The following is a 288,358-nucleotide window of genomic DNA, read 5'->3' on the forward strand; positions in this document are numbered from 1 at the left end:
GCCGAGTTCCTCTGCATCTCCCTCTTCACCTTCTGATAAGGAAACGACCGCTGACCGCGCTGGAAGCCTGCAAACCTGCAACATAGTAGCAAAGACGACTACTGCAACTCTGTAACGCTGATCCTGCCGCCTTCTCGACTGTTTTCCTGCTTGTGCATGCTGTGGGGGTAGCCTGCCTCCTCTCTGCACCAGAAGCTCCGAAGAAATCTCCCGTTGGCCGACGGAATCTTTCCCCTGCAACCGCAGGCACCAAAAAGCTGCATTACCGGTCCCTTGGGTCTCCTCTCAGCACGACGAGCGAGGTCCCTCGAATCCAGCGACTCTGTCCAAGTGACCCCCACAGTCCAGTGACTCTTCAGTCCAAGTTTGGTGGAGGTAAGTCCTTGCCTCACCTCGCTGGGCTGCATTGCTGGGAACCGCGACTTTGCAAGCTACTCCGGCCCCTGTGCACTTCCGGCGGAAATCCTTTGTGCACAGCCAAGCCTGGGTCCACGGCACTCTAACCTGCATTGCACGACTTTTCAAGTTGGTCTCCGGCGACGTGGGACTCCTTTGTGCAACTTCGGCGAGCACCGTTTCACGCATCCTCGTAGTGCCTGTTTCTGGCACTTCTCCGGGTGCTACCTGCTTCAGTGAGGGCTCTTTGTCTTGCTTGACGTTCCCTCTCTCTGCAGCTCTAATTTGCGACCTCCCGGTCCCTCCTGGACCCCAGCAGCGTCCAAAAACACCAAACGAATGATTTGCGTGTAGCAAGGCTTGTTGGCGTCCTTCCGGCGGGAAAATACTTCTGCACGACTCTCCAAGGCAAGAGGAATCCGTCCACCAAAGGGGAAGTCTCTAGCCCTTTTCGTTCCTGCAGAAACCTCAGCTTCTTCTGTCCAGTCGAAGCTTCTTTGCACCCGCAGCTGGCATTTCCTGGGCATCTGCCCATCTCCGACTTACTTGTGACTTTTGGACTTGGTCCCCTTGTTCCACAGGTACCCTAGATTGGAAATCCACAGTTGTTGCATTGCTGGTTTGTGTCTTTCCTGCATTATTCCTCTAACACGACTATTTTGTCCTTAGGGGAACTTTAGTGCACTTTGCACTCACTTTTCAGGGTCTTGGGGAGGGTTATTTTTCTAACTCTCACTATTTTCTAATAGTCCCAGCGACCCTCTACAAGGTCACATAGGTTTGGGGTCCATTCGTGGTTCGCATTCCACTTTTGGAGTATATGGTTTGTGTTGCCCCTATCCCTATGTTTCCCCATTGCATCCTATTGTAACTATACATTGTTTGCACTGTTTTCTAAGACTATACTGCATATTTTTGCTATTGTGTATATATATCTTGTGTATATTTCCTATCCTCTCACTGAGGGTACACTCTAAGATACTTTGGCATATTGTCATAAAAATAAAGTACCTTTATTTTTAGTATAACTGTGTATTGTGTTTTCTTATGATATTGTGCATATGACACTAAGTGGTACTGTAGTAGCTTCACACGTCTCCTAGTTCAGCCTAAGCTGCTCTGCTAAGCTACCATTATCTATCAGCCTAAGCTGCTAGACACCCTATACACTAATAAGGGATAACTGGGCCTGGTGCAAGGTGCAAGTACCCCTTGGTACTCACTACAAGCCAGTCCAGCCTCCTACACTCACTGAGGCTCTGCTAATCAGAACCTCAGTGGTTATGCTCTCTCATTTCTTTCAAATTGTCACTTACAGGCTAGTGACCAATTTTACCAATTTACATTGGCTTACTGGAACACCCTTATAATTCCCTAGTATATGGTACTAAGGTACCCAGGGTATTGGGGTTCCAGGAGATCCCTATGGGCTGCAGCATTTCTTTTGCCACCCATAGGGAGCTCTGACAATTCTTACACAGGCCTGCCACTGCAGCCTGAGTGAAATAACGTCCACGTTATTTCACAGCCATTTTACACTGCACTTAAGTAACTTATAAGTCACCTATATGTCTAACCTTTACCTGGTAAAGGTTAGGTGCAAAGTTACTTAGTGTGAGGGCACCCTGGCACTAGCCAAGGTGCCCACACATTGTTCAGGGCCAATTGCCTGAACTTTGTGAGTGCGGGGACACCATTACACGCGTGCACTACATATAGGTCACTACCTATATGTAGCTTCACAATGGTAACTCCGATTATGGCCATGCAACATGTATAATATCATGGAATTGCCCCCTCTATGCCATCCTGGCATTGTTGGCACAATTCCATGATCCCAGTGGTCTGTAGCACAGACCCTGGTACTGCCAAACTGCCTTTCCTGGGGTTTCACTGCAGCTGCTGCTGCTGCCAACCCCTCAGACAGGTTTCTGCCCTCCTGGGGTCAAGCCAGGCTTGTCCCAGGATGGCAGAACAAAGGACTTCCTCTGAGAGAGGGTGTTACACCCTGTCCCTTTGGAAAATGGTGTGAAGGAAGGGGAGGAGTAGCCTCCCCCAGCCTCTGGAAATGCTTTCTTGGGCACAGATGTGCCCAATTCTGCATAAGCCAGCCTACACCGGTTCAGGGGACCCCTTAGCCCTGCTCTGGCGCGAAACTGGACAAAGGAACGGGGAGTGACCACTCCAATGACCTGCACCTCCCCTGGGAGGTGTCCAGAGCTCCTCCAGTGTGCTCCAGACCTCTGCCATCTTGGAAACAGAGGTGCTGCTGGCACACTGGACTGCTCTGAGTGGCCAGTGCCACCAGGTGACGTCAGAGACTCCTTCTGATAGGCTCCTTCAGGTGTTGCTAGCCTATCCTCTCTCCTAGGTAGCCAAACCCTCTTTTCTGGCTATTTAGGGTCTCTGGCTCTGGGGAAACTTTAGATAACGAATGCAAGAGCTCATCAGAGTTCCTCTGCATCTCTCTCTTCACCTTCTGCCAAGGAATCGACTGCTGACCGCGCTGGAAGCCTGCAAAACTGCAACATAGTAGCAAAGACAACTACTGCAACTCTGTAACGCTGATCCTGCCACCTTCTCGACTGTTTTCCTGGTGGTGCATGCTGTGGGGGTTGTCTGCCTCCTCTCTGCACTAGAAGCTCCGAAGAAATCTCCCGTGGGTCGACGGAATCTTACCCCTGCTACCGCAGGCACCAAAAAGCTGCATTACCGGTCCCTTGGGTCTCCTCTCAGCACAACGAGCGAGTTCCCTTGAATCCAGCAACTCTGTCCAAGTGACTACCACAGTCCAGTGACTCTTCAGTCCAAGTTTGGTGGAGGTAAGTCCTTGCCTCCCCACGCCAGACTGCATTGTTGGAAACTGCGTCTTTTGCAACTACTCCGGCTCCTGTGCACTTCCGGTGGAAATCCTTTGTGCACAGCCAAGCCTCGCTCCACGGCACTCTAACCTGCATTGCACGACTTTCTAAGTTGGTCTCCGGCGACGTGGGACTCCTTTGTGCAACTTTGGCGAGCACCGTTTCAGGCATCCTCATAGTGCCTGGTTCTGGCACTTCTCTGGGTACTACTTGCTGCTAAGAGGGCTCCTTTTATTGCTCGACGTCCCCTCTATCCTGTGGTCCAATTTGCGACCTCCTGGTCCCTCCTGGGCCCCAGCAGCGTCCAAAAACGCCAAACGCACGATTTGCGGCTAGCAAGGCTTGTTGGCGTCCTTTTGGCGGGAAAACACTTCTGCACGACTCTCCTAGGTGAGAGGGATCCGTCCACCAAAGGGGAAGCCTCTAGCCCTTTTCGTTCCTGCAGAAACCTCAGCTTCTTCTGTCCAGTAGAAGCTTCTTTGCACCTGCAGCTGGCATTTCCTGGGCATCTGCCCATCTCCGACTTGCTTGTGACTTTTGGACTTGGTCCCCTTGTTCCACAGGTACCCTAGATTGGAAATCCACAGTTGTTGCATTGCTGGTTTGTGTCTTTCCTGCATTATTCCTCTAACACGACTTCTTTGTCCTTAGGGGAACTTCAGTGCACTTTGCACTCACTTTTCAGGGTCTTGGGGAGGGTTATTTTTCTAACTCTCACTATTTTCTAATAGTCCCAGCGACCCTCTACAAGGTCACATAGGTTTGGGGTCCATTCGTGGTTCGCATTCCACTTTTGGAGTATATGGTTTGTGTTGCCCCTATCCCTATGTTTCCCCTTTGCATCCTATTGTAACTATACATTGTTTGCACTGTTTTCTAAGACTATACTGCATATTTTTGCTATTGTGTATATATATCTTGTGTATATTTCCTATCCTCTCACTGAGGGTACACTCTAAGATACTTTGGCATATTGTCATAAAAATAAAGTACCTTTATTTTTAGTATAACTGTGTATTGTGTTTTCTTATGATATTGTGCATATGACACTAAGTGGTACTGTAGTAGCTTCACACGTCTCCTAGTTCAGCCTAAGCTGCTCTGCTAAAAGATATTTTTCTATAACAAAACCTATTGGCTGGATTTGTCTCTGAGTGTGTGTACCTCATTTATTGTCTATGTGTATGTACAACAAATGCTTAACACTACTCCTTGGATAAGCCTACTGCTCGACCACACTACCACAAAATAGAGCATTAGTATTATCTCTTTTTACCACTATTTTACATCTAAGGGGAACCCTTGGACTCTGTGCATGCTATTCCTTACTTTGAAATAGCACATACAGAGCCAACTTCCTACAGTCATAAAAATAAAGTACCTTTATTTTTAGTATAACTGTGTATTGTGTTTTCTTATGATATTGTGCAAGTGACACTTGTGGTACTGTAGTAGCTTCACACGTCTCCTAGTTCAGCCTAAGCTGCTCTGCTAAACTACCATTATCTATCAGCCTAAGCTGCTAGACACCCTATACACTAATAAGGGATAACTGGGCCTGGTGCAAGGTGCAAGTACCCCTTGGTACTCACTACAAGCCAGTCCAGCCTCCTACACTACCACCAAGATAAAACTATTGCCTGAAGCTGTAGGAGGGTCAAGGGGGCCAACTATGTCAACCCCTACCCTTTCAAAGGGAACCCCAACCACAGGCAGTGGAATAAGGGGTGCCTTTGGAGTACCACCTGTCTTGCCACTGGCTTGACAGGTTTCACAGGACTTACAAAATTCCTTTGTGTCCTCAGACATCCTATGCCAATGAAACAAGGGAACAAGCCTGTCCCAAGTTTTCATTTGTCCCAGATGCCCAGCTAGGGGAATGTCGTGAGCAAGAGTTAGGAGGAACTTTCTGTACTCCTGAGGGATCACTAATCTCCTGGCAGCTCCAGGTTTAGGATCCCTTGCCTCAGTATACAAGAGATTGTCCTCCCAGTAAACTCTGTGAGAGTCACTGACATCCCCATTAGCCTGTTTGACAGCTTGCTGTCTCAGACCCTCTAATGTGGGACAGGTTTGCTGTGCCACACTCAGCTCCTCTCTGGCAGGCCCCCCTTCACCCAAAAGCTCAGCAGTGTCTGCTTCAAGCTCCTCTGGTGTAGGTTCTGCACAGGGAGGGAATTCTTCTTCCTCAGAAGTAGAATCCACTGTAGAGGGAGGGATAGTAGGAAGTGGTTTGCTTCTACTAGCCCTAGCTTTAGGGAGCACTTGGTCCATTGTTCCAGGATCCAAGCTTCCCTGTCCTTTTTGCTTTTTGGCCTGAGCCCTTGTCAAAGCAAAAATATGCCCTGGGATGCCCAGCATTGCTGCATGGGCCTCCAACTCCACATCCGCCGAAGCTGATGTCTCCAAATCATTTCCTAGTAGACAGTCTACAGGTAAATCTATGGCTACCACAACTTTCTTTGGACCAGTAACCCCCCCAGTTGAAATTTACAACAGCCATGGGGTGGCTAAGTGTGTTGTTGTGAGCATCGGTTACTTGGTACTGGTGACCAAGTAGGTGTTGTTCAGGGTGGACCAGTTTCCCTATGACCATAGTCACACTGGCTCCAGTGTCCCTGTAGGCCTGAACCTCAACACCATTTATTAGTGGTAGCTGCTTGTACTTATCCATATTAAGGGGACAAGCAACTAAGGTGGCTAAATCAATAGCCCCCTCAGAGACTAACTCAGCCTCTGTGGTCTCCCTAACAAGACCGACCCCAACTAAGTTACCAATAGTGAGCCCAGCTACTCCCTTGGATTGGCTATTAGTAGGTTTGCTCCCACCACCACTGCTATTAGTAGGGACACTAGGTGTAGCAGTAGGGGTTGTAGTGGTAGGAGGCTTGGTGCTTTTCTTTGGACAACTGGGATCTGTTGTCCAATGGTCTTTTATCTTACATAAATAGCACCATGGTTTCTTTTCCTTGTTCTGATTTGAAGAGGATTTGGGCCCACCACCCCCACCAGAGTGTTTTTGTGGGCCTGATGAAGACTAATTTTTAGATTTGTCCCCACCCTTGTCAGAAGACTTACCATCCTTCTTCTTGCCATCTTTGTCACCCCCTGTATGAACTTTTCTGTTCACCCTTGTTCTGACCCATTTGTCTGCCTTCTTTCCCAATTCTTGGGGAGAGGTCAGATCAGAGTCCACCAAGTACTGGAGCAACAACTCAGACACACAATTATTAAGAATATGCTCTCTCAGGATCAAGTTATACAGGCTGTCATAATCAGTAACTTTACTGCCATGTAACCACCCCTCCAAGGCCTTCACTGAATGGTCAATGAAATCAACCCAGTCTTGTGAAGACTCCTTTTTGGTCTCTCTGAACTTTATCCTGTATTGTTCAGTGGTTAAGCCATAACCATCCAGGAGTGCATTCTTAAGAACATGGAAATTATTGGCATCACTTTCTTTCACAGTAAGGAGCCTATCCCTACCTTTTCCACTAAATGATAGCCATAGGATAGCACCCCACTGCCTTTGAGGGACATCCTGTACAACACAGGCCCTCTCAAATGCAGCAAACCACTTGTTAATGTCATCCCCCTCCTTATAAGGGGGAACTATGTTGTGCAGATTCCTGGAATCATGCTCTTTTACAGGATGACTATGGGGAATACTGCTGCTGCCACCATGGGTTTCTAAACCCAATTTCTGTCTTTCCTTCTCTACTTCTAAGGATTGTCTATCTAAATCCAGCTGTTGCTGTTTAAGCTTCAGTCTGGATTGCTCCACTCTCAATCTATTGAGCTCCCTTTCTAACATTCTGTCATCAGGGTGGGTGGGAGGGACATTCCTAGACACAGAAGTATGGTGAGAATGGACAGAAGGAGACCTGTCCCTTACAGAAGCCACCCTAACAGCTTGGCTAACAGAAACATCATTTCTACTGTGATGAGAATGAATGCTCTTGCTATGATGTGAGACAACACTATCTGTATGGTTTGACTCATCATCAGTACCAACTATGCTAGACTGTCTAGTAATGGGCAGGCTTGGAAGTTTCTTTCCTGAATCTTTTCCTGGGGGAGTCCCTGGATCAGATTGGGAACCATTAGCTACTTTTGCAACAGATGGGGCACTTTTAGCCTTATCTTGTTCTCTAATCATGTTAAGTAACAATTCCAAGGAAGGATTCTTCCCTACACTCAAACCTCTCTCTATGCAGAGACTCCTTGCTCCTTTCCAGCTAAGGTGATCATATGCAATCTTAGACAGGTCAGCATTTTGGCCTCTGCCAGACATTTTTAGAGAGAGTTAAAGTGATAGAAAAAGAGAAAAAAGTTTTCAGAACTTTTTAGAAAGACAGAAAAAAAAAAACTTTTTAAACTTTTTAGAACTTTTTAGAAAGTTTAGAAGTACTTTTCAGCACTTAGAAAAGAGTGAAAAGAGGAAATGCAAAACTTTTTAGTTATGTGTACACACACTGAACTTGTTTTGTATATTTTTCTCTTATGAAAAGTACAATGACAAGAGTGGTAAGTAGTCTCAAAGAAATTATCCCACCGCTGCACAACCAATGTAGGAGGCTGGACTGGCTTGTAGTGAGTACCAAGGGGTACTTGCACCTTGCACCAGGCCCAGTTATCCCTTATTAGTGTATAGGGTGTCTAGCAGCTTAGGCTGATAGATAATGGTAGCTTAGCAGAGCAGCTTAGGCTGAACTAGGAGACGTGTGAAGCTACTACAGTACCACAAGTGTCACTTGCACAATATCATAAGAAAACACAATACACAGTTATACTAAAAATAAAGGTATTTTGGCCCGTATTTATACTTTTTTAGCGCCACGTTTGCGCCGCTTTTTGACGCAAAAGCGGCACAAACTAACAAAATACAATTGGATTTTGTAAGTTTGCGTTGCTTTTGCGTCAAAAAGCGGCGCAAATGCGGCGCTAAAAAAGTATAAATACGGGCCTTTATTTTTATGACAATATGCCAAACTATCTTAGAGTGTACCCTCAGCAAGAGGATAGCAAATATACACAAGTTATATGTACACAATACCAAAAATATGCAGTATAGTCTTAGAAAACAGTGCAAACAATGTATAGTTACAATAGGATGCAATGGGGACACATAGGGATAGGGGCAACACAAACCATATACTCCAAAAGTGGAATGTGAACCACGAATGGACCCCAAACCTATGTGACCTTGTAGAGGGTCGCTGGGACTATTAGAAAATAGTAAGGGTTAGAAAAATAGCCCTCCCCAAGACCCTGAAAAGTGAGTGCAAAGTGCACTGAAGTTCCCCAAAAGACAAAGAAGTCGTGATAGAGGAATAATGCAGGAAAGACACAAACCAACAATGCAACAACTGTGGATTTCCAATCTACGGTACCTGTGGAAGAAGGGGACCAAGTCCAAAAGTCACAAGCAAGTCGGAGATGGGCATATGCCCAGGAAATGCCAGCTGTGGATGCAAAGAAGCTTCTACTGGACAGAAGAAACTGAGGTTTCTGCAAGAACAAAAAGGGCTAGAGACTTCCCCTTTGGTGGAATAATTTCTCTCGCCGTAGACAATTGTGCAGAAGTGATTTTCTGCCGAAAGACTGCCAACAAGCCTTTCTAGCTGCAAATCGTGCGGTTAACGTTTTTGGGTGCTGCTATGGCCCAGCAAAGACCAGGATGTCGCAAATTGCGTCAGGAGAAAGAGGGGACGTCGTGCAAAAGAAGGAGCTCACACAGTAGCAGGTAGCATCTGGAGAAGTGCCAGAAACAGGCACTACGAGGATGTGTGAAAGAGTGCTTGCCGAAGTTGCACAAAGGAGTCCCACGTCGCCGGACACCAACTTAGAAAGTCGTGCAATGCAGATTAGAGTGCCGTGGACCCAGGCTTGGCTGTGCACAAAGGATTTCTGCCGGAAGTTCACGGAAGCCGGAGTATTTGCAAAAGACGCGGTTTCCAACAATGCAGTCTGGCGTGGGGAGGCAAGGACTTACCTCCACCAAACTTGGACTGAAGAGTCACTGGACTGTGGAAGTCACTTGGACAGAGTTTCTGGATTCAAGGGACCTCGCTCGTTGTGCTGAGAGGAGACCCAAGGAACATGTAATGCAGTTCTTTGGTGCCTGCGGTAGCAGGGGGAAGATTCAGTTGACCCATGGGAGATTTCTTCCGAGCTTCTAGTGCAGAGAGGAGGCAGACTACCCCCACAGCATGCACCACCAGGAAAACAGTCGAGAAGGTGGCCGGATCAGCGTTACAGAGTTGCAGTAGTCGTCTTTGCTACTATGTTGCAGTTTTGCAGGCTTCCAGCGCGGTCAGCAGTCGATTCCTTGGCAGAAGGTGAAGAGAGAGATGCAGAGGAACTCTGATGAGCTCTTGCATTCGTTATCTAAAGTTTCGCCAGAGACAGAGACCCTAAATAGCCAGAAAAGAGGGTTTGGCTACCTAGGAGAGAGGACAGGCTACTAACACCTGAAGGAGCCTATCAGAAGGAGTCTCTGACGTCACCTGGTGGCACTGGCCACTCAGAGCAGTCCAGTGTGCTGGCAGTACCTCTGTTTCCAAGATGGCAGAGGTCTGGAGCACACTGGAGGAGCTCTGGACACCTCCCAGGGGAGGTGCAGGTCAGGGGAGTGGTCACTCCCCTTTCCTTTGTCCAGTTTCGCGCCAGAGCAGGGGCTAAGGGGTCCCTGAACCGGTGTAGACTGGCTTATGCAGAATTGGGCACATCTGTGCCCAAGAAAGCATTTCCAGAGGCTGGGGGAGGCTACTCCTCCCCTGCCTTCACACCATTTTCCAAAGGGAGAGGGTGTAACACCCTCTCTCAGAGGAAGTCCTTTGTTCTGCCATCCTGGGACAAGCCTGGCTTGACCCCAGGGGGGCAGAAACCTGTCTGAGGGGTTGGCAGCAGCAGCAGCTGCAGTGAAACCCCAGAAAAGGCAGTTTGGCAGTACCAGGGTCTGTGCTACAGACCACTGGGATCATGGAATTGTGCCAACATTGCCAGGATGGCATAGAGGGGGCAATTCCATGATCTTAGACATGTTATATGGCCATATTCGGAGTTACCATTGTGAAGCTACATATAGGTAGTGACCTATATGTAGTGCACGTGTGTAATGGTGTCCCCGCACTCACAAAGTTCAGGGAATTGGCCCTGAACAATGTGGGGGCACCTTGGCTAGTGCCAGGGTGCCCTCACACTAAGTAACTTTGCACCTAACCTTTACCAGGTAAAGGTTAGACATATAGGTGACTTATAAGTTACTTAAGTGCAGTGAAAAATGGCTGTGAAATAACGTGGACGTTATTTCACTCAGGCTGCAGTGGCAGGCCTGTGTAAGAATTTTCAGAGCTCCCTATGGGTGGCAAAAGAAATGCTGCAGCCCATAGGGATCTCCTGGAACCCCAATACCCTGGGTACCCCAGTACCATATACTAGGGAATTATAAGGGTATTCCAGTAAGCCAATGTAAATTGGTAAAATTGGTCACTAGCCTGTTAGTGACAATTTGAAAGAAATGAGAGAGCATAACCACTGAGGTTCTGATTAGCAGAGCCTCAGTGAGACAGTTAGTCACTACACAGGTAACACATTCAGGCACACTTATGAGCACTGGGGCCCTGGAGAACAGGGTCCCCGTGACACATACAACTAAAACAACATATATACAGTGAAAAATGGGGGTAACATGCCAGGCAAGATGGTACTTTCCTACACCGGTCCTCTGGGTCTCCTCCCAGCACAACGAGCGAGGTCCCTTGAACTCAGCAACTCTGTCCAAATGACTCCCACAGTCCAGTGACTCTTCAGTCCAAGTTTGGTGGAGGTAAGTCCTTGCCTCCCGACGCCAGACTGCATTGCTGGGAACTTCGTCTTTTGCAGCTGCTCCGCCTCCTGTGCACTCTTCCAGGATTTCCTTTGTGCACAACCAAGCCTGTGTCCCCGGCACTCTAACCTGCAGTGCACGACCTCCTGAGTTGTCCTCCGGCGTCATGGGACCCTCCTTTGTGATTTCGGGTGAGCTCCGGTTCACTCCACTTTGTAGTGCCTGTTCTGACACTTTTGCGGGTGCTGCTTGCTTCTGAGTGGGCTCTTTGTCTTGCTGGACGCCCCCTCTGTCTCCTCACACAATTGGCGACATCCTGGTCCCTCCTGGGCCACAGCAGCATCCAAAAACCCTAACCGCGACCTTTGCACCTAGCAAGGCTTGTTTGCGGTCTTTCTGCACAGAAACACCTCTGCACGGCTCTTCACTACGTGGGACATCCATCCTCCAAAGGGGAAGTTTCTAGCCCTTGTCGTTCTTGCAGAATCGACAGCTTCTACCATCCGGTGGCAGCTTCTTTGCACCCACAGCTGGCATTTCCTGGGCATCTGCCCACTCCCGACTTGATCGTGACTCTTGGACTTGGTCCCCTTGTTCCACAGGTACTCTCGTCAGGAAATCCATTGTTGTTGCATTGCTGGTGTTGGTCTTCCTTGCAGAATTCCCCTATCACGACTTCTGTGCTCTTTGGGGAACTTAGGTGCACTTTGCACCCACTTTTCAGGGTCTTGGGGTGGGCTATTTTTCTAACCCTCACTGTTTTCTTACAGTCCCAGCGACCCTCTACAAGGTCACATAGGTTTGGCGTCCATTCGTGGTTTGCATTCCACTTCTAGAGTATATGGTTTGTGTTGCCCCTATCCCTATGTGACCCCATTGCATTCTATTGTGACTATACATTGTTTGCACTGTTTTCTATTGCTATTACTGCATATTTTGGTATTGTGTACATATATCTTGTGTATATTTGCTATCCTCATACTGAGGGTACTCACTGATATGCTTTTGGCACATTGGGGGTCATTCTGATGACCGCCAGGGTTGACGACCACGGACGCACCGCCAACAGGCTGGCGGTGCTTCCTTTCGTATTCCGACCGCGGCTGTAAAGCTGCGGTCGCCCAGCCGGGTCCGGCGGTTTCCCGCCGGATTTCCCCCGGCTGGGAGAATCCTCCATGGCGGCGCTGCTTGCAGCGCCGCCATGGGGATTCCGACCCCCTTCCCGCCAGGCTGTTTCTGGCGGTTTTCACCGCCAGAAACAGGATGGCGGGAACGGGTGTCGTGGGGCCCCCTAACAGGGCCCCATAAGGATTTTCACTGTCTGCATTGCAGACAGTGAAAATCGCGACGGATGCAACTGCACCCGTCGCACCCCTGCAACACCGCCGGCTCCATTCGGAGCCGGCTTCAATGTTGCAGGGCCTTTCCCGCTGGGCCGGCGGGCTCCCTTTTGGCGGTCGCCCGCCGGCCCAGCGGGAAAGTCGAAATGGCCCCCGCGGTCTTTCGACGGGGGAAGTTTGGCGGGCGGCAACAGCCGCCCGCCAAACTCGGAATGACCCCCATTGTCATAAAAATAAAGTACCTTTATTTTTAGTATATCTGTGTATTGTGTTTTCTTATGATATTGTGCATATGACACTAGTGGTACTGTAGGAGCTTCACTCGTCTCCTAGTTGAGCCTAAGCTGCTCTGCTAAGCTACCTTTTCTATCAGCCTAAGCTGCTAGACACCCCTCTACACTAATAAGGGATACCTGGACCTGGTGCAAGGTGTAAGTACCCCTTGGTACCCACTACAAGCCAGGCCAGCCTCCTACATGCATTAGTTTTCCCCATGGGATGTTTTCGTTGAGACATAGTTGATGAGTGCGTCATTTGAAGACCCAGCGTTGTTCCCTTTCAAGAAGGAAGGACTCATACTTAACCTCCTTGTGGTGTTCGAGGACGAACCACTGGTAGTCACCTACTGTGTGGGCGTTATATTGGTCTCAGATATGCAATGACAAACAGAGGCAGTATATGTTTCAGTAATGATTTTTAATGAAGCAACTGCACCTTAGATAGCAAAGAGTGAGCTGCAATAACCAGGACGACACAACATGACAGTATTAAAATTGTGACAAGGAGAGTGAAGCATAAGAATAACGCTAGCATGTTGGCACTGCAGTCAATAGACTAAATCCTACCTAGGGTATAATAGAGCACAGCGTGTTAAGCTCTAATTCTGCCCTTCAGGTTCCCCTGGGATGACTTCCATAACCCATACCTGAGCAAAGGCCTGCGGTCTGCATTAGCGTCTGTAGTGAAGCATTCAGCAATCAGCCATACAGTCGTGGTTCTCTGGCTGGAATCTCCCCCTAACGTGTAAGGGACAGGGAAGTGTTTTTATAATAAAACAGTTGATGTTATGAGAAAATGTCCCTAGGTAAGGATGTGTGTTTTCTACGAATGTCGGAGACTAAACTTATACCACGTTCACCGGCATTCTATCTTGCTGCAGCCTTGAATGAAACACAGAGTGATCAAGAATGTCTTGTTTGAGAACAGAGTGCTGGCCTAGGCAAAAACAGTTAGAAAGACCTCAAATAAAACAAGACTGTAAAAGTGGCTATTGTAACAATAATAAAATGAAGCTGAATAAAATATATCTAGGTTATAGTGCACAGCGGCTTGGCCTAGTATGCTAAAATAGCGTGCATGGAGCTATAGCTACAATGGCTACACAACACATGTAGGGATATGTTTGCATAAGAGGAATACAGAGGAATAGAAATTGAGGGACAATGTCATGGATCCTACACACGTATGTTGAACGTTTCCTCATGGTGTCTTTGACATTGTGGTGGTCTTTCCTTTGGCAAACCCACTCACTGGGTCTTCCTCTCTTCCATCCTTTTCAATATGGTGGCAACCTGAAGCTCCAAACTCAGCTCGATGTTCAGCATCTCCTGGTAATCACGCTCTTTGTCTGCCAAGTTCTGCTTGTCCCTCTTGAGAGCCTCCCCCATCTCCTGGATATTATTCTTGGTGATACGAAGTGCCTGCTCGAGTTGTTCCTCTGTCACCCGAGTGGCGTTCTCCAGGTTGGTTGCTGGGAATGGACACAAGAAAGTACATGTAAAACATATTGGGCAGTTATTCAGAAACAAGTCATGACTCAGCACTTGCATGAGTGCAGCAGTATGGTGTGTTCAGTAATGTAATGAAAACCTAGGGCCCCCGATAGGTGCTGTGAGGGGGGCCCCCACTACAATCACCCAATCACCCATCATTTTCTTTATCTTGCCCTTGCAACATACCCCCAAGAAGACAGGGTTTTCTATAATTTTTCAGTAATACAATTAGCTTTAGGGAGAGCAACATGTTCTGGAGACATGGAATCATCAGGACATGTCAAAGATATTCCAGATGTTATTCATTTACAAAATGAGGGTTTATGGGTTCCAGAAGTAGAGGTTCCTGCTGAAATGGAGGGATCCCAGGATACTGACATAGGATCACAAGCATTTGTGCTATCTAAAAGTCAATCTGCAATGCACCATCGGACGTTGTTACTGGTATTTTATCCTATATATGTCTCAGTTTATTTAATCCCAGCCTACCTCTGATTACTAGCTCTCATTCTTTTATCACTATTTCTGCTTCAAGCATACCACCTACTCCCTCATTATTCCATCACATATACCCCTCTCCAGCATATTTAAGCCCCCTCACCTGCACTGCTGGTCGTCTCTACTGCTATGATTCTCATGACTATCTCTTCCAGTTTTCCTCCCTTCCCACCATATTCTCTCTCTTCGGGTTTCCGTCTTAACTCCACCTCTTTCCACCTATTAAATCAGTTTGTTCTAGTTTCCACTTCATATTCAATCTCATGCCTCTACCATGTTCCCTCACATTTCCTCTTCTTGTTCTCTTGCATCTGTGGTAGACATTGTGCACCTGGCTATTTCTTCTGGGTTTCTATGCACCTCAATCTCTCTTTAGTTCACTCTGTATCTTCTAATTTGCTGCTTACTTTGCAACGCTCAAGCTTTCATTCTCTAACCTCTGTGCCTATCAGTGTCAATCCCACCCCACCCCTCATTCTCCATTTCATCCCCCAGTTTTAATTCAATGTTATGCGTCACATTCTCTCATTTTATAGCTCCACTCTCCCTTTGACATTCAGTTCTCCTTGACACTTAATAACTCTACCTCTTACTTCGTTTAAACTCTTTTTCCTGTCCCCTCCATTATCCTTTCTTGTTAATTCTCCACCTACCATTTCTTGCTGAGTTTTCCACTGTGTTATATCTCTTTTGCTATTACCACAAAAACTGCTTCTCCTTTCTGTCACCCAATATTTTTCTAATTCTGTATAGTCCCACCCCTTTCATTTTGTCCCTTCACTTTCTTTCATCTCCCTCTAATGTTGTGCCCAAATTCTCCCACTTTGCTCTCACTGAATTGTTTCTTTTCATTTGCTGCTCCTTTGCTTTACTCTCCTTCTTTCCACTCTTGCTTTATTCATCTTTCTGTCACCATGCTGACCCCTAACTCTCCTTCAGCCCCTAAAGCCTGAGTTCTGTAAAGCCTGTCGCCTCACTGGGTTATTTATGACCCTCTGCTCCTAAAATTCATTTCACCATTTGGGACAGATTTCAGTAGCAAAATCAGTGACAGAGTATGAGTCTGTAGAATGGGTAGAGTAGAGGCAGGAATAGGTCGTGTGACAGCAGCAGAGTAACATTCACTTACAAACCCATAACAGGTGCCGCACACCCACACACATGCACAGATACACATCCACACAAAGACACATACATGCACACACACATACACACACCAAGATTCATTCACGCAGAAGAGGGATAGCACACAGGGCTTGAATGTAAGTCTCCCTGCACATCCAGCAGCTGTGCAGGCTTCCCTCACACACAGAACAGGGACAACACAGGCAGCAGGATTGCAAGCTTTCGTCACACAGAAAACAAACTGCTTGGACCACAGCTTTCAAAATAACTCTCCCAAATTGCATCACGATTAGCAGCAGTGTAAGCCTCCCTGCTGCATGGGGAGTGGAAGAGCAAGCTCCTCTGACACTAAACATCTAAACTATGAGTAATACCTGTAGAAGGCTCCATCTTAAAACATATACAGGAAACAAGGAGCACTGCAAAACTATTCATCACTGAGGGCAAGGAGCGGTGAGAGCCGCCTTCACCACAGAGGTGCAACATTGGTGGCAATTGTGAAAGCACCTATCGCCACAACAAGCGGAATACCACAGCAGCAGAGCACGGGGGATGCCTGGGCAGCATGAATGGATAGGCGACCAGCTGCCAACGGGCAACATGTCACATGTGACCTCTGCTATTCCTGGTCTTTAATCCAAAAGATCTGTGCAAACAGGGATTTCTAATGCCAGAATCTACAAGTACCAGAAGCCACAGTGGTGTTGGCTAAAACCCAGGACTAGCTGGAGGTTCCATTTGAAATGTGTGTGTGTGTGTGTGTGTGTGTGCGTGTGCGTGTGCGTGTGTGTGTGTGTGTGTGTGTGCGTGTGTGTGTGTGTGTGTTTGTGTGTGTATTTACATGTGCATGTATCTGTATGGGTGTTAATATGTGTTTCAAATGTTCTAGAAACTAATCCTAGTGGGTGATTAAACAGAAAGCTACACCTAGGAAGAGATCTCAGTGTGGTGACAGATGCAGTCAGGGTGTGCGCTTTCAGGTGCATGTTTTTAATTTAGTCAGTGGCACTCTGAGAGCTATAATTTGTAGGGTTCTGAGAAATCTGCACTATCAAATATGCTTTTTAAAAATATAATGTATGTTTATTTTATTGTTACCATCAGTATAATTCATATTATAGTGCATGCATGGGCTCCATTGGATCAAGATGTTATAATTGTTCACCCTTGAATGAAAGATACACAAACTATAGAATTCGCAGTGAGATGGATCCAGAAGTCAGGCTGTGGCCTCCCGGGTGCACTTTTAAAGGTGCTGTGGAAGGGTCCGGGCTCTAGGTGGGATGAAAAGGTTGGGTTGGGAGGATCTCTAACAGGGGAGTGGCCTAAGTAGCATAACTATACATTTCTGTCCAAAAGGCATCGCCAATGTAACTATGCGTGTGGCTTAAAACGCTGCCTCTACGGGAGCTTTCTTTTATTGCACCAAGACATGCCACATATCAGGGATCCACGCCTAAAACGAACCAGGCACATTAACAAGATGATATTGATGAGCAATGATATTGTAGTGAAAATGTTGAATTCAAAATGTTTCAATTCTGATAATTTGAGACTGCCAATTAATAATTCCTGAGGTGTGTGGAAAGCATAGACTTCTTCTGTGTGGATAGCACCCTTGTTCTCCGCTGCACCCCAGACTCCTCCACACCCTTTCTGTGAAACACTTACTGCCCTTTTCTACCCACATCTTCCTGAAATCGCCAGTTTTCATATTTCGCAGCTCATCTTCCCTCGTTTCACTCTCTCCTTCTGAACGTACCTCCTTGTATTTCTTTCCCTTCACTTTCCCCGCACGCATTCACCTGTCAGCGCTTCATTTATTTTATTTTATTTTATTTAATGCGTTTTTATATAGTGTAGGAGGCTGGACTGGCTTGTAGTGAGTACCAAGGGGTACTTGCACCTTGCACCAGGCCCAGTTATCCCTTATTAGTGTATAGGGTGTCTAGCAGCTTAGGCTGATAGATAATGGTAGCTTAGCAAAGCAGCTCAGGCTGAACTAGGAGACGTGTGAAGCTACTACAGTACCACTTAGTGTCATATGCACAATATCATAAGAAAACACAATACACAGTTATACTAAAAATAAAGGTACTTTATTTTTATGACAATATGCCAAAGTATCTTAGAGTGTACCCTCAGTGAGAGGATAGGAAATATACACAAGATATATATACACAATAGCAAAAATATGCAGTATAGTCTTAGAAAACAGTGCAAACAATGTATAGTTACAATAGGATGCAATGGGGAAACATAGGGATAGGGGCAACACAAACCATATACTCCAGAAGTGGAATGCGAACCACGAATGGACCCCAAACCTATGTGACCTCGTAGAGGGTCGCTGGGACTATTAGAAAATAGTGAGAGTTAGAAAAATAACCCTCCCCAAGACCCTGAAAAGTGAGTGCAAAGTGCACTAAAGTTCCCCTAAGGACAAAATAGTCGTGTTAGAGGGAGAATGCAAGGAAAACACAAATCAGCAATGCAACAACGATGGATTCCTGTCTGAAGGTACCTGTGGAACAAGGGGACCAAGTCCAAAAGTCACAAGCAGCTCGGAGATGGGCAGATGCCCAAGAAATGCCAGCGGTTGGTGCAAAGAAGCTCTTACTAGGCTGAAGAACTGTGAATACTGCAGGAACGACAAGGGCTAGAGACTTCCCCTTTGGAGGATGGATCCCCCACGCCTTGGAGAGTCGTGCAGAAGTGTTTTCCCGCCGGATGGACGCCAACAAGCCTTGCTACACGCAAATCGTGCGTTTGGCGTTTTTGGACGCTGCTGGGGCCCAGGAGGGACCAGGAGGTGGCAAATTGGACCTGCAGAGAGAGGGGACGTCGAGCAAGACAAAGAGCCCTTACTGAAGCAGGTAGCACCCGGAGAAGTGCCAGAAACAGGCACTACGAGGATGCGTGAAACGGTGCTCGCCGAAGTTGCACAAAGGAGTCCCACGTCGCCGGAGACCAACTTAGAAAGTCGTGCAATGCAGGTTAGAGTGCCGTGGACCCAGGCTTGGCTGTGCACACAGGATTTCCGCCGGAAGTGCACAGGGGCCGGAGAAGCTTGCAAAGTCGCGGTTCCCAGCAATGCAGCCCAGCGAGGTGAGGCAAGGACTTACCTCCACCAAACTTGGGCTGAAGAGTCACTGGACTGTGGGGGTCACTTGGACGGTGTCGCTGGATTCGAGGGACCTCGCTCGTCGTGCTGAGAGGAGACCCAAGGGACCGGAGATGCAGCTTTTTGGTGCCTGCGGTTGCAGGGGGAAGATTCCGTCGACCCACGGGAGATTTCTTCGGAGCTTCTGGTGCAGAGAGGAGGCAGACTACCCCCACAGCATGCACAAGCAGGAAAACAGTCGAGAAGGCGGCAGGATCAGCGTTACAGAGTTGCAGTAGTCGTCTTTGCTACTATGTTGCAGGTTTGCAGGCTTCCAGCGCGGTCAGCGGTCGATTCCTTATCAGAAGGTGAAGAGGGAGATGCAGAGGAACTCGGCTGAGCTCATGCATTCGTTATCTCAAGTTTCCCCAGAGACAGAGACCCTAAATAGCCAGAAAAGAGGGTTTGGCTACCTAGGAGAGAGGAAAGGCTACTAACACCTGAAGGAGCCTATCACAAGGAGTCTCTGACGTCACCTGGTGGCACTGGCCACTCAGAGCAGTCCAGTGGGCCAGCAGCACCTCTGTTTCCAAGATGGCAGAGGTCTGGAGCACACTGGAGGAGCTCTGGACACCTCCCAGGGGAGGTGCAGGTCAGGGGAGTGGTCACTCCCCTTTCCTTTGTCCAGTTTCGCGCCAGAGCAGGGGCTAAGGGGTCCCTGAACCGGTGTAGACTGGCTTATGCAGAATTGGGCACCTCTGTGCCCAACAAAGCATTTCCAGAGGCTGGGGGAGGCTACTCCTCCCCTGCCTTCACACCATTTTCCAAAGGGAGAGGGTGTCACACCCTCTCTCAGAGGAAGTTCTTTGTTCTGCTATCCTGGGCCAGGCCTGGCTGGACCCCAGGAGGGCAGCTGCCTGTCTGAGGGGTTGGCAGCAGCAGCAGCTGCAGTGAAACCCCAGGAAGGGCAGTTTGGCAGTACCAGGGTCTGTGCTACAGACCACTGGGATCATGGGATTGTGCCAACTATGCCAGGATGGCATAGAGGGGGCAATTCCATGATCATAGACATGTTACATGGCCATATTCGGAGTTACCATGGTGAAGCTATATATAGGTAGTGACCTATATGTAGTGCACGCGTGTAATGGTGTCCCCGCACTCACAAAGTTCAGTGAATTGGCTCTGAACAATGTGGGGGCACCTTGGCTAGTGCCAGGGTGCCCTCACACTAAGTAACTTTGCACCTAACCTTTACCAGGTAAAGGTTAGACATATAGGTGACTTATAAGTTACTTAAGTGCAGTGTAAAATGGCTGTGAAATAACGTGGACGTTATTTCACTCAGGCTGTAGTGGCAGGCCTGTGTAAGAATTGTCAGAGCTCCCTATGGGTGGCAAAAGAAATGCTGCAGCCCATAGGGATCTCCTGGAACCCCAATACCCTGGGTACCTCAGTACCATTTACTAGGGAATTATAAGGGTGTTCCAGTAAGCCAATGTAAATTGGTAAAAATGGTCACTAGCCTGTCAGTGACAATTTGGAAAGAAATGAGAGAGCATAACCACTGAGGTTCTGATTAGCAGAGCCTCAGTGAGACAGTTAGTCACTACCCAGGTAACACATTCAGGCACACTTATGAGCACTGGGGCCCTGGGTTACCAGGGTCCCAGTGACACATACAACTAAAACAACATATATACAGTGAAAAATGGGGGTAACATGCCAGGCAAGATGGTACTTTCCTACATATAGCGCGGACTATACCCGAGGGTGTCAGAGCGCTTCACAATAGGCAAAGTAGAGATACAAGAGGAGAAGAATTACAAGTGAGCCTGTTACAAAAACAAACGTTACATTACATGAGGCAATAGTGAAAATTGTGCAAGTATCAAGACCAAAAAAGTCCACGAGGTAGCAAACGATACGTTACGAAAGGAAAAAGTGACGTGTGCAGGTTACAAGAGCACATAAAGTACGAGTAAAGGTAAAAAAAAATTGCAATAAATGTAGACACTCAAAACACTCAAACAATAGTTCCGTTACATGAGGCAGTGGTGGCCGTTGTGCATGTATCAAAAGTAAACAAGATATAAGAGGTAGCAAATGATACGTGGTAAAAGGAAAGGTGCCGTGTGCAAGATACAAAAGAGTACAAAATACAGGTGGAGGTATAATACTGCACTAAATGGCAGACACTCAAAACACAAAAACACCCTGGGAAGGCACTTCTATAGGCATGGAGAACAGAATTTCCTATAATGGAAGGACTTCCTTCAGGAAACAGAGAACTAGAATTAAATTTGGAAGTGTCTTTGTAGGAGGCTGGACTGGCTTGTAGTGAGTACCAAGGGGTACTTGCACCTTGCACCAGGCCCAGTTATCCCTTATTAGTGTATAGGGTGTCTAGCAGCTTAGGCTGATAGATAATGGTAGCTTAGCAAAGCAGCTCAGGCTGAACTAGGAGACGTGTGAAGCTACTACAGTACCACCTAGTGTCATATGCACAATATCATAAGAAAACACAATACACAGTTATACTAAAAATAAAGGTACTTTATTTTTATGACAATATGCCAAAGTATCTTAGAGTGTACCCTCAGTAAGAGGATAGGAAATATACACAAGATATATATACACAATAGCAAAAATATGCAGTATAGTCTTAGAAAACAGTGCAAACAATGTATAATTACAATAGGATGCAATGGGGAAACATAGGGATAGGGGCAACACAAACCATATACTCCAAAAGTGGAATGTGAACCACGAATGGACCCCAAACCTATGTGACCTTGTAGAGGGTCGCTGGGACTATTAGAAAATAGTGAGAGTTAGAAAAATAACCCTCCCCAAGACCCTGAAAAGTGAGTGCAAAGTGCACCAAAGTTCCCCTAAGGACAAAATAGTCGTGTTAGAGGGAGAATGCAAGGAAAACACAAATCAGCAATGCAACAACGATGGATTCCTGTCTGAAGGTACCTGTGGAACAAGGGGACCAAGTCCAAAAGTCACAAGCAGCTCGGAGATGGGCAGATGCCCAAGAAATGCCAGCGGTTGGTGCAAAGAAGCTCTTACTAGGCTGAAGAACTGTGAATACTGCAGGAACGACAAGGGCTAGAGACTTCCCCTTTGGAGGATGGATCCCCCACGCCTTGGAGAGTCGTGCAGAAGTGTTTTCCCGCCGGATGGACGCCAACAAGCCTTGCTACACGCAAATCGTGCGTTTGGCGTTTTTGGACGCTGCTGGGGCCCAGGAGGGACCAGAAGGTCGCAAATTGGACCTGCAGAGAGAGGGGACGTCGAGCAAGACAAAGAGCCCTCACTGAAGCAGGTTGCACCCGGAGAAGTGCCAGAAACAGGCACTACGAGGATGCGTGAAACGGTGCTCGCCGAAGTTGCACAAAGGAGTCCCACGTCGCCGGAGACCAACTTAGAAAGTCGTGCAATGCAGGTTAGAGTGCCGTGGACCCAGGCTTGGCTGTGCACACAGGATTTCCGCCGGAAGTGCACAGGGGCCGGAGAAGCTTGCAAAGTCGCGGTTCCCAGCAATGCAGCCCAGCGAGGTGAGGCAAGGACTTACCTCCACCAAACTTGGGCTGAAGAGTCACTGGACTGTGGGGGTCACTTGGACGGTGTCGCTGGATTCGAGGGACCTCGCTCGTCGTGCTGAGAGGAGACCCAAGGGACCGGAGATGCAGCTTTTTGGTGCCTGCGGTTGCAGGGGGAAGATTCCGTCGACCCACGGGAGATTTCTTCGGAGCTTCTGGTGCAGAGAGGAGGCAGACTACCCCCACAGCATGCACAAGCAGGAAAACAGTCGAGAAGGCGGCAGGATCAGCGTTACAGAGTTGCAGTAGTCGTCTTTGCTACTATGTTGCAGGTTTGCAGGCTTCCAGCGCGGTCAGCGGTCGATTCCTTATCAGAAGGTGAAGAGGGAGATGCAGAGGAACTCGGCTGAGCTCATGCATTCGTTATCTCAAGTTTCCCCAGAGACAGAGACCCTAAATAGCCAGAAAAGAGGGTTTGGCTACCTAGGAGAGAGGAAAGGATACTAACACCTGAAGGAGCCTATCACAAGGAGTCTCTGACGTCACCTGGTGGCACTGGCCACTCAGAGCAGTCCAGTGTGCCAGCAGCACCTCTGTTTCCAAGATGGCAGAGGTCTGGAGCACACTGGAGGAGCTCTGGACACCTCCCAGGGGAGGTGCAGGTCAGGGGAGTGGTCACTCCCCTTTCCTTTGTCCAGTTTCGCGCCAGAGCAGGGGCTAAGGGGTCCCTGAACCGGTGTAGACTGGCTTATGCAGAATTGGGCACCTCTGTGCCCAACAAAGCATTTCCAGAGGCTGGGGGAGGCTACTCCTCCCCTGCCTTCACACCATTTTCCAAAGGGAGAGGGTGTCACACCCTCTCTCAGAGGAAGTTCTTTGTTCTGCCATCCTGGGCCAGGCCTGGCTGGACCCCAGGAGGGCAGCTGCCTGTCTGAGGGGTTGGCAGCAGCAGCAGCTGCAGTGAAACCCCAGGAAGGGCAGTCTGGCAGTACCAGGGTCTGTGCTACAGACCACTGGGATCATGGAATTGTACCAAAAATGCCAGGATGGCATAGAGGGGGCAATTCCATGATCATAGACATGTTACATGGCCATATTCGGAGTTACCATGGTGAAGCTACATATAGGTAGTGACCTATATGTAGTGCACGCGTGTAATGGTGTCCCCGCACTCACAAAGTTCAGTGAATTGGCTCTGAACAATGTGGGGGCACCTTGGCTAGTGCCAGGGTGCCCTCACACTAAGTAACTTTGCACCTAACCTTTACCAGGTAAAGGTTAGACATATAGGTGACTTATAAGTTACTTAAGTGCAGTGTAAAATGGCTGTGAAATAACGTGGACGTTATTTCACTCAGGCTGCAGTGGCAGGCCTGTGTAAGAATTGTCAGAGCTCCCTATGGGTGGCAAAAGAAATGCTGCAGCCCATAGGGATCTCCTGGAACCCCAATACCCTGGGTACCTCAGTACCATATACTAGGGAATTATAAGGGTGTTCCAGTAAGCCAATGTAAATTGGTAAAAATGGTCACTAGCCTGTCAGTGACAATTTGAAAGTAATGAGAGAGCATAACCATTGAGGTTCTGGTTAGCAGAGCCTCAGTGAGACAGTTAGGCACCACACAGGGAACATATACATGCACACCTATGAGCACTGGGGCCCTGTGTGACAGGGTCCCAGTGACACATACATATAGGCCACAAACCTATGAGCACTGGGGTCCTGACCAGCAGGATCCCAGTGACACATAACAAACATACTGAAAACATAGTGTTTTCACTATGAGCACTGAGGCCTGGCTATCAGGATCCCAGTGAGACAGTGAAAACAGTGACAAACACCCTGACATACACTCACAAACAGGCCAAAAGTGGGGGTAACAAGGCTAGAAAGAGGCTACCTTCTCACACAACCCCCCCCCAAACGAAGGACAATAAGGCTAACCTTGGCCAGTTGAGACTTTATTGTCTAAGTGGTGATAAGTAGAGAGTAGCTCTGCCATAGACTGGTTACTCCCTTTATCATCCACTATATGGTTACTTCCCTGTGGGGATGTAAACCACCCTGTTTGAAGTTTTTTAGCTAAGCAACAATGTGAAGATGTATTTTCAGAGTTTCTATCAGTAAGTTTTAGTTTAGAGCAGTGGGAATTGTCCACTGAACCTATTTGTAGTGATGGAAATGCCAGACACGGATGCTGTCTCAGAAAAGCCATAGCTGGGCAAAAACTTTGTCCATCTGGCTGGAAGAGAGAACAGGGATGCTGTTTCTCTTGAGTTGGAGCAGGGCAGGGATGCTGTCCTATGAGCTCCACACTAGGGCAGGGATGCTGTCCTAAGTGTTGTGAGGTAGTGCAGGGTTTCTGCACTAAAGTTTCTCTGGGAGGGTTGGAGGGATGCTCCATGTTAACTAAAATGGTGCTGTTTTTCTCACCAATGTTAGTTATCCCACAGAGAGGTACTTCCACCTCAGGGAGTCCAGCTTTGCCAGCTGATGATTCCCTTGGAACAGGTGCCACCCCAGGAGAGGTTTCTCCCACCACAGGAATAGTATCCTGAATGGTAGGGTGGTTAGGGGATACTGTGATACCCTTTTTACCTGTTGATGGAGAGGGATCCTGAGTTTTCAGGCCTTCTCTCCTTTGCTTTTTCATTTCACTTGAAATGAGAGGGAACAATTCCTCAGGGATGCCCAGCATGGCTGCATGGGCATAAAACTCTACATCAGCCCAACCTGAGGCCTCTAGGTCATTACCTAAGAGACAGTCTACAGGTAAGCTAGGTGATACCACCACCTGCTTAGGGCCAGTAACTCCACCCCAACTAAACTGAATTATAGCTAAGGGAAGAAACTTAGTGGAGTTATGGACATCAATAATCTTATACTGTTGTCCAATGATGTGTTGTTCAGGAGGCACTAGGTTTTCAGTCACCAAAGTGAAACTGGCACCTGTGTCCCTGTAGGCCAAGGCCTCAACACCATTTATTGCAACTGTCTGCCTGTACTTATCCATTGTAAGGGGACAAGCAGCCAGTGTGGCAAGGCCAGTGCCACTAGGTGTGACAGAAACTGTCTTGGGACTGATTACATCAGTTTCCACTATGGACCCATAAGTGAACCCAACTACACCCTTTGCTTGACTGTTGCCAGCAGTCCCACCACTAGTACCACTACTGCTAGGGGCACTAGAGCTTGATGTATTAGTGGTGGTAGGCTCAGGGGGTTTACCTGGACAGGACTTATCCCCTGGCCTATGGCCTCTGTTTTTACACACAAAGCACCAAGGCTTTTTAATGTGTGCAGGTTGGGAAGAAGAGGAAGACTTTGTTTTATCCCCACCCTCTGAAGAGTGTTTAAGATTTGAAGTGGGATCTTTGGTTTTACCCTTATCCCCATGCTTATCTTGAGATTTTTCACCATCTTTCTTCTTATTGCCATCTTTGTCACCCCCTGTATGAACTTTTCTGTTCACTCTTGTTCTGACCCATTTGTCTGCCTTCTTTCCCAATTCTTGGGGAGAGGTCAGATCAGAGTCCACCAAGTACTGGTGCAACAAATCAGACACACAATTATTAAGAATATGCTCTCTCAGGATCAAGTTATACAGGCTGTCATAATCAGTAACTTTACTGCCATGTAACCACCCCTCCAAGGCCTTCACTGCCTGGTCAATGAAATCAACCCAGTATTGTGAAGACTCCTTTTTGGTATCTCTGAACTTGATCCTGTACTGTTCAGTGGTTAAGCCATAACCATCCAGGAGTGCATTCTTAAGAACTTGGAAATTGTTAGCATCATTTTCTTTTACAGTAAGGAGCCTATCCCTACCTTTTCCAGTAAATGATAGCCATAGGATAGCAGCCCACTGCTTTTGAGGGACATCCTGTACAGCACAGGCCCTCTCAAGTGCAGCAAACCACTTGTTAATGTCATCCCCCTCCTTGTAAGGGGGAACTATCTTATGCAGATTCCTGGAATCATGCTCTTTTGCAGGATGACTATGGGGAATACTGCTGCTGCCACCATGGGTATCTAAACCCATTTTCTGTCTTTCCCTCTCTATTTCTAAAGACTGTCTATCCAAATCCAGCTGTTGCTTCTTGAGCTTCAGTCTGGTTTGCTCCACTCTCAATCTATTGAGCTCCCTTTCTAACAATCTGTCATCAGGGTGGGTGGGAGGGACATTTCTAGATACAGAGGTATGATGGGAATGAACAGAAGGAGACCTGTCCCTTACAGAGGGCACCCTAACAGCTTGGCTACCAGTATAATGTGAGAGCACATCATCAGTATGATGTGATTCAACCTCTGTACCAACTATGCTAGACTGTCTAGTAATGGGCAGGCTAAGAAGTTTCTTTCCTGAACCTTTTCCTGGGGGAGTCCCTGGATCAGATTGAGAACCATTAGCTACTTTTTCCACAGATTGGGCACTTATGGCCTTATCCTGTACTCTAAGCATATTAATTAACAGTTCTAAGGAAGGATTCTTCCCTACACTCAAACCTCTCTCTATGCAGAGACTCCTTGCTCCTTTCCAGCTAAGGTGATCATATGCAAGTTTGGACAGTTCAACTTTTTGGCCTGTGCCAGACATTTTTAGAGAGAGTTAAAGTGATAGACAAAGAGAAAAAAAAGTTTTCAGAACTTTTTGGAAAGACAGAAAAAAACTTTTTAAACTTTTAAGAACTTTTTGAAAGTTTAGAAGTACTTTTCAGCACTTAGAAAAGAGTGAAAAGAGGAAATGCAAAACTTTTTGTCTATGTGTATATACACTGACCTTGTTTTGTATATTTTTCTCTTATGAAAAGTACAATGACAAGAGTGGTAAGTAGTCTCAAGCACTTATCCCACCACTGCACAACCAATGTAGGAGGCTGGACTGGCTTGTAGTGAGTACCAAGGGGTACTTGCACCTTGCACCAGGCCCAGTTATCCCTTATTAGTGTATAGGGTGTCTAGCAGCTTAGGCTGATAGATAATGGTAGCTTAGCAAAGCAGCTCAGGCTGAACTAGGAGACGTGTGAAGCTACTACAGTACCACCTAGTGTCATATGCACAATATCATAAGAAAACACAATACACAGTTATACTAAAAATAAAGGTACTTTATTTTTATGACAATATGCCAAAGTATCTTAGAGTGTACCCTCAGTAAGAGGATAGGAAATATACACAAGATATATATACACAATAGCAAAAATATGCAGTATAGTCTTAGAAAACAGTGCAAACAATGTATAATTACAATAGGATGCAATGGGGAAACATAGGGATAGGGGCAACACAAACCATATACTCCAAAAGTGGAATGTGAACCACGAATGGACCCCAAACCTATGTGACCTTGTAGAGGGTCGCTGGGACTATTAGAAAATAGTGAGAGTTAGAAAAATAACCCTCCCCAAGACCCTGAAAAGTGAGTGCAAAGTGCACCAAAGTTCCCCTAAGGACAAAATAGTCGTGTTAGAGGGAGAATGCAAGGAAAACACAAATCAGCAATGCAACAACGATGGATTCCTGTCTGAAGGTACCTGTGGAACAAGGGGACCAAGTCCAAAAGTCACAAGCAGCTCGGAGATGGGCAGATGCCCAAGAAATGCCAGCGGTTGGTGCAAAGAAGCTCTTACTAGGCTGAAGAACTGTGAATACTGCAGGAACGACAAGGGCTAGAGACTTCCCCTTTGGAGGATGGATCCCCCACGCCTTGGAGAGTCGTGCAGAAGTGTTTTCCCGCCGGATGGACGCCAACAAGCCTTGCTACACGCAAATCGTGCGTTTGGCGTTTTTGGACGCTGCTGGGGCCCAGGAGGGACCAGAAGGTCGCAAATTGGACCTGCAGAGAGAGGGGACGTCGAGCAAGACAAAGAGCCCTCACTGAAGCAGGTTGCACCCGGAGAAGTGCCAGAAACAGGCACTACGAGGATGCGTGAAACGGTGCTCGCCGAAGTTGCACAAAGGAGTCCCACGTCGCCGGAGACCAACTTAGAAAGTCGTGCAATGCAGGTTAGAGTGCCGTGGACCCAGGCTTGGCTGTGCACACAGGATTTCCGCCGGAAGTGCACAGGGGCCGGAGAAGCTTGCAAAGTCGCGGTTCCCAGCAATGCAGCCCAGCGAGGTGAGGCAAGGACTTACCTCCACCAAACTTGGGCTGAAGAGTCACTGGACTGTGGGGGTCACTTGGACGGTGTCGCTGGATTCGAGGGACCTCGCTCGTCGTGCTGAGAGGAGACCCAAGGGACCGGAGATGCAGCTTTTTGGTGCCTGCGGTTGCAGGGGGAAGATTCCGTCGACCCACGGGAGATTTCTTCGGAGCTTCTGGTGCAGAGAGGAGGCAGACTACCCCCACAGCATGCACAAGCAGGAAAACAGTCGAGAAGGCGGCAGGATCAGCGTTACAGAGTTGCAGTAGTCGTCTTTGCTACTATGTTGCAGGTTTGCAGGCTTCCAGCGCGGTCAGCGGTCGATTCCTTATCAGAAGGTGAAGAGGGAGATGCAGAGGAACTCGGCTGAGCTCATGCATTCGTTATCTCAAGTTTCCCCAGAGACAGAGACCCTAAATAGCCAGAAAAGAGGGTTTGGCTACCTAGGAGAGAGGAAAGGATACTAACACCTGAAGGAGCCTATCACAAGGAGTCTCTGACGTCACCTGGTGGCACTGGCCACTCAGAGCAGTCCAGTGTGCCAGCAGCACCTCTGTTTCCAAGATGGCAGAGGTCTGGAGCACACTGGAGGAGCTCTGGACACCTCCCAGGGGAGGTGCAGGTCAGGGGAGTGGTCACTCCCCTTTCCTTTGTCCAGTTTCGCGCCAGAGCAGGGGCTAAGGGGTCCCTGAACCGGTGTAGACTGGCTTATGCAGAATTGGGCACCTCTGTGCCCAACAAAGCATTTCCAGAGGCTGGGGGAGGCTACTCCTCCCCTGCCTTCACACCATTTTCCAAAGGGAGAGGGTGTCACACCCTCTCTCAGAGGAAGTTCTTTGTTCTGCCATCCTGGGCCAGGCCTGGCTGGACCCCAGGAGGGCAGCTGCCTGTCTGAGGGGTTGGCAGCAGCAGCAGCTGCAGTGAAACCCCAGGAAGGGCAGTCTGGCAGTACCAGGGTCTGTGCTACAGACCACTGGGATCATGGAATTGTACCAAAAATGCCAGGATGGCATAGAGGGGGCAATTCCATGATCATAGACATGTTACATGGCCATATTCGGAGTTGCCATGGTGAAGCTACATATAGGTAGTGACCTATATGTAGTGCACGCGTGTAATGGTGTCCCCGCACTCACAAAGTTCAGTGAATTGGCTCTGAACAATGTGGGGGCACCTTGGCTAGTGCCAGGGTGCCCTCACACTAAGTAACTTTGCACCTAACCTTTACCAGGTAAAGGTTAGACATATAGGTGACTTATAAGTTACTTAAGTGCAGTGTAAAATGGCTGTGAAATAACGTGGACGTTATTTCACTCAGGCTGCAGTGGCAGGCCTGTGTAAGAATTGTCAGAGCTCCCTATGGGTGGCAAAAGAAATGCTGCAGCCCATAGGGATCTCCTGGAACCCCAATACCCTGGGTACCTCAGTACCATATACTAGGGAATTATAAGGGTGTTCCAGTAAGCCAATGTAAATTGGTAAAAATGGTCACTAGCCTGTCAGTGACAATTTGAAAGTAATGAGAGAGCATAACCACTGAGGTTCTGGTTAGCAGAGCCTCAGTGAGACAGTTAGGCACCACACAGGGAACATATACATGCACACCTATGAGCACTGGGGCCCTGTGTGACAGGGTCCCAGTGACACATACATATAGGCCACAAACCTATGAGCACTGGGGTCCTGACCAGCAGGATCCCAGTGACACATAACAAACATACTGAAAACATAGTGTTTTCACTATGAGCACTGAGGCCTGGCTATCAGGATCCCAGTGAGACAGTGAAAACAGTGACAAACACCCTGACATACACTCACAAACAGGCCAAAAGTGGGGGTAACAAGGCTAGAAAGAGGCTACCTTCTCACAGTCTTTGAAGGAGGAGAGCTTTGAGGTCAGTTTTGAAGGCCTGGGAAGAGGTGGTGGTCCGAAGCTGAGGCGGAAGTGAGTTCCAGATTCTCACCGCGTTGCCTGAAAAGGATTGGGCCATCAATCTTTCCTTCTTGAAAATGGGAGGTTCAAGCAGTAACTTTTCTGCATTACGTGATGGTCTGGAGCCCCCAGAGAGTTTCAGTTTATTCACCAGGTAGCGAGGGGAGGAGGAGTGCAAGGCTTTGTGGGTGATACATGCAGTTTTGTAGATAGATCTTGCCTCTATGGGAAGCCAACGGAGGGTGGATAAAATGGGTGTGATGTGGTCGCTTCTTTTGGCCCCATATATGAAACGAGCTGCTGAATGGAGAATAGACTTCAGGGGGGAAAGGTGGGATTTGGGAAGGCCAGTAAGAAGAGAGTTGCAGTAGTCCAATCTGGAGAGAACCAGCGATTGGACCAGGGTTTTAAGGTCATGCTCCGGGAAGAAGCGACGAATCCCCCAAAGAAGGCGCAGTTGGTGTCGAGCAGACTTTGCAATGGAGTCGATGTGGGAGAGTAGATTGAGTTTTTTGTCGAGAGTGACACCAAGGGATATTGTTAAGGCTATCATTGTTTTTAAATTTCATCCGGTCAAAGCTACATCCAGCAGAGGATTCTATGTCAGGACCGGGATTATACTTCTCTTTCTCCACTTTATTGAACAGCAGCCAAGAACAAACGATAACTACAACTCCCATGAAAACGTGTGAAAATGGAGTACAGTCTCAACCAATAAAAAAGCAGGCATTTAGTCCAATCAGGAATAGGCAGTTGTAGGAAAGTACCATCTTGCCTGGTATGTTACCCCCATTTTTCACTGTATATATGTTGTTTTAGTTGTATGTGTCACTGGGACCCTGGTAACCCAGGGCCCCAGTGCTCATAAGTGTGGCTGAATGTGTTACCTGTGTAGTGACTAACTGTCTCACTGAGGCTCTGCTAATCAGAACCTCAGTGGTTATGCTCTCTCATTTCTTTCCAAATTGTCACTAACAGGCTAGTGACCATTTTTACCAATTTACATTGGCTTACTGGAACACCCTTATAATTCCCTAGTATATGGTACTGAGGTACCCAGGGTATTGGGGTTCCAGGAGATCCCTATGGGCTGCAGCATTTCTTTTGCCACCCATAGGGAGCTCTGACAATTCTTACACAGGCCTGCCACTGCAGCCTGAGTGAAATAACGTCCACGTTATTTCACAGCCATTTTACACTGCACTTAAGTAACTTATAAGTCACCTATATGTCTAACCTTTACCTGGTAAAGGTTAGGTGCAAAGTTACTTAGTGTGAGGGCACCCTGGCACTAGCCAAGGTGCCCCCACTTTGTTCAGAGCCAAATCCCTGAACTTTGTGAGTGCGGGGACACCATTACACGCGTGCACTACATATAGGTCACTACCTATATGTAGCTTCACCATGGTAACTCCGAATATGGCCATGTAACATGTCTATGATCATGGAATTGCCCCCTCTATACCATCCTGGCATAGTTGGCACAATCCCATGATCCCAGTGGTCTGTAGCACAGACCCTGGTACTGCCAAACTGCCCTTCCTGGGGTTTCACTGCAGCTGCTGCTGCTGCCAACCCCTCAGACAGGCAGCTGCCCTCCTGGGGTCCAGCCAGGCCTGGCCCAGGATGGCAGAACAAAGAACTTCCTCTGAGAGAGGGTGTGACACCCTCTCCCTTTGGAAAATGGTGTGAAGGCAGGGGAGGAGTAGCCTCCCCCAGCCTCTGGAAATGCTTTGTTGGGCACAGAGGTGCCCAATTCTGCATAAGCCAGTCTACACCGGTTCAGGGACCCCTTAGCCCCTGCTCTGGTGCGAAACTGGACAAAGGAAAGGGGAGTGACCACTCCCCTGACCTGCACCTCCCCTGGGAGGTGTCCAGAGCTCCTCCAGTGTGCTCCAGACCTCTGCCATCTTGGAAACAGAGGTGCTGCTGGCACACTGGACTGCTCTGAGTGGCCAGTGCCACCAGGTGACGTCAGAGACTCCTTGTGATAGGCTCCTTCAGGTGTTGCTAGCCTATCCTCTCTCCTAGGTAGCCAAACCCTCTTTTCTGGCTATTTAGGGTCTCTGTCTCTGGGGAAACTTTAGATAACGAATGCAAGAGCTCATCCGAGTTCCTCTGCATCTCTCTCTTCACCTTCTGATAAGGAAACGACCGCTGACCGCGCTGGAAGCCTGCAAACCTGCAACATAGTAGCAAAGACGACTACTGCAACTCTGTAACGCTGATCCTGCCGCCTTCTCGACTGTTTTCCTGCTTGTGCATGCTGTGGGGGTAGCCTGCCTCCTCTCTGCACCAGAAGCTCCGAAGAAATCTCCCGTGGGTCGACGGAATCTTCCCCCTGCAACCGCAGGCACCAAAAAGCTGCATTACCGGTCCCTTGGGTCTCCTCTCAGCACGACGAGCGAGGTCCCTCGAATCCAGCGACTCTGTCCAAGTAACCCCCACAGTCCAGTGACTCTTCAGTCCAAGTTTGGTGGAGGTAAGTCCTTGCCTCACCTCGCTGGGCTGCATTGCTGGGAACCGCGACTTTGCAGCTACTCCGGCCCCTGTGCACTTCCGGCGGAAATCCTTTGTGCACAGCCAAGCCTGGGTCCACAGCACTCTAACCTGCATTGCACGACTTTCTAAGTTGGTCTCCGGCGACGTGGGACTCCTTTGTGCAACTTCGGCGAGCACCGTTTCACGCATTCTCATAGTGCCTGTTTCTGGCACTTCTCCGGGTGCTACCTGCTTTAGTGAGGGCTCTTTGTCTTGCACGACGTTCCCTCTTTTTTCAGGTCCAATTTGTGACCTCCTGGTCCCTCCTGGGCCCCGGCAGCGTCCAAAAACGCCAAACGCACGATTTGCGACTAGCAAGGCTTGTTGGCGTCCTTTCGGCGGGAAAACACTTCTGCACGACTCTCCAAGGCAAGAGGGATCCGTCCACCAAAGGGGAAGTCTCTAGCCCTTTTCGTTCCTGCAGAAACCTCAGCTTCTTCTGTCCAGTCGAAGCTTCTTTGCACCCGCAGCTGGCATTTCCTGGGCATCTGCCCATCTCCGACTTGCTTGTGACTTTTGGACTTGGTCCCCTTGTTCCACAGGTACCCTAGATTGGAAATCCACAGTTGTTGCATTGCTGGTTTGTGTCTTTCCTGCATTATTCCTCTAACACGACTTCTTTGTCCTTAGGGGAACTTTAGTGCACTTTGCACTCACTTTTCAGGGTCTTGGGGAGGGTTATTTTTCTAACTCTCACTATTTTCTAATAGTCCCAGTGACCCTCTACAAGGTCACATAGGTTTGGGGTCCATTCGTGGTTCGCATTCCACTTTTGGAGTATATGGTTTGTGTTGCCCCTATCCCTATGTTTCCCCATTGCATCCTATTGTAACTATAAATTGTTTGCACTGTTTTCTAAGACTATACTGCATATTTTTGCTTTTGTGTATATATATCTTGTGTATATTTCCTATCCTCTCACTGAGGGTACACTCTAAGATACTTTGGCATATTGTCATAAAAATAAAGTACCTTTATTTTTAGTATAACTGTGCATTGTGTTTTCTTATGATATTGTGCATATGACACTAAGTGGTACTGTAGTAGCTTCACACGTCTCCTAGTTCAGCCTAAGCTGCTCTGCTAAGCTACCATTATCTATCAGCCTAAGCTGCTAGACTCCCCATTCACTAATAAGGGATAACTGGGCCTGGTGCAAGGTACATGTACCCCTTGGTACTCACTACAAGCCAGTCCAGCCTGCTACATTGGTTGTGCAGTGGTGGGATAAGTGCTTGAGACTACTTACCACTCTTGTCATTGTACTTTTCATAAGAGAAAAATATACAAAACAAGGTCAGTGTATATACACATAGTCAAAAAGTTTTGCATTTCCTCTTTTCACTCTTTTCTAGGTGCTGAAAAGTACTCCTAAACTTTCAAAAAGTTCTTAAAAGTTTAAAAAGTTTTTTTTCTGTCTTTCCAAAAAGTTCTGAAAACTTTTGTCTCTTTCTCTATCACTTTAACTCTCTCTAAAAAATGTCTGGCACAGGCCAAAGTGTTGATCTGTCCAAACTTGCATATGACAACCTTAGCTGGAAAAGAGCAAGGAGTCTCTGTATAGAGAGAGGTTTGAGTGTAGGGAAGAATCCTGCCTTGGAACTGTTAATTAACATGCTTAGAGAACAGGATAAGGCCATAGGTGCCCCATCTGTTGAAAAAGTACCTAATAGTTCCCAATCTGATTCAGGGACTCCCCCAGGAAAAGATTCAGGAAAGAAACTTCCTAGCCTGCCCATTACTAGACAATCTAGCATAGATGGTAATGATGATGAGCCACACCAAATAAATAGTGTTGTCTCACATCATAGCAAAAGCATTTATTCTCACCATACTGGTAGTAATGTTTCTGTAAACCAAGCTGTTAAGTTGGCTTCTGTAAGGGACAGGTCTCCTTCTGTTCATTCCCATCATAGCTCTGTTTCTAGAAATGTCCTCCCACCAACCCTGATGACAGAATGTTAGAGAGGGAACTCAATAAGTTGAGGGTGGAACAAACCAGACTGAAGCTTAAAAAGCAACAGCTGGATTTGGATAGACAGTCTTTTGAATTAGAGAAGGAAAGACAGAAGTTGGGTTTAGATACCCATGGTGGCAGCAGCAGTATTCCCCATAGTCATCCTGCAAAAGAGCATGATTCCAGGAATCTGCACAAGATAGTTCCCCCTTATAAGGAGGGGGATGACATTAACAAGTGGTTTGCTGCACTTGAGAGGGCCTGTGTTGTACAGGATGTCCCTCAAAGGCAGTGGGCTGCTATCCTATGGCTATCATTTAGTGGAAAAGGTAGGGATAGGCTCCTTACTGTGAAAGAAAATGATGCTAATAATTTCCAAGTTCTTAAGAATGCACTCCTGGATGGTTATGGCTTAACCACTGAACAGTACAGGATAAAGTTCAGAGAGACCAAAAAGGAGTCTTCACAAGACTGGGTTGATTTCATTGACCAGGCAGTGAAGGCCTTGGAGGGGTGGTTACATGGCAGTAAAGTTACTGATTATGACAGCCTGTATAACTTGATCCTGAGAGAGCATATTCTTAATAATTGTGTGTCTGATTTGTTGCACCAGTACTTGGTGGACTCTGATCTGACCTCTCCCCAAGAATTGGGAAAGAAGGCAGACAAATGGGTCAGAACAAGAGTGAACAGAAAAGTTCATACAGGGGGTGACAAAGATGGCAACAAAAAGAAGGATGGTAAGTCTTCTGACAAGGGTGGGGACAAATCTAAAAATGAGTCTTCATCAGGCCCACAAAAACACTCTGGTGGGGGTGGTGGGTCCAAATCCTCCTTTAATCAGAACAAGGAAAAGAAACCATGGTGCTATTTATGTAAAATAAAAGGCCATTGGACAACAGATCCCAGTTGTCCAAAGAAAGGCACCACAGCTCCTACCACTACAACCCCTACTGCTACACCTAGTGTCCCTACTAATAGCAGTGGTGGTGGGAGCAAACCTACTAATAGCCAATCCAAGGGAGTAGCTGGGCTCACTTTTGGTAATTTAGTTGGGGTTGGTCTAATTAGGGAGACCACAGAGGCTACTTTAGTCTCTGAAGGGGCTATTGATTTAGCCACTTTGGTTGCTTGCCCCCATAACTTGGAGAAGTACAAGCAACTAACCCTAATAAATGGTGTTGAGGTCCAGGCCTACAGGGACACAGGTGCCAGTGTCACAATGGTGATTGAGAAACTGGTGCACCCTGAACAACACATACTTGGACACCAGTACCAAGTAACCGATGCTCACAACATAACACAAAGCCACCCCATGGCTGTTGTAAATCTCAACTGGGGGGGGGGTAACTGGTCCAAAGAAAGTTGTGGTAGCTTCAGATTTACCTGTAGACTGTCTATTAGGGAATGATTTGGAGACATCAGCTTGGTCAGATGTGGAGTTGGAGGCCCATGCAGCAATGCTGGGCATCCCAGGGCATATTTTTGCTTTGACAAGGGCTCAGGCCAAAAAGCAAAAAGGACAGGGAAGCTTGGATCCTGGAACAATGGACCAAGTGCTCCCTAAAGCTAGGGCTAGTAGAAGCAAACCACTTCCTACTATCCCTCCCTCTACAGTGGATTCAACTTCTGAGGAAGAAGAATTCCCTCCCTGTGCAGAACCTACACCAGAGGAGCTGGAAGCAGACACTGCTGAGCTTTTGGGTGAAGGGGGGCCTGCCAGAGAGGAGCTGAGTGTGGCACAGCAAACCTGTCCCACATTAGAGGGTCTCAGACAGCAAGCTGTCAAACAAGCTAATGGGGATGTCAGTGACTCTCACAGAGTTTACTGGGAGGACAACCTCTTGTACACTGAGCATAGGGATCCTAAACCTGGAGCTGCCAGGAGATTAGTGATTCCTCAGGAGTACAGAAAGTTCCTCCTAACACTGGCAGATGACATTCCCTTAGCTGGGCACCTAGGACAAATGAAAACTTGGGACAGGCTTGTTCCCCTGTTTCATTGGCCTAGGATGTCTGAGGACACAAAGGAATTTTGTAAGTCCTGTGAAACCTGTCAAGCCAGTGGCAAGACAGGTGGCACTCCAAAGGCACCCCTTATTCCACTGCCTGTGGTTGGGGTTCCCTTTGAAAGGGTAGGGGTTGACATAGTTGGCCCCCTTGACCCTCCTACTGCTTCAGGCAATAGGTTTATCTTAGTGGTAGTGGACCATGCCACAAGATATCCTGAAGCAATTCCTTTAAGGACCACTACAGCTCCTGCAGTGGCAAAGGCCCTCCTGGGAATATTTTCCAGGGTGGGCTTCCCAAAGGAAGTAGTATCAGACAGAGGAAGCAATTTCATGTCTGCATACTTAAAGGCCATGTGGAAGCAGTGTGGTGTAACGTACAAGTTCACAACACCCTATCATCCACAAACAAATGGACTGGTGGAGAGATTTAATAAAACTCTCAAAGGCATGATTATGGGGCTCCCTGAAAAACTCCGCAGGAGATGGGATATCCTTCTACCATGCCTCCTTTTTGCCTACAGGGAGGTACCCCAGAAAGGAGTGGGCTTCAGCCCCTTTGAACTTCTTTTTGGACACCCTGTTAGGGGTCCACTCACACTTGTAAAGGAGGGTTGGGAACAACCTTTAAAAGCTCCTAAGCAGGATATTGTGGACTATGTACTTGGCCTCAGATCAAGGATGGCTGAGTATATGAAAAAGGCCAGTAAAAACCTTCAGGCCAGCCAAGAGCTCCAGAAGCAATGGCATGATCAGAAGGCTGTTTTGGTTCAGTACCAACCAGGGCAGAAAGTGTGGGTCTTGGAGCCTGTGGCCCCAAGAGCACTCCAAGATAAATGGAGTGGTCCCCACACAATTGTTGAAAAGAAGGGTGAAGTCACCTACTTGGTTGACTTAGGCACTGCCAGGAGTCCCCTTAGGGTGCTCCATGTCAACCGCCTGAAACCCTACTATGACAGGGCTGATCTCACCCTGCTCATGGCAACAGATGAGGGACAGGAAGAAGACAGTGATCCTCTACCTGATCTCTTTTCTTCCACAGAACAAGATGCTCTTGTGGAAGGTGTAGTTTTGGCAGATTGTCTTACTGCTGAGCAGAAAGACAATTGCATAAATCTCCTAGGACAATTTTCAGAACTCTTCTCTACTGTGCCAGGCACCACTTCTTGGTGTGAGCACACTATATATACTGGAGACAGTTTACCTGTCAAAAGTAAGATCTATAGGCAGCCTGACCATGTCAGGGACTGCATAAAGCAAGAAGTTCAGAAAATGTTGGAACTAGGAGTGGTTGAGCACTCTGACAGTCCATGGGCTTCTCCTGTGGTACTGGTAGCAAAACCCAATTCTAAAGATGGAAAGAAGGAAATGCGGTTTTGTGTAGACTATAGAGGTCTCAACTTGGTAACCAAAACTGATGCTCACCCTATACCCAGGGCAGATGAGCTTATAGATACACTGGCATCTGCCAAGTATCTAAGCACTTTTGATTTGACTGCAGGGTATTGGCAGATCAAATTATCAGAAGATGCTAAACCTAAAACTGCATTTTCTACCATTGGAGGACATTACCAGTTTACTGTAATGCCTTTTGGTTTGAAAAATGCACCTGCCACTTTTCAGAGGTTGGTGAACACAGTCCTGCAAGGTCTGGAAGCTTTCAGTGCAGCATATTTGGACGATATAGCTGTCTTTAGCTCCAGCTGGGATGATCACCTGGTCCACCTATGGAAAGTTTTGGAGGCCCTGCAAAAGGCAGGCCTCACTATCAAGGCTTCAAAGTGCCAGATAGGGCAGGGTAAGGTAGTTTATCTGGGACACCTTGTTGGTGGGGAACAGATTGCACCACTTCAGGGGAAAATCCAAACTATTATTGATTGGGTTCCCCCTACCACTCAGACTCAGGTGAGAGCCTTCCTAGGCCTCACTGGGTATTACAGGAGGTTCATTAAGAACTATGGCTCCATTGCAGCCCCTCTTAATGACCTCACATCCAAGAAAATGCCTAAAAAGGTATTATGGACAGCAAAGTGTCAGAAAGCTTTTGAGGAGCTGAAGCAGGCCATGTGCTCTGCACCTGTCCTGAAAAGCCCTTGTTACTCTAAAAAATTCTATGTCCAAACTGATGCATCTGAATTAGGAGTAGGGGCAGTCCTATCACAACTTAATTCTGAGGGCCAGGATCAACCTGTTGCTTTTATTAGTAGGAGGTTGACCCCTAGAGAAAAGCGTTGGTCTGCCATTGAGAGGGAGGCCTTTGCTGTGGTCTGGGCTCTGAAGAAGTTGAGGCCATACCTGTTTGGCACTCACTTCATTGTTCAGACAGACCACAAACCTCTACTTTGGCTAAAACAAATGAAAGGTGAAAATCCTAAATTGTTGAGGTGGTCCATATCCCTACAGGGAATGGACTATACAGTGGAACATAGACCTGGGAGTAGCCACTCCAATGCAGATGGACTCTCCAGATATTTCCACTTAGACAATGAAGACTCATCAGGTCATGGCTAGTCTTATTGTCCTTCGTTTGGGGGGGGGGTTGTGTAGGAAAGTACCATCTTGCCTGGCATGTTACCCCCATTTTTCACTGTATATATGTTGTTTTAGTTGTATGTGTCACTGGGACCCTGGTAACCCAGGGCCCCAGTGCTCATAAGTGTGCCTGAATGTGTTACCTGTGTAGTGACTAACTGTCTCACTGAGGCTCTGCTAATCAGAACCTCAGTGGTTATGCTCTCTCATTTCTTTCCAAATTGTCACTAACAGGCTAGTGACCATTTTTACCAATTTACATTGGCTTACTGGAACACCCTTATAATTCCCTAGTATATGGTACTGAGGTACCCAGGGTATTGGGGTTCCAGGAGATCCCTATGGGCTGCAGCATTTCTTTTGCCACCCATAGGGAGCTCTGACAATTCTTACACAGGCCTGCCACTGCAGCCTGAGTGAAATAACGTCCACGTTATTTCACAGCCATTTTACACTGCACTTAAGTAACTTATAAGTCACCTATATGTCTAACCTTTACCTGGTAAAGGTTAGGTGCAAAGTTACTTAGTGTGAGGGCACCCTGGCACTAGCCAAGGTGCCCCCACATTGTTCAGAGCCAAATCCCTGAACTTTGTGAGTGCGGGGACACCATTACACGCGTGCACTACATATAGGTCACTACCTATATGTAGCTTCACCATGGTAACTCCGAATATGGCCATGTAACATGTCTATGATCATGGAATTGCCCCCTCTATACCATCCTGGCATAGTTGGCACAATCCCATGATCCCAGTGGTCTGTAGCACAGACCCTGGTACTGCCAAACTGCCCTTCCTGGGGTTTCACTGCAGCTGCTGCTTTTTCCAACCCCTCAGACAGGCAGCTGCCCTCCAGGGGTCCAGCCAGGCCTGGCCCAGGATGGCAGAACAAAGAACTTCCTCTGAGAGAGGGTGTGACACCCTCTCCCTTTGGAAAATGGTGTGAAGGCAGGGGAGGAGTAGCCTCCCCCAGCCTCTGGAAATGCTTTGTTGGGCACAGAGGTGCCCAATTCTGCATAAGCCAGTCTACACCGGTTCAGGGACCCCTTAGCCCCTGCTCTGGCGTGAAACTGGACAAAGGAAAGGGGAGTGACCACTCCCCTGACCTGCACCTCCCCTGGGAGGTGTCCAGAGCTCCTCCAGTGTGCTCCAGACCTCTGCCATCTTGGAAACAGAGGTGCTGCTGGCACACTGGACTGCTCTGAGTGGCCAGTGCCACCAGGTGACGTCAGAGACTCCTTGTGATAGGCTCCTTCAGGTGTTGCTAGCCTATCCTCTCTCCTAGGTAGCCAAACCCTCTTTTCTGGCTATTTAGGGTCTCTGTCTCTGGGGAAACTTTAGATAACGAATGCAAGAGCTCATCCGAGTTCCTCTGCATCTCTCTCTTCACCTTCTGATAAGGAAACGACCGCTGACCGTGCTGGAAGCCTGCAAACCTGCAACATAGTAGCAAAGACGACTACTGCAACTCTGTAACGCTGATCCTGCCGCCTTCTCGACTGTTTTCCTGCTTGTGCATGCTGTGGGGGTAGCCTGCCTCCTCTCTGCACCAGAAGCTCCGAAGAAATCTCCCGTGGGTCGACGGAATCTTCCCCCTGCAACCGCAGGCACCAAAAAGCTGCATTACCGGTCCCTTGGGTCTCCTCTCAGCACGACGAGCGAGGTCCCTCGAATCCAGCGACTCTGTCCAAGTGACCCCCACAGTCCAGTGACTCTTCAGTCCAAGTTTGGTGGAGGTAAGTCCTTGCCTCACCTCGCTGGGCTGCATTGCTGGGAACCGCGACTTTGCAGCTACTCCGGCCCCTGTGCACTTCCAGCGGAAATTCTTTGTGCACAGCCAAGCCTGGGTCCACGGCACTCTAACCTGCATTGCATGACTTTCTAAGTTGGTCTCCGGCGACGTGGGACTCCTTTGTGCAACTTCGGCGAGCACTGTTTCACGCATCCTTGTAGTGCCTGTTTCTGGCACTTTTCCGGAAGCTACCTGCTTCAGTGAGGGCTCTTTGTCTTGCTCGACGTCTCCTCTCTTTTCAGGTCCAATTTGCGACCTCCTGGTCCCTCCTGAGCCCCGGCAGCGTCCAAAAATGCCAAACTCACGATTTGCAACTAGCAAGGCTTTTTGGCGTCCTTTCGGCGGGAAAACACTTTTGCACGACTTTCCAAGGCGAGCTGGATCCATCCTCCAAAGGGGAAGTCTCTAGCCCTTTTCGTTCCTGCAGAAACCTCAGCTTCTTCTGTCCAGTCGAAGCTTCTTTGCACCCACAGCTGGCATTTCCTGGGCATCTGCCCATCTCCGACTTGCTTGTGACTTTTGGACTTGGTCCCCTTGTTCCACAGGTACCCTAGATTGGAAATCCACAGTTGTTGCATTGCTGGTTTGTGTCTTTCCTGCATTATTCCTCTAACACGACTTCTTTGTCCTTAGGGGAACTTTAGTGCACTTTGCACTCACTTTTCAGGGTCTTGGGGAGGGTTATTTTTCTAACTCTCACTATTTTCTAATAGTCCCAGCGACCCTCTACAAGGTCACATAGGTTTGGGGTCCATTCGTGGTTCGCATTCCACTTTTGGAGTATATGGTTTGTGTTGCCCCTATCCCTATGTTTCCCCATTGCATCCTATTGTAACTATACATTGTTTGCACTGTTTTCTAAGACTATACTGCATATTTTTGCTATTGTGTACATATATCTTGTGTATATTTCCTATCCTCTCACTGAGGGTACACTCTAAGATACTTTGGCATATTGTCATAAAAATAAAGTACCTTTATTTTTAGTATAACTGTGTATTGTGTTTTCTTATGATATTGTGCATATGACACTAAGTGGTACTGTAGTAGCTTCACACGTCTCCTAGTTCAGCCTAAGCTGCTCTGCTAAGCTACCATTATCTATCAGCCTAAGCTGCTAGACACCCTATACACTAATAAGGGATAACTGGGCCTGGTGCAAGGTGCAAGTACCCCTTGGTACTCACTACAAGCCAGTCCAGCCTCCTACAGCAGTCCATAAGTAGTCCTTCCTTGATGTCTCCTCCTCCTCTTTCTTCGCTGCACGCAGCCGAGTTAAGTCACCATTTTCTTGTTGTCGATAGGTATTCACATTGTATTATATTTTTACTGTTATTCCTATTTTATTGTGTGTACATTTGTTTATTTTACTCGCTGGAGCATTTTTCGCGCCTTTGCAAGCGTTTTCTGCTGTGCACTGTTGGGGAACTTTCCGACGACCGCCAGAGGGTGCTCGTTGGGAAGGTTTCCCTTAGCAACAGACGCGCTGAGGGAGACGCGCCTTTCACTTTTACCTCAGCGCGAAGCGAGGTTTCTCCTCAGCACGTTCGTTTTGGTCTTTAGCTGTCCCTGCCTGGAGAGAGACGCCCTTCCTTCTAGGGTCTGTATTGATATAATTTGGGAACTCAAAAAGGGTCTGACGCCCCATTGCTTCACCGGGGTCTGTATTTATTGATTCAATTTAATTGAATTGAACCCTTTGGGCTATATTTATTGCCTTTTTTCTAATATGGATCCTAATGAGGAGGAGGAATTCTTTGATGATGTGGACGCGTCCATTTATAGGGCAGTTTCTGCAGCAATTGGTCACCTCGAGGACAGATTATCTCAACAAATAGCGCACGAATCCGCAAAGTTCTCAACTTCTACTGTTATACCTTTGGCCCCTCCTCCCTGCAGCAATACTTTCACAGACGCACCTCCTGCTAAGCATCCTTGTGAATTGAGTATCGACGTAGATCTTTTTGATAAGGTCAGGAATTCCCTATTTTCCCCCTCTGACCCCCCTTTTTCTTTAGATTCCTCAAGGCCCCTGTCACCCATCTTCCCTAACAGTGATTCTTCTGGGGACCTGGAAACGGACGCCAGTCCATCCAGACCTTGGCTTCCTTCTGGGTCGCAGCCTGCTCCTGCAGTCTCGTACATGTTGGACCCGGATGACATTATTCATCCTAGGTCGTCTGAATGGGCACCGTCTGACAAGGTGGCATCTTATGTAGCAGTACGCATCAGGAAACCGCTAGAAAAAGATTCTCGTAATTGTCTACGAGCGGAATCTCCTCGACCTTCTTTAGTAGCCATCACTCCGGAGTTAGACCCCAGGATGTCTACTTACCTTCAAAAATGTATAAAGAATCCTAAGAAAGGAATTGACAGGTCTTGGAGGGCATGTCAGGATAAACTTCTTGATGCCTTGGTCCCCTTGACAAAGATCCTTGACATGGCTGAAGACACTAAGGGGGTCATTACGACCTCGGCGGTCTTTTAGCAAGACCGCCGAGGTACCGTCGTGCTGAAGACCGCCAGTGGTGGCGGTCTTCCGTGCCACATATTATGACCGCTGGCAGCCCGCCGTCCTTTTTCGTACAAAAAGTCGCCAGTAGCCATACTGGCGGACGGCGGGAAAGTGGAGGTTGCTCGTCCTCCACGGCCACGTCAACAGAACACCGCCCACTGAATCACGTCCCATGATTCGGTGTGGCGGTGTTCTGGTAACGGTGTTCTGGTGGCGGAGCTGCCCCCATGGATCCCTTCCCCTCCCAGAGGATCAACGGACAAGGTAAGTTGATCGTCATTAGGGAAGGGGATGGGGGTGTTGTGTGTTGTGTGCGTGCATGGGGGTGTACGTGTGAGAGTGTAGAGGGGGTGAGTGAGTGAGTGTATGCGTGCAGAGGGTGTTGTGTGTATGGGAAATGTGTGCGGGTCCGACAGTGTGCATGTCTGTATGTGTGCGGGTATGTGTTGTCGGGGTGTATGTGTGCGTGTAGAGGTGTGTATATGTGCATGTTGTGGGTGTGTGCGTGTAGGGGTGTGTATATCTGCATGTTGGGGGTGTGTGTGTGTAGGGGTGTGTATATCTGCATGTTCGGGGTCGGGTGGGGAGGGGGGTTGTGTCACCTTTAGGGGGTGGCCGGGGGGGTGCAGGTCCTGTAGCTCAAGGAGGTTTGTTTGGAGAACCCTTCATAAAAGAGTTAGGGAAGTTTGTCAATACTTTCAATTCCTTAGACAAAGGACACTCCTCAATGAAGAAGGTTTTTCCCACTCGAATTTTCCATGGGGCCGGTCCAGCCAGGCACAGTTCCAAGACCACAACCGCTTTGCCAACTTCTACCCAACCAGGGCCAGACGCTTCAGACATCATGGTGGTAGAGGATCTACATCAACATCCTCTTACAGTAAGTATTGTCCCTTCTTCCCTTTTAAAAGTAGGGGGCCGTTTGGCAAATTGTATCCACGAATGGAAGCAAATTACACGGGATGCATGGGTCTTACAGACAATACAAGGTTTCCACATAGAATTTGTAGGAACTCTCAAGCAGTTTTCCCTTCCAAATCCCCTGGTGTTTTCCTCGCAAGACGCCGTTTTGGTGGACACAGAGATTACTGCCTTTTTGGACAAGCAAGCTATCTGTCCGACAATTCCACATCCTCGAGGTTTCATAAGCAATATCTTCCTGGTGGACAGAACATATGGCGGTCGACGACCAGTCATCAATTTAAAAGAGTTCAACGAGTGGCTTGTTTATCGCCACTTCAAAATGGAAGGGATCCACCTACTTCGGGATGTTTTGCGCCCTCTAGATTGGATGGCTCGTCTCGATTTAAAAGACGCCTAGCTCACCATTCCTATCTTCCCACCCCATAGGCGTTTTCTTCAATTTTTCTGGGGAAATCAAACATTCGAGTTCACTACCCTTTCGTTCAGACTTTCCTCAGCTCTGTGGTGCTTCACCGAGGTTCTCAAACCGGTGGTGGAACACATCAGAGCTCAGGGAATACGACTAATTCTTTATCTCAATGACATTTTGCTACTAGCCCAATGTCCCAAACAACTTTCTGTCCATCTACAGGTAACAGTTAACTTGTTACAAGGCCTGGGGTTTATCATAAATGAAGCCAAGTCCCTTTTAACCCCTTCTCAATGAGTGGTCTTTTTAGGCTTCACTATCGATTCAGTGTCTGCCACTCCATGTCTTCCTTCCCGCGAGATGACGAATTACATTACACTCTGGTCAAACAGAAAGTCTCCCTGCGTCAAATTACCCACCTTATAGGGCTTCTTTCTTCCTCTAGTTAGGCGATATTCCCAGGCCTGCTGCATTACCGAGCTCTTCAACGTCTCAAAGCAGCTCATCTATGCAAAGGCCTAACGTAGTCTCAAAAAGTGACCCTTTCACAGGAGGCGCTAGAGGAAATTCATTGGTGGATTTCACATATGGAAGTCTGGAACGGCAGAAGTATTTTCGGTTCCGCTCCAGATTTGGTCATAGAATTGTCTTGAACGTCTAGCTGGTTTATTTGCAATCAAATGCTGGACCAAGGACTCTATCCAATCGAGCGTCCCCTTGAAGATGGACAATATTTCTGCGGTTCAGAATATCAATCATCTGGGTGGCATTTGGTCCAAAACACTTTCCAATCTGGCATCCAGTTTTTGGCAGTACTGCCTGGAACACACGGGTTTTCGTGACAGCACAATACCTCCCGGGAAGCCAGAATCAAGTTGCAGACTTTCATTCCCGACACCTCAAAGACTCCAGTCTATAGAAACTTCATCCAGAAGTGTTTTCTTATCTGTCCCAACTTTGGGGAATGTTTTCGGTCGATCTTTTTGCATCCATACTGGACCATCAACTTACCAGGTACTTCAGTTGGAGACCATACCCGTTGTCAACTGCCACGCATGCATTTCTACAGGACTGGAGTCAAGAGAAAGCTTACGCTTTCCCTCCCTTTGCGATGATTACTCGAACTCTGCCCAAGTGCGTCGCCAGTTGGCATCCATAGTACTTTTAGGAAAGTACCATCTTGCCTGGCATGTTACCCACATTTTTACTTGTGTGTCTGTTTGTTTTTTGCCTCTGTCACTGGGATCCTGCTAGCCAGGACCCGAGTGTTCATATATATGTGTTCCCAGTGTAGTGCCTAACTGTATCACTGAGGCTCTGCTAACCAGAACCTCAGTGTTTATGCTCCCTCTGCTTTTAAAATTGTGACTGCAGGCTAGTGACTATTTTCACCAATTCTTATTGACACACTGGAACACCCTTATAATTCCCTAGTATATGGAACCTAGGTACCCAGGGAATTGGGGTTCCAGGAGATCCCTATGGTCTGAAGCATTTCTTTTACCACCCATAGGGAGCTCAGACAATCCTTACACAGGACTGCCACTGCAGCCTGAGTGAAATAACGTCCACGTTATTTTACAGCCATGTACCACTGCATTTCAGTAACTTATAAGTCACCTATATGTCTAACCTTTACCTGGTAAAGGTTGGGTGCTAAGTTACTTAGTGTGTGGGCACCCTGGCACTAGCCAAGGTGACCCCACATTGTTCAGGGCAAATTCCCCGGACTTTGTGAGTGCGGGGACACCATTGCACGTGTGCAATATACATAGGTCACTACCTATGTATAGCTTCACAATGGTAACTCCGAATATGGCCATGTAACATGTCTATGATCATGGAATTGCCCCCTCAATGCCATCCTGGCATTGTTGGCACAATCCCATGATCCCACGAGTCTCTAGCACAGACCCGGGTACTGCCAAACTGCCTTTCCCCGGGTTTCACTGCAGCTGCTGCTGCTGCCAACCCCTCAGACAGATTTCTGCCCTCCTGGGGTCCAGCCAGGCCTGGCCCAGGAAGACAGAACAAAGGACTTCCTCAGAGAGAGGGTGTTACACCCTCTCCCTTTGGAAAAAGGTGTTAAGGCAGGGGAGGAGTAGCCGCCCCCAGCCTCTGGAAATGCTTTCATGGGCACAGATGGTGCCCATTTCTGCATAAGCCAGTCTACACCGGTCAGGGATCCCCCAGCCCTGCTCTGGCGCGAAACTGGACAAAGGAAATGGGAGTTACCACTCCCCTGACCTGCACCTCCCCTGGGAGGTGCCCAGAGCTCCTCCAGTGTGCTCCAGACCTCTGCCATCTTGGAAACAGAGGTGCTGCTGGCAAACTGGACTGCTCTGAGTGGCCAGTGCCAGCAGGTGACGTCAGAGACTCCTTCTGATAGGCTCCTTCAGGTGTTGCTAGCCTATCCTCTCTCCTAAGTAGCCAAACCCTCTTTTCTGGCTATTTAGGGTCTCTGCTTTGGGGAATTCCTTAGATAACGAATGCAAGAGCTCATCAGAGTTCCTCTGCATCTCTCTCTTCACCTTCTGCCAAGGAATCGACTGCTGACCGCGCTGGAAGCCTGCAAAACTGCAACAAAGTAGCAAAGACGACTACTGCGACCTTGTAACGCTGATCCTGACGCCTTCTCGACTGTTTTCCTGGTGGTGCATGCTGTGGGGGTAGTCTGCCTCCTCTCTGCACTAGAAGCTCGGAAGAAATCTCCCGTGGGTTGACGGAATCTTCCCCCTGCAACCGCAGGCACCAAAGAACTGCATCACCGGTCCTCTGGGTCTCCTCTCAGCACGACGAGCGAGGTCCCTTGAACTCAGCATCTCTGTCCAAGTGACTCCCACAGTCCAGTGACTCTTCAGTCCAAGTTTGGTGGAGGTAAGTCCTTGCCTCCCCATGCCAGACTGCATTGCTGGGAACTGCATGTTTTGCAGCTACTCTGGCTCCTGTGCACTTTTCCAGGATTTCCTTTGTGCACAGCCAAGCCTGGGTCCACGGCACTCTAACCTGCATTGCACGACCTCCTGAGTTGTCCTCCGGCGGCGTGAGACTCTCTTGTGCAACTTCGGGTGAGCACTGTTTCACTCCACTTTGTAGTGCCTGTTCCGGCACTTCCCCGGGTGCTGATTGCTTCTGAGTGGGCTCCTTGTCTTGCTGGACGCCCCCTCTGTCCCCTCACCCAATTGGCGACATCCTGGTCCCTCCTGGGCTACAGCAGCATCCAAAAACCCTAACTGCAAGCTTTGCAGCTAGCAAGGCTTGTTTGCGGTCTTTGTGCAGAAAACCAACTCTTCACGACGTGGGACATTCATCCCCCAAAGGGGAAGTTTCTAGCCCTTTTTGTTCTTGCAGAATCCTCAGCTTCTACCATCCAGTGGCAGCTTCTTTGCACCCACAGCTGGCATTTCCTGGGCATCTGCCCACTCCCGACTTGATCGTGACTTTTGGACTTGGTCCCCTTGTTCCACAGGTACTCTCGTCTGGAAATCCATCATTGTTGCATTGCTGGTGTTGGTCTTTCCTGCAGAATTCCCCTATCACGACTTCTGTGCTCTTTGGGGAACGTCAGTGCACTTTGTACTCACTTTTCAGGGTCTTGGGGGGTGCTATTTTTCTAACCCTCACTGTTTTCTTACAGTCCCAGCGACCCTCTACAAGGTCACATAGGTTTGGGGTCCATTCGTGGTTCGCATTCCACTTCTAGAGTATATGGTTTGTGTTGCCCCTATCCCTATGTGCCCCCATTGCATTCTATTGTAACTATACATTGTTTGCACTGTTTTCTATTGCTATACTGCATATTTTTGGTATTGTGTACATATATCTTGTGTATATTTGCTATCCTCATACTGAGGGTACTCACTGAGATACTTTGGCATATTGTCATAAAAATAAAGTACCTTTATTTTTAGTATATCTGTGTATTGTGTTTTCTTATGATATTGTGCAAGGGACATTAGTGGTACTGTAGGAGCTTCACTCGTCTCCTAGTTCAGCCTAAGCTGCTCTGCTAAGCTACCTTTTCTATCATCCTAAGCTGCTAGACACCCCTCTACACTAATAAGGTATACCTGGGCCTGGTGCAAGGTGTAAGTACCCCTTGGTACTCACTACAAGCCAGTCCAGCCTCCTTCATTGGTTGTGCAGCGGTGGGATAAGTACTTTGCAACTACTTACCACTTTGTCATATTGTACTTTTCATAAGAGAAAAATATACAAAACAAGTTCAGTGTATGTACACATAACCAAAAAGTTTTGCTTTTTCTCTTTCACTTCCTTGCTAAGTGCTGAAAAGTACCTCTAAACTTTCTAAAAGTTCTTAAAAAGTAAAAAAAAAAAAAAATTCTGTTCTTTAAAAAGTTCTGAAAACTTTTTCTTTCTTTTTCTGTCCCTTAAACACTTTCTAAAATGTCTGGCACAGGCCAAACTGTTGATCTGTCCAAACTTGCTTATGATCATCTTAGCTGGAAAGGAGCAGGAGTATCTGCATAGAAAGAGGTTTAGGGTGTAGGGAAGAATCCCTCTATAGAACTGTTGGTTAATATGCTTGTTGAACAGGATAAGGCCAGAGGTGGCACTTCTAAGCTACCTTTTCTATCAGCCTAAGCTGCTAGACACCCCTCTACACTAATAAGGGATACCTGGGCCTGGTGCAAGGTGTAAGTACCCCTTGGTACTCACTACAAGTCAGTCCAGCCTCCTACAGACCTACAAATGCAAATACCAGAATTATCTCTTATCCGTCTTTCCCAGATGCCCCAAAACTGTGCGTGATACGATGCCTTAAAGCATACGAAGACATGTCCTCAGAACTCCGTCCTCCTGGTGAAAATCAGCTCTTTATTGTATTGCGTAAACCTCAAAGAGCTGTTTCCTCTCCTACCATTGCTCGCTGGGTTCGTTCGGTCATGCAAGAAGAGGGCATTAATCTTTCCCTTTTTGGTGCGCATCCTGCTCGTGGAGCAATGACCTCCAAAGCATTCAGCTTAGGTGCTCGTTTGGAGGATATCAGGAATGCAGCAGACTGGTCATCGGACTCTACCTTTAAGAGGTTCTATTTCAAACCAGCCTTGAATGTTGCTCAATTGGTTGTAAACAAGCTTTAAACTAGCATAATCCTCGTCTCCGCTCCTGACATAGAATGACAAATTATCTAGCTATTGTGTGAGAAAACAAAATTTACTTACTAGGTACGGGGAGGGATCACTTAAATTTGCACTATTATAAGGTGAGCAGGGTGGGATAATCCTCGCCTCCGAGTCCTTTATAGAATTGAAACATTCCATTACGATAGCTAGGACATTTTTCGACTTGACTCATTCCAAACACCAACCCTGTCCAAAACAGACATGCATGCTTCACAATTGTAGGTCTGCTATGAAGCACAAACTGGAAACTTCTGACACTACCCCTCACTACAACCTTGATCTCATAATTCTTATAGACACCTGGTTCAATGCCACATCCCACAACACTTGGATCTTCTACTTCCTCCAAATTACTCCATCATCAGAAAGAACAAGGCAGGCAAATTTGGGGGAGGTATCACAGCAATTTATAATGATTCACTACAATGCAAAGAGATAGCAAATGGCTCTTTCTCCACATTCCATTATCTTACTCTACATACTCAACGCAATTCTCCTTTCAGAATAAATGCAATTTATCATCCACCAGGCGGTAACATGGCCTATGTGGAGGAGTGCATGGACCTCGTATTTGACAATCCTTATAACCCAAAGCGGCAAAGTGTTCTTTCTGGGGGGGTTCACTGGAGCTCTCTTCAACAATGATCAGATCCAAAGCAATCTAAAACAAACATACACAGAAGACTACATACTAGACTTAATAATCTTCAAAGAAAACACACTCTCAGTGAATTATCTCATCTTGGTGGATTGGTCTGATCACTCCCTTATTCCTTTTACCTTGAGAATCTCTTATATGATCATAACGGGCCAAACAAAAAGAGCAAGTACCTGGTCAAGAAAAAAGGAATGTGGACATTGTAGGAGGCTGGCCTGGCTTGTAGTGGGTACCAGAGGTACTTACACCTTGTGCCAGCTCCAGTTATCCCTTATTAGCGTACAAGAGGTGTTTCTAGCAGCTTAGGCTGATAGAAGGTAGCTATGGCAAAGCAGCTTAGGCTGAACTAGAAGACATGTAAAGCTCCTACTATACCACGGGTGTCATATGCACAATATCATAAGAAAACACAATACACAGAAGTACTAAAAATAAAGGTACTTTAATTTTATGACAATATGCCAAAAGTATCTCAGTGAGTATCCTAAGTATGAGGATAAGTTATATACACGAGATATATGTAGACAAACCAAAATTATGCAGGTAATAGCAAAAGGAAGTAATGCAAGCAGTGTAAAGTTACAGTAGATTGCAATAGGAGCACATAGGTATGGGGCAACACAAACCATATACTCCAAAAGCGGAATGCAAACCACAAATGGACCCCAAACCTATGTGAGCTTGTAGAGGGTTGCTGGGACTGTAAGAAAACAGTGAGGGTTATTAAAATAGGCCCCCCAAAACCCTGAAAGGTAGGTGTAAAGTGCACCTACTACCCCCAGAGAGCACAGAAGTCGTGATAGGGGGATTCTGCAGGAAGAACAAACACCAGCAATGCAACAACAGTGGATTTCCAGACCTAAGTACCTGTAAGACAAGGCAACCAAGTCCAAGAGTTGCGACAATGTCGAGAGTGGGCAGGAGCCCAAGAAATGCCAGCTGAGGGTGCAAGGAAGCTGCCACCTGTTGGAAGAAGCTTGGTGTTCTGCAAGAACGAAGAGGACTAGGAACTTCTCCTTTGGAAGATGGATGTCCCACGTCGTGAAGAAGCTTGCAGAGGGATTCCCACGCAGAAAGACCGCAAACAAGCCTTGCTCGCTGCAAGGGTTGCAGTTAGGGTTTTTGGATGCTATTGTGGCCCAGGAGGGACCAGGATGTCACCACTTGGATGAGGAGACAGAGGGGGTGCCCAGGAAGTCAGGGAGCCCTCACAGAAGCAGGCAGCACCCTCAGAAGTACCTGAACAGGCACTTAGAAGAAAAGTGAACCAGTGTCCACCCGAAGTCACAAAAGGGAGTCCCACGACACCGGCGGACAACTCAGAAGGTTATACACTGCAGGTTTGAGTGTCGGGGACCCAGGCTTGGCTGTTTACGAAGGAAATCCTGGAAGAGTGCACAGGAGCTGGAGCAGCTGCAAATCACGCGGTACCCAGCAATGCAGTCTAGCGTTGGGAGCCAAGGACTTACCTCCACCAAACTTGGACTGAAGAGTCACTGGACTGTGGGAGCCACTTGGACAGAGTTGCTGAGTTCCAGGGACCACGCTCGTCGTGCTGAGAGGGGACCCAGAGGACTGCAGTCTTTTGGTGCCTGCGGTTGCAGGGGGAAGATTCCGTCAACCCACGTGAGATTTCTTCAGAGCTCCTTGTGCAGAAAGGAGGCAGGCTACCCCCAGAGCATGCACCACCTGGAAACAGTCGAGAAAGCCGGCAGGATGAAGCGATACAAGGTTGCTAGTAGTCATCTTGCTACTTTGCTGCGGTTTTGCAGGCGTCCTGAGCAGTCAGCTGTCGATCCTTTGGCAGAAGGTGAAGAGGGAGATGCAGAGGAACTCTGGTGAGCTCTTGCATTTGTTATCTGGCGAGATCCCCAAAGCAGAGACCCTAAATAGCCAGAAAAGGAGGTGTGGCTACCTCGGAAGGAGGATTGGCTACCAAGAGAGGTAAGAGCCTATCAGAAGGAGCCTCTGACGTCACCTGCTGGCACTGACCACTCAGAGCAGTCCAGTGTGCCACAAACACCTCTGTTTCCAAGATGGCAGAGGTCTGGGACACACTGGAGGAGCTCTGGGCACCTCCCCTGGGAGGTGCAGGTCAGGGGAGTGGTCATTCCACCTTTCCTTTGTCCAGTTTTGCGCCAGAGCAGGGCTGGGGGATCTCTGAACCAGTCTAGACTGGCTTCTGCAGAGATGGGCACCATCTGTGCCCATCAAAGAATTTCCAGAGGCTGGGGGAGGCTGCTCCTTTCCAGCCTTCACACCTATTTGCAAAGGGAGAGGTTGTTACACCCTCTCTCAGAGGAAATCCTTTGTTCTGCCTTCCTGTGCCAGGGCTACCTGTCTGAGGGGTTGGCAGCAGCAGCAGCTGCAGAGGAGACCCCGGAAAGGCAGTTTGGCAGTACCCGGGTTCTGTGTGTAGGAGGCTGGACTGGCTTGTAGTGGGTACCAAAGGGTACTTACACCTTGCACCAGGCCCAGGTATCCCTTATTAGTGTATAGGGGTGTCTAGCAGCTTAGGCTAATAGAAAATGCTTAGGCTGAACTAGGAGACGAGTGAATCTCCTACAGTACCACTAGTGTCCCTTGCACAATATCATAAGAAAACACAATACACAGATATACTAAAAATAAAGGTACTTTATTTTTATGACAATATGCCAAAGTATCTCAGTGAGTACCCTCAGTATGAGGATAGCAAATATACACAAGATATATGTACACAAGACCAAAAATATGCAGTATAGCAATAGAAAACAGTGCAAACAATGTATAGTTACAATAGGATGCAATGGGGGCACATAGGGATAGGGGAACACAAACCATATACTCCAAAAGTGGAATGCGAACCACGAATGGACCCCAAACCTATGTGACCTTGTAGAGGGTCGCTGGGACTGTAAGAAAACAGTGAGGGTTAGAAAAATAGCCCACCCCAAGACCCTGAAAAGTGAATGCAAAGTGCACTGAAGTTCCCCAAAGAGCACAGAAGTCGTGATAGGGGAATTCTGCAGGAAAGACCAACACCAGCAATGCAACAACAATGGATTTCCAGGTGAGAGTACCTGTGGAACAAGGGGACCAAGTCCAAAAGTCACGATCAAGTCGAGAGTGGGCAGATGCCCAGGAAATGCCAGCTGTGGGTGCAAAGAAGCTGCTACTGGACAGTAGAAGCTGAGGATTCTGCAAGAACAACAAGGGCTAGAAATGTCCCCTTTGGAGGATGGATGTCCCACTTCGTGAAGAGTTGTACAGAAGTGTTTTCCTGAAAAAAGACCGCAAACAAGCCTTGCTAGCTGCAAAGCTTGAAGATAAGGTTTTTGGATGCTGCTGTGGCCCAGGAGGGACCAGGATGTCGCCAATTGCGTGAGGGAACAGAGGGGGCGCCCAGCAAGACAAGGAGCCCTCTCAAAAGCAAGCAGCACCCGCATAAGTGCCGGAACAGGCACTACAAAGTGGCGTGAAATGGTGCTCACCCGAAGTTGCACAAGAGAGTCCCACGCCGCCGGAGGACAACTCAGGAGGTCGTGCAATGCAGGCTTGAGTGCCGTGGAACCAGGCTTGGCAGTGAACAAAGGAAATCCTGGAAAAGTGCACAGGAGCCAGTGTAGCTGCAAAACACGCGATTCCCAGCAATGCAGTCTATCGTGGGAAGGCAAGGACTTACCTCCACCAGACTTGGACTGAAGAGTCACTGTACTGTGGGAGTCAATAGGACAGAGTTGCTGAGTTCAAGGGACATCACTCGTCGTGCTGAGAGGAGACCCAGAGGACCGGTAATGCAGTTCTTTGGTTCCTGTGGTTGCAGAGGGAAGATTCCGTCGACCCACGGGAGATTTCTTCGGAGCTTCTAGTGCAGAGAGGAGGCAGACTACCCCCACAGTATGCACCACCAGGAAAACAGTCGAGAAGGCGGCTGGATCAGCGTTACAGTGTCGCAGTAGTCGTCTTTGCTACTTTGTTGCAGTTTTGCAGGCTTCCAGCGCGGTCTGCAGTCGATTCCTTGGCAGAAGGTGAAGAGAGAGATGCAGAGGAACTACGATGAGCTCTTGCATTCGTTATCTAAGGAATTCCCCAGAGCAGAGACGCTAAATAGCCAGAAAAGAGGGTTTGGCTACTTAGGAGAGAGGATAAGCTAGCAACACCTGAAGGAGCCTATCAGAAGAAGTCTCTGACATCACCTGCTGGCCCTGGCCACTCAGAGCAGTCCAGTGTGCAAGTAGCACCTCTGTTTCCAAGATGGCAGAGGTCTGGAGCACACTGGAGGAGCTCTGGGCACCTCCCAGGGGAGGTGCAGGTCAGGGGAGTGGTCACTCCCCTTTCCTTTGTCCAGTTTCGTGCCAGAGCAGGGCTGAGGGGACCCTGAACCGGTGTAGACTGGCTTATGCAGAAATGGGCACCATCTGTGCCAATTACAGCATTTCCAGAGGCTGGGGGAGGCTACTCCTCCCCTGCCTTAACACCTTTTTCCAAAGGGAGAGGGTGTAACACCCTCTCTCTGAGGATGTCCTTTGTTCTGCCTTCCTGGGCCAAGCCTGGCTGGACCCCAGGAGGGCAGAAACCTGTCTGAGGGGTTGGCAGCTGCAGCAGCTGCAGTGAAACCCCGGGAAAGGCAGTTTGGCAGTACCCAGGTCAGAGCTACAGACCTGTGGGATCATGGGATTGTGCCAACTATGCCTGGATGGCATAGAGGGGGCAATTCCATGGTCATAGACATGTTACATGGCCATATTCGGAGTTACCATTGTGAAGCTACACATAGGTAGTGACCTATGTGTAGTGCACGCGTGTAATGGTGTCCCCGCACTCACAAAGTCCGGGGAATTTGCCCTGAACAATGTGGGGGCACCTTGGCTAGTGCCAGGGTGCCCACACACTAAGTAACTTAGCACCCAACCTTTACCAGGTAAAGGTTAGACATATAGGTGACTTATAAGTTACTTAAGTGCAGTGGTAAATGGCTGTGAAATAACGTGGACTTTATTTCACTCAGGCTGCAGTGGCAGGCCTGTGTAAGAATTGTCAGAGCTCCCTATTGGTGGCAAAAGAAATGCTGCAGCCCATAGGGATCTCCTGGAACCCCAATACCCTGGGTACCTCAGTACCATATACTAGGGAATTATAAGGGTGTTCCAGTATGCCAATGTAAATTGGTAAAATTGGTCACTAGCCTGTTAGTGACAATTTAGAAAGAAATGAGAGAGCATAACCACTGAGGTTCTGGATAGCAGAGCCTCAGTGAGACAGTTAGTCATAACACAGGTAACACATACAGGGCACACTTATGAGCACGGGGGCCCTGGCTGGCAGGGTCCCAGTGACCCATACAACTAAAACAACATATATAAAGTGAAATATGGGGGTAACATGCCAGGCAAGATGGTACTTTCCTACACGCGGTTAGGGTTTTTGGATGCTGCTGTGGCCCAGGAGGGACCACGATGTCGCCAATTGTGTGAGGAGACAGAGGGGGCGTCCAGCAAGACAAGGAACCCACTCAGAAGCAAGCAGCACCCAGAGAAGTGCCAGAACAGGCACTACGAAGTGGAGTGAAATGGTGCTCACCCGAAGTTGCACAAGAGAGTCCCACGCCGCCGGAGGACAACTCAGGAGGTCGTGCAATGCAGGTTAGAGTGCCGTGGACCCAGGCTTGGCTGTGCACAAAGGAAATCCTGGAAAAGTGCACAGGAGCCGGAGTAGCTGCAAAAGACGCGGTTCTCAGCAATGCAGTCTGGCGTGGGGAGGCAAGGACTTACCTCCACCAAACTTGGACTGAAGAGTCACTGGACTGTTGGAGTCACTTGGACAGAGATGCTGAGTTCAAGGGACCTCGCTCGTCATGCTGAGAGGAGACCCAGAGGACCGGTGATGCAGTTCTTTGGTGCCTGCGGTTGCAGGGGGAAGATTCCATCGACCCACGGGAGATTTCTTCGGAGCTTCTAGTGCAGCGAGGAGGCAGACTACCCCCACAGCATGCACCACCAGGAAAACAGTCCAGAAGGCGGCAGGATCAGCGTTACAATGTCGCAGTACTCGTCTTCGCTACTTTGTTGCAGTTTTGCAGGCTTCCAGCGCGGTCAGCAGTTGATTCCTTGGCAGAAGGTGAAGAGAGAGATGCAGAGGAACTCTGATGAGCTCTTGCATTCGTTATCTAAGGAATTCCCCAAAGCAGAGACCCTAAATAGCCAGAGAAGAGGGTTTGGCTACTTAGGAGAGAGGATAGGCTAGCAACACCTGAAGGAGCCTATCAGAAGGAGTCTCTGACGTCACCTGCTGGCACTGGCCATTCAGAGCAGTCCAGTGTGCCAGCAGCACCTCTGTTTCCAAGATGGCAGAGGTCTTGAGCACACTGGAGGAGCTCTGGGCACCTCCCAGGGGAGGTGCAGGTCAGGGGAGTGGTCACTCCCCTTTCCTTTGTCCAGTTTTGCGCCAGAGCATGGCTGAGGGATCCCTGAACCGGTGTAGACTGGCTTATGCAGAGATGGGCACCATCTGTGCCCATCAAAGCATTTCCAGACGCTGGGGGAGGCTGCTCTTCCCCAGCCCTGACACCTTTTTCCAAAGGGAGAGGGTGTAACACCCTCTCTCTGAGGAAGTCCTTTGTTCAGCCTTCCTGGGCCAAGCCTGGCTGGACCCCAGGATGGCAGAAATCTGTCTGAGGGGTTGGCAGCAGCTGCAGTGAAACCCCGGAAAGGTAGTTTGGCAGTACCCGGGTCTGAGCTAGAGACTCAGGGGATCATGGAATTGCCTCCCCAATGCCAGAATGTCATTGGGGTGACAATTCCATTATCCTAGACATGTTACATGGCCATGTTCAAAGTTACCATTGTGACGCTATACATATCTCGTGACATATGTATAGTGCACGCGTGTAATGGTGTCCCCGCACTCACAAAGTCCGGGGAATTTGCCCTGAACAATGTGGGAGCACCTTGGCTAGTGCCAGGGTGCGCACACACTAAGTAACTTACCACCCAACCTTTACCAGGTAAAGGTTAGACATATAGGTGACTTATAAGTTACTTAAGTGCAGTGGTAAATGGCTGTGAAATAACGGGGACGTTATTTCACTCAGGCTGCACTGGCAGGCCTGTGTAAGAATTGTCAGATCTCCCTATGGGTGGCACAAGAAATGCTGCAGCCCATAGGGATCTCCTGGAACCCCAATACCCTTGGTAGCTCAGTACCATATACTAGGGAATTATAAGGGTGTTCCAGTATGCCAATGTAAATTGGTGAAATTGGTCACTACTCTGTTAGTGACAATTTGGAAAGAGAATGAGAGAGCATAATCACTGAGGTTCTGGTTAGCAGAGCCTCAGTGAGACAGTTAGGCATCACACAGGGAACACATACATATAGGTCACAAACTTATGAGCACTGGGGTCCTGACTAGCAGGGTCCCAGTGACACACAACAAACATACTGAAAACATAGGGTTTTCACTATGAGCACTAGGCCCTGGCTGGCAGGATCCCAGTGAGACAGTGAAAACACCCTGACATTGTGAGAAGGTAGCCTCTTTCTAGCCTTGTTACCCCCACTTTTGGCCTGTTTGTGAGTGTATGTCAGGGTGTTTGTCACTGTTTTCACTGTCTCACTGGGATCCTGATAGCCAGGCCTCAGTGCTCAGAGTGAAAACACTATGTTTTCAGTATGTTTGTTATGTGTCACTGGGATCCTGCTGGTCAGGACCCCAGTGCTCATAGGTTTGTGGCCTATATGTATGTGTCACTGGGACCCTGTCACACAGGGCCCCAGTGCTCATAGGTGTGCATGTATATGTTCCCTGTGTGGTGCCTAACTGTCTCACTGAGGCTCTGCTAACCAGAACCTCAGTGGTTATGCTCTCTCATTACTTTCAAATTGTCACTAACAGGCTAGTGACCATTTTTACCAATTTACATTGGCTTACTGGAACACCCTTATGATTCCCTAGTATATGGTACTGAGGTACCCAGGGTATTGGGGTTCCAGGAGATCCCTATGGGCTGCAGCATTTCTTTTGCCACCCATAGGGAGCTCTGACAATTCTTACACAGGCCTGCCACTGCAGCCTGAGTGAAATAACGTCCACGTTATTTCACAGCCATTTTACACTGCACTTAAGTAACTTATAAGTCACCTATATGTCTAACCTTTACCTGGTAAAGGTTAGGTGCAAAGTTACTTAGTGTGTGGGCACCCTGGCACTAGCCAAGGTGCCCCCACATTGTTCAGAGCCAATTCACTGAACTTTGTGAGTGCGGGGACACCATTACACGCGTGCACTACATATAGGTCACTAGCTATATGTAGCTTCACCATGGTAACTCCGAATATGGCCATGTAACATGTCTATGATCATGGAATTGCCCCCTCTATGCCATCCTGGCATTGTTGGTACAATTCCATGATCCCAGTGGTCTGTAGCACAGACCCTGGTACTGCCAGACTGCCCTTCCTGGGGTTTCACTGCAGCTGCTGCTGCTGCCAACCCCTCAGACAGGCAGCTGCCCTCCTGGGGTCCAGCCAGGCCTGGCCCAGGATGGCAGAACAAAGAACTTCCTCTGAGAGAGGGTGTGACACCCTCTCCCTTTGGAAAATGGTGTGAAGGCAGGGGAGGAGTAGCCTCCCCCAGCCTCTGGAAATGCTTTGTTGGGCACAGATGTGCCCAATTCTGCATAAGCCAGTCTACACCGGTTCAGGGACCCCTTAGCCCCTGCTCTGGCGCGAAACTGGACAAAGGAAAGGGGAGTGACCACTCCCCTGACCTGCACCTCCCCTGGGAGGTGTCCAGAGCTCCTCCAGTGTGCTCCAGACCTCTGCCATCTTGGAAACAGAGGTGCTGCTGGCACACTGGACTGCTCTGAGTGGCCAGTGCCACCAGGTGACGTCAGAGACTCCTGCTGATAGGCTCCTTCAGGTGTTAGTAGCCTTTCCTCTCTCCTAGGTAGCCAAACCCTCTTTTCTGGCTATTTAGGGTCTCTGTCTCTGGGGAAACTTTAGATAACGAATGCATGAGCTCAGCCGAGTTCCTCTGCATCTCCCTCTTCACCTTCTGATAAGGAATCGACCGCTGACCGCGCTGGAAGCCTGCAAACCTGCAACATAGTAGCAATGACGACTACTGCAACTCTGTAACGCTGATCCTGCCGCCTTCTCGACTGTTTTCCTGCTTGTGCATGCTGTGGGGGTAGTCTGCCTCCTCTCTGCACCAGAAGCTCCGAAGAAATCTCCCGTGGGTCGACGGAATCTTCCCCCTGCAACCGCAGGCACCAAAAAGCTGCATTACCGGTCCCTTGGGTCTCCTCTCAGCACGACGAGCGAGGTCCCTCGAATCCAGCGATGCTGTCCAAGTGACCCCCACAGTCCAGTGACCCTTCAGCCCAAGTTTGGGGGAGGTAAGTCCTTGCCTCACCTCGCTGGGCTGCATTGCTGGGAACCGCGACTTTGCAGCTACTCCGGCCCCTGTGCACTTCCGGCGGAAATCCTTCGTGCACAGCCAAGCCTCGGTCCACGGCACTCTAACCTGCATTGCACGACTTTCTAAGTTGGTCTCCGGCGACGTGGGACTCCTTTGTGCAACTTCGGCGAGCACCGTTTCACGCATCCTCGTAGTGCCTGTTTCTGGCACTTCTCCGGGTGCTACCTGCTTCAGTGAGGGATCTTTGTCTTGCTCGACGTCCCCTCTCTCTGCAGGTCCAATTTGAGACCTCCTGGTCCCTCCTGAGCCCCAGCAGCGTCCAAAAATGCCAAACACACGATTTGCGTGTAGCAAGGCTTGTTGGCATCCTTCCGGCGGGAAAACACTTTTGCACGACTCTCCAATGCGAGATGGATCCGTCCACCAAAGGGGAAGTCTCTAGCCCTTTTCGTTCCTGCAGAAACCTCAGCTTCTTCTGTCCAGTCGAAGCTTCTTTGCACCCGTAGCTGGCATTTCCTGGGCATCTGCCCATCTCCGACTTGCTTGTGACTTTTGGACTTGGTCCCCTTGTTCCACAGGTACCCTAGATTGGAAATCCACAGTTGTTGCATTGCTGGTTTGTGTCTTTCCTGCATTATTCCTCTAACACGACTCTTTTGTCCTTAGGGGAACTTTGGTGCACTTTGCACTCACTTTTCAGGGTCTTGGGGAGGGTTATTTTGCTAACTCTCACTATTTTCTAATAGTCCCAGCGACCCTCTACAAGGTCACATAGGTTTGGGGTCCATTCGTGGTTCGCATTCCACTTCTGGAGTATATGGTTTGTGTTGCCCCTATCCCTATGTTTCCCCATTGCATCCTATTGTAACTATACATTGTTTGCACTGTTTTCTAAGACTATACTGCATATTTTTGCTATTGTGTATATATATCTTGTGTATATTTCCTATCCTCTCACTGAGGGTACACTCTAAGATACTTTGGCATATTGTCATAAAAATAAAGTACCTTTATTTTTAGTATAGCTGTGTATTGTGTTTTCTTATGATATTGTGCATATGACAATAAGTGGTACTGTAGTAGCTTCACACGTCTCCTAGTTCAGCCTGAGCTGCTCTGCTAAGCTACCATTATCTATCAGCCTAAGCTGCTAGACACCCTATACACTAATAAGGGATAACTGGGCCTGGTGCAAGGTGCAAGTACCCCTTGGTACTCACTACAAGCCAGTCCAGCCTCCTACATTGGTTGTGCAGTGGTGGGATAAGTGCTTGAGACTACTTACCACTCTTGTCATTGTACTTTTCATAAGAGAAAAATATACAAAACAAGGTCAGTGTATATACACATAGCCAAAAAGTTTTGCATTTCCTCTTTTCACTCTTTTCTAAGTGCTGAAAAGTACTTCTAAAACTTTCAAAAAGTTCTTAATTGTTTAAAAAGTTTTTTCTGTCTTTCCAAAAAGTTCTGAAAACTTTTTTCTCTTTTTCTATCACTTTAACTCTCTCTAAAAAATGTCTGGCACAGGCAAAAATGTTGAACTGTCCAAACTTGCATATGATCACCTTAGTTGGAAAGGAGCAAGGAGTCATTGCATAGAGAGAGGTTTGAGTGTAGGGAAGAATCCTTCCTTAGAACTGTTAATTAATATGCTTAGAGTACAGGATAAGGCCATAAGTGCCCAATCTGGTGAAAAAGTAGCTAATGGTTCTCAATCTGATCCAGGGACTCCCCCAGGAAAAGGTTCAGGAAAGAAACTTCTCAGCCTGCCCATTACTAGACAGTCTAGCATAGTTGGTACAGAGGTTGAATCACACCATACTGATGGTGTGCTCTCACATTATACTGGTAGCCAAGCTGTTAAGGTGCCCTCTGTAAGGGACAAATCTCCTTCTGTTCATTCCCATCATACCTCTGTATCTAGAAATGTCCCTCCCACCCACCCTGATGACAAATTGTTAGAAAGGGAGCTCAATAGATTGAGAGTGGAACAAACCAGACTGAAGCTCAAGAAGCAACAGCTGGATTTGGATAGACAGTCTTTAGAATTAGAGAAGGAAAGACAGAAGTTGGGTTTAGATACCCATGGTGGCAGCAGCAGTATTCCCCATAGTCATCCTGCAAAAGAGCATGATTCCAGGAATCTGCACAAGATAGTTCCCCCTTATAAGGAGGGGGATGACATTAACAAGTGGTTTGCTGCACTTGAGAGGGCCTGTGTTGTACAGGATGTCCCTCAAAGGCAGTGGGCTGCTATCCTATGGCTATCGTTTAGTGGAAAAGGTAGGGATAGGCTCCTTACTGTGAAAGAAAATGATGCCAATAATTTCCAAGTTCTTAAGAATGCACTCCTGGATGGTTATGGCTTAACCACTGAACAGTACAGGATAAAGTTCAGAGAGACCAAAAAGGAGTCTTCACAAGACGGGGTTGATTTCATTGACCATTCAGTGAAGGCCTTGGAGGGGTGGTTACATGGCAGTAAAGTTACTGATTATGAAAGCCTGTATAACACAATCCTGAGAGAGCATATACTTAATAATTGTGTGTCTGATTTGTTGCACCAGTACCTGGTAGACTCTGATCTGACCTCTCCCCAAGAATTGGGAAAGAAGGCAGACACATGGGTCAGAACAAGGGTGAACAGAAAAGTTCATACAGGGGGTGACAAAGATGGCAATAAGAAGAAAGATGGTGAAAAATCTCAAGATAAGCATGGGGATAAGGGTAAAACCAAAGATCCCACTTCAAATCTTAAACACTCTTCAGAGGGTGGGGATAAAACTAATTCTTCCTCTTCTTCTCAACCTGCACACATTAAAAAGCCTTGGTGCTTTGTGTGTAAAAACAGAGGCCATAGGCCAGGGGATAAGTCCTGTCCAGGTAAACCCCCTGAGCCTACCACCACTAATACATCAAGCTCTAGTGCCCCTAGCAGTAGTGGTACTAGTGGTGGGACTGCTGGCAACAGTCAAGCAAAGGGTGTAGTTGGGTTCACTTATGGGTCCATAGTGGAAACTGATGTAATCAGTCCCAAGACAGTTTCTGTCACACCTAGTGGCACTGGCCTTGCCACACTGGCTGCTTGTCCCCTTACAATGGATAAGTACAGGCAGACAGTTTCAATAAATGGTGTTGAGGCCTTGGCCTACAGGGACACAGGTGCCAGTTTCACTTTGGTGACTGAAAACCTAGTGCCTCCTGAACAACACATCATTGGACAACAGTATAAGATTATTGATGTCCATAACTCCACTAAGTTTCTTCCCTTAGCTATAATTCAGTTTAGTTGGGGTGGAGTTACTGGCCCTAAGCAGGTGGTGGTATCACCTAGCTTACCTGTAGACTGTCTCTTAGGTAATGACCTAGAGGCCTCAGGTTGGGCTGATGTAGAGTTTTATGCCCATGCAGCCATGCTGGGCATCCCTGAGGAATTGTTCCCTCTCATTTCAAGTGAAATGAAAAAGCAAAGGAGAGAAGGCCTGAAAACTCAGGATCCCTCTCCATCAACAGGTAAAAAGGGTATCACAGTATCCCCTAACCACCCTACCATTCAGGATACCATTCCTGTGGTGGGAGAAACCTCTCCTGGGGTGGCACCTGTTCCAAGGGAATCATCAGTTGGCAAAACTGTACTCCCTGAGGTCGAAGTACCTCTCTGTGGGATAACTAACATTGGTGAGAAAAAGAGCACCATTTTAGTTAACATGGAGCATCCCTCCAACCCTCCCAGAGAAACTTTAGTGCAGAAACTCTGCACTGCCTCACAACACTTAGGACAGCATCCCTGCCCTAGTGTGGAGCTGATAGGACAGCATCCCTGCCCTGCTCCAACTCAAGAGAAACAGCATCCCTGTTCTCTCTTCCAGCCAAATGGACAAAGTTTTTGTCCAGCTATGGCTTTACTGAGACAGCATCCCTGTCTGGCATTTCCATCATTACAAATAGGTTCAGTGGATAATTCCCACTGCTCTAAACTAAAACTTACTGATAGAAACTCTGAAAATACATCTTCACATTGTTGGTTAGCTAAAAAACTTCAAACAGGGTGGTTTACATCCCCACAGGGAAGTAACCATATAGTGGATGATAAAGGGAGTAACCAGTCTATTGCAGAGATACTCTCTACTTATCACCACTTAGACAATAAAGTCTCAACTGGCCAAGGTTAGCCTTATTGTCCTTCGTTTGGGGGGGGGTTGTGTGAGAAGGTAGCCTCTTTCTAGCCTTGTTACCCCCACTTTTGGCCTGTTTGTGAGTGTATGTCAGGGTGTTTGTCACTGTTTTCACTGTCTCACTGGGATCCTGATAGCCAGGCCTCAGTGCTCATAGTGAAAACACTATGTTTTCAGTATGTTTGTTATGTGTCACTGGGATCCTGCTGGTCAGGACCCCAGTGCTCATAGGTTTGTGGCCTATATGTATGTGTCACTGGGACCCTGTCACACAGGGCCCCAGTGCTCATAGGTGTGCATGTATATGTTCCCTGTGTGGTGCCTAACTGTCTCACTGAGGCTCTGCTAACCAGAACCTCAGTGGTTATGCTCTCTCATTACTTTCAAATTGTCACTAACAGGCTAGTGACCATTTTTACCAATTTACATTGGCTTACTGGAACACCCTTATAATTCCCTAGTACTGTATATGGTACTGAGGTACCCAGGGTATTGGGGTTCCAGGAGATCCCTATGGGCTGCAGCATTTCTTTTGCCACCCATAGGGAGCTCTGACAATTCTTACACAGGCCTGCCACTGCAGCCTGAGTGAAATAACGTCCACGTTATTTCACAGCCATTTTACACTGCACTTAAGTAACTTATAAGTCACCTATATGTCTAACCTTTACCTGGTAAAGGTTAGGTGCAAAGTTACTTAGTGTGTGGGCACCCTGGCACTAGCCAAGGTGCCCCCACATTGTTCAGAGCCAATTCACTGAACTTTGTGAGTGCGGGGACACCATTACACGCGTGCACTACATATAGGTCTCTACCTATATGTAGCTTCACCATGGTAACTCCGAATATGGCCATGTAACATGTCTATGATCATGGAATTGCCCCCTCTATGCCATCCTGGCATTGTTGGTACAATTCCATGATCCCAGTGGTCTGTAGCACAGACCCTGGTACTGCCAGACTGCCCTTCCTGGGGTTTCACTGCAGCTGCTGCTGCTGCCAACCCCTCAGACAGGCAGCTGCCCTCCTGGGGTCCAGCCAGGCCTGGCCCAGGATGGCAGAACAAAGAACTTCCTCTGAGAGAGGGTGTGACACCCTCTCCCTTTGGAAAATGGTGTGAAGGCAGGGGAGGAGTAGCCTCCCCCAGCCTCTGGAAATGCTTTGATGGGCACAGATGTGCCCAATTCTGCATAAGCCAGTCTACACCGGTTCAGGGACCCCTTAGCCCCTGCTCTGGCGCGAAACTGGACAAAGGAAAGGGGAGTGACCACTCCCCTGACCTGCACCTCCCCTGGGAGGTGTCCAGAGCTCCTCCAGTGTGCTCCAGACCTCTGCCATCTTGGAAACAGAGGTGCTGCTGGCACACTGGACTGCTCTGAGTGGCCAGTGCCACCAGGTGACGTCAGAGACTCCTGCTGATAGGCTCCTTCAGGTGTTAGTAGCCTTTTCTCTCTCCTAGGTAGCCAAACCCTCTTTTCTGGCTATTTAGGGTCTCTGTCTCTGGGGAAACTTTAGATAACGAATGCATGAGCTCAGCCGAGTTCCTCTGCATCTCCCTCTTCACCTTCTGATAAGGAATCGACGCTGACCGCGCTGGAAGCCTGCAAACCTGCAACATAGTAGCAATGACGACTACTGCAACTCTGTAACGCTGATCCTGCCGCCTTCTCGACTGTTTTCCTGCTTGTGCATGCTGTGGGGGTAGTCTGCCTCCTCTCTGCACCAGAAGCTCCGAAGAAATCTCCCGTGGGTCGACGGAATCTTCCCCCTGCAACCGCAGGCACCAAAAAGCTGCATTACCGGTCCCTTGGGTCTCCTCTCAGCACGACGAGCAAGGTCCCTCGAATCCAGCGACGCTGTCCAAGTGACCCCCACAGTCCAGTGACTCTTCAGCCCAAGTTTGGGGGAGGTAAGTCCTTGCCTCACCTCGCTGGGCTGCATTGCTGGGAACCGCGACTTTGCAGCTACTCCGGCCCCTGTGCATTTCCGGCGGAAATCCTTCGTGCACAGCTGTAGGAGGCTGGACTGGCTTGTAGTGAGTACCAAGGGGTACTTGCACCTTGTACCAGGCCCAGTTATCCCTTATTAGTGTATAGGGTGTCTAGCAGCTAAGGCTGATAGATAATGGTAGCTTAGCAGAGCAGCTTAGGCTGAACTAGGAGACGTGTGAAGCTACTACAGTACCACTTAGTGTCATATGCACAATATCATAAGAAAACACAATACACAGTTATACTAAAAATAAAGGTACTTTATTTTTATGACAATATGCCAAAGTATCTTAGAGTGTACCCTCAGTGAGAGGATAGGAAATATACACAAGATATATATACACAATAGCAAAAATATGCAGTATAGTCTTAGAAAAAAGTGCAAACAATGTATAGTTACAATAGGATGCAATGGGGAAACATAGGGATAGGGGCAACACAAACCATATACTCCAGAAGTGGAATGCGAACCACGAATGGACCCCAAACCTATGTGACTTTGTAGAGGGTCGCTGGGACTATTAGAAAATAGTGAGAGTTAGCAAAATAACCCTCCCCAAGACCCTGAAAAGTGAGTGCAAAGTGCACTAAAGTTCCCCTAAGGACAAAATAGTCGTGTTAGAGGGAAAATGCAAGGAAAACACAAATCAGCAATGCAACAACGATGGATTCCTGACTGAGGGTACCTGTGGAACAAGGGGACCAAGTCCAAAAGTCACAAGCAACTCGGAGATGGGCAGATGCCCAAGAAATGCCAGCGGTTGGTGCAAAGAAGCTCTTACTAGGCTGAAGAACTGTGAATACTGCAGGAACGACAATGGCTAGAGACTTCCCCTTTGGAGGATGGATCCCCCACGCCTTGGAAAGTTGTGCAGAAGTGTTTTCCCGCCGGATGGACGCCAACAAGCCTTGCTACACGCAAATCGTGCGTTTGGCGTTTTTGGACGCTGCTGGGGCCCAGTAGGGACCAGGAGGTCGCAAATTGGACCTTCAGAAAGAGGGGACATCGAGCAAGACAAAGAGCCCTTACTGAAGCAGGTAGCACCCGGAGAAGTGCCAGACACAGGTACTACGAGGATGCGTGAAACGGTGCTCGCCGAAGTTGCACAAAGGAGTCCCACGTCACCGGAGACCCACTTAGAAAGTCGTGCAATGCAGGTTAGAGTGCCGTGGACCCAGGCTTGGCTGTGCACGAAGGATTTCCGCCGGAAGTGCACAGGGGCCGGAGTAGCTTGCAAAGTCGCAGTTCCCAGCAATGCAGCCCAGCGAGGTGAGGCAAGGACTTACCTCCACCAAACTTGGGCTGAAGAGTCACTGGACTGTGGGGGTCACTTGGACGGTGTCGCTGGATTCGAGGGACCTCGCTCGTCGTGCTGAGAGGAGACCCAAGGGACCGGTAATGCAGCTTTTTGGTGCCTGCGGATGCAGGGGGAAGATTCCGTCGACCCACGGGAGATTTCTTCGAGTTTCTGGTGCAGAGAGGAGGCAGGCTACCCCCACAGCATGCACAAGCAGGAAAACAGTCGAGAAGGCGGCAGGATCAGCGTTACAGAGTTGCAGTAGTCGTCTTTGCTACTATGTTGCAGGTTTGCAGGCTTCCAGCGCGGTCAGCGGTCGATTCCTTATCAGAAGGTGAAGAGAGAGATGCAGAGGAACTCGGCTGAGCTCATGCATTCGTTATCTGAAGTTTCCCCAGAGACAGAGACCCTAAATAGCCAGAAAAGAGGGTTTGGCTACCTAGGAGAGAGGAAAGGCTACTAACACCTGAAGGAGCCTATCAGCAGGAGTCTCTGACGTCACCTGGTGGCACTGGCCACTCAGAGCAGTCCAGTGTGCCAGCAGCACCTCTGTTTCCAAGATGGCAGAGGTCTGGAGTACACTGGAGGAGCTCTGGACACCTCCCAGGGGAGGTGCAGGTCAGGGGAGTGGTCACTCCCCTTTCCTTTGTCCAGTTTCGCGCCAGAGCAGGGGCTAAGGGGTCCCTGAACCGGTGTAGACTGGCTTATGCAGAATTGGGCACATCTGTGCCCAACAAAGCATTTCCAGAGGCTGGGGGAGGCTACTCCTCCCCTGCCTTCACACCATTTTCCAAAGGGAGAGGGTGTCACACCCTCTCTCAGAGGAAGTTCTTTGTTCTGCCATCCTGGGCCATGCCTGGATGGACCCCAGGAGGGCAGCTGCCTGTCTGAGGGGTTGGCAGCAGCAGCAGCTGCAGTGAAACCCCAGGAAGGGCAGTTTGGCAGTACCAGGGTCTGTGCTACAGACCACTGGGATCATGGAATTGTACCAACAATGCCAGGATGGCATAGAGGGGGCAATTCCATGATCATAGACATGTTACATGGCCATATTCGGAGTTACCATGGTGAAGCTACATATAGGTAGTGACCTATATGTAGTGCACGCGTGTAATTGTGTCCCCGCACTCACAAAGTTCAGTGAATTGGCTCTGAACAATGTGGGGGCACCTTGGCTAGTGCCAGGGTGCCCACACACTAAGTAACTTTGCACCTAACCTTTACCAGGTAAAGGTTAGACATATAGGTGACTTATAAGTTACTTAAGTGCAGTGTAAAATGGCTGTGAAATAACGTGGACGTTATTTCACTCAGGCTGCAGTGGCAGGCCTGTGTAAGAATTGTCAGAGCTCCCTATGGGTGGCAAAAGAAATGCTGCAGCCCATAGGGATCTCCTGGAACCCCAATACCCTGGGTACCTCAGTACCATATACTAGGGAATTATAAGGGTGTTCCAGTAAGCCAATGTAAATTGGTAATATTGGTCACTAGCCTGTTAGTGACAATTTAAAAGTAATGAGAGAGCATAACCACTGAGGTTCTGGTTAGCAGAGCCTCAGTGAGACAGTTAGGCACCACACAGGGAACATATACATGCACACCTATGAGCACTGGGGCCCTGTGTGACAGGGTCCCAGTGACACATACATATAGGCCACAAACCTATGAGCACTGGGGTCCTGACCAGCAGGATCCCAGTGACACATAACAACCATACTGAAAACATGGTGTTTTCACTATGAGCACTGAGGCCTGGCTATCAGGATCCCAGTGAGACAGTGAAAACAGTGACAAACACCCTGACATACACTCACAAACAGGCCAAAAGTGGGGGTAACAAGGCTAGAAAGAGGCTACCTTCTCACACAACCCCCCCCCAAACGAAGGACAATAAGGCTAACCTTGGCCAGTTGAGACTTTATTGTCTAAGTGGTGATAAGTAGAGAGTAGCTCTGCAATAGACTGGTTACTCCCTTTATCATCCACTATATGGTTACTTCCCTGTGGGGATGTAAACCACCCTGTTTGAAGTTTTTTAGCTAAGCAACAATGTGAAGATGTATTTTCAGAGTTTCTATCAGTAAGTTTTAGTTTAGAGCAGTGGGAATTGTCCACTGAACCTATTTGTAGTGATGGAAATGCCAGACAGGGATGCTGTCTCAATAAAGCCATAGCTGGGCAAAAACTTTGTCCATTTGGCTGGAAGAGAGAACAGGGATGCTGTTTCTCTTGAGTTGGAGCAGGGCAGGGATGCTGTCCTATGAGCTCCACACTAGGGCAGGGATGCTGTCCTAAGTGTTGTGAGGCAGTGCAGGGTTTCTGCACTAAAGTTTCTCTGGAAGGGTTGGAGGGATGCTCCATGTTAACTAAAATGGTGCTCTTTTTGTCACCAATGTTAGTTATCCCACAGAGAGGTACTTCTACCTCAGGGACTCCAGCTTTGCCAGCTGATGATTCCCTTGGAACAGGTGCCACCCCAGGAGAGGTTTCTCCCACCACAGGAATGGTATCCTGAATGGTAGGGTGGTTAGGGGATACTGTGATACCCTTTTTACCTGTTGATGGAGAGGGATCCTGAGTTTTCAGGCCTTCTCTCCTTTGCTTTTTCATTTCAGTAAAAATGAGAGGGAACAATTCCTCAGGGATGCCCAGCATGGCTGCATGGGCATAAAACTCTACATCAGCCCAACCTGAGGCCTCTAGGTCATTACCTAAGAGACAGTCTACAGGTAAGCTAGGTGATACCACCACCTGCTTAGGGCCAGTAACTCCACCCCAACTAAACTGAATTATAGCTAAGGGAAGAAACTTAGTGGAGTTATGGACATCAATAATCTTATACTGTTGTCCAATGATGTGTTGTTCAGGAGGCACTAGGTTTTCAGTCACCAAAGTGAAACTGGCACCTGTGTCCCTGTAGGCCAAGGCCTCAACACCATTTATTGAAACTGTCTGCCTGTACTTATCCATTGTAAGGGGACAAGCAGCCAGTGTGGCAAGGCCAATGCCACTAGGTGTGACAGAAACTGTCTTGGGACTGATTACATCAGTTTCCACTATGGACCCATAAGTGAACCCAACTACACCCTTTGCTTGACTGTTGCCAGCAGTCCCACCACTAGTACCACTACTGCTAGGGGCACTAGAGCTTGATGTATTAGTGGTGGTAGGCTCAGGGGGTTTACCTGGACAGGACTTATCCCCTGGCCTATGGCCTCTGTTTTTACACACAAAGCACCAAGGCTTTTTAATGTGTGCAGGTTGGGAAGAAGAGGAAGAATTTGTTTTATCCCCACCCTCTGAAGAGTGTTTAAGATTTGAAGTGGGATCTTTGGTTTTACCCTTATCCCCATGCTTATCTTGAGATTTTTCACCATCTTTCTTCTTATTGCCATCTTTGTCACCCCCTGTATGAACTTTTCTGTTCACCCTTGTTCTGACCCATTTGTCTGCCTTCTTTCCCAATTCTTGGGGAGAAGTCAGATCAGAGTCTACCAGGTACTGGTGCAACAAATCAGACACACAATTATTAAGTATATGCTCTCTCAGGATTGTGTTATACAGGCTTTCATAATCAGTAACTTTACTGCCATTTAACCACCCCTCCAAGGCCTTCACTGAATGGTCAATGAAATCAACTAAGTCTTGTGAAGACTCCTTTTTGGTCTCTCTGAACTTTATCCTGTACTGTTCAGTGGTTAAGCCATAACCATCCAGGAGTGCATTCTTAAGAACTTGGAAATTATTGGCATCATTTTCTTTTACAGTAAGGAGCCTATCCCTACCTTTTCCACTAAATGATAGCCATAGGATAGCAGCCCACTGCTTTTGAGGGACATCCTGTACAGCACAGGCCCTCTCAAGTGCAGCAAACCACTTGTTAATGTCATCCCCCTCCTTATAAGGGGGAACTATCTTGTGCAGATTCCTGGAATCATGCTCTTTTGCAGGATGACTATGGGGAATACTGCTGCTGCCACCATGGGTATCTAAACCCAACTTCTGTCTTTCCTTCTCTAATTCTAAAGACTGTCTATCCAAATCCAGCTGTTGCTTCTTGAGCTTCAGTCTGGTTTGTTCCACTCTCAATCTATTGAGCTCCCTTTCTAACAATCTGTCATCAGGGTGGGTGGGAGGGACATTTCTAGATACAGAGGTATGATGGGAATGAACAGAAGGAGACCTGTCCCTTACAGAGGGCACCCTAACAGCTTGGCTACCAGTATAATGTGAGAGCACACCATCAGTATGGTGTGATTCAACCTCTGTACCAACTATGCTAGACAGTCTAGTAATGGGCAGGCTGAGAAGTTTCTTTCCTGAACCTTTTCCTGGGGGAGTCCCTGGATCAGATTGAGAACCATTAGCTACTTTTTCACCAGATTTGGCACTCATGGCCTTATCCTGTACTCTAAGCATATTAATTAACAGTTCTAAGGAAGGATTCTTCCCTACACTCAAACCTCTCTCTATGCAGAGACTCCTTGCTCCTTTCCAGCTAAGGTGATCATATGCAAGTTTGGACAGTTCAACATTTTTGCCTGTGCCAGACATTTGTTAGAGAGAGTTAAAGTGATAGAAAAAGGGAAAAAAGTTTTCAGAACTTTTTGGAAAGACAGAAAAAAACTTTTTAAACTTTTAAGAACTTTTTGAAAGTTTAGGAGTACTTTTCAGCACTTAGAAAAGAGTGAAAAGAGGAAATGCAAAACTTTTTGGCTATGTGTATATACACTGACCTTGTTTTGTATATTTTTCTCTTATGAAAAGTACAATGACAAGAGTGGTAAGTAGTCTCAAGCACTTATCCCACCACTGCACAACCAATGTAGGAGGCTGGACTGGCTTGTAGTGAGTACCAAGGGGTACTTGCACCTTGTACCAGGCCCAGTTATCCCTTATTAGTGTATAGGGTGTCTAGCAGCTTAGGCTGATAGATAATGGTAGCTTAGCAGAGCAGCTTAGGCTGAACTAGGAGACGTGTGAAGCTACTACAGTACCACTTAGTGTCATATGCACAATATCATAAGAAAACACAATACACAGTTATACTAAAAATAAAGGTACTTTATTTTTATGACAATATGCCAAAGTATCTTAGAGTGTACCCTCAGTGAGAGGATAGGAAATATACACAAGATATATATACACAATAGCAAAAATATGCAGTATAGTCTTAGAAAACAGTGCAAACAATGTATAGTTACAATAGGATGCAATGGGGAAACATAGGGATAGGGGCAACACAAACCATATACTCCAGAAGTGGAATGCGAACCACGAATGGACCCCAAACCTATGTGACCTTGTAGAGGGTCGCTGGGACTATTAGAAAATAGTGAGAGTTAGCAAAATAACCCTCCCCAAGACCCTGAAAAGTGAGTGCAAAGTGCACTAAAGTTCCCCTAAGGACAAAATAGTTGTGTTAGAGGGAAAATGCAAGGAAAACACAAATCAGCAATGCAACAACGATGGATTCCTGACTGAGGGTACCTGTGGAACAAGGGGACCAAGTCCAAAAGTCACAAGCAACTCGGAGATGGGCAGATGCCCAAGAAATGCCAGCGGTTGGTGCAAAGAAGCTCTTACTAGGGTGAAGAACTGTGAATACTGCAGGAACGACAAGGGCTAGAGACTTCCCCTTTGGAGGATGGATCCCCCACGCCTTGGAGAGTCGTGCAGAAGTGTTTTCCCGCCGGAAGGACGCCAACAAGCCTTGCTACATGCAATCGACTCTCCAAGGCGAGAGGGATCCGTCCACCAAAGGGGAAGTCTCTAGCCCTTTTCGTTCCTGCAGAAACCTCAGCTTCTTCTGTCCAGTCGAAGCTTCTTTGCACCCGTAGCTGGCATTTCCTGGGCATCTGCCCATCTCCGACTTGCTTGTGACTTTTGGACTTGGTCCCCTTGTTCCACAGGTACCCTAGATTGGAAATCCACAGTTGTTGCATTGCTGGTTTGTGTCTTTCCTGCATTATTCCTCTAACACGACTCTTTTGTCCTTAGGGGAACTTTGGTGCACTTTGCACTCACTTTTCAGGGTCTTGGGGAGGGTTATTTTGCTAACTCTCACTATTTTCTAATAGTCCCAGCGACCCTCTACAAGGTCACATAGGTTTGGGGTCCATTCGTGGTTCGCATTCCACTTCTGGAGTATATGGTTTGTGTTGCCCCTATCCCTATGTTTCCCCATTGCATCCTATTGTAACTATACATTGTTTGCACTGTTTTCTAAGACTATACTGCATATTTTTGCTATTGTGTATATATATCTTGTGTATATTTCCTATCCTCTCACTGAGGGTACACTCTAAGATACTTTGGCATATTGTCATAAAAATAAAGTACCTTTATTTTTAGTATAGCTGTGTATTGTGTTTTCTTATGATATTGTGCATATGACACTAAGTGGTACTGTAGTAGCTTCACACGTCTCCTAGTTCAGCCTAAGCTGCTCTGCTAAGCTACCATTATCTATCAGCCTAAGCTGCTAGACACCCTATACACTAATAAGGGATAACTGGGCCTGGTGCAAGGTGCAAGTACCCCTTGGTACTCACTACAAGCCAGTCCAGCCTCCTACAGACATACACTCACAAACAGGCCAAAAGTGGGGGTAACAAGGCTAGAAAGAGGCTACTTTCTCACACTGTGCTAGAGACCAGGGGGATCATGGAATTGTCCCCCCAATTCCATGATCTTAGACATGTTACATGGCATGTTCGGAGTTACCATTGTGACGCTGTACATAGGTAGCGACCTATATACAGTGCACGCGTGTAATGGTGTCCCCTGTGAGAAAGTAGCCTCTTTCTAGCCTTGTTACCCCCACTTTTGGCCTGTTTGGGAGTGTATGTCAGGGTGTTTTCACTGTCTCACTGGGATCCTGCCAGCCTCCTGGGCCACAGCAGCATCCAAAAACCCTAACTGCACGATTTGCAGCTAGCAAGGCTTGTTGGCGGTCTTTCTTCAGGAAAACACTTCTGCACAACTCTCTACGGCGTGAGGGATCCATCCTCCAAAGGGGAAGTCTCTAGCCCTTGTTGTTCATGCAGAACCTTCAGCTTCTACTGTCCAGTAGCAGCTTCTTTGCACCCACAGCTGGCATTTCATGGGCATCTGCCCATCTCCGACTTGCTTGTGACTTTGGACTTGGTCCCCTTGTTCCACAGATACCCTCGACTGGAAATCCATTGTTGTTGCATTGCTGGTTTGTGTCTTTCCTGCAGAATTCCCCTATCACGACTTCTATGTCCTTTGGGGAACTTTAGTGCACCTTGCACTTACTTTTCAGGGTCTTGGGGTGGGCTATTTTTCTAACCCTTACTATTTTCTAATAGTCCCAGCGACCCTCTACAAGGTCACATAGGTTTGGGGTCCATTCGTGGTTCGCATTCCACTTTTGGAGTATATGGTTTGTGTTGCCCCTATCCCTATGTGTCCCCATTGCATCCTATTGTAACTATACATTGTTTGCACTGTTTTCTAATACTATTACTGCATATTTTGGTATTGTGTACATATATCTTGTGTATATTTGCTATCCTCATACTGAGGGTACACTCTGAGATACTTTGGCATATTGTCATAAAAATAAAGTACCTTTATTTTTAGTATATCTGTGTATTGTGTTTTCTTATGATATTGTGCATAAGACACTAGTGGTACTGTAGGAGCTTCACTCGTCTCCTAGTTCAGCCTAAGCTGCTCTGCTAAGCTACCAATATCTATCAGCCTATGCTGCTAGACACCCTATACACTAATAAGGGATAACTGGGCCTGGTGCAAGGTGCAAGTACCCCTTGGTACTCACTACACCCAAGTCCAGCCTCCTACATCCCCGCACTCACAAGTCCGGGGAATTTGTCCTGAACGATGTGGGGCACCTTGGCTAGTGCCAGGGTGCCCACACACTAAGTAACTTTGTGCCCAACCTTCACTAGGTGAAGGTTAGACATATAGGTGACTTATAAGTTACTTAAGTGCAGTGGTAAATGGCTGTGAAATAACGTGGACGTTATTTCACTCAGGCTGCAGTGGCAGTCCTGTGTAAGGATTGTCTGAGCTCCCTATGGCTAGCAAAAGAAATGCTGCAGCCCATAGGGATCTCCTGGAACCCCAATACCCTGGGTACCTCAGTACCATATACTAGGGAATTATATGGGTGTACGAGTATGCCAATGTGAATTGGTAAATGTAGTCACTAGCCTGTTAGTAACAAATTTGGAAAGCAGAGAGAGCATAACCACTGAGGTTCTGGTTAGCAGAGCCTCAGTGAGACAGTTAGGCTTCACACAGGGAACACATACAGGGCACATGAGCACTGGGGCCCTGCATGGCAGGGTCCCAGTGACACATAGACTAAAACAACATATATACAGTGAAATATGGGGGTACCATGCCAAGCAAGATGGTACTTTCCTACACTACCATCAACATTGTAGCGTCTAATCCTGCCTGCTTTCTCGACTGCTTCCTGGTTGTGCATGCTCTGAGGGCTGTCTGCCTTCACCCTGCACTTGAAATCCCAAAGAAATAATCTCCCGTGGGTTGACGGAGTCTTCCCCCTGCTACCGCAGGCACCAAACTTCTGCTTGACCAGTCCTCTGGGTCCCCTCTCATCTCGACGAGCGTGGTCCCTAGAACACAGGAGCTAGATCCAAGTGACCCCCACAGTCCAGTGGTCCTTCTGTCCAAATTTGGTGGAGGTAAGTCCTTGCCTCCCCATGCCAGACCGTAATCCTCTGTACTGCGTGAACTGCAGCTGCTAGGGCTTCTGTGCACTCCTGCAAGGATTCCTTTGTGCACAGCCTAGCCCAGGTCCCCAGCACTCCGTCCTGCATTGACCAACTCGCTGAGTTGACCTCCGGCTTCGTGGGACCTCGTTTTGTGTTGCTGAGTCGACTGTTGTGTTCAGCTTTCTTGAACGCCTGTTCAAGTGCTTCTGCTGGAGCTGCCTGCTTCTGCATGGGCTCCCCGTGTTGCTAGGCGCCCCCTCTGTCTCCTCTTCCAAGTGGCAACCTCCTTGCCCATCCTGGGCCCGGGCAGCATCATTTGTCCTTAGCCGTGACACTTGCAGCTAGCAAGTCTTGTTTGCGGCCCTTCTGCGTGGAAACAACTCTGCATCCTCCAACGCTTCATGGGACATCTTCTGACCAAAGGAGAAGTTCCTGGCACCTTCCGTTCTTGCAGAATCTTCGGCTTCTTCCACCAGAGGCAGCCCTTTTGCACCTTCATCCAGGGTTTAGTGGGCTCCTGCCCCCCCGGACACTTTTGTGACTTTTGGACTTGGTCCCATTCTTCACAGGTCCTCAGGTACAGGAATCCTTCTTCAGTGCTTTGCAGTCAGTTGTTGTCTTTTCAGAATCCCCTATCTCGACTTTACTGTCTTTCTGGGGTAGTAGGGCAAATCTACTCCTACTTTTCAGGGTCTTGGAGTGGGTATTGTAGGAGGCTGGCCTGGCTTGTAGTGGGTACCAGAGGTGCTTACACCTTGTGCCAGCTCCAGTTATCCCTTATTAGTGTAGAAGAGGTGTTTCTAGCAGCTAAGGCTGATAGAAGGTAGCTATGGCAAAGCAGCTTAGGCTGAACTAGGAGACATGTAAAGCTCCTACTATACCACTGGTGTCATATGCACACTATCATAAGAAAACACAATACACAGAAGTACTAAAAATAAAGGTACTTCATTTTTATGACAATATGCCAAAAGTATCTGAGTGAGTACCCTCGGTATGACGATAAGTTATATACACAAGATATATGTACACAAACCAAAATTAGTTAAGTAATAGCAAGAAAAGTAATACAAACAGTGTAGAATTACCATAGATTGCAATAGGAGCACATAGGTATAGGGGCAACACAAACCATACACTCCAAAAGAGGAATGCGAACCACGAATGGACCCCAAATCTATGTGAGCTTGTAGATGGTCTGCTGGGACTGTAAGAAAACATTGAGGGTTAGAAAAATAGCCCACCCCAACACCCTGAAAAGTAGGTGTAAAGTGCACCTACTACCTCCAGAGAGCACAGAAGTCGTGATAGGGGGATTCTGCAGGAAGAACAAACACCAGCAATGCAACAAAAGTGGATTTCCGGCCCTGAGTACCTGTAAGACAAGGGGACCAAGTCCAATAGTCGTGATAGTGTCGAGAGTGGGTAGGAGCCCAGGAAATGCCAGCTGAGGGTGCAAGGAAGTTGCCACCTGATGGAAGAAGCTTGGAGTTCTGTAAGAAAGAAGAGAGCTAGGGACTTCTCCTTCGGAAGACAGATGTCCCATGTCGCGATGAAGCTGGCAGAGCTGTTAGCATGCAGAAAGACCGCAAACAAGCCTTGCTAGCTATAAGGGTTGCGGCAGAGGTTTTTGGGAGCTGCTGTGGCCCAGGAGGGACGAGGATGTCGCCACTTGAAGGACGAGACAGAGGGGGTGATCAGCAACTCGGGGAGCCCTCACAGAAGCAGGCAGCACCCGCAGAAGTACCTGAACAGGCACTTGGAAGAAGGCTGAACCGGAGTCCACGCGAAGTCACAAAAGGGAGTCAAACGACGCTGGAGGACAACTCAGAAGATTGTGCACTGCAAGAAGGAGTGTCGGGGACCGAGGCTTGGCTGTGCATGAAGGAAATCCTGGAAGAGTGCACAGGAGCCGGAGCAGCTTAAAATCACGTGGTACCCAGTAATGCAGTCTAGCGTGGGGCGGCAAGGACTTACCTCCACCAAACTTAGACTGAAGAGTCACTGGACTATGGGAGTCACTTGGACAGAGTTGTTGAGTTTAAGGGACCACACTCGTCAGGATGATAGGGTACCCAGAGGACCAGTGTTGCTGTCTTTTGGTGCCTGCGTTAGCAGGGGGAAGATTCTGTCGACCCACGGCAGGTTTCTTCAGAGCTCCTGGTGCAGGGAGGTGCCAGGCTACCTTCAGAGCATGCACCACCTGGAAACAGTCGAGAAAGCCGGCAGGATGAGGAGCTACAAGGTTGCTAGTAGTCGTCTTGCTACTTTGTTGCGGTTTTGCAGGCATCCTGAGCAGTCGGCAGTCGATCCTTTGGCAGAAGGTGAAGAGGGAGATGCAGAGGAACTCTGGTGAGCTCTTGCATTCGTTATCTGAAGAATTCCCCAAAGCAGAGACCCTAAATAGCCAGAAAAGGAGGTTTGGCTACCAGGTTAGGAGGTAAGAGCCTATCAGAAGGAGCCTCTGACATCACCTGATGGCACTAGCCACTCTGAGCAGTCCAGTGTGCCCCCAACACCTCTGTTTCCAAGATGGCAGAAGTCTGGGACACACTGGAGGAGCTCTGGGCACCTCCCCTGGGAGGTGCAGGTCAGGGGAGTGGTCACTCCCCTTTCCTTTGTCCAGTTTCACGCCAGAGCAGGGCTGGGGGATCCCTAAACCGGTGTAGACTGGCTTATGCAGAGATGGGCACCATCTGTGCCCATCAAAGCATTTCCAGAGGCTGGGGGAGGCTACTCCTCCCCAGCCTTCACACCTATTTCCAAAGGGAGATGGTGTAACACCCTATCACAGAGGAAATCCTTTGTTCTGCCTTCCTGTGCCAGGGCTGCCTGGACCCCAGGAGGGCAGAAACCTGTCTGAGGGGTTGGCAGCAGCAGCAGCTGCAGTGAAACCCCAGGAAAGGTAGTTTGGCAGTATCCGGGTCTGTGCTAGACACTCGAGGGATCATGGAATTGTCTCCCCAATGCCAGAATGGCATTGGGGTGACAATTCCATGATCTTAGACATGTTACATGGCCCTGTTCAGAGTTACCATTGTGACGCTATACATAGGTAGTGACCTATGTATAGTGCATGCGTGTAATGGTGTCCCCGCACTCACAAAGTCCGGGGATTTTGCCCTGAACTATGTGGGGGCACCTTGGCTAGTGCCAGGGTGCCCACACACTAAGTAACTTTGCACCCAACCTTCACCTGGTGAAGGTTAGACATATAGGTGACTTATAAGTTACTTAAGTGCAGTGGTAAATGGATGTGAAATAACATGGACTTTATTTCAAGCAGGCTGCAGTGGCAAAAATTGTCAGAGCTCCCTATGGGTGGCAAAAGAAATGCTGCAGCCCATAGGGATCTCCTGGAACCCCAATACCCTGGGTACCTCAGTACCATATACTAGGGAATTAAATGGGTGCACCAGTATGCCAATGTGAATTGTAAATGTAGTCACTAGCCTGTTAGTGACAAATTTGGAAAGCAGAGAGAGCATAACCACTGAGGTTCTGGTTAGCAGAGCCTCAGTGAGACAGTTAGGCATCACACAGGGAAAACATATAGGCCACAAACTTATGAGCACTGGGGTCCTAGCTAGCAGGGTCCCAGTGACACATAACAAACATACTGACAACATAGAGTCCTTACTATGAGCACTGGGCCCTGGCTAGCAGGATCCCAGTGATACTGTGAAAACACCCTGACATATACTCACAAACAAGCCAAAAGTGTGGGTAACAAGGCTAGAAAGATGCTACTTTCTCTCAGGTATCTTGGACACCCTTATTGTTTTTTTACACCCCCAGTGACCCTCTACACACTACACTAGGCTTGGGGTCTCTTTGTGATTCGCATTCCACTTTCAGAGTATATGGTTTGTGTTGCCCCTCAGCCTATTGTTTCCTATTGCATTCTATTGTGTTCTACAGTATTTGCTCTATTTTCTAAGTGTTTTACTTACCTGATTTTGTTCTGTGTGTATGTTTTGTGTATTTTGCTTACCTCTTAAGGGAGTATATCCTCTGAGATACTTTTGGCATATTGTCACTAAAATAAAGTACCTCTATTTCTAGTAACTCTGAGTATTGTGTTTCTTATGATATAGTACCTATATGATATAAGTGGTATAGTAGGAGCTTTGCATGTCTCCTAGTTCAGCCTAAGCTGCTCTGCTATAGCTATCTCTATCAGCCTAAGCTGCTAGAACACTTCTAATCTACTAATAACAGATAACTGGAGCTGGCACAAGGTGTAAGTACCACTAGGTACCCACTGTAAGCAAGGCCAGCCTCCTACAACCAGTCACTCAACCATCCATTTCATCAGCCTTGAAAAAGTATTCCACATCACCCTCCTGGGACTGGTGAGACAGCACCTGACTGTCCCTGACCCTCAATCCACACTCTTCTGGGGTGTCTTCACACTCCACAACCAGGACCTCTACCTAGGGGGAACTCCTCTCCTTGTCACTCTGACCTAGAACCATTAGAGTGTCCCTCCCACCACAAGGAACATGACTCCCCATGCCAGTCCCCCAATCCATCTCAGGGACCCTGCGCACCACTAGAGCTACCTCATACCCCTGAATCTCCTTGTGTATGTTAACCCCCTTCTTCAAGTTGGGCACCAAGTCTCTGGGCACGTGCATTTCTTCAGCCCTGGACATAAGATTTTTACTGCCACCATCTGAACTGGACACACCCCTCATGGCTTCTAGCTTTAGCTCTTCATAGCTCAGTTCATGAGCTACAGACAAGGCTATTACAGCCTCAGCTTTCTCAAGCTGTTCATCCAGCTCTCTCATCCACTGCTCTTGAGCTAGGAGCCCTCCTCCTTCTCTCTCTGGTTCCCTTTCAGGGCCACTGCCCTCCTCCTCAGAGTAGTCCTCCTCCTCAGAATTATCTGGGAATGTTGCCTGCCATCATTTTAACTCATAACAAAAAAGAACTGATTCAATTTCCTCCCTTCTGGACCTCCTCTTCACAGCCAGTCCCCCTTCCTTGCAGAAAACCTTTAGCTCCCTCATAGTATAGATGAACAGGTGCCAGAAGTTGACTTCCATTCTGCCAAGGCCTCACAGATGCAACCTCTAACCAGAGTCCAAGTATCAACAATATATTCAGTGGGACATCAGAGAAAAAAAAGGAAAAAACAGTATATGGTCACATATTGGTCTGCGATATGGTTCTAGTGTACACCAATCACTGTAAGTCAATTGCAAGTCCTATCCTTACGTCTGACAACCAATGTTAGAAATGGGACCTCTACTTGGACAAGGTATAAACCAACTGCCAACTAGAGGCCCCATTTCTAACAGATGCCTTCTTTTCCATGGCTCAATCACCCATTCCATCCTTGGCAGGTAGACCCAGGGGTGGTCTGGCCACCTTTGTTTCATTAGGTTTGGAAAAGTTAAATGTACACATCGTGTGGCCCAAGCCACAGTTTTTGGTCTCTAAGGTTTTTTTGGGGGGCATGTGGGATTTTTTACTGGCACGTTTTTATAATAACATTTTTAGCAATGAAGTGATTAGAGCATTAAATGATTTTGATGAATATTTGGAGAGATATTTATTACATTTGAAGAAGAAAATAATTGTGTTTTGGGTGGGTGATTTTCGCATTCAATTATGTGATACAGATAAGAATCATGTTTGTGGTGCCTTGTGGGACAAGGAGGATATGAAGAGGCCTCTATTATGGAGAGCTGTCGAAGGCACGGCTGGGTCCAAGCACCCTGGGGGCACTCAGGAGAGCCGCGGCTTCCCCGGAAGTTCCCCTCGGATTCTGACGACCCAAAAGATAGAGGAGAAAGTGGGGAGGCTGAGGGAGGTCTTGGATTAGCAGGAGATGGACTGAGATCTAAAGGAGATAGCATAGCAACAGAGAAGAAGACGTGGAGAGAGAAACTAAGAAGATACTACGAGAGGAGTGGAAAAGGTGAAGATGGAGGAGACAATGGCCAGGGCTAGCACTGGTGGCCCAAGAAAACAGGACGAGAGGAAGGGGAGAGGCAAAGAGAGTGCACATAGAGGGGAGACTAACTATGGGTGAAATCCCATAAATACACAAGCATATTCACAGGGTATTTGAGGGATTGGGCACTAACCTATCCCCTTTCCCTCCCGTGCACTGGACCCTTCCTCCCCCTCTCTGAATAATTTGTTGTAAAAATATATACCCTATTCACTTACCTGACCAAGAACCCTATTTATATTCTTTTCTTTGAGGGAGGTCGGTATCACGACCACCTTCTGGAACTCTAAAAGAGGAAAGACCAAGAAGAATTTGAGAAGGACCAATGAACTTTAATCCTAAAGACGTACACTAAGGGGGTCATTATGACGCCAGGGCTAAAGTGGCGTCCGTACCGCCAACAGGCTGGCGGTAAGGAGACCCATATTATGACCGCGGTCGCACCGCCGGGGCCTGTGGTTTCCCGCTGTTTTAGCCCCGGCGATGATAATCCGCCAGGGCAGCCTTGCAAGCAGCGCTGCCCTGGGGATTATGACTCCCCTACTGCCAGCCTGTTTCTGGCGGTTTGCACCGCTAGGAAGAGGCAGGCAGTAAGGGGCCCCCTAACAGGGCCCAGTGCAGCTTTTCACTGTCTGCAAAGCAGACAGTGAAAAGCGTGACGGGTGCTACTGCACCCGTCGCACGGCCGCAACACTGCCGGCTCCATTAGGAGCCGGCTCCTATGTTGCGGCCGCATCCCGGCTGGGCCGGCGAGCGTAAACTAGGTTTGCGCCCGCCAACCCAGCGGGGATTTTGTAATGGGGACCGCGGGAGTGCGGCCGCATTGGCGGCCGCACGGCGGTTACAGCTTGGCGGGCGGCAGTAGCCGCCCTCCAATGTTGTAATGCCCCCCTAAGTCTAATGTAGGAAAGTACCATCTTGCCTGGCATGTTACCCCCATTTTTCACTGTATATATGTTGTTTTAGTTGTATGTGTCACTGGGACCCTGTTCTCCAGGGCCCCAGTGCTCATAAGTGTGCCTGAATGTGTTACCTGTGTAGTGACTAACTGTCTCACTGAGGCTCTGCTAATCAGAACCTCAGTGGTTATGCTCTCTCATTTCTTTCCAAATTGTCACTAACAGGCTAGTGACCAATTTTACCAATTTACATTGGCTTACTGGAACACCCTTATAATTCCCTAGTATATGGTACTGAGGTACCCAGGGTATTGGGGTTTCAGGAGATCCCTATGGGCTGCAGCATTTCTTTTGCCACCCATAGGGAGCTCTGACAATTCTTACACAGGCCTGCCACTGCAGCCTGAGTGAAATAACGTCCACGTTATTTCACAGCCATTTTACACTGCACTTAAGTAACTTATAAGTCACCTATATGTCTAACCTTTACCTGGTAAAGGTTAGGTGCAAAGTTACTTAGTGTGAGGGCACCCTGGCACTAGCCAAGGTGCCCCCACATTGTTCAGAGCCAATTCCCTGAACTTTGTGAGTGCGGGGACACCATTACACGCGTGCACTACATATAGGTCAATACCTATATGTAGCTTCACAATGGTAACTCCGAATATGGCCATGTAACATGTCTAAGATCATGGAATTGCCCCCTCTATGCCATCCTGGCATTGTTGGCACAATTCGATGATCCCAGTGGTCAGTAGCACAGACCCTGGTACTGCCAAACTGCCTTTTCTGGGGTTTCACTGCAGCTGCTGCTGCTGCCAACCCCTCAGACAGGTTTCTGCCCCACTGGGGTCAAGCCAGGCTTGTCCCAGGATGGCAGAACAAAGGACTTCCTCTGAGAGAGGGTGTTACACCCTCTCCCTTTGGAAAATGGTGTGAAGGCAGGGGAGGAGTAGCCTCCCCCAGCCTCTGGAAATGCTTTCATGGGCACAGATGTGCCCATTTCTGCATAAGCCAGTCTACACCGGTTCAGGGACCCCTTAGTCCCTGCTCTGGCGCGAAACTGGACAAAGGAAAGGGGAGTGACCACTCCCCTGACCTGCACCTCCCAGGGGAGGTGTCCAGAGCTCCTCCAGTGTGCTCCAGACCTCTGCCATCTTGGAAACAGAGGTGCTGCCAGCACACTGGACTGCTCTGAGTGGCCAGTGCCACCAGGTGACGTCAGAGACTCCTTCTGATAGGCTCCTTCAGGTGTTAGTAGCCTACCCCCTCTCCTAAGTAGCCAAACTCTCTTTTCTGGCTATTTAGGGTCTCTGCTTTGGGGATTTCCTTAGATAACGAATGCAAGAGCTCATCAGAGTTCCTCTGCATCTCTCTCTTCACCTTCTGCCAAGGAATCGACTGCTGACCGCGTCTGAAGCCTGTAAAACTGCAACAAAGTAGCAAAGACGACTACTGCAACTCTGTAACGCTGATCCTGCCGCCTTCTCGACTTTTCCTGGTGGTGCATGCTGTGGGGGTAGTCTGCCTCCTCTCTGCACTAGAAGCTCTGAAGAAATCTCCCGTGGGTCGACGGAATCTTCCCCCGGCAACCACAGGCACCAAAGAACTGCATCACCGGTCCCCTGGGTCTCCTCTCAGCACGACGAGCGAGGTCCCTTGAATCCAGCAACTCTGTCCAAGTGACTCCCACAGTCCAGTGACTCTTCAGTCCAAGTTTGGTGGAGGTAAGTCCTTGCCTCCCCACGCCAGACTGCATTGCTGGGAACCGCGACTTTTGCGGCTACTCCGGCCTCCGTGCACTTCCGGCGGAAATCCTTTGTGCACAGTCCAGTCTGGGCACACGGCACTCTAACCTGCATTGCACGACCTCCTAAGTTGTCCTCCGGCGGCGTGGGACTCCTTTGTGAAACTTTGGGTTAGCACCGTTTCACTCTACTTCGTAGTGCATGTTCCAGCACTTCTGCGGGTGCTGCCTGCTTCTGAGAGGGCTCCTTGTCTTGCTCGATACCCCCTCTGTCTCCAGACGCAATTGGCGACATCCTGGTCCCTCCTGGGACACAGCAGCATCCAAACCTAAAACACCACGATTTGCAGCTAGCAAGGCTTGTTGGCGGTATTTCTTCAGGAAAACACTTCTGCACGACTCTCCACGGCGTGTGGGATCCGTCCTCCAAAGGGAAAGTCTCTAGCCATTGTTGTTCCTGCAGAACCTTCAGCTTCTACTGTCCAGTAGCAGCTTCTTTGCACCCACAGCTGGCATTTCCTGGGCATCTGCCCATCTCCGACTTGTTTGTGACTTTTGGACTTGGTCCCCTTGTTCCTCATGTACCCTCGACTGGAAATCCATTGTTGTTGCATTGCTGGTTTGTGTCTTTCCTGCAGAATTTCCTTGTCACGACTTCTATGTCCTTTGGGGAACTTTAGTGCACTTTGCACTCACTTTTCAGGGTCTTGGGGAGGGCTATTTTTCTAACTCTCACTATTTTCTAATAGTCCCAGCGACCCTCTACAAGGTCACATAGGTTTGGGGTCCATTCGTGGTTCGCATTCCACTTTTGGAGTATATGGTTTGTGTTGCCCCTATCCCTATGTTTCCCCATTGCATCCTATTGTAACTATACATTGTTTGCACTGTTTTCTAAGACTATACTGCATATTTTTGGTAGTGTGTACATATAACTTGTGTATATTTGCTATCCTCACTCTGAGGGTACACTCTAAGATACTTTGGCATATTGTCATAAAAATAAAGTACCTTTATTTTGAGTATATCTGTGTATTGTGTTTTCTTATGATATTGTGCATATGACACTAGTGGTACTGTAGGAGCTTCACTCGTCTTCTAGTTCAGCCTAAGCTGCTCTGCTAAGCTACCATTATCTATCAGCCTATACTGGTAGACACCCTATACATATAGGGAGCTCTGACAATTCTTACACAGGCCTGCCACTGCAGCCTGAGTGAAATAACGTCCACATTATTTCACAGCCATTTTACACTGCACTTAAGTAACTTATAAGTCACCTATATGTCTAACCTTTACCTAGTAAAGGTTAGGTGCAAAGTTACTTAGTGTGAGGGCACCCTGGCACTAGCCAAGGTGCCCCCACATTGTTCAGGGCCAATTCCCTGAACTTTGTGAGTGAGGGGACACCATTACACGTGTGCACTACATATAGGTCACTACCTATATGTAGCTTCACAATGGTAACTCCGAATATCGCCATGTAACATGTCTAAGATCATGGAATTGCCCCCTCTATGCCATCCTGGCATTATTGGTACAATTCCATGATCCCAGTGGTCTGCAGCACAGACCCTGGTACTGCCAAACTGCCTTTCCTGGGGTTTCACTGCAGCTGCTGCTGCTCCCAACCCCTCAGACAGGTTTCTGCCCTCCTGGGGTCAAGCCAGGCTTGTCCCAGGATGGAAGAACAAAGGACTTCCTCTGAGAGAGGGTGTTACACCCTCTCCCTTTGGAAAATGGTGTGAAGGCAGGGGAGGAGTAGACTCCCCCAGCCTCTGGAAATGCTTTCTTGGGCACAGATGTGCCCAATTCTGCATAAGCCAGTCTACACCGGTTCAGGGGACCCCTTAGCCCTGCTCTGGTGCGAAACTGGACAAAGGAAAGGGGAGTGACCACTCAACTGACCTGCACCTCCCCTGGGAGGTGTCCAGAGCTCCTCCAGTGTGCTCCAGACCTCTGCCATCTTGGAAACAGAGGTGCTGCTGGCACACTGGACTGCTCTGAGTGGCCAGTGCCACGAGGTGACGTCAGAGACTCTTTCTGATAGGCTCCTTCAGGTGTTAGTGGCCTATCCTCTCTCCTAGGTCGCCAAACCCTCTTTTCTGGCTATTTAGGGTCTCTGTCTCTGGGGAAACTTTAGATAACGAATGCAAGAGCTCATCAGAGTTCCTCTGCATCTCTCTCTTCACCTTCTGCCAAGGAATCGACTGCTGAACGCGCTGGAAGCCTGCAAAACTGCAACATAGTAGCAAAGACGACTACTGCAACTCTGTAACGCTGATCCTGCCGCCTTCTCGACTGTTTTCCTGGTGGTGCATGCTGTGGGGGTAGTCTGCCTCCTCTCTGCACTAGAAGCTCCGAAGAAATCTCCCGTGGGTCGACGGAATCTTCCCCCTGCAACCGCAGGCACCAATAAGCTGCATTACCGGTCCCTTGGGTCTCCTCTCAGCACAACGAGCGAGGTCCCTTGAATCCAGCAACTCTGTCCAAGTGACTCCCACAGTCCAGTGACTCTTCAGTCCAAGTTTGGTGGAGGTAAGTCCTTGCCTCCCCACGCCAGACTGCATTGTTGGAAACCACGTCTTTTGCAACTACTCCGGCTTCCGTGCGCTTCTGGCGGAAATCCTTTGTGCACAGCCAAGCCTGGGTCCACGGCACTCTAACCTGCATTGCACAACTTTCTAAGTTGGTCTCCGGCGACGTGGGACTCCTTTGTGTAAGTTCGGGTGAGCACCATTTCATGCATCCTCGTAGTGCCTGTTTCTGGCACTTCTCCGGGTGCTACCTGCTGCTGAGAGGGCTCCTTGTCTTGCTCGACGTCCCCTCTCTCTTCTGACGCAATTTGCGACATTCTGGTCCCTCCTGGGCCATAGCAACATCCAAAAACAATAACCACATGATTTGCAGCTAGCAAGGCTTGTTGGCATTCTTTCGGCGGGAAACCACTTTTGCACGACTCTCCACGGCGAGAGGGATCCATCCACCAAAGGGGAAGTCTCTAGCCCTTTTCGTTCCTGCAGAAACCTCACCTTCCTCTGTCAAGTAGAAGCTTCTTTGCACCCACAGTGGCATTTCCTGGGCATTTGCCCATCTCCGACTTGCTTGTGACTTTTGGACTTGGTCCCCTTGTTCCACAGGTACCCTAGATTGGAAATCCACTGTTGCTGCATTGTTGGTTTATGTCTTTCCTGCATTATTCCTCTATCACGACTTCTTTGTCCTTTGGGGAACTTCAGTGCACTTTGCACTCACTTTTCAGGGTCTTGGGGAGGGCTATTTTTCTAACTCTCACTATTTTCTAATAGTCCCAGCGACCCTCTACAAGGTCACATAGGTTTGGGGTCCATTTGTGGTTCACATTCCACTTTTGGAGTATATGGTTTGTGTTGCCCCTATCCCTATGTGTCCCCTTTGCATCCTATTGTAACTATACATTGTTTGCACTGTTTTCTAAGACTATACTGCATATTTTTGGTATTGTGTACATATAACTTGTGTATATTTGCTATCCTCATACTGAGGGTACACTCTGAGATACTTTGGCATATTGTCATAAAAATAAAGTACCTTTATTTTTAGTATAACTGTGTATTGTGTTTTCTTATGGTATTGTGCAAGTGACACTAGTGGTACTGTAGGAGCTTCACTCGTCTCCTAGTTCAGCCTAAGCTGCTCTGCTAAGCTACCATTATCTATCAGCCTATGCTGCTAGACACCCTATACACTAATAAGGGATAACTGGGCCTGGTGCAAGGTGCAAGTACCCCTTGGTACTCACTACAAGCCAGTCCAGCCTCCTACATTGGTTGTGCAGCGGTGGGATAAGTGCTTTGAGACTACTTACCACTCTTGTCATTGTACTTTTCATAAGAGAAAAATATACAAAACAAGTTCAGTGTGTGTACACATAGCTAAAAAGTTTTGCATTTCCTCTTTTCACTCTTTTCTAAGTGCTGAAAAGTACATCTAAATATTCTAAAAAGTTCTAAAAAGATTAAAAAGTTTTTTTTCTGTCTTTCTAAAAGTTCTGAAAACTTTTTTCTCTTATTCTATCACTTTAACTCTCTCTAGAAAATGTCTGGCACAGGCCAAAATGTTGATCTGTCCAACATTGCATATGATCAACTTAGCTGGAAAGGAGCAAGGAGTCTCTGCATAGAGAGAGTTTTGAGTGTAGGGAAGAATCCTTCCTTGGAATTATTGCTTAATATGCTTAGAGAACAAGATAAGGCCAAAGGGGCCACATCTGTTGAAAAAGTAGCAAATGGTTCCCAATCTGATCCAGGGACTCCCCCAGGAAAAGATTCAGGAAAGAAAATTCCTAGCCTGCCCATTACTAGACAGTCTAGCATAGTTGGTAATGATGAAGAGCCACACCATACAAATAGTGTTGTCTCACATCATAGCAAGAGCATTTATTCTCACCACAGTGGAAGTGATGTTTCTGTTAGCCAAGATGCTAGGGTGCCCTTTGTAAGGGACAGGTCTCCTTCTGTCCATTCCCATCATTCCTCTGTGTCTAGAAATGTCCCTCCCACCAACCCTGATGACAGATTGTTAGAAAGGGAACTCAATAAGTTGAGGGTGGAACAAACCAGACTGAAGCTTAAGAAGCAACAGCTGGATTTGGATAGACAGTCTTTAGAACTAGAGAAGGAAAGACAGAAGTTGGGTTTTGAAACCCATGGTGGCAGCAGCAGTATTCCCCATAGTCATCCTGCAAAAGAGCATGATTCCAGGAATCTGCACAAGATAGTTCCCCCTTATAAGGAGGGGGATGACATAAACAAGTGGTTTGCTGCACTTGAGAGGGCCTGTGTTGTACAGGATGTCCCTCAAAGGCAGTGGGCTGCTATCCTATGGCTATCATTTAGTGGAAAAGGTAGGGATAGGCTCCTTACTGTGAAAGAAAGTGATGCCAATAATTTTTCAGTTCTTAAGAATGCACTCCTGGATGGTTATGGCTTAACCACTGAACAATAGAGGATAAAGTTCAGAGAGACCAAAAAGGAGTCTTCACAAGACTGGGTTGATTTCATTGACCATTCAGTGAAGGCCTTGGAGGGGTGGTTACATTGCAGTAATGTTACTGATTATGACAGCCTGTATAACTTGATCCTGAGAGAGTATATTCTTAATAATTGTGTGTCTGATTTGTTGCACCAGTACTTGGTGGACTCTGATCTGACCTCTCCCCAAGAATTGGGAAAGAAGGCAGACAAATGGGTCAGAACAAGGGTGAACAGAAAAGTTCATACAGGGGGTGACAAAGATGGCAACAAAAAGAAGGATGGTAAGTCTTCTGACAAGGGTGGGGACAAATCTAAAAATGAGTCTTCATCAGGCCCACAAAAACACTCTGGTGGGGGTGGTGGGCCCAAATCCTCTTTTAATCAAAACAAAGAAAAGAAACCATGGTGCTATTTATGTAAAGTAAAAGGCCATTGGACAACAGATCCCAGTTGTCCAAAGAAAAGCACCAAGCCTCCTACCACTACAACCCCTACTGCTACACCTAGTGTCCCTACTAATAGCAGTGGTGGTGGGAGCAAACCTACTAATAGCCAATCCAAGGGAGTAGCTGGGCTCACTATTGGTAACTTAGTTGGGGTCGGTCTTGTTAGGGAGACCACAGAGGCTGAGTTAGTCTCTGAGGGGGCTATTGACTTAGCCACCTTAGTTGCTTGTCCCCTTAATATGGATAAGTACAAGCAGCTACCCCTAATAAATGGTGTTGAGGTTCAGGCCTACAGGGACACTGGTGCCAGTGTGACTATGGTCATAGAGAAACTGGTCCACCCTGAACAACACCTACTTTGTCACCAGTACCAAGTAACCGATGCTCACAACAACACACTTAGGCCCTCATTACGAGCCTGGCGGTCTGTGACCGCCAGGCTCGCGGTTGGCGGGAGCACCGCCGACAGCCTGGCGGTGCCCCTTAGGGCATTCTGACCGCGGCGCTTTGGCCGCGGTCAGTGCAGGAAAACCGGCGGTCTCCCGCCGGTTTTCCGCTGCCCGTCAGAATCCTCCAAGGCGGCGCAGCATGCTGCGCCGCCTTGGGGATTCTGACACCCCCTACCGCCATCCTGTTCCTGGCGGTTCGCCCGCCAGGAACAGGATGGCGGTAGGGGGTGTCGCGGGGCCCCTGGGGGCCCCTGCAGTGCCCATGCCAATGGCATGGGCACTGCAGGGGCCCCCGTAAGAGGGCCCCGCTTGTATTTCACTGTCTGCATAGCAGACAGTGAAATACGCGACGGGTGCAGTAGCACCCGTCGCACCTTCCCACTCCGCCGGCTCGATTCCGAGCCGGCGTCCTCGTGGGAAGGTTGTTTCCCGCTGGGCTGGCGGGCGGCCTTAAGGCGGCCGCCCGCCTGCCCAGCGGGAAACTCAGAATGCCGGCCGCGGTCTTCAGACCGCGGTGCGGTATTCCTGCGGCGCAACTTTGGCGGGCGGCCTCCGCCGCCCGTCAAAGTTGTAATGAGGGCCTTAGCCACCCCATGGCTGTTGTAAATCTCAACTGGGGAGGGGGGGTTACTGGTCCAAAGAAAGTTGTGGTAGCCACAGATTTACCTGTAGACTGTCTACTAGGAAATGATTTGGAGACATCAGCTTGGTCAGATGTGGAGTTGGAGGCCCATGCAGCAATGCTGGGCATCCCAGGGCATATTTTTGCTTTAACCAGGGCTCAGGCCAAAAAGCAAAAAGGACAGGGAAGCTTGGATCCTGGAACAATGGACCAAGTGCTCCCTAAAGCTAGGGCTAGTAGAAGCAAACCACTTCCTACTATCCCTCCCTCTACAGTGGATTCTACTTCTGAGGAAGAAGAATTCCCTCCCTGTGCAGAACCTACACCAGAGGAGCTTGAAGCAGACACTGCTGAGCTTTTAGGTGAAGGGGGGCCTGCCAGGGAGGAGCTGAGTGTGGCACAGCAAACCTGTCCCACATTAGAGGGTCTAAGACAGCAAGCTGTCAAACAGGCTAATGAGGATGTCAGTGACTCTCATGGAGTTTACTGGGAGGACAACCTCTTGTACACTGAGCATAGGGATCCTAAACCTGGAGCTGCCAGGAGATTAGTGATTCCTCAGGAGTACAGAAAGTTCCTCCTAACTCTTGCCCACGACATTCCCCTAGCTGGGCATCTGGTACAAATGAAATCTTGGGACAGGCTTGTTCCCTTGTTTCAATGGCCTAGGATGTCTGAGGACACAAAAGAATTTTGTAAGTCCTTCGAAACCTGTCAAGCCACTGGCAAGACAGGTGGCACCCCAAAGGCACCCCTTATTCCACTGCCTGTGGTTGGGGTTCCCTTTGAAAGGGTAGGGGTTGACATAGTTGGCCCCCTTGACCCTCCTACTGCTTCAGGCAATAGGTTTATCTTGGTGGTAGTGGACCATGCCACAAGATATCCTGAAGCAATTCCTTTAAGGACCACTACAGCTCCTGCAGTGGCAAAGGCCCTCCTGGGAATATTTTCCAGGGTGGGCTTCCCAAAGGAAGAAGTATCAGACAGGGGAAGCAATTTCATGTCTGCATTCTTAAAGGCCATGTGGAAAGAGTGTGGTGTGACTTATAAGTTGTGAGAAAGTAGCCTCTTTCTAGCCTTGTTACCCTCACTTTTGGCCTGTTTGTGAGTGTATGCCAGGGTGTTTTCACTGTCTCACTGGGATCCTGCTAGCCAGGACCCAGTGCTCATAGTGAAAACCCTATGTTTTCAGTATGTTTGTTATGTGTCACTGGGACCCTGCTAGTCAGGACCCCAGTGCTCATAAGTTTGTGGACTATATGTATGTGTTCCCTGTGTGGTGCCTAACTGTCTCACTGAGGCTCTGCTAATCAGAACCTCAGTGGTTATGCTCTCTCATTTCTTTCCAAATTGTCACTAACAGGCTAGTGACCATTTGTACCAATTTACATTGGCTTGCTGGAACACCCTTATAATTCCCTAGTATATGGTACTGAGGTACCCAGGGTATTGGGGTTCCAGGTGATCCCTATGGACTGCAGCATTTCTTTTGCCACCCATAGGGAGCTCTGACAATTCTTACACAGGCCTGCCACTGCAGCCTGAGTGAAATAACGTCCACGTTATTTCACAGCCATTTTACACTGCACTTAAGTAACTTATAAGTCACCTAATGTCTAACCTTTACCTGGTAAAGGTTAGGTGCAAAGTTACTTAGTGTGAGGGCACCCTGGCACTAGCCAAGGTGCCCCCACATTGTTCAGAGCCAATTCCCTGAACTTTGTGAGTGCGGGGACACCATTACACGCGTGCACTACATATAGGTCACTACCTATATGTAGCTTCACAATGGTAACTCCGAATATGGCCATGTAACATGTCTATGATCATGGAATTGCCCCCTCTATGCCATCCTGGCATTGTTGGCACAATTCCATGATCCCAGTGGTCTGTAGCACAGACCCTGGTACTGCCAAACTGCCCTTCCTGGGGATTCACTGCAGCTGCTGCTGCTGCCAACCCCTCAGACAGGCATCTGCCCTCCTGGGGTCCAGCCAGGCCTGGCCCAGGATGGCAGAACAAAGAACTTCCTCTGAGAGAGGGTGTGACACCCTCTCCCTTTGGAAAATGGTGTGAAGGCAGGGGAGGAGTAGCCTCCCCCAGCCTCTGGAAATGCTTTGTTGGGCACAGATGTGCCCAATTCTGCATAAGCCAGTCTACACCGGTTCAGGGACCCCTTAGCCCCTGCTCTGGCGCGAAACTGGACAAAGGAAAGGGGAGTGACCACTCCCCTGACCTGCACCTCCCCTGGGAGGTGTCCAGAGCTCCTCCAGTGTGCTCCAGACCTCTGCCATCTTGGAAACAGAGGTGCTGCTGGCACACTGGACTGCTCTGAGTGGCCAGTGCCACCAGGTGACGTCAGAGACTCCTGCTGATAGGCTCCTTCAGGTGTTAGTAGCCTATCCTCTCTCCTAGGTAGCCAAACCCTCTTTTCTGGCTATTTAGGGTCTCTGTCTCTGGGGAAACTTCAGATAACGAATGCATGAGGTCAGCCGAGTTCCTCTGCATCTCTCTCTTCACCTTCTGATAAGGAATCGACTGCTGACCGCGCTGGAAGCCTGCAACATAGTAGCAAAGACGACTACTGCAACTCTGTAACGCTGATCCTGCCGCCTTCTCGACTGTTTTCCTGCTTGTGCATGCTGTGGGGGTAGCCTGCCTCCTCTCTGCACCAGAAGCTCCGAAGAAATCTCCCGTGGGTCGACGGAATCTTCCCCCTGCAACCGCAGGCACCAAAAAGCTGCATTACCGGTCTCTTGGGTCTCCTCTCAGCACGACGAGCGAGGTCCCTCGAATCCAGCGACTCTGTCCAAGTTACCCCCACAGTCCAGTGACTCTTCAGTCCAAGTTTGGTGGAGGTAAGTCCTTGCCTCACCTCGCTGGGCTGCATTGCTGGGAACCGCGACTTTGCAGCTACTCTGGCCCCTGTGCACTTCCGGCGGAAATCCTTTGTGCACAGCCAAGCCTGGGTCCACGGCACTCTAACCTGCATTGCACGACTTTCTAAGTTGGTCTCCGGCGACGTGGGACTCCTTTGTGCAACTTCGGCGAGCACCGTTTCACGCATCCTCGTAGTGCCGGTTTCTGGCACTTCTCCGGTGGCTACCTGCTTCAGTGAGGGCTCTTTGTCTTGCTCGACGTCCCCTCTCTCTTCAGGTCCAATTTGCGACCTCCTGGTCTCTCCTGGGCCCCAGCAGCGTCCAAAAACGCCAAACGCACAATTTGCGACTAGCAAGGCTTGTTGGCATCCTTCCGGCGACTCTCCAAGGCGAGAGTATAGTATAGTCTTAGAAAACAGTGCAAACAATGTATAGTTACAATAGGATGCAACGGGGAAACAAAGGGACAGGGGCAACACAAACCATACACTCCAAAAGTGGAATGCGAACCACGAATGGACCCCAAACCGATGTGACCTTGTAGAGGGTCGCTGGGACTATTAGAAAATAGTGAGAGTTAGAAAAATAGCCCTCCCCAAGACCCTGAAAAGTGAGTGCAAAGTGCACTGAAGTTCCCCAAAAGACAAAGAAGTCGTGATAGAGGAATAATGCAGGGAAGACACAACCCAACAATGCAACAACTGTGGATTTCCAATCTAGGGTACCTGTGGAACAAGGGGACCAAGTCCAAAAGTCACAAGCAAGTCGGAGATGGGCAGATGCCCAGGAAATGCCAGCTGCGGGTGCAAAGAAGCTTCTACTGGACAGAAGAAGCTGCGGTTTCTGAAGGAACGGAAAGGGCTAGAGACTTCCCCTTAGGTGGACGGATCCCACTTGCCGTGGAGAGTTGTGCAGAAGTGTTTTCCCGCCAAAAGAACACCAACAAGCCTTGCTAGCTGCAAATCGTGTGGTTAGCATTTTTGGATGGTGCTGTGGCCCAGGAGGGACCAGGAGGTCGCAAATTGGACCAGGAGATAGAAGGGACATCGAGCAAGACAAGGAGCCCTCTTATCAGCAGGTAGCACCCAGAGAAGTGCCAGAAACAGGCACTACGAGGATGCATGAAATGGTGCTTGCCGAAGTTGCACAAAGGAGTCCCACGTCGCCGGAGACCAACTTAGAAAGTCGTGCAATGCAGGTTAGAGTGCCGTGGACCCAGGCTTGGCTGTGCATAAAGGATTTCCGCCGGAAGTGCACAGGGGCCGGAGTAGCTGCAAAAGTCACGGTTCCCAGCAATGCAGTCTAGCGAGGTGAGGCAAGGACTTACCTCCACCAAACTTGGACTGAAGAGTCACTGGACTGTGGAAGTCACTTGGACAGAGTTTCTGGATTTGAGGGACCTCGCTCGTTGTGCTGAGAGGAGACCCAAGGGACCAGTAATGCAGCTTTTTGGTGCCTGCGGTAGCAGGGGGAAGATTCCGTCGACCCACGGGAGATTTCTTCGGAGCTTCTAGTGCAGAGAGGATGCAGACTACCCCCACAGCATGCACCACCAGGAAAACAGTCGAGAAGGCGGCAGGATCAGCGTTACAGAGTTGCAGTAGTCGTCTTTGCTACTATGTTGCAGTTTTGCAGGCTTCCAGCGCGGTCAGCAGTCTATTCCTTGGCAGAAGGTGAAGAGAGAGATGCAGAGGAACTCTGATGAGCTCTTGCATTCGTTATCTAAAGTTTCCCCAGAGACAGAGACCCTAAATAGCCAGAAAAGAGGGTTTGGCTACTTAGGAGAGAGGATAGGCTACTAACACCTGAAGGAGACTATCAGAAGGAGTCTCTGACGTCACCTGGTGGCACTGGCCACTCAGAGCAGTCCAGTGTGCCAGCAGCACCTCTGTTTCCAAGATGGCAGAGGTCTGGAGCACACTGGAGGAGCTCTGGACACCTCCCAGGGGAGGTGCAGGTCAGGGGAGTGGTCACTCCCCTTTCCTTTGTCCAGTTTCGCGCCAGAACAGGGGCTAAGGGGTCCCTGAACCGGTGTAGACTGGCTTATGCAGAATTGGGCACATTTGTGCCCAAGAAAGCATTTCCAGAGGCTGGGGGAGGCTACTCCTCCCCTGCCTTCACACCATTTTCCAAAGGGAGAGGGTGTAACACCCTCTCTCAGAGGAAGTCCTTTGTTCTGCCATCCTGGGACAAGCCTGGCTTGACCCCAGGAGGGCAGAAACCTGTCTGAGGGGTTGGCAGCAGCAGCAGCTGCAGTGAAACCCCAGGAAAGGCAGTTTGGCAGTACCAGGGTCTGTGCTACAGACCACTGGGATCATGGAATTGTACCAATAATGCCAGGATGGCATAGAGGGGGCAATTCCATGATCTTAGACATGTTACATGGCCATATTCGGAGTTACCATTGTGGAGCTACATATAGGTAGTGACCTATATGTACTGCACGCGTGTAATGGTGTCCCCGCACTCACAAAGTCCGGGGAATTGGCCCTGAACAATGTGGGGGCACCTTGGCTAGTGCCAGGGTGCCCCCACACTAAATAACTTTGCACCTAACCTTTACCAGGTAAAGGTTAGACATATAGGTGACTTATAAGTTACTTAAGTGCAGTGTAAAATGGCTGTGAAATAACGTGGACGTTATTTCACTCAGGCTGCAGTGGCAGGCCTGTGTAAGAATTGTCAGAGCTCCCTATGGGTGGCAAAAGAAATGCTGCAGCCCATAGGGATCTCCTGGAACCCCAATACCCTGGGTACCTCAGTACCATATACTAGGGGATTATAAGGGTGTTCCAGTAAGCCAATGTTAATTGGTAAAATTGGTCACTAGCCTGTTAGTGCCAATTTGAAAGAAATGAGAGAGCATAACCACTGAGGTTCTGATTAGCAGAGCCTCAGTGAGACAGTTAGTCACTACACAGGTAACACATTCAGGCACACTTATGAGCACTGGGGCACTGGAGAACAGGGTCCCAGTGACACATACAACTAAAACAACATATATACAGTGAAAAATGGGGGTAACATGCCAGGCAAGATGGTACTTTCCTACAATGGGGAACAGATTGCACCACTTCAGGGGAAAATCCAAACAATTATTGATTGGGTTCCCCCTACTACACAGACTCAGGTGAGAGCCTTCCTAGGCCTCACTGGGTATTACAGGAGTTTCATTAAGAACTATGGCTCCATTGCAGCCCCTCTTAATGACCTCACATCCAAGAAAATGCCTAAAAAGGTATTATGGACAGCAAACTGTCAGAAAGCTTTTGAGGAGCTGAAGCAGGCCATGTGCTCTGCACCTGTCCTGAAAAGCCCTTGTTACTCTAAAAATTCTATGTCCAAACTGATGCATCTGAATTAGGAGTAGGGGCAGTCCTATCACAACTTAATTCTGAGGGCCAGGATCAACCTGTTGCTTTTATTAGTAGGAGGTTGACCCCTAGAGAAAAGCGTTGGTCTGCCATTGAGAGGGAGGCCTTTGCTGTGGTCTGGGCACTGAAGAAGTTGAGGCCATACCTGTTTGGCACTCACTTCATTGTTCAGACAGACCACAAACCTCTACTTTGGCTAAAACAAATGAAAGGTGAAAATCCTAAATTGTTGAGGTGGTCCATATCCCTACAGGGAATGGACTATACAGTGGAACATAGACCTGGGAGTAGCCACTCCAATGCATATGGACTCTCCAGATATTTCCACTTAGACAATGAAGACTCATCAGGTCATGGCTAGTCTTATTGTCCTTCGTTTGGGGGGGGGGGGGTTGTGTAGGAAAGTACCATCTTGCCTGGCATGTTACCCCCATTTTTCACTGTATATATGTTGTTTTAGTTGTATGTGTCACTGGGACCCTGTTCTCCAGGGCCCCAGTGCTCATAAGTGTGCCTGAATGTGTTACCTGTGTAGTGACTAACTGTCTCACTGAGGCTCTGCTAATCAGAACCTCAGTGGTTATGCTCTCTCATTTCTTTCAAATTGTCACTAACAGGCTAGTGACCAATTTACATTGGCTTACTGGAACACCCTTATAATTCCCTAGTATATGGTACTGAGGTACCCAGGGTATTGGGGTTCCAGGAGATCCCTATGGGCTGCAGCATTTCTTTTGCCACCCATAGGGAGCTCTGACAAGTCTTACACAGGCCTGCCACTGCAGCCTGAGTGAAATAACGCCCACGTTATTTCACAGCCATTTTACACTGCACTTAAGTAACTTATAAGTCACCTATATGTCTAACCTTTACCTAGTAAAGGTTAGGTGCAAAGTTACTTAGTGTGAGGGCACCCTGGCACTAGCCAAGGTGCCCCCACATTGTTCAGGGCCAATTCCCTGAACTTTGTGAGTGCGGGGACACCCTTACACACGTGCACTACATATAGGTCACTACCTATATGTAGCTTCACAATGGTAACTCCGAATATGGCCATGTAACATGTCTAAGATCATGGAATTGCGCCCTCTATGCCATCCTGGCATTATTGGTACAATTCCATGATCCCAGTGGTCTGTAGCACAGACCCTGGTACTGCCATACTGCCTTTTCAGGGGTTTCACTGCAGCTGCTGCTGCTGCCAACCCCTCAGACAGGTTTCTGCCCTCCTGGGGTCAAGCCAGGCTTGTCCCAGGATGGCAGAACAAAGGACTTCCTCTGAGAGAGGGTGTTACACCCTCTCCCTTTGGAAAATGGTGTGAAGGCAGGGGAGGAGTAGCCTCCCCCAGCCTCTGGAAATGCTTTCATGGGCAGAGATGTGCCCAATTCTGCATAAGCCAGTCTACACCAGTTCAGGGGACCCTTTAGCCCTGCTCTGGCGCGAAACTGGACAAAGGAAAGGGGAGTGACCACTCCCCTGACCTGCACCTCCCCTGGGAGGTGTCCAGAGCTCCTCCAGTGTGCTCCAGACCTCTGCCATCTTGGAAACAGAGGTGCTGCTGGCACACTGGACTGCTCTGAGTGGCCAGTGCCACCAGGTGACGTCAGAGACTCCTTCTGATAGGCTCCTTCAGGTGTTAGTAGCCTATCCTCTCTCCTAGGTAGCCAAACTCTCTTTTCTGGCTATTTAGGGTCTCTGTCTCTGGGGAAACTTTAGATAACGAATGCAAGAGCTCATCAGAGTTCCTCTGCATCTCTCTCTTCACCTTCTGCCAAGGAATCGACTGCTGACCGCGCTGGAAGCCTGCAAAACTGCAACATAGTAGCAAAGACGACTACTGCAACTCTGTAACGCTGATCCTGCCACCTTCTCGACTGTTTTCCTGGTGGTGCATGCTGTGGGGGTAGTCTGCCTCCTCTCTGCACTAGAAGCTCCGAAGAAATCTCCCGTGGGTCGACGGAATCTTCCCCCTGCAACCGCAGGCACCAAAAAGCTGCATTACCGGTCCCTTGGGTCTCCTCTCAGCACAACGAGCGAGGTCCCTTGAATCCAGCAACTCTGTCCAAGTGACTCCCACAGTCCAGTGACTCTTCAGTCCAAGTTTGGTGGAGGTAAGTCCTTGCCTACCCACGCCAGACTGCATTGTTGAAAACCGCGTCTTTTGCAACTACTCCGGCTTCCGTGCACTTCCGGCAGAAATCCTTTGTGCACAGCCAAGCCTGGTTCCACTGCACTCTAATCTGCATTGCACGACTTTCTAAGTTGGTCTCCGGCGACGTGGGACTCCTTTGTGTAACTTCGGGTGAGCACCGTTTCATGCATCCTTGTAGTGCCTGTTTCTGGCACTTGTCTGGGTGCTACCTGCTGCTGAGAGGGCTCCTTGTCTTGCTCGACGTCCCCTCTCTCTCCTGACGCAATTTGCGACATACGGGTCCCTCCTGGGCCATAGCAGCGTCCAAAAACGCTAACTGCACGATTTGCAGCTAGCAAGGCTTGTTGGCGTTCTTTCGGTGGGAGAACACTTTTGCACTACTCTCCACTGCGAGTGGGATCTGTCCACCAAAGGTGAAGTCTCTAGCCCTTTTCGTTCCTGCAGAAACCTCAGCTTCTTCTGTCCAGTGGAAGCTTCTTTGCACCCACAGCTGGCATTTCCTGGGCATTTGCCCATCTCCGACTTGCTTGTGACTTTTGGACTTGGTCCCCTTATTCCACAGGTACCCTAGATTGGAAATCCACCGTTGTTGCATTGTTGGTTTGTGTCTTTCCTGCATTATTCCTCTATCACGACTTCTTTGTCCTTTGGGGAACTTCAGTGCACTTTGCACTCACTTTTCAGGGTCTTGGGGAGGGCTATTTTTCTAACTCTCACTATTTTCTAATAGTCCCAGCAACCCTCTACAAGGTCACATAGGTTTGGGGTCCATTCGTGGTTCGCATTCCACTTTTGGAGTATATGGTTTGTGTTGCCCCTATCCCTATGTGTCCCCATTGCATCCTATTGTAACTATACATTGTTTGCACTGTTTTCTACGACTATACTGCATATTTTTGGTATTGTGTACATATAACTTGTGTATATTTGCTATCCTCATACTGAGGGTACACTCTGAGATACTTTGGCATATTGTCATAAAAATAAAGTACCTTTATTTTTAGTATAACTGTGTTGTGAGAAGGTAGCCTCTTTCTAGCCTTGTTACCCCCACTTTTGGCCTGTTTGTGAGTGTATGTCAGGGTGTTTGTCACTGTTTTCACTGTCTCACTGGGATCCTGATAGCCAGGCCTCAGTGCTCATAGTGAAAACACCATGTTTTCAGTATGGTTGTTATGTGTCACTGGGATCCTGCTAGTCAGGACCCCAGTGCTCATAGGTTTGTGGCCTATATGTATGTGTCACTGGGACCCTGTCACACAGGGCCCCAGTGCTCATAGGTGTGCATGTATATGTTCCCTGTGTGGTGCCTAACTGTCTCACTGAGGCTCTGCTAACCAGAACCTCAGTGGTTATGCTCTCTCATTACTTTCAAATTGTCACTAACAGGCTAGTGACCAATTTTACCAATTTACATTGGCTTACTGGAACACCCTTATAATCCCCTAGTATATGGTACTGAGGTACCCAGGGTATTGGGGTTCCAGGAGATCCCTATGGGCTGCAGCATTTCTTTTGCCACCCATAGGGAGCTCTGACAATTCTTACACAGGCCTGCCACTGCAGCCTGAGTGAAATAACGTCCACGTTATTTCACAGCCATTTTACACTGCACTTAAGTAACTTATAAGTCACCTATATGTCTAACCTTTACCTGGTAAAGGTTAGGTGCAAAGTTACTTAGTGTGAGGGCACACTGGCACTAGCCAAGGTGCCCCCACATTGTTCAGAGCCAATTCACTGAACTTTGTGAGTGCGGGGACACCATTACACGCGTGCACTACATATAGGTCACTACCTATATGTAGCTTCACCATGGTAACTCCGAATATGGCCATGTAACATGTCTATGATCATGGAATTGCCCCCTCTATGCCATCCTGGCATTGTTGGTACAATTCCATGATCCCAGTGGTCTGTAGCACAGACCCTGGTACTGCCAGACTGCCCTTCCTGGGGTTTCTCTGCAGCTGCTGCTGCTGCCAACCCCTCAGACAGGCAGCTGCCCTCCTGGGGTCCAGCCAGGCCTGGCCCAGGATGGCAGAACAAAGAACTTCCTCTGAGAGAGGGTGTGACACCCTCTCCCTTTGGAAAATGGTGTGAAGGCAGGGGAGGAGTAGCCTCCCCCAGCCTCTGGAAATGCTTTGTTGGGCACAGATGTGCCCAATTCTGCATAAGCCAGTCTACACCGGTTCAGGGACCCCTTAGCCCCTGCTCTGGCGCGAAACTGGACAAAGGAAAGGGGAGTGACCACTCCCCTGACCTGCACCTCCCCTGGGAGGTGTCCAGAGCTCCTCCAGTGTGCTCCAGACCTCTGCCATCTTGGAAACAGAGGTGCTGCTGGCACACTGGACTGCTCTGAGTGGCCAGTGCCACCAGGTGACGTCAGAGACTCCTTGTGATAGGCTCCTTCAGGTGTTAGTAGCCTTTCCTCTCTCCTAGGTAGCCAAACCCTCTTTTCTGGCTATTTAGGGTCTCTGTCTCTGGGGAAACTTCAGATAACGAATGCATGAGCTCAGCCGAGTTCCTCTGCATCTCCCTCTTCACCTTCTGATAAGGAATCGACCGCTGACCGCGCTGGAAGCCTGCAAACCTGCAACATAGTAGCAAAGACGACTACTGCAACTCTGTAACGCTGATCCTGCCGCCTTCTCGACTGTTTTCCTGCTTGTGCATGCTGTGGGGGTAGTCTGCCTCCTCTCTGCACCAGAAGCTCCGAAGAAATCTCCCGTGGGTCGACGGAATCTTCCCCCTGCAACCGCAGGCACCAAAAAGCTGCATCTCCGGTCCCTTGGGTCTCCTCTCAGCACGACGAGCGAGGTCCCTCGAATCCAGCGACACCGTCCAAGTGACCCCCACAGTCCAGTGACTCTTCAGCCCAAGTTTGGTGGAGGTAAGTCCTTGCCTCACCTCGCTGGGCTGCATTGCTGGGAACCGCGACTTTGCAAGCTTCTCCGGCCCCTGTGCACTTCCGGCGGAAATCCTGTGTGCATAGCCAAGCCTGGGTCCACGGCACTCTAACCTGCACTGCACGACTTTCTAAGTTGGTCTCCGGCGACGTGGGACTCCTTTGTGCAACTTCGGCGAGCACCGTTTCACGCATCCTCGTAGTGCCTGTTTCTGGCACTTCTCCGGGTGCTACCTGCTTCAGTGAGGGCTCTTTGTCTTGCTCGACGTCCCCTCTCTCTGCAGGTCCAATTTGCGACCTTCTGGTCCCTCCTGGGCCCCAGCAGCGTCCAAAAACGCCAAACGCACGATTTGCGTGTAGCAAGGCTTGTTGGCGTCCATCCGGCGGGAAAACACTTCTGCACGACTCTCCAAGGCGTGGGGGATCCATCCTCCAAAGGGGAAGTCTCTAGCCCTTGTCGTTCCTGCAGTATTCACAGTTCTTCAGCCTAGTAAGAGCTTCTTTGCACCAACCGCTGGCATTTCTTGGGCATCTGCCCATCTCCGAGCTGCTTGTGACTTTTGGACTTGGTCCCCTTGTTCCACAGGTACCTCCAGACAGGAATCCATCGTTGTTGCATTGCTGATTTGTGTTTTCCTTGCATTCTCCCTCTAACACGACTATTTTGTCCTTAGGGGAACTTTGGTGCACTTTGCACTCACTTTTCAGGGTCTTGGGGAGGGTTATTTTTCTAACTCTCACTATTTTCTAATAGTCCCAGCGACCCTCTACAAGGTCACATAGGTTTGGGGTCCATTCGTGGTTCACATTCCACTTTTGGAGTATATGGTTTGTGTTGCCCCTATCCCTATGTTTCCCCATTGCATCCTATTGTAATTATACATTGTTTGCACTGTTTTCTAAGACTATACTGCATATTTTTGCTATTGTGTATATATATCTTGTGTATATTTCCTATCCTCTTACTGAGGGTACACTCTAAGATACTTTGGCATATTGTCATAAAAATAAAGTACCTTTATTTTTAGTATAACTGTGTATTGTGTTTTCTTATGATATTGTGCATATGACACTAAGTGGTACTGTAGTAGCTTCACACGTCTCCTAGTTCAGCCTGAGCTGCTTTGCTAAGCTACCATTATCTATCAGCCTAAGCTGCTAGACACCCTATACACTAATAAGGGATAACTGGGCCTGGTGCAAGGTGCAAGTACCCCTTGGTACTCACTACAAGCCAGTCCAGCCTCCTACATTGGTTGTGCAGTGGTGGGATAAGTGCTTTGAGACTACTTACCACTCTTGTCATTGTACTTTTCATAAGAGAAAAATATACAAAACAAGGTCAGTGTATATACACATAGCCAAAAAGTTTTGCATTTCCTCTTTTCACTCTTTTCTAAGTGCTGAAAAGTACTTCTAAACTTTCAAAAAGTTCTTAAAAGTTTAAAAAGTTTTTTTCTGTCTTTCCAAAAAGTTCTGAAAACTTTTTTCTCTTTTGCTATCACTTTATCTCTCTCTAAAAAATGTCTGGCACAGGCCAAAAAGTTGAACTGTCCAAACTTGCATATGATCACCTTAGCTGGAAAGGAGCAAGGAGTCTCTGCATAGAGAGAGGTTTGAGTGTAGGGAAGAATCCTTCCTTAGAACTGTTAATTAATATGCTTAGAGTACAGGATAAGGCCATAAGTGCCCAATCTGTGGAAAAAGTAGCTAATGGTTCTCAATCTGATCCAGGGACTCCCCCAGGAAAAGGTTCAGGAAAGAAACTTCTTAGCCTGCCCATTACTAGACAGTCTAGCATAGTTGGTACAGAGGTTGAATCACATCATACTGATGATGTGCTCTCACATTATACTGGTAGCCAAGCTGTTAGGGTGCCCTCTGTAAGGGACAGGTCTCCTTCTGTTCATTCCCATCATACCTCTGTATCTAGAAATGTCCCTCCCACCCACCCTGATGACAGATTGTTAGAAAGGGAGCTCAATAGATTGAGAGTGGAGCAAACCAGACTGAAGCTCAAGAAGCAACAGCTGGATTTGGATAGACAGTCTTTAGAAATAGAGAGGGAAAGACAGAAGATGGGTTTAGATACCCATGGTGGCAGCAGCAGTATTCCCCATAGTCATCCTGCAAAAGAGCATGATTCTAGGAATCTGCACAAGATAGTTCCCCCTTATAAGGAGGGGGATGACATTAACAAGTGGTTTGCTGCACTTGAGAGGGCCTGTGCTGTACAGGATGTCCCTCAAAGGCAGTGGGCTGCTATCCTATGGCTATCATTTAGTGGAAAGGGTAGGGATAGACTCCTTACTGTGAAAGAAAGTGAAGCCAATAATTTTACAGTTCTTAAGAATGCACTCCTGGATGGTTATGGCTTAACCACTGAACAGTACAGGATAAAGTTCAGAGAGACCAAAAAGGAGTCTTCACAAGACTGGGTTGATTTCATTGACCATTCAGTGAAGGCCTTGGAGGGGTGGTTACATGGCAGTAAAGTTACTGATTATGAAAGCCTGTATAACACAATCCTGAGAGAGCATATACTTAATAATTGTGTGTCTGATTTGTTGCACCAGTACCTGGTAGACTCTGATCTGACCTCTCCCCAAGAATTGGGAAAGAAGGCAGACAAATGGGTCAGAACAAGGGTGAACAGAAAAGTTCATACAGGGGGTGACAAAGATGGCAATAAGAAGAAAGATGGTGAAAAATCTCAAGATAAGCATGGGGATAAGGGTAAAACCAAAGATCCCACTTCAAATCTTAAACACTCTTCAGAGGGTGGGGATAAAACAAAGTCTTCCTCTTCTTCCCAACCTGCACACATTAAAAAGCCTTGGTGCTTTGTGTGTAAAAACAGAGGCCATAGGCCAGGGGATAAGTCCTGTCCAGGTAAACCCCCTGAGCCTACCACCACTAATACATCAAGCTCTAGTGCCCCTAGCAGTAGTGGTACTAGTGGTGGGACTGCTGGCAACAGTCAAGCAAAGGGTGTAATTGGGTTCACTTATGGGTCCATAGTGGAAACTGATGTAATCAGTCCCAAGACAGTTTCTGTCACACCTAGTGGCACTGGCCTTGCCACACTGGCTGCTTGTCCCCTTACAATGGATAAGTACAGGCAGACAGTTGCAATAAATGGTGTTGAGGCCTTGGCCTACAGGGACACAGGTGCCAGTTTCACTTTGGTGACTGAAAACCTAGTGCCTCCTGAACAACACATCATTGGACAACAGTATAAGATTATTGATGTCCATAACTCCACTAAGTTTCTTCCCTTAGCTATAATTCAGTTTAGTTGGGGTGGAGTTACTGGCCCTAAGCAGGTGGTGGTATCACCTAGCTTACCTGTAGACTGTCTCTTAGGTAATGACCTAGAGGCCTCAGGTTGGGCTGATGTAGAGTTTTATGCCCATGCAGCCATGCTGGGCATCCCCGAGGAATTGTTCCCTCTCATTTCTACTGAAATGAAAAAGCAAAGGAGAGAAGGCCTGAAAACTCAGGATCCCTCTCCATCAACAGGTAAAAAGGGTATCACAGTATCCCCTAACCACCCTACCATTCAGGATACCATTCCTGTGGTGGGAGAAACCTCTCCTGGGGTGGCACCTGTTCCAAGGGAATCATCAGCTGGCATAGCTGGACTCCCTGAGGTAGAAGTACCTCTCTGTGGGATAACTAACATTGGTGACAAAAAGAACACCATTTTAGTTAACATGGAGCATCCCTCCAACCCTCCCAGAGAAACTTTAGTGCAGAAACCCTGTACTGCCTCACAACACTTAGGACAGCATCCCTGCCCTAGTGTGGAGCTCATAGGACAGCATCCCTGCCCTGCTCCAACTCAAGAGAAACAGCATCCCTGTTCCCTCTTCCAGCCAAATGGACAAAGTTTTTGCCCAGCTATGGCTTTACTGAGACAGCATCCCTGTCTGGCATTTCCATCATTACAAATAGGTTCAGTGGATAATTCCCACTGCTCTAAACTAAAACTTACTGATAGAAACTCTGAAAATACATCTTCACATTGTTGGTTAGCTAAAAAACTTCAAACAGGGTGGTTTACATCCCCACAGGGAAGTAACCATATAGTGGATGATAAAGGGAGTAACCAGTCTATTGCAGAGCTACTCTCTACTTATCACCACTTAGACAATAAAGTCTCAACTGGCCAAGGTTAGCCTTATTGTCCTTCGTTTGGGGGGGGGTTGTGTGAGAAGGTAGCCTCTTTCTAGCCTTGTTACCCCCACTTTTGGCCTGTTTGTGAGTGTATGTCAGGGTGTTTGTCACTGTTTTCACTGTCTCACTGGGATCCTGATAGCCAGGCCTCAGTGCTCATAGTGAAAACACCATGTTTTCAGTATGGTTGTTATGTGTCACTGGGATCCTGCTAGTCAGGACCCCAGTGCTCATAGGTTTGTGGCCTATATGTATGTGTCACTGGGACCCTGTCACACAGGGCCCCAGTGCTCATAGGTGTGCATGTATATGTTCCCTGTGTGGTGCCTAACTGTCTCACTGAGGCTCTGCTAACCAGAACCTCAGTGGTTATGCTCTCTCATTACTTTCAAATTGTCACTAACAGGCTAGTGACCAATTTTACCAATTTACATTGGCTTACTGGAACACCCTTATAATCCCCTAGTATATGGTACTGAGGTACCCAGGGTATTGGGGTTCCAGGAGATCCCTATGGGCTGCAGCATTTCTTTTGCCACCCATAGGGAGCTCTGACAATTCTTACACAGGCCTGCCACTGCAGCCTGAGTGAAATAACGTCCACGTTATTTCACAGCCATTTTACACTGCACTTAAGTAACTTATAAGTCACCTATATGTCTAACCTTTACCTGGTAAAGGTTAGGTGCAAAGTTACTTAGTGTGAGGGCACACTGGCACTAGCCAAGGTGCCCCCACATTGTTCAGAGCCAATTCACTGAACTTTGTGAGTGCGGGGACACCATTACACGCGTGCACTACATATAGGTCACTACCTATATGTAGCTTCACCATGGTAACTCCGAATATGGCCATGTAACATGTCTATGATCATGGAATTGCCCCCTCTATGCCATCCTGGCATTGTTGGTACAATTCCATGATCCCAGTGGTCTGTAGCACAGACCCTGGTACTGCCAGACTGCCCTTCCTGGGGTTTCTCTGCAGCTGCTGCTGCTGCCAACCCCTCAGACAGGCAGCTGCCCTCCTGGGGTCCAGCCAGGCCTGGCCCAGGATGGCAGAACAAAGAACTTCCTCTGAGAGAGGGTGTGACACCCTCTCCCTTTGGAAAATGGTGTGAAGGCAGGGGAGGAGTAGCCTCCCCCAGCCTCTGGAAATGCTTTGTTGGGCACAGATGTGCCCAATTCTGCATAAGCCAGTCTACACCGGTTCAGGGACCCCTTAGCCCCTGCTCTGGCGCGAAACTGGACAAAGGAAAGGGGAGTGACCACTCCCCTGACCTGCACCTCCCCTGGGAGGTGTCCAGAGCTCCTCCAGTGTGCTCCAGACCTCTGCCATCTTGGAAACAGAGGTGCTGCTGGCACACTGGACTGCTCTGAGTGGCCAGTGCCACCAGGTGACGTCAGAGACTCCTTGTGATAGGCTCCTTCAGGTGTTAGTAGCCTTTCCTCTCTCCTAGGTAGCCAAACCCTCTTTTCTGGCTATTTAGGGTCTCTGTCTCTGGGGAAACTTCAGATAACGAATGCATGAGCTCAGCCGAGTTCCTCTGCATCTCCCTCTTCACCTTCTGATAAGGAATCGACCGCTGACCGCGCTGGAAGCCTGCAAACCTGCAACATAGTAGCAAAGACGACTACTGCAACTCTGTAACGCTGATCCTGCCGCCTTCTCGACTGTTTTCCTGCTTGTGCATGCTGTGGGGGTAGTCTGCCTCCTCTCTGCACCAGAAGCTCCGAAGAAATCTCCCGTGGGTCGACGGAATCTTCCCCCTGCAACCGCAGGCACCAAAAAGCTGCATCTCCGGTCCCTTGGGTCTCCTCTCAGCACGACGAGCGAGGTCCCTCGAATCCAGCGACACCGTCCAAGTGACCCCCACAGTCCAGTGACTCTTCAGCCCAAGTTTGGTGGAGGTAAGTCCTTGCCTCACCTCGCTGGGCTGCATTGCTGGGAACCGCGACTTTGCAAGCTTCTCCGGCCCCTGTGCACTTCCGGCGGAAATCCTGTGTGCATAGCCAAGCCTGGGTCCACGGCACTCTAACCTGCACTGCACGACTTTCTAAGTTGGTCTCCGGCGACGTGGGACTCCTTTGTGCAACTTCGGCGAGCACCGTTTCACGCATCCTCGTAGTGCCTGTTTCTGGCACTTCTCCGGGTGCTACCTGCTTCAGTGAGGGCTCTTTGTCTTGCTCGACGTCCCCTCTCTCTGCAGGTCCAATTTGCGACCTTCTGGTCCCTCCTGGGCCCCAGCAGCGTCCAAAAACGCCAAACGCACGATTTGCGTGTAGCAAGGCTTGTTGGCGTCCATCCGGCGGGAAAACACTTCTGCACGACTCTCCAAGGCGTGGGGGATCCATCCTCCAAAGGGGAAGTCTCTAGCCCTTGTCGTTCCTGCAGTATTCACAGTTCTTCAGCCTAGTAAGAGCTTCTTTGCACCAACCGCTGGCATTTCTTGGGCATCTGCCCATCTCCGAGCTGCTTGTGACTTTTGGACTTGGTCCCCTTGTTCCACAGGTACCTCCAGACAGGAATCCATCGTTGTTGCATTGCTGATTTGTGTTTTCCTTGCATTCTCCCTCTAACACGACTATTTTGTCCTTAGGGGAACTTTGGTGCACTTTGCACTCACTTTTCAGGGTCTTGGGGAGGGTTATTTTTCTAACTCTCACTATTTTCTAATAGTCCCAGCGACCCTCTACAAGGTCACATAGGTTTGGGGTCCATTCGTGGTTCACATTCCACTTTTGGAGTATATGGTTTGTGTTGCCCCTATCCCTATGTTTCCCCATTGCATCCTATTGTAATTATACATTGTTTGCACTGTTTTCTAAGACTATACTGCATATTTTTGCTATTGTGTATATATATCTTGTGTATATTTCCTATCCTCTTACTGAGGGTACACTCTAAGATACTTTGGCATATTGTCATAAAAATAAAGTACCTTTATTTTTAGTATAACTGTGTATTGTGTTTTCTTATGATATTGTGCATATGACACTAAGTGGTACTGTAGTAGCTTCACACGTCTCCTAGTTCAGCCTGAGCTGCTTTGCTAAGCTACCATTATCTATCAGCCTAAGCTGCTAGACACCCTATACACTAATAAGGGATAACTGGGCCTGGTGCAAGGTGCAAGTACCCCTTGGTACTCACTACAAGCCAGTCCAGCCTCCTACATGTGTATTGTGTTTTCTTATGGTATTGTGCAAGTGACACTAGTGGTACTGTAGGAGCTTCACTCGTCTCCTAGTTCAGCCTAAGCTGCTCTGCTAAGCTACCATTATCTATCAGCCTATGCTGCTAGACACCCTATACACTAATAAGGGATAACTGGGCCTGGTGCAAGGTGCAAGTACCCCTTCGTACTCACTACAAGCCAGTCCAGCCTCCTACATGCAGCCCATAGGGATTTCCTGGAACCCCAATACACTGGGTACCTAGGTACCATATACAAGGGAATTATAAGGGTGTTCCAGTGTGTCAATGAGAATTGGTAAGATTAGTCACTAGCCTGCAGTGACAATTTTATAGCTAAGAGAGAGAGCATAAACACTGAGGTTCTGGTTAGCAGAGCCTCAGTGATACAGTTAGGCACCACACAGGGAACACATACAGGGCATACATTATGACCACTGGGGTCCTTCCTGGCAGGATCCCAGTGACACATGGGCAAAAACAAACATACATACAGTGAAAATGGGGGTAGCATGCCAGGCAAGATGGTACTTTCCTACACACCCCCCCAAACGAAAGACAATAAGGCTAACCTTTCCCAGATGAGTCTTCATTGTCTAAGTGGAAATATCTGGAGAGTCCAACTGCACTGGAGTGGGAACTCCCAGGTCTATGTTCCACTGTATAGTCCATTCCCTGTAGGGACATGGACCACCTCAACAATTTAGGGTTTTCACCTTTCATTTGTTTTAGCCAAAGTAGAGGTTTGTGGTCTGTCTGAACAATAAAGTGAGTGCCAAACAGGTGTGGTCTCAACGTTTTCAGTGCCCAGACCACAACAAAGGCCTCCCTCTCTATGGCAGACCAACGCTTTTCTCTAGGGGTCAACCTTCTGCTGATAAAAGCAACAGGTTGATCCTGGCCCTCAGAATTCAGTTGTGATAGTACTGCCCCAACCCCTAATGCAGATGCATCAGTTTGTGCAATTAATTTCCTGGAGTAACATGGGCTTTTTAGGACAGGTGCAGAGCACATGGCCTGTTTGAGCTCCTCAAAAGCTTTTTGACAGCTGGCTGTCCACAATACCTTCTTAGGCATCTTCTTGCTAGTGAGATCATTAAGAGGGGCTGCTATGGAGCCATAATTCTTTATGAATCTCTTATAGTACCCTGAGAGGCTTAAAAAGGCTCTCACCTGGGTTTGAGTTGTAGAGGGAACCCAATCTATGATAGTTCGGATTTTCCCCTGTAGTGGTGCAATCTGTTCCCCACCTACCAGGTGGCCCAGAATAACCATTTTCCCCTGCCCTATCTGGCACTTTGAGGCCTTGATAGTAAGGATTGCCTTTTGTGGGGCCTCCAAAACTTTCCATAGGTGGACCAGGTGATCATCCCAGGTTGAGCTAAAACAGCAATATCATCTTGATATGCTCCACTAAAAGCTTCCAACCCCTGCAGGACTGTGTTCACCAACCTCTGAAAAGTGTCAGGTGCATTTTTCAAATCAAAGGGCATTACTGTGAATTGGTAGTGCCCTCCAATGGTTTAAGATGCAGTCTTGGGTTTAGCATCTTCTGATAACCTTGTCAGAGTCACCAGATCCTCGGGGTCTGTGCAAGTTCCCAACACTTCCACCACAAGACAGCTCCAATACTCTGATTAGAATTGTCACAGAGTCTAAGAGAGTCCAAGTGGGGAAAAGGGGATTAGGAAGGGAACAGCTGGGAAGGAGACCTGTAGGAAGCAAAAAGGTTAAAACACACAATATCAAGATTATATCATATTAATCAGTACTAGGCTATGACTCTAAGCATTGTCATTCTGAAAACATGGACAACCTAAGCATTGACTTAAATAACTAGGCTTCAAGATGATTAGATACCTGTGAGGGAATCAAGAAAGGTTAAATGCAACTTTCAAATTCAAGTATTATCTTTAGCATGAGGATCAGGAAATAATCTGAATGATTTCTAATCCATCATATGAATCGTGCTTGTGGAACTTATTATGTACATTCAACATCGCATCTAGAACTCTAGCATTTTTTGTTTTCTCAAAATTGCAGGAACATGAATTGCGCACATTGCAGATTTTCACAAAGGTTGTAAATACCATGGAATGATTGTGCACCATGAATAACATTAGTTAGACTCGAGAAATAAATTGCGCGTCTTGCCGACTCGGAGGTCACCAAGGAAATGCCATGAAGTGGTAGCGCAAAATGAATACCGCGATTTTAAACACAAGAAATGAATCGCGCATATTGCCGATTCGAGCACCCCCAAGTAAATGCCATGAAATGGTAACGCTCCCTGAATAGTATGAGTTCAACACAAGAAAAGAATCGCTCATTCTGCTGATTCGAATGTCAGCCAATAAGTGTCATGAAATGGTAACACACAATGAATATCATGAATTAGACACAAGAAATGAATTGCGTGTCTTGCCTATTCGAAGCCCTCCATGTGAATGCCAAGGAATGGTGGCGCACATTGAATATCATGAATTAAACACAAGAAAAGGAATCGCGCGACTTGCCGATTCGAAGACTATCATATGAATAACAAGAAATGGTAGTGTACAAGGAATAACATGAATTACAGACAAGAATTGAATCGCGCATCTTGCCGATTCGAATGCCACCATGTAACTGCCATGAAATGGTAGCGCACAATGAATATCAAGGGTTAAAGCACAAGGAACAAATAGTGCATCTTGCCGATTCGAATAGTAACATGTAAATGCCAGAAAACACCCAGAGCATATTCACACGCAAAAGGTAAAATATCTCAACATGAAAATTAGGCCCAAGAGCTCGAATGCCTTCGAAAACTGGATAGGGGGCCCAGCCCGACCACCGTCTTACTGCCCTGATCAAGTATCACCAATGTAAATGAAGGGCAAAGGCCTGGAAGATCAAAGTAGGCCTCCGGAACAGGAGCTCAGGAAGTTGCTGCTGCTCTGCACCGGGACCTCTGAATAGTGAGCATGTGAAACTGGGCTGGCTCCATTTTATAGAGTTTTAGCCCAGCCCACCAACCACACCCAAGCATGCTGCAGGGAATTGTAGGAGGCTGGACTGGCTTGTAGTGAGTACCAAGGGGTACTTGCACCTTGCACCAGGCCCAGTTATCCCTTATTAGTGTATAGGGTGTCTAGCAGCTTAGGCTGATAGATAATGGTAGCTTAGCAGAGCAGCTTAGGCTGAACTAGGAGACGTGTGAAGCTACTACAGTACCACTTAGTGTCATATGCACAATATCATAAGAAAACACAATACACAGTTATACTAAAAATAAAGGTACTTTATTTTTATGACAATATGCCAAAGTATCTTAGAGTGTACCCTCAGTGAGAGGATAGGAAATATACACAAGATATATATACACAATAGCAAAAATATGCAGTATAGTCTTAGAAAACAGTGCAAACAATGTATAGTTACAATAGGATGCAATGGGGAAACATAGGGATAGGGGCAACACAAACCATATACTCCAAAAGTGGAATGCGAACCACGAATGGACCCCAAACCTATGTGACCTTGTAGAGGGTCGCTGGGACTATTAGAAAATAGTGAGAGTTAGCAAAATAACCCTCCCCAAGACCCTGAAAAGTGAGTGCAAAGTGCACTAAAGTTCCCCTAAGGACAAAGAAGTCGTGTTAGAGGAATAATGCAGGAAAGACACAAACCAGCAATGCAACAACTGTGGATTTCCAATCTAGGGTACCTGTGGAACAAGGGGACCAAGTCCAAAAGTCACGAGCAAGTCGGAGATGGGCAGATGCCCAGGAAATGCCAGCTGCGGGTGCAAAGAAGCTTCTACTGGACAGAAGAAGCTGAGGTTTCTGTAGGAACGAAAAGGGCTAGAGACTTCTTCTTTGGTGGACAGATCCCGCTTGCCTTGGAGAGTTGTGCAGAAGTGTTTTCCCGCCGAAAGGACGCTAACCAGCCTTGCTAGCTGCAAATCGTGCGGTTAGCGTTTTTGGACGCTACTGGGGCCCAGGAGGAACCAGGAGGTAGCAAATTGGACCTGAAGAGAGAGGGGACGTCGAGCAAGACAAAGAGCCCTCACTGAAGCAGGTAGCTTCCGGAGAAGTGCCAGAAACAGGCACTACGAGGAAGTGTGAAACGGTGCTCGCCGAAGTTGCACAAAGGAGTCCCACGTCGCCGGAGACCAACTTAGAAAGTCGTGCAATGCAGGTTAGAGTGCCGTGGACCCAGGCTTGGCTGTGCACAAAGGATTTCCGCCGGAAGAGCAAAGGGGCCGGAGTAGCTGCAAAGTCGCGGTTCCCAGCAATGCAGCCCAGCGAGGTGAGGCAAGGACTTACCTCCACCAAACTTGGACTGAAGAGTCACTGGACTGTGGGGGTCACTTGGACAGAGTCGCTGGATTCGAGGGACCTCGCTCGTCGTGCTGAGAGGAGACCCAAGGGACCGGTAATGCAGCTTTTTGGTGCCTGCGGTTGCAGGGGGAAGATTCCGTCGACCCATGGGAGATTTCTTCGGAGCTTCTGGTGCAGAGAGGAGGCAGACTACCCCCACAGCATGCACAAGCAGGAAAACAGTCGAGAAGGCGGCAGGATCAGCGTTACAGAGTTGCAGTAGTCGTCTTTGCTACTATGTTGCAGGTTTGCAGGCTTCCAGCGCGGTCAGCAGTCGATTCCTTATCAGAAGGTGAAGAGAGAGATGCAGAGGAACTCGGATGAGCTCTTGCATTCGTTATCTGAAGTTTCCCCAGAGACAGAGACCCTAAATAGCCAGAAAAGAGGGTTTGGCTACCTAGGAGAGAGGATAGGCTACTAACACCTGAAGGAGCCTATCAGCAGGAGTCTCTGACGTCACCTGGTGGCACTGGCCACTCAGAGCAGTCCAGTGTGCCAGCAGCACCTCTGTTTCCAAGATGGCAGAGGTCTGGAGCACACTGGAGGAGCTCTGGACACATCCCAGGGGAGGTGCAGGTCAGGGGAGTGGTCACTCCCCTTTCCTTTGTCCAGTTTCGCGCCGGAGCAGGGGCTAAGGGGTCCCTGAACCGGTGTAGACTGGCTTATGCAGAATTGGGCACATCTGTGCCCAACAAAGCATTTCCAGAGGCTGGGGGAGGCTACTCCTCCCCTGCCTTCACACCATTTTCCAAAGGGAGAGGGTGTTACACCCTCTCTCAGAGGAAGTTCTTTGTTCTGCCATCCTGGGCCAGGCCTGGCTGGACCCCAGGAGGGCAGCTGCCTGTCTGAGGGGTTGGCAGCAGCAGCAGCTGCAGTGAAACCCCAGGAAGGGCAGTTTGGCAGTACCAGGGTCTGTGCTACAGACCACTGGGATCATGGGATTGTGCCAACTATGCAAGGATGGCATAGAGGGGGCAATTCCATGATCATAGACATGTTACATGGCCATATTCGGAGTTACCATGGTGAAGCTACATATAGGTAGTGACCTATATGTAGTGCACGCGTGTAATGGTGTCCCCGCACTCACAAAGTTCAGGGAATTGGCTCTGAACAATGTGGGGGCACCTTGGCTAGTGCCAGGGTGCCCTCACACTAAGTAACTTTGCACCTAACCTTTACCAGGTAAAGGTTAGACATATAGGTGACTTATAAGTTACTTAAGTGCAGTGTAAAATGGCTGTGAAATAACGTGGACGTTATTTCACTCAGGCTGCAGTGGCAGGCCTGTGTAAGGATTGTCAGAGCTCCCTATGGGTGGCAAAAGAAATGCTGCAGCCCATAGGGATCTCCTGGAACCCCAATACCCTGGGTACCTCAGTACCATATACTAGGGAATTATAAGGGTGTTCCAGTAAGCCAATGTAAATTGGTTAAAATGGTCACTAGCCTGTTAGTGACTATTTGGAAAGAAATGAGAGAGCATAACCACTGAGGTTCTGGTTAGCAGAGCCTCAGTGAGACAGTTAGTCACTACACAGGTAACACATTCAGGCACACTTATGAGCACTGGGGCCCTGGGTTACCAGGGTCCCAGTGACACATACAACTAAAACAACATATATACAGTGAAAAATGGGGGTAGCATGCCAGGCAAAATGGTACTTTCCTACAACAATTCCTCAGGGATGCCCAGCATGGCTGCATGGGCATAAAACTCTACATCAGCCCAACCTGAGGCCTCTAGGTCATTACCTAAGAGACAGTCTACAGGTAAGCTAGGTGATACCACCACCTGCTTAGGGCCAGTAACTCCACCCCAACTAAACTGAATTATAGCTAAGGGAAGAAACTTAGTGGAGTTATGGACATCAATAATCTTATATTGTTGTCCAATGATGTGTTGATCAGGGTGCACTAGGTTTTCAGTCACCAAAGTGATACTGGCACCTGTGTCCCTGTAGGCCAAGGCCTCAACACCATTTATTGAAACTGTCTGCCTGTACTTATCCATTGTAAGGGGACAAGCAGCCAGTGTGGCAAGGCCAATGCCACTAGGTGTGACAGAAACTGTCTTGGGGACTGACTACCCCAGTTTCTACTATGGACCCATAAGTGAACCCAACTACACCCTTAACTTGACTGTTACCAGCAGTCCCACCACTAGTACCACTACTGCTAGGGGCACTAGAGCTTGATGTATTAGTGGTGGTAGGCTCAGGGGGTTTACCTGTACAGGACTTATCCCCTGGCCTATGGCCTTTGTTTTTACACACAAAGCACCAAGGCTTTTTAATGTGTGTGGGTTGAGAAGAAGAGGAAGAATTTGTTTTATCCCCACCCTCTGAAGAGTGTTTAAGATTTGAAGAAGGATCTTTGGTTTTACCCTTATCCCCATGCTTATCTTGAGATTTTTCACCATCTTTCTTCTTATTGCCATCTTTGTCACCCCCTGTATGAACTTTTCTGTTCACCCTTGTTCTGACCCATTTGTCTGCCTTCTTTCCCAATTCTTGGGGAAAGGTCAGATCAGAGTCTACCAGGTACTGGTGCAACAACTCAGACACACAATTATTAAGAATATGCTCTCTCAGGATCAAGTTATACAGGCTGTCATAATCAGTAACTTTACTGCCATGTAACCACCCCTCCAAGGCCTTCACTGAATGGTCAATGAAATCAACCCAGTCTTGTGAAGACTCCTTTTTGGTCTCTCTGAACTTTATCCTGTATTGTTCAGTGGTTAAGCCATAACCATCCAGGAGTGCATTCTTAAGAACTGTAAAATTATTGGCATCACCTTCTTTCACAGTAAGGAGCCTATCCCTACCTTTTCCACTAAATGATAGCCATAGGATAGCAGCCCACTGCCTTTGAGGGACATCCTGTACAACACAGGCCCTCTCAAGTGCAGCAAACCACTTGTTAATGTCATCCCCCTCCTTATAAGGGGGAACTATCTTGTGCAGATTCCTAGAATCATGCTCTTTTACAGGATGACTATGGGGAATACTGCTGCTGCCACCATGGGTTTCAAAACCCAACTTCTGTCTTTCTTTTTCTAGTTCAAAAGACTGTCTATCCAAATCCAGCTGTTGCTTTTTAAGCTTCAGTCTGGTTTGTTCCACTCTCAACTTGTTGAGTTCCCTTTCTAACATTCTGTCATCAGGGTTGGTGGGAGGGACATTCTTAGACACAGAAGAATGAGCAGAAGGTGACCTGTCCCTTACAGCAGCCACCCTAACAGCTTGGCTAACAGAAACATCACTACCAGTGTGGTGAGAATAAATGCTTTTGCTATGATGTGAGACAACACTATTTGTATGGTGTGGCTCTCCATCATTACCAACTATGCTAGACTGTCTAGTAATGGGCAGGCTAGGAAGTTTCTTTCCTGAATCTTTTCCTGGGGGAGACCCTGAATCAGATTGGGAACTATTAGGTACTTTTTCAACAGATGGGGCACTTATGGCCTTATCTTGTTCTCTAAGCATGTTAATTAACAATTCCAAGGAAGGATTCTTCTCTACACTCAAACCTTTCTCTATGCAGAGACTCCTTGCTCCTTTCCAGCTAAGGTGATCATATGCAAGTTTGGACAGATCAACATTTTGGCCTGTGCCAGACATTTTTAGAGAGAGTTAAAGTGATAGAAAAAAAGAAAAAAGTTTTCAGAACTTTTTAGAAAGACAGAAAAAAACTTTTAAAACTTTTAAGAACTTTTTGAAAGTTTAGAAGTACTTTTCAGCACTTTAGAAAAGAGTGAAAAGAGGAAATGCAAAACTTTTTAGCACTGTGTACACACACTGAACTTGTTTTGTATATTTTTCTCTTATGAAAAGTACAATGACAAGAGTGGTAAGTAGTCTCAAAGCACTTATCCCACCGCTGCACAACCAATGTAGGAGGCTGGACTGGCTTGTAGTGAGTACCAAGGGGTACTTGCACCTTGCACCAGGCCCAGTTATCCCTTATTAGTGTATAGGGTGTCTAGCAGCTTAGGCTGATAGATAATGGTAGCTTAGCAGAGCAGCTTAGGCTGAACTAGGGGACGTGTGAAGCTACTACAGTACCACAAGTGTCACTTGCACAATATCATAAGAAAACACAATACACAGTTATACTAAAAATAAAGGTACTTTATTTTTATGACAATATGCCAAAGTATCCCAGTGAGTACCCTCAGTATGAGGATAGCAATTATACACAAGTTATATGTACACAATACCAAAAATATGCAGTATAGTCTTAGAAAACAGTGCAAACAATGTATAGTTACAATAGGATGCAATGGGGACACATAGGGATAGGGGCAACACAAACCATATACTCCAAGAGTGGAATGCGATACAACGAATGGACCCCAAACCTATGTGACCTTGTAGAGGGTCGCTGGGACTATTAGAAAATAGTGAGAGTTAGAAAATTAGCCCTCCCCAAGACCCTGAAAAGTGAGTGCAAAGTGCATTAAAGTTCCCCAAAAGACAAAGAAGTCGTGATAGAGGAATAATGCAGGAAAGACACCAACCAACAATGCACAACTGTGGATTTCCAATCTAGGGTACCTGTGGAACAAGGGGACCAAGTCCAAAAGTCACAAGCAAGTCGGAGATGGGCAAATGCCCAGGAAATGCCAGCTGTGGGTGCAAAGAAGCTTCTACTGGACAGAAGAAGCTGCGGTTTCTGCAGGAACGAAAAGGGCTAGAGACTTTCCCTTTGGTGGACGGATTCCTCACGCCATGGAGAGTTGTGCAGAAGTGTTTTCCCGCCGAAAGAACGCCAACAAGCCTTGCTAGCTGCAAATCGTGCGGTTAGTGTTTTTGGACGCTACTGGGGCCCAGAAGGGACCAGGAGGTCGCAAATTGGACCAGGAGAGAGAGGGGACATCAAGCAAGACAAGGAGCCCTCTCAGCAGCAGGTAGCACCCAGAGAAATGCCAGAAACAGGCACTACGAGGATGCATGAAAAGGTGCTTGCCGAAGTTGCACAAAGGAGTCCCACGTCGCCAGAGACCAACTTAGAAAGTCGTGCAATGCAGGTTAGAGTGCCATGGACTCAGGCGTGGCTGTGCACAAAGGATTTCCGCCGGAAGTGCACAGGGGCCGGAGTAGCTGCAAAGTCGTGGTTCCCAGCAATGCAGCCCAGCGAGGTGAGGCAAGGACTTACCTCCACCAAACTTGGACTGAAGAGTCACTGGACTGTGGGGGTCACTTGGACAGAGTCGCTGGATTCGAGGGACCTCGCTCGTCGTGCTGAGAGGAGACCCAAGGGACCGGTAATGCAGCTTTTTGGTGCCTGCGGTTGCAGGGGGAAGATTCCATCGACCCACGGGAGATTTCTTCGGAGCTTCTGGTGCAGAGAGGAGGCAGGCTACCCCCACAGCATGCACAAGCAGGAAAACAGTTGAGAAGGCGGCAGGATCAGCGTTACAGAGTTGCAGTAGTCGTCTTTGCTTCTATGTTGCAGTTTTGCAGGCTTCCAGCGCGGTCAGCAGTCGATTCCTTGGCAGAAGGTGAAGAGAGAGATGCAGAGGAACTCTGATGAGCTCTTGCATTCGTTATCTAAAGTTTCCCCAGAGACAGAGACCCTAAATAGCCAGAAAAGAGGGTTTGGCTACCTAGGAGAGAGGATAGGCTACTAACACCTGAAGGAGCCTATCAGAAGGAGTCTCTGACGTCACCTGGTGGCACTGGCCACTCAGAGCAGTCCAGTGTGCCAGCAGCACCTCTGTTTCCAAGATGGCAGAGGTCTGGAGCACACTGGAGGAGCTCTGGACACCTACCAGGGGAGGTGCAGGTCAGGGGAGTGGTCACTCCCCTTTCCTTTGTCCAGTTTCGCGCCAGAGCAGGGGCTAAGGGGTCCCTGAACCAGTGTAGACTGGCTTATGCAGAATTGGGCACAACTGTGCCCAAGAAAGCATTTCCAGAGGCTGGGGGAGGCTACTCCTCCCCTGCCTTCACACCATTTTCCAAAGGGAGAGGGTGTGACACCCTCTCTCAGAGGAAGTCCTTTGTTCTGCCATCCTGGGACAAGCCTGGCTTGACCTCAGGGGGGCAGAAACCTGTCAGAGGGGTTGGCAGCAGCAGCAGCTGCAGTGAAACCCCAGGAAAGGCAGTTTGGCAGTACCGGGGTCTGTGCTACAGACCACTGGGATCATGGAATTGTGCCAACAATGCCAGGATGGCATAGAGGGGGCAATTCCATGATCTTAGACATGTTACATGGCCATATTCGGAGTTACCATTGTAAAGCTACATATAGGTAGTGACCTATATGTAGTGCACGCATTTAATGGTGTCCCCGCACTCACAAAGTTCAGGGAATTGGCCCTGAACAATGTGGGGGCACCTTGGCTAGTGCCAGGGTGCCCTCACACTTAGTAACTTTGCACCTAACCTTTACCAGGTAAAGGTTAGACATATAGGTGACTTATAAGTTACTTAAGTGCAGTGTAAAATGGCTGTGAAATAACGTGGACTTTATTTCACTAAGGCTGCAGTGGCAGGCCTGTGTAAGAATTGTCAGAGCTCCATATGGGTGGCAAAAGAAATGCTGCAGCCCATAGGGATCTCCTGGAACCCCAATACCCTGGGTACCTCAGTACCATATACTAGGGAATTATAAGGGTGTTCCAGTCAGCCAATGTAAATTGGTAAAATTGGTCACTAGCCTGTTAGTGACAATTTGAAAGAAATGAGAGAGCATAACCACTGAGGTTCTGGTTAGCAGAGCCTCAGTGAGACAGTTAGGCACTACACAGGGAACACATACATATAGGCCACAAACTTATGAGCACTGGGGTCCTGACTAGCAGGGTCCCAGTGACACATAACAAACATACTGAAAACATAGGGTTTTTACTATGAGCACTGGGCCCTGGCTAGCAGGATCCCAGTGAGACAGTGAAAATACCCTGACATACACTCACAAACAGGCCAAAAGTGGGGGTAACAAGGCTAGAAAGAGGCTACTTTCTCACAGTACCCTCAGTATGAGGATAGCAAATATACACAAGATATATGTACACAATACCAAAAATATGCAGTATAGTCTTAGAAAACAGTGCAAACAATGTATAGTTACAAAAGGATGCAATGGGAGCACATAGGGATAGGGGCAGCACAAACCATATACTCCAAAAGTGGAATGCGAACCACAAATGGACCCCAAACCTATGTGACCTTGTAGAGGGTCGATGGGACTGTAAGAAAACAGTGAGGGTTAGAAAAATAGCCAACCCCAAGACCCTGAAAAGTGAGTGCAAAGTGCACTACAGTTCCCCAAAGAGCACAGAAGTCGTGATAGGGGAATTCTGCAGGAAAGACCAACACCAGCAATGCAACAACAATGGATTTCCAGACTAGAGTACCTGTGGAACAAGGGGACCAAGTCCAAAAGTCACGATCAAGTCGAGAGTGGGAAGATGCCCAGGAAATGCTAGCTGTGGGTGCAAAGAAGCTGCTACTGGACAGTAGAAGCTTAGGATTCTGCAGGAACGACAAGGGCAAGAAACTTCCCCTTTGGAGGATGGATGTCGCACGCCGTGGAAAGTTGTGTTTCCTGAAGAAAGACTGCAAACAAGCCTTGCTAGCTGCAAATCGTGCGGTTAGAGTTTTTGGATGCTGCTGTGGCCCAGGAGGGACCAGGATGTCGCCAATTGCGTCAGGGGACAGAGGGGGTGTCCAGCAAGACAAGGAGCCCTCTCAGAAGCAAGCAGCACCCAGAGAAGTGCCAGAACAGGCATTACGAAGTGGAGTGAAATGGTGCTCCCCCGAAGTTGCATAAGAGAGTCCCACGCCGCCGGAGGACAACTCAGGAGGTCGTGCAATGCAGGTTAGAGTGCTGTGGACCCAGGCTTGGCTGTGCACAAAGGATTTCCGCCGGAAGTGCACAGAGGCCGGAGTAGCTGCAAAAGACGCAGTTCCCAGCAATGCAGCCTGGCGTGGGGAGGCAAGGACTTACTTCAACCAAACTTGGACTGAAGAGTCACTGGACTGTGGGAGTCACTTGGACAGAGTTGCTGGATTCAAGGGACCTCGCTCGTCGTGCTGAGAGGAGACCCAGGGGACCGGTGATGCAGTTCTTTGGTGCCTGCGGTAGCAGGGGGAAGATTCCGTCGACCCACGGGAGATTTCTTCGGAGCTTCTAGTGCAGAGAGGAGGCAGACTACCCCCACAGCATGCACCACCAGGAAAACAGTCGAGAAGGCGGCAGGATCAGCGTTACAGAGTTGCAGTAGTCGTCTTCGCTACTTTGTTGCAGTTTTGCAGGCTTCCAGCGAGGTCAGCAGTCGATTCCTTGGCAGAAGGTGAAGAGAGAGATGCAGAGGAACTCTGATGAGCTCTTGCATTCGTTATCTAAGGAATTCCCCAAAGCAGAGACCCTAAATAGCCAGAACAGAGGGTTTGGCTACTTAGGAGAGAGGATAGGCTAGCAACACCTGAAGGAGCCTATCAGAAGGAGTCTCTGACGTCACCTGCTGGCCCTGGCCACTCAGAGCAGTCCAGTGTGCCAGCAGCACCTCTGTTTCCAAGATGGCAGAGGTCTGGAGCACACTGGAGGAGCTCTGGGCACCTCCCAGGGGAGGTGCAGGTCAGGGGAGTGGTCACTCCCCTTTCCTTTGTCCAGTTTCGCGCCAGAGCAGGGCTGAGGGGTCCCTGAACCGGTGTAGACTGGCTTATGCAGAAATGGGCACCATCTGTGCCCATGAAAGCATTTCCAGAGGCTGGGGGAGGCTACTCCTCCCCTGCCTTAAAAACCTTTTTCCAAAGGGAGAGGGTGTAACACCCTCTCTCTGAGGAAGTCCTTTGTTCTGCCATCCTGGGCCAAGCCTGGCTGGAGCCCAGGAGGGCAAAAAACCTGTCTGAGGGGTTGGCAGCAGCTGCAGTGAAACCCCTGAAAAGGCAGTTTGGCAGTACCAGGGTCTGTGCTACAGACCAGTGGGATCATGGGATTGTGCCAACTATGCCAGGATGGCATAGAGGGGGCAATTCCATGATCATAGACATGTTACATGGCCATATTCGGAGTTACCATTGTAAAGCTACACATAGGTAGTGACCTATATGTAGTGCACGTGTGTAATGGTGTCCCCGCACTCACAAAGTCCGGGGAATTTGCCCTGTAGAATGTGGGGGCACCTTGGCTAGTGCCAGGGTGCCCACACACTAAGTAACTTTGCACCTAACCTTTACCAGGTAAAGGTTAGACATATAGGTGACTTATAAGTTACTTAAGTGCAGTGGTAAATGGCTGTGAAATAACGTGGACGTTATTTCACTCAGGCTGCAGTGGCAGGCCTGTGTAAGAATTGTCAGAGCTCCCTATGGGTGGCAAAAGAAATACTGCAGCCCATAGGGATCTCCTGGAACCCCAATACCCTGGGTACCTCAGTACCATATACTAGGGAATTATAAGGGTGTTCCAGTATGCCAATGTGAATTGGTGAAATTGGTCACTAGCCTGTTAGTGACAATTTGGAAAGAAATGAGAGAGCATAACCACTGAGGTTCTGGATAGCAGAACCTCAGTGAGACATTTAGTCATAACACAGGTAACACATTCAGGCACACTTATGAGCACTGGGGACCTGGCTGGCAGGGTCCCAGTGACACATACAACTAAAACAACATATATACAGTGAAAAATGGGGGTAACATGCCAGGCAAGATGGTACTTTCCTACATAATCACAGTAGATTGAGAGTGAAGAAGTGCTGTAGGGGAGGTGTAATCATTAGATTCAGGGTGAAGAAGTGCGGTAGAGGAGGTGTAATCACACTAGGCTGAGAGTGAAGAAGTGCTGTACAGGAGGTGTAATCACATTAAATTGAGAGTGAAGAAGTGCTGTAGGGGAGGTGTAATCACACTGGATTGAGAATAAAGAAGTGCTGTAAAGGAGGTCTAACCACATAAGATTGAGAACGAAGCAGTGCGGTAGGAGAGGTGTAATCACACTAGATTGAGATCGAAGAAGTATTGTAGAAGAAGTGTAATCACACTAGATTGAGTGAAGAAGTGCTGTACAGGAGGTGTAATTACACTGGATGGAAAGAGGAGAAGTGCTGTTGGAGGTTGTGTAATCACACTGGATTGAGAGAGAAGAGGTGCTCTAGGGGAGATGTAGTCACAGTAGATTGAGAGTGAAGAAGTGCTGTACGGGAGGTGTAATCACACTAGATTGAGCGTGAAGGAGTGCTGTAGAGGAGGTATAATCACACTAGATTGAGGGTGAAGAAGTGCTGTAGGAGGAGGTGAAATCACACTAGATTGAGAGTGAAGAAGTGCTGTAGAGGAGGTGTAATCACACTAGATTGAGAGTGAAGATGTACTGTACGGGAGGTTTAATCAAACTAAATTGAGAGTGAAGAAGTGCTGTAGAGGAGGTTTAATCATATTAGATTGAAACTGAAGCAGTGCTGTGGGAGGAGGTGTAATCACACTAGATTGAGAGTAAAGAAGTGCTGTAAGGGAGGAGTAATCACATTAGATTGAGAGTGAGGAAGTGCTGTAGGGGAGGTGTAATCACACTATTTTGAGATTAAGTAAGTGCTGTAGGATTTGGTGTATTCACACTCCATTGAGAGTGAATAAGTGCCATAGGCGAGGTGTAATCACTCTAGATTGAGAGTGAAGCAGTGGTGTAGAGGATATGTAATCACATTACATTGAGAGTGAAGAAGTGCTGTAGGGGAGGTGTAATCACACTAGATTGAGAGTAATGAAGTGCTGTAGGAGGAAGTGTAATCTGTCTAGATTGAGAGTGAAGAAGTGCTGTAGGGGAGGTGTAATCACACTGGACTGAAAGTGAAGAAGTGCTGTAGGAGGAGGTGTAATCACACTAGATTGAGAGTAAAGAAGTGATGTAGGCGAGTTGTAATCACACTAGATTGAGAGTGAAGAAATGCTGGAGAGGAGGTGATGTAATCACACTGGATTGAGAGTGAATACGTGCTATGGAGGAGGTGTAATCACACTAAACAGAGTGAAGCAGTGCCGTAGGAGAGATGTAATCACACTAGATTGAGAGTGAAGAAGTGCTGTAGAGGATGTGTAATCACACTAGATTGAGAATGAAGTAGTGCTGTAGAGGAGGTGTGATCCCACTGGACTGAGAGTGAATAAGTGCTAAGGAGGAAGTGTAATCACACTAGACTGAGAGTGAAGAAGTGCTCAAGGGGAGGTGTAATCACACTAGATTGAGAGTAAAGAAGTGGTGTAGGGGAGTTGTAATCACACAAGATTGAGAGTGAAGATGTGCTGTATGAGGAGATGTAATTACACTAGATTGAGAGTGAAGCAGTGCTGTATGGGAGATGTAATCACACTAGAGTGAGAGTGAAGGAGTGCTGTAGGGGAGGTCTAATCACACTAGATTGAGAGTGAAGTAGTGCTGTACGGGAGGTTTAATCACACTAGACTGAGAGTAAATAAGTGCTGTAGGGAAGATGTAATCACACTAGATTGAGACTGAAGAAGTGCTGTAGAAAAAGATGGAATCACACTAGATTGAGCGTGAACCAGTGATGTAGGGGAGATGTAATCACATGAGATTGAGAGTGAAGAAATGATGTAGAAGATGTGTAATCACACTAGAGTGAGAATGAAGAAGTGCTGTAGAGGAGGTGTAATCACACTAGATTGAGAGTGAATAAGTACTATGGAGCAGGTGTAATCACACTAGATTGAGAATAAAGAAGTGCTGTATGGGGTTTGTAATCACACTATATTGAGAGTGAAGAGGTGCTGTAGTGGAGATATAATCCCACTAGATTGAGAGTGAAGAAGTGCTGTAAAGGAGGTGCAATCACACTAGATTGAGAATGAAGACATGCTGTAGGGGAAGTGTGATCACACTGCATTGAGAGTGAAGAAGTGTTGTAGAGGATGTGTAATCACACTAGATTGAGAGTAAGTAAGTGCTGTAGGGGAGGTGTAATCACACTAGATTGAGAGTGAAGAAGTGCTGTAGAGGATGTGTAATCACACTAGATTTAGAGTGAATAAGTGGTGTAGGGGAGGTGTAATAACACTGGATTGAGAGTGAAGAAGTGTTGTAGAGGATGTGTAATCACACTAGATCAACAGTAAGTAAGTGCTGTTTGGGAGGTGTAATCACATTAGATTGAGAATAAAGAAGTGCTGTAAAGGAAGTGTAATCACACTAGATTGAGGGTGAAGAAGTGCTGTAGAGGAGGTGTGATCACACTAGATTGAGAGTGAAGAAGTGCTGTAGAGGAGGTTGTAGGAAAGTACCATCTTGCCTGGCATGTTACCCCCATTTTTCACTGTATATATGTTGTTTTAGTTGTATGTGTCACTGGGACCCTGGTAACCCAGGGCCCCAGTGCTCATAAGTGTGCCTGAATGTGTTACCTGTGTAGTGACTAACTGTCTCACTGAGGCTCTGCTAATCAGAACCTCAGTGGTTATGCTCTCTCATTTCTTTCCAAATTGTCACTAACAGGCTAGTGACCATTTTTACCAATTTACATTGGCTTACTGGAACACCCTTATAATTCCCTAGTATATGGTACTGAGGTACCCAGGGTATTGGGGTTCCAGAAGATCCCTATGGGCTGCAGCATTTCTTTTGCCACCCATAGGGAGCTCTGACAATTCTTACACAGGCCTGCCACTGCAGCCTGAGTGAAATAACGTCCACGTTATTTCACAGCCATTTTACACTGCACTTAAGTAACTTATAAGTCACCTATATGTCTAACCTTTACCTGGTAAAGGTTAGGTGCAAAGTTACTTAGTGTGAGGGCACCCTGGCACTAGCCAAGGTGCCCCCACATTGTTCAGAGCCAATTCACTGAACTTTGTGAGTGCGGGGACACCATTACACGCGTGCACTACATATAGGTCACTACCTATATGTAGCTTCACCATGGTAACTCCGAATATGGCCATGTAACATGTCTATGATCATGGAATTGCCCCCTCTATGCCATCCTGGCATTGTTGGTACAATTCCATGATCCCAGTGGTCTGTAGCACAGACCCTGGTACTGCCAGACTGCCCTTCCTGGGGTTTCACTGCAGCTGCTGCCAACCCCTCAGACAGGCAGCTGCCCTCCTGGGGTCCAGCCAGGCCTGGCCCAGGATGGCAGAACAAAGAACTTCCTCTGAGAGAGGGTGTGACACCCTCTCCCTTTGGAAAATGGTGTGAAGGCAGGGGAGGAGTAGCCTCCCCCAGCCTCTGGAAATGCTTTCTTGGGCACAGATGTGCCCAATTCTGCATAAGCCAGTCTACACCGGTTCAGGGACCCCTTAGCCCCTGCTCTGGCGCGAAACTGGACAAAGGAAAGGGGAGTGACCACTCCCCTGACCTGCACCTCCCCTGGGAGGTGTCCAGAGCTCCTCCAGTGTGCTCCAGACCTCTGCCATCTTGGAAACAGAGGTGCTGCTGGCACACTGGACTGCTCTGAGTGGCCAGTGCCACCAGGCGACGTCAGAGACTCCTGCTGATAGGCTCCTTCAGGTGTTAGTAGCCTATCCTCTCTCCTAAGTAGCCAAACCCTCTTTTCTGGCTATTTAGGGTCTCTGTCTCTGGGGAAACTTTAGATAACGAATGCATGAGCTCAGCCGAGTTCCTCTGCATCTCTCTCTTCACCTTCTGATAAGGAATCGACCGCTGACCGCGCTGGAAGCCTGCAAACCTGCAACATAGTAGCAAAGACGACTACTGCAACTCTGTAACGCTGATCCTGCCGCCTTCTCGACTGTTTTCCTGCTTGTGCATGCTGTGGGGGTAGTCTGCCTCCTCTCTGCACCAGAAGCTCCGAAGAAATCTCCCGTGGGTCGACGGAATCTTCCCCCTGCAACCGCAGGCACCAAAAAGCTGCATTACCGGTCCCTTGGGTCTCCTCTCAGCACGACGAGCGAGGTCCCTCGAATCCAGCGATGCTGTCCAAGTGACCCCCACAGTCCAGTGACTCTTCAGCCCAAGTTTGGTGGAGGTAAGTCCTTGCCTCACCTCGCTGGGCTGCATTGCTGGGAACCGCGACTTTGCAAGCTACTCCGGCCCCTGTGCACTTCCGGCGGAAATCCTTCGTGCACAGCCAAGCCTGGGTCCACGGCACTCTAACCTGCATTGCACGACTTTCTAAGTTGGTCTCCGGCGACGTGGGACTCCTTTGTGCAACTTCGGCGAGCACCGTTTCACGCATCCTCGTAGTGCCTGTTTCTGGCACTTTTCCGGGTGCTACCTGCTTCAGTGAGGGCTCTTTGTCTTGCTCGACGTCCCCTCTCTCTGCAGGTCCAATTTGCGACCTCCTGGTCCCTCCTGGGCCCCAGCAGCGTCCACAAACGCACGATTTGCGTGTAGCAAGGCTTGTTGGCGTCCATCCGGCGGGAAAATACTTCTGCACGACTCTCCAAGGCGTGGGGGATCCATCCTCCAAAGGGGAAGTCTCTAGCCCTTGTCGTTCCTGCAGTATTCACAGTTCTTCAGCCTAGTAAGAGCTTCTTTGCACCAACCGCTGGCATTTCTTGGGCATCTGCCCATCTCCGAGTTGCTTGTGACTTCTGGACTTGGTCCCCTTGTTCCACAGGTACCCTCAGTCAGGAATCCATCGTTGTTGCATTGCTGATTTGTGTTTTCCTTGCATTTTCCCTCTAACACGACTATTTTGTCCTTAGGGGAACTTTAGTGCACTTTGCACTCACGTTTCAGGGTCTTGGGGAGGGTTATTTTTCTAACTCTCACGATTTTCTAATAGTCCCAGCGACCCTCTACAAGGTCACATAGGTTTGGGGTCCATTCGTGGTTCGCATTCCACTTCTGGAGTATATGGTTTGTGTTGCCCCTATCCCTATGTTTCCCCATTGCATCCTATTGTAACTATACATTGTTTGCACTGTTTTCTAAGACTATACTGCATATTATTGCTATTGTGTATATATATCTTGTGTATATTTCCTATCCTCTCACTGAGGGTACACTCTAAGATACTTTGGCATATTGTCATAAAAATAAAGTACCTTTATTTTTAGTATAACTGTGTATTGTGTTTTCTTATGATATTGTGCATATGACACTAAGTGGTACTGTAGTAGCTTCACACGTCTCCTAGTTCAGCCTAAGCTGCTCTGCTAAGCTACCATTATCTATCAGCCTAAGCTGCTAGACACCCTATACACTAATAAGGGATAACTGGGCCTGGTGCAAGGTGCAAGTACCCCTTGGTACTCACTACAAGCCAGTCCAGCCTCCTACATTGGTTGTGCAGTGGTGGGATAAGTGCTTGAGACTGCTTACCACTCTTGTCATTGTACTTTTCATGAGAGAAAAATATACAAAACAAGGTCAGTGTATATACACATAGCCAAAAAGTTTTGCATTTCCTCTTTTCACTCTTTTCTAAGTGCTGAAAAGTACTTCTAAACTTTCAAAAAGTTCTTAAAAGTTTAAAAAGTTTTTTTTCTGTCTTTCCAAAAAGTTCTGAAAACTTTTTTCTGTTTGTCTATCACTTTAACTCTCTCTAAAAAATGTCTGGCACAGGCCAAAATGTTGAACTGTCCAAACTTGCATATGATCACCTTAGCTGGAAAGGAGCAAGGAGTCTCTGCATAGAGAGAGGTTTGAGTGTAGGGAAGAATCCTTCTTTAGAACTGTTAATTAATATGCTTAGAGTACAGGATAAGGCCATAAGTGCCCAATCTGTAGAAAAAGTAGCTAATGGTTCTCAATCTGATCCAGGGACTCCCCCAGGAAAAGGTTCAGGAAAGAAACTTCTCAGCCTGCCCATTACTAGACAGTCTAGCATAGTTGGTACAGAGGTTGAATCACACCATACTAATGGTGTGCTCTCACATTATACTGGTAGCCAAGCTGTTAGGGTGCCCTCTGTAAGGGACAGGTCTCCTTCTGTTCATTCCCATCATACCTCTGTATCTAGAAATGTCCCTCCCACCCACCCTGATGACAGATTGTTAGAAAGGGAGCTCAATAGATTGAGAGTGGAACAAACCAGACTGAAGCTCAAGAAGCAACAGCTGGATTTGGATAGACAGTCTTTAGAAGTAGAGAGGGAAAGACAGAAGTTGGGTTTAGAAACCCATGGTGGCAGCAGCAGTATTCCCCATAGTCATCCTGCAAAAGAGCATGATTCCAGGAATCTGCACAAGATAGTTCCCCCTTATAAGGAGGGGGATGACATTAACAAGTGGTTTGCTGCACTTGAGAGGGCCTGTGCTGTACAGGATGTCCCTCAAAAGCAGTGGGCTGCTATACTATGGCTATCATTTACTGGAAAAGGTAGGGATAGGCTCCTTACTGTAAAAGAAAATGATGCTAATAATTTCCAAGTTCTTAAGAATGCACTCCTGGATGGTTATGGCTTAACCACTGAACAGTACAGGATAAAGTTCAGAGATACCAAAAAGGAGTCTTCACAAGACTGGGTTGATTTAATTGACCAGGCAGTGAAGGCCTTGGAGGGGTGGTTACATGGCAGTAAAGTTACTGATTATGACAGCCTGTATAACTTAATCCTGAGAGAGCATATTCTTAATAATTGTGTGTCTGATTTGTTGCACCAGTACTTGGTCGACTCTGATCTGACCTCTCCCCAAGAATTGGGAAAGAAGGCAGACAAATGGGTCAGAACAAGAGTGAACAGAAAAGTTCATACAGGGGGTGACAAAGATGGCAACAAAAAGAAGGTTGGTAAGTCTTCTGACAAGGGTGGGGACAAATCTAAAAATGAGTCTTCATCAGGCCCACAAAAACACTCTGGTGGGGGTGGTGGGTCCAAATCCTCCTTTAATCAGAACAAGGAAAATAAACCATGGTGCTATTTATGTAAAATAAAAGGCCATTGGACAACAGATCCCAGTTGTCCAAAGAAAGGCACCACAGCTCCTACCACTACAACCCCTACTGCTACACCTAGTGTCCCTACTAATAGCAGTGGTGGTGGGAGCAAACCTACTAATAGCCAATCCAAGGGAGTAGCTGGGCTCACTTTTGGTAATTTAGTTGGGGTTGGTCTGATTAGGGAGACCACAGAGGCTACTTTAGTCTCTGAAGGGGCTATTGATTTAGCCACTTTGGTTGCTTGCCCCCATAACTTGGAGAAGTACAAGCAACTAACCCTAATAAATGGTGTTGAGATCCAGGCCTACAGGGACACAGGTGCCAGTGTCACAATGGTGATTGAGAAACTGGTGCACCCTGAACAACACATACTTGGACACCAGTACCAAGTAACCGATGCTCACAACATAACACAAAGCCACCCCATGGCTGTTGTAAATCTCAACTGGGGGGGGGGGGGTATCTGGTCCAAAGAAAGTTGTGGTAGCTTCAGATTTACCTGTAGACTGTCTATTAGGGAATGATTTGGAGACATCAGCTTGGTCAGATGTGGAGTTGGAGGCCCATGCAGCAATGCTGGGCATTCCAGGGCATATTTTTGCTTTGACAAGGGCTCAGGCCAAAAAGCAAAAAGGACAGGGAAGCTTGGATCCTGGAACAATGGACCAAGTGCTCCCTAAAGCTAGGGCTAGTAGAAGCAAACCACTTCCTACTATCCCTCCCTCTACAGTGGATTCTACTTCTGAGGAAGAAGAATTCCCTCCCTGTGCAGAACCTACACCAGAGGAGCTGGAAGCAGACACTGCTGAGCTTTTGGGTGAAGGGGGGCCTGCCAGGGAGGAGCTGAGTGTGGCACAGCAAACCTGTCCCACATTAGAGGGTCTCAGACAGCAAGCTGTCAAACAGGCTAATGGGGATGTCAGTGACTCTCACAGAGTTTACTGGGAGGACAACCTCTTGTACACTGAGCATAGGGATCCTAAACCTGGAGCTGCCAGGAGATTAGTGATTCCTCAGGAGTACAGAAAGTTCCTCCTAACACTGGCACATGACATTCCCTTAGCTGGGCACCTGGGTCAAATGAAAACTTGGGACAGATTGGTACCATTGTTTCATTGGCCTAGGATGTCTGAGGACACAAAGGAATTTTGTAAGTCCTGTGAAACCTGTCAAGCCAGTGGCAAGACAGGTGGCACTCCAAAGGCACCCCTTATCCCACTGCCTGTGGTTGGGGTTCCCTTTGAAAGGGTAGGGGTTGACATAGTTGGCCCCCTTGACCCTCCTACTGCTTCAGGCAATAGGTTTATCTTGGTGGTAGTGGACCATGCCACAAGATATCCTGAAGCTATTCCTTTAAGGACCACTACAGCTCCTACAGTGGCAAAGGCCCTCCTGGGAATATTTTTCAGGGTGGGCTTCCCAAAGGAAGTAGTATCAGACAGGGGAAGCAATTTCATGTCTGCATACTTAAAGGCCATGTGGAAGGAGTGTGGTGTAACTTACAAGTTCACAACACCCTATCATCCACAAACAAATGGACTGGTAGAGAGATTTAATAAAACTCTTAAAGGCATGATTATGGGACTCCCTGAAAAACTCCGCAGGAGATGGGATATCCTTCTACCATGCCTCCTTTTTGCCTACAGGGAGGTACCCCAAAAAGGAGTGGGCTTCAGCCCCTTTGAACTTCTTTTTGGACACCCTGTTAGGGGTCCACTCACACTTGTAAAGGAGGGTTGGGAACAACCTTTAAAAGCTCCTAAGCAGGATATTGTGGATTATGTACTTGGCCTCAGATCAAGGATGGCTGAGTACATGAAAAAGGCCAGTAAAAACCTTCAGGCCAGCCAAGAGCTACAGAAGCAATGGCATGATCAGAAGGCTGTTTTGGTTCAGTACCAACCAGGGCAGAAAGTGTGGGTCTTGGAGCCTGTGGCCCCAAGAGCACTTCAAGATAAATGGAGTGGACCCCACACAATTGTTGAAAAGAAGGGTGAAGTCACCTACTTGGTTGACTTAGGCACTGCCAGGAGTCCCCTTAGGGTGCTCCATGTCAACCGCCTGAAATCCTACTATGACAGGGCTGATCTCACCCTGCTCATGGCAACAGATGAGGGACAGGAAGAAGACATTGATCCTCTACCTGATCTCTTCTCTTCCACAGAACAAGATGCTCTTGTGGAAGGGGTAGTTTTGGCTGATTGTCTTACTGCTGAGCAGAAAGATAATTGCATAAATCTCCTAGGACAATTTTCAGAACTCTTCTCCATTGTGCCAGGCACCACTTCTTGGTGTGAGCACACTATAGATACTGGAGACAGTTTACCTGTCAAAAGTAAGATCTATAGGCAGCCTGACCATGTCAGGGACTGCATAAAGCAAGAAGTTCAGAAAATGTTGGAACTAGGAGTGGTTGAGCACTCTGACAGTCCATGGGCTTCTCCTGTGGTACTGGTACCAAAACCCAATTCTAAAGATGGAAAGAAGGAAATGAGGTTTTGTGTAGACTATAGAGGTCTCATCTTGGTAACCAAAACTGATGCTCACCCTATACCCAGGGCAGATGAGCTCATAGATACACTGGCATCTGCCAAGTATCTAAGCACTTTTGATTTGACTGCAGGGTATTGGCAGATCAAATTGGCTGAAGATGCTAAACCTAAGAATGCATTTTCTACCATTGGAGGACATTACCAGTTTACTGTAATGCCTTTTGGTTTGAAAAATGCACCTGCCACTTTTCAGAGGTTGGTGAACACAGTCCTGCAAGGGCTGGAAGCTTTCAGTGCAGCATCTTTGGATGATATAGCTGTCTTTAGCTCCAGCTGGGATGATCACCTGGTCCACCTTTGGAAAGTTTTGGAGGCCCTGCAAAAGGCAGGCCTCACTATCAAGGCTTCAAAGTGCCAGATAGGGCAGGGTAAGGTGGTTTATCTGGGACACCTTGTTGGTGGGGAACAGATTGCACCACTTCAGGGGAAAATCCAAACTATTATTGATTGGGTTCCCCCTACCACTCAGACTCAGGTGAGAGCCTTCCTAGGCCTCACTGGGTATTACAGGAGGTTCATTAAGAACTATGGCTCCATTGCAGCCCCTCTTAATGACCTCACATCCAAGAAAATGCCTAAAAAGGTATTATGGACAGCAAGCTGTCAGAAAGCTTTTCAGGAGCTGAAGCAGGCCATGTGCTCTGCACCTGTCCTGAAAAGCCCTTGTTACTCTAAAAAATTCTATGTCCAAACTGATGCATCTGAATTAGGAGTAGGGGCATTCCTATCACAACTTAATTCTGAGGGCCAGGAACAACCTGTTGCTTTTATTAGTAGAAGGTTGACCCCTAGAGAAAAGCGTTGGTCTGCCATTGAGAGGGAGGCCTTTGCTGTGGTCTGGGCTCTGAAGAAGTTGAGGCCATACCTGTTTGGCACTCACTTCATTGTTCAGACAGACCACAAACCTCTACTTTGGCTAAAACAAATGAAAGGTGAAAATCCTAAATTGTTGAGGTGGTCCATATCCCTACAGGGAATGGACTATACAGTGGAACATAGACCTGGGAGTAGCCACTCCAATGCAGATGGACTCTCCAGATATTTCCACTTAGACAATGAAGACTCATCAGGTAATGGCTAGTCTTATTGTCCTTCGTTTGGGGGGGGGTTGTGTAGGAAAGTACCATCTTGCCTGGCATGTTACCCCCATTTTTCACTGTATATATGTTGTTTTAGTTGTATGTGTCACTGGGACCCTGGTAACCCAGGGCCCCAGTGCTCATAAGTGTGCCTGAATGTGTTACCTGTGTAGTGACTAACTGTCTCACTGAGGCTCTGCTAATCAGAACCTCAGTGGTTATGCTCTCTCATTTCTTTCCAAATTGTCACTAACAGGCTAGTGACCATTTTTACCAATTTACATTGGCTTACTGGAACACCCTTATAATTCCCTAGTATATGGTACTGAGGTACCCAGGGTATTGGGGTTCCAGAAGATCCCTATGGGCTGCAGCATTTCTTTTGCCACCCATAGGGAGCTTTGACAATTCTTACACAGGCCTGCCACTGCAGCCTGAGTGAAATAACGTCCACGTTATTTCACAGCCATTTTACACTGCACTTAAGTAACTTATAAGTCACCTATATGTCTAACCTTTACCTGGTAAAGGTTAGGTGCAAAGTTACTTAGTGTGAGGGCACCCTGGCACTAGCCAAGGTGCCCCCACATTGTTCAGAGCCAATTCACTGAACTTTGTGAGTGCGGGGACACCATTACACGCGTGCACTACATATAGGTCACTACCTATATGTAGCTTCACCATGGTAACTCCGAATATGGCCATGTAACATGTCTATGATCATGGAATTGCCCCCTCTATGCCATCCTGGCATTGTTGGTACAATTCCATGATCCCAGTGGTCTGTAGCACAGACCCTGGTACTGCCAGACTGCCCTTCCTGGGGTTTCACTGCAGCTGCTGCTGCTGCCAACCCCTCAGACAGGCAGCTGCCCTCCTGGGGTCCAGCCAGGCCTGGCCCAGGATGGCAGAACAAAGAACTTCCTCTGAGAGAGGGTGTGACACCCTCTCCCTTTGGAAAATGGTGTGAAAGCAGGGGAGGAGTAGCCTCCCCCAGCCTCTGGAAATGCTTTGTTGGGCACAGATGTGCCCAATTCTGCATAAGCCAGTCTACACCGGTTCAGGGACCCCTTAGCCCGTGCTCTGGCGCGAAACTGGACAAAGTAAAGGGGAGTGACCACTCCCCTGACCTGCACCTCCCCTGGGAGGTGTCCAGAGCTCTTCCAGTGTGCTCCAGACCTCTACCATCTTGGAAACAGAGGTGCTGCTGGCACACTGGACTGCTCTGAGTGGCCAGTGCCACCAGGCGACGTCAGAGACTCCTGCTGATAGGCTCCTTCAGGTGTTAGTAGCCTATCCTCTCTCCTAAGTAGCCAAACCCTCTTTTCTGGCTATTTAGGGTCTCTGTCTCTGGGGAAACTTTAGATAACGAATGCATGAGCTCAGCCGAGTTCCTCTGCATCTCTCTCTTCACCTTCTGATAAGGAATCGACCGCTGACCGCGCTGGAAGCCTGCAAACCTGCAACATAGTAGCAAAGACGACTACTGCAACTCTGTAACGCTGATCCAGCCGCCTTCTCGACCGTTTTCCTGCTTGTGCATGCTGTGGGGGTAGTCTGCCTCCTCTCTGCACCAGAAGCTCCGAAGAAATCTCCCGTGGGTCGACGGAATCTTCCCCCTGCAACCGCAGGCACCAAAAAGCTGCATTACCGGTCCCTTGGGTCTCCTCTCAGCACGACGAGCGAGGTCCCTCGAATCCAGCGACGCTGTCCAAGTGACCCCCACAGTCCAGTGACTCTTCAGCCCAAGTTTGGTGGAGGTAAGTCCTTGCCTCAACTGCTGCCTTGCTGGGAACCGCGACTTTGCAAGCTACTCCGGCCCCTGTGCACTTCCGGCGGAAATCCTTCGTGCACAGCCAAGCCTGGGTCCACGGCACTCTAACCTGCATTGCACGACTTTCTAAGTTGGTCTCCGGCGACGTGGGACTCCTTTGTGCAACTTCGGCAAGCACCGTTTCACGCATCCTCGTAGTTCCTGTTTCTGGCACTTCTCCGGGTGCTACCTGCTTCAGTGAGGGCTCTCTGTCTTGCTCGACGTCTCCTCTCTCTGCAGGTCCAATTTGCGACCTCCTGGTCCCTCCTGGGCCCCAGCAGCGTCCAAAAACGCCAAACGCACGATTTGCGTGTAGCAAGGCTTGTTAGCGTCCATCCGGCGGGAAAACACTTCTGCACGACTCTCCAAGGCGTGGCGGATCCATCCTCCAAAGGGGAAGTCTCTAGCCCTTGTCGTTCTTGCAATATTCACAGTTCTTCAGCCTAGTAAGAGCTTCTTTGCACCAACCGCTGGCATTTCTTGGGCATCTGCCCATCTCCGAGTTGCTTGTGACTTCTGGACTTGGTCCCCTTGTTCCACAGGTACCCTCAGTCAGGAATCCATCGTTGTTGCATTGCTGATTTGTGTTTTCCTTGCATTTTCCCTCTAACACGACTATTTTGTCCTTAGGGGAACTTTAGTGCACTTTGCACTCACTTTTCAGGGTCTTGGGGAGGGTTATTTTTCTAACTCTCACTATTTTCTAATAGTCCCAGCGACCCTCTACAAGGTCACATAGGTTTGGGGTCCATTCGTGGTTCGCATTCCACTTCTGGAGTATATGGTTTGTGTTGCCCCTATCCCTATGTTTCCCCATTGCATCCTATTGTAACTATACATTGTTTGCACTGTTTTCTAAGACTATACTGCATATTTTTGCTATTGTGTATATATATCTTGTGTATATTTCCTATCCTCTCACTGAGGGTACACTCTAAGATACTTTGGCATATTGTCATAAAAATAAAGTACCTTTATTTTTAGTATAACTGTGTATTGTGTTTTCTTATGATATTGTGCATATGACACTAAGTGGTACTGTAGTAGCTTCACACGTCTCCTAGTTCAGCCTAAGCTGCTCTGCTAAGCTACCATTATCTATCAGCCTAAGCTGCTAGACACCCTATACACTAATAAGGGATAACTGGGCCTGGTGCAAGGTGCAAGTACCCCTTGGTACTCACTACAAGCCAGTCCAGCCTCCTACAGAGGTGTAATCACACTGGATTGAGAGTGAATAAGTGCTATGCAGGAGGTGTAATCACACTAGATTGAGAGTGAAGGAGTGCTGTAGAGGAGGTGTGGTTGTAGGAGGAGGTGTAATCACACTGGATTGAGAGTGAAGAAGTGCTGTAGGGGGAGATGTAATCACACTGGATTGAGCGTGAAGAAGTGCTGTCGGAGGAGGTGTAATCACACTGGATTGAGAGTGAAGAAGTGCTGTAGGGGAGGTGTAAACACACTAGATTGAGCGTGAAGAAGTGCTGTAGGAGGAGGTGTAATCACACTAGATTGAGAGTGAAGTAGTGCTGTAGAGGAGGTGTAATCACACTGGATTGAGAGTGAATAAGTGCTATGCAGGAAGTGTAATCACACTAGATTGAGAGTGAAGCAGTGCTGTAGAGGAGGTGTAATCACACTACATTGAGATTGAAGAAGTGCTGTAGGGGTGGTCTAATCACACTAGATTGAGAGTGAATCAGTGCTGTACGTGAGGTTTAATCACACTAGACTGAGAGTAAACAAGTGCTGTAGGGGAGATGTAATCACACTAGATCGAGAGTTAAGAAATGCTGTAGAGGATGTGTAATCACACCAGACTGCGAATGAAGAAGTGCTGTAGAGGAGGTGTAATCACACTGGATTGAGAGTGAATAAGTACTATGGAGGAGGTGTAATCACACTAGATTTATAGTGAATAAGTGTTGTGGGGGAGGTGTAATCAGAATGGATTGAGAGTGAAGAAGTGCTGTAGAGGATGTGAAATCACACCAGACTGAGAATGAAGAAGTGCTGTAGAGGAGGTGTAATCACAGTGGATTGAGAGTGAATAAGTACTATGGAGGAGATGTAATCACACTGGATTGAGCGTGAAGAAGTGCTGTCGGAGGAGGTGTAATCACACTGGATTGAGAGTGAAGAAGTGCTGTAGGGGAGGTGTAAACACACTAGATTGAGCGTGAAGAAGTGCTGTAGGAGGAGGTGTAATCACACTAGATTGAGAGTGAAGTAGTGCTGTAGAGGAGGTGTAATCACACTGGATTGAGAGTGAATAAGTGCTATGCAGGAAGTGTAATCACACTAGATTGAGAGTGAAGCAGTGCTGTAGAGGAGGTGTAATCACACTACATTGAGATTGAAGAAGTGCTGTAGGGGTGGTCTAATCACACTAGATTGAGAGTGAATCAGTGCTGTACGTGAGGTTTAATCACACTAGACTGAGAGTAAACAAGTGCTGTAGGGGAGATGTAATCACACTAGATCGAGAGTTAAGAAATGCTGTAGAGGATGTGTAATCACACCAGACTGAGAATGAAGAAGTGCTGTAGAGGAGGTGTAATCACACTGGATTGAGAGTGAATAAGTACTATGGAGGAGGTGTAATCACACTAGATTTATAGTGAATAAGTGTTGTGGGGGAGGTGTAATCAGAATGGATTGAGAGTGAAGAAGTGCTGTAGAGGATGTGTAATCACACCAGACTGAGAATGAAGAAGTGCTGTAGAGGAGGTGTAATCACAATGGATTGAGAGTGAATAAGTACTATGGAGGAGGTGTAATCACACTAGATTTATAGTGAATACGTGTTGTGGGGGAGGTGTAATCAGAATGGATTGAGAGTGAAGAAGTGCTGTAGGGGTGGTGTAATCACACTAGATTGAGAGGATGTGTAATCACAGTAGATTGACAGTAAGTAAGTGGTGTATGGGAGGTGTAATCACACCTGATTGAGAGTGAAGAAGTGCTGTAGAGGAGGTGTAATCACAATAGATTTAAAATAAAGAAGTGCTGTAGAGGAGGTGTAATCACACTAGATTGAGGGTGAAGAAGTGCCGTAGAGGAGGTGTAATCACACTAGATTGAGAGTGGAGAAGTGCTGTAGAGGAGGTGAAATCACACTGGATTGAGAGTGAATAAATTCTATGGAGAAGGTGCAATCACACTAGATTGAGAGTGAAGGAGTGCTGTAGAGGAGGTGTGGTTGTAGGAGGAGGTTTAATCACACTGGATTGAGAGAGAAGAAGTGCTGTAGGGGGAGGTGTATTCACACTGGATTGAGCGTGAAGAAGTGCTGTAGAGGAGGTGTAATCACACTAGATTGAGAGTGAAGAAGTGCTGTTGGAAGAGGTGTAATCACACTGGATTGAGAGTGAAGAAGTGCAGTAGGGGAGGTGTAATCACAGTAGATTAAGAGTGAAGAAGTGCTGTAGGGGAGGTGTAATCATTAGATTCAGGGTGAAGAAGTGCGGTAGAGGAGGTGTATTCACACTAGGCTGAGAGTGAAGAAGTGCTGTAGAGGAGGTGTAATCACATTAAATTGAGAGTGAAGAAGTCCTGTAGGGGAGTTGTAATCACACTGGATTGAGGGTGAAGAAGTGTTGTAGAAAAGGTGTAATCACACTGGTTTGAGAGTGAAGAAGTGCTGTAGGGGAGGTGTAATCACACTGGATTGAGAGAGAAGAGGTGCTCTAGGGGAGATGTAATCACACTAGATTGAGAGTGAAGAAGTGCTGTACGGGAGGTGTAATCACACTAGATTGAACGTGAAGGAGTGCTGTAGAGGAGGTATAATCACACTGGATTGAGGGTGAAGAAGTGCTGTAGGAGGCGGTGTAATCACACTAGATTGAGAGTGAAGTGCTGTAGAGGAGGTGTAATCAAACTAGATTGAGAGTGAAGATGTACTGTACGGGAGGTTTAATCAAACTAGATTGAGAGTGAAGAAGTGCTGTAGAGGAGTGTAAGAAAGTAGCCTCTTTCTAGCCTTGTTACCCCCACTTTTGGCCTGTTTGTGAGTGTATGTCAGGGTGTTTTCACTGTCTCACTGGGATCCTGCTAGCCAGGGCCCAGTGCTCATAGTGAAAACCCTATGTTTGCAGTATGTTTGTTATGTGTCACTGGGACCCTGCTAGTCAGGACCCCAGTGCTCATAAGTTTGTGGCCTATATGTATGTGTTCCCTGTGTGGTGCCTAACTGTCTCACTGAGGCTCTGCTAACCAGAACCTCAGTGGTTATGCTCTCTCTTTACAAATTGTCACTAACAGGCTAGTGACCAATTTTACCAATTTACATTGGCATACTGGAACACCCTTATAATTCCTTAGTATATGCTACTGAGATACCCAGGGTATTGGGGTTCCAGGAGATCCCTATGGGCTGCAGCATTTCTTTTGCCACCCATAGGGAGCTCTGACAATTCTTACACAGGCCTGCCACTGCAGCCTGAGTGAAATAACGTCCACGTTATTTCACAGCCATTTTACACTGCACTTAAGTAACTTATAAGTCACCTATATGTCTAACCTTTACCTGGTAAAGGTTGGGTGCTAAGTTACTTAGTGTGAGGGCACCCTGGCACTAGCCAAGGTGCCCCCACATTGTTCAGGGCTAATTCCCCGGACTTTCTGAGTGCGGGGACACCATTACACGCGTGCACTACATATAGGTCACTACCTATATGTAGCTTCACAATGGTAACTCCGAATATGGCCATGTAACATGTCTATGATCATGGAATTGCCCCCTCTATGCCATCCTGGCATAGTTGGCACATTCCCATGATCCCAGTGGTCTGTAGCACAGACCCTGGTACTGCCAAACTGCCTTTTCAGGGGTTTCACTGCAGCTGCTGCTGCTGCCAACCCCTCAGACAGGTTTCTGCCCTCCTGGGGTCCAGCCAGGCTTGGCCCAGGATGGCAGAACAAAGGACTTCCTCTGAGAGAGGGTGTTACACCCTCTCCCTTTGGAAAATGGTGTGAAGGCAGGGGAGGAGTAGCCTCCCCCAGCCTCTGGAAATGCTTTCATGGGCACAGATGGTGCCCATTTCTGCATAAGCCAGTCTACACCGGTTCAGGGACCCCTAAGCCCCGCTCTGGCGCGAAACTGGACAAAGGAAAGGGGAGTGACCACTCCCCTGACCTGTACCTCCCCTGGGAGGTGCCCAGAGCTCCTCCAGTGTGCTCCAGACCTCTGCCATCTTGGAAACAGAGGTGCTGCTGGCACACTGGACTGCTCTGAGTGGCAAGTGCCATAAGGTAACGTCAGAGACTCCTTCTGATAGGCTCCTTCAGGTGTTGCTAGCCTATCTTCTCCCCTAAGTAGCCAAACCCTCTTTTCTGGCTATTTAGGGTCTCTGCTTTGGGGATTTCCTTAGATAACGAATGCAAGAGCTCATCCGAGTTCCTCTGCATCTCTCTCTTCACCTTCTGCCAAGGAATCGACTGCTGACTGCTCTGGTAGCCTGCAAAACTGCAACAAAGTAGCAAAGACTACTACTGCAACTCTGTAACGCTGATCCAGCCGCCTCCTCGACTGCTTTCCTGGTGGTGCATGCTGTGGGGGTAGTCTGCCTCCTCTCTGCACTAGAAGCTCCGAAGAAATCTCCCGTGGGTCGACGGAATCGTCCCCCTGCAACCGCAGGCATCAAAGAACTGCATCACTGGTACCCTGGGTCTCCTCTCAGCACGACGAGCGAGGTCCCTTGAATCCAGCATCTCTGTCCAAGTGACTCCCACAGTCCAGTGACTCTTCAGTCCAAATTTGGTGGAGGTAAGTCCTTGCCTCCCCACGCCAGACTGCATTGCTGGGAACCGCAACTTTTGCAGCTACTCTGGCCTCCGTGCACTTCCGGCGGAAATCCTTTGTGCACAGTCCAGCCTGGGTCCACGGCACTCTAACCTGCATTGCACAACCTCTTAAATTGTCCTCCGGCGACGTGGGACTCCTTTGTGCGACTTTGAGTGAGCACTGTTTCACTCCACTTTGTAGTGCCTGTTCCAGCACTTCTGCGGGTGCTGCCTGCTTCTGAGAGGACTCCTTATCTTGCAAGATGCCCTCTCTGTCCCCAGACGCAATTAGCGACATCCTGGTCCCTCCTGGACCACAGAAGCATCCAAAAACCCTAACCAAATGATTTGCAGCTAGCAAGGTTTGTTGGCGGTCTTTCTTCAGGAAAATACTTCTGCATGACTCTCCACGGCGTGGGGGATCCTTCCTCTAAAGGGGAAGTTCCTAGCCTTTGTCGTTCTTGCAGAATCTTCAGCTTCTACTGTCCAGTAGCACCTTCTTTGCACCCACAGCTGGCATTTCCTGGGCATCTGCCCATCTCCGACTTGCTTGTGACTTTTGGACTTGGTCCCCTTGTTCCATAGGTACTCTCACTTTCGAAATCCATCGTTGTTGCATTGCTGGTGTTGGTCTTCCTTGCAGAATTCCCCTATCACGACTTCTGTGCTCTCTGGGGAACTTAAGTGCACTTTACACCTACTTTTCAGGGTCTTGGGGTGGGCTATTTTTCTAACCCTCACTGTTTTCTTACAGTCCCAGCGACCCTCTACAAGCTCACATGGGTTTGGGGTCCATTCGTGGTTCACATTCCACTTCTAGAGTATATGGTTTGTGTTGCCCTTATACCTATGTGCTCTCATTGCAATCTATTGTGACTATACATTGCTTGCATTGCTTTCTATTGCTATTACTGCATATTTTTGGTATTGTGTACATATATCTTGTGTATATTTGCCCTCCTCATACTGAGGGTACTCACTGAGATACTTTTTGCATATTGTCATAAAAATAAAGTACCTTTATTTTTAGTATATCTGTGTATTGTGTTTTCTTATGATATTGTGCATATGACACTAGTGGTATAGTGGGAGCTTTGCATGTTTCCTAGTTCAGCCTAAGCTGCTCTGCTAAGCTACCCTTTTCTATCAGCCAAAGCTGCTAGACACCTCTTCTACACTAATAAGGGATACCTGGACCTGGTGCAGAGTGTAAGTACCCCTTGGTGCTCACTACAAACCAGGCCAGTCTCTTACATTGGTTGTGCAGCGGTGGGATAAGTACTTGCAACTACTTACCACTTTGTCATTTTGTACTTTTCATAAGAGAAAAATATACAAAACAAGTTCAGTGTATGTACACCTAACCAAAAAGTTTAGCTTTTCTCCTCTTACTCTATTGCTAAGTGCTGAAAAGTACCTCTAAACTTTCAAAAAGTTTCTTAAAAAGTTGAAAATGTTTTTTTTCTGTTTCCTTAAAACCTTCTGAAACTTTCTTTCTTTTTCTGTCCCTTAAACTCTTTTCTATCATGTCAGGTACAGGTCTTACTCTTGATCTGGCCAGCACTGCTTTTGACAACCTTAGCTGGAAAGGTGCAAGGAGTCTCTGCATTGATAGAGGTATAGGGGTAGGGAAGAATCCATCTAGAGAATTGTTGATTAATCTGCTCATTGAAAATGATAAGACCTTAGGTGGCACATCAGGTGAGAGATTAGCAGATGATTCACACTCTTATTCTGGGGTAGCCCCAGCAAAAGTGTTAGATGGTAACCTTCCCAACCTGCCCCTTGGCAAGCCACCTACCAACCCTGGTACTAATGTGAGCTCTCATCACAGTAGAAGTGTTACCCCTACAGGACAGGTTGTTAGAGTGCCAACTATTAGGGACAGGTCTCCCTCTGTTCATTCACACCATTCTTCTGTGTCTAAGCATGCCCAGCCCAAGCACCCTGATGACAGAATGTTAGAAAGGGAACTCAATAGATTGAGAGTGGAAGAGACCAGGCTGAAGCTTAAACAGCAACAGCTGGCTCTACGCAGGGAAACTTTAGAATTAGAAAAAGAAAGGCAGAGGTTGGGGTTTGGACCCCATGGTGGCAGCAGCAGTATTACAGATAGTAATCATGTAAAAGAGCTTGATTCTAGGAATCTGCACAAGATAGTTCCCCCTTACAAGGAGGGGGATGACATTAACAAGTGGTTTGCTGCACTTGAGAGGGCCTGTGTTGTACAGGATGTCCCTCAAAGGCAGTGGGCTGCTATCCTATGGTTATCATTTAGTGGAAAGGGTAGGGATAGGCTACTTACTGTGAAAGAAAGTGATGCCAATAATTTTACAGTACTTAAGAATGCACTCCTGGATGGTCATGGCTTAACCACTGAACAATACAGGATTAAGTTCAGAGAAACCAAAAAGGAGTCTTCACAAGACTGGGTAGACTTTGTTGACCATTCAGTGAAGGCCTTGGAGGGGTGGTTACATGGCAGTAAAGTGTCTGACTACGAAAGCCTGTATAATCTGATCCTGAGAGAGCATATTCTTAATAACTGTGTGTCTGATTTGTTACACCAATATCAGGTGGACTCAGATCTGACCTCTCCCCAAGAATTGGGAAAGAAGGCAGACAAATGGGTCAGACCAAGAGTGAACAGAAACGTTCATACAGTTGGTGAGAAGGATGGCAAGAAGAAAGATGGTGAGAAATCTCAGGATAAGCATGGGGATAACGGTAAAACCAAAGATCCTTCTTGTAGGAGGCTGGACTGGCTTGTAGTGAGTACCAAGGGGTACTTGCACCTTGCACCAGGCCCAGTTATCCCTATTAGTGTATAGGGTGTCTAGCAGCTTAGGCTGATAGATAATGGTAGCTTAGCAGAGCAGCTTAGGCTGAACTAGGAGACGTATGAAGCTACTACAGTACCACAAGTGTCACTTGCACAATATCATAAGAAAACACAATACACAGTTATACTAAAAATAAAGGTACTTTATTTTTATGACAATATGCCAAAGTATCTTAGAGTGTACCCTCAGCAAGAGGATAGCAAATATCACAAGTTATATGTACACCAGGAGATAGAGGGGACATCGAGCAAGACAAGGAGCCCTCTTAGCAGCAGGTAGCACCCAGAGAAGTGCCAGAAACAGGCACTACAAGGATGCGTGAAACAGTGCTCGATGAAGTTGCACAAAGGAGTCCCACGTCGCCGGAGACCAACTTAGAAAGTCGTGCAATGCAGGTTAGAGTGCTGTGGACCCAGGCTTGGCTGTGCACAAAGGATTTCTGCCGGAAGTGCACGGAAGCCGGAGTATTTGCAAAAGACGCGGTTTCCAACAATGCAGTCTGGCGTGGGGAGGCAAGGACTTACCTCCACCAAACTTGGACTGAAGAGTCACTGGACTGTGGGAGTCACTTGGACAGAGTTGCTGGATTCGAGGGACCTCGCTCGTCGTGCTGAGAGGAGACCCAAGGGACCGTTCATGCAGCTTTTTGGTGCCTGCGGTTGCAGGGGGAAGATTCCGTCGACCCACGGGAGATTTCTTCGGAGCTTCTAGTGCAGAGAGGAGGCAGACTACCCCCACAGCATGCACCACCAGGAAAACAGTCGAGAAGGCGGCAGGATCAGCGTTACAGAGTTGCAGTAGTCGTCTTTGCTACTATGTTGCAGTTTTGCAGGCTTCCAGCGCGGTCAGCAGTCGATTCCTTGGCAGAAGGTGAAGAGAGAGATACAGAGGAACTCTGATGAGCTCTTGCATTCGTTATCTAAAGTTTCCCCAGAGACAGAGACCCTAAATAGCCAGAAAAGAGGGTTTGGCTACTTAGGAGAGAGGATAGGCTACTAACACCTGAAGGAGCCTATCAGAAGGAGTCTCTGACGTCACCTGGTGGCACTGGCCACTCAGAGCAGTCCAGTGTGCCAGCAGCACCTCTGTTTCCAAGATGGCAGAGGTCTGGAGCACACTGGAGGAGCTCTGGACACCTCCCAGGGGAGGTGCAGGTCAGGGGAGTGGTCACTCCCCTTTCCTTTGTCCAGTTTCGCTCCAGAGCAGGGCTGAGGGGGGCAGAAACCTGTCTGAGGGGTTGGCAGCAGCTGCAGTGAAACCCTGGGAAAGGTAGTTTGGCAGTACCCGGGTCTGTGCTAGAAACCCTGGGAATCATGGGATTGTCTCCCCAATACCAGGATGTCATTGGGGGGGGCAATTCCATGATCTTAGACATGTTACATGGCCATGTTCGGTGTTACCATTGTGAAGCTACACATAGGTAGTGACCTGTATGTAGTGCACACGTGTAATGGTGTCTCCGCACTCACAAAGTCCGGGGAATTTGCCCTGAACAATGTGGGGGCACCTTGGCTAGTGCCAGGGTGCCCACACACTAAGTAACTTAGCACCCCACCTTTACCAAGTAAAGGTTAGACATATAGGTGACTTATAAGTTCCTTAAGTGCAGTGGTAAATGGCTGTGAAATAACATGGACGTTATTTCACTCAGGCTGCAGTGGCAGGCCTGTGTAAGAATTGTAAGAGCTCCCTATGGGCGGCAAAAGAAATGCTGCAGCCCATAGGGATCTCCTGGAACCCCAATACCCTGGGTACCTCAGTACCATATACTAGGGAATTATAAGGGTGTTCCAGTATGCCAATGTAAATTGTTAAACTTGGTCACTAGCCTGTTAGTGACAATTTGGAAAGAAATGAGAGAGCATAACCACTGAGGTTCTGAATAGCAGAGCCTCAGTGAGACAGTTAGTCATAACACAGGTAACACATTCAGGGCACACTTATGAGCACTGGGGCCCTGGCTGGCAGGGTCCCAGTGACACATACAACTAAAACAACATATATACAGTGAAAATATGGGGGTAACATGCCAGGCAAGATGGTACTTTCCTACACAACCCCCCCCCCCCAAACGAAGGACAATAAGATTAGCCATGACCTGATAAGTCTTCATTGTCTAAGTGGAAATATCTGGAGAGTCCATCTGCATTGGAGTGGCTACTCCCAGGTCTATGTTCAACTGTATAGTCCATTCCCTGTAGGGATATGGACCACCTCAACAATTTAGGATTTTCACCTTTCATTTGTTTTAGCCAAAGCAGAGGTCTGTGGTCTGTCTGAACAATGAAGTGAATGCCAAACAGGTATGGCCTCAACTTCTTCAGTGCCCAGACCACAGCAAAGGCCTCCCTCTCTATGGCAGACCAATGCTTTTCTCTAGGGGTCAACCTCCTGGTGATAAAAGCGACAGGTTGATTCTGGCCCTCAGAATTAAGTTGTGATAAGACTGCCCCTACCCCTAATTCAGATGCTTCAGTTTGGACAATGAATTTTTTTCGAGTAACAGGGGCTTTTCAGGATAGGTGCAGAGCACATGGCCTGCTTCAGCTCCTCAAAAGCTTTCTGACAGTTTTCTGTCCATAATACCTTTTTAGTCATTTTCCTAGATGTGAGGTCATTAAGAGGGGCTGCAATGGAGCCATAGTTCTTTATGAACCTCCTGTAGTACCCAGTGAGGCCTAAAAAGGCTCTCACCTGAGTCTGAGTTGTAGGGGGAACCCAATCTATAATAATTTGGATTTTCCCCTGAAGTGGTGCAATCTGTTCTCCACCTACTAGGTGTCCCAGATAAACCACCTTCCCCTGCCCTATCTGGCACTTTGAAGCCTTGATAGTGAGGCCTGCCTTTTGCAGGGCCTCCAAAACTTTCCATAGGTGGACCAGGTGATCATCCCAGCTGGAGCTAAAGACAGCTATATCATCTAGATATGCTGCACTAAAAGCTTCCAGCCCTTGCAGGACTGTGTTCACCAACCTTTGAAAAGTGGCAGGTGCATTTTTCAATCCAAAAGGCATTACTGTGAATTGGTAATGGCCTCCAATGGTTGAAAATTAGGTTTTTGCTTTTGCATCTTCTGATAATTTCATCTGCCAATACCCTGCAGTCAAATCAAAAGTGCTTAGATACTTGGCAGATGCCAGTGTATCTATTAGCTCATCTGCCCTGGGTATAGGGTGAGCATCAGTTTTGGTTACCTGGTTGAGACCTCTGTAGTCAACGCAAAATCTCATTTCCCTTTTCCCATCTTTGGAATGAGGTTTTGGTACAAGTACCACAGGAGAGGCCCATGGACTTTCAGAGTGCTCAACCACTCCTAGTTCAAGCATTTTCTGTACCTCTTGCTTTATGCAGTCTCTGACAAGGTCAGGCTGCCTATAGATCTTACTTTTGACAGGCAAGCTGTCTCCGGTATCTATAGTGTGCTCACACCAAGAAGTGGTGCCTGGCACAGTAGAGAAGAGTTCAGAAAACTGACCCAGGAGATTTATGCATTGGTTTTTCTGCTCAGCAGTAAGACAATCTGCCAGTACTACACCTTCCACTAGAGCATCCTGTTCTGTGGAAGAGAAGAGATCAGGGAGAGGGTCACTCTCTTCTTCCTGTCCCTCATCAGTTGCCATGAGCAGGGTGAGATCAGCCCTGTCATAGTAGGGTTTCAGGCGATTGTCATGGAACACCCTAAGGGGACTCCTGGCAGTGCCTAAGTCAACTAAGTAGGTGACTTCACCCTTCTTTTCAACAATAATGTGGGGTCCACTCCAATTGTCTTGGAGTGCTCTTGGGGCCACGGGCTCCAAAACCCACACTTTCTGCCCTGGTTGGTACTGTACCAAAACAGCCTTCTGGTCATGCCATTGCTTTTGGAGCTCTTGGCTGGCCTGAAGGTTTTCACTGGCCTTTTTCATGTACTCAGCCATCCTAGATCTTAGGCCAAGTACAAAGTCCACTATGTCTTGCTTAGGAGCTTTTAAAGGTTGTTCCCAACCCTCCTTCACAAGTGTTAGAGGACCTCTCACAGGGTGTCCAAAGAGGAGTTCAAAGGGGCTGAAGCCCACTCCTTTTTGGGGTACCTCCCTGTAAGCAAAAAGGAGGCAAGGTAATAGGATATCCCATCTCCTGCGGAGTTTTTCAGGGAGTCCCATTATCATACCTTTGAGAGTTTTGTTAAATCTCTCCACTAGTCCATTTGTTTGTGGATGATAGGGTGTGGTGAACTTGTATGTCACACCACATTCCATCCACATGGCCTTTAAGTAAGCAGACATGAAATTGCTTCCCCTGTCTGATACCACCTCTTTTGGGAAGCCCACCCTGGAAAAGATTCCCAGGAGGGCCTTTGCCACTGCAGGAGCTGTAGTGGTCCTTAGAGGAATTGCTTCAGGATATCTGGTGGCATGGTCCACTACCACCAAGATAAATCTATTGCCTGAAGCAGTAGGAGGGTCAAGGGGGCCAACTATGTCAACCCCTACCCTTTCAAAGGGAACCCCAACCACAGGCAGTGGAATAAGGGGTGCCTTTGGAGTGCCACCTGTCTTGCCACTGGCTTGACAGGTTTCACAGGACTTACAAAATTATTTTGTGTCCTCTGACATTCTAGGCCAATGAAACAAGGGAACAAGCCTGTCCCAAGTTTTCATTTGCCCCAAATGTCCAGCTAAGGGAATGTCGTTGGCTAGAGTTAGGAGGAACTTTCTGTACTCCTGAGGAATCACCAATCTCCTGGCAGCTCCAGGTTTTGGATCCCATGCTTCAGTATACAAGAGGTTGTCCTCCCAGTAAACTCTGTGAGAGTCACTGACATCCCCATTTGCTTGTTTGACAGCTTGCTGCCTTAGACCCTCTAGTGTGGGACAGGTATGCTGTGCCACACTCAGCTCCTCCCTGGCAGGCCCCCTTTACCCAAAAGCTCAGCAGTGTCTGCTTCCAGCTCCTCTGGTGTAGGTTCTGCACAGGGTGGAAATTATTCTTCCTCAGAATTAGAATCCACTGTAGAGGGAGGGATAGTAGGTAGTGTTTTACCTTTAATAACCCTAGCTTTAGGGAGCACTTGGTCCATTCTTCCAGGGTCCAAGTCACCCTGTCCTTTTTGCCTTTTGGCCTGAGCCCTGGTTAAATCAAAAATATGCCCTGGAATGCCCAGCATTGATGCATGAGCCTCCATCTCCACTTCTGCCCAAGCTGATGTCTCCAAATCATTCCCTAATAGACAGTCTAGAGGTAAATCTGAGGCAACCACAACTTTCTTTGGGCCAGTAACCCCCCCCCCCCCAGTTGAGATTCACAACAGCCATGGGGTGGCTAAGGGTGTTGTTATGAGTATTGTTGCTTGTACTTATCCATGTTAAGGGGACAAGCAACCAAGGTGGCTAAATCAATAGCCCCCTCAGAGACTAACACAGCCTCTGTGGTCTCCTTAATCAGACCAACCCCATCTAAGTTACCAAAAGTGAGCCCAGGTACTCCCTTGGATTGGCTATTAGTAGGTTTGCTCCCACCACCACTGCTATTACTAGGGGCACTAGGTGTAGCAGTAGGGGTTGCAGTGGTAGGAGGCTTGGTGCTTTTCTTTGGACAACTGGGATCTGTTATCCAATGGCCTTTTATTTTACATAAATAGCGCCATGGCTTCTTTTCTTTGATTTGATTTGTAGAGGATTTGGGCCGACCACCCCCACCAGAGTGTTCTTGTGGGCCTGATGAAGACTCATTTTTAGATTTGTCCCCACGCTTGTCAGAAGACTTACCATCCTTCTTCTTGCCATCCCTGTATGAACTTTTCTGTTCACCCTTGTTCTGACCCATTTGTCTGCCTTCTTTCCCGATTCTTGGGGAGAGGTCAGATCAGAGTCTACCAGGTACTGGTGCAACAAATCAGACACACAGTTATTAAGAATATGCTCTCTCAGGATTAAGTTATACAGGCTTTCATAATCAGTAACTTTACTGCCATGTAACCACCCCTCCAAGGCCTTCACTGAATGGTCAACAAAGTCTACCCAGTCTTGTGAAGACTCCTTTTTGGTTTCTCTGAACTTCATCCTGTACTGTTCAGTGGTTAAGCCATAACCATCTAGGAGTGCATTCCTAAGAACTGTAAAATTATTGGCATCACTTTCCTTCACAGTAAGGAGCCTATCCCTACCCTTTCCACTGAAAGATAGCCATAGGATAGCAGCCCACTGCCTTTGAGGGACTTCCTGTACAACACAGGCCCTCTCAAGTGCAGCAAACCACTTGTTAATTTCATCCCCCTCCTTGTAAGGGGGAACTATCTTGTGCAGATTCCTAGAATCAATCTCTTTTGCAGGATGACTATTTGGAATACTGCTGCTGCCACCATGGGGTCCTAATCCCAACCTCTGCCTTTCTTTTTCTAATTCAAAGGACTGCCTATCTAAATCCAGCTGTTGCTTCATGAGCTTCAGCCTGGATTCCTCCCCTCTCAATCTATTGAGCTCCCTTTCTAACACTCTGTCATCAGGGTGGGTGGGAGGGACATGCCTTGAAACGGAAGTATGGTGAGAATGAACAGAGGGAGACCTGGTCCTAACAGATGGCACTCTAACATTCTGGCCTAAAGAAGTAACACTTCTACTGTGATGAGAAACAACACTATTACTGTGATGTGAATTCACATCAGTACCAGCTATGCTAGCTGGCCTGCTAAGGGGCAGGTTGGCAAGATTCCCTCCCAAATCTTTTGCTAGGGGTGCCCCAGGATCAGATTGGGAACCATCAGCTAATTTCTCACCAGAAGTGCCACCTAAGGTCTTATCTTGTTCAATGAGAATATTAACCAACAGTTGTCTTGAGGGATTCTTCCCTACCCCTAAACCTCTATCAACACAGAGACTCATTGCTTCCTTCCAGCTGAGGTTGTCATAAGCTATGCTGGCCAGGTCAAGAGTTTGGCCTGTACCAGACATGATAGAATAGGTTTAAGGGACAGAAAAAGAAAGAAAAAGTTTCAGAACTTTTTAAAGAACAGAAAAAGAACTTTTAAAACTTTTTAAGAACTTTTTGAAAGTTTTAGAGGTACTTTTCAGCACTTAGTAAAGAAGTGATAGGAGAAAAGCAAAACTTTTTGGTTAGGTGTACATACACTGAACTTGTTTTGTTATATTTTTCTCTTATGAAAAGTACAATATGACAAAGTGGTAAGTAGTTGCAAAGTACTTATCCCACCGCTGCACAACCAATGTAGGAGGCTGGACTGGCTTGTAGTGAGTACCAAGGGGTACTTACACCTTGCACCAGGCCCAGGTATCCCTTATTAGTGTAGAGGGGTGTCTAGCAGCTTAGGCTGATAGAAAAGGTAGCTTAGCAGAGCAGCTTAGGCTGAACTAGGAGACGAGTGAAGCTCCTACAGTACCACTAGTGTCATATGCACAATATCATAAGAAAACACAATACACAGTTATACTAAAAAAAAAGGTACTTTATTATTATGACAATAAGCCAAAATATCTCAGTGAGTACCCTCAGTATGAGGATAGCAAATATACACAAGATATATGTACACAATACCAAAATATGCAGTAATGGCAATAGAAAACAGTGCAAACAATGTATAGTCACAATAGAATGCAATGGGGGCACATAGGGATAGGGGCAACACAAACCATATACTCTAGAAGTGGAATGCGAACCACGAATGGACCCCAAACCTATGTGACCTTGTAGAGGGTCGCTGGGACTGTAAGAAAACAGTGAGGGTTAGAAAAATAGCCCACCCCAAGACCCTGAAAAGTGGGTGCAAAGTGCACCTAAGTTCCCCAAAGAGCACAGAAGTCGTGATAGGGGAATTCTGCAGGAAAGACCAACACCAGCAATGCAACAACAATGGATTTCCAGACGAGAGTACCTGTGGAACAAGGGGACCAAGTCCAAAAGCCACGATCAAGTCGGGAGTGGGCAGATGCCCAGGAAATGCCAGCTGTGGGTGCAAAGAAGCTGCCACTGGATGGTAGAAGCTGAGGATTCTGCAAGAACGACAAGGGCTAGAAACTTCCCCTTTGGAGGATGGATGTCCCACGTCCTGAAGAGTCGTACAGAAGTGTTTTCCCGCAGAAAGACTGCAAACAAGCCTTGCTAGCTGCAAGGGTCGCGGTTAGGGTTTTTGGATGCTGCTGTGGCCCAGGAGGGACCAGGATGTCGCCAATTGCGCGAGGAGACAGAGGGGGCATCCAGCAAGACAAAGAGCCCACTCAGAAGCAAGCAGCACCCACAGAAGTGGCGGACCAGGCACTACGAAGTGGAGTGAACCGGAGCTCACCCGAAGTTGCACAAGAGGGTCCCACGACGGCAGAGGACAACTCAAGAGGTTGTGCAATGCAGGTTAGAGTGCCGGGACCCAGGCTTGGCTGTGCACAAAGGAAATCCTCGAAGAGTGCACAGGAGCCGGAGTAGCTGCAAAACACGCGGTTCCCAGCAATGCAGTCTAGCGTGGGGAGGCAAGGACTTACCTCCACCAAACTTGGACTGAAGAGTAACTGGACTGTGGGAATCACTTGGACAGAGTTGCTGAGTTCAAGGGACCTTGCTCGTCGTGCTGAGAGGACACCCAGAGGACCGGTGATGCAGTTCTTTGGTGCCTGCGGTTGCAGGGGGAAGATTCCGTCGACCCACGGGCGATTTCTACGGAGCTTCTAGTGCAGAGAGGAGGCAGACTACCCCCACACCATGCACCACCAGGAAAACAGTCGAGTAGGCGGCAGGATCAGCTCGACAAGGTCGCAGTAGTCGTCTTTGCTACTTTGTTGCAGTTTTGCAGGCTTCCAGCGCGGTCAGCAGTCGATTCCTTGGCAGAAGGTGAAGAGAGAGATGCAGAGGAACCCTGATGAGCTCTTGCATTCGTTATCTAAGGAATCCCCCAAAGCAGAGACCCTAAATAGCCAGAAAAGGAGGTTTGGCTACCTAGGAGAGAGGATATGTGAGAAAGTAGCCTCTTTCTAGCCTTGTTACCCCCACTTTTGGCCTGTTTGTGAGTGTATGTCAGGGTATTTTCACTGTCTCACAGGGATCCTGCTAGCCAGGGCCCAGTGCTCATGGTGAAAACCCTATGTTTTCAGTATGTTTGTTATGTGTCACTGGGACCCTGCTAGCCAGGACCCCAGTGCTCATAAGTTTGTGGCCTATATGTATGTGTTCCCTGTGTGGTGCCTAACTGTCTCACTGAGGCTCTGCTAATCAGAACCTCAGTGGTTATGCTCTCTCATTTCTTTCAAATTGTCACTAACAGGCTAGTGACCAATTTTACCAATTTACATTGGCTTACTGGAACACCATTATAATTCCCTAGTATATGGTACTGAGGTACCCAGGGTATTGGGGTTCCAGGAGATCCCTATGGGCTGCAGCATTTCTTTTGCCACCCATAGGGAGCTCTGACAATTCTTACACAGGCCTGCCACTGCAGCCTGAGTGAAATAACGTCCACGTTATTTCACAGCCATTTTACACTGCACTTAAGTAACTTATAAGTCACCTATATGTCTAACCTTTACCTGGTAAAGGTTAGGTGCAAAGTTACTTAGTGTGAGGGCACCCTGGCACAAGCCAAGGTGCCCCCACATTGTTCAGGGCCAATTCCCTGAACTTTGTGAGTGCGGGGACACCATTACACGCGTGTACTACATATAGGTCACTACCTATATGTAGCTTCACAATGGTAACTCCGAATATGGCCATGTAACATGTCTATGATCATGGAATTGCCCCCTCTATGCCATCCTGGCATAGTTGGCACAATCCCATGATCCCAGTGGTCTGTAGCACAAACCCTGGTACTGCCAAACTGCCTTTTCAGGGGTTTCACTGCAGCTGCTGCTGCTGCCAACCCCTCAGACAGGTTTCTGCCCCCCTGGGATCAAGCCAGGCTTGTCCCAGGATGGCAGAACAAAGGACTTCCTCTGAGAGAGGGTGTTACACCCTATCCCTTTGGAAAATGGTGTGAAGGCAGGGGAGGAGTAGCCTCCCCCAGCCTCTGAAAATGCTTTCATGGGCACAGATGTGCCCAATTCTGCATAAGCCAGTCTACACCGGTTCAGGGGACCCTTTAGCCCTGCTCTGGTGCGAAACTGGACAAAGGAAAGGGGAGTGACCACTCCCCTGACCTGCACCTCCCAGGGGAGGTGCCCAGAGCTCCTCCAGTGTGCTCCAGACCTCTGCCATCTTGGAAACAGAGGTGCTGCCAGCACACTGGACTGCTCTGAGTGGCCAGTGCCACCAGGTGACGTCAGAGACCCCTTCTGATAGGCTCTTACCTGTGTTGCTAGCCTATTCTCCTTCCTAGGTAGCCAAACCTCCTTTTCTGGCTATTTGGGGTCTCTGCCTTGGGGACTTCTTTAGATAACGAATGCAAGAGCTCATCAGAGTTCCTCAGCATCTCTCTCTTCACTTTCTGCCAAGGAATTGACCGCTGACTGCTCTGGATGCCTGCAAAACCGCAAAAAGTAGCAAAGACGACTACTGCAACCTTGTATCGCTGACCCGGCCGCCTTCTTGACTGTTTTCCTGGTGGTGCATGCTGTGGGGGTAGTCTGCCTCCTCTCTGCACTAGAAGCTCCGAAGAAATCTTCCGTGGGTCGACGGAATCTTCCCCCTGCAACCGCAGGCACCAAAAGACTGCATCACCGGTCCTCTGGGTCCCCTCTCAGCACGATGAGTGTGGTCCCTGGAACTCAGCAACTCTGTCCAAGTGACTCCCACAATCCAGTGACTCTTCAGTCCAAGTTTGGTGGAGGTAAGTCCTTGCCTCCCCACGCTAGACTGCATTGCTGGGTACTGCGTGATTGTGAGAAGGTAGCCTCTTTCTAGCCTTGTTACCCCCACTTTTGGCCTGTTTGTGAGTGTATGTCAGGGTGTTTGTCACTGTTTTCACTGTCTCACTGGGATCCTGATAGCCAGGCCTCAGTGCTCATAGTGAAAACACCATGTTTTCAGTATGGTTGTTATGTGTCACTGGGATCCTGCTGGTCAGGACCCCAGTGCTCATAGGTTTGTGGCCTATATGTATGTGTCACTGGGACCCTGTCACACAGGGCCCCAGTGCTCATAGGTGTGCATGTATATGTTCCCTGTGTGGTGCCTAACTGTCTCACTGAGGCTCTGCTAACCAGAACCTCAGTGGTTATGCTCTCTCATTACTTTCAAATTGTCACTAACAGGCTAGTGACCATTTTTACCAATTTACATTGGCTTACTGGAACACCCTTATAATTCCCTAGTATATGGTACTGAGGTACCCAGGGTATTGGGGTTCCAGGAGATTCCTATGGGCTGCAGCATTCCTTTTGCCACCCATAGGGAGCTCTGACAATTCTTACACAGGCCTGCCACTGCAGCCTGAGTGAAATAACGTCCACGTTATTTCACAGCCATTTTACACTGCACTTAAGTAACTTATAAGTCACCTATATGTCTAACCTTTACCTGGTAAAGGTTAGGTGCAAAGTTACTTAGTGTGAGGGCACCCTGGCACTAGCCAAGGTGCCCCCACATTGTTCAGAGCCAATTCACTGAACTTTGTGAGTGCGGGGACACCATTACACGCGTGCACTACATATAGGTCACTACCTATATGTAGCTTCACCATGGTAACTCCGAATATGGCCATGTAACATGTCTATGATCATGGAATTGCCCCCTCTATGCCATCCTGGCATTGTTGGTACAATTCCATGATCCCAGTGGTCTGTAGCACAGACCCTGGTACTGCCAGACTGCCCTTCCTGGGGTTTCACTGCAGCTGCTGCCAACCCCTCAGACAGGCAGCTGCCCTCCTGGGGTCCAGCCAGGCCTGGCCCAGGATGGCAGAACAAAGAACTTCCTCTGAGAGAGGGTGTGACACCCTCTCCCTTTGGAAAATGGTGTGAAGGCAGGGGAGGAGTAGCCTCCCCCAGCCTCTGGAAATGCTTTGTTGGGCACAGATGTGCCCAATTCTGCATAAGCCAGTCTACACCGGTTCAGGGACCCCTTAGCCCCTGCTCTGGTGCGAAACTGGACAAAGGAAAGGGGAGTGACCACTCCCCTGACCTGCACCTCCCCTGGGAGGTGTCCAGAGCTCCTCCAGTGTGCTCCAGACCTCTGCCATCTTGGAAACAGAGGTGCTGCTGGCACACTGGACTGCTCTGAGTGGCCAGTGCCACCAGGTGACGTCAGAGACTCCTGCTGATAGGCTCCTTCAGGTGTTAGTAGCCTTTCCTCTCTCCTAGGTAGCCAAACCCTCTTTTCTGGCTATTTAGGGTCTCTGTCTCTGGGGAAACTTTAGATAACGAATGCATGAGCTCAGCCGAGTTCCTCTGCATCTCCCTCTTCACCTTCTGATAAGGAATCGACCGCTGACCGCGCTGGAAGCCTGCAAACCTGCAACATAGTAGCAAAGACGACTACTGCAACTCTGTAACGCTGTTCCTGCCGCCTTCTCGACTGTTTTCCTGCTTGTGCATGCTGTGGGGGTAGTCTGCCTCCTCTCTGCACCAGAAGCTCCCAAGAAATCTCCCGTGGGTCGACGGAATCTTCCCCCTGCAACCGCAGGCACCAAAAAGCTGCATTACCGGTCCCTTGGGTCTCCTCTCAGCACGACGAGCGAGGTCCCTCGAATCCAGCGACACCGTCCAAGTGACCCCCACAGTCCAGTGACTCTTCAGCCCAAGTTTGGTGGAGGTAAGTCGTTGTCTCACCTCGCTGGGCTGCATTGCTGGGAACCGCGACTTTGCAAGCTACTCCGGCCCCTGTGCACTTCCGGCGGAAATCCTTCGTGCACAGCCAAGCCTGGGTCCACGGCACTCTAACCTGCATTGCACGACTTTCTAAGTTGGTCTCCGGCGACGTGGGACTCCTTTGTGCAACTTCGGCGAGCACCGTTTCACGCATCCTCGTAGTGCCTGTTTCTGGCACTTCTCCGGGTGCTACCTGCTTTAGTGAGGGCTCTTTATCTTGCTCGACGTCCCCTCTCTCTGCAGGTCCAATTTGCGACCTCCTGGTCCCTCCTGGGCCCCAGCAGCGTCCAAAAACGCCAAACGCACGATTTGCGTGTAGCAAGGCTTGTTGGCGTCCATCCGGCGGGAAAACACTTCTGCACGACTCTCCAAGGCGTGCGGGATCCATCCTCCAAAGGGGAAGTCTCTAGCCCTTGTCGTTCCTGCAGTATTCACAGTTCTTCAGCCTAGTAAGAGCTTCTTTGCACCAACCGCTGGCATTTCTTGGGCATCTGCCCATCTCCGAGTTGCTTGTGACTTTTGGACTTGGTCCCCTTGTTCCACAGGTACCCTCAGTCAGGAATCCATCGTTGTTGCATTGCTGATTTGTTTTTTCCTTGCATTTTCCCTCTAACACAACTATTTTGTCCTTAGGGGAACTTTAGTGCACTTTGCACTCACTTTTCAGGGTCTTGGGGAGGGTTATTTTTCTAACTCTCACTATTTTCTAATAGTCCCAGCGACCCTCTACAAGGTCACATAGGTTTGGGGTCCATTCGTGGTTCGCATTCCACTTTTGGAGTATATGGTTTGTGTTGCCCCTATCCCTATGTTTCCCCATTGCATCCTATTGTAACTATACATTGTTTGCACTGTTTTCTAAGACTATACTGCATATTTTTGCTATTGTGTATATATATCTTGTGTATATTTCCTATCCTCTCACTGAGGGTACACTCTAAGATACTTTGGCATATTGTCATAAAAATAAAGTACCTTTATTTTTAGTATAACTGTGTATTGTGTTTTCTTATGATATTGTGCATATGACACTAAGTGGTACTGTAGTAGCTTCACACGTCTCCTAGTTCAGCCTAAGCTGCTCTGCTAAGCTACCATTATCTATCAGCCTAAGCTGCTAGACACCCTATACACTAATAAGGGATAACTGGGCCTGGTGCAAGGTGCAAGTACCCCTTGGTACTCACTACAAGCCAGTCCAGCCTCCTACAGTGATTAGCAGCTGCTCTGGCTCCTGTGCACTCTTCCAGGGTTTCCTTTGTGCACAGCCAAGCCTGGGTCCCCAACACTCTAACCTGCAGTGCACAACCTCCTGAGTTGTCCTCCGGCATCGTGGGATCTTCTTTAGTGACTTCAGGTGAGCTCCGGTTCACTCTTCTTTGTAGTGCCTGTTCTTGCACTTCTACGGGTGCTGCTTGCTTCTGAGAGGGCTCCTTGTCTTGCTGGTCGCCCCCTCTGTCTCCTCACGCAATTGGCGACAGCCTGGTCCCTCCTGGGCTACAGCAGCATCCAAAAACCCTAACCGCAACCCTTGCAGCTAGCAAGGCTTGTTTGCAGTCTTTCTGCATGAGAATACCTCTGCAAGCTTCTTCACGACGTGGGACATTCATCCTTCAAAGGGAAAGTTCCTAGTCCACTTCGTTCTTGCAGAATCCACAGCTTCTACCATCCGGTGGCAGCTTCTTTGAAACCTCAGCTGGCATTTCCTGGGCATCTGCCCACTCTCGACTTTGTCATGACTCTTGGACTTGGTCCCCTTGTTCCACAGGTACTCTCGTCCGGAAATCCATTGTTGTTGCATTGCTGGTATTGGTCTTCCTTGCAGAATTCCCCTATCACGACTTCTGTGCTCTCTGGGGAACTTAGGTGCACTTTACACCTACTTTTCAGGGTCTTTGGGTTGGCTATTGTTCAAACCCTCACTGTTTTCTTACAGTCCCAGCGACCCTCTACAAGCTCACATAGGTTTGGGGTCCATTTGTGGTTCACATTCCACTTCTAGAGTATATGGTTTGTGTTGCCCCTATACCTATGGTCTTTCATTGCAATCTATTGTGACTGTACATTGCTTGCATTGCTTTCTTTTGCTATTACTGCATATTGTTGGTATTGTGTACACATATCTTGTGTATATTTGCTATCCTCATACTGAGGGTACTCACTGAGATACTTCTGGCATATTGTCATAAAAATAAAGTACCTTTATTTTTAGTATATCTGTGTATTGTGTTTTCTTATGATATTGTGCATATGATACTAGTGGTATAGTAGGAGCTTTGCATGTTTCTTAGTTCAGCCTAAGCTGCTCTGCTAAGCTACCCTTTCCTATCAGCCAGCGCTGCTAGACACCCCTTCTACACTAATAAGGGATACCTGGACCCGGTGCAGAGTGTAAGTACCCCTTGGTGCTCACTACAAACCAGGCCAGTTTCCTACAGGGAGGTGTAATCACCCTAGATTGAGAGTGAATAAGTGCTGTAGGGGATGTGAAATCACACTAGATTGAGATTAAAGAAGTGCTACAGAGTAAGTGTAATCACACTAGATTGAGAGTGAAGAAGTGCTGTAGAGGAGGTGTAATCAAACTGGATTGAGGATGAAGAAGTGCTGTAGGGGAGGTGTAATCACACTAGATTGAGAGTGAAGAAGTGCTGTAGAGGAGGTGTAATCACACTAGATTGAGAGTGAAGAAGTGCTGTAGAGGAGGTGTAATCACACTGGATTGAGAGTGAAGAAGTTCTGTAGAGGATGTGTAATCACACTAGATTGAGAGTGAAGAAGTGCTATGAAGGAGGTGTAATCACACTAGATAGAGAGTGAAGAAGTGCTGAAGGGGATGTGTAATCACAATAGATTGAGAGTGAAGAAGTGCTGTAGCAGGATGTTTAATCACACTGGATTGAGGGTGAAAAGTGCTATAGGGGAGGTGTAATTACACTAGATTGAGTGAGAAGAAGTGATTTAGGGGAGGTGTAATCACACTGGATTGAGAGTGAATAAGTGCAATGGAGGAGGTGTAATCACACTAGATTGAGAGTTAGGAAGTGCTGTAGGGGAGGTGTAATCACACTAGAATGAGGGTGAAGAAGTGCTGTAGAGGATTTGTAATCACACTAGATTGAGAGGGAAGAAGTGCTGTAGAGGAGGTATAATGACACTGGATTGAGGGTGAAGAAGTGCTGTAGAGGATGTGTAATCACACTAGATTGAGAGTGAAGAAGTGCTGTAGGAGAGGTGTAATCACACTGGATTGAGAGTAAATAAGTGCTGTAGGGGAGGTGTAATCAGACTAGATAGAGAGTGATTATGTGCTGTAGAGGAGGTGTAATCACACTAGAGTGAGGGTGAAGAAGTGCTGTAGAGGCTATGTATCAAACTGGATTGAGGGTGAAGAAGTGCTGTAGGGGAGGTGTAATCACACTAGATTGAGAGTGAAGAAGTGCTATAGGGAAGAGTAATCACATTAGATTGAGAGTAAAGAAGTGCTGTAGAGGATGTGCAATTACACTAGATTGAGAGTAAAGAAGTGCTGTAGGAGGAGGTCTAATCACACTAGATTGAGAGTGAAGAAGTGATGTAGGGGAGGTGTAATCACACTAGATTGAGAGTGAAGAAGTGCTTTTGGAGGAGGTGTAATCACACTGGATTGATAGTGAAGAAGTGCTGTAGGAGGGGGTGTAATCACACTAAATTGAGAGTGAAGCAGTGCTGTAGAGGAGGTGTAATCACACTACATTGAGAGTGAAGAGGTGCTGTAGGTGAGGTGTAATCACACTAGATTGAGAGTGAATAAGTGTTGTAGGGGAGGTGTAATCACACTAGATTGTGAGTGAAGAAGTGCTGTAGATGAGTTGTAATCACACTAGATTGAGAGTGAATAAGTGCTGTAGAGGAGGTGTATCAAACTGGATTGAGGGTGAAGAAGTGCTGTAGGGGAGGTGTGATCACACTAGACTGAGAGTGAAAAAGTACTGTAGAGGAGGTGTAATCACACTGGATTGAGAGTGAAGAAGTGCTGTAGAGGATGTGTAATCACACTAGATTGAGAGTGAAGAAGTGCTGTAGGATAGGTGTAATCACACTAGATTGAGAGTGAAGAAGTGGTGTAGGGGATGTGTAATCACACTGGATTGAGAGTGAAGAAGTGCTGTAGGATAGGTGTAATCACACTAGATTGAGAGTGAAGAAGTGCTGTAGGTGATGTGTAATCACACTAGATTGAGTGTGAAGAGGTGCTGCAGAAGGAGGTGTAATCACACTGGATTGAGAGTGAATAGTGCTATCGGGGAGGTGTAATTACACTAGATTGAGAGAGAAGAAGTGCTGTAGGGGAGCTGTAAACACAATGGATTGAGAGTAAAGAAGTGCTGTTGGAGGTGGTGTTATCACACTGGATTGAGGGTGAAGAAGTGCAGTAGGGGAGGTGTAATCACACTAGATTGAGAGTGAAGAAGTGCTGTAGAGTAGGTGTAATCACACTAGATGGAGATTGAAGAAGTGCTATAGAGGAGGTGTAATCACACTGGATTGAGAGTGAAGAAGTGCTGTAGAGGATGTTTAATAACACTAGATTGAGAGTGAAGAAATGCTGTAGGGGAGGTGTAATCACACTGGATTGAGAGTGAAAAAGCGCTGTAGGGGAGGTGTAATCACACTAGATTGAGAGAGAAGAAGTGCTGTAGGGGAGGTGTAATCACACTGGATTGAGAGTGAAGAAGTGCTGTTGGCGGAGGTGTAATCACACTGGATTGAGATTGAAGAAGTGCTGTAGGGGATGTGTAATCACACTGTATTGAGAGTGAATAAGTGCTATGGAGGAGGTGTAATTACACTATATTGAGAGTGTAGCAGTGCTGTAGGGGAGGTGCAATCACACTGGATTGAGAGTAAAGAAGTGTTGTAGAGTCGGTCTAACCACACTAGATTGAGAGTGAAGAAGTGCTGTAGGGAAGTGTAATCACACTAGATTGAGAGTAAAGAAGTGCTGTAGAGGATGTGTAATTACACTAGATTGAGAGTAAATAAATGCTATAGGAGGGGGTGTAATCACAATAGATTGAGAGTGAAGCAGTGCTGTATGAAGGTGTTATCACATTACACTGAGATTTAAGAAGTGCTGTATAGGATGTGTAATCACACTAGATTGAGAGTAAGTAAGTGCTGTACAGGAGGTGTAATCACACTAGATTGAGAGTGAAGCAGTTCTGTAGGGAGGTGTAATCACATTAGATTGAGAATGAAGAAGTGCTATAGGGGAGGTGTAATCACACTAGATTGAGAATTAAGTAGTGTTGTTGAGGAGGTGTAATCACAATAGATTCAGGGTGAAGGAGTGCGGTAGAGGTGGTGTAATCACATATGATTGAGATTGAAGAAGTGCTGCAGTGGAGGTGTAATCATTAGATTCAGGGTGAAGAAGTGCTGTAGAGGAGGTGTAATCACACTAGATTGAGAGTGAAGAAGTGCTGTAGGGGAGGTGTAATCACACTAGATTGAGAGTGAAGAACTGCTGTAGGGGCGCTGTAATCAGACCGGATTGAGGGTGAAGAAGTGTTGTAGAAAAGGTGTAATCACAGTGGATTGAGATTGAAGAAGTGCTGTAGGAAGAGGTGTAATCACACCGGATTGAGAGTGAAGAAGTGCTGTACGGGTGTGTAATCTCACTAGATTGAGAGTGTAGCAGTGCTGTAGGGGAGGTGTAATCACACTAGCTTGAGAGTGAGGAAGTGCTGTAGGGGATGTCTAATCACACTAGATTGAGAGTGAAACAGTGCTGTACAGGAGGTGTAATTACACTGGATGGAAAGAGGAGAAGTTCTGTTGGAGGTGGTGTAATCACACTGGATTGAGAGTGAAGAGGTGCTGTAGGGGAGATGTAAACACACTAGATTGAGAGTGAAGAAGTGCTGTAGGGGAGGTGTAATCACACTAGACTGCGAGCGAAGGAGTTCTGAAGGGGAAATGTAATCACACTAGATTGATATTGAAGAAGTGCTGTAGGAGGAGGTGTAATCATACTAGACTGAGAGTAAAGAAGTGCTGTAGGGGAAGTGTAATCACATTAGATTGAAAGTGAGGAAGTGCTGTAGGGGTGGTGTAATCACACTAGATTGAGAGTAAATAAGTGCTGTAGGAGGAGGTGTATTTACACTCGATTGAGAGTGAATAAGTGCTGTAGGGGAAGTGTAATCACACTTGATTGAGAATAAAGCAGTGCTGTAGAGGAGGTGTAATCACACTACATTGAGAGTGAAGAAATGCTTTAGGGGAGGTGTAATCACACTAGATTGAGAGTAAAGAATTGCTGTAGGAGGAGGTGTAATCGCACTAGATTGAGAGTGAAGAAGTGCTGTAGGGGAGGTGTAATCACACTGGATTGAGAGTAAATAAATGCTGTAGGGGAGGTGTAATCACACTGGATTGAGAGTAAATAAGTGCTGTAGGGGAGGTGTAATCAGACTAGATAGAGAGTGAAGATGTGCTGTAGAGGAGGTGTAATCACACTAGAGTGAGGGTGAAGAAGTGCTGTAGAGGATGTGTATTCACACTAGATTGAGAGTGAAGAAGTGCTGTAAGGGAGGTGTAATCACACTAGATTGAGAGTGAAGATGTGTTGTAGAGGAGGTGTAATCACACTAGAGTGAGGGTGAAGAAGTGCTTTAGAAGGAAGTGTAATCACAGTGGATTGAGAGTGAAAAAGTGATGTAGGGGAGGTGTAATTACACTAGTTTAATAGAGAAGAAGTGCTGTAGGGGAGGTGTAATCAGACTGGATTGAGATTGAAACAGTGCTTTAGGGGAGGTGTAATCACACTGGATTGAGAGTGAATAAGTGCAATGGAGGAAGGTGTAATCACACTAGATTGAGAGTTAGGAAGTGCTGTAGGTGAGGTGTAATCACATTGGATTGAGAGTGAAGACGTGCTATGGAGGAGGTGTAATCACACTGGATTGAGAGTAAATAAGTGCTGTAGGGGGGGTGTAATCACCCTAGATTGAGGGTGAAGACGTGTTGCAGAGGAGGTGTAATCACACTAAACTGAGAGTGAAGCAGTGCTGATGAGGAGGTGCAATCACACTACATTGAGAGTAAATAAGTGATGTAGGGGATGTGTAATCACACTAGATTGAGAGTGAAGGAGTGCTGTAGAGGAGGTGTAATCACACTAGATTGAGAGTGAAGAAGTGCTGTAGGGGACGTTTAATGACACTAGATTGAGAGTGAAGAAGTACTGTAAGGGAGGTGTAATCACACCAGATTTTGAGTGAACAAGTGCTGTAGATGAGTTGTAATCACACTAGATTGAGAGTGAAGGAGTGCTGTAGAGGAGGTGTAATCACACTAGATTGAGAGTGAAGAAGTGCTGTAGGGGACGTTTAATGACACTAGATTGAGAGTGAAGAAGTACTGTAAGGGAGGTGTAATCACACCAGATTTTGAGTGAACAAGTGCTGTAGATGAGTTGTAATCACACTAGATTGCGAGTGAAGCAGTGCTGTAGGAGGAGGTGCAATCACACTGGATTGAGTGAAGAATTGCTGTAGAGGAGGTGTAATCACACTACAGTGAGAGTGAAGAAGTACTTTAGGGGAGGTGTAATCACACTAGACTGAGATTGAAGGAGTGCTGTAGAAAAGGTGTGGTTGCAGTGAATAGTTCAAGCAGGTTTAGTTGTAAGTACATTGTTATGCCTCAGAGCCCTGGGTGACTCTGAGGTGGTAGATCGGAAGTGCTGTACCGTGCAGTAGTTTTTGTTATGTTTGGACTCCACAGCAGTGATGTGTGGTGGTGTGGTCCTTACCTGTGCAGTTCACGGCTGCATATCTCCCGTCATAACAAAAGTCCTGTATCCTGGTGCTGTGTGGACACTGCAGCAGGCTGACCTCATCTCCTCTGCACTGGACATCAGAAATCCCAACTGCCTCATTCACTGCTGCCCCGAAGGCTGAGGCCGGAGGGACTGAATAGGGAGCTCCACATCCCAGCTCCTTACACACCACAGCAGCGTCCTGCAGGTCCCACTGGCTGGCACAGACTCTTTCCCATTCGCCATTCATCTTCGCCTGTACAACCCCAGCACAGGGGGCCATGGAGTTGGTCAGTCGGACATGATAGTTGTGAGCTTCAAAGAAACAGAATATATTTACATTTACTCAATAATAGTATTTATTCCCCGTTATGATTATTGTTTTTCCACTGACTGGCAAGATTAAAGGAATACAGCGACAGAGACAGGAAAAGAAAGCGGTGTTAATCACTCTTACACAGACTTTGATTTCTTCTGAGGTCAGAGGTCAGCTCCCATCATCCTGTTCTTTATTAACAAATGCCTCTAAAGTTTTCACACCTGAATCTCATTACATTTAATGAAGAAGAAAGCACACGATGGGAAACAACCATCCAACAGATTAGTCTAGCAGGATTTGTGGCATAATCCTGCACTCAGTGGGACTTCAGTGGTATCAAAGTAGATTTCATTCACACACTGACTTCACATGCATTGTTGGGGATACAATGGGTACAAGGCTGGTGAAGGAACATTCTGGCTTCTCTTCAAGATTGTCCCTTGTCCTTGTCAGTGGTTGAAAATCTGCCACATTTACACATTTGAGTTATATTAACGGGTCAGCAGTAATTGTTTTGGGTCAAGTTGTCCTGGGCAGAGGATTTTACCTGATTGTTCAATTTCTAACCAACCATTTTCAGTGCATCAGACAAAATTATACAAGAACTATGCAACGAAAATATCATCATGCGCAACACAAAAAATGTTAAATCGTAGGAAATTCTCGGGAGAGGGGTTGGGATATCCATAGGAGTTAAGCTGCTGTCACACACATTAGAGTGGCATTGAGAGAGAAAGCAAGAGAAAGTAAGTAGGTTGACAAGAAGAGTGGGGGATGCACTATAAACAATAATTTTCAAGTGGGGAAAAAACTTAACCAGTGGATTGGAATGGAAATGATAACCCCATGTTGAACTTGGCCATTTCTGCCGGGTCATCTCCACATTTTGGCTCTTCACCCTCCTGTTTTCTGAATCCTTTTTTGTTGGCTTTTAGGACTCCCCCCCTAACCAGTGCTAAAGTGCTTCTGCTCTCTCCCTTTAAACATGGTGGAATTCGCTCAAAACCAATTGGCATTTTTAATTTACCTGTAGGTCCCTAGTAAAGTGACACTGCATGTACCCAGGGCCTGTAAATTAAATGCTACTAGTAGGCCAGAAGTGCATGAGAGACTTTTTCCACATGGCATTGAGCTGCCCGGTCACCCAACAACGCTGGCTGAAAATGTTCAGGACCTTCTTGCAGGTGCTTGGCCTAACACTGAGGCCGACCCCAATAATTCCCTTGCTTGGTCTCCTGGACGACCTGGCTGGCCCAAGGGGTGCTGACCTCTGGCAGGTCTGCAAACGTTGCTGGCAATATGGGCTTTACCAAGCATGAGAAGGTGCCAGATGCCCCCCCCCCCCCCACCACTGAGTGAACAGAGAACAGGTACAGACAAATGTGGGGAATTAGAGAAGCCCATCTACTTAGCACATGGATGCCCCAACAAACATTCCAAAATTTGGGGTCCCTGTTCCACACCTGATAAAATATATTAAATTGCAGGATGGAAAGTGCCTATCTGTGCCGTCCTTGGAAAGACAGAGATGGAGAGTTGTGAGGGTAGGTTGTTAGTAAAACAACCTGATGTCAGTTCACTCCACTAAAGAAAGCAAACAATTCCTCCCAGAAAGTGATTTCTCAGAAGCTGTTTGTAGGAAGCTGGCTCTGTATATAGTGGACCAAAATGAAGTACACTGTGCAAAGAGTCCAAGCAGTTACCAGAGGTAATCGCAGAGGCACAGGTGACATCCCAAATGCTCTGTTTTTGGGGAGAGTGGTCGAGCAGTTGGGCCTATCAGATGTTATTGCTAAGCATGTAGTGCACACACTCAATAAAGAAATCCAACACCATATTATAACAATAACACATACTTTATATAAATTTTGATACCAAGATCACAGGAATCAGGTTTGTACTTTTTGAGTTATGAATTTTTACTTTTTTCAAAAATTGACACTGCAATTTTTGGAGTGGTAATGTTATTCTACAGGGGAAACTAATATACTGAATACCGCTACTTAGCAACGACTTACAGGACCAATCTCATAGAGTTAAGATAAGTATAGGGCAAGGTCCAAAACAGCACCAACAGGTCACTTCAGAAGGCACTGTGTCACCCAGGTGCGGTGGTGCTTTTTATCGTTGGGTGCCCAATGGTATCCTATTGGGGAAAAACATGTACTGCATGCGGGCACTTAGCAACGACCTATAGGACTGTTTTTCCAGAGTTAAGATAAGTATGGGGCAAGGTCCAAAGCAGCGCCAACAGTTCAATTTGGGAGGGACTGAGGCGTACAGGTCAGAGGTGCTTTTCAGACTTGGGTGCCCAATGTTATCTAATGGGGAAAAACAGACACTGCATACGGGCACTCTGCAACGACTTACAGGACTGTTTTTCTGGACTTGAGGTGAGTATGGGGCAAGGTCCAAAACCACACGAACAGTTCTCTTCGGGGGGCTCTTGGCCATCTGGGTAAAGAGGTGTGTCACAGCGTTGGGTGTCCCATTCAAGTCTATGGGAATCGGTCAGGTTGGAAAGTCATTGCGAGGATGGATAGGAAGGTCAGTCATGGGGAACCCCTCATGGGGGCTCAACCCTTGCTTACCAAGTGCCATTCTAAAATCATATGGCATGACCCAAATCACAGTATTAAACATTCATTGCAATGCAATATACACAGTGTACAAGCCATGTGTCTCATGACATCATCCAAGTCATCCAGAGAACTCCTCTATTCCAAAGCTGTTGTTCGAAACAAAAGGTTTTCCCCCTAACCAGGGTATCAAAATGCTAGCCATCGTGATAGAGACATTTCTGCAGGAGCTTACCTCCATGAGTACAACTATGGGATCCTTCAATGCAAAACTGTCAGAGGTAGCTTCAGAAATAAATCCATCTGAACTGATGACAACTAACCACAAACATATTGATTCCACCAATAGAAGGTTGAACGACGTGGAATTGTAACTTAATGAGCTTCGGGATTGGAGAAAAGAAGTTGCGTCAAATCTGATGGATATGGAGGACAGATTGAGAAGGAATGATATTAGACTGTATGGTATACCAGAGCAACTGAAGAAATACAAAATGGTGTCTTTCTGTCAGAGACTTTCTTTAGCCACAGAAACTCAGAATATAAAGAAATCACCATCAAACAGAAAACTTGCTTTCCATTCACATAAGTCTGCAAGACAAAAACATGAAACTTAGACAAATGAAGCTGGTGGTGATAATCATTAAAGTAAACGGGAAACAGCAGAGTCGTCTGAAGAACCTGAGGACCTGGCAAACTTTCTGGACCACATTGCAGCAGATTTAATGAGCATGGCATAAAACATACTTGGCACGAGCCACTGCAATTGAGAAGGTCTAAGAAGAGTGGTGGAGGCTCTGCAGGGGATGGACATATCACATGTCCCTTTGAAAGACAGACCACATACTTGAGGATGAAGCAATAAGAACTACCAGCCGCCAAACCTTCAGTGCAAAGAAGATCAGCGCCTAAGGAAAGTATAAGGACTTATAGTTATTTTGTGGTGTCTAATATTTTTTTCACAGAGTTTGTATACTGTTGGCTAATCCCTAGATGGCAATAGTAGAGGACCATAAAGGGGAGTCAACTCTGATACTAATCAAACAACACTAAACACACAACAGAGAGAGTATGGCCAGTCAGACAACGCTACAGCCAAGCAGCGGGACAAACACCAGAACTGAGGTAAAAATGTTTCATCAAACATACACCCTCATTAACCCCGTGTGTGCCCAGGACGAGGTGATCTCTTCCAAGGCGCCGGTTCCCCGGTGCCTTGTATGAGATCACCTCGTCCTGCTAGGGGGCCCCCCGGGAGGAGCGCTAGCCTTTCCTCTCCTTTCAGGCTTCTCTGAGCATTTGTGCCAATATACACCAGGGAATTGTTTTTTTTTTTTAGTTACATTATAAGGAGAGCGGTCCCTTGGGCAAGGGCCGCTCTCCAAGGGAGCAATTTGTTTTTTGGCTGTTTCTGCCCCCCCTGGGGCCGATTAGGCCGATCTGCCCCCGGGGGGGCAGAAATCCACTAGACACCAGGGAAAATATTATTTATTGTTATTTTTTTTATTTTTTTATGTTTGGGGAGCGACCCCTTGGGCAAGGGTCGCTCCGGGGGGGGGCGGGGAAATCATTATTAGGCCATTTCTGCACCCCCTGGGGGCAGAAACCACTAGACACCAGGGAATATTTTTTTGTGTGGGCTGTTTCAAGTAAGGGGAGCGGCCCCTTGGGCAAGCACCACTCCTCGGGGGCAAATTATTTCTAGGCCATTTCTGCCCCCCCGGGGGCAGATTGGTCTAATATTATTAGGCCGATCTGCCCCGGGGGGGGGGCAGAAAACCACTAGACACCAGGGATAAAAAAAAAAAGTGTTTACTTTTATTTTTTTTATGTTTGGGAAGCGACCACTTAGGCAAGGGTCGCTCCCCGGGGGGGTTCAAATTAATATTAGGCCATTTCTGCCTCCCCGAGGGCAGAAACCACAAGACACCAGGAAATATATATATATTTTTTTATACTAACGCACAAGGGGAGTGGCCCCCTTGGCAAGGGCCACTCCCCGGGGGTGGGACAACATATTTTTAGGCCTTTTCTGCCCCCCCTGGAGGCAGATTGGCCGAATATAATTACCCAGATCTGCCCCCGGGGGGCAGAAACCTCTAGACACCAGGGATATATATATTTTTTTATTTACTTTATGTTTTTATGTATGGGGAGTGACCGCGTAGACAAGGGTCGCTCCCCTGGGGGGCAAATTGTATTTAGGCCATTTCTGCCCCCCTTGGGGGCAGATCAGCCTAAACCTCTAGACACCATGGATTGGTGTGTGTGTATGTGTGTGTTTTGTTTGGAGGGGCAGCCCCATGGGCAAGGGTCTCTCCCCATGGGGGCACATTACTGTTGGCCATAACTGACCCCTTTGGGGGCAGATTGGCCTATTTTGGAAGGTCCGTCTGCCCCCAAGGGGGGGAGCAGAAAGCCCACCAGAGACCAGGGAAGATTTATTTTTCAAAATAAGAGGTTGGGATATGACCATACCCCCACCCCAAATAAATATGGCCAAAGTTGTTCTGTCCACCAGTGGGCAGATTGGGCAATTACCCCCAATCCACACCCCGGGGGGACAGAAAGTCTACTAGATGCCAGGGAATAAAAAAAATAAAAGAAGATAGTGGGGTGGTGGCTACCAACCAGTATGGGCCTGGTTATGCCCCCACCCGAACTGAAGGGGCTAACAGTCTGGCCCTCTCCCCGCACACTAAAACATCTTATCCCATGGCAAGCAAGGGGACAGTTGATTATTTTTTTTATTTTTTTTACATTTGGGCCATGAGAGCTTGGTAACTCTCAAAATCGTCCCACTTAGAATGGTGAGGGCTGCACTTTTTTTTACTTTGGGATGCTGCCATGTAGAAAAATCCACAAGACCTGGACACATTTGAAAACTAAATGTAGGAAAGTACCATCTTGCCTGGCATGTTACCCCCATATTTCACTGTATATATGTTGTTTTAGTTGTATGTGTCACTGGGACCCTGCAAGCCAGGGCCCCAGTGCTCATAAGTGTACCCTGTATGTGTTACCTGTGTTATGACTAACTGTCTCACTGAGGCTCTGCTATCCAGAACCGCAGTGGTTATGCTCTCTCATTTTCTTTCCAAATTGTCACTAACAGGCTAGTTACCAATTTCACCTATTTACATTGGCATACTGGAACACCCTTATAATTCCCTAGTATATGGTACTGAGGTACCCCGGGTATTGGGGTTCCAGGAGATCCCTATGGGCTGCAGCATTTCTTGTGCCACCCATAGGGAGATCTGACAATTCTTACATAGGCCTGCCTTTGCAGCCTGAGTGAAATAACGTCCACGTTATTTCACAGCCGTTTACCACTGCACTTAAGTAACTTATAAGTCACCTATATGTCTAACCTTTACCTGGTAAAGGTTGGGTGCTAAGTTACTTAGTGTGTGGGCACCCTGGCACTAGCCAAGGTGCTCCCACATTGTTCAGGGCAAATTCCCCGGACTTTGTGAGTTTGGGGACACCATTACACACGTGCACTATACATATGTCACGACATATGTACAGCGTCACAATGGTAACTTCGAACATGGCCATGTAACATGTCTAGGATCATGGAATTGTCACCCCAATGCCATTTTGGCATTGGGGAGACAATTCCATGATCCCCGAGTCTCTAGCTCAGACCCGGGTACTGCCAAACTGCCTTTCCCGGGGTTTCACTGCTGCTGCTGCCAACCCCTCAGACAGGTTTCTGCCCTCCTGGGGTCCAGCCAGGCTTGGCCCCAGGAAGGCAGAACAAAGGACTTCCTCAGAGAGAGGGTGTTACACCCTCTCCCTTTGGAAAAAGGTGTTAGGGCTTGGGAGGAGTAGCCTCCCCCAGCCTCTGGAAATGGTTTCATGGGCACAGATAGTGCCCTTTTCTGCATAAGCCAGTCTACACCGGTTCAGGGATCCCCCAGCCCTGCTCTGGCGCGAAACTGGACAAAGGAAAGGGGAGTGACCACTCCCCTGACCTGCACCTCCCCTGGGAGGTGCCCAGAGCTCCTCCAGTGTGCTCCAGACCTCTGCCATCTTGGAAACAGAGGTGCTGCTGGCACACTGGACTGCTCTGAGTGGCCAGTGCCAGCAGGTGACGTCAGAGACTCCTTCTGATAGGCTCCTTCAGGTGTTGCTCGTCTATCCTCTCTCCTAGGTAGCCAAACCTCCTTTTCTGGCTATTTAGGGTCTCTGCTTTGGGGAATTCATTAGATAACGAATGCAAGAGCTCATCAGAGTTCCTCTGCATCTCTCTCTTAAACTTCTGCCAAGGAATCGACTGCTGACCGCGCTGGAAGCCGGCAAAACTGCAACAAAGTAGCAAAGACAACTACTGCGACCTTGTAACGCTGATCCTGCCGCCTTCTCGACTGTTTTCCTGGTGGTGCATGCTGTGGGGGTAGTCTGCCTCCTCTCTGCACTAGAAGCTCCGAAGAAATCTCCCGTGGGTCAACGGAATCTTCCCCTTACATCCGCAGGCACCAAAGAACTGCATCACCGGTCCTCTGGGTTTCCTCTCAGCACGACGAGCGAGGTCCCTTAAACTCAGCATCTCTGTCCAAGTGACTCCCACAGTCCAGTGACTCTTCAGTCCAAGTTTGGTGGAGGTAAGTCCTTGCCTCCCCACGCTAGACTGCATTGCTGGGAACCGCGTGTTTTGCAGCTACTCCGGCTCCTGTGCACTCTTCGAGGATTTCCTTTGTGCACAGCCAAGCCTGGGTCCCCAGCACTCTAACCTGCAGTGCACGACCTCCTGATTTGTCCTCCGGCGTCGTAGGACCCTCTTTCGTGACTTATGGTGAGCTCCGGTTCACTCCACTTCATAGTGCCTGTTCTGGCACTTCTGCAGGTGCTGCTTGCTTCTGAGTGGGCTCTTTGTCTTGCTGGATGCCCCCTCTGTCTCCTCACGCAATTGGCGATATCTTGTTCCCTCCTGGGCAACAGCAGCATCCAAAAACCCTAACCGCAATCCTTGCAGCTAGCAAGGCTTGTTTGCAGTCTTTCTGCATGGAAACACTTCTGCACGACTCTTCACGACGTGGGACATCCATCCTCCCAAGGGTAGGTTTCTAGCCCTTGTTTTGCAGAATCCACAGCTTCTACCATCCAGTGGCAGCTTCTTTGCACCCACAGCTGGCATTTCCTGGGCATCTGCCCACTCCCGACTTGATCATGACTCTTGGACTTGGTCCCCTTGTTCCATAGGTACTCTCGTCAGGATATGCATTGTTGTTGCATTGCTGGTGCTGGTCTTCATTGCAGAATTCCCCTATCACGACTTCTGTGCTCTTTGGGGAACTTAGGTGCACTTTGCACCCACTTTTCAGGGTCTTGGGGTGGGCTATTTTTCTAACCCTCACTGTTTTCTTACAGTCCCAGCGACCATCTACAAGGTCACACAGGTTTGGGGTCCATTCGTGGTTTGCATTCCACTTCTAGAGTATATGGGTTGTGTTGCCCCTATCCCTATGTGCCCCCATTGCATTCTATTGTGACTATACATTGTTTGCACTGTTTTCTATTGCTATTACTGCATATTTTGGTATTGTGTACATATATCTTGTGTATATTTGCTATCCTCATACTGAGGGTACTCACTGAGATACTTTGGCATCTTGTCATAAAAATAAAGTACCTTTATTTTTAGTATATCTGTGTATTGTGTTTTCTTATGATATTGGGCATATGACACTAGTGGTACTGTAGGAGCTTCACTCGTCTCCTAGTTCAGCCTCAGCTGCTCTGCTAAGCTACCTTTTCTATCAGCCTAAGCTGCTAGACACCCCTCTACACTAATAAGGGATACCTGGGCCTGGTGCAAGGTGTAAGTACCCCTTGGTACTCACTACAAGCCAGTCCAGCCTCCTACATTGGTTGTGCAGCGGTGGGATAAGTACTTTGCAACTACTTACCACTTTGTCATATTGTACTTTTCATCAGAGAAAAATATACAAAACAAGTTCAGTGTATGTACACTGTGAGAAGGTAGCCTTTTTCTAGCCTTGTTACCCCCACTTTTGGCCTGTTTGTGAGTGTATGTCAGGGTGTTTGTCACTGTTTTCACTGTCTCACTGTGATCCTGATAGCCAGGCCTCAGTGCTCATAGTGAAAACACTATGTTTTCAGTATGTTTGTTATGTGTCACTGGGATCCTGCTGGTCAGGACCCCAGTGCTCATAGGTTTGTGGCCTATATGTATGTGTCACTGGGACCCTGTCACACAGGGCCCCAGTGCTCATAGGTGTGCATGTATATGTTCCCTGTGTGGTGCCTAACTGTCTCACTGAGGCTCTGCTAACCAGAACCTCAGTGGTTATGCTCTCTCATTACTTCCAAATTGTCACTAACAGGCTAGTGACCATTTTTACCAATTTACATTGGCTTACTGGAACACCCTTATAATTCCCTAGTATATGGTACTGAGGTACCCAGGGTATTGGGGTTCCAGGAGATCCCTATGGGCTGCAGCATTTCTTTTGCCACCCATAGGGAGCTCTGACAATTCTTACACAGGCCTGCCACTGCAGCCTGAGTGAAATAACGTCCACGTTATTTCACAGCCATTTTACACTGCACTTAAGTAACTTATAAGTCACCTATATGTCTAACCTTTACCTGGTAAAGGTTAGGTGCAAAGTTACTTAGTGTGAGGGCACCCTGGCACTAGCCAAGGTGCCCCCACATTGTTCAGAGCCAATTCCCTGAACTTTGTGAGTGCGGGGACACCATTACACGCGTGCACTACATATAGGTCACTACCTATATGTAGCTTCACAATGGTAACTCCGAATATGGCCATGTAACATGTCTATGATCATGGAATTGCCCCCTCTATGCCACCCTGGCATAGTTGGCACAATCCCATGATCCCAGTGGTCTGTAGCACAGACCCTGGTACTGCCAAACTGCCCTTCCTGGGGTTTCACTGCAGCTGCTGCTGCTGCCAACCCCTCAGACAGGCATCTGCCCTCCTGGGGTCCAGCCAGGCCTGGCCCAGGATGGCAGAACAAAGAACTTCCTCTGAGAGAGGGTGTGACACCCTCTCCCTTTGGAAAATGGTGTGAAGGCAGGGGAGGAGTAGCCTCCCCCAGCCTCTGGAAATGCTTTGTTGGGCACAGAGGTGCCCAATTCTGCATAAGCCAGTCTACACCGGTTCAGGGACCCCTTAGCCCCTGCTCTGGCGCGAAACTGGACAAAGGAAAGGGGAGTGACCACTCCCCTGACCTGCACCTCCCCTGGGAGGTGTCCAGAGCTCCTCCAGTGTGCTCCAGACCTCTGCCATCTTGGAAACAGAGGTGCTGCTGGCACACTGGACTGCTCTGAGTGGCCAGTGCCACCAGGTGACGTCAGAGACTCCTGCTGATAGGCTCCTTCAGGTGTTAATAGCCTATCCTCTCTCCAAGGTAGCCAAACCCTCTTTTCTGGCTATTTAGGGTCTCTGTCTCTGGGGAAACTTTAGATAACGAATGCAGGAGCTCATCCGAGTTCCTCTGCATCTCTCTCTTCACCTTCTGATAAGGAAACGACCGCTGACCGCGCTGGAAGCCTGCAAACCTGCAACATAGTAGCAAAGACGACTACTGCAACTCTGTAACGCTGATCCTGCCGCCTTCTCGACTGTTTTCCTGCTTGTGCATGCTGTGGGGGTAGCCTGCCTCCTCTGTGCACCAGAAGCTCCGAAGAAATCTCCTGTGGGTCGACGGAATCTTCCCCCTGCAACCGCAGGCACCAAAAAGCTGCATCACCGGTCCCTTGGGTCTCCTCTCAGCACGACGAGCGAGGTCCCTCGAATCCAGCGACTCTGTCCAAGTGACCCCCACAGTCCAGTGACTCTTCAGCCCAAGTTTGGTGGAGGTAAGTCCTTGCCTCACCTCGCTGGGCTGCATTGCTGGGAACTGCGACTTTGCAAGCTACTCCGGCCCCTGTGCACTTCCGGCGGAAATCCTTTGTGCACAGCCAAGCCTGGGTCCACGGCACTCTAACCTGCATTGCACAACTTTCTAAGTTGGTCTCCGGTGACGTGGGACTCCTTTGTGCAACTTTGGCGAGCACCGTTTCACGCATCCTCGTAGTGCCTGTTTCTGGCACTTCTCCGGGTGCTACCTGCTTCAGTGAGGGCTCTTTGTCTTGCTCGACGTCCCCTCTCTCTTCAGGTCCAATTTGCGACCTCCTGGTCCCTCCTGAGCCCCAGCAGCGTCCAAAAACGCCAAACGCACGCTTTGCGTCTAGCAAGGCTTGTTGGCGTCCTTCCGGCGGGAACATACTTCTGCACGACTCTCCAAGGCGAGTGGGATCCGTCCACCAAAGGGGAAGTCTCTAGCCCTTTTCGTTCCTGCAGAAACCTCAGCTTCTTCTGTCCAGTTGAAGCTTCTTTGCACCCGCAGCTGGCATTTCCTGGGCATCTGCCCATCTCCGACTTGCTTGTGACTTTTGGACTTGGTCCCCTTGTTCCACAGGTACCCTAGATTGGAAATCCACAGTTGTTGCATTGCTGGTTTGTGTCTTTCCTGCATTATTCCTCTAACACGACTACTTTGTCCTTAGGGGAACTTTAGTGCACTTTGCACTCACTTTTCAGGGTCTTGGGGAGGGTTATTTTTCTAACTCTCACTATTTTCTAATAGTCCCAGCGACCCTCTACAAGGTCACATAGGTTTGGGGTCCATTCGTGGTTCGCATTCCACTTTTGGAGTATATGGTTTGTGTTGCCCCTATCCCTATGTTTCCCCATTGCATCCTATTGTAACTATACATTGTTTGCACTGTTTTCTAAGACTATATTGCATATTTTTGCTATTGTGTATATATATCTTGTGTATATTTCCTATCCTCTCACTGAGGGTACACTCTAAGATACTTTGGCATATTGTCATAAAAATAAAGTACCTTTATTTTTAGTATAACTGTGTATTGTGTTTTCTTATGATATTGTGCATATGACACTAAGTGGTACTGTAGTAGCTTCACACGTCTCCTAGTTCAGCCTAAGCTGCTCTGCTAAGCTACCATTATCTATCAGCCTAAGCTGCTAGACACCCTATACACTAATAAGGGATAACTGGGCCTGGTGCAAGGTGCAAGTACCCCTTGGTACTCACTACAAGCCAGTCCAGCCTCCTACATTGGTTGTGCAGTGGTGGGATAAGTGCTTGAGACTACTTACCACTCTTATCATTGTACTTTTCATAAGAGAAAAATATACAAAACAAGGTCAGTGTATATACACATAGCCAAAAAGTTTTGCATTTCCTTTTTTCACTCTTTTCTAAGTGCTGAAAAGTACTCCTAAACTTTCAAAAAGTTCTTAAAAGTTTAAAAAGTTTTTTTCTGTCTTTCCAAAAAGTTCTGAAAACTTTTTTCTCTTTTTCTATCACTTTAACTCTCTCTAAAAAAAATGTCTGGCACAGGCCAAAGTGTTGATCTGTCCAAACTTGCATATGACAACCTTAGCTGGAAAAGAGCAAGGAGTCTCTGTATAGAGAGAGGTTTGAGTGTAGGGAAGAATCCTTCCTTGGAACTGTTACTTAACATGCTTAGAGAACAGGATAAGGCCATAGGTGCCCCATCTGTTGAAAAAGTACCTAATAGTTCTCAATCTGATTCAGGGACTCCCCCAGGAAAAGATTCAGGAAAGAAACTTCCTAGCCTGCCCATTACTAGACAGTCTAGCATAGATGGTAATGATGATGAACCACACCATAGAAATAGTGTGGTCTCACATCATAGCAAAAGCATTTATTCTCACCATACTGGTAGTAATGTTTCTGTTAACCAAGCTGTTAGGGTGGCTTCTGTAAGGGACAGGTCTCCTTCTGTTCATTCCCATCATAGCTCTGTTTCTAGGAATGTCCCTCCCACCAACCCTGATGACAGAATGTTAGAGAGGGAACTCAATAAGTTGAGGGTGGAACAAACCAGACTGAAGCTTAAAAAGCAACAGCTGGATTTGGATAGACAGTCTTTTGAATTAGAGAACGAAAGACAGAAGTTGGGTTTAGAAACCCATGGTGGCAGCAGCAGTATTCCCCATAGTCATCCTGCAAAAGAGCATGATTCCAGGAATCTGCACAAGATAGTTCCCCCTTATAAGGAGGGGGATGACATTAACAAGTGGTTTGCTGCACTTGAGAGGGCCTGTGTTGTACAGGATGTCCCTCAAAGGCAGTGGGCTGCTATCCTATGGCTATCATTTAGTGGAAAAGGTAGGGATAGGCTCCTTACTGTGAAAGAAAATGATGCTAATAATTTCCAAGTTCTTAAGAATGCACTCCTGGATGGTTATGGCTTAACCACTGAACAGTACAGGATAAAGTTCAGAGAGACCAAAAAGGAGTCTTCACAAGACTGGGTTGATTTTATTGACCATTCAGTGAAGGCCTTGGAGGGGTGGTTACATGGCAGTAAAGTTACTGATTATGAAAGCCTGTATAACTTAATCCTGAGAGAGCATATACTTAATAATTGTGTGTCTGATTTGTTGCACCAGTACCTGGTAGACTCTGATCTGACCTCTCCCCAAGAATTGTGAAAGAAGGCAGACAAATGGGTCAGAACAAGGGTGAACAGAAAAGTTCATACAGGGGGTGACAAAGATGGCAATAAGAAGAAAGATGGTGAAAAATCTCAAGATAAGCATGGGGATAAGGGTAAAACCAAAGATCCCACTTCAAATCTTAAACGCTCTTCAGAGGGTGGGGATAAAACAAATTCTTCCTCTTCTTCCCAACCTGCACACATTAAAAAGCCTTGGTGCTTTGTGTGTAAAAACAGAGGCCATAGGCCAGGGGATAAGTCCTGTCCAGGTAAACCCCCTGAGCCTACCACCACTAATACATCAAGCTCTAGTGCCCCTAGCAGTAGTGGTACTAGTGGTGGGACTGCTGGCAACAGTCAAGCAAAGGGTGTAGTTGGGTTCACTTATGGGTCCATAGTGGAAACTGATGTAATCAGTCCCAAGACAGTTTCTGTCACACCTAGTGGCATTGGCCTTGCCACACTGGCTGCTTGTCCCCTTACAATGGATAAGTACAGGCAGACAGTTTCAATAAATGGTGTTGAGGCCTTGGCCTACAGGGACACAGGTGCCAGTTTCACTTTGGTGACTGAAAACCTAGTGCACCCTGATCAACACATCATTGGACAACAGTATAAAATTATTGATGTCCATAACTCCACTAAGTTTCTTCCCTTAGCTATAATTCAGTTTAGTTGGGGTGGAGTTACTGGCCCTAAGCAGGTGGTGGTATCACCTAGCTTACCTGTAGACTGTCTCTTAGGTAATGACCTAGAGGCCTCAGGTTGGGCTGATGTAGAGATTTATGCCCATGCAGCCATGCTGGGCATCCCTGAGGAATTGTTCCCTCTCATTTCAAGTGAAATGAAAAAGCAAAGGAGAGAAGGCCTGAAAACTCAGGATCCCTCTCCATCAACAGGTAAAAAGGGTATCACAGTATCCCCTAACCACCCTACCATTCAGGATACCATTCCTGTGGTGGGAGAAACCTCTCCTGGGGTGGCACCTGTTCCAAGGGAATCATCAGTTGGCAAAACTGTACTCCCTGAGGTGGAAGTACCTCTCTGTGGGATAACTAACATTGGTGAGAAAAAGAGCACCATTTTAGTTAACATGGAGCATCCCTCCAACCCTCCCAGAGAAACTTTAGTGCAGAAACCCTGCACTGCCTCACAACACTTAGGACAGCATCCCTGCCCTAGTGAGGAGCTGATAGGACAGCATCCCTGCCCTGCTCCAACCCAAGAGAAACAGCATCCCTGTTCTCTCTTCCAGCCATATGGACAAAGTTTTTGCCCAGCTATGGCTTTACTGAGACAGCATCCCTGTCTGGCATTTCCATCACTACAAATAGGTTCAGTGGACAATTCCCACTGCTCTAAACTAAAACTTACTGATAGAAACTCTGAAAATACATCTTCACATTGTTGCCTAGCTAAAAAACTTCAAACAGGGTGGTTTACATCCCCACAGGGAAGTAACCATATAGTGGATGATAAAGGGAGTAACCAGTCTATTGCAGAGCTACTCTCTACTTATCACCACTTAGACAATAAAGTCTCAACTGGCCAAGGTTAGCCTTATTGTCCTTCGTTTGGGGGGGGGTTGTGTGAGAAGGTAGCCTCTTTCTAGCCTTGTTACCCCCACTTTTGGCCTGTTTGTGAGTGTATGTCAGGGTGTTTGTCACTGTTTTCACTGTCTCACTGGGATCCTGATAGCCAGGCCTCAGTGCTCATAGTGAAAACACTATGTTTTCAGTATGTTTGTTATGTGTCACTGGGATCCTGCTGGTCAGGACCCCAGTGCTCATAGGTTTGTGGCCTATATGTATGTGTCACTGGGACCCTGTCACACAGGGCCCCAGTGCTCATAGGTGTGCATGTATATGTTCCCTGTGTGGTGCCTAACTGTCTCACTGAGGCTCTGCTAACCAGAACCTCAGTGGTTATGCTCTCTCATTACTTCCTAATTGTCACTAACAGGCTAGTGACCATTTTTACCAATTTACATTGGCTTACTGGAACACCCTTATAATTCCCTAGTATATGGTTCTGAGGTACCCAGGGTATTGGGGTTCCAGGAGATCCCTATGGGCTGCAGCATTTCTATTGCCACCCATAGGGAGCTCTGACAATTCTTACACAGGCCTGCCACTGCAGCCTGAGTGAAATAACGTCCACGTTATTTCACAGCCATTTTACACTGCACTTAAGTAACTTATAAGTCACCTATATGTCTAACCTTTACCTGGTAAAGGTTAGGTGCAAAGTTACTTAGTGTGAGGGCACCCTGGCACTAGCCAAGGTGCCCCCACATTGTTCAGAGCCAATTCCCTGAACTTTGTGAGTGTGGGGACACCATTACACGCGTGCACTACATATAGGTCACTACCTATATGTAGCTTCACAATGGTAACTCCGAATATGGCCATGTAACATGTCTATGATCATGGAATTGCCCCCTCTATGCCATTCTGGCATAGTTGGCACAATCCCATGATCCCAGTGGTCTGTAGCACAGACCCTGGTACTGCCAAACTGCCCTTCCTGGGGTTTCACTGCAGCTGCTGCTGCTGCCAACCCCTCAGACAGGCATCTGCCCTCCTGGGGTCCAGCCAGGCCTGGCCCAGGATGGCAGAACAAAGAACTTCCTCTGAGAGAGGGTGTGACACCCTCTCCCTTTGGAAAATGGTGTGAAGGCAGGGGAGGAGTAGCCTCCCCCAGCCTCTGGAAATGCTTTGTTGGGCACAGAGGTGCCCAATTCTGCATAAGCCAGTCTACACCGGTTCAGGGACCCCTTAGCCCCTGCTCTGGCGCGAAACTGGACAAAGGAAAGGGGAGTGACCACTCCCCTGACCTGCACCTCCCCTGGGAGGTGTCCAGAGCTCCTCCAGTGTGCTCCAGACCTCTGCCATCTTGGAAACAGAGGTGCTGCTGGCACACTGGACTGCTCTGAGTGGCCAGTGCCACCAGGTGACGTCAGAGACTCCTGCTGATAGGCTCCTTCAGGTGTTAGTAGCCTATCCTCTCTCCTAGGTAGCCAAACCCTCTTTTCTGGCTATTTAGGGTCTCTGTCTCTGGGGAAACTTTAGATAACGAATGCAGGAGCTCATCCGAGTTCCTCTGCATCTCTCTCTTCACCTTCTGATAAGGAAACGACCGCTGACCGCGCTGGAAGCCTGCAAACCTGCAACATAGTAGCAAAGACGACTACTGCAACTCTGTAACGCTGATCCTGCCGCCTTCTCGACTGTTTTCCTGCTTGTGCATGCTGTGGGGGTAGCCTGCCTCCTCTGTGCACCAGAAGCTCCGAAGAAATCTCCAGTGGGTCGACGGAATCTTCCCCCTGCAACCGCAGGCACCAAAAAGCTGCATCACCGGTCCCTTGGGTCTCCTCTCAGCACGACGAGCGAGGTCCCTCGAATCCAGCGACTCTGTCCAAGTTACCCCCACAGTCCAGTGACTCTTCAGTCCAAGTTTGATGGAGGTAAGTCCTTGCCTCTCCTCGCTGGGCTGCATTGCTGGGAACCGCGACTTTGCAGCTACTCCGGCCCCTGTGCACTTCCGGCGGAAATCCTTTGTACACAGCCAAGCCTGGGTCCACGGCACTCTAACCTGCATTGCACGACTTTCTAAGTTGGTCTCCGGCGACGTGGGACTCCTTTGTGCAACTTCGGCGAGCACCATTTCACGCATCCTCGTAGTGCCTGTTTCTGGCACTTCTCCGGGATCTACCTGCTTCATTGAGGGCTCTTTGTCTTGCTCGACGTCCCCTCTCTCTTCAGGTCCAATTTGCGACCTCCTGGTCCCTCCTGGGCCCCAGCAGCATCCAAAAACGCCAAACGCTTGCTTTGCATCTAGCAAGGCTTGTTGGCGTCCTTCCGGCGGTAAAATACTTTTGCACGACTCTCCAAGGCGAGAGAGATCCGTCCACCAAAGGGGAAGTCTCTAGCCCTTTTCGTTCCTGCAGAAACCTCAGCTTCTTCTGTCCAGTTGAAGCTTCTTTGCACCCGCAGCTGGCATTTCCTGGGCATCTGCCCATCTATGACTTGCTTGTGACTTTTGGACTTGGTCCCCTTGTTCCACAGGTACCCTAGATTGGAAATCCACAGTTGTTGCATTGCTGGTTTGTGTCTTTCCTGCATTATTCCTCTAACACGACTACTTTGTCCTTAGGGGAACTTTAGTGCACTTTGCACTCACTTTTCAGGGTCTTGGGGAGGGTTATTTTTCTAACTCTCACTATTTTCTAATAGTCCCAGCGACCCTCTACAAGGTCACATAGGTTTGGGGTCCATTCGTGGTTCGCATTCCACTTTTGGAGTATATGGTTTGTGTTGCCCCTATCCCTATGTTTCCCCATTGCATCCTATTGTAACTATACATTGTTTGCACTGTTTTCTAAGACTATATTGCATATTTTTGCTATTGTGTATATATATCTTGTGTATATTTCCTATCCTCTCACTGAGGGTACACTCTAAGATACTTTGGCATATTGTCATAAAAATAAAGTACCTTTATTTTTAGTATAACTGTGTATTGTGTTTTCTTATGATATTGTGCATATGACACTAAGTGGTACTGTAGTAGCTTCACACGTCTCCTAGTTCAGCGTAAGCTGCTCTGCTAAGCTACCATTATCTATCAGCCTAAGCTGCTAGACACCCTATACACTAATAAGGGATAACTGGGCCTGGTGCAAGGTGCAAGTACCCCTTGGTACTCACTACAAGGCAGTCCAGCCTCCTACACTAAACATCTAGTTGATTCCAGGGTGGTGGGCTTCACATGCACCCTGCACCATTTCCTTACCCACAATGCCCTGCAAACCTGCAACTTTGCTGGAAAGCACACATTTTTCCCACATTTTTGTGATTGAACCTTCTGGAATCTGCAGCAATCCACAAAATTCCTGCCACCCAGCATTGTCTCATCTATACCGATAACATTTCTGCTGCACTTGTCAGCCTAAAAATGTTTTTTTTCAAACTGCCCTTTTGGACCCACTTTGGTTCCCCTTCAATATCGACGTGTTTTTGGCTCTTCCCTGTCACATACACTTGGCCCACCTACACAAGTGAGGTATCATTTTTACCGGGAGACAGATGGGAACGTTGGGTGGTAGGAAATTTGTCCCGGTGCAGTGATCCCACACAGAAATGTGGGAAAAACTTTATTATTTTAGCTACATTTGCGGTTTGCTGAGGATTCTGGGTAAGAAAATATTGGGGGATCCACGCAAGTCACACTTCCCTTGACTCCCTCGGGTGTCTAGTTTTCAGAAATGATTGGGTTTGGTAGGTTTCCCTAGATGACTGCTGAGCCCAGGACCAAAAACGCAGGTGCCCCCCGTAAAAACAGGTAGTTTTCTATTTGATAATTTTGATGTGTCCACGTTGTGTTTTGGGGCATTTCCTGTTGCGGGCACTAGGCCTACCCACACAAGTGAGGTATCATTTTTATCAGGCGACTTGGGGGAACGCTGGGTGGAAGGAGATTTGTGGCTCCTCTCAGATTCCGGAACTTTCTGTCACCGAAATGTGAGGAAAAAGTGTTTTTTTAGCCACATTTTGAGGTTTGCAAATGATTCTGGGTATCAGAACCTGGTGAGAGCCCGACAAGTCACCCCGTCTTGGATTCCCCTAGGTCTCTAGTTTTAAAAAATGCACAGGTTTGGTAGGTTTCCCTCGGTGGCGGCTGAGCTGGAGGCCAAAATCCACAGGTAGGCACTTTACAAAAAACACCTCTGTTTCCTGTATCAAAATGTGATGTGTCCACATTATGTTTTGGGGCATTTCCTGTTGCGGGCAGTAGGCCTACCCACACAAGTGAGGTACCATTTTTATCGGGAGACTTGGGGGAACACAGAATAGCAAAACAAATGTTATTGCCCCTTGTCTTTCTCTACATTTATTTCTTCCAAATATAAGTGTGTAAAAAAGACGTCTATTTGATAAATTCCCTGTAATTCACATGCTAGTATGGGCACCCTGGAATTCAGAGATGTGCAAATACCCCACTGCTTCGCAACACCTTATCTTGTGCCCATTTTGGAAATACAAAGGTTTTCTTGATACCTATATTTGACTCTTTATAGTTCAGCAAATAAAATGTTGTATACCCGGTAAAGAATAAAAACCCATTGCCAAAACACATTATTGGCTCTGGGTACCCAGGGTTCTTGATGAACCTACAAGCCCTACATATCCGCACAACCAGAAGAGTCCAGCGGACGTAACAGTATATTGCTTTCAATAATCTGACATTGCAGGAAAAAGGTACAGACTAAAACATAGAGAAAAATTGCTGTTTTTTTTCACCTCAATTTCAATATTTTTTTATTTCAGTTGTTGTTTTCTGCGGGAAACCCTTGTAGGATCTACACAAATTACCCATTGCTGAATTCAGAATTTTGTCTACTTTTCAGAAATGTTTAGGTTTCTGGGATCCAGCATTGTCCATTTCTGTCACTGACTGGAAGGAGGCTGAAAGCTAAAAAAATCGTATGTCCCAGTAAAATGCCAATATTCTGTTGAAAAATTGGGTTTTCTGATTCAAGTCTGCCTGTTCCTGAAAGCTGGGAAGCTGGTGATTTTGGCACCGCAAACCCTTTGTTGATGCCATTTTCAGGGGAAAAAACACACGTCTTCTTCTGCAGCCCTTTTTTCCAATTATTTTTAAAAAAACACATTTTTTTCTGTATTTTGGCTAATTTCTTGGTCTCCTTCAGGGGAACCCACAAAGTCTGGGTACCTCTAGAATCCCTGGGATGTTGGAAAAAAAGGACGCAAATGTGGTGTGGGTAGCTTATGTGGACAAAAGGTTATGAGGGCCTAAGCGAAAACCATTCCAAATAGGCAAAAAAAGGCCTGGCACCTGAGGGGGAAAAGGCCTGGCAGCGAAGGGGTTAATTATCACTCATCATAATTCTACAGCAGAACAGAACCTGACAGCCCTAGTCCTGGATGTGGACATGGGCCTAAAAGCAGAGTAGTAGACATAGGAGATATACACACAGTTAGGAGTCGAGTACATCAGGTGCGCATGGCAAAAATGTAAATGGCTACATATCGGTAAGTGTAGAGAGAAGAATCCAAATTCCAGAAACCTAAAATATTCAGGTCACATAATCCCTAGATTAAGGAGACTCCTAAACTACCCACATTGCAACTCTGTGCACACACAGAAATAATGCACCTCTACAGTCAACTACGCAGCCTCAAATGGACAGGAGATCGAGACCTAAATCACTAAGCATATTGACTAAAAAATGTAACGGCATGTTAGATGCAATATCTTAATAACAAACAATTAGATGTAGCCTTAATTCAGGAGAAACACCTACTCCACTGTGAACTTGATGAGTTAAATTAGATTGTGAGAACAGTCTAATTAATAGGTTTAGAAACAGCTATGCACACACTAGCAGCCTTGTGACTCAGAAAATGTGGAGTGGTTGTACTAATTATGAAGACTCTCCTACCCCCAAAGTACTAAAGACTTGGACAAACCCTGAGAGATGATACATGTCTGCAAAGCTCAGAACAATGGAGAAGACACTAATAGTGGGTACAGAATACCTATCTTATGTACAGAAGAAAACATTTCTAACACATCTCATTAGATATCTGATAGAGTTCATCAGCACTAAAACATTGACAGACGGAGACAGGAATCTAACTTTCTAAAAATATTCTTTATTACTTGGTAGGGTCTTGGAGTACCAGCGCTGTGTGACTAGAAGCACTTTGGAAGGTTTGTTAAGAGCTTTCAGTTGTACACTTTACTTCTCTAGATCACATTAAGGTTAATTTCAGGAGCCTTTGGTCAACACTACTTGACATTACTACCCCTTCCTCAGACTGAGTCCACACTCACCGGAGCCAGAATAAATGCTGACAAAGCTCAGGACCTGAAGAAGACAAACACTCTTCACCAGCATGATGGAGACTCTGAAAAAAGAATAAAAATATTAGTTTCCTCTAAACTGGGCTTCTCCAAGAAGTAGCTCTGGAGTTAGCATTAGCTCTCTGGTACCCATGAGTAGCTCTTCTGTGCACAGCCTGGCCTTCTAACTTAGAAGATTTTGTTTGTTTGAATTATTATATCTATATGAAAAGTGTGTATTGAAGACGAAAATGTAAACTTGTCTGATGTGGTCAGTATTAGTATTCTAGTAATATAAGTAGCTCTTACTACAGAAAAGGTTGGAGACCCCTGCTCTAGACTCAGCTGTTTCATTCTCCATCTCGCAGTAACCTAGGGCTGATATGAATACTATTACCCCCATTTAAAACATTTTAGTGATAATAAACACCAGAGTAAATGAAGAATAGGGCTGGATATTGAGAAACAAAAATATGCAACTCCTTCCTTTGAAATGAAAGCTGGCTCTTATGCATAGCATCATAAAAGCCAAAGCAGCAATGCTCAGAAAAGAGCAGCATTTAAAAGGAGATGGGAAGGGGAAGTCGTTGAACCTCTGCAAAAAAGTGCTTAATACAGAATATTGTTTAGCAGTTGTGAAGGTCATGAGGCCTTAACTAGTAATAAGTCCACAAATGTTTCTTTCCTGGGAGCCGAGTAACTCATAGCAGCAATTGACTCTCACAGGGTAGCGCGGCTGAGCAGTGCAGGCCTACTCAAGGGGAGTGGTGTGGGCTCGTAATCTGGAACTGAATATTTCTTCTCTGAACCAGAAAATGCACACATCTCTTTCACTCACAGGATCAAAGAGCGGATTACTCACTTTGAAGTGTTAGTATTTCTGGTCAATCATAAAGTCAAAACTAACATATATAGGAAAGTGCAGACAAAAACAATATGTTGCATTACCATGTTTGTCATCCTGACAGTCTGAAAAGACATCTAGGCAGAATATAAGAAAAGTGGCGATGCACCCAACGCAGTTCCACTTTTCTTGTGGACCGCTGCATCCCCCTAATGCCACCATGTGTGCGCTGTATTTAAGATATGGTGAACCATGGTAGTAGTTAGAACAATAGTGTCAACATTTTCTACACTATTGTGGTGCTTTGCTACACGAGGGCCAAAAATGTTGACGCTGGTGTAGCAAAGTGCAAGGAAGCCCATTGATTTAAATGGTTGCTCAACGCATGCATTGCGCCACTTTGTAAATGTGACACGGGGAAAAGACCACCTTAGCGCCGCCTTAGCATCAAAAAAAGTATGCTAAGGCGACGCTAAAGTGGAGCAAGGGTCTCTTAAATATGCCCCCTGAGGCTTTCTCAGTTCACTTGAATGAGCAGCTCAGAGCAACACAAGCTCATGTTAAAAGGTTCAAAAGAAGAGGTTATCAAGAATAGGCCTGGGCGGAGTCCCGAGACACGTGAAGTGAAGAGAATACTCTGAAAACTCCGCCTAACTGCACGCGAGTGGGCAGAGTTGTGATTGGCAGCCTGTTTGCACAGATTGGTGCGAGTCGCGCATTGGGTCATCGTGTTTTTCCTATTGTGTGCCAGGTGCTGGGCCTACTTTTCAATCCATATATTGTCTGAGACATCCTTACTTTATCGAAATTACCCTTCCCAGTTTTACATTAATTTCCGTAATGTGTGTATTTTTTGTTTTTCCCACGTTTTTTATTTTGTGCGGGGCCACCTCCACTCCATGCTGGCAGCAGGCGGCAAGCCTGGGAGTAAGTGCGCATGCCGTAGCATCGCTGCTCTGGAGTAGGGTACGCCATTGCAACTGCTGACTTACTGGGGTCCAGCGCACCCAGCAGCAGCTGATGCACCGCTGGGCCCATATCCTTGATCGGGAGAGATACCTGCTCAACCTGCTGGACGCCCAGGTTGCGAGGCTTGGTGAGTAATAATATTTAAAGATGACTCATTTCGTTGTGTCCTATCCTATAATGCTAATTTTTGTTTCAAGTAGCATGCTGCTTACACTCAGAGGTAAATCATGTTCATGTAACATAAGGTTACAAATATAATGTGATCCAATTTGAGTGGTCCAGGTGATCGGTGCTACCCAGTTCTGCTCGTTGCTGTAGGCACTGACTTGGGCTGATCATTTAAGAAGTTATTCTGACTTCTCTGTCCTCCTGTCACTGAGAAAGTGGTACTGTGGTAGCCGTAGGAATTAACATATATCAGTGAGTTTGCGTTCTCGGTGTTTTTCTTTTTATGTGCTTGTTTTTTCGAAAGCAACCTCCCCGCGTGATGTATGCATGCATCTATGCATTGAAAAGGGAAACTAACTGAATTGGCCCATTAAAGGGGGTTGTAAATGTGCTTTGTTAAGCAAAGATCATTCGTTGCAATGCATTCGTTTTTCCAAATGTAGTGTAGGATATTGGAAATAGGGCTTAAGTAAGGTGTTGGAAATTAGAAATAAGTCAACTCGATCATATAGGTATGAGGCAATATGATTTAGAAAAGTACAATGTCAATTTGTTACTGTGTTTGCCTGTTAAAATATTTTTCAGGAGATTAACTGTACCACTGATCTATATTTCTTACCTTCTTTATTTCTTACATTAGTGCCTAAGGGCAAGAAGAGGGCATTAGAGGGTCGGGCCGATGAGGGTACCACAACCAGCGCCGCGGCAGGTGGAAGTTCCACCGCCAGCGCCGCAGCAGATGGCTCTTCTGTCCAAGGTAAGTTCTTCTTAATATTTATTTCTCTAACTTTTACCTCACCATTAGATGATTTTTTTCTCTTTTCTCCTATGCTGAGACATTTTTTCAAATGCTCTTCATTGTATTCAATGTTTATTCTTGTTATTCCACCCTGCATTATCCATTTTTCTATATTTAATGTTTCTGTAGCTGAGTTCCTCCTGTTTCTGTACTAATCTGTAGCTTAAGCTTTCTTATGCTTGGTTCTGCTGTCCCTCTCTCCTAACTTTATTATACCCTGTGTAGGAGGCTGTCCAGGTGTGTGGTGGGAACCTATGGTACTTACATCTCATACCAGGTGCAGGTATCCCTTATTAGTGTAGTGTAGTCAGTGTCTAGAAGCCAGGCTCTCTAGAGGTAGCTGTGGATGAGCAGCCAAGGCTGAACTAGGAGACATGCAAAGCTCATGCAATACCACTAGAGTCACACAGTACTTACAGACAAGAAAGAAAACACTCAGGTGGTCATTACAACCCTGGTGGACGGTGTTAAAGGTGCGGTAATACCGCAAACAGGGCGGCGGACAAAAAAAGGGAATTATGACCATGGCGGAAACCACCAACATAGACAGCCACTTTAACACGTCGACCGCCACGGCGGTACAGACAAGCAGCGCGGCGGTCACCGCCAACAGACAGGCGGAAGACAATGTACCGCCCACAGTATCACAACCCGCCAATCTGCCACCTTTTCCGGGGCGGATTCACCGTGGATAAAAACACGGCGTAAACAGCTTTTGCAATGGGAAAACGCTCACCTTAACACACGCCACAAGGAAGGAGGACACCATGGAGCCCGAACTCCAAATACTCCCTGCCCTTGTGTTCCTACTCATCTACGAACACCAGCAACGGTGGTGCCGAAGACAATGGTGAGTACTGCACCTACGACATAGGGAAGGGGGGAGGCAAAAGTCAGGGGGACACACACGCAACACCCCCACCCCCACCCTCGCACATTACAACACACACACCAATGCATTTCCAAACATCATAGTAACAACCCACAATCCCCCCCGGAAGAATGCAAAGACAAAAGGAAATCAGTTCAAACATTGTAATGTATCAAAATACAGTTACCAAATATATACAGATATATATACACATTTAAAATTATATACATTACGAGAAGTAGTGCAGGTATGCACATATCAATGTCCGTTCACCACGGTGCCAAAAATGCATGGGCGAGGCCCACACTAGATACCTGTTCACAAACGGAGAGAACACTGCCGGGGCATCAGATAGAAATACAACAGGCACCTCAGGTGGAAGGGAAGTGGGGCACCTCAGCCGGATTACAGCACCACGCCAGATCCATGACGGGGCTCCATGCCCATTGATGTATCCTGGGGAGTGCAAAGCCACAGTCTCTCAAGTCTCTCCAGTGGGTGGGTTGCCCACTGTACCATCCTGGGGAGTGCAAAGCCACAGTCTCTCAAGTCTCTCCAGTGGGTGGTTTGCCCACTGTACCATCCTGGGGAGTGCAAAGCCACAGTCTCTCAAGTCTCTCCAGTGGGTGGTTTGCCCACTGTACCATCCTGGGGAGTGCAAAGCCCCAGTCTCTCAAGTCTCTACAGTGGGTGGCTTGCCCACTGTACCATTCTGGGGAGTGCAAAGCCACAGTCTCTCAAGTCTCTACAGTGGGTGGGTTGCCCACTGTACCATCCTGGGGAGTGTAAAGCCACAGTCTCTCAAGTCTCTACAGTGGGTGGGTTGCCCACTGCTTTATCCTGGGGAGTGAAAGGCCACAGTCTCTCAAGTGGATAACAGTCTCCACTGGTTCTGGAGGGGGACTGGTGCCCAGAGTGCTTCATCCTGTTAAGGACAGATTGAGTGGATGCATGTCTCCACTGGTTCTGGAGGGGGAATGGTGCCCAGACTGCATCTGGCTCCCCGTGACGGTTTCTGTTCCGTCACTGTCCCAGCTGCACATGGGATAATGATGCTTGATGTGGCGGTGTTTTCCCTGTCCAGCGGTGCTTTGCCATGACAGTCTCTGGTCTGTTCAGCAGTGCTTTGCCCTGTTCAGCGGTGCTTTGCCCTGTTCAGCGGTGCTCTGCCCTATTCAGCGGTCTTCACCATGGCGGTGTTTTCCCTGTCCAGCGGTGCTTTGCCATGGCGGTCTCTGACCTGTTCAGCGGTGCTTTGCCCTGTTCATCGGTGCTTTGCCCTGTTCAGCGGTGCTCTGCCCTGTTCAGCGGTCTTCACCATGGTGGTGTTTTCCCTGTCCAGCGGTGCTTTGCCATGTCGGTCTCTGACCTGTTGAGCGGTGCTTGCCTGTGCATTGGTGTGTGGCATGACGGTCCCTCATTGTCCAGCGGGGCTGTGGCTGCTGGGGCCCTCCTGGGCACTGACTCTGGCGGTGGTCTCATGACCAGTGACGATACTGCTGCCCTCCTGGGCACTGACTCTGGCGGTGGTCTCCTGACCAGTGACGATACTGCTGCCCTCCTGGGCACTGACTCTGATGGTGGTCTCCTGTCCAGTGACGATACTGCTGCCCTCCTGGGCACTGACTCCGGCGGTGGTCTCCTGTCCAGTGACAACGGTTCTGGCGGTGTCGTCACGGCCGCTGGCGAGGATGGCGCCCTTCTCCACCGTGCTGCTCTTACCAGACTGTGCAGACTTCTTCTGGCCCTTCAGCACCTTTGGAGGAGTCACAGCTGACTCTGCAATCCCCCTGGGACCCTTGTGAGCAGTTTTGCCGCCAGGAGTCTTCACCCTGTCCCATCGGCCACTTTCCAACTTGATGAGCTTTACAGAGGGTGGACTGGCAGTGCTTTGGCTCCGTGTCCCACTGGCTGCCCTGGTGGCCGGTGCACTCCACACACCTTTAACACGCAGCACTGGTACTGGAGTTTTTTTGGCTGAGGTGCTACTATGGGACCAATCAATTGGAGGGGTGGGGGTGGGGGCAAAGAGGTCAACGTTGCTGAGGAAGAGTTGCTGACGAAGACTGGGATGGGTAGCTGGAGGGGGTCTGGGAGTGGAGGAAGAGGAGGTGGTTGTAGGAGGTGTCACTTTAGGTGATTTGGGTGCAGGTGCAGGTACTGGAGGCTGGATGGATGTTGGGTGTGTGGGTGCCCGCGTTTGTGTACTTTGGGAGGGGGCGTCACAGACACACTGGGACTGGACACAGGGGACGTGTAAATGGTAGTGGGGGTGGTGAGTGCAGGTGAGCGGGGTGTGGTTCTGGGTGTTCTGGTGCGAGTCCTAGTGCCTGTAGATGTAGTGAATGCAGGTGAGAGGGTAGACGACACTGGGAGGGAGGAGGGAGACGGCGAGGAGGGTGACACAGTGGAGGCAGTGGATGTTGCTGTGTCTGTATGTGGCTGATGCTTGCGTGAGTGCCTGTGGGTTGTGTGGTGCTTATGTTTGCCTGAGCTACTTGTGTGTGTTGAGGTGTATGCCTGCTTGTCTGATGGTGTGCTTGGGATAGGCTGGGGTACAGGGGATTGGGTCTGGGTGGAGGAAGTTGGAGGTGGGAGGCTAGACACAGGGACAATGGCTGCCATCAGTGCTGAGGCCAGAGATTGCAGGGTTCGATGAAGGGCAGCCTGACCAGAATGAATGCCCTCCAGGAATGCATTACCGTGTTGCAACTCCCTTTCTACACCCTGGATGGCATTCACAATGGTAGACTGCCCAACAGTGAGTGACCTGAGGAGGTCAATGGCCTCCTCACTGAGGGCAGCAGGGGTGACAGGGGCAGGGGCTGAGGTAGCTGGGGCGAAGGTGATGCCCACCCTCCTGGGTGAGCAGGCACGGGGCGAACGCTGAGGGGCTGCTGGGAGGGCGGTGCTGGTAGGGGAGGTGGCGGCTTTACCTGTAGAAGTGGGGGGCACAGATGGTGCCGACACCACAAGGGAGCTCCCATCGGCTGAGAGTCTGTGTCGCTGGTTGGTGATCCGGTGACCGACGTGAAGCTCCCCTCGCCCTCCATCCCACTGGTGTATTCTGAGTCCGTGGTCTGGCCCTCCATGGCCATGTGGGATGCAGCTCCCTCGTGCTCCGGTGCCACTGTACCTCCGCCTGATGATGCTGATGCACAAAAGAGCAGGGAGAGCACAAAAAGGGGGGGGCGACAGAAGAAAGACAGGTTGAGTGCATGGCTTACCGCTACAGTTGGCGGACAATACAGACACAGCAGCCCCCTGTACTACGCCGTGCTCTTGGCCTCTACAGATGCAATTCCTGGGATCTGGCCTAAATGGCTATGGTGGACATCTGCACACATGGATGCCACAGGGGCATGTATACCTGTACTTGGCACTCTACTGAGGTGGGGTGGAGTGCCACATGGCCTGCATTACGGAGGGGCCTAGCCTACGTAAGTCGCCCTGGCCTAGGGAAACCCACAGCCCTCCTCCCCCACCCAGACCCCTCCACTGTGCGCAAAGTCATCTGCATGAGAGTGTACTCACCCCCTTGTGTCTGCTGTGATGCCCTCAAGTGCCCATCCAACTCCGGGTAGGCCACCGCCAGGATCTGGAACACCAGGGGGGTCATGGTGCGACGGGCACCCCTCCCACGTTGGGAGGCCACCCCCAGCTGAGCCTCCGCCGTCTTCTTGCTCCAGCGGCGAATGTCCTCCCATCTTTTCTGGCAGTGGGTGCCCCGTCTCTGGTGGACCCCCAGGGTCCGGACGTCCTTGGCGATGGCACGCCAAATGTCCTTCTTCTGGTGGGCGCTGACCTACATGACATGCACAGGGGAGGAAAAAAAGTCATTACCAACTGCACCATTGATGTGAGTGGCCCCCATTCCTACCCTTGCCATGTGGCACATGCATCCACAGTCCTTCATGTTCCCTGAACTCTGTCCCCTTCCTTCTTACAACTAGCCCTCTCCACACAGGCATAGCCCATACAACGTGCTCCCTGTGTACTTACCTGTTGGTCTGGAGGACCGTAGAGTAGCGTGTACTGGGGGAGGACCCCGTCGACCAGCTTCTCCAACTCCTGAGCAGTGAAGGCAGGGGCCCTTTCCCCAGACGCAGCAGCCATTGTCTCTTCCAGACCGAGGTCACAGCAGCACTTGCAGTGTAGGTCCTCTCTTGTTGAAGATCAGGTATCGAGTGATTGAACAGATAGAAAATGGCGGTCACGTCCGCGGCGGTGCGTATCATCACCGCCGGTGCACATCATCATTGGCTCCTGGGACCCATAGGGTCCAATGTTAACCAATGCAGCTTTGCCCCGCGGTCTACGACCGCCTACCGCGATGGTGTACAACGCCAGCGCAGATGCCTCACATCCCATTGTCCCACTTTAGAGGTCAGGCAGACGCCATTTCAGGGGCCCGCATGGCTTAATTTACTACTGCGTCACACATACCTAGGCCTACACTAAACACACATACAGGAAGAGTTTTGTGTTTGGTGTTGTGTTCTGTGTATCTGTGGGTACATACCTGGGAATCGGTTGACTCTGTGGTCGCTGTTGTCCTTCCTAGGCACCGTCAGCTGGGACATTTGGGAAGATGGCGGAATCTTCCGGTGTACCGACTGCTGGTGGACCTGTTGACAATGGAGGAGCGACATTTAATCATCACCTACAGGTTTGACCGTGCCACTATCCAGGAACTATGTACCCAGTTGGAGCCAGACCTGATATCACCAATCCGCCATCCCACTGGAATCCCCCCTGACGTGCAGGTGCTGTCAGTGCTCCATTGCCTTGCAAGTGGGTCTTTTCAGACAACAGTGGCCATGGCATCAGTGATGTCCCAGCCTATGTTTTCCAACGTGTTGTCCAGAGTGTTGTCTGCCCTGCTGAAACACGTAAAGAGCGACATCGTTTTCCCTCAGGTGGAGGATTTGGCTACAGTTAAAGGTGACTTCTATGCCCTTGGACATATCCCCAACATCAAAGGTGCTATTGATGGCACCCATGTAGCTCTGGTCCCCCCCACAGGAGTGAACAGGTGTACAGGAACCGGAAGAGTTATTCGATGAATGTACAGATGGTATGTTTGGCAGACCAGTACATCTCCCAGGTAAATGCTATGTTCCCTGGCTCTGTGCATGACGCCTACATCCTGTGGAATAGCAGCATCCCATATGTGATGGGTCAACTCCAGAGGCACCGTGTGTAGCTATTAGGGGACTCTGGTTACCCCAACCTGTCCTGGCTAATGACCCCATTGAGGAATCCCAGGACCAGGGCAGAGGAACGCTACAATGAGGCCCATGGGCGGACTAGGAGGGTGATCAAACGCACCTTCGTCCTCCTGAAGGCCAGGTTCAGGTGCCTCCATATGACAGGTGGTTCCCTATTCCACTCACCGAAGAAGGTGTGCCAGATCATCATCGCCTGCTCGATGCTTCACAGTCTTGCTTTGTGACGCCAGGTGCCTTTTCTGCAAGAGGATGGTCCAGATGGCGGTGTTGTGGCAGCTGTGGAGCCTGTGGAGCCTGTGGACAGTGATGAGGAGGAAGCTGAGGAAGAAGACATGGACAACAGGGAGTCAGTCATACAGCAATATTTCCAGTGACACACAGGTGAGAATTTTTTTTTTTTTACCATTACATTCACTTTCACACTTCTACCTCTATCCTGTCTGTCATTTAATAGCAGTATTTGGTCACTGAGTTGTACCTTTCCATTACGGTTTCACAGGTGTGGTTACCAACGTGTGTCATCTGCTTGCATCCTTCAAGGACTTGTGATGTGTGACATAGGTATGTTGGCTTTACAATTGAGAACGCATTTTGACACTGTCATTGATAATACAAATTTACCAAATCACAGACTGACTCCAGATTGTTTTGTGGTTCAAGGGTGTTTATTTAAGTGCTCAAAAATGGAGGGGGGTTGTAAAATGGTGATGGGGACGGTGGAGGAATGTCCATGGCAGAGTCCAGTCTATTGGTCACACAGGTGCACTGCCCATATGGGCATAGGAAGTGGAGCTGGGGCAGTTTAAGTATGGACAGGGTAACAAAGTGGGACAGTGGGAGGACAATCAGGGTGGTCTCATTTCCTGGCGGGGGTCTTGCCATCTTGCTCTGTCCTGTTCCTGATCTCAGGGACCGCTTGCGAGGTGGTTGTCCGTCTGCAGGGGATGGGGTGCTGGTGTGGTGGTCCTGTGGCGGGACGTCCTGTCCACTAGCGCCGGCGGAGGTGGTGGTCAGTTCATCGTCCAGGCTAGTGTCAGGGGCCCCTTGGAGTGCCACAGTGTCCCTCATGGTCTTTTGTATGTCCTTCAGCACTCCTACGATGGTGCCCAGGGAGGAGCTGATGGTTCTGAGCTCCTCCCTGAACCCCAAATACTGCTCCTCCTGCAGGCGCTGGGTCTCCTGACACTTGGCCAGGACCGTCGCCATCGTCTCCTGGGAGTGGTGGTATGCTCCCATGATGGAGGAGAGGGCCTCGTGGGGAGTGGGTTCCCTTGGCCTGTCCGCCCCCTGTCGCACATCAGCCCTCCCAGTTCCCTTGTGTTACTGTGCCTCAGTCCCCTGGACTGTGTGCCCCCAGGTCCCTGTTGTTGTTGGGGTGGTGGGTTATCCTGGGTTCCCTGTAGTGGTGGACACACCGCTTATTGGCGTGTCCTGGGGAAGGAGGTATGGGGCCGCTGGGTGGGTGCTGTGCTGGGGTTACCAGAGGGTGGAAGGTCAGTGTTGGGCTGTGTATGGGCAAGGGTAACCTACTGTCACGAGGCCCACGATGGTCCGGGCTGGTCATCAGGATCCAGTAGGGCAGAGCTGCTGTCGTCACTGTGGGCCTCTTCTGTGGGTGGAGTAGAGATGTCTGGATCCTCCGGTGTGGTGACATTCCTTAGTGGTCCTGCAGGGATATAAGAGCATGATTATTGCATGTGTGGGTGTAATGGTGTGCAATGGGTGGGTGTGCGTGTACCCCAGTGCAAGCATTCCTGTGTGTGGGTTTGTGTGATGATGGTTAGGGGGTATGTGCAGTGAGCATGCTTTGGTGAGGGGTGACCATGCTTAGTTGTGTCATGCAGGGCTTGGTGTTGGGATGGGTGGTTTGTGTTATTCGGACATTAGTGAGGATTTGGAGTGATAGGGGAGGGGGTGAGGGTGGGGGTGTGTGATAGCATGCAGGTAGGGTGGGGGATATTATAGTTAAGATTTGACTTACCAGTGTCCATTCCTCCACCGACTCCTCCGAGGCCCTCTGGATGCATGATGATCAAGACTTGCTCCTCCCATGTTGTTAGTTGTGGGGGAGGAGGTGGGGGTCCGCCGCCAGTCCGCTGTACCGCGATGTTGTGCCTGGAGACCACTGAACACACCTTTCCCCGTAGGTCTTTCCACCTCTTCCTGATGTCCTCACGATTTCTTGGATGCTGTCCCACAGCGTTGACCCTGTCCACGATTCCGCGCCATAGCTCCATCTTCCTGGCTATGGAGGTGTGCTGCACCTGTGAGCCAAATAGCTGTGGCTCTACCTGTAGGATTTCCTCCACCATGACCCTGAGCTCCTCCTCGGAAAACCGGGGGTGTCTTTGGCGTGACATGGGGTGGTGTGGGTGATGTGTGGGGTGGTGTAAGTGTTGATGTGTGTGGTGATGTGTAGTGGTGTGTGGTGTTTTGTGCGTGGAATGTTGTATGAGTGATGGTGTTGTGTGCCTCTGTGTGGTGGGGTTCTCAATTGCTGTGCTCTCTGTCTCTCTGGCCTTTGTTCGTGAATTGTGTTCGTAGGGGTTTGTGGGTGATGTGGGTGTGTGTTTTATATTAAATTGGGTGTGTGGGAGTGTTATTTGTATGTGTATCAGGTGTGTGTATTTTGAATTGTCCAATGTGGTGGTGTTTTGGAGATGTGTGTGTATTTTGAGCGCGGCGGTGTGTACCGCCAATGGAATACTGCGGTTGAAAGACCGCGGCGTGGATTCGTGGGTCATTATAGCATGGGCGTGTTTCTGTTGGCGTGACGGTGGAGGAATTGTTTTCGCCAGTTTATCACTGACCTTTGGTGTGGCGGACTTGTGTGGGTGTCTGAATTTCAGCGGATTCCGAGATGTGGGTCATAATAGCTGTGGCGGAATTCCGCGGCCACAACAGTGTTTTGGCGGTCTTCTGCATGGCGGTAAGCGGCTTTTACCGCCAATGTTGTAATGACCCTCTCAGTGTTACAAAAATAAAGGTACTTTGGCCCATATTTATACTTTTTGATGCACAACTGCGCCAACGCAGTTGTGCATCAAAATTTTTACCGCCGGCTAACGCCATTCCAACGCGCCATGCGGGCGCCTCATTTATGGAATGACGTTAGCCGGCGCTGAGGAATGGTGTGGGTAAAAAAAAATGACTCACACCAGGCAGCGCCGGCGTATGGGAAAATGGGGGTTGTGCGTCAAAAACTGGTGCACGTCAGATCTGAGGCAAAATTCAGGCCTCAAACCGGATTTGCGCCTTTTTTTTTTACGCCCAGCCTCCATTGACATGACTCCTGTCTTAGCAAAGACAGGAGTTATGTCCCCTGGTGTAGGAAAGTACCATCTTGCCTGGCATGTTACCCCCATTTTTCACTGTATATATGTTGTTTTAGTTGTATGTGTCACTGGGACCCTGGTAACCCAGGGGCCCAGTGCTCATAAGTGTGCCTGAATGTGTTACCTGTGTAGTGACTAACTGTCTCACTGAGGCTCTGCTAATCAGAACCTCAGTGGTTATGCTCTCTCATTTCTTTCCAAATTGTCACTAACAGGCTAGTGACCATTTTTACCAATTTACATTGGCTTACTGGAACACCCTTATAATTCCCTAGTATATGGTACTGAGGTACCCAGGGTATTGGGGTTCCAGGAGATCCCTATGGGCTGCAGCATTTCTTTTGCCACCCATAGGGAGCTCTGACAATTCTTACACAGGCCTGCCACTGCAGCCTGAGTGAAATAACGTCCACGTTATTTCACAGCCATTTTACACTGCACTTAAGTAACTTATAAGTCACCTATATGTCTAACCTTTACCTGGTAAAGGTTAGGTGCAAAGTTACTTAGTGTGTGGGCACCCTGGCACTAGCCAAGGTGCCCCCACATTGTTCAGAGCCAATTCACTGAACTTTGTGAGTGCGGGGACACCATTACTCGCGTGCACTACATATAGGTCACTACCTATATGTAGCTTCACAATGGTAACTCCGAATATGGCCATGTAACATGTCTATGATCATGGAATTGCCCCCTCTATGCCATCCTGGCATAGTTGGCACAATCCCATGATCCCAGTGGTCTGTAGCACAGACCCTGGTACTGCCAAACTGCCCTTCCTGGGGTTTCACTGCAGCTGCTGCTGCTGCCAACCCCTCAGACAGGCAGCTGCCCTCCTGGGGTCCAGCCAGGCCTGGCCCAGGATGGCAGAACAAAGAACTTCCTCTGAGAGAGGGTGTAACACCCTCTCCCTTTGGAAAATGGTGTGAAGGCAGGGGAGGAGTAGCCTCCCCAGCCTCTGGAAATGCTTTGTTGGGCACAGATGTGCCCAATTCTGCATAAGCCAGTCTACACCGGTTCAGGGACCCCTTAGCCCCTGCTCTGGCGCGAAACTGGACAAAGGAAAGGGGAGTGACCACTCCCCTGACCTGCACCTCCCCTGGGAGGTGTCCAGAGCTCCTCCAGTGTGCTCCAGACCTCTGCCATCTTGGAAACAGAGGTGCTGCTGGCACACTGGACTGCTCTGAGTGGCCAGTGCCACCAGGTGACGTCAGAGACTCCTGCTGATAGGCTCCTTCAGGTGTTAGTAGCCTATCCTCTCTCCTAGGTAGCCAAACCCTCTTTTCTGGCTATTTAGGGTCTCTGTCTCTGGGGAAACTTTAGATAACGAATGCATGAGCTCAGCCGAGTTCCTCTGCATCTCTCTCTTCACCTTCTGATAAGGAATCGACCGCTGACCGCGCTGGAAGCCTGCAAACCTGCACCATAGTAGCAAAGACGACTACTGCAACTCTGTAACGCTGATCCTGCCGCCTTCTCGACTGTTTTCCTGCTTGTGCATGCTGTGGGGGTAGTCTGCCTCCTCTCTGCACCAGAAGCTCCGAAGAAATCTCCCGTGGGTCGACGGAATCTTCCCCCTGCAACCGCAGGCACCAAAAAGCTGCATTACCGGTCCCTTGGGTCTCCTCTCAGCATGACGAGCGAGGTCCCTTGAATCCAGCAACTCTGTCCAAGTGACCCCCACAGTCCAGTGACTCTTCAGTCCAAGTTTGGTGGAGGTAAGTCCTTGCCTCACCTCGCTTGGCTGCATTGCTGGGAACCGCGACTTTGCAGCTACTCCGGCCCCTGTGCACTTCCGGCGGAAATCCTTTGTGCACAGCCAAGCCTGGGTCCACGGCACTCTAACCTGCATTGCACGACTTTCTAAGTTGGTCTCCGGCGACGTGGGACTCCTTTGTGCAACTTCGGCAAGCACTGTTTCACGCATCCTAGTAGTGCCTGTTTCTGGCACTTCTCCGGGAGCTACCTGCTTCAGTGAGGACTCTTTGTCTTGCGCTACGTCCCCTCTCTCTTCAGGTCCAATTTGCGACCTCCTGGTCCCTCTTGAGCCCCAGCAGCGTCCAAAAATGCCAAACGCACGATTTGCGCCTAGCAAGGCTTGTTGGCGTTCTTTTGGCGGGAAAATACTACTGCACGACTCTCCACGGCGAGTGGGATCCGTCCACCAAAGGGGAAGTCCCTAGCCCTTTTCGTTCCTGCAGAAACCACAGCTTCTTCTGTCCAGTCGAAGCTTCTTTGCACCCGCAGCTGGCATTTCCTGGGCATCTGCCCATCTCCGACTTGCTTGTGACTTTTGGACTTGGTCCCCTTGTTCCACAGGTACCCTAGATTGGAAATCCACAGTGGTTGCATTGCTGGTTTGTGTCTTTCCTGCATTATTCCTCTAACACGACTCTTTTGTCCTTAGGGGAACTTTAGTGCACTTTGCACTCACTTTTCAGGGTCTTGGGGAGGGTTATTTTTCTAACTCTCACTATTTTCTAATAGTCCCAGCGACCCTCTACAAGGTCACAAAGGTTTGGGGTCCATTCGTGGTTCGCATTCCACTTTTGGAGTATATGGTTTGTGTTGCCCCTATCCCTATGTTTCCCCATTGCATCCTATTGTAACTATACATTGTTTGCACTGTTTTCTAAGACTATACTGCATATTTTTGCTATTGTGTATATATATCTTGTGTATATTTCCTATGCTCTCACTGAGGGTACACTCTAAGATACTTTGGCATATTGTTATAAAAATAAAGTACCTTTATTTTTAGTATAACTGTGTATTGTGTTTTCTTATGATATTGTGCATATGACACTAAGTGGTACTGTAGTAGCTTCACACGTCTCCTAGTTCAGCCTAAGCTGCTCTGCTAAGCTACCATTATCTATCAGCCTAAGCTGCTAGACACCTTATACATTAATAAGGGATAACTGGGCCTGGTGCAAGGTGCAAGTACCCCTTGGTACTCACTACAAGCCAGTCCAGCCTCCTACATTGGTTGTGCAGTGGTGGGATAAGTGCTTGAGACTACTTACCACTCTTGTCATTGTACTTTTCATGAGAGAAAAATATACAAAACAAGGTCAGTGTATATACACATAGCCAAAAAGTTTTGCATTTCCTCTTTTCACTCTTTTCTAAGTGCTGAAAAGTACTTCTAAACTTTCAAAAAGTTCTTAAAAGTGTAAAAAGTTTTTTTCTGTCTTTCCAAAAAGTTCTGAAAACTTTTTTCTCTTTTTCTATCACTTTAACTCTCTCTAAAAATGTCTGGCACAGGCCAAAGTGTTGATCTGTCCAAACTTGCATATGACAACCTTAGCTGGAAAAGAGCAAGGAGTCTCTGTATAGAGAGAGGTTTGAGTGTAGGGAAAAATCCTTCCTTGGAACTGTTACTTAACATGCTTAGAGAACAGGATAAGGCCATAGGTGCCCCATCTGTTGAAAAAGTACCTAATAGTTCCCAATCTGATTCAGGGACTCCCCCAGGAAAAGATTCAGGAAAGAAACTTCCTAGCCTGCCCATTACTAGACAATCTAGCATAGATGGTAATTATGATGAGCCACACCAAATAAATAGTTTTGTCTCACATCATAGCAAAAGCATTTATTCTCACCATACTGGTAGTAATGTTTCTGTAAACCAAGCTGTTAGGGTGCCTTCTGTAAGGGACAGGTCTCCTTCTGTTCATTCCCATCATAGCTCTGTTTCTAGAAATGTCCCTCCCACCAACCCTGATGACAGAATGTTAGAGAGGGAACTCAATAAGTTGAGGGTGGAACAAACCAGACTGAAGCTTAAAAAGCAACAGCTGGATTTGGATAGACAGTCTTTTGAATTAGAGAAGGAAAGACAGAAGTTGGGTTTAGATACCCATGGTGGCAGCAGCAGTATTCCCCATAGTCATCCTGCAAAAGAGCATGATTCCAGGAATCTGCACAAGATAGTTCCCCCTTATAAGGAGGGGGATGACATTAACAAGTGGTTTGCTGCACTTGAGAGGGCCTGTGTTGTACAGGATGTCCCTCAAAGGCAGTGGGCTGCTATCCTATGGCTATCATTTAGTGGAAAAGGTAGGGATAGGCTCCTTACTGTGAAAGAAAATGATGCTAATAATTTCCAAGTTCTTAAGAATGCACTCCTGGATGGTTATGGCTTAACCACTGAACAGTACAGGATAAAGTTCAGAGAGACCAAAAAGGAGTCTTCACAAGACTGGGTTGATTTCATTGACCAGGCAGTGAAGGCATTGGAGGGGTGGTTACATGGCAGTAAAGTTACTGATTATGACAGCCTGTATAACCTAATCCTGAGAGAGCATATACTTAATAATTGTGTGTCTGATTTGTTGCACCAGTACTTGGTGGACTCTGATCTGACCTCTCCCCAAGAATTGGGAAAGAAGGCAGACAAATGGGTCAGAACAAGAGTGAACAGAAAAGTTCATACAGTGGGTGACAAAGAGGGCAACAAAAAGAAGGATGGTAAGTCTTCTGACAAGGGTGGGGACAAATCTAAAAATGAGTCTTCATCAGGCCCACAAAAACACTCTGGTGGGGGTGGTGGGTCCAAATCCTCCTTTAATCAGAACAAGGAAAAGAAACCATGGTGCTATTTATGTAAAATAAAAGGCCATTGGACAACAGATCCCAGTTGTCCAAAGAAAGGCACCACAGCTCCTACCACTACAACCCCTACTGCTACACCTAGTGTCCCTACTAATAGCAGTGGTGGTGGGAGCAAACCTACTAATAGCCAATCCAAGGGAGTAGCTGGGCTCACTTTTGGTAACTTAGTTGGGGTTGGTCTGATTAGGGAGACCACAGAGGCTACTTTAGTCTCTGAAGGGGCTATTGATTTAGCCACTTTGGTTGCTTGCCCCCATAACTTGGAGAAGTACAAGCAACTAACCCTAATAAATGGTGTTGAGGTCCAGGCCTACAGGGACACAGGTGCCAGTGTCACAATGGTGATTGAGAAACTGGTGCACCCTGAACAACACATACTTGGACACCAGTACCAAGTAACCGATGCTCACAACATAACACAAAGCCACCCCATGGCTGTTGTAAATCTCAACTGGGGGGGGGTAACTGGTCCAAAGAAAGTTGTGGTAGCTTCAGATTTACCTGTAGACTGTCTATTAGGGAATGATTTGGAGACATCAGCTTGGTCAGATGTGGAGTTGGAGGCCCATGCAGCAATGCTGGGCATTCCAGGGCATATTTTTGCTTTGACAAGGGCCCAGGCCAAAAAGCAAAAAGGACAGGGAAGCTTGGATCCTGGAACAATGGACCAAGTGCTCCCTAAAGCTAGGGCTAGTAGAAGCAAACCACTTCCTACTATCCCTCCCTCTACAGTGGATTCAACTTCTGAGGAAGAAGAATTCCCTCCCTGTGCAGAACCTACACCAGAGGAGCTGGAAGCAGACACTGCTGAGCTTTTGGGTGAAGGGGGGCCTGCCAGAGAGGAGCTGAGTGTGGCACAGCAAACCTGTCCCACATTAGAGGGTCTCAGACAGCAAGATGTCAAACAGGCTAATGGGGATGTCAGTGACTCTCACAGAGTTTACTGGGAGGACAACCTCTTGTACACTGAGCATAGGGATCCTAAACCTGGAGCTGCCAGGAGATTAGTGATCCCTCAGGAGTACAGAAAGTTCCTCCTAACACTGGCACATGACATTCCCCTAGCTGGGCACCTGGGTCAAATGAAAACTTGGGACAGATTGGTTCCATTGTTTCATTGGCCTAGGATGTCTGAGGACACAAAGGAATTTTGTAAGTCCTGTGAAACCTGTCAAGCCAGTGGCAAGACAGGTGGCACTCCAAAGGCACCCCTTATCCCACTGCCTGTGGTTGGGGTTCCCTTTGAAAGGGTAGGGGTTGACATAGTTGGCCCCCTTGACCCTCCTACTGCTTCAGGCAATAGGTTTATCTTAGTGGTAGTGGACCATGCCACAAGATATCCTGAAGCTATTCCTTTAAGGACCACTACAGCACCTGCAGTGGCAAAGGCCCTCCTGGGAATATTTTCCAGGGTGGGCTTCCCAAAGGAAGTAGTATCAGACAGAGGAAGCAATTTCATGTCTGCATACTTAAAGGCCATGTGGAAGGAGTGTGGTGTAACGTACAAGTTCACAACACCCTATCATCCACAAACAAATGGACTGGTGGAGAGATTTAATAAAACTCTCAAAGGCATGATTATGGGTCTCCCTGAAAAACTCCGCAGGAGATGGGATATCCTTCTACCATGCCTCCTTTTTGCCTACAGGGAGGTACCCCAGAAAGGAGTGGGCTTCAGCCCCTTTGAACTTCTTTTTGGACACCCTGTTAGGGGTCCACTCACACTTGTAAAGGAGGGTTGGGAACAACCTTTAAAAGCTCCTAAGCAGGATATTGTGGATTATGTACTTGGCCTCAGATCAAGGATGGCTGAGTACATGAAAAAGGCCAGTAAAAACCTTCAGGCCAGCCAAGAGCTCCAGAAGCAATGGCATGATCAGAAGGCTGTTTTGGTTCAGTACCAACCAGGGCAGAAAGTGTGGGTCTTGGAGCCTGTGGCCCCAAGAGCACTCCAAGATAAATGGAGTGGTCCCCACACAATTGTTGAAAAGAAGGGAGAAGTCACCTATTTAGTTGACTTAGGCACTGCCAGGAGTCCCCTTAGGGTGCTCCATGTCAACCGCCTGAAACCCTACTATGACAGGGCTGATCTCACCCTGCTCATGGCAACTGATGAGGTACAGGAAGAAGACAGTGATCCTCTACCTGATCTCTTCTCTTCCACAGAACAAGATGCTCTTGTGGAAGGTGTAGTTTTGGCTGATTGTCTTACTGCTGAGCAGAAAGATAATTGCATAAATCTCCTAAATCAATTCTCTGAACTCTTCTCTACTGTGCCAGGTACCACTTCTTGGTGTGAGCACACTATAGATACTGGAGACAGTTTACCTGTCAAAAGTAAGATCTATAGGCAGCCTGACCATGTCAGGGACTGCATAAAGCAAGAAGTTCAGAAAATGTTGGAACTAGGAGTGGTTGAGCACTCTGACAGTCCATGGGCTTCTCCTGTGGTACTGGTACCAAAACCCAATTCTAAAGATGGAAAGAAGGAAATGCGGTTTTGTGTAGACTATAGAGGTCTCAACTTGGTAACCAAAACTGATGCTCACCCTATACCCAGGGCAGATGAGCTCATAGATACACTGGCATCTGCCAAGTATCTAAGCACTTTTGATTTGACTGCAGGGTATTGGCAGATCAAATTGTCAGAAGATGCTAAACCTAAGACTGCATTTTCTACCATTGGAGGACATTACCAGTTTACTGTAATGCCTTTTGGTTTGAAAAATGCACCTGCCACTTTTCAGAGGTTGGTGAACACAGTCCTGCAAGGTCTGGAAGCTTTCAGTGCAGCATATTTGGACGATATAGCTGTCTTTAGCTCCAGCTGGGATGATCACCTGGTCCACCTATGGAAAGTTTTGGAGGCTCTGCAAAAGGCAGGCCTCACTATCAAGGCTTCAAAGTGCCAGATAGGGCAGGGTAAGGTGGTTTATCTGGGACACCTTGTTGGTGGGGAACAGATTGCACCACTTCAGGGGAAAATCCAAACTATTATTGATTGGGTTCCCCCTACCACTCAGACTCAGGTGAGAGCCTTCCTAGGCCTCACTGGGTATTACAGGAGGTTCATTAAGAACTATGGCTCCATTGCAGCCCCTCTTAATGACCTCACATCCAAGAAAATGCCTAAAAAGGTATTATGGACAGCAAACTGTCAGAAAGCTTTTGAGGAGCTGAAGCAGGCCATGTGCTCTGCACCTGTCCTGAAAAGCCTTTGTTACTCTAAAAAATTCTATGTCCAAACTGATGCATCTGAATTAGGAGTAGGGGCAGTCCTATCACAACTTAATTCTGAAGGCCAGGATCAACCTGTTGCTTTTATTAGTAGGAGGTTGACCCCTAGAGAAAAGCGTTGGTCTGCCATTGAGAGGGAGGCCTTTGCTGTGGACTGGGCTCTGAAGAAGTTGAGGCCATACCTGTTTGGCACTCACTTCATTGTTCAGACAGACCACAAACCTCTACTTTGGCTAAAACAAATGAAAGGTGAAAATCCTAAATTGTTGAGGTGGTCCATATCCCTACAGGGAATGGACTATACAGTGGAACATAGACCTGGGAGTAGCCACTCCAATGCAGATGGACTCTCCAGATATTTCCACTTAGACAATGAAGACTCATCAGGTCATGGCTAGTCTTATTGTCCTTCGTTTGGGGGGGGGTTGTGTAGGAAAGTACCATCTTGCCTGGCATGTTACCCCCATTTTTCACTGTATATATGTTGTTTTAGTTGTATGTGTCACTGGGACCCTGGTAACCCAGGGGCCCAGTGCTCATAAGTGTGCCTGAATGTGTTACCTGTGTAGTGACTAACTGTCTCACTGAGGCTCTGCTAATCAGAACCTCAGTGGTTATGCTCTCTCATTTCTTTCCAAATTGTCACTAACAGGCTAGTGACCATTTTTACCAATTTACATTGGCTTACTGGAACACCCTTATAATTCCCTAGTATATGGTACTGAGGTACCCAGGGTATTGGGGTTCCAGGAGATCCCTATGGGCTGCAGCATTTCTTTTGCCACCCATAGGGAGCTCTGACAATTGTTACACAGGCCTGCCACTGCAGCCTGAGTGAAATAACGTCCACGTTATTTCACAGCCATTTTACACTGCACTTAAGTAACTTATAAGTCACCTATATGTCTAACCTTTACCTGGTAAAGGTTAGGTGCAAAGTTACTTAGTGTGTGGGCACCCTGGCACTAGCCAAGGTGCCCCCACATTGTTCAGAGCCAATTCACTGAACTTTGTGAGTGCGGGGACACCATTACACGCGTGCACTACACATAGGTCACTACCTATATGTAGCTTCACAATGGTAACTCCGAATATGGCCATGTAACATGTCTATGATCATGGAATTGCCCCCTCTATGCCATCCTGGCATAGTTGGCACAATTCCATGATCCCAGTGGTCTGTAGCACAGACCCTGGTACTGCCAAACTGCCCTTCCTGGGGTTTCACTGCAGCTGCTGCTGCCAACCCCTCAGACAGGCAGCTGCCCTCCTGGGGTCCAGCCAGGCCTGGCCCAGGATGGCAGAACAAAAAACTTCCTCTGAGAGAGGGTGTAACACCCTCTCCCTTTGGAAAATGGTGTGAAGGCAGGGGAGGAGTAGCCTCCCCCAGCCTCTGGAAATGCTTTGTTGGGCACAGATGTGCCCAATTCTGCATAAGCCAGTCTACACCGGTTCAGGGACCCCTTAGCCCCTGCTCTGGCGCGAAACTGGACAAAGGAAAGGGGAATGACCACTCCCCTGACCTGCACCTCCCCTGGGAGGTGTCCAGAGCTCCTCCAGTGTGCTCCAGACCTCTGCCATCTTGGAAACAGAGGTGCTGCTGGCACACTGGACTGCTCTGAGTGGCCAGTGCCACCAGGTGACGTCAGAGACTCCTGCTGATAGGCTCCTTCAGGTGTTAGTAGCCTATCCTCTCTCCTGGGTAGCCAAACCCTCTTTTCTGGCTATTTAGGGTCTCTGTCTCTGGGGAAACTTTAGATAACGAATGCATGAGCTCAGCCGAGTTCCTCTGCATCTCTCGCTTCACCTTCTGATAAGGAATCGACCGCTGACCGCGCTGGAAGCCTGCAAACCTGCACCATAGTAGCAAAGACGACTACTGCAACTCTGTAACGCTGATCCTGCCGCCTTCTCGACTGTTTTCCTGCTTGTGCATGCTGTGGGGGTAGTCTGCCTCCTCTCTGCACCAGAAGCTCCGAAGAAATCTCCCGTGGGTCGACGGAATCTTCCCCCTGCAACCGCAGGCACCAAAAAGCTGCATTACAGGTCCCTTGGGTCTCCTCTCAGCACAACGAGCGAGGTCCCTCGAATCCAGCGACTCTGTCCAAGTGACCCCCACAGTCCAGTGACTCTTCAGTCCAAGTTTGGTGGAGGTAAGTCCTTGCCTCACCTCGCTGGGCTGCATTGCTGGGAACAGCGACTTTGCAGCTACTCCGGCCCCTGTGCACTTTCGGTGGAAATCCTTTGTGCACAGCCAAGCCTGGGTCCACGGCACTCTAACCTGCATTGCACGACTTTCTAAGTTGGTCTCCGGCGACGTGGGACTCCTTTGTGCAACTTCAGTGAGCACCGTTTTACGCATCCTCGTAGTGCCTGTTTCTGGCACTTCTCTGGGTGCTACCTGCTTCAGTGAGGGCTCTTTTTCTTGCTCGACTTTCCCTCTCTCTTCATGTCCAATTTGCGACCTCCTGGTCCCTCCTGGGCTCCAGCAACGTCCAAAAACGTCAAACACACGATTTGCGCCTAGCAAGGCTTGTTGGCATTCTTTCGGCGGGAAAACACTTCTGCACGACTCTCCACGGCGAGAGGGATCCGTCCACTAAAGGGGAAGTCTCTAGCCCCTTTCGTTCCTGCAGAAACCGCAGCTTCTTCTGTCCAGTTGAAGCTTCTTTGCACCCGCAGCTGGCATTTCCTGGGCATCTGCCCATCTCCGACTTGCTTGTGACTTTTGGACTTGGTCCCCTTGTTCCACAGGTACCCTAGATTGGAAATCCACAGTGGTTGCATTGCTGGTTTGTGTCTTTCCTGCATTATTCCTCTAACACGACTCTTTTGTCCTTAGGGGAACTTTAGTGCACTTTGCACTCACTTTTCAGGGTCTTGGGGAGGGTTATTTTTCTAACTCTCACTATTTTCTAATAGTCCCAGCGACCCTCTACAAGGTCACATAGGTTTGGGGTCCATTTGTGGTTCGCATTCCACTTTTGGAGTATATGGTTTGTGTTGCCCCTATCCCTATGTTTCCCCATTGCATCCTATTGTAACTATACATTGTTTGCACTGTTTTCTAAGACTATACTGCATATTTTTGCTATTGTGTATATATATCTTGTGTATATTTCCTATCCTCTCACTGAGGGTACACTCTAAGATACTTTGGCATATTGTCATAAAAATAAAGTACCTTTATTTTTAGTATAACTGTGTATTGTGTTTTCTTATGATATTGTGCATATGACACTAAGTGGTACTGTAGTAGCTTCACACGTCTCCTAGTTCAGCCTAAGCTGCTCTGCTAAGCTACCATTATCTATCAGCCTAAGCTGCTAGACACCCTATACACTAATAAGGGATAACTGGGCCTGGTGCAAGGTGCAAGTACCCCTTGGTACTCACTACAAGCCAGTCCAGCCTCCTACACCTGGGCATGGTCATTGGGCATAGTGGCCTGATTTGGGCCCCCCTATGCCACAAAAAAATTCAGAAAAAAATACTTCCCCGAACTTACCTTTCCTTCCCTGGGATGGGTCCCTCCATCCTTGGGTGTCCTCCTGGGGTCAGCCAGGGTGGCAGGGGGTGTCCCAGGGAGCAGGGGAGGGCACCTCTGGGCTCCTTCCGAGCCCACAGGTCCCTTAACGCCTGCCCTGACCCAGGCGTTAAAAAACGGCACCCATCAGGCTGTGCGTCGTTTTTTAAGGCCCACCCCCTCCTGTGCGTCAAAATGACGTCAGAGTATAAATATGGGGCACAGGCCTTAAAGTATTTTTTTGGAAGGGAACGCCTACCTTGCATATAATTAATGCACGGCTTGTTCCCCCTTCCAAAAAATGACGCACATGGTGGAATTTTGACGCCCACGGGGTCGGACGTCAAAGTATAAATATGGGGCAGGGTTTGCGCTGATTGTGCGTCAAAAATTTTTACGCACATTCGGCGCAAACAGAGTGTAAATATGCCCCTTCATTTTTGTGACACAAGCACCAAAAATACCATAGAGGTTATACTCACTTAGCAGGTAAGTAATACACACATTATATACACTAGTATGCAGAAATAGGCATAAAAACAGTTAGAAAATTGTGCAATTAGTTAAAATCACAATAGAGAAAAATAGCCCTGGGGGAGCACAAACCATATATGGAAAAAATAGAATGGGAGAGTCGATCCCCCACCTGGTAAGTGAAGTGTGTAGAAGGGAGCTGGGAGTACTAGGAAAGCTCAAAGGTAAGTACCACTACACCCCCCCAGCAACCAGGAAAGCAGGAGTAAATCACTGTAAGTTCCCAAGAACACCCATTTGGAAGAAAAGAAGAATAATGCCAAGCCCAAAAGAGACTGCAAGATACCGACAGTGGCTTTCTGAACAAGAGGACCTGTGGAAGTCCAACAAGCACGGCAGAGTCCAGAAAGGGCAGGAGCCCCTACCCACCAGACTGAAGGTGCAAGAGATGTGTCATCGGTGATGAAAGAGAGTCAGCCCTGCAGCCAAGAAGACGGAGTCGAGCTCCTAGAGGATTAAGGGGATGTTCCAAGCAGGAAGCAGGATTGCATTTGGGTTTGTCTCTTTGGATTCCACCAACAAGCCTTACCACACGCAAAACTTGACCTGGGCTAGGCAAAGGATTTCTTGAAAAAGTGCACAGAAGCCCTAGCAGCTGCAATTCACGCAGTACACAGGATTACTGTCTGGAGAGGGGAGGCAGGACTTCCCTCCTCCAAATATGGGCAGTTGGACCACTGGACAGTCTGGGTCACTTCGGTCCACCACCTGTGTTCCAGGGGCCAAGCTTGTCAGTATGAGAGTGCCGGTGATGCTGAAGTTTGGTGCCTGCAGTAGCAGGATGAAGATTCCGTTGACCTACGGGAGATTTCTTCTTGGCTTCCAGTGCAAGGTGAAGGCAGACAGCCCCCAGAGCATGCACCACCAGGAAACAGTTGAGAAAGCCATCGCGATTAGGTGCTACAATGTTGCTGGTAGTCTTCTTTGTTGCGGTTTTGCAGGCATCCTGGCGCAGTCAGCGGTCGATCCTTGGCAGAAGTGGAAGAGGGAGATGCAGAGGAACTCTGGTGAGCTCTTGCATTCGTTATCTGACGAGAAGCCCACAGAAGAGACCCTAAATAGCCCTCAGAGGAGGATTGGCCACCTAGTCAGGTAAGCCCCTATCAGGAGGGGTCTCTGATATCACCTGCTGGCACTGGCCACTCAGAGGCCTCCACTGTGCCCTCACACCTCTGCATTCAAGATGGCAGAGGTCTGGGATACACTGGAGGAGCTCTGGGCACCACCCCTGGGGTGGTGATGGACAGTTGAGTGGTCACTCCCCTTTCCTTTGTCCAGTTTCACACCAGAGCAGGGGCTGGGGGATCCCTAAACTGGTGTAGACTGGTTTACGCAAGGAGGACACCATCTGTTCTCTTCAAAGCATTCCCAGAGGCCAGGAGAGGCTACTCCTCTCAGGCCCTTAACACCTATTTCAAAAGGGAGAGGGTGTAACACCCTCTCTCAGAGGAAATCCTTTGTCCTACCTTCCTGGGACTGGGCTGCCCAGACCCCAGGATGGCAGAAGCCTGTCTGTGGGTTGGCAGCAGCAATGGCTGCAGTGAAAACCCCAGAGACCTGGTTTGGCAGTAATCGGGGTCCATGCTGGAGCCCCGGGGATGCATGGGTTTGGCAACCCAATACCAGATTTGACATGGGGGGCACTTCCATGATCTTAGACATGTTACATGGCCATATTCAGAGTTACCATTGTGAAGCTACATATAGGTATTGACCTGTATGTAGTGCACACGTGTAATGGTGTCCCCGCAATCACAAAGTCCGGGGAAATTGCCCTGAACTAAGTGGAGGCACCTTGGCTGGTGCCAGGGTGACCTTACACTTAGTAACTTTGCACCTAACATTCACTAAGTGAGGGTTAGAGATATAGGTGACTTATAAGTTACTTATGTGCAGTGTAAAATGGCTGTGAAATAACGTGGACTTTTTTCACTCAGGCTGCAGTGGTAGTCCTGTGTAAGAATTGTCTGAGCTCCCTATGGGTGGCAAAAGAAATGCTGCAGCCCATAGGGATCTCCTGGAACCCCAATACCCTGGGTACCTAGCTACCATATAGTAGGGAATTATAAGGGTGTTCCAGTGTGCCAATTAGAATTGGTAAAAATGGTCACTAGCCTGCAGTGACAATTTTAAAGACAGAGAGAGCATAAGCTTTGAGGTTCTGGTTATCAGAGCCTCAGTGACACAGTTAGTCATCACACAGGGAACACATTCAGGCCATAAACTATGAGCACTGGGGTCCTGGCTAGCAGGATCCCAGTGAGACTGCAAAAACAAACTGACACACAAGTAAAAATGGGGGTAACATGTCAGGCAAGATGGTACTTTCCTGTTGTCTGGTTCTGTAAGACTAAGGGGGTTGTTACAACATTGGCGGTAAAAGCCGCTTACTGCCGTGCAGAAGACCGCCAACACAACACCACGGCAGTGGAATTCCATCACGGTCATTATGACCCACAGCTTGGAATCCGCCAAAATTTAGACACCCACACAAGTCCGCCACACCAAAGGTCAGTGATAAACTGGCGAAAACAAAACTTCCACCGTCACGCCAACAGGAATACACCCACACTATCACGACACACGAATCCACACAGCGGTCTTTCAACCGCAGTATTCCATTAGCGGTACACACCGCCGCGCTCAAAATACACACACATTTACAAAACACATCTACATTGGACAATTCCATATACACACACCTGATACACATACACACACCACTCCCACACACCCAATACAATATAAAACACACACCCACATCACCCACAAACCCCTACGCCCAAAAATTCCAAAAGAAGGCCAGAGAGAGACACCACAATCTACAAACAAGCATCCACAGGCACACAACACCATCACCCACATAACATCCACGCACCTCACACAACACACCACTAAATATCACCCCACACATCACAACACACACCACCCCACACATCACCCACACCACCCAATGGCACCGCAAAGACACCCCAGGTTCTCTGAGAAGGAGCTCAGGGTCATGTGGAGGAAATCATCCGGGTAGAGCCACAGCTATTCAGAGCACAGGTGCAGCACACCTCCATAGCTAGGAAGATGGAGCTATGGCGAAGAATAGTGGACAGGGTCAACGCAGTGGGACAGCACACAAGAACACGGGATGACTTCAGGAAGAAGTGGAACGACCTACGGGGGAAGGTGCATTCCGTGGTCTCAAGACACCACCTTGCGGTTCAGAGGACTGACGGCGGACCCCCACCTCCTCCCCCAGAACTAACAACATGGGAGTAGCAAGTCTTGGCTATTCTGCATCCTGAGGGCCTCGCAGGAGTAGATGGAGGGATGGACTCTGGCAAGTCAAATCTTCAATACCATCTCCCCCACCCTACCTGCATGCCAACACATACCCCCACCCTCGCCCTCACCCCCATCACTCCAACTCCTCACAAATGTCCCAATGTCACAAACCACCCATCCCAACACCAAGCCCTGCATGCAACAACAAAGCATAGACACCCATCACCAAAGCATGGCCACTTCACATACCCATACACCCCCCTAAACCATCATCACACAAGGTCCCACACAGGAATGCAAGCACTGGGGTACACGGTCACCCACCCATTGCACGCCATGGCACACACAGATGCAATAATTATGCTTTTACACCCCTGCAGGACTCCTACCCAACGTCACTGGACAGGAGGGTCCAGACATGTCCACACCACCAACAGAAGAGGCCCACAGTGATGACAGCAGCTCTGTCCAACTGGATCTAGATGACTAGCCCGGCCCATCTGGGACTTCGGGACAGTCAGTTCCCCTCACACAGTCACAGGCCACCACAGAGCTTCCCCCTCTGGAAACACCAGCACAGCACCCACCCAGCGGGCCCATACCTCTGTCCCCAGGACACGTCAATCAGCAGTGTGTCCACCACTACAGGGAACCCAGGCTAACCCACCACCCCAACAACAACAGGGACCTGGGGGCTTTGGCAGTGGGCACACTGTTCAGGGGACAGATGCCCAGGGAAACAGGGGAACTGGGAGGGCTGCTGTACGACAGGGGGAGGACAGGCCCAGGGAACCCACTCTCCACGGGGCTCTCTCCAACATCATGGGAGCCTACCATAATTCCCAGGAGACGATGGCAACGGTACTGGCCAAGTTTCAGGAGACCCAGTGGCTGCAGGAGGAACAGTATTTGGGATTCAGGGAGGAACTCAAATGCATAAATTCCCCCCTGGGCACCATCGTAGGGGTGCTGAAGGTAGTCCTCAACACCAGGAGGGACACTGTGGCACAACAAGGGGCCCCTGACACTAGCCTGGACGATGAACTGCCCACCACCTCTGCCGGCGCTAGTGAACAAGAGGCACCGCCACAGGACCACCACACCAGCACCTCACACCCTGTAGATGGAGAACCACCCTGCACACGGTCCCTGAGATGCAGGACAAGGACATAGAACGATGCCAAGACCCCCGCCAAGAAATGAGACCACCCTGAATGTCATACTTTTGTCCCACCTTGTCACCCTGTCCATCCTCAAACTGCCCTAGCTCCACTTCCTATGCCCCTTTGGACAATGCACCTGTGAGACAAATAGACTGGACTCTGCATTGGACATTCCTCCACCATCACCCCTCACCATTTTACAACACCCTCCAATATTGAGCACTTAAATAAACACCCTTAAAGGACAAAACAATCTGGAGTCTGTCTGTGATTTAGAATTAGTATATTAGCAATTACAGTGACAAAATGCTCTTTCAATTGTAACGTCTACATACCTATGTCACACAGCTCTAGTACATGAAGAAATAAAGCAGATGTCCCACAGTGGGACCCACATCTCTGAAATTGTAAGGGAAAGTGACAACTCAGTGACCATTCACTGGGTGAAAATGACAGACAGTAGAGAGGTAGTAGTGTTAAAGTACATGTAGTAGGCAGTTTTTTTCTTCTTACCTGTGTCTCACTGGAAGTATTGCAGGATCACAGAGTTCAAGTTGTCGATGTCCTCATCTTCTGCTTCCTCGTCTTCACTGTCCACAGGCTCCACAGCTGCCACAACACCTCCATCTGGACCATCTTCCTGCAGAAAAGGCACCTGTTGTCGCAAAGCCAAGTTGTGAAGCATACTGCAGGCCACGATGATCTGGTGTAGGAGGCTGGACTGGCTTGTAGTGAGTACCAAGGGGTACTTACACCTTGCACCAGGCCCAGGTATCCCTTATTAGTGTATAGGGTGTCTAGCAGCTTAGGCTGATAGATAATGGTAGCTTAGCAGAGCAGTTTAGGCTGAACTAGGAGACGAGTGAAGCTCCTACAGTACCACTAGTGTCATATGCACAATATCATAAGAAAACACAATACACAGATATACTAAAAATAAAGGCACTTTATTTTTATCACAATATGCCAAAAGTATCTTAGTGAGTACCCTCAGTATGAGGATAGCAAATATACACAAGATATATGTACACAATACCAAAAATATGCAGTATAGTATTAGAAAACAGTGCAAACAATGTATAGTTACAATGGGATGCAATGGGGACACATAGGGATAGGAGCAACACAAACCATATACTCCAAAAGTGGAATGCGAACCACAAATGGACCCCAAACCTATGTGACCTTGTAGAGGGTCGCTGGGACTGTAAGAAAACAGTTAGGGTTAGAAAAATAGCCCACCCCAAGACCCTGAAAAGTGAGTGCAAAGTGCACTAAAGTTCCCCAAAGGACATAGAAGTCGTGATAGGGGAATTCTGCAGGAAAGACACAAACCAGCAATATAACAACGATGGATTTCCAGTCAAGGGTACCTGTGGAAGAAGGGGACCAAGTCCAAAAGTAACAAGCAAGTCGGAGATAGGCAGATGCCCAGGAAATGCCAGCTGTGGGTGCAAAGAAGCTGCTACTGGACAGTAGAAGCTGAGGATTCTGCAGGAACGACAAGGGCTAGAGACTTCCCCTTTGGACGATGGATCCCCCACGCCGTGGAAAGTCGTGCAGAAGTGTTTTCCTGAAGAAAGACCACCAACAAGCCTTGCTAGCTGTAAGTCGTGCGGTTAGCGTTTTGGGACGCTGCTGTGGCCCAGAAGAGACCAGGATGTCGCCAATTGCATCAGGGGACAGAGGGGGTGCCCAGCAAGACAATGAGCCCTCTCAGAAGCAGGCAGCGTCCGCAGAAGTGCCAGAACAGGCACTACAAAGAGGAGTGAAACGGTGCTCACCCGAAGTCGCAGAAAGGAGTCCCACGTCGCCGGAGGACAACTTAGGAAGTCGTGCAATACAGGTTAGAGTGCTGTGGACCCAGGCTTGGCTGTGCACAAAGGATTTCCGCCGGAAGTGCACGGAGGCCGGAGTAGCTGCAAAAGTCACGGTTCCCAGCAATGCAGTCTGGCGTGGGGAGGCAAGGACTTACCTCCACCAAACTTGGACTGAAGAGTCACTGGACTCTGGGAGTCACTTGGACAGAGTTGCTGGATTCAAGGGACCTCGCTCGTCGTGCTGAGAGGAGGCCCAGGGTACAGGTGATGCAGTTCTTTGGTGCCTGCGGTAGCAGGAGGAAGATTCCGTCGACCCACGGGAGATTTCTTCGGAGCTTCTAGTGCAGAGAGGAGGCAGACTAACCCCACAGCATGCACCACCTGGAAAACAGTCGAGAAGGCGGCAGGATCAGCGTTACAGAGTTGCAGTAGTCGTCTTCGCTACTTTGTTGCAGTTTTGCAGGCTTCCAGCGCGGTCAGCAGTCGATTCCTTGGCAGAATGTGAAGAGAGAGATGCAGAGGAACTCGGATGAGCTCTTGCATTCGTTATCTAAGGAAATCCCCAAAGCAGAGACCCTAAATAACCAGAAAAGAGGGTTTGGCTACTTAGGAGAGAAGATAGGCTAGCAACACCTGAAGGAGCCTATCAGAAGGAGTCTCTAACGTCACCTGCTGGCCCTGGCCACTCAGAGCAGTCCAGTGTGCCAGCAGCACCTCTGTTTCCAAGATGGCAGAGGTCTGGAGCACACTGGAGGAGCTCTGGGCACCTCCCAGGGGAGGTGCAGGTCAGGGGAGTGGTCACTCCCCTTTCCTTTGTCTAGTTTCACGCCAGAGCAGGGCTGAGGGGTCCCTGAACCGGAGTAGACTGGCTTATGCAGAAATGGGCACCATCTGTGCCCATGAAAGCATTTCCAGAGGCTGGGGGAGGATACTCCTCCCCAGCCCTGACACCTTTTTCCAAAGGGAGAGGGTGTAACACCCTCTCTCTGAGGAAGTCCTTTGCTCTGCCATCCTGGGCCAAGCCTGGCTGGACCCCAGGAGGGCAGAAATCTGTCTGAGGGGTTGGCAGCAGCAGCAGCTGCAGTGAAACCCCGGGAAAGGTAGTTTGGCAGTACCCAGGTCTGGGCTACAGACCTGTGGGATCATGGGATCGTGCCAACTATGCCAGGATGGCATAGAGGGGGCAATTCCATGATCATAGACATGTTACATGCCCATATTCGGAGTTTCCATTGTGAAGCTACACATAGGTAGTGATCTATGTGTAGTGCACGCGTGTAATGGTGTCCCCGCACTCACAAAGTCTGGGGAATTTGCCCTGAACAATGTGGGGGGCACCTTGGCTAGTGCCAGGGTGCCCACACACTAAGTAACTTTGCACCTAACCTTTACCAGGTAAAGGTTAGACATATAGGTGACTTATAAGTTACTTAAGTGCAGTTGTAAATGGCTGTGAAATAACGTGGACGTTATTTCACTCAGGCTGCAGTGGCAGGCCTGTGTAATAATTGTCAGAGCTCCCTATGGGTGGCAAAAGAAATGCTGCAGCCCATAGGGATCTCCTGGAACCCCAATACCCTGGATACCTCAGTACCATATACTAGGGAATTATAAGGGTGTTCAGTATGCCAATGTAAATTGGTAAAATTGGTCACTAGCCTGTTAGTGACAATTTGGAAAGAAATGAGAGAGCATAACCACTGAGGTTCTGGATAGCAGAGCCTCAGTGAGACAGTTAGGCATCACACAGGGAACACATACCTATAGGTCACAAACTTATGAGCACTGGGGTCCTGACTAGCAGGGTCCCAGTGACACATAAAAAACATACTGAAAACATAGGGTTTTCACTATGAACACTGGGCCCTGGCTAGCAGGATCCCAGTGAGACAGTGAAAACACCCTGACATACACTCACAAACAGGCCAAAAGTGGGGGTAACAAGGCTAGAAAGAGGCTACTTTCTCACACAACCCCCCCCCCCAAATGAAGGACAATAAGGCTAACCTTGGCCAGTTGAGACTTTATTGTCTAAGTGGTGATAAGTAGAGAGTAGCTCTGCAATAGACTGGTTACTTCCTTTATCATCCACTATATGGTTACTTCCCTGTGGGGATGTAAACCACCCTGTTTGAAGTTTTTTAGCTAAGCAACAATGTGAAGATGTATTTTCAGAGTTTCTATCAGTAAGTTTTAGTTTAGAGCAGTGTGAATTGTCCACTGAACCTATTTGTAATGATGGAAATGCCAGACAGGGATGCTGTCTCAGTAAAGCCATAGCTGGGCAAAAACTTTGTCCATATGGCTGGAAGAGAGAACAGGGATGCTGTTTCTCTTTAGTTGGAGCAGGGCAGGGATGCTGTCCTATGAGCTCCACACTAGGGCAGGGATGCTGTCCTAAGTGTTGTGAGGCAGTGCAGGGTTTCTGCACTAAAGTTTCTCTGGGAGGGTTGGAGGGATGGTCCATGTTAACTAAAATGGTGCTCTTTTTCTCACCAATGTTAGTTATCCCACAGAGAGGTACTTCCACCTCAGGGAGTACAGCTTTGCCAGCTGATGATTCCCTTGGAACAGGTGACACCCCAGGAGAGGTTTCTCCCACCACAGGAATGATATCCTGATTGGCAGGGTGGTTAAGGGATAGTGTGATACCCTTTTTACCTGTTGTTGGAGAGGGATCCTGAGTTTTCAGGCCTTCTCTCCTTTGCTTTTTCATTTCAGTAGAAATGAGAGGGAACAATTCCTCAGGGATACCCAGCATGGCTGCATGGGTATAAAACTCTACATCAGCCCAACCTGAGGCCTCTAGGTCATTAACTAAGAGACAATCTACAGGTAAGCTAGGTGATCCTACCTCCTGCTTAGGGCCAGTAACTCCACCCCAACTAAACTGAATTATAGCTAAGGGAAGAAACTTAGTGGAGTTATGGACATCAATAATCTTATACTGTTGTCCAATGATGTGTTGTTCAGGATGCACTAGGTTTTCAGCCACAAAAGTGATACTGGCACCTGTGTCCCTGTAGGCCAAGGCCTCAATACCATTTATTGAAACTGTCTGCCTGTACTTATCCATTGTAAGGGGACAAGCAGCCAGTGTGGCAAGGGCAATGCCACTAGGTGTGACAGAAACTGTCTTGGGACTAACTACCCCAGTTTCTATTGTGGACCCATAAGTGAACCCAACTACACCCTTAACTTGACTACCACTAGTACCACTACTGCTAGGGGCACTAGAGCTTGATGGATTAGTGGTGGTAGGCTCAGGGGGTTTACCTGGACAGGACTTATCCCCTGGCCAATGGCCTCTGTTTTTACACACAAAGCACCAAGGCTTTTTAAATTGTGTAGGTTGCGAAGAAGAGGAAGAATTTGTTTTATCCCCACCCTCTGAAGAGTGTTTAAGATTTGAAGTGGGATCTTTGGTTTTACCTTTATCCCCATGCTTATGTTGAGATTTTTCACCATCTTTCTTCTTGCCATCCTTGTCACCACATGTATGAACTTTTCTGTTCACCCTTGTTCTGACCCATTTGTCTGCCTTCTTTCCCAATTCTTGGGGAGAGGTCAGATCAGAGTCCACCAAGTACTGGTGCAACAAATCAGACACACAATTATTAAGAATATGCTCTCTCAGGATCAAGTTATACAGGCTTTCATAATCAGTAACTTTACTGCCATGTAACCACCCCTCCAAGGCCTTCACTGAATGGTCAATGAAATCAACCCAGTCTTGTGAAGATTCCTTTTTGGTCTCTCTGAACTTCATCCTGTACTGTTCAGTGGTTAAGCCATAACCATCCAGGAGTGCATTCTTAAGAACTGTAAAATTATTGGCATCACTTTCTTTCACAGTAAGGAGCCTATCCCTACCCTTTCCACTAAATGATAGCCATAGGATAGCAGCCCACTGCCTTTGAGGGACATCCTGTACAACACAGACCCTCACAAGTGCAGCAAACCACTTGTTAATGTCATCCCCCTCCTTATAAGGGGGAACTATCTTGTGCAGATTCCTAGAATCATGCTCGTTTGCAGGATGACTATTGGGAATACTGCTGCTGCCACCATGGGTTTCTAAAACCAGTTTCTTTCTCTACTTCTAAGGACTGTCTATCCAAATCCAGCTGTTGCTTCTTGAGCTTCAGTCTGGTTTGTTCCACTCTCAATCTATTGAGCTCCCTTTCTAACAATCTGTCATCAGGGTGGGTGGGTGGGACATTCCTTGAAACAGAAGTATGGTGAGAATGAACAGAAGGAGACCCATCCCTTACTGAAGGCATCCTAACAGCTTGGTTAACAGAAACATCACTTCTACTGTGGGGAGAAGGAATACTCTTGCTATGATGTGAGACAACACTATCAGTATGGTGTGACTCTACATCAGTACCAACTATGCAAGGCTGTCTAGTAATGGGCAGGCGAGGAAGTTTCTTTCCTGAATCTTTTTCTAGGGGAGTCCCTGGATCAGATTGTGAACCATTAGCTACTTTTTCAACAGATGGGGCCCCTTTGGCCTTATCTTGTTCTATAAGCATGTTAACCAATAGTTCTCTGGGTGGATTCTTCCCTACACTTAAACCTCTTTCTATGCAGAGACTCCTTGCTCCTTTCCAGCTACGGTGATCATAAGCAATTTTGGACAGATCAACAGTTTGGCCTGTACCAGACATTTTAGAAAGTGTCTAAGTGACAGAAAAAGGGAAAAGAAGTTTTTTAGAACTTTTGAAAGGACAGGAAAAAAAACTTTTTAAACTTTTAAGAACTTTTTAGAAAGTTAGAGGTACTTTTCAGCACTTAGAAAAGAGTGAAAAGAGGAAATGCTAAACTTTTTGGTTAGGTGTACATGCAGTGAATTTGTTTTGTATATTTTTCTCTTATGAAAAGTACAATGACAAAAGTGGTAAGTAGTTGCAAAGGACTTATCCCACCGCTGCACAACCAATGTAGGAGGCTGGACTGGCTTGTAGTGAGTACCAAGGGGTACTTACACCTTGCACCATGCCCAGGTATCCCTTATTAGTGTATAGGGTGTCTAGCAGCTTAGGCTGATAGATAATGGTAGCTTAGCAGAGCAGTTTAGGCTGAACTAGGAGACGAGTGAAGCTCCTACAGTACCACTAGTGTCATATGCACAATATCATAAGAAAACACAATACACAGATATACTAAAAATAAAGGTACTTTATTTTTAACACAATATGCCAAAAGTATCTCAGTGAGTACCCTCCGTATGAGGATAGCAAATATACACAAGATATATGTACACAATACCAAAAATATGCAGTATAGTATTAGAAAACAGTGCAAACAATGTATAGTTACAATAGGATGCAATGGGGACACATAGGGATAGGGGCAACACAAACCATATACTCCAAAAATGGAATGCGAACCACGAATGGACCCCAAACCTATGTGACCTTGTAGAGGGTCGCTGGGACTGTAAGAAAACAGTTAGGGTTAGAAAAATAGCCCACCCCAAGACCCTGAAAAGTGAGTGCAAAGTGCACTAAAGTTCCCCAAAGGACATGGAAGTCGTGATAGGGGAATTCTGCAGGAAAGACACAAACCAGCAATGCAACAACGATGGATTTCCAGTCAAGGGTACCTGTGGAACAAGGGGACCAAGTCCAAAAGTAACAAGCAAGTCGGAGATAGGCAGATGCCCAGGAAATGCCAGCTGTGGGTGCAAAGAAGCTGCTACTGGACAGTAGAAGCTGAGGATTCTGCAGGAACTACAAGGGCTAGAGACTTCCCCTTTAGAGGATGGATCACCCACGCCGTGGAGAGTCGTGCAGACGTGTTTTCCTGAGGAAAGACTGCCAACAAGCCTTGCTAGCTGTAAGTCATGCGGTTAGCGTTTTTGGATGCTGCTGAGACCCAGGAGGGACCAGGATGTTGCCAATTGCCTCAGAGGACAGAGAGGGCGCCCAGCAAGACAAGGAGCTCTCTCAGAAGCAGGCAGCACCCGCAGAAGTGCCAGAACAGGCACTACGAATAGGAGTGAAACGGTATTCACCCAAAGTCGCACAAAGGAGTACCACATCGCCGGAGGACAACTTAGGAATTCGTGCAATGCAGGTTAGAGTGCCGTGGACCCAGGCTTGGCTGTGCACAAAGGATTTCCACCGGAAGTGCACAGAGGCCGGAGTAGCTGCAAAAGTCGCGGTTCCCAGCAATGCAGTCTGGCGTGGGGAGGTAAGGACTTACCTCCACCAAACTTGGACTGAAGAGTCACTGGACTCTGGGAGTCACTTGGACAGAGTTGCTGGATTCAAGGGACCTCGCTCGTCGTGTTGAGAGGAGACCCAGGGTACCGGTGATGTAGTTCTTTGGTGCCTTGTAGGCCATGTCCCAGGGATTGAATAGTGGACCCCAAGTGTGCGGCGTAGTGCAGGGGGCTTCTGTGTCTGTCGTGTCCGCCAACGGTAGCGGTAATGCATGCACTCAACATGTCTTTCTTCTGTCTCCCCCCCCCTTTTTGTGGTCTCCCCAAACTTGTGTGCATTAGCATCATCAGGCGTAGGAGCAGTGGCACCGGAGCAGGAGGGAGCTGCATCCCACATGGCCCTGGAGTGCAACACTATGGAGTCTGATTTCACCAGTGGGACGGAGGGCGAGGGGAACTCCACGCCGGGGACAGGAGCTGACACCAGTGATACAGACTCATCCTCTGATGGGAGCTCCCTTGCGGTGGTGGGCCCATATGTGCCCCCCGCACCTACAGGTACAGCGACCACCCTCCCTACCAGCACCGCACTCCCAGCAGCCCCTCTGCCTTTGCCCCATGCCTGCTCACCCAGGAGGGTGGGCATTACCTTCGCTCAAGGCACCTCAGGCCCTGCCCCAGTCACCCCTGCTGCTCTCAGTGAGGAGGCCATTGACCTCCTCAGGTCCCTTACTGTCGGGCAGTCTACCATTTTGAATACCATCCAGGGTGTAGAGAGGCAGTTGCAACAAACCAATGCATTCCTGGAGGGCATTCATTCTGGTCAGGCAGCCCTTCAGCGAGCTGTTCAGACTCTGGCCTCAGCACTGATGGCAGCCATTGTCCCTGTCTCTAGCCTCCCCCCTCCAACTTCCTCCACCCAGACCCACACCCCTGTACCTCAGCCTATCCCAAGCACACCATCCGACCAGCATGCACACACCTCAACACACAAAGGAAGCTCAGGCAAACATAAGCACCACACATCCCACAGGCACTCACGCAAGCATCGCACACATGCAGACATAACAACATCCTCTGCCTCCACTGTGTCCCCCTCCTCCTCGTCTACCTCATCCCTCCCAGTCACGTCTCCACTCACACCTGCATGCAGTACATCTTCAGCCACTACGTGCATCACCAGCACACCCACCACCACACCCCGCTCACGTGCAGTCACCACCCCCACTCCTCTCCCAGTGTGTCTGTGAAGCCACCTTCCAAGATACACAAACGCAGCCACCCCCCCACCCAACAGCCATCCACCTCACAACAACCTCCAGCCCATTCACCTTCACCCAAACTCAGCAAACGGACATCTCCTATGACCACTACTTCTTCCTCCACTCCTAAACCCCCTCCATTTACCAGTCACAGTGTTCCTAAGAAACTTTTTCTGGCCACCCTTGACCTCTTTCCCTCACCTCCCCCACCCCGTCAGTCTCCTAGGGCCCGACTCTCCAGGTCCCAACCTAGCACCTCAGCCACAACATCGGCGGGACCAGTGGTGCCAGTAGTCACCAGATTATGGAGTGCACCAGGCAGAAGGGCAGCCAGTGTGGCAAGGAGCCACAGCACAGACAGTCCCCCACCTGTCAAGCATCAAAAGTTGGCCAGTGCCGGGCGGGAGAGGGGGAAGACACCAGCCACCAAAGCCGCTCCGAGGGGTACAGGTGGGAGTGTGGAGTCAGCTGCGACACCTTCCAAGGTGGGGAAGGGGCACAAGGAAACCGGCAAGTCTGGGAAGATCAGCACAGCGGAGAAGACTGCCATCAGCCCCACTGCCCCAGACAGGACCGCCAGCAGCAGCCCAGCTGCCCCAGACAGGACCGCCAGCAGCCACACTGGCCAAGGAAGGACCGCCAGCAGCAGCCCCGCTGCCCCAGACAGGACCACCAGCAGCTACACTGCCCCAGACAGGACCGCCAGCAGCAGCCCAGCTGCCCCCAGACAGGACCGCCAGCAGCCACACTGGCCAAGAAAGGACCGCCAGCAGCAGCCCTGCTGACCCAGACAGGACCACCAGCAGCCACACTGGCCAAGAAAAGACTGCCAGCAGCAGCCCCGCTGCCCCAGACAGGACCGCCAGCAGCCACACTGCCCCAGACAGGACCGCCAGCAGCCACACTGGCCAAGAAAGGACCGCCAGCAGCAGCCCTGCCGCCCCAGACAGGACCGCCAGCAGCTGAACCGCTGCCCAAGACAGGACCGCCAGCAGCTGAACCGCTGCCCCAGACAGGACCACCAGCAGCCACACTGCCCCAGACAGGACCGCCAGCAGCTGAACCGCTGCCCAAGACAGGACCGCCAGCAGCTGAACCGCTGCCCAAGACAGGACTGCCAGTAGCTGAACCGCTGGCACAGACACCGCTGCCACAAGCACAAGGACACTGCTGCAACAAGCACTGCAGGCCCATGAGCGCCAAAAGCTCTGATGCTACTGAGGCCGCCATGAGCAGGATGAAGCACTCTGGGCACAGGACCCCCTCCAGAGCCAGTGGAGAAAGACATCCACTACCTCTGTCCTTGGCTAGATGAAGCACTCTGGGCACAAGACCCCATCCAGAACCAGTGGAGAAAGACATACACTACTTCTGTCCTTGGCAGGATGAAGCACTCTGGGCACAAGACCCCCTACCTCTGTCCTTGGCAGGATGAAGCACTCTGGGCACAATACCCCCTCCAGAACCAGTGGAGAGAGACATCCACTTGAGAGAATGTGGCTTTGCACTCCCCAGGATTGAACAGTGGGCAACCCACCCACTTGGGAAACTTGAGAGACTATGGCTTTGCACTCCTCAGGATTGAACAGTGGGCAACCCACCCACTGTAGAGACTTGAGAGACTGTGGCTTTGCTCTCCCCAGGATTGAACAGTGGGCAACCCACCCACTTGGGAGACTTGAGAGACTGTGGCGTTGCACTCCCCAGGATTGAACAGTGGGCAACCCACCCACTTGGGAGACTTGAGAGACTGTGGCTTTGCACTCCCCAGGATTGAACAGTGGGCATCCCACCCACTCTAGATACTTGAGAGACTGTGGCTTTGCACTCCCCAGGATTGAACAGTGGGCATGGGTCCCCCTTGTGGATTTGGCATCGTGCACTCAATCGGCTGAGGTGCCCACCCTTTCCCTTCCCCCTGAGGTGCCTGTTTTATTTCTATCTGATGGCCCTGCAGTGTTCTCTCCGTCTTGTTCGGGCATCTTGTGTGGGCCTCGCCCGTGCATTTTAGAGCCATTGGTCCACGGACTGAAATGGTGGAATACCTTGGACTTATATGATTGGTGTATATATTTGTTAATAGTGTATGTGTATTTTTTAATACTGAATTTTAATATATTACAGTCGTTCACCTCATTTCCTTTTGTCTTTGCATTCTTCCGGGGGTTGGGGGGTGTAACTGTAATGTATTATGATGTATTTGTGTGTGTGTTGTGGTGGGTGAGGGTGGGGGTGTTTCGTGTTGCGTGTGTGTGTCACTGTATTTTCCCTCCCCTGTGTCGTAGGTGCAGTACTCACCGTGGTCTTCTGCGCCGGCGTTCGTGCTCCTGGTAGAGGAGCAAGAAGATAATGGCTGGTAAAATGTGGAGCTCTGGTTCCATGGCGTCCTGGTTCCTCGTGGGGTGTGCAGAGGTGAGCGTTTTCCCTTCAAAGTCCTGTTTCCGCCGTGTTTTTGTTCACGGTGAATCCGCCCCGGAAAAGGTGGCGGATTGATAGGTTGTAATCCTGTGTGCGGTACATTGTCCTCTGCCTGTCTGTTGGCGGTGACCGCCGCTGTGTTTGTTTGTACCGCCGTGGCGGTCGGAGTGTTAAAGTGGCTGTCTATGTTTGCGGTTTCCGCCACAGTCGTAATTCCATTTTTTTTTACCGCTGGCATGTTGGCGGTCTTACCGCCGCTTTAACACCGACCGCCAGGGTTGTAATGAGGGCCTAAGACAATAGATTAGCTAGTCTACTGTGAAGATTGCAGAGTTTGCAGAACCAAGCAAATTCTTCTACGCTTGTTTGTTGAGAAGGATTTCTATGTCTTGCTCAAGCTCAAATGATGAGAGACTGGCCAAGGTTATTGTGAACCCTCCCCCTAATGCTGTGCTGTATTATCCCATCAGTTTTGGTGACAGTGCATCATGGCAGTAAATTAGTATGAAGAAAGTCCCATTGAGCTTGCCACAATTGCCAAACAAATTATTTTGCGCCTTCATTGAGCATCAGATGACTCACATTCATCATCCTATCTCTGCTCCTCCATTACTGTTGACTCGATTACTGGCTTTTCTAACATTGTCAACCAGCAAAATGCCCAAAGTGATATTTGAGATGGGAGAGGAGAGGAGATACTGCAAGCTCAACTGTAGTCATGTGTTGAGGTTGTATTTTGTTTTTAAAGGGGGAGGTGTATCTGACATTGAAAATGCGTAATGTTTTTCTAGCCGCACAGATCACCAGTGCTGGGGCCAGCACCAGTTCACCAGATGCAGCATCTGAAGGGGGAGTCTCTGCGGCAGTAGGGACTGGTGACAGTGAGTCACATTGCTTATTTATTGACAATTACTAGTTTACCCACTGTATTTGTTGTCACACAGATCCCACCTTTTGTGAGTTCATTTTAGTACCTTGTTGTGCACATATATTTTAGCTTTTCTTAGGCCTGCAGCTTGTGCTCTTTTACTCAAATAATATGTTCTATTCTCATTTATTAATTTTACTTATTTTAGAATAGCCTGCTTTTCAGTGAGGATGCTTTATTTTTCCTGATTGTGGGAGGCTGGCCTGGCTTATAGTGGGTACCTTGTGGTACTTACACCCTGGGGCAGGTCCCATTATCCCTTATTAGTAGAATAGAGGTGTTTCTAGCAGCTTAGGCTGATAGAAGGTAGCTATGGCAAAGCAGCTTAGGCTGAATTAGGAGACATGCAAAGCTCCTACTATACCACTTATATAGCACTATATCACAAGAAAACACAATACTCAGAGTTACTAAAAATAAGGTACTTTATTTTAGTGACAATATGCCAAAAGTATCTCAGAGGATACCCTCACTTAGGAGGTAAGTAATATACACAAATTATATGTACACAAACCCAAAACAGGTAAGTAACAGTAAGAAAAGTAGTGCAAACAATGTAGAATCACAATAGGATGCAATAGGTAGACATAGGTCTAGAGGCAACACAAACCATATACTCCAATAGTGGAATGCGAATCACGAATGGACCCCTGACCTATGGGAAGTTGTAGAGGGTCACTGGGACTGTAAGAAAACAGTAAGGGTGTCCAAGATACCCCACCCAAAGACCCTGAAAAGCAGAAGTAAAGTTACCCTACTACCCCAGAAAGACAGAATAGTTGTGATAGGGGATTCTGCAAGAACCACAACCACCAGCAAAACACTGAAGATGGATTCCTGGACCTGAGGACCTATAAAGGAAGAGGACAAAGTCCAAGAGTCACGAAAGTGTCCAGGGGGGGCAGGAGCCCACAAAACACCGGTGCAAAAGGGCTGCCGCTGGGTGGAAGACGCCAAAGATTCTGCAGCAACGAAAAGAGCTAGGAACTTCTCCTTAGGACGGAAGATGTCCCACGGTGTGCTGGAGGTTGCAGAAGAGTTTCAAGGCAGAAATACCGCAAACAAGCCTTGCTAGCTGCAAGAGTCGCAGTTGAGGATTTTGGGTGCTGCTGGGGACCAGGAAGGACCAGGATGTCGCCCCTTGGAGGAGGAGACAGAGGGGGTGCTCAGCAATTTAGAGAGCCCCAACAAAAGCAAGCAGCACCAGCAGAAATACTGGAGCAGGCACTTAGAAGATCTGAGGACAGCGGTCGACTCAGAGCCACAAAGGAGGGTCCCACGACATCGGATTTCAACTCAGCGAGTTGGGCAATGCAGGATGGAGTGCTGGGGACCCAGGCTAGGCTGTGCATAAAGGAATCCTTGGAAAAGTGCACAGAAGCCGGAGCAGCTGCAGATCACCACGCAGTACACAGGATTACTGTCTGGCGTGGGGAGGCAAGGGCTTACCTCCACCAAATTTGGACAGAAGGGCCACTGGACTGTGGGAGACACTTGGACCCAGCTCCTGTGTTCCAGTGACCACGCTCGGCAGGATGAGAGGGGACCCAGAGGACCGGTGATGCAGTATTTTGGTGCAGGGGGAAGGTTCCGTCGACCAATGGGAGATTTCTTCTTGGCTTCCAGTGCAGGGTGAAGGTAGGCAGCCTTCAGAGCATGCACCACCAGGAATCAGTTGCGAAAGCCGGCAGGATGAGGCGCTACAATGTTGCTGGTAGTCGTCTTGCTACTTTGTTGCGGGTTTTGCAGGCTTCCTGGAGCAGTCAGGGGTCGATCCTTGGCAGAAGCCGAAGACTAAAGTGCAGAGGAACTCTGGTGAGCTCTTGCATTCGTTATCTGAGGAATAGCCCAGAGGTGAGACCCTAAATAGCCAGAAAAGGAGGTTTGGCTACTGAGAAAGGAGGTTTGGCTACTGAAAGAGGTAAGCACCTATCAGGAGTGGTCTCTGATGTCACCTGCTGGCACTGGCCACTCAGAGCAGTCCATTGTGCCCCAACACCTCTGAATCCAAGATGGCAGAGGTCTGGGACACACTGGAGGAGCTCTGGGCACCTCCCCTGGGAGGTACTGGTCAGGGGAGTGGTCACTCCCCTTTCCTTTGTCCAGTTTCGCGCCAGGGCTGGGGGATTCCTGAACCGGTGTAGACTGGCTTATGCAGAGATGGGCACCATCTGTGCCCATCAAAGCATTTCCAGAGGCTGGGGGAGGTTACTCCTCCCCAGCCCTTCACACCTGTTTCCAAAGGGAGAGGGTGTAACACCTTCTCTCAGAGGAAATCCTTTGTTCTGCCTTCCTGGGACTGGGCTGCCCAGACCCCAGGGGGGCAGAAACCTGTCTGAGGGGTTGGCAGCAGCTGCAGTGGAAACCCCGGAAAGGCAATTTGGCAGTACCCGGGTTCTGTGCTAGAGACCCAGGGATGCATAGAATTGTCCCCCCAATACCAGAATGGCATTGGGGTGAAAATTCTAAATGTCCTAGACATTTTACATGGCCATGTCCGGTGTTACCATTGTGAACTCCCATGTAGGTAGTGACCTATATGTAGTGCACATGTGTAATGGTGTCCCCGCACTCACAAAGTTCGGGGAATTTGCCCTGAACAATGTGGGGGCACCTTGGCTAGTGCCATGGTGCCCACACACTAAGTAACTCAGCACCTAACCTTCACCAAGTGAGGGTTAGGCATATAGGTGACTTATAAGTTACTTATGTGCAGTGAAAAATGGCTGTGAAATAACGTGGATGTTATTTCACTCAGGCTGCAGTGGCAGTCCTGTGTAAGAATTGCATGAGCTCCCTATGGGTGGCAAAAGAAATACTGCAGCCCATAGGGATCTCCTGGAACCCCAATACCCTGGGTACCTAGTTACCATATACTAGGGAATTATTTGGGTGTACCAGTGTGCCAATGAGAATTGGTAAATTTAGTCACTAGCCTGCAGTGACAAATTTAGAAAGCAGAGAGAGCATAAATACTGAGGTTCTGGTTAGCAGAGCCTCAGTGATACAATTAGGCACCAAACAGCAACCTTGTAGTGCCTCATCCTGCCGGCTTTCTCAACTGTTTCCAGGTGGTGCATGCTCTGGGGGTAGCCTCCCTTCACCCTGCACCAGAAGCTCCGAAGAAATCTCCCGTGGGTCCACGGAATCTTCCCCCTGCTAACGCAGGAACCAAAAGACTGCATCACCGGTCCTATGTGTCCCCTCTCATCCTGACGAGCGTGGTCCCTGGAACACAGCAACTCTGTCCAAGTGACTCCCATAGTCCAGTGACTCTTCAGTCCAAATTTGGTGGAGGTACCTCCTTGCCTCCCCACGCTAGACTGCAAACCTATGTACTACGTGATTTGCAGCTACTCCGGCTTCTGTGCACTCTTCTAGGATTTCCTTCATGCAAAGCTTAGCCTTGGTCCCCAGCACTCCGTCCTGCAGTGCTCAACCCGCTGAGTTGGCCTCTGATGTCGTGGGGCCCTCTTTTGTAACTCTGCATGGACTCCGGTTCACAAATCTTCTAAGTGCCTGTTAAGGTACTTCTGCGAGCGCTGCCTGCTTCTGTGAGGGCTCTCTGAGTTCCTGAGTGCCCCCTCTGTCTCCTCCTCCAAGTGGCGACCTCCTGGTCCTTCCTGGTCCTCAGTAGCACCCAAAAACTTCTACTGCAACCCTTGCAGCTAGCAAGGCTTGTTTGCGGTATTTCTATTTGGGAACACCTTTACCACCTTCATCGCAACGTGGGACATCTTCCTCCTCTTCGTTCTTGCAGAAACAAAAGCTTCTTCCATCCGGAGGCAGCTTCCTTGCACCTTCATCTGGGGTTTTCTGGGCTCCTGCCCCCCCCTGGACACTGTCGCGACAATTGAACTTGGTTCCCTTGCTTTGCAGGTCCTCAGGTCCAGGAATCCGTTTTTAGTGCACTGCTGGTGTTTGTTCTTCTTGCAGAATCCCCCTATCACGACTATTGTGATCCGTCGACCCACAGGAGTTTTCTTCAGAGCTCCTGGTGCAGAGAGAGACAGGGTACCCCCAGAGCATGCACCACCTGGAAACAGTCGAGAAAGCCGGCAGGATGAGGCGATACAAGGTTGCTAGTTGTCGTCTTGCTACTTTGTTGCAGTTTTGCAGGCGTCCTGAGCAGTCAGCAGTCGATCCTTAGGCAGAAGGTGAAGAGGGAGATGCAGAGGAACTCTGATGAGCTCTTGCATTTGTTATCTGGTGAGATCCCCAAAGCAGAGACCCTAAATAGCCAGAAAAGGAGGTTTGGCTACCTAGGAAGGAGGATTGGCTACCAAGTGAGGTAAGAGCCTATCAGAAGGAGCCTCTGACGTCACCTGCTGGCACTGGCCACTCAGAGCAGTCCAGTGTGCCAGCAACACCTCTGAATCCAAGATGGCAGAGGTCTGGGGCACACTGGAGGAGCTCTGGGCACCTCCCAGGGGAGGTGCAGGTCAGGGGAGTGGTCACTCCCGTTTCCTTTGTCCAGTTTCATGCCAGAGCAGGGCTGGGGGAGCCCTGAACCAGTGTAGACTGGCTTATGCAGAGATGGGCAGCATCTGTGCCCATCAAAGCATTTCCAGAGGCTGGGGAAGGCTACTCCTCCCCAGCCTTTCTCATCTTTTCCAAAGGGAGAGGGTGTTACACCCTCTCTCTGAGGAAGTCCTTTGTTCTGCCTTCCTGGGCCAGGTCTGCCTGGACCCCAGGGGGGCAGAAACCTGTCTGAGAGGTTAGCAGCAGCAGCAGCTGCAGTGAAACCCCGGAAAGGCAGTTTTGCAGTACCCGGGTTCTATGCTAGAGACCGGGGGGATCATGGAGTTGTCTCCCCAATACCAGAATGTTATTGGGGTGACAATTCCATGATCTTAGACATGTTACATGGCCATGTTCGGAGTTACCATTGTGACGCTACACATAGGTGGTGCCCTATGTGTAGGGCACACGTCTAATGGTGTCCCGCACTCACAAAGTCCGGGGAAATTGCCCTGAACAATGTGGGGGACCTTGGCTAGTGCCAGGGTGCCCACGCACTAAGTAACTTTGCACCCAACCTTCACCAGGGGAAGGTTAGACATATAGGTGACTTATAAGCTACTTATGTGCAGTGGTAAATGGCTGTGAAATAACGTGGACGTTATTTCACTCAGGCTGCAGTGGCAGGCCTGTGTAAGAATTGTCAGAGCTCCCTATGGGTGGCAAAAGAAATGCTGCAGCCCATAGGGATCTCCTGGAACCCCAATACCCTGGGTACCTTAGTGCCATATACAAGGGAATTATATGGGTGTACCAGTATGCCAATGTGAATTGGTAAAATTGGTCACTAGCCTGTTAGTGACGATTTGGAAAGAAATGAGAGAGCATAACCACTGAGTTTCTGGATAGCAGAGCCTCAGTGAGACAGTTAGGCATCACACAGGGAACACATACATATAGGTCACAAACTTATGAGCACTGGGGTCCTGGCTAGCAGGGTCCCAGTGACACATAACAAACATACTATCTCCTATCAGCTATCTCCTCAGAAAGTGAAATGCACAAACTGCCTGGAGTTTACAATCTTTAACTCAGCCGTCTCCACAGAGAGTGAAATACACAAACTGCCTGGAGTTTCCAATCTTTAACTCAGGCGTCTCTTCAGAGAGCGAGATATGGAAACTGCTGGAGTTTACTATGTTTAACACAGCTGTCCACTCAGTGAGTGAAATACATAAACTGCTTGGAGTTTACAATCTTTAACTCAGCAAACTCCTCAAAGAGTGAAATACACAAACTGCCTGCAGTTTACAATCGTTATCACAGCTGTCTGCTCAGAGAGTGAAATACAGAAATTGCCTGGAGTTTACAATCTTTAACTCAGCTATCTCCTCAGAAAGTGAAATGCAAAAACTGCCTGGAGTTTACAAACTTTAACTCAGCCGTCTCTTCAGAGAGTGAAATACACAAACTGCCTATAGTTTACAATCTTTAACTCAGCCGACTCCCCAGAGAGTGAAATACACAAACTGCCTGGAATTTACAATCTTTAACACAGCCGTCTCCTCAGAGAGTGAAATATAGAAACTGCCTAGAGTTTACAATCTTTAACTCAGCCGACTCCCCAGAGGGTGAAATACACAAACTGCCTGGAGTTTAAAATCTTTAACTCAGCCGTCTCTTCAGAGAGTGAAATACACAAACTGCCTGGAGTTTACAATCTTTAACTCAGCCGACTCCCCAGAGATTGAAAGACACAAACTGCCTGGAGTTTACAGTCTTTATCACAGCTGACTCCCCAGAGAGTGAAATATACAAACTGCCTGCAGTATACAGTCCTTAACACAGCCGTCTCTTCAGAGAGTGAAATATAGAAACTGTCTGGAGTTTACAATCTTTAACACAGACGTCTCTTCAGAGAGTGAAATACACAAACAGCCTGGAATTTACAATCTTTAACTCAGCTATTTCCTCAGAGAGTGAAATACACAAACTGCCTGGATTTTTCAATCTTTAACTCAGCCGTCTCTTCAGAGAGTGAAATATGGAAACTGCTGGAGTTTACAATGTTTAACACAGCTGTCCCCTCAGTAAGTGAAATACATAAACTGCTTGGAGTTCACAGTCTTTAACTCAACAAACTCCTCAAAGAGTGAAATACACAAACTGCCTGGAGTTTACAATCTTTAACTCAGCTATTTCCTCAGAAAGTGAACTACACAAACTGCCTGGAGTTTCCAATCTTTAACTCAGCTATTTCCTCAGAGAGTGAAATACACAAACTGCCTGGAGTTTCCAATCTTTAACTCAGCTATTTCCTCAGAGTGTGAAATACTCACACTGCCTGGAGTTTTCAATCTTTAACTCAGCTATTTCTTCAGAGAGTGAAATACACAAACTGCCTCGAGTTTCCAATCTTTAACACAGCCGTCTCTTCAGAGAGTGAAATATGGAAACTGCTGGAGTTTACAATGTTTAACACAGCTGTCCCCTCAGTAAGTGAAATACATAAACTGCTTGGAGTTTACAATCTTTAACTCAGCAAACTCCTCAAAGAGTGAAATACACAAACTGCCTGCAGTTTACAATCGTTATCACAGCTGTCTGCTCAGAGAGTGAAATATAGAAATTGCCTGGAGTTTACAATCTTTAACTCAGCCGTCTCCACAGAGAGTGAAATACACAAACTGCCTGGAGTTTACAATCTTTAACTCAGCCGTCTCTTCAGAGAGTGAAATACACAAACTGACTGGAGTTTACAATCTTTAACTCAGCCGACTCCCCAGAGAGTGAAATACACAAACTGCCTGGAGTTTACAATCTTTAACTCAGCCGTCTCTTCAGAGAGTGAAATAAACAAACTGCCTGGAGTTTACAGTCTTTAACACAGCTGTCCCTTCAGAGAGTGAAATACAGAAACTGCCTGGAGTTTACAATCTTTACCACAGCCGACTCCCCAGAGAGTGAAATAAACAAACTGCCTGGAGTATACAGTATTTATCACAGCCGTCTCTTCAGAGAGTGAGATATAGAAACTGCCTCGATTTTACAATCTTTAACACAGCCGTCTCCTCAGAGAGTGAAATATAGAAACTGCCTGGAGTTTACAATCTTTAAATCAGCCGTCTCTTCAGATAGTGAAATACACAAACTACCTGGAGTTTACAATCTTTAACTCAGCTATTCCTTCAGATAGTGAAATGCACAAACTGCCTGGAGTTTACAATCTTTAACTCAGCCGTCTCCTCAGAGAGTGAAATACACAAACTGCCTGGAGTTTAAATCTTTAACTCAGCCGTCTCTTCAGAGAGTGAAATACACAAGCTGCCTGGAGTTTACAGTCTTTAACACAGCCGACTCCCCAGAGAGTGAAATATACAAACTGCCTGGAGTATACAGTTTTTAACACAGCCGTCTCTTCAGAGAGTGAAATAAAGTTTACTTACTGTTAAGATTCACAGGCACGTCGAGGAAACAGCTGTGTGGCTTGTCTGCTGGTGCAGATCCTGTTTTGAAAGTTTTTTCTCTGTATCTTTCAAGTAGAATATTTACAGAATAGTGATGAACAAAACATTTCTAATCCTTGACTTGTACTTCTGAAGAAAGAAAAACAAGGCAACTGATGATATATAGTCCTGTTTTCAATAGTCTCTACCTACTCTCCACCCACCTTTTCTACCTGAGGAAATTCAAGTTACATGCTTCCTGTCTGTACATAAACATAAATATAAACAGTAGCAAACCCAAATAGAAACACAGGCAGAGGCAGCAACCAGAAGCAACACTTACACATAAATGTAGAGTGAAATACTGACACAGGTAGATTCACAGAAGAAAGCGCACACAGACCTGGGCACACAGGCTCACACTCGTGCTCACACATAAATATAGAGTGAAATACTGACAGTAGATTCACAGGAGCAAGCACACACAGACCCGGGCACACGGGCTCACACTCGTGCTCACACATAAATATAGAGTGAAATACTGACACAAGTAGATTCACAGAAGCAAGCACACTCAGACCTGGGCACACAGGCTCACACTTGTGCTCACACATAAATATAGATTGAAATACTGACACAAGTAGATTCACAGAAGCAAGCACACACAGACCTGGGCACACAGGCTCACACTCATGCTCACACACAAATATAGAGTGAAATATTGACATAAGTAGATTTACAGGAGCACGCACACTCAGACCTGGTCACAGAGGCTCACACTCGTGCTCACACATAAATATAGAGTGAAATACTGAAACAAGTAGATTCACAGAAGCAAGCACACACAGACCCTGGCACACAGGCTCACACACGTGCTCCCACATAAATATAGAGTGAAATACTGACAGTAGAATCACAGGAGCAAGCACACACAGACCCGGTCACACAGGCTCACACTTGTGCTCACACATAAATATAGAGTGAAATACTGACTCAAGTAGATTCACAGAAGCAAGCACACACAGACCTGGACACACATGCTCACACTCATGATCACACATAAATATGGAGTGAAATACTGACACAAATAGGTTCACAGAAGCAAGCACACACAGACCCGGTCACACAGGCTCACACTCATGCTCACACATAAATATAGAGTGAAATATTGACATAAGTAGATTCACAGAAGCAAGCACACACAGACCCGGTCACACAGGTTCACACTCATGCTCACACATAAATATAGAGTGAAATACTGACACAAGTAGATTCACAGAAGCAAGCACACACAGACCCGGTAACACAGGTTCACACTCGTGCTCACACATAAATATAGAGTGAAATACTGACCCTAGATTCACAGAAGCAAGCACACACAGACTTGGGCACACAGGCTCACACTAGTATTCTCACATAAATATAGATTGAAATACTGACACAAGTAGATTCACAGAAGCAAGCACACACAGACCTGGGCACACAGGCTCACACTCATGCTCACACATAAATATAGAGTGAAATATTGACATAAGTAGATTTACAGGAGCACGCACACTCAGACCTGGTCACAGAGGCTCACACTCGTGCTCACACATAAAAATAGAGTGAAATACTGACACAAGTAGATTCACAGAAGCAAGCACACACAGACCCTGGCACACAGGCTCACACTCGTGCTCCCACATAAATATAGAGTGAAATACTGACAGTAGAATCACAGGAGCAAGCACACACAGACCCGGTCACACAGGCTCACACTTGTGCTCACACATAAATATAGAGTGAAATACTGACTCAAGTAGATTCACAGAAGCAAGCACACACAGACCTGGACACACATGCTCACACTCATGATCACACATAAATATGGAGTGAAATACTGACACAAATAGGTTCACAGAAGCAAGCACACACAGACCCGGTCACACAGGCTCACACTCATGCTCACATATAAATATAGAGTGAAATATTGACATAAGTAGATTCACAGAAGCAAGCACACACAGACCTGGGCACAAAGGCTCACACTTGTGCTCACACATAAATATAGAGTGAAATATTGACATAAGTAGATTTACAGGAGCACGCACACTCAGACCTGGTCACAGAGGCTCACACTCGTGCTCACACATAAATATAGAGTGAAATACTGACACAAGTAGATTCACTGAAGTAAGCACACACAGACCCTGGCACACAGGCTCACACTCGTGCTCCCACATAAATATAGAGTGAAATACTGACAGTAGAATCACAGGAGCAAGCACACACAGACCCGGTCACACAGGCTCACACTTGTGCTCACACATAAATATAGAGTGAAATACTGACTCAAGTAGATTCACAGAAGCAAGCACACACAGACCTGGACACACATGCTCACACTCATGATCACACATAAATATGGAGTGAAATACTGACACAAATAGGTTCACAGAAGCAAGCACACACAGACCCGGTCACACAGGCTCACACTCATGCTCACACATAAATATAGAGTGAAATATTGACATAAGTAGATTCACAGAAGCAAGCACACACAGACCCGATCACACAGGTTCACACTCATGCTCACACATAAATATAGAGTGAAATACTGACACAAGTAGATTCACAGAAGCAAGCACACACAGACCCGGTAACACAGGTTCACACTCGTGCTCACACATAAATATAGAGTGAAATACTGACCCTAGATTCACAGAAGCAAGCACACACAGACTTGGGCACACAGGCTCACACTAGTGTTCTCACATAAATATAGATTGAAATACTGACCCTAGATTCACAGAACAAGCACACACAAACCTGGGCACACAGGCTCACACTCGTGCTCACACATAAATATAGTGTGAAATACTGACACAAGTAGATTCACAGAAGCAAGCACACAAAGACCTTGGCACACAGGCTCACACTCGTGCTCACACAATAATTTAGGGTGAAATACTGACACAAGTAGATTCACGGAAGGAAGCAACAAAGACCTGTGCACACAGGCTCGCACTCGTGCTCACACATAAATATAGAGTGAAATACTGACACAAGTAGATTCACGGAAGGAAGCAAACAAAGATCTGTGCACACAGGCTCGCACTCGTGCTCACACATAAATATAGAGTGAAATACTGACACAAGTAGATTCACAGAAGCAAGCACACACAGACCCGGGCACACAAGCTCACACTTGTGCTCAGACATAGGTATGTACTGGCATAGATTAACATCAAGGCAGACAAAAGCAATCACAAACAGATTAAGAGAAATTGAGACCCATACATACTCATCAGACCATAGATAATTACGTATAGGCTTATAGAACCACACACTAATAGGCACAAACAGACTAACAGAATTAAATACACATAAATACATGTAGAGCAAACAAACTATGGACCTCATTACAACCCTGGCGGACGGTGGAGAAGTGGCGGTAATACCGCCAACAGGCCGGCAGTAAAACAAAATGACATTACAAGCATGGTGGTGACCGCCATGCTAAACTTCCACTTCTCCACTCCGACCGCCAGGGTGGTAACGGCCGCTGGGCTGGAGACTTCGGTCTCCAGACCGGCAGCAGTCACTACACGGCTGGCGGTATCACGACCCTGCATACCGGCATGGATTTTGTGGGGTTTTGTAAGCCACAAAATCCATGGCGGTAGGCACTATCAATGCCAGGGAATTCCTTCCCTGGTACTGATAGGGATCTACCCCATCCCCCTCCCTCATCCCAGAGTCCTCCCCCCACACCCACGACCCCCCCTACTACCCCAAAGGTGGCAGGACCCCCCTCCCCACTCCCCAACATTGACACACACCTCCCCACATGCACACATACACTACAACTACACATACCTGCACACATACACACAGACATACAAACAGACAGACACGCACACATTTTCCAAAGACACAACACACCCCCGCATGCATACACGCACTCACACACCCCCTCTACACACTCACATGCACACCCCCATGCACACACACAACACCCCACCACCCCCCTCCCCTAACGGACAATCACCTTACATGGTCCGGTGATCCTTCAAGAGGGAACGGGATCACTGGGGCTGCTCCACTGCCAGCTCCCCATCACCAGAACACCACCACACAGAATCATGGAACGTGATTCGGTGGGCGGTGTTCTGATGACGTGGCGGTGGAGGTGGAGCAGCCTCCACTTCATCGCCGACCGCCAGTATGGCTGCTAGTGGCTCTCCGTCGAAAAAGGGCAGAGGGCTGCCAGCAGTCATAATACGTTGTGCGGAAAACCGCCTGCACTGTCGGTCTTCAGCACGGCGGTAATTTGGAGGTCTTCCATAAAGACCGCTGAGGTTGAAATGAGGCCCTATATTCCCATACTGGTCCTTTTTCACTTAAAACAGCTTGTCGGTTTATTTACTGGTGTTCAGGAGACTAGTATTAGGTGTTCTGAAATATTAACTCAAGAAGATTCCTATTTAGCATAGCCCTTCTTACCTAATATTGATACTTTACAAAACAATGATGCAGACCACTTCGGGCATGCTCAGCCAGCTGTAATTGTAGTAGAACCGTGTAGGATGTTTATTACAACACGTGCAATTTTCTCCCTCCAGGTGTCAAGGTGCCTAAGTGGAACATCAGACCCTGCCACCTTCCTTACACTTCGTTTCAGCCTCCAGTAGCTTCTTCCTGTCCATCAAAGGGGAGACTGAGATACTGGCTATTCAACTAAGAAAGACAATGAGGAACAGGCTATCCAACGAAACCAGAATCACCACAACACAGGCTACCCACAGAAGAAATATCACAGCAAAGGCAGGAATACTGCCACAACACAGTATAGGCACAGTATGAACACCACCACAGCACAGGCTACGCACTGAAGGAGGAACACCATATCAAAGATTATTCACTTCAGGAGGAATACCACAGCACAGGCTATACCCAGAAAGATCACCACCACAGCAAAGGCTGCTCACAGAAGGAACTCCATCACAGCACAGGCTATCCACGGAAAGCGGAACACCACAGCAAAGGTTATTCTCTCCAGGATGAATACCACAGCACAGGCTACACACCAAAGGAACAACACCACAGCAAAGGCTATCCACCAAAGGAACAACACCACAGCACAAGTTATCCACTGAAAGAGATACACAAGGTCACAGGCTATCCAATGAAGGAGGACCAACACAGCACAGACTATCCATAAAAGGAATAAAACCATGGCACATTCATATTATTTTTTCAAATATTCAAATTATTTTTTCTGTGATAATCACATTGTGTTTTTTTATTTATGAACTGTATTACCATGTTACAATCTCCTGAAAATGTTGCCTAGTCTTGGAACTTTACATCTGGTTATGTTGTATCTCCTGTTTTCTCCTTGGTTTGTTCTGTTGAGTCCCTGAAACCATTTCCTTCCTTATACATTGTGGGACATATTTACGAGCCCCTTGCACTGCTGTTGCATCACTTTTTGTGATGCAAAGCCATGTAAATCTGGAGACGCTCCAAAACCTTACGCCTCCCCCTTTATTTCTCACCATTTTTTCCTCTTGTTATATGTGCTGCATTCTACATCAACACACATAGAAAGAGGAAAAGGCCTCCAAGGATTGTTTTTGTGCAAGAAGGTGCCCCTTCCTGCACTAAAACAATCCTGCATGCAATGCGGGCACCCTTGCACCTTGGTGCCTGCATTGGCATTAGATGAAATGGCGCCAGCGCAGGGGGGGAAGGACTGGAATGCACCGTATGCCATACATACAGCACATTCCTGCCTTTTCCCTGTCATGCAGGGCGGCGCAGCAAAGTGACTTGCTGCACTGCCCTGTGTCAAAATCTCATAAATTTGGGTCCGAGTATCTCCATGACCACCTAGAGTTCCCCTGTATGGTTACTTGCAATAGCCCTAACACTTAAGGCAGGGAGCACTTTATTCCTTATAATAGATGCTCATACTATCACGTTTCCCACAAACCTCCTACATCCTTGGGGTCAGATTTATCAGTATTTGAGGCAGAGCAACACAGCTAGACAGCACGCTGCACTGTGCCAAATGCAGAGGGTCCTATTTACTAGCATACAATACATTCCTGCTCTCTGACCATACTGTGCCCTTGTGGTTGCCAAGTGCGAACGCAGGCATCCTTGTGTCATGATGCCACAGGGCCTGTGTTGCAGGCAGAATTGCTTTTGTACAGGAAGGGACACATTCCTGCACGAAAACAATCATCAGAGGCATTTTCCTGTTACTGAGTGTGCTGCATTCCGTAGGTGTGATTAAGATTAGGGATGGGACACCTCTGTGAGAGTAATGACTCACTGGGTCACCTATATAAAAGTTAATGTCCAACATGTTTCTGCCCTCTACAACGAGCCAAGGAAGGTCTAGGGGCATTCTTCAGGGCCTGGGATCCCTCAAAGTCATGCAATGCAAGGAAAACCTACTCCGTTCAATGGGAGTGTGGGTGGAATGGTGTAAAAAGTGATATGGGGCCTACCTGTAAACAAGGAATTACCTTGTGGATGCCCTATACCTGAAGGCTACTAGCTCCAGGACTCCAGGAGGGGGAGTGTCTCCTTATAGTCACACAAACTCCAAGGGAGGCGCTCCCTGTGCGCCTAACCCGTCGCCTCACTGGACCGCTTGAGGTGGGACAACAGCCACAATCCCACAATTGTCCTGTAGCAACAGAATAGCTGCATCAACCTCTGCTGGACTAAGAACTCACATACGTATGCATCTGACTTCTCTATGAGATATTCCCTCATTGCCCTCCATCAAACCCCTTACTGTAACTGACCAGACCTCTATTTTCTAATCCATAAATTAACATCTTACAATACTTATATTCTCTTATCCTCAACCTGCAGTTCTGGCCAATCTCGAAAGCATTTTATCAGTGCCTTCCTCCAAACAGACATCTTTCCATCTTCTCTAAAAACTAGTCGAGTCTGTACCCTGCTACCAAAACCACCTTCTGATCTTCTGAGGCCTCCTTTGAGACCATTGATCTCCAAATTCCACTCTGTATCGTTTCCTGCAATATTGACTTAGTTTACATTGTCCTTCATTTTTTCTGAACTTTCCTGTCAAACATGTTGCCGCTGGGTCCATCATCACGTCTGTTCAATTCACTCCATAGACTGAGTTTGTGGGAAACTTTGGTCATAAGGTCCAAGGGTGGTCTTACAGAACAGAGCCCCCAAATGTAAATATGTGGCGTATTTTGCCTCTTGTGTTCAGGGGGCCTCATACTGCAGACCCCTAAAATGAGAAGCAAGTACCCCTTTTTAGAACTTGACTGCAATGGTAGTTGGGCAAAGCAGCCCAAGTCTTACTCAGGAGAGGGCCTCCCGGCTAACAACACACCAAACAAATAATCACTGCTTGTAGGAAAGTACCATCTTGCCTGGCATGTTACCCCCATTTTTCACTGTATATATGTTGTTTTAGTTGTATGTGTCACTGGGACCCTGGTAACCCAGGGCCCCAGTGCTCATAAGTGTGCCTGAATGTGTTACCTGTGTAGTGACTAACTGTCTCACTGAGGCTCTGCTAATCAGAACCTCAGTGGTTATGCTCTCTCATTTCTTTCCAAATTGTCACTAACAGGCTAGTGACCATTTTTACCAATTTACATTGGCTTACTGGAACACCCTTATAATTCCCTAGTATATGGTACTGAGGTACCCAGGGTATTGGGGTTCCAGGAGATACCTATGGGCTGCAGCATTTCTTTTGCCACCCATAGGGAGCTCTGACAATTCTTACACAGGCCTGCCACTGCAGCCTGAGTGAAATAACGTCCACGTTATTTCACAGCCATTTTTACACTGCACTTCAGTAACTTATAAGTCACCTATATGTCTAACCTTTACCTGGTAAAGGTTAGGTGCAAAGTTACTTAGTGTGAGGGCACCCTGGCACTAGCCAAGGTGCCCCCACATTGTTCAGAGCCAATTCCCTGAACTTTGTGAGTGCGGGGACACCATTACAATCCCATGATCCCAGTGGTCTGTAGCACAGACCCTGGTACTGCCAAACTGCCCTTCCTGGGGTTTCACTGCAGCTGCTGCTGCTGCCAACCCCTCAGACAGGCATCTGCCCTCCTGGGGTCCAGCCAGGCCTGGCCCAGGATGGCAGAACAAAGAACTTCCTCTGAGAGAGGGTGTGACACCCTCTCCCTTTGGAAAATGGTGTGAAGGCAGGGGAGGAGTAGCCTCCCCCAGCCTCTGGAAATGCTTTCTTGGGCACAGATGTGCCCAATTCTGCATAAGCCAGTCTACACCGGTTCAGGGACCCCTTAGCCCCTGCTCTGGCGCGAAACTGGACAAAGGAAAGGGGAGTGACCACTCCCCTGACCTGCACCTCCCCTGGGAGGTGTCCAGAGCTCCTCCAGTGTGCTCCAGACCTCTGCCATCTTGGAAACAGAGGTGCTGCTGGCACACTGGACTGCTCTGAGTGGCCAGTGCCACCAGGTGACGTCAGAGACTCCTGCTGATAGGCTCCTTCAGGTGTTAGTAGCCTATCCTCTCTCCTAGGTAGCCAAACCCTCTTTTCTGGCTATTTAGGGTCTCTGTCTCTGGGGAAACTTTAGATAACGAATGCAAGAGCTCATCCGAGTTCCTATGCATCTCTCTCTTCACCTTCTGATAAGGAATCGACTGCTGACCGCGCTGGAAGCCTGCAAACCTGCAACATAGTAGCAAAGACGACTACTGCAACCAAAAAGCTGCATTACCGGTCCCTTGGGTCTCCTCTCAGCACGATGAGCGAGGTCCCTTGAATCCAGCGACTCTGTCCAAGTGACCCCCACAGTCCAGTGACTCTTCAGCCCAAGTTTGGTGGAGGTAAGTCCTTGCCTCACCTCGCTGGGCTGCATTGCTGGAAACCGCGACTTTGCAGCTACTCCGGCCCCTGTGCACTTCCGGCGGAAATCCTTTGTGCACAGCCAAGCCTGGGTCCACGGCACTCTAACCTGCATTGCACGACTTTCTAAGTTGGTCTCCGGCGACGTGGGACTCCTTTGTGCAACTTTGGTGAGCACCATTTCACGCATCCTCGTAGTGCCTGTTTCTGGCACTTCTCCGGGTGCTACCTCCTTCAGAGAGGCTCCTTGTCTTGCTCGACGTCCCTTCTCTCTCCTGGTCCAATTTGCGACCTCCTGGTCCCTCCTGGGCCTCAGCAGTGTCCAAAAACGCTATCCGCACGATTTGCAGCTAGCAAGGCTTGTTGGCGTTCTTTCGGCGGGAAAACACTTCTGCACGACTCTCCACGGCGAGAGAGATCCGTCCACCAAAGGGGAAGTCTCTAGCCTTTTTCGTTCCTGCAGAAACCTCAGCTTCTTCTGTCCAGTAGAAGCTTCTTTGCACCCGTAGCTGGCATTTCCTGGGCATCTGCCCATCTCCGACTTGCTTGTGACTTTTGGACTTGGTCCCCTTGTTCCACAGGTACCCTAGATTGGAAATCCACAGTTGTTGCATTGCTGGTTTGTGTCTTTCCTGCATTATTCCTCTAACACGACTACTTTGTCCTTAGGGGAACTTTAGTGCACTTTGCACTCACTTTTCAGGGTCTTGGGGAGGGTTATTTTTCTAACTCTCACTATTTTCTAATAGTCCCAGCGACCCTCTACAAGGTCACATAGGTTTGGGGTCCATTCGTGGTTCACATTCCACTTTTGGAGTATATGGTTTGTGTTGCCCCTATCCCTATGTTTCCCCATTGCATCCTATTGTAACTATACATTGTTTGCACTGTTTTCTAAGACTATACTGCATATTTTTGCTATTGTGTATATATATTTTGTGTATATTTCCTATCCTCTCACTGAGGGTACACTCTAAGATACTTTGGCATATTGTCATAAAAATAAAGTACCTTTATTTTTAGTATAACTGTGTATTGTGTTTTCTTGTGATATTGTGCATATGACACTAAGTGGTACTGTAGTAGCTTCACACGTCTCCTAGTTCAGCCTAAGCTGCTCTGCTAAGCTACCATTATCTATCAGCCTAAGCTGCTAGACACCCTATACACTAATAAGGGATAACTGGGCCTGGTGCAAGGTGCAAGTACCCCTTGGTACTCTCTACAAGCCAGTCCAGCCTCCTACATTGGTTGTGCAGTGGTGGGATAAGTGCTTGAGACTACTTACCACTCTTGTCATTGTACTTTTCATAAGAGAAAAATATACAAAACAAGGTCAGTGTATATACACATAGCCAAAAAGTTTTGCATTTCCTCTTTTCACTCTTTTCTAAGTGCTGAAAAGTACCTCTAAACTTTCAAAAAGTTCTTAAAAGTTTAAAAAGTTTTTTTCTGTCTTTCCAAAAAGTTCTGAAAACTTTTTTCTCTTTTTCTATCACTTTAACTCTGTCTAAAAATGTCTGGCACAGGCCAAAATGTTGATCTGTCCAAACTTGCATATGACAACCTTAGCTGGAAAAGAGCAAGGAGTCTCTGTATAGAGAGAGGTTTGAGTGTAGGGAAGAATCCTTCCTTGGAACTGTTACTTAATATGCTTAGAGAACAGGATAAGGCCATAGGTGCCTCATCTGTTGAAAAAGTACCTAATAGTTCTCAATCTGATTCAGGGACTCCCCCAGGAAAAGATTCAGGAAAGAAACTTCCTAGCCTGCCCATTACTAGACAATCTAGCATAGATGGTAACGATGATGAGCCACACCATATAAATAGTGTTGTCTCACATCATAGCAAAAGCATTTATTCTCACCATACTGGTAGTAATGTTTCTGTTAACCAAGCTGTTAGGGTGGCTTCTGTAAGGGACAGGTCTCCTTCTGTTCATTCCCATCATAGCTCTGTTTCTAGAAATGTCCCTCCCACCAACCCTGATGACAGAATGTTAGAGAGGGAACTCAATAAGTTGAGGGTGGAACAAACCAGACTGAAGCTTAAAAAGCAACAGCTGGATTTGGATAGACAGTCTTTTGAATTAGAGAAGGAAAGACAGAAGTTGGGTTTAGATACCCATGGTGGCAGCAGCAGTATTCCCCATAGTCATCCTGCAAAAGAGCATGATTCCAGGAATCTGCACAAGATAGTTCCCCCTTATAAGGAGGGGGATGACATTAACAAGTGGTTTGCTGCACTTGAGAGGGCCTGTGTTGTACAGGATGTCCTTCAAAGGCAGTGGGCTGCTATCCTATGGCTATCATTTAGTGGAAAAGGTAGGGATAGGCTCCTTACTGTGAAAGAAAATGATGCTAATAATTTCCAAGTTCTTAAGAATGCACTCCTGGATGGTTATGGCTTAACCACTGAACAGTACAGGATAAAGTTCAGAGAGACCAAAAAGGAGTCTTCACAAGACTGGGTTGATTTCATTGACCATTCAGTGAAGGCCTTGGAGGGGTGGTTACATGGCAGTAAAGTTACTGATTATGACAGCCTGTATAACTTAATCCTGAGAGAGCATATTCTTAATAATTGTGTGTCTGATTTGTTGCACCAGTACTTGGTGGACTCTGATCTGACCTCTCCCCAAGAATTGGGAAAGAAGGCAGACAAATGGGTCAGAACAAGAGTGAACAGAAAAGTTCATACAGGGGGTGACAAAGATGGCAACAAAAAGAAGGATGGTAAGTCTTCTGACAAGGGTGGGGACAAATCTAAAAATGAGTCTTCATCAGGCCCACAAAAACACTCTGGTGGGGGTGGTGGGTCCAAATCCTCCTTTAATCAGAACAAGGAAAAGAAACCATGGTGCTATTTATGTAAAATAAAAGGCCATTGGACAACAGATCCCAGTTGTCCAAAGAAAGGCACCACAGCTCCTACCACTACAACCCCTACTGCTACACCTAGTGTCCCTACTAATAGCAGTGGTGGTGGGAGCAAACCTACTAATAGCCAATCCAAGGGAGTAGCTGGGCTCACTATTGGTAACTTAGTTGGGGTTGGTCTGATTAGGGAGACCACAGAGGCTACTTTAGTCTCTGAAGGGGCTATTGATTTAGCCACTTTGGTTGCTTGCCCCCATAACTTGGAGAAGTACAAGCAACTAACCCTAATAAATGGTGTTGAGGTCCAGGCCTACAGGGACACAGGTGCCAGTGTCACAATGGTGATTGAGAAACTGGTGCACCCTGAACAACACATACTTGGACACCAGTACCAAGTAACCGATGCTCTCAACATAACACAAAGCCACCCCATGGCTGTTGTAAATCTCAACTGGGGGGGGGTAACTGGTCCAAAGAAAGTTGTGGTAGCTTCAGATTTACCTGTAGACTGTCTATTAGGGAATGATTTGGAGACATCAGCTTGGTCAGATGTGGAGTTGGAGGCCCATGCAGCAATGCTGGGCATCCCAGGGCATATTTTTGCTTTGACAAGGGCTCAGGCCAAAAAGCAAAAAGGACAGGGAAGCTTGGATCCTGGAACAATGGACCAAGTGCTCCCTAAAGCTAGGGCTAGTAGAAGCAAACCACTTCCTACTATCCCTCCCTCTACAGTGGATTGTACTTCTGAGGAAGAAGAATTCCCTCCCTGTGCAGAACCTACACCAGAGGAGCTGGAAGCAGACACTGCTGAGCTTTTGGGTGAAGGGGGGCCTGCCAGAGAGGAGCTGAGTGTGGCACAGCAAACCTGTCCCACATTAGAGGGTCTCAGACAGCAAGCTGTCAAACAGGCTAATGGGGATGTCAGTGACTCTCACAGAGTTTACTGGGAGGACAACCTCTTGTACACTGAGCATAGGGATCCTAAACCTGGAGCTGCCAGGAGATTAGTGATTCCTCAGGAGTACAGAAAGTTCCTCCTAACACTGGCACATGACATTCCCTTAGCTGGGCATCTAGGACAAATGAAAACTTGGGACAGACTTGTTCCCCTGTTTCATTGGCCTAGGATGTCTGAGGACACAAAGGAATTTTGTAAGTCCTGTGAAACCTGTCAAGCCAGTGGCAAGACAGGTGGCACCCCAAAGGCACCCCTTATCCCACTGCCTGTGGTTGGGGTTCCCTTTGAAAGGGTAGGGGTTGACATAGTTGGCCCCCTTGACCCTCCTACTGCTTCAGGCAATAGGTTTATCTTGGTGGTAGTGGACCATGCCACAAGATATCCTGAAGCTATTCCTTTAAGGACCACTACAGCTCCTGCAGTGGCAAAGGCCCTCCTGGGAATATTTTCCAGGGTGGGCTTCCCAAAGGAAGTAGTATCAGACAGAGGAAGCAATTTCATGTCTGCATACTTAAAGGCCATGTGGAAGGAGTGTGGTGTAACTTACAAGTTCACAACACCCTATCATCCACAAACAAATGGACTGGTGGAGAGATTTAATAAAACTCTCAAAGGCATGATTATGGGTCTCCCTGAAAAACTCCGCAGGAGATGGGATATCCTTCTACCATACCTCCTTTTTGCCTACAGGGAGGTACCCCAGAAAGGAGTGGGCTTCAGCCCCTTTGAACTTCTTTTTGGACACCCTGTTAGGGGTCCACTCACACTTGTAAAGGAGGGTTGGGAACAACCTTTAAAAACTCCTAAGCAGGATATTGTGGATTATGTACTTGGCCTCAGATCAAGGATGGCTGAGTACATGAAAAAGGCCAGTAAAAACCTTCAGGCCAGCCAAGAGCTCCAGAAGCAATGGCATGATCAGAAGGCTGTTTTGGTTCAGTACCAACCAGGGCAGAAAGTGTGGGTCTTGGAGCCTGTGGCCCCAAGAGCACTCCAAGATAAATGGAGTGGTCCCCACACAATTGTTGAAAAGAAGGGAGAAGTCACCTATTTAGTTGACTTAGGCACTGCCAGGAGTCCCCTTAGGGTGCTCCATGTCAACCGCCTGAAACCCTACTATGACAGGGCTGATCTCACCCTGCTCATGGCAACTGATGAGGGACAGGAAGAAGACAGTGATCTTCTACCTGATCTCTTCTCTTCCACAGAACAAGATGCTCTTGTGGAAGGTGTAGTTTTGGCTGATTGTCTTACTGCTGAGCAGAAAGATAATTGCATAAATCTCCTAGGACAATTTTCAGAACTCTTCTCTACTGTGCCAGGCACCACTTCTTGGTGTGAGCACACTATAGATACTGGAGACAGTTTACCTGTCAAAAGTAAGATCTATAGGCAGCCTGACCATGTCAGGGACTGCATAAAGCAAGAAGTTCAGAAAATGTTGGAACTAGGAGTGGTTGAGCACTCTGACAGTCCATGGGCTTCTCCTGTGGTACTGGTACCAAAACCCAATTCTAAAGATGGAAAGAAGGAAATGCGGTTTTGTGTAGACTATAGAGGTCTCAACTTGGTAACCAAAACTGATGCTCACCCTATACCCAGGGCAGATGAGCTCATAGATACACTGGCATCTGCCAAGTATCTAAGCACTTTTGATTTGACTGCAGGGTATTGGCAGATCAAATTATCAGAAGATGCTAAACCTAAGACTGCATTTTCTACCATTGGAGGACATTACCAGTTTACTGTAATGCCTTTTGGTTTGAAAAATGCACCTGCCACTTTTCAGAGGTTGGTGAACACAGTCCTGCAAGGGCTGGAAGCTTTCAGTGCAGCATATTTGGACGATATAGCTGTCTTTAGCTCCAGCTGGGATGATCACCTGGTCCACCTATGGAAAGTTTTGGAGGCCCTGCAAAAGGCAGGCCTCACTATCAAGGCTTCAAAGTGCCAGATAGGGCAGGGTAAGGTGGTTTATCTGGGACACCTTGTTGGTGGGGAACAGATTGCACCACTTCAGGGGAAAATCCAAACTATTATTGATTGGGTTCCCCCTACCACTCAGACTCAGGTGAGAGCCTTCCTAGGCCTCACTGGGTATTACAGGAGGTTCATTAAGAACTATGGCTCCATTGCAGCCCCTCTTAATGACCTCACATCCAAGAAAATGCCTAAAAAGGTATTATGGACAGCAAGCTGTCAGAAAGCTTTTGAGGAGCTGAAGCAGGCCATGTGCTCTGCACCTGTCCTAAAAAGCCCTTGTTACTCTAAAAAATGATATGTCCAAACTGATGCATCTGAATTAGGAGTAGGGGCAGTCCTATCACAACTTAATTCTGAGGGCCAGGATCAACCTGTTGCTTTTATTAGTAGGAGGTTGACCCCTAGAGAAAAGCGTTGGTCTGCCATTGAGAGGGAGGCCTTTGCTGTGGTCTGGGCTCTGAAGAAGTTGAGGCCATACCTGTTTGGCACTCACTTCATTGTTCAGACAGACCACAAACCTCTACTTTGGCTAAAACAAATGAAAGGTGAAAATCCTAAATTGTTGAGGTGGTCCATATCCCTACAGGGAATGGACTATACAGTGGAACATAGACCTGGGAGTAGCCACTCCAATGCAGATGGACTCTCCAGATATTTCCACTTAGACAATGAAGACTCATCAGGTCATGGCTAGTCTTATTGTCCTTCGTTTGGGGGGGGTTGTGTAGGAAAGTAGCATCTTGCCTGGCATGTTACCCCCATTTTTCACTGTATATATGTTGTTTTAGTTGTATGTGTCACTGGGACCCTGGTAACCCAGGGCCCCAGTGCTCATAAGTGTGCCTGAATGTGTTACCTGTGTAGTGACTAACTGTCTCACTGAGGCTCTGCTAATCAGAACCTCAGTGGTTATGCTCTCTCATTTCTTTCCAAATTGTCACTAACAGGCTAGTGACCATTTTTACCAATTTACATTGGCTTACTGGAACACCCTTATAATTCCTTAGTATATGGTACTGAGGTACCCAGGGTATTGGGGTTCCAGGAGATCCCTATGGGCTGCAGCATTTCTTTTGCCACCCATAGGGAGCTCTGACAATTCTTACACAGGCCTGCCACTGCAGCCTGAGTGAAATAACGTCCACGTTATTTCACAGCCATTTTTACACTGCACTTAAGTAACTTATAAGTCACCTATTTGTCTAACCTTTACATGGTAAAGGTTAGGTGCAAAGTTACTTAGTGTGAGGGCACCCTGGCACTAGCCAAGGTGCCCCCACATTGTTCAGAGCCAATTCCCTGAACTTTGTGAGTGCGGGGACACCATTACACGCGTGCACTACATATAGGTCACTACCTATATGTAGCTTCACCATGGTAACTCCGAATATGGCCATGTAACATGTCTATGATCATGGAATTGCCCCCTCTATGCCATCCTGGCATAGTTGGCACAATCCCATGATCCCAGTGGTCTGTAGCACAGACCCTGGTACTGCCAAACTGCCCTTCCTGGGGTTTCACTGCAGCTGCTGCTGCTGCCAACCCCTCAGACAGGCATCTGCCCTCCTGGGGTCCAGCCAGGCCTGGCCTAGGATGGCAGAACAAAGAACTTCCTCTGAGAGAGGGTGTGACACCCTCTCCCTTTGGAAAATGGTGTGAAGGCAGGGGAGGAGTAGCCTCCCCCAGCCTCTGGAAATGCTTTCTTGGGCACAGATGTGCCCAATTCTGCATAAGCCAGTCTACACCGGTTCAGGGACCCCTTAGCCCCTGCTCTGGCGCGAAACTGGACAAAGGAAAGGGGAGTGACCACTCCCCTGACCTGCACCTCCCCTGGGAGGTGTCCAGAGCTCCTCCAGTGTGCTCCAGACCTCTGCCATCTTGGAAACAGAGGTGCTGCTGGCACACTGGACTGCTCTGAGTGGCCAGTGCCACCAGGTGACGTCAGAGACTCCTGCTGATAGGCTCCTTCAGGTGTTAGTAGCCTATCCTCTCTCCTAGGTAGCCAAACCCTCTTTTCTGGCTATTTAGGGTCTCTGTCTCTGGGGAAACTTTAGATAACGAATGCAAGAGCTCATCCGAGTTCCTCTGCATCTCTCTCTTCACCTTCTGATAAGGAATCGACTGCTGACCGCGCTGGAAGCCTGCAAACCTGCAACATAGTAGCAAAGACGACTACTGCAACTCTGTAACGCTGATCCTGCCGCCTTCTCGACTGTTTTCCTGCTTGTGCATGCTGTGGGGGTAGCCTGCCTCCTCTCTGCACCAGAAGCTCCGAAGAAATCTCCCGTGGGTCGACGGAATCTTCCCCCTGCAACCGCAGGCACCAAAAAGCTGCATTACTGGTCCCTTGGGTCTCCTCTCAGCACGACGAGCGAGGTCCCTCGAATCCAGCGACTCTGTCCAAGTGACCCCCACAGTCCAGTGACTCTTCAGCCCAAGTTTGGTGGAGGTAAGTCCTTGCCTCACCTCGCTGGGCTGCATTGCTGGGAACCGCGACTTTGCAGCTACTCCGGCCCCTGTGCACTTCCGGTGGAAATCCTTTATGCACAGCCAAGCCTGGGTCCACGGCACTCTAACCTGCATTGCACGACTTTCTAAGTTGGTCTCCGGCGACGTGGGACTCCTTTGTGCAACTTCGGCAAGCACTGTTTCACGCATCCTTGTAGTGCCTGTTTCTGGCACTTCTCCGGGTGCTACCTGCTTCAGTGAGGGCTCTTTGTCTTGCTCCACGTCCCCTCTCTCTTTAGGTCCAATTTGCGACCTCCTGGTCCCTCCTGGGCCCCAGCAGCGTCCAAAAACGCCAAATGCACGATTTGCAGCTAGCAAGGCTTGTTGGCATTCTTTCGGCGGGAAAACACTTCTGCACGACTCTCCACTGCGAGTCGGATCCGTCCACCAAAGGGAAAGTCTCTAGCCCTTTTCGTTCCTGCAGAAACCTCAGCTTCTTCTGTCCAGTAGAAGCTTCTTTGCACCCGTAGCTGGCATTTCCTGGGCATCTGCCCATCTCCGACTTGCTTGTGACTTTTGGACTTGGTCCCCTTGTTCCACAGGTACCCTAGATTGGAAATCCACAGTTGTTGCATTGCTGGTTTGTGTCTTTCCTGCATTATTCCTCTAACACGACTACTTTGTCCTTAGGGGAACTTTAGTGCACTTTGCACTCACTTTTCAGGGTCTTGGGGGGGGTTATTTTTCTAACTCTCACTATTTTCGAATAGTCCCAGCGACCCTCTACAAGGTCACATAGGTTTGGGGTCCATTCGTGGTTCGCATTCCACTTTTGGAGTATATGGTTAGTGTTGCCCCTATCCCTATGTTTCCCCATTGCATCCTATTGTAACTATACATTGTTTGCACTGTTATCTAAGACTATACTGCATATTTTTGCTATTGTGTATATATATCTTGTGTATATTTCCTATCCTCTCACTGAGGGTACACTCTAAGATACTTTGGCATATTGTCATAAAAATAAAGTACCTTTATTTTTAGTATAACTGTGTATTGTGTTTTCTTATGATATTGTGCATATGACACTAAGTGGTACTGTAGTAGCTTCACACGTCTCCTAGTTCAGCCTAAGCTGCTCTGCTAAGCTACCATTATCTATCAGCCTAAGCTGCTAGACACCCTATACACTAATAAGGGATAACTGGGCCTGGTGCAAGGTGCAAGTACCCCTTGGTACTCACTACAAGCCAGTCCAGCCTCCTACACTGCTCCGGTAGTGTTTTTCTTAGGTCACACACTACTAAACACTACACACCTAATAACAAAACAAATGTTCACAAAGTGGCCAATGGAATTACCTGTGGTAACCCTGTGGTGATGTCTTTTTAACATGTACGTTATAGAGTGCTAGGGAAGGGTTTGCCACAAATGTTCTTGTGTGGCAGGCATGTTCCTGGTGTTGTGAGGGTTTATGGTGGAACAAACCTCTCCCAATGACTCAACGGCTTCTGTGGACATTATTTGCTACAGCTAAATTCTAAAGAGCCTTACAACTTACAGGAGCAGCACATTAAAGAAAGGTCACACAATTACAGTACCTGCTAAATGTACCCTAGACGACCCCCTGACACATTGGGGGCACCTCTAGCTGTCTACACACCAGCAAGTCTGAACCCTAAAAACACTAAACCATTGCATGTGCCTAATAAAACATGAGGGGTTTATTTTATTAAAAGTTGGGCCTATTTACTTTGTCACAATTTCACCATAAGGAGCAAGGCCGAAATTTATCGAGGTTTTCCATCACTTGGGCCATGCAATGGGGCGCAAGTGAGACACGAAACCTAAGTGATATTTATCAAGACACTCAAGGCCACCTCGAGTGGCCCTGCATGGCTTGATAAATCTACAGCAATCCCAGGCAGCACAAATCTGTGCCTTAAATTACTCTGCTACAGGGAGGCGTTCCATGGGTGGAGTGTGAGTGTGCCCAGGCATCTGCACATGGGTTTTGGCACATTCCATATTTCCCGTTAGACCTGGGAATGCCTCGAAATGCAATGCATCTCTAGGTGAGGAATGTCGAGAATCTTTTATTGCTCCTCATTTTTCCTCTTTCTGCATGTGATTGCATTCTGCAGCACATCCAGAAAGAGGAAAACACCTCTCAGGATTGCCTTGGTGCAGGAAGGTGACACTTCCTGCACCAAAACAATCCTGCCTACAATGCGGGCACCCTTGCAACATGACGCAAGGTTGCTTGCATTGGAGCTAGGCAGCCAAAAGTGCGCCAGCTGTAGGAAAATATGTTGCATACCCTTGAATATAAAATCAATTCAGAAATACTTCCAAATTTGCACCTTGATTTAAGCTATCAAAATGTGGATGTCCATACTTCTTCTGTATTTAACAAGGTTGCCAAGGAGCGAAAAGACCTATTAACAAAGGTCTACAATCTAGAGTGTCTAGACAAAAGTCCAAACTCCAAGAGATTGTGGTTTTATATCAAATATGTATATCTATGTACAATACACAGGATTCTACAATCCCTCAATAAAAATCTCTCTCTAATTTATTTATAATAGTTGACTTGTAACACACCCAGTGACCTATTAGGACGGAATGATGTCAGATCACAACCGTAATAAGTTATTACAGTTGAGGTCTGGCTTCACAATGCCTGCTGCTAGAGCCAGCTGCTGAGGGGAAAGGCAGGTCAAATCACTGAGCAGAATCAAAACAGCTGTTATGCTAACTGAATAGTGACACACAGAACAGACATATTTATGACAACCTGTTTGTTTCTTTCAACTCCTTAGGTTATTATACAAAAGGGAGGCTCTTTCTGCATGTTTCTAGACATTCTGAGCTACTGCACCATTTGGAACAAGCTGATTTTTCCTCTTTCTTTAAAAGTGTACTCTCACACAGGTGACTGTCTAGGGGTTTTTATATTTACCATAGTTTAGCTGGATCCCACATTTTCGAGAGAGTTAAAATTTACGCACTCCCTCATGTTCTTTTAACGGTGAAGTTGAGTCCGCCCAGGTGGCACTGTCCTACCTGGGTGGGGCTAGGTGGTCAAATGATGAAGCATGACACTACATAGTGTGTGAGACCACTTAGTCCATGAAGGAAACCCCCCTCCCCACCATCACTACACAACCCTCCACAGCACTTAACACAATTAACTCATCAAGTGAGTTTAAGGAGCCCGAGGGGATACTTACCCTGTGTGCAGCTCCTTATTATAAGTGAACCCCATACTCTTTTGTGTTTGCACTTGTCCAACCTTCACATTTCCTGCACTGAAGGCCTGAAATTCAGGCCAGACAGGGCAACCAAACAGGATTCTATGTCATGTATATGTACATTGGAGAAGTAGTACAGAATCATTAAATAGGAGAAATGAGGACTCTGTATACTGCGGAACCCTCTCAGAGATGTAACAAGCTGATCTGATGATGGAAATATTACTAAAGTAAGTTTAAGAACTTTTCCAAGATTATTGTTTGATGGAGGATAGGCACTAGTATTCTTTTACCTGTTTTGTTTGTTCTTCCATTTTTAAATTTGATTGCGGGTGGCCTCAAGTTGCAGTAGTGGCCTATTTTACAATTATTCTTTTAGTCTTTTTATAAGGGGAAAAGTTTGAAGAGATTCTGGTGAGCTGGGCCCTTGTTTCAAAACATTTAAAGTGCTTATTCTCTATTTTCTGTAGCTTTTTTGGGGAATTTGCACAGTTTTTTGCTCATTTTACTGTGGGGCCAATCAGCTATCATTACTAGACGTTGGGGGGCTTATGGTCAAGGAGCTTGCACCACTGGTGTGACTTTTTTTGAGATGCAGCAGAGGCACAGTTCTGGCTCCATATTTGCAATGTGACACAGTTGACCAAATGTGTCACCTTTTCTGGCCCTGTGTGGGAAAAAACCTATGCAGGATCCTGGTGCATCACATAATATTTAATGTATGCAGAGTGGGTGTTCCGTCGGAAAAAGCTATTTACAACTCACGCAGTGGTATTTACAACATTTTCCCCATTTAATGCTTCTTCATGATGCATCACACATAGCTTGCACTGTGTCAGAATTCCTACGGCCCCAAAGCCCAGGTGCAGGGACTCAAACAGTGGCTTTAAAAAAATCTGGCCATTGGAAGTCACTTCATAATCTGGAAGATGTCAGTTGCACACCTCCCCATTGGTTGCAGTAGGTCTACACACATGAAACTCATGTGTGGGACCCCTTAACCAACCTGGGACCATGGCATCCCACCATCCACTGCAGTAGGACAATGTGACATTGTGTACTTTTTGTAAGGAGCAGGCCAGGAAAGGAACAGGCCAAGAGTGTCACTTCTCCAAGGAGGAATGGGTCCTCATGTCTAGGTCTGCATACTCTAAAGGACAGCAGGTAAGTACACACATCAGAAATATGAAACATGTATCTCCACTACACATTCCAACATATACTTATATTCATGTGTGCTACACTGTCACTCACTATGTCACACATACTCAGGTCCCTGCATACATATGTAAACGATGCCCACTGTAATGTGACACCTAGCCATACTTCATACATTACCTCTTACATACAGGACCTAGTGTAGATGATGGTATTCCAACATTTTACAGTCTTTTACATTGTTCCTCAAACATTAGGCTGAATACCTCAATCTGTACTGATGCATCACCTCTATTTTTGACACGTTGCTGAAGTTACAATAGTTCTGATATCAACTTCAGCAATGCATTAGTTTTTATTAGGATGCCTTGCCGTTTTGTTCCCTCAGATACATCAATGTTTCTGATGCATCCTGAGACCCTACACCATTTAGCGCCATATTGTAAATACAATGCATCCATGCCGTTGTAAACTATTTTGACGTAGCAAATCACTTTTGATGCATCACTACCACAACTTAGAGACGTGTCAATCCCTGTAAATGAGGCCTTGGGTATATTTTATTCAAGTCTTTATGTCTTTTGTGTTTTTTTAAGCATCTATTGATTGAGCAATGGCCTTGGATTAAATGCAAAATGTGTTTTTTTTGTACTTAATGCTTTCTGTAAAGAGTTTTAGGGGCATATTTATACTCTGTTTGCGCCGGAATTGCGTCGTTTTTTTTTACGCAATTCCGACGCAAAACTAACTCCATATTTATACTTTGGCGTTAGACCCGTCTAGCGCCAAAGATCTTGGAGTTTGCGTCATTTTTTAGCGTGGACACCTACCTTGCGTTAATGATATGCAAGGTAGGCGTTCCCTTCTAAAAAATGACTCTAAGGCATGTGCGCCTTATTTACACTCCCGGGCAAAAATGACGCCCGGGAGTGGGCGGGTCAAAAAAAATGACGTCTAGCCGTTTTAGCGTCATTTTTTAACGCCTGGTCAGGGCAGGCGTTAAGGGACCTGTGGGCTCGGAAGGAGCCCAGAGGTGCCCTCCCATGCCCCCAGGGACACCCCCCGCCACCCTTGCCCACCCCAGGAGGACACCCAAGGATGGAGGGACCCATCCCAGGGAACTTAAGGTAAGTTCAGGTAAGTATTATTTTTTTTTTTTTGTGGCATAGGGGGGCCTGATTTGTGCCCCCCTACATGCCACTATGCCCAATGACCATGCCCAGGGGACAGAAGTCCCCTGGGCATGGCCATTGGGCAAGGGGGCATGACTCCTGTCTTTGCTAAGACAGGAGTCATTTCAATGGGGGTTGGGAGTAAAAAAAAATGGCGCTAATCGGGTTGAGGCCAAAAGTTTGCCTCAGCCTGACTTGCCCCATTTCTTGGCGCCCAAGCTCCATTTTCCCCTACGCCGGCGCTGCCTGGTGTAAGTCATTTTTTTTGACGCACACCAGGCAGCTTCGCCGGCTTTCTCTATTGCTGAGCGCTGCCTCTGTCTCCTCCTCCAAGGGGCGACCTCTTGGTTCTTCCTGGGCCCGAGCAGCACCCATTTTATTCAACATTGATCTTAGCAGCTAGCAAGGCTTTTTTTGTGGTCTTTCTGCATGGAAACAACTCTGCATCCACCAGCATGCCGTGGGGCATCCTCTGTGCAAAGGAGAAGTTCCTGGCATCTTCTGTTGTTGCAGAATCCTCAGCTTCTTTCACCCGGAGGCAGCTATTTTGCACCTTCATCCGGGGTTTAGTGGGCTCCTGCCCCCCTGGACACTTTTGTGACTCTTGGACTTGGTCCCCTTCCTTTACAGGTCCTCAGGCCCAGGAATCAATCTCCAGTGCTTTGCAGTCTGTTGTGGCCTTTGCAGAATCTCCTATCACGACTTTAGTGTGTTTCTGGGCAAGAATGGTCACTTTACTCCTACTTTTCAGGGTCTTGGGTTGGGGTATCTTGGACACCATTAGTGTTTTCTTACACTCCCAGTGACCCTCTACACACTACATTAGGCCTGGGGTCCCTAAGTCATTCACATTCCACTTTATTAGTATATAGTTTATGTTGCCCCTAGGACTATTGCAACCTATTTTATTCTACAGTGTTTGCACTACTTTTCTAACTGTTTACTTACCTGATTTTGTTTTTTGTGTATATTTTGTGCATTTTACTTACCTTCTAAGGGAGTATATCCTCTGGGATACTTTTGGCACATTGTCACTAAAATAAAGTACCTTTATTTTTAGTAACTCTGAGTTTTGTGATTCTTGTGATATAGTGCTATATGATATAAGTGGTATAGTAGGAGCTTTGCATGTCTCCTAGTTCAGCCTAAGCTGCTCTGCTATAGCTACCTCTATCAGCCTAAGCTGCTAGAACACTACTAATCTACTAATAAGGGAGAACTGGACCTGGCACAAGGTCTAAGTACCACAAGGTACCCATTAGAAGCCAGGCCAGCCTCTTACAAGAGGCCAATCCCTTTTTTGTTTTTTTTTCATTTCAGTTTAATGTGCATGAGGATACTATGTATGTAAAGTGATTTTAATGCACGTTTCCCATTTATCTCTGCGCCTTCTTGTTTCCCATAGGATTTTTCATAGTCCCTAGGGAGACACTATCAATATTTGTTTTGAATATTCTTTTCTCTGCACCCCTTTCCTGCCAAAGGCTCACACGAGCAATGGTGTTTTTAAATTATTATTACATTTCCCCATGCACTCGCTGCCTGCTGTAGGCTTTAGGTGCACACCAACGTACGTTTCTAAGGATTATTCCATTCCCCCCCTGCCTGCCACAGACAACTCATAGGCCTCATAGAGTAAACAATGTATATGTTATTTAAATGATATATTATTATGGTTTGGAATGGATACACTATTATTACTTATTTGTGATGTGACCTTAGTTAATTATATTGTCTGTAAGTTGTAACTGCAAAGGCCACCTGTCACTGAATGTTTTTCTTGTTTGTTTGCTTTTAGGTGCTAAATACACTTCATCACACACTGTACAGCCAGACAGATCTAAGAAATAACTTGAAGATGGCCTTAAAAAAGGTGTTCCTGCAAATAAAGTGGTCAGTGAAGAGGAGTAGAAAAAGGATATTGCCACCACTGCCTTGCCTATTTGAGGAAACCTGGTGCACCTGTGGTACCATCCTCTAGAAAGTAAAAGGCTGAGAGCAGTACCTCTGCATCATGGATAATAGCACCAAAACCTAAGGCCAAGCCAATGTCTCTCAGTAATGCAGCCACTACAGTCATTGCAACAAGCAGTGAGTCTGAACTAGATCAGTCTCAGCTGCACACTGGTATTGAATCATCGCAGGAAAGTGAAGAACAGCAGCCTCAGCCTGCAACAGTTCTTCCTGAAATAGGTAGCAGAACAGGCAGCTGAGTTTCCTGTTGAGAAGGATGCTGCTCTCCAGACATTGGCTTCACACTCTCCAGCAAGGAAAATAAAAGGTTCTCCAAGACCGCCTTTTGATGATCTGAACATGGTTTGGGCCCTGGCCAAGACCTGTCCTGAGAGACAAGGGAAATGGAAAGTTCTTGAAAGCCTTAGAATTATGGAAAGTGACAGTGATTACAACATTCAATCTTTGTGAGTTTGAAGGGTGGCTCAGACGACACCGAGATGACCCCTCAGAGGGGTGTGGATCCACCACTACTAGCTTCAATACTTGTAAGAACCCCATCGAAACTTGCATCCACTACTACCAGAGTCGAAGCACACCCTGCAGACAGATGATCTCCCCAGCCCACTACCTTCAGTTCTTCAGGCATTGGCAGTGGCACACTGAAAAAATTATCACTAGTTTGGGACTTTTTTACTGTTAGCAATCAGGAGGTTAACATTGCAATATGCTTCATTTGCCATTTGAGTGTTCATTGAGATAGGCCAGGCTTGCATTACGGAACTGGAGGTCAAGAGTCTCATCTGAGAAAACATCACACAATCCGGGGGGAGGAGGAGGAACACCTTTCAAAGATAGGTAGTGGTGGTGGTGATGAGAGAGGGGAAGCATCTGAGTGCATAGTGAAGGGAAAAGTAGAAGGTGATCATGAGGAAGAAGAGGATGATGACATTGCACCAAGCAGCCCTGTCCCAGGTAGTTTGCCATCATCCCCGCATCAGCAGCCTCCAAATGATACAAGACTTAGATGCAGACACCTCTACCACAGTGATTTCCCTAATCGGCACATTGAGTCCACCACCTCCTGGTTCTCTGCGAATTCACCTGTGTTAGTGGCACCACAAAAGAAACAAATCCAAGCTACTACTAGTGGCATGTTTGGGCAGGAGGAGCCCTAGGAACACAACCACCCTCAGCACATTTGTACAAGGGAAGCTGGCTAAAATGTTAGCGTTGGGCCTCCTCCATTTTTCTTTTGTGAAAGTAGTGGGATTTTTAGATTTTGTGTCCGTCATCTGCCCGAAATGGAAGGTTTCCAGCTGGACCTATTTTGCCAGAGTTGCTGTTCCAGAACTCCATCATGAGCTGCTGTTCACACTATCCACCTGATGACAGACAATTAAACTAGGTGTCAAGAAACTGTTTAAATTTGTATCACTGCACACTGGATCTCTTTTGTGGGGATTAGGCAACAGATATCTTCAGGTCTCAGCACTGAATAAGGTTTTAATGGGTTTCAGCAGCATGCAACTGTAGCAACGTTCGCCTTGAAGAAATCAAAAACAGCTGCAAATCTTGGAAGAGTTGAACAGCAAGGTGATTCAGTGTGGAGGTAGGCCGAATTTTCAAACCCACCTGCGGAATTGGATGAATTCAATAACTTAGTGTTACTCTTGTAACACAAAATTACTAATAAATTTCAATCAATCCAACAATCAATTATTTGTAGAGCGCGCTACTCACCCGCTAGGGTCTCAAGGTGCTGAGGGGTGGTGGGGCGGGGAAGGTGATACTGCTCGAACAGCCAGATCTTGAGGCATTTCTTGAAGGTCAGCAGGTCCTGTGTCTGTCGTAGGTGGACGGGGAGGTAGTTCCAGGTCTTGGCGGCGAGTTTGAAAATGATCTGCTGCCAGCTGTAGTTCAGTGAATGCGAGGAACAGTGGCGACGGCGAGGTTGGCGGAGGGGAGTCGACCATTGGGAGTGTAGAAGGTGAGACGCTCGTTGAGGTAGGTAGGGCCGGCGTTGTAGAGTGCTTTGTGAGTGTGGATGAGGAGTTTAAATGTGATCCCCTTGTTGACAGGGATCCAGTGTAGATCTTTCAGGTGGGCTGAGATGTGGTTGCCGCGTGGGATGTCGAGGATGAGGCGTGCAGAGGCATACTGTATATGTTGCAGTTTTTTCTGGAGCTTGGCCGCAGTTCCCGTGTAGAGAGCGTTGCCGTAGTCCAGTCTGCTGCTGACAAGGGCCTGGGTGACCGTCCTTCTGGTATCAGTGGGGATCTACCTGAAGATCTTGCGGAGCATGCAGAAGGTTTTGAAGCAGGAAGATGAGACGGCGTTGACTTGCTGGGTCATGGTGAGCGATGAGTCTAGGATAAACCCTAGGTTGCGTGCATGGTTGGTGGGTGTCGGTGTGTTTCCTAGGGTGGCCGGCCACCAGGAGTCATCCCATGCGGAGTGGTTGGAGCCGAAGATGAGGATCTCAGTCTTGTCTGAGTTCAGTTTGAGGCGGGTCCTCTCCATCCAGCTGGCGATGGCCTTTATTCCGTCGTAGAGGTTGGTTTTGGCGGTGGCGGGGTCCTTGGTGAGTGAAAGGATCAGCTGGGTGTCATCGGGGTAGGAGACGCTGTTGAGGTTGTGGGATCGGACAATGTTGGCGAGCGGTGCCATGTAGATGTTAAAAAGAGTCTTTAAGTCTGCTCCGCCGGCGGAAGTAAGCAGCACTATTAAGGAATTTGAAGGAAAGAAGGAACATCATCCATTGGCGTGCTCTTGATTCTGTCCATTTTACGTCTCAACAGCTTGTGATTGTCTGTGATGCTTGCGCGGCCCTTCCCTAACCCTGTCTTGGACTGAAGTGGTTTAGTTGGTCATGATCTTCTGCTCCCGTCAGATAGTCCCGAAATCTATCACCTGTTCAGGGGATGTTTGGGAGGAATGATCCCCGGCAGCATTAAGCTTTGCATACCCCTGCACGTTCTTCAGCATGCGGTGTTAATGCTGCAACCATCCGTAGGCTTTGGGGCGCCCGTCTGTCCTCCAGGATACCTCGTTGTGTTTGGTAAGTGCGTTATTGTGCCATGTTTATATTGTGCATGTCAGTAGTTGCAAATATAGGGGCACATTTAAGAGCCCCTCACGCCTACTTGCGTCACAGTAGTGTTATTTTTATTGAGCTTATGTGGCCCAACGAGGTCAAAATCGTAGCATCAAATTTACAAAGTGATGTAATGCATGCATGGTGGTATTAGGGGGGCGTTAAGGGAAGCAAGGAAAGCAGCAATGCAGTGGGTGAAACACCACTCTCCTTAAATCAGGCCCATAATTTCATAATTATGAAACAGAGTCACATGCTGGGAAAGTATTTGAGACTGGTCTATTTTCATCTAAATTTTAACTTGCTGGTTTGTGGACCGTGGCTCAGCACATGCAAAGCCCCAGGGAGGGTGGAATCATCTTCAGCCTTGAATCACAGGGAGTCTAAAATAATAACAGGCTACCAGTTTAGAGGGGATTACAGCTTTGGTCATGAAAAGATAATCAGCATTACCCCCAAAGTTAATTCAGATGCAAGATAATCTTGTCCTAAGTGTGCTGAGAGAAGCAGGGAATGATGTCCCAGCTTACAAAAACATGAAGAAAAAGGCTTTATCCATTCAAGATAATGCATCTTCATAGGCAGACTGCCCGTATTCTTCCAATAAGCTACATGCTCTCAAGGGTTTGTGCCTGACCAAGATTTCAGAGCACTGGAGAGAGGGATTGTGACAAAGGTGTAGTCCTTCCTTCGGTAGTGGCTAGAAGTGGCATAAATTTAGGCAGTGACAACATTTCTGCACCATCACAAGTGTGCTTGTTCAAACTCTGTGGACTTCAGAACCATACATATGCTTTTAGGATTTCTCTGATTATTTTTCAACCTTTTTGGTTTTCATACTGTAATGACATGGCTCTCAACAGTGAGACAGCAAGATTCACATTGCTTCCCCTGTAATCTATGATGCAAGAGCGTGCAACTTAAGTGCATAGGGTGGGACCTTAGGGAATGGCACAGGCATACATTGTCCATGCTGGGGGGAGAAGTCACTGTAAGAACGTACTCTCTTTCTTGGCATGGTTGTCCCCTTTTTCTGCCTGATGTCAGTGTGTTTGACTGTGTTCACGGGTATCCTGCTAACCAGGAACCAGTGATTATGCTCTCTCTCCCAAAACTCTGTATTTCACCCACAATTGCCACAATGGTGCCCCCTTATAAGTCCCTACTATATGGTACCTAGGTACACAGGGCATTTGGGTTCCAGGAGATCCTATGGGCAGCAGCATATATTTTGTCACCCATAGGGAGCCAAAGCAAAGGGCTCTGCAGGACTGCCATTGCAGCCTGCATGAAAAGGTGCAAGCAACTTTTCACTGCCACTTTTCACTGTACCAGGTCACTTATAAGTCACCCCTATGGCAGATCTTCCAGCCCAGAGGGCGGGTGCAAAGTACCTGTGTGTGAGGGCACCCTGACACTAGCAGAGGTGCCCCCATGAACTCCAGGCCCATTTTCCCAGACTTTGTGAGTGCGGGGATGCCATTTTACACTTGTACTGGACATAGTTCAAGACCTATGTCCAGCTATATAATGGTAACTCCAAACATAGGCCTGGTTGGTATCAAACATGTTGGAATCGTACCTCAATGCTTTTGAATGCATTGGTTGTATGATCCCATGCTCTCTGGGGGCTCCTTAGAGGATCTCCAGTATTGCCAGTGCAGCCTTCTGAGGGTTTCCAGGCAACCCCAGCTGCTGCCACTTCCCAGATAGATTTCTGCCCTCCTGTTGCTGAAGAAGCTCAAGCCCAGGAAGGCAGAACAAAGGATTTCCTTTGGGAGAGGGGTGTTACACCATCTCCCTTGGGAAATAGGTGTTAGAGGCTTGAGAGGGGTAGCCTCCCCAAGATACTGATAATACTTTGAAGGGCACATTGGGTGCACTCTTTGCATAAAACAGCTTGCACTGGTTCAGTGAACCCCAGTCCCTGCTCTGGCGCAAAACTGGACAAAGGAAAGGGAAGTGACCACTCACCTGTCTATCACCACCCGAGGGGTGGTGCTCAGAGCTCCTCCAGAGGGTCCCGGGGTTTTGCCATCTTGGAATCAAGATTGGCAGGAAACTCTTGGAGCATTTGAGTGGCCAGTGCCAGCAGGTGTCTTCAGAGCCCCATCCTGCTAGGTCGTCACTCAGCTAGTTGACCAATCCCCCTTTCAGGGCTATTTAGGGTCTCTCTCTTGGGTGTTTCCTCAGATACGGATTGAAAGACTCCAGCAGGAATCCTCTGCAACCTCCACTTCAGCTTCTGACTGAAGAAACTGCATCTGGACTCATCAGGACCCTACAAGCTGCAACAAAGAAGCAAGACCCTCTTGCAACATTGAGTCTCCGGCTCCTTAACATTTCGCCGGTCATACATTCTCTGAGGACAGCCCGTCTTGAGCCTGCATCAGAAGGAAGAAGGAATCTCCCTTAGGGTGAAGGAGTCACTCCCCTGCTTCTGCAGGCACCAACTGCAATGACGACGGACTGTGTGGATCCCCTCTCCTGCTTAGTTGTGTAGATCCTGTATCACGGGTGGTAGACTGAACTGGTTTCAACAGACCTCTCTTCCAGCTGTCCAACTTGAGTGGAGATAAGCCTTTGCCTGCCCACCCAGGACAGTAATCCTGTGCACCATGTCCATTGCAGCTGCCAAGGCTTGTTCACATCATTTCCACAAGATCCTCAGGCATCTTGAAGCTCCAGCCCCCAGCACTGCTTCCTGCGATGCACAGCTCCCTGAGTGGTTCTCCGGCGGCATGGGAAATTTTTTCATAATGCTGCATGGGCCTCTTCCTCAACTCTCCTGTCACCTTCCTGTGGGACTCCTGTAGGTGCTGCCAGGACTTCTCTGGACTCTCTGTGTTGCTGAGGGCCCCTCTGAGTACCCCTCCTGGGTAAAGTCCACCTGGTCCTTCCTGGTCCCTGGCAGGCCCACTTTCCGCTAGCTGCAAGTTTTGAGTGTGCCAAGGCTTGTTGGCAGAACCTGAAAATGCAAACAAGACTGCAATCCTCCTTCCGGAGTGGGACATCACCTACATCCTCCAGGAACCCGACTTCATCTTCTTTAGTGCAGTGCTGACTCTTCTTCTTCACCGGTGGTTCACTTCTTGTACCTTCATCCTGGTGGGGAGGGGCTCCTGCCCTCCCTGGACTCTGCTGTGCTTCTTGGACTTGGTTCCCTTCTTCCACAGGTCCTCTTGTCCAAGAATCCACTATTGGTGTCTTGCAGTCTCTGGGCTTTGATAATTATTCTTCTCTTCTCTGTGAGTGATAAGGTGAATTTATAGTGATTTACTCCTCCTTTCCTGGTGACTGGAGTTGGTTGTTGTAGGAAGCTGACCTGGCTTGTAGTGGGTACCAGAGGTACTTACACCTTGTGCCAGGTCCAGTTATCCCTTATTAGTGTAGAAGAGGTGTTTCTAGCAGCTTAGGCTGATAGAAGGTAGCTATGGCAAAGCAGCTTAGGCTGAACTAGGAGACATGTAAAGCTCCTACTATACCACTGGTGTCATATGCACAATATCATAAGAAAACACAATACACAGAAGCACTAAAAATATAGGTACTTTATTTTTATGACATTATGCCAAAAGTATCTCAGTGAGTACCCTCAGTATGAGGATAAGTTACATACACAAGATATATGTACACAAACCAAAATTAGGTAAGTAATAGCAAGAAAAGTTATGCAAACAGTGTAGAATTACAATAGGTTGCAATAGGAGCACATAGGTATAGGGGCAACACAAACCATTTACTCCAAAAGTGGAATGCGAACCACAAATGGACCCCAGACCTATGTGAGCTTGTAGAGGGTCGCTGGAACTGTAAGAAAACAGTGAGGGTTAGAAAAATAGCCCACCTTAAGAACCTGAAAGGTAGGTGTAAAGTGCACCTACTACCCCCAGAGAGCACAGAAGTCGTGATAGGGGGTTTCTGCAGGAAGAACAAACACCAGCAATGCAACAGTGGATTTCCGGACCTGAGTACCTGTAAGACAAGGAGACCAAGTCCAATAGTCGCGACAGTGTCGAGAGTGGGCAGGAGCCCAGGAAATGCCAGCTGAGGGTGCAAGGAAGCTGCCACCGGTTGGAAGAAGCTTGGAGTTCTGCAAGAAAGAAAAGAGCTAGGTACTTCTCCTTTGGAAGACGGATGTCCCACGTCGCGATTAAGCTTGCAGAGGTGTTCACACGCAGAAGACAGCAAACACCTTGCTAGCTGCAAGGGTCGCGGTAGAGGTTTTTGGGTGCTGCTGTGGCCCAGGAGGGACCAGGATGTCACCACTTGGAGGAGGAGACAGAGGGGGCGCCCAGCAACTCAGGGAGCCCTCACAGAAGCAGACAGTACCCACAGAAGTACCTGAACAGACACTTGGAAGAAAAGTGAGCCAGAGTCCACCCAAAGTCACAAAAGGGAGTCCCACGACGCCAGAGTACAACTCAGAAGGTTTTGCACTGCAGGAAGGAGTGTCGGGGACCCAAGCTTGGCTGTGCATGAAGGAAATCCTGGAAGAGTGCACAGGAGCCAGGGCAGCTGCAAATCACGCGGTACCCAGCAATGCACTCTAGCGTGGGGAGGCAAGGACTTACCTCCACCAAACTTGGACTGAACAGTCACTGGACTGTGGGAGTCACTTGGACAGAGATGCTGAGTTCCAGGGACCACGCTCGTCATGCTGAGAGGGGACCCATAGGACCAGTGATGCAGTCTTTTGGTGCCTGCGGTTGCAGGGGGAAGATTCCGTCGACCCACAGGAGATTTCTGTGGGAAAGTAGCCTCTTTCTAGCCTTGTTACCCCTACTTTTGGCCTGTTTGTGAGTATATGTCAGGGTGTTTTTACTGTCTCACTGGGATCCTGCTAGCCAGGGCCCAGTGCTCATACTGAAATCACTATGTTATCAGTGTGTTTGTTATGTGTCACTGGGATCCTGCTAGCCAGGACCCCAGTGCTCATAAGTTTGTGGCCTATATGTGTTAAGGTAACTCCGAACATGGCCATGTAACATGTCTAAGATCATGGAATTGTTGTAGTTTAGCAGCGATTAGATTAAGCATTAGCAGAAGACATCTTGTATTTAGCAACTATTGTGAACATTTCGTGGAATCCATTTTGTACCCCATCGCGATGTAGAGTTGATTTGTGACCGCGAAAGCGGTCGTAAAACAACTCGCAGTTACCATGCACTTGAAGTGGGTGGTAACCCATTCGCAAACGGGGGACCCCTTCCCCTTTGTGAATGCAAAAAAAAATATTTTTTCAGAGCAGGAAGTGGTCCTATGGACCACTGCCTACTCTGAAAAAAATCGAAACAAAATGGTTTAAAATCTTTCTTTTTTCACCATCCCCGTGAGTGCCTAGACTCGCAATGGGGTCGCAAACTGCGACCCACCTTATAAATATTCATGAGGTGGGTCTTTACGACCCTATAGAGAGTCGCAGAAGGTGTCTGAGACACCTTTCTGCATTTCCTTTTGCGAGTTGCAAATTGCGAGTCGCTGGAACTTGCAATTTGCAACTCGCAAAAGGAAACCTACCAACATCTGGCCCTTTGTCTTTTATTTCAGTTTCTGTGCCAACTTCTTCCTATATGGTCTGAGGACTTTGTGCAGAGAAGGGTGAACCCCTTGCACTAGTAGGCCTTGCTGAGGCTTACTTCAACAAATTGGCGCCCGAACAGGGACTCATCGGCGACTCGGACGCCCAACGGATTGGTCGCGACAAAGGATTGGGATCTCGCTGCAGACGATCAATGCCTGAGGAGACCTGAGTCTTGGCAACCATGGCGTTTTTACCTTCTTTCTGATTTGACCATCCAGGTGGCGCCGGTCCTCGACTGAGATCATTTTTGTTCATTCGTCATGCAGTGACCATTTGGTCGATTTTAGAACTTGGCAGTTGGAACCTGGACACCCTGTGATTGGAAAGAGCCGTGGGTTTTGATGCCTTTGTTTGGTAATGAAGTTTAGCACTACTTACTGTGGCTCTCGTGTTTTGGGTGACTAGTCAATTTGTGTCCTTTGAATTGATATATAAATTGCAATTTATATGGGCAGGTAATGAGGAGAATTTTCTCCAATTTAATTTTGATTTGAAATGCACCTTAAGTGCTACTTTGATTATAATATTGCATATTCTGCACTATTTTTGGCATGCCTGTTTTTAGCGCACTTCGTAGGATGTGTTGCTTTTGTAATGGTACCAATTTGAGACTGGGAGAATCGCAACCGGCACCCCCAGAGGGGACGCCCAATAGAGATATGTATGGTAAACAGGGTCTTTCTTCTATAATTTACAGCACATTATGGAATAAATACACTTGTGCGGATCCTGAGTTACTATTGGCCTATGCATGGGTCATTTGATTTGCAAAAGATTGAGTATGTTGAACAATGTATGTGTAAGCGAAAGTCTAGGCAAGATATGTTTCACTGTGTACGAATATGGGAGAAAGAAGTGCGTGGACGAGTGTAGCGTGAGCAAGCCTTACTTGAGATAGAGCAGCGGAAGAATGTATATGTGAAAGCATTGGAAATGAGAAAGAAATAAATAAATGACTTAAACGAGCTAGAAGAGAAAGTACGTAATTTACAGGTAACTGGCCAATACACCGTTAAGCAACCTCTCTATCCTATCCTTAATAAACACAGTGATTTTTTGTTACTAGATCGCCCTCCACCTCCGTATGTCATTCCTTCTGCCCCTCATGAGTTAGCTAAGGTCTCCAATTCGGAGCAACAGAAGATGCGAGACAGTCGCTCTATGTTGCCTGCTGATCGTGCGTCTGATCTTAGATTTATTGCTCGTAAAACAATTTGTAGCGTTGTCTCTGCTTCTGAACTTTTAGACAACATGAAAGGGTGGATGGAAAAGGAGCAGCTATATTTTACTGAGGCATTTGGCACAGAAGTTATTGAACTATATCGGAAATATTCTGATGAGTTAGAGCCCGATGATGTAGCAGTTGATCATAAGCAAATGTGTGATGGTCTTTTTGTTTTCTCCCAGGTGGCTGATGCAATCAGGCGTTTGGTGAAATTATGTGTTGTGGCAGTCCGTTTGCAAGAGGAGAAAAGGGCTGTGGATGTAGTTGCACGGACATCTCAGACCGGCGGGGTGCAAGCTTCCATCTTTGGAACAGATAAGACTATGATAGTTCACGCGAAACCAATGCGGGAGGCCGTGCCTTTGTATGGTCCTCCTAAAGGATTGGGTACAAGTGATGATAAAAGTTCTGTTGATGCTAAGGGTTATTTTATTTATAATTGGGTGTATACTCCTTGGAATAGGGCAGATGTTATGGCACTTAAAACAGCATTACCTGACCCACAGAAAAATCCAACCGCCTTTTATGAGGAAGTTGAGGGAGCAATTAGTTCTTGTACTATGACTTTGGCTGACATTGATTTATTTTTCAGATTGATATTACCGCCAGATATGTGGAGAACTGTTCGTAAAATTGATGATCGTGTAGTTTTTGAGGCGTCATGGAAAGAATTAGAACAGATGGACGGGATAGGGAGCCTGCGAAAAAGCCATATCAGTTGATATCAGTTGATTCTAGATCTTCCCGCAGCCATATTAGTTAAGTTAAAAATGATTATTCCCCCTAAAAAGATAGATTGGACCGTTTTAGCGTCTTATTAGCAAAAGGCAGATGAATCGGTCTCTGATTTCTTTACACGCTTTGAAGAAGCATTTCATGATTTTAGCGGCCAGTTATTGTCAGATGATACGGGCAGACATTTGCTTGTCGATAAATATGTCACAAATCTGTTACCAGGAATAGCTAGTCGTCTAAAAGCTAGTGAAAGTTCATGGACTACCTCTACTCCGGTTTCTCTTTTGACTATTGCTCAGTATTATGAACGTCAGGAATTAGAAGCAAAAGGTAGCGAGGATAAAAAGATTAAAGAATTAAAGACGAAGGTTATGTTGGCTCAAGCTTATGGTTCGCCTTTTAGAGGTAGTGATAGCCATGGACGTGGATCTTATGGTTCTTCTTACACTCGTTCGAATTTGACTGTTGATCAGTGTGCGTATTGTAAGAAATTTGGGCATTGGGCTGCCGATTGTCCAGCACTACATGTTCAGCAGTGTTCACATGGTCGGGGACAAATGAGAAATCGCTCAGGATATTCAGGGCCTAGAAGAAGCACGAATGATCATGCTAGGGTTGATGCTAATGTACGAGGGCAGGATGGGTTTAACACTTTTGATAGACGGAACCATTACCAGATGTCTAACCATGTGCAGCCTGATTTCCAAGATTCTGCTTATGCATAGGATTGCCTAGGATGGGGTAAGGAATCAGTTGAAGTTCCAGTAGATCAGAGGGGTCCCTATGTTGCAGCACATGTTTTGGGTTCTTCTGGTTGATACAGGAGCTACTCGTAGCGCCTTGTCTAAACAATTGATTCCAAGAGCTCCCCTGTCTGGCTTAACCATTACATCCCCTAGCCCATTGTCACAACCACTTGCATTCCATGTTGATAAATGTACTGCTCCATGTCCATTTTTGCTTTCTCCAAATACACCAGACAATATTGTGGGCCTTGATATGCTCAGGTATTTCAGGGCTACAATACGATGCTCTCCTAAAGGGGTGCGTGTTATTTTAAATGATAATCATCCTGTGATGGAAAGAGTTTGTCTTGTTAAGGAGGATATTGCATTCGCTTCACTCCCTAGTACTTTGTGGTCTACTTCAGATACTGATGTGGGACAAATGATTATTCCACCGGTACATATTAGTGTCAAGCAGGGAGCTGTATTGCCACGTTTGCCTCCATACAAAATTTCACAGGAGGGCGAAGAAGCACTCACACGAATTGTGCATGATCTTATTGCAGTTGGAGTTGTTGAGGAAGTTATGTATAATGTTTGTAACAGTCCGATTCTTCCTATTCTGAAAAAGGATACTGATACTAGGATTTACCGATTCATTATTGATTTACGAGAAGTCAATAAGATTGTGGTACCACAATATCCTGTGGTATCTGACATCACAACACTTCTTACTTTGGTTCCCCCGACAGGAACTACGTTCTATGTGATAGATTTGAAGAATGCTTTATTTTCGATCCCTATTCAACCTGACAGCCAATATTTGTTTGGTTTTACCTTGAATAAACAATCATTTAGATTTTGCAGAGTTCCTCAAGGCTATACTGAGAGTCCAAGTATTTATAGTCAAGCATTAAAACGACAACTTGATTCTTTTGTTTTGCCTGAAGGTGTGGCTCTCATACAATATGTCGATAATATTTTGTTGGCAGCTGATACCCCTGAGCAATGTGAAAAGTGCACTTTGTCCTTACTTTCTTTTCTTGCTTCACACCATCATAAAGTGTCACAAAAGAAATTGCAATATTGTAGACCAAAGGTAGCCTATTTAGGTCACCTTTTGTATAAGGAGGGCCGTGCACTTACATCAGATCGTATTCACGCAATTTTAGACACACCAGTACCCTCTACTCAGAAAGATGTTTGTGCATTCCTTGGTCTTACTTCTTTTTGTAGGCAATGGATATTAGGGTTTTCACACATTGTCAAACCTTTGCTAGCACTTTTGACTAAAGATACTCCAATGCCCCTCCCATTGACAGATGAATCTGAGACTGCTTTCCGGCAGCTACGACAAGTCCTTTGTTCAGCACCAGTGTTAAGTACTCCAGATTACACGAAGTCTTTTGCACTTTACGTACATGAGAAAGATGGATGTGCATTGTCAGTTTTAGTACAGACAGATGGCGATAAGCAGCGTCCCTGTGCATATTTTTCAGCAGTACTTGACCCTGTCGCTCGAGCGTTGCCTGGGTGTTTTCGTTCAGTTGCCGCAACAGCTGTGTCAATACGTCAGAGTGAAGGGATAGTTTTGTCACATAAGCTGTTGGTGTAAGTACCCCGTGCGGTTGATGCTCTTTTAAATCAAACAAAGACACAACATTTAACTAGCGCTCGCATGACAGGATATGAATTGACATTGCTGGCTCCTTACATTACACTGAAGAGATGTGCAACACTAAATCCAGCCAATTTGTTGCCATATCCGGTGGCTCAGTGTAGGAAAGTACCATCTTGCCTGGCATGTTACCCACATATTTCACTGTATATATGTTGTTTTAGTTGTATGTGTCACTGGCACCCTGCCAGCCAGGGTTCCAGTGCTCATAAGTGTGCCCTGTATGTGTTACCTGTGTTATGACTAACTGTCTCACTGAGGCTCTGCTATCCAGAACCTCAGTGGTTATGCTCTCTCATTTCTTTCCAAATTGTCACTAACAGGCTAGTGACCAATTTCACCAATTTACATTGGCATACTGGAACACCCTTATAATTCCCTAGTATATGGTACTGAGGTACCCAGGGTATTGGGGTTCCAGGAGATCCCTATGGGCTGCAGCATTTCTTTTGCCACCCATAGGGAGCTCTGACAATTCTTACACAGGCCTGCCCTTGCAGCCTGAGTGAAATAACGTCCACGTTATTTCACAGCCATTTACCACTGCACTTAAGTAACTTATAAGTCACCTATATGTCTAAGCTTTACCTGGTAAAGGTTGGGTGCTAAGTTACTTAGTGTGTGGGCACCCTGGCACTAGCCAAGGTGCTTCCACATTAGTCAGGGCAAATTTCCCGGACTTTGTGAGTGCGGGGACACCATTACACACGTGCACTATACATATGTCACAACATATGTATAGCTTCACAATGGTAACTCCGAACATGGCCATGTAACATGTCTAAGATCATGGAATTGTCACCACAATGCCATTTTGGCATTGGGGAGACAATTCCATGATCCCCCGAGTCTCTAGCTCAGACCCGGGTACTGCCAAACTACCTTTCCCGGGGTTACACTGCAGCTGCTGCTGCTGCCAACCCCTCAGACAGGTTTCTACCCTCCTGGGGTCCAGCCAGGCTTGGAAAAAGGTGTCAGGGCTGGGGAGGAGGAGCCTCCCCCAGCCTCTGGAAATGCTTTGATGGGCACAAAGGGTGCACATCTCTGCATAAGCCAGTCTGCACCGGTTCAGGGATCCCCCAGCCCTGCTCTGGCGCGAAACTGGACAAAGGAAAGGGGAGTGACCACTCCCCTGACCTGCACCTCCCCTGGGAGGTGCCTAGAGCTCCTCCAGTGTGCTCCAGACCTCTGCCATCTTGGAAACAGAGGTGCTGCTGGCACACTGGACTGCTCTGAGTGGCCAGTGCCAGCAGGTGACGTCAGAGACTCCTTCTCATAGGCTCCTACAGGTGTTGCTGGCCTATCCTCTCTCCTAAGTAGCCAAACCTCCTTTTCTGGCTATTCAGGGTCTCTGCTTTGGGGAATTCTTTAGATAATGAATGCAAGAGTTCATTAGAGTTCTTCTGCATCTCTCTCTTCACCTTCTGCCAAGGAATCGACCGCTGACTGCTCTGGAAGCCTGTAAAACTGCAACAAAGTAGCAAAGACAACTACTGCGACCTTGTAACGCTGATCCTGCAGCCTTCTCGACTGTTTTCCTGGTGGTGCATGCTGTGGGGGTAGTCTGCCTCCTCTCTGCACTAGAAGCTCCGAAGAAATCTCCCGTTGGTCGACAGAATCTTCCCCCTGCAACCGCAGGCACCAAAGAACTGCATCACCGGTCCTCTGGGTCTCCTCTCAGCATGACGAGCGAGGTCCCTTGAACTCAGCAACTCTGTCCAAGTGACTCCCACAGTCCAGTGACTCTTCAGTCCAAGTTTGGTGGAGGTAAGTCCTTGCCTCCCCACGCTAGACTGCATTGCTGGGAACCACGTGTTTTGCAGCTACTCCGGCTCCTGTGCACTCTTCCAGGATTTCCCTTGTGCACATCCAAGCCTGGGTCCCCGGCACTCTAACCTGCAGTGCACGACCTCCTGAGTTGTCCTCCGGCGTCGTGGGATCTTACTTTGTGACTTTGGGTGAGCTCCGGTTCACTCTACTTTGTAGTGCCTGATTTGGCACTTCTCCAGGTGCTGCTTGCTTCTGAGTGGGTTCTTTTTCTTGCTGGAGGCCCCCTCTGTCACCTTACACAATTGGTGATATCCTGGTCCCTCCTGGGCCACAGCAGCATCCAAAAACCCGAACCACGACCCTTGCAGCTAGCAAGGCTTGTTTGTGGTCTTTCTGCACGGAAACAACTCTGCACGACTCTTCACGACGTGGGGCATCCATCCTCCAAAGAGAAAGTTTCTAACCTTTGTCGTTCTTGCAGAATCCACAGCTTCTACCATCCAGTGGCAGCTTCTTTGCACCCACAGCTGGCATTTCCTGGGCATCTGCCCACTCCTGACTTGATCGTGACTTTTGGACTTGGTCCCTTGTTCCACAGGTACTCTCTTTCGGAAATCCATCGTTGTTGCATTGCTGGTGTTGGTCTTCCTTGCAGAATTCCCCTATCACGACTTCTGTGCTCTCTGGGGAACTTAGGTGCACTTTGCACCCACTTTTCAGGGTCTTGGGATGGGCTATTTTTCTAACCCTCACTGTTTTCTTAGAGTCCAAGCGTCCCTCTACAAGGTCACATAGGTTTGGGGTCCATTCGTGGTTCGCATTCCACTTCTAGAGTATATGGTTTGTGTTGCCCCTATCCCTATGTGCTCTCATTGCAACCTATTGTGACTGTACATTGCTTGCACTGTTTTCTATTGCTATTACTGCATAATTTTGGTATTGTGTACATATATCTTGTGTATATTTGCTATCCTCATCCTGAGGGTACTCACTGAGATACTTTTGGCATATTGTCATAAAAATAAAGTACCTTTATTTTTAGTATATCTGTGTATTGTGTTGTCTTATGATATTGTGCATATGATACCAGTGGTATAGTAGGAGCTTTACACGCCTCCTAGTTCAGCCTAAGCTGCTCTGCTAAGCTACCTTTTCTATCAGCCTAAGCTGCTAGACACCCCTCTACACTAATAAGGGATACCTGGACCTGGTGCAAGGTGTAAGTACCCCTTGGTACCCACTACAAACCAGGCCAGCCTCCTACACTCAGCCTCAGTCACAAGAAACACATGATTGTATATTCCTTACCGAAGAACAGACAAAGGGTCGTATTGATTTACAAGATACGCCCCTTCCAGATGTAGACGGGGAATTGTGGGTTGATGGGTCTTGTTTGAAGTTGCCAGACGGTACAACCTCAGCTGCATATTTAATCACCACAATACACTCGGTAGTGGAGACAGCTCGTATACCACAGAAGTCAGCTCAAGCAGCTGAACTAATAGCTTTGACACGAGCATGTGAGCTTAATACTGACTTATGTGTGAAGATTTATACAGACAGCCGCTATGCTTTTGGAGTGGCTCGTGATTTTGGTTTGCTTTGGAAGGAGAAAGGCTTTCTCACATCCCACGGGATGCAGCTAATGCACAGAGAATTAGTGCATAACTTCTTGACTGCATTGACATATCCAAAGAAACTAGCTATTGTGAAATGTAGTGCACACAAGAAAGTGACCGATAAGATAGGGCAAGGTAATGGTCTTGCGGACCGCATAGCACATGAGAATGCGATGCAGCGAAGTACTACTTCTATGTATGTAGTGAAGTCACAAGCTGAATGTTGGCATAATGCTAGCCAAGACGTATTAGATATACAGAAATCTGCTTCTGTGGAAGAACGTGAGCAATGGTCTGAAGAAGGTGAATTGGATGATGAGGGCTGTTGGCGGAATAAGCAGATGGATAAATGGAAATTGCCTATAGCTTTTGTACAACCTATGGTTCAGATGGCACATGGGCTGGCACATGTTGGAGCTTCAACAATAACAAAGTTGCTTACGCAAGTTTAGGAGCATCCAGAAATTTCCCGTTAGGCTAAGAGAGTAGTACAGTCTTGTTTGATCTGTTTACAATACAATCCTGGAAAAGGGACACGTACTCCTGCGGGAGGGTTTGCTACACCAACTGCACCTTTTGAAGTTCTACAAATGGATTATATTCAGCTTGAACGCTGCAACAATTTAAAGTATGTCTTGGTGGTGGTATGTGCCTTCAGTAAATGGATAGAGGCGTACCCCACAAAGGATAATACTGCCATTTCCACAGCGAAGGTGCTTTTGAAAGAATTTTTCCTTAGGTTTGGTGTTTGCAGACTTTTATGGAATGATAACAGACCTCATTTTGTTGGGAAAGTTATTAAGTATGTCCTGAAAGGATTAGGGATCAAACAGAAGTTCCATGCGGTTTTCCACCCACAATCAGCAGGGTTGGTGGAAAGGTATAATGCCACTTTGAAGCTGAAGTTAGCGAAGATACAGGCTTCCACATCCTTTACTTGGCCGGATGCATTACTGTTGGCATTATTGTCTATTAGGACAGTGCCACACTCTCGAATCGGCCTTAGTCCTTATGAAGTGGTATTTGGAAGGCCAATGAACATTTGGGATGTTCCTAAGCCAAATTCTGTATATGATGTACCTTGTGTCCTGATGAATGATTATTTGGCACAGTTAAACGACAATTTGGTTTCTATTCATCAACAGATTCGAGAAGCACTTCCTGACAGATCTACAGGTGAAGGCCATGAACTCCGACCTGGTGACCAGCTGATAATCAAGTCCTTTGAAAGATCAAGCAGCTTGGAACCAAGGTGGCGAGGCCCAGAACAGGTGCTCCTTGCAACAAGGACAGCAGTTCGAGTGACGAACCGAAAGAATTGGGTCCATAGTACTCACTGCAAGAGAGTGCTACCTACCTTGGTGGATCCTGCTGTGCTGACCGATCATCGAGAGATTTTGACTACGGAGAAAGGCCGTGCTATATCACCTGACAAATCTGCAGAGCTCTTCCCGGACCATATGACTTCTGGAGTGTCCGATATAATTTGAGACCAAGGAAAGAATCTGACATTTTTTTGAAAAAAACTGGTTGAGCTACTGCCCTGGGTTAGTGAAACGGAGAGCCAATGTGGCAAAGGGGGGGGGGATCAGCCATGCATTAGAGTAGTGACACCCGTCTTGGCCCGTGGTGAAGAAATCAGCGGCTGCCCAGGGATAAGAGCTCCAACTATTGTTTTTTATTAATTTCTGAAAGGGTCGATTATCACTGTTGCTAAAATGAATAACAAACTGATCATTAGTACTATGGGATTTGTTGTTGTTTTGGTGGTTATAGCAATAATCACCTGGTTTGTTGAAAAGAAGGCTCCTGCTCGTGAGTTTTTTGTTGCCACTACTCCAGTACCAGAGGATCACTATTACTTTACGCTTCCCTATCAGGAGCAGAAGCACCGTCAATCGTACTTCAATAATACTTTCATTCAGATGTTGCATCATACTCATAATGCTACAAATACTACTAACTTTTGGGTATGTGGAATGATACCTGCACATCAAAAGAAAGGAGGAACACCTTTCATTCCTCTTCCTTTTTCACACAATGGTTCTTGTCAAGCTTGGTATACGCTTTTGTTTGCATCTGGAAAATGTACAGAGGGTGGACTTCTTTTTCGCCTTAATAAAGTATGCTACCAAGACAAAGATGGGTATCCCCAAGCCAAAGGAACTAAATGGGAATAAGAAGAGTATGAACCGGACAATGTTTCAATACCATATGTCTTCACTAATATAAGAGACTGACAAGAAAGAACAATTTGTGATTTCTGTTACAAAAACCAAAGCAGATTTATGTATACGTAGCATTGGGCGAATTCCAGTGGGATAACTATGGATATTACCAACTACCTGTTGGGTGGCCAGGTGTGTGTTATGTATCTTTTCTATTACCCCCTGTGTTTTTGGCCCCTGAATCATATCACCAAGATTTTAAACTGTTCAATGACATCCTTAAAAATAGATATAAAAGGGCAATAAGTACAAATGAGGTAGACCAAACGGATACTAGCCTGTAACAATATGTTGAGTGAGACGATTGACTAGGGTTGTGGAAGCTGTTACCAATCAGGTAGCTCTGGCACTTGTGAATATTACTGAGAAGCTCCAAATTGCAAGGAGTGTAGCGCTCCAAAATCGTATGGTACTAGATGTGATATTAGCTGATCGAGGTGGTGCATGTTGCATCATTGGTAGTAGTTGCTGTGTTTTTATTCCAGATCACTCACCTTCAGAATATGATGCAATATCTAAATTGCATAAAATTGCTGCAGAAATCCACACAGAGACTGGTACTTGGACTTTTTCTGGATGGTTTTGGGCTTTTGTTTCTGCTTGGGGCTGGAAACTACTGACTATCCTGTGTGCAATGATTGCAATATTTTTCACATGCTGTATCTGTATTCAGTGTGGTCCAATGTTCTGCTCCATGTGTAGTACTGCCTGTATGCCTAACAAAAGAAATATTACAGAAATGAAAGCACAACACATGTTAGATAAGGAAATAGCTGAAATGATGAGCATAAATATACAAGATGAATATTTAGATTATCCCAGAAAGATGAATGTCTTCAGCTAATGCTGAAAGGGTCGTCTGTTGTAGTTTAGCAGCGATTAGATTAAACATTAGCAGAAGACATCTTGTATTTAGCAACTATTGTGAACATTTCGAGGAATCCATTTTGTATTCATGGCAGCCATTTTCTCTGCCACATGCTTCCATGTGCTCTGTCCTACCTTTCTGTTAACTACTCTTGAAAATCTGACTAGTGACAAGTTATATTTAGCATCTCCCACTTTCGCACATGCCCAGTAAGATCTGCAACTGTTAGTAATCAGTAACAGACAGTAATGTGTCAACTAGTCCTTGAAACTGTTAGCCTCTCCTACCTGTCGACTGTGCATTTCCACATGACCTTACATGTATGCAAGTCTTGCTTCTATAATTGTACCACCTCCTTTTAGCCCCTGCGTGGGTATAAAAGGACCATGCGCTCTCAGTTAAGTGTGCTACTTCAAACATTACCGAAGAGTGCTGTTTGAACTGTGGTACCACCTCATGAGGTTTAATAAACTTTGTCTTTTATTTCAGTTTCTGTGCCAACTTCTTCCTATATGGTCTGAGGACTTTGTGCAGAGAAGGGTGAACCCCTTACATTAGTAGGCCTTGCTGATGCTTACTTCAACAGAATTGTCACCCCCAATGCCATTCTGGCACAGGGGGGACAATTCCATGATCCCCCGGGTCTCTAGCACAGAACCCAGGTACTGCCAAACTGCCTTTCCGGGGTCTCCACTGCAGCTGCTGCTGCGGCCAACCCCTCAGACAGGTTTCTGCCCTCCTGGGGTCCAGGCAGCCCTGGCCCAGGAAGGCAGAACAAAGGATTTCCTCTAAGAGAGGGTGTAACACCCTCTCCCTTTGGAAATCAGTGAGAAGGCTGGGGAGGAGTAGCCTCCCCCGGCCTCTGGAAATTCTTTGATGGGCACAGATGGTGCCCATCTCTGCATAAGCCAGTCTACACCGGTTCAGGGATCCCCCAGCCCTGCTCTGGCACGAAACTGGACAAAGGAAAGGGGAGTGACCACTCCCCTGACCTGCACCTCCCAGGGGAGGTGCCCAGAGCTCCTCCAGTGTGTCCCAGACCTCTGCCATCTTGGAAACATAGGTGTCTGTGGCACACTGGACTGCTCTGAGTGGCCAGTGCCAGCAGGTGACGTCAGAGGCTCCTTCTGATAGGATCTTACCTCTCTTGGTAGCCAATCCTCCTTCGTAGGTAGCCAAACCTCCTTTTCTGGCTATTTAGGGTCTCTGCTTTGGGGAATTCTTCAGATAACGAATGCAAGAGCTCACCAGAGTTCCTCTGCATCTCCCTCTTCACCTTCTGCCAAAGGATCGACCGCTGACTGCTCAGGACGCCTGCAAAACCGCAACAAAGTAGCCAGACGACTACTAGCAACCTTGTATAGCTTCATCCTGCCGGCTTTCTCGACTGTTCTCGACAGGTGGTGCATGCTCTGGGGGTAGTCTGCCTCCTTCTTGCACCAGGAGCTCTGAAGAAATCTCCCATGGGTCGACGGAATCTTCCCCCTGCAACTGCAGGCAACAAAAGACAGCATCACCGGTCCTCTGGGCCTCCTCTCAGCACAACGAGCGTGGTCCCTGGAACTCAGCAACTCTGTCTAAGTGACTCCCACAGTCCAGTGACTCTTCAGTCCAAGTTTGGTGGAGGTAAGTCCTTGCCTCCCCACGCTAGACTGCATTGCTGGGTACCGCATGATTTGCAGCTGCTCCGGCTCCTGTGCACTCTTCCAGGATTTCCTTCATGCACAGCCAAGCCTGGGACCCCGACACTCTAACCTCCAGTGCACAACCTTCTGAGTTGTCCTCCGGCGTCGTGGGACTCCCTTTTGTGACTTCGGGTGGACTCCGGTTCACTTTTACACTAAGTACATGTTCCGGTACTTCTGCGGGTGCTGCCTGCTTCTATGAGGGCTCCCTGACTTGCTGGGTGCTCCCTCTGCCTCCTCTTCCAAGTGGCGACATCCTGGTCCCTCCTGGGCCACAGGAGCATCCAAAAACCCTAACCGCGACCCTTGCAGCTAGCAAGGCTTGTTTGCGGTCTTTGTGTGTGGGAATACCTCTGCAAGCTTCCTCACAAAGTAGGACATCCATCCTCCAAAGGGGAAGTTCCTAGTCCTCTTCGTTCTTCAAAACACCAATTGAGTGGCAGCTTCCTTACACCCTCAGCTGGCATTTCCTGGGCTCCTGCCCACTCTCGACACTGTCGCGACTATTGGACTTGGTCCCCTTCTCTTACAGGTACTCAGGTCCGGAAATCCAGTGTTGTTGCATTGCTGGTGTTGGTTTTCCTTGCAGAATCCCCCTATGACGACTTCTGTGCTCTCTGTGGGTTGTAGGTGCACTTTACACCTACCTTACAGGGTCTTGGGGTGGGCTATTTTTCTAACCCTCACTGTTTTCTTACAGTCCCAGCGACCCTCTACAAGCTCACATAGGTTTGGGGTCCATTTGTGGTTCGCATTCCGCTTTTGGAGTATATGGTTTGTGTTGCCCCTATACCTATGTGCTCCTATTGCAATCTATTGTAACTTTACAATGCTTGCATTACTTTTCTTGCTATAACCTGCATAATTTTGGTTTGTGTACATATATCTTGTGTATATTTCTCATCCTCATACTGAGGCTACTCACTGAGATACTTTTGGCATATTGTTATAAAAATAAAGTACCTTTATTTTTAGTATATCTGTGTATAGTGTTTTCTTACGATATTGTGCATATGACACCAGTGTATAGTAGGAGCTTTACATGTCTCCTAGTTCAGCCTAAGCTGCTTTGCCATAGCTACCTTCTATCAGTCTAAGCTGCTAGAAACACCTCTTCTACACTAATAAGGGATAACTGGACCTGGCACAAGGTGTAAGTACCTCTGGTACCCACTACAAGCCAGGCCAGCCTCCTACATTGGTTGTGCAGCGGTGGAATAAGTACTTGTAACTACTTACCACTTTGTCATTGTGTACTTTTCATAAGAGAATAATATACAAAACAAGTTCAGTGTATGTACACTTAACACAAAAGTTTTGCTTTTCTCCTCTAACACTTTCTACTAAGTGCTGAAAAGTACTCCAAAACCTCTAAAAAGTTTCTAAGTTTGAAAAAGGTTTTTTCTCTGTTCTTTCAAAAGTTCTGGAACTTTTTCTTTCTTCTCACTGTCTCTAAACCTTCTTTTATCATGTCTGCTGTAGAGTCTGTTCTTAAAATGGTCAATACTACCTATGACAATTTAAATTTCAAGAACCTAAGGAGTCTCTGCTTAGATAGAGGTTTAGTGATAGGAAAGAACCCTACAAGAGAATTTCTGTATGACATGCTCATTGTGAATGATGAGTCCCTAGCTGGCCCTTCAAATGAGAAGTTAGTAGATAGCTCCCATTCTGACTCAGGGGAACCCCTTGAGGGAGGTGGGGAGGGTTCTATTTTAAATCTGCCTGTCAGCAGACCACATAGCAATGCTGGTAGTAATAGGAGCTCCCATCATAGTAGGGATGTTTTTATTCCTGGAGGTCAGGTTGTTAGAGTCCAAGCTGTTAGGGACAGATCTCCCTCTGTTGTTTCCAATTTGTCCTCAGTGTCCAAGCATTCCCAACCCACCCACCCTGAAGACAACATGTTAGAAAGGGAACTCAAAAAGTTGAGAGTGGAAGAGACCAGGCTGAAGCTTAAACAGCAACAGCTGGCTCTAGACAGGGAATCCCTAGACCTGGAGAAGGAGAGGCAGAGATTTGGGTTAGGACCCCATAGTGGCAGCAGCAGTATTCCCAATAGTAATCCTGTGAGAGAGCATGATTCCAGGAATCTGCACCAGATAGTTCCCCCTTACAAGGAGGGGGATGACATCAACAAGTGGTTTGCTGCACTTGAGAGGGCCTGTATGGTACAGGGGGTGCTTCAAAGGCAGTGGGCTGCTATATTGTGGCTATCTTTCAATGGAAAGGGTAGGGAAAGGCTCATTACTGTTAGAGAAAGTGATGCTAACAATTTTGCAGTTTTGAAGGATGCACTCTTGGATGGATTTGGCTTAACCACTGAACAATACAGGATTAAGTTCAGAGACACCAGAAAAGAGACTTCACAAGACTGGATAGACTTTGTTGACTGTTCAGTGAAGGCCTTCGAGGGTTGGTTACAGGGCGGTAAGGTTTCTGACTATGAAAGCCTGTATAATCTTATTCTGAGAGAGCATATTCTGAATAACTGTGTGTCTGACTTGTTACACCAATATCTAGTGGACTCAGATCTGACCTCTCCCCAAGAATTGGGAAAGAAGGCAGACAAATGGGTCAGAACAAGAGAGAACAGAAAAGTTCATACAGGGGGTGACAAGGATGGCAAGAAGAAGGGTGGGAAGTCTTCTGACAAGGGTGGGGACAAATCTAAAAATGAGTCTTCATCATCAATACTCTGGTGGGGGTGGTGGGTCCACATCCTCTTCAAATCAAGTTAAAAAGCCTTTGTGTTATTTTTGTAAAGTCAAAGGTCATTGGACAACTGATGCCAATTGTCCAAAGAAAAACACCAAACCTCCCACTACCACAACCCCTACTGCAACCTCTAGTGCCCCTAGTAATAGCAGTGGTGGTGGGAGCAAACCTACTAATAGCCAATCCAAGGGAGTAGCTGGGCTCACTTTTGGTAATTTAGTTGGGGTTGGTCTTGTTAGGGAGACCACAGAGGCTGTGTTAGTCTCTGAAGGTGCCATTGATTTGGCCACCTTGGTTGCTTGACCCCTTAATATGGATAAGTACAAGCAACTTCCCCTAATAAATGGTGTTGAGGTTCAGGCCTACAGGGACACAGGTGCCAGTGTTGCCATGGTGATAGAGAAACTGGTACACCCTGAACAACACCTACTTGGTCACCAGTACCAAGTGACAGACGCTCATAACAACATTCTTAGCCACCCCATGGCTGTTGTGAATCTCAACTGGGGGGGGGGGGTTACTGGTCCAAAGAAAGTTGTGGTTGCCTCAGATTTACCTGTAGACTGTCTATTAGGGAATGATTTAGAGACATCAGCTTGGGCTGAAGTGGAGTTGGAGGCTCATGCAGCAATGCTGGGCATTCCTAGGCATATTTTTGCTTTGACAAGGGCTCAGGCCAAAAAGCAAAAAGGACAGGGTAACTTGGATCATGTAACAATTGACCACGTACTCCCTAAAGCTAGGGGTAGCAAGGGTAAATCCCTACTCACTATCCCTCCCTCTACAGATGATTCTCCTTCTGAGGAAGAAGAATTTCATCCCTGTGCAGAACCTTCACCAGATGAGCTGTCAGCAGACACTGCTGAGCTTTTGGGTGGAGGGGGGCCTGCCAGGGAAGAGCTGAGTGTGGCACAGCAATCCTGTCACACATTAGAGGGTCTCAGACAGCAAGCTGTCAAACAGCAAAATGGGGATGTCAGTGACTCACATAGAGTTTACTGGGGAGACAACCTCTTGTACACAGAGGTAAGGGACCCAAAACCTGGAGCATCCAGGAGATTGGTCATTCCCGTGCAGTACAGAGATTTCCTCCTAACTCTGGCACATGACATTCCTTTGGCTGGGCATTTGGACCAGATCAAAACATGGGAAAGGCTTGTCCCCCTGTTTCACTGGCCTAGGATGTCAGAGGACACAAAAGAGTATTGTAAGTCTTGTGTGACCTGCCAAGCCAGTGGCAAGACTGGTGGCACACCAAAGGCTCCCCTTATTCCACTACCTGTGGTTGGGGTCCCCTTGAAAGGGTAGGGGTTGACATAGTTGGCCCCCTTGACCATCCTACTGCTTCAGGCAATAGGTTTATCTTGGTGGTTGTGGACCATGCCACAAGATATCCTGAAGCAATTCCTCTAAGGACCACTACAGCACCTGCAGTGGCAAAAGCCCTCCTGGGAATCTTTTCCAGGGTGGGTTTCCCAAAAGAGGTTGTATCAGACAGGGGTAGCAACTTTATTTTTGCATACTTGAAGGCTATGTGGAAGGAATGTGGTGTAACATGCAAATTCACCACACCTTATCATCCACAAGCTAATGGACTGGTAGGGAGGTTTAATAAAACTCTCAAAGGTATGATAATGGGACTCCCTGGAAACCTCAGGAGGAGATGGGATGTCCAGTTCCCTTGCCTCCTTTTTGCTTACAGGGAGGTACCCCAGAAAGGAGTGGGCTTCAGCCCCTTTGAACTCCTATTTGGGCACCCTGTAAGAGGTCCACTAACACTTGTGAAGGGGGGATGGGAATATCCTTTAAAAGCTCCCAAACAGGACATAGTGGACTATGTATTTGGCCTAAGGTCCAGAATGGCTGAGTACATGAAAAAGGCCAGTAAAAATCTTCAGGCCAGCCAAGTGCTCCAGAACAATGGCATGACCAGAAGGCAGTTCTAATCCAGTACCAACCAGGACAGAAGGTGTGGGTATTGGAGCCTGTGGCCCCAAGAGCACTCCAGGACAAATGGAGTGGACCCTGTCTAATTGTTGAAAAGAAGGGTGAGGTCACCTACTTCGTTGACCTGGGCACTGCCAGGAGTCCCCTTAGGGTGATTCATGTCAACCGCCTAAAACCCTACTATGACAGGGCTGATCTCACCCTGCTCATGGCAACAGATGAGGGACAGGAAGAAGAGAGTGACCCTCTCCCTGATCTCTTCTCCTCCACAGAAGAGGATGCTCTAGTGGAAGGAGTGGTTTTGGCAGACAGTATTACTGCAGAACAGAAAGACAACTGCATAAATCTCCTTGGACAGTTTTCTGATCTCTTTTCAACTGTGCCAGGCACCACATCTTGGTGTGAACACACAATTGATACTGGAGACAGCATGACTGTCAAAAGCAAAATCTATAGGCAGCCTGACCATGTTGGGAGTGCATAAAACAAGAAGTTCAGAAAATGCTTGATCTACGAGTGGTTGAACCTTCTGAAAGCCCATAGGCGTATCCTGTGGTGCTTGTACCAGAGCCTCACTCAAAAGATGGAAAAAGGGAGATGAGGTTTTGTGTAGATTACAGAGGTCTCAACCAGGGAACAAAAACTGATGCTCACCCTATACCCAGGGCAGATGAGCTCATAGATACACTGGCATCTGCCAAGTATCTAACACCTTTGATTTGACTGCAGGGTATTGGCAGATCAAATTGGCAGAGGATGCTAAACCTAAAACTGCATTTTCAACTATAGGAGGGCACTACCAATTTACAGTGATGCCCTTTGGTTTGAAAAATGCACAAGCCACTTTTTAGAGGTTGGTGAACACAGTCCTGCAAGGGTTGGAGGCTTTTAGTACAGCATATCTAGATGATATAGCTGTTTTTAGCTCCACCTGGGATGAGCACTTGGTCCACCTTTGGAAAGTTTTGGAGGCCCTGCAAAAGGCAGGCCTCACTATCAAGGCCTCAAAGTGCCAGATAGGGCAGGGAAAGGTGGTTCATCTGGGACGCCTGGTAAGTGGAGAACAGATTGCGCCACTTCAGGGGAAAATCCAGACAATCATGGATTGGGTTCCCCCTACAACACAGACCCAGGTGAGAGCCTTC

The 288,358-nt window shown here is 47.9% G+C and overlaps 1 protein-coding gene across 1 annotated transcript; it reads right to left on the reverse strand.

Annotated features, from left to right (window-relative positions):
- Positions 1–13,107: 13,107 nt before the first annotated feature.
- On the reverse strand, positions 13,108–236,821 carry LOC138260432 (CD5 antigen-like). The gene is made up of 4 exons (XM_069208914.1): positions 236,652–236,821; positions 187,566–187,639; positions 166,263–166,583; positions 13,108–14,178 (listed from the first exon to the last, which is right to left on the reverse strand). The coding sequence occupies exons 2-4, from the start codon at positions 187,627–187,629 to the stop codon at positions 13,955–13,957; spliced, it is 609 nt and encodes a 202-aa protein (XP_069065015.1). The 5' UTR covers positions 187,630–187,639; positions 236,652–236,821; the 3' UTR covers positions 13,108–13,954.
- Positions 236,822–288,358: the final 51,537 nt, after the last annotated feature.

This window comes from Pleurodeles waltl, chromosome 2_1 (genome assembly GCF_031143425.1).
Source record: "Pleurodeles waltl isolate 20211129_DDA chromosome 2_1, aPleWal1.hap1.20221129, whole genome shotgun sequence".
NCBI lineage: Eukaryota > Metazoa > Chordata > Amphibia > Caudata > Salamandridae > Pleurodeles > Pleurodeles waltl.

What these genes read in the sequence shown, in the direction of transcription:
- LOC138260432 (XM_069208914.1), bottom strand. Translation starts at nt 187,629, where the DNA reads ATGCTGGTGAAGAGTGTTTGTCTTCTTCAGGTCCTGAGCTTTGTCAGC. An exon ending in CAGCATTTATTCTGGCTCCG is followed by an intron (nt 166,584 to 187,565) that starts GTGAGTGTGGAC and finishes GTTTCTTTGAAG; the next exon opens with CTCACAACTATCATGTCCGA. An exon ending in TGCAGCCGTGAACTGCACAG is followed by an intron (nt 14,179 to 166,262) that starts GTAAGGACCACA and finishes GTCCATTCCCAG; the next exon opens with CAACCAACCTGGAGAACGCC.